Genomic DNA, 243,490 nt, shown 5'->3' with positions numbered 1-243,490 from the left:
CGTCGACCTGGGGCCTGCTCGCGGCGCTCGCGCGTCCTGCGCCGGTGCCCCCTGCTCCTCCGCCCACGGGCGGCCCCTTCCGCGGGGGCAAAGGGGAGCCGCGGGGTCGCGGGCCCTGGGCGCCCGCCTGCTCCCGCCCTGCTGGCAGACCCTGGGCCCACCGGGACCGGCCCTGGCGCCACGGCTTTCTCCTCCTTCCCCCCCCGCTCCCCGGGGCTTCGGGCGGGATTTGGGGCGGGGGCGGCGGGCAGGGCTCCGGAGGCGGCCGCGGGGGGGGGGGGGGGGGGCGCCGGCACAGATGCATTTGCAGATAAGCGGCGGAGGAGATTTATGGGCCTTTATGCTCTTGCGACGGCGCGGGGGGAGGGAACGCAGGCGGGCGAGCGCCTCGCGAAGCGGGTCCAGCGCCGCCCGGCCGCAGGCGCCCCCCAGGCTGCCCCCGCCGGGGCCCGACGCCGCGGTGAGGGGCGCGGCGCGGGGGGAGCCGCTGCCCAGCCCGGGGGGGGAGCCCCAGCCTCTCCTCCGGGTTGTCATGGCGTGCTCGCTCCTCCAAACTCATCTAAATTACATCAATAACAGAGCGCACTCTTTAATGAGCTCTCAACTTTAAAGACTTGAAGGATATTAACAAGCCGCTTGACAAATGGTGCTTAGAAGCACATTAAAGACGCTGCTAATGGAGCGCATAATGACGGCTAATTTTCGATCAGATATAAATTAGAGCCCCAACAGTTATTTGCCTTAAGGACTTTATGTAAATGATCCCGCTCTGTATAAACGGGAAGGCGAGGCGAGCCCTGCCCCGCCGCCAGCCCCGCCGCCGCTGCGCGGGGCTCCGCGGGGCTCCGCGGGCTGCCGGCTCCCGCCCCGCCGCTGCTGCGCGCACACGCACACGCACATGCACATGCACACGCACACGCACACACGCACACGCACATGCACACGCACATGCACACGCACATGCACACACGCACACTCAGGCTCCCGCACTGGGGTGTCCCAGCTGGTGGCTTTGCCGCCCGGCCCTCCTGCAAGTGCCGCTCCCAGCGGTTTTCTGGGGATATATATATAAACATAAATATTTATATAAAGCATATATATATATATGGGGTTTTTTCTGGCAACAAGTGCCAGCTGGGGGCAGCCCCGGGAGCGGGAAGGCCCGAGCGGCTGCGGCCGGCCGCGGGGCGCCCCCTTCCCAGGCCCGGCGGCGGGGCGGCCCGGTCCCCTCTTCCCCCCCCGCAGGGAGCGGCGCCCGGGCTCGCCGACCGCAGAGCCCCCCGGGGGTGGGGGGGGCACCGGCCCCCGGGGCGTTTGCAGGGACGCGCGGAGTTTTCCCGGCGGGTTTTGGCGGTGGGTGAGTGGGATTTGGTTGGGGGGGTTTTCCCCCTCTCTCCGGGATTCCCGCGCAGTTTCCCCTCCTCCGACGGAAGCGCTTCGCCTCTCCGCGCCGGGCACCGCGGGGAGACACGGGGGGGGGGGGGGGGGGGGCTTTCCTCTCCCTCCCCCCGGCGCTTCCCCCGCCGGGACCGCGGCCCGGACGGGGCGCCCCGGGCCGGGGCCGCGCGGGGACCCGGGGGAGCCCCCCTGCCCCGGGGCGGGCGGGGCGCGGAGGCGGCGGCGCTGCTCACCTGGGCGGCGCGGGGGGGGCGGCGGGGGGGCGGGCGGCGCTGGCTGCGCCGCTCCCTCGACTTGCTGCTGGGAAAACGCGGCGCGCTCTTATAGCAGCCGCGAGCGATTAATATTGCATTAACCCTACTTAAAAAAAAGGAGAAGAAATCGCGGAGCCCCGGAATACCGCGCGCTATCAAAGCCATCTATTATTAACCAAAGTGTAATTGGAGACCCGGGTGTGTGTGTGTGTGCGTGTGTTGCGGGGCAGGCAGGAAAACAGGAGCGTGACAGCTTTCCGGGAAGGAAGGGGAGCCGAGGGTGGCTAATATTTAATTTCAGGTCTGTGGTTTTCTAATTCGAGATTAAAAGCAGTCACGTCTTTGAAGCCAGACACTTGGTGTAAATGTACAGTTAAAATATTCTATTCCGTGGTCCCCAGACAGAGCTCTGCTACTCCCAGGCTTCATTAAATTTTAATTATCATCCCAGGCTGGAGCAAGGGAAGAGGGGGAAGACTGTCCACCTAATTGCAATTGATAAAGGCAGGGAAGCCTGGATATTTTTCCTCTCCGCGCACGCACAGCGCTTGTCGCCGTTGTTTTAATGTGGGCCAAGGCGGGCCAGCGCCGCTACGCAGAGCAAAAGAGCCCCTTGAAGGGAAAATAATAATAATAACAATAAAAAGGGAGTGAGGTTATAAATGGGGGGGGGGGGGTCTTGGAGAGAGCTGGCGAAAGCTCAGCCGCGGCGGCTCCGCGCTTGTGGCCTGGCGAAAGGCGTAAAAAAAAATAACCCCATCCCGCCGCGTCCGCTTTCTCAGCAGCTCCTGTTATTTTATTATCCTTAATTTTATTCCCATTTCTCTCCGCGCTAAGCAGGCGGACGGGCTCGGGGGGAGCCGCCGGGCGCCGCGGACGGCGGCGGCTGCGCGGAGTTAATTTCAATTCCCGCGGAGGGTTTCACGCCGGCGCCGCTCTGACCCGCAGTAATTAGCTGAGATAACTAATGATTACTTACTTATTCCTTGTAATTATCTGGATTTAATAATTCGCTGTGTAATTTATTAATTCGCCCCTAACAGCCTTTAAGTGGATGGCTCCTTGCAGAGGGCCGAGCTCGGGGCCGCCCGGCGCCGCTCTGGGGCTCGTCCCGCCCTGCCCGGGGTCCCGCGGCCCGGCCCGGCCCCTCGCCGCCCCTCACCGCCGCCGCGGGGCTGCGCGGGGCCCCGCGCAAGGCAGCGCTGCCCGCCCCGCACCGCCGTGGGCTTTTGGGGAGGGGGCGGATTTTCCGCGGCTGGGGCAGGGAGGAGCCGCCGGAAATGGTGATTTTTCCTCTGATGATAAAACCACGAATAACAGCAGCAGGAGCTGCAGCACCGCGGCGCTGGCTCCGCGCCCGCGGAGGGCCCGGGCCGCTCCGAAGATGCAGCTGGGGCCCGTGGCGGAGCGGAAATATGAATATTTAATAGCGATTTGTGTACGATCTCCTCTCCCCCCCTCCCCCGCCCGGTGCCGGGTTTCCCCGGCTTTTGTACGCGGCACGCGGCGAATTCACTTTTTTCCTCTCTTCTTTTCTTTCGTTTCTTTTGTTTTTCCTTGGGGCTTTTGGCAGCTTTTGAGTCCCCTGCGCTGCGCACAGGAGCAGCTCGGGTGGCGGCGGCTCGGCGGGCCGGGGGCCGGCAAGGGGCCTCCGCGCGCACAAGCCACGCGCGTAAAAACCGCGCGCGCGCGCAAATCCCCCGCGCAAAATCCACACGCGCAAAAATCCCGCGCGCGCACCCGCGGCGGCAGCGGCCCCGCGGCTTTGGCAGCTCCCCCGGGGGCCCGCCCCAAATCACGGCTCGCCACTGACCGCCCCCTCGGCCGCGCGGAGGGCACCCGCCGCCGCTGCAAACCACCGGCAGGGCAAAAACCTCCCGTCTCGCTTCCGTTTTTAACCAAAAAAACCACACACACACACACACACACACACATATATAAAAATCTATATATCTCTATATCTACGCGCGACCCGGGCGCAAGGTTAAGCTCAGCAGCAGGCTTTGGAGGAAGAAAAGAACCAGCAAACGCGCTTTGCCAATAAAACGTTAAAATCTTTTTTAATGAAAGACGATTCGACGACATTTAAAAATAACTTGATACATTACTGTAATAAATAAACCTCCTATTAACAAAACCAACGAAATCGCGTCATGTACAGAACTTAAGACTTCAAATAGTCTCAAATAGACCAGCGGTACAGCGAAATCTGTAAGAATATATCTATATGTGCGTCCATTCGAATGAAATATTTACAGTACATACAGGTACCAAACCCGGTACCCTGTTTCATTGTTGTTGTTCCAAAAGAATCGTACCAAACAATGTGAATTTACAAGCAGTGCAGTCTCGCTCGCTCGCTCTCTTCCTGAAAAATTTAAATTCGGCTTTTTCTACAAACGGACCGCCAAAAACGGACGTTCCTCCGTGGAAAAGTATTGCAATTAAAGGTGATAAATAAGCAACCAACCAGGTAAACAGATAAGCGAGGAAATGAATGAGGACCCGAGGCGGCCCGAGCACCGCGGCGCACAGCCCCGAAGCGCGCGGAGCAGCGCGGTGCCGGCGGCCCCGCCGGCCACGCAGCGCCGCGAAGAGCCCCGCGGAGGGGGCCGGCGCCCCGGACGGGGCAGGGGGGCTGCGGCGGGGGGCCGACGCCTCGCCAGCGACGCTCGCCAGGGAAAGACCTTCGGGTCCGGGGACAATTTACAGATGGCCGAAAGGGACGCGGAGGAGGAGGAGGAGAAGGAGAAAAAAAGCGCACGTTCGTGATTCCTACCGACAAAAAATAGTTGATCCTCGCTACCCTTTTTTTTTTTTTTTTTTACTTTTATCAAGACTTAAAGAGGTGTAATTAATTAGAACGAGCACGAAATGAAGTTGCTAGAGAGATAAATTAATAATTTACAAGGGGTTGTTTGGCAGTAATCTAATAATAGCTTTCCAGGACCAGTGAACACAGCAGGATCAGCTCTTTCCCTAAGCGTCACAACTTCGGGGAAGGAAACGGATAATAACCACAGTAAAAATATATATATATATATATTTATAATACGCAGTGTAAATGCAGAAAAACCTGCCATCTGTTTTTTTTTAATTTTTCTTTCTTTTTTTTTTTGTCTCTCTGTTTTTAAATCAAAATACTTTCGAGAGGTCTCTCGCGGCGCAAGCCTTCCCCTCGCAGATTCAAGTTTCGGCAGGGAGTGGATTTAATTTCGGGGGTGGGGGGTGGGGGGGGTAACAAATAAATAAATAAATAAAGGGATGAATAAATAGGTGGGTAGGCAGGTAAACGGAGGGGCAGACCCCGACGGCGCGGCGCGGCCCCGGGAGGAGGCGGGGAGCTTACTTGGCGGCGGCGGCGGCGGCGGCGGGGTTGCTCGTGGGCGCTGGCGGTCCTTCGGCGCTCCCGTCGCCGCCGCCCCGCGCCTCGCCCGTCGCCCGTCGCCCGTCGCCCGTCGCCCGTCGCCCTTGGCCTGCGACGCGCGTCCCGCGGCGGGGCCGGCTCAGATGCCGGCCGAGTACTTCATGCGCTTCTGCTTCTGGCGCTGGTTGCAGAACCAGACGCGCACCACGTTCTTCTTGAGGTCGAGCTTCTCGGCGATGGCGGCGATCTTCTCGGAGGAGGGCCGCGGCTGCAGGGCGAAGTAGGCCTCGAGGGAGCGCTTCTCGGGCGCGGCGATGGAGGTGCGCTTGCGCTTCTTCTCGGCGCCGGCGAAGAGCTCGGGCTTGGCGAGCTTCTCGCGGTGCGCCTTCTCGGCCTCCTCCAGCCAGGCCTGCAGGATGGGCTTGAGGGCGATCATGTTGTTGTGCGAGAGGGTCAGCGACTCGAAGCGGCAGATGGTGCTCTGGCTCAGCGAGCCCACGCCCGGGATCTTCAGGTTGGCCAGCGCCGAGCCCACGTCGGCCTGGGTGACCCCCAGCTTGATGCGGCGCTGCTTGAAGCGCTCGGCGAAGGCCTCCAGGTCGCGGGGGTCGGCGTCCACGTCGCTCACGCAGCCCATGTGGGCCGGCAGCCCGTGGGCGTGGGCCATGCCCAGCGCCGCCGGGTGCATGGGGGTCATGCCGGCCATGTGGGGCGCGTGGCCCGGCGTGGAGACCACGGCGCCGTCGGGGGCCGCCATGGCCCCCAGCGCCAGCCCCGGCGTCAGGTGCTCCAGCAGGTCGCCCTCCAGCGCCTGGTGGGGCTGGTGGTGGTGGTGGTGGTGGTGGTGGTGGTGGTGGTGGGTGCCCGACAGGGCGGACGGGTGGGAGATGGGCACCGAGGAGGAGGAGGCGGCCGAGGTGCAGGGGATGGTGTTCATGGTGTGGTACGTGGCGTCCGGCTTGAAGGGGCTGTGGTGCGGCGGGTGGTGGTGGTGGCTCTTGCTCGGGGAGACGATGTCCACCGCTGCCAGGGCTTCGGCGCGGGCCAGCAGGCTCTCGTCCAGACCGCCGAATATATTGCTCTGCAATTGCAAATAGAAGGCGCACATAACGCTCAGCGGGGAATTCGCCTCCCTGCGCACTCCGCCGTGCCACTAAAACCTTCCCAGCATGTTAAAAAAGAAATCCTGGAGAGGGGGAAGAGGGGAAAAAAAAAAAAAAAAAAAAAGAGAGAGCGAGAGCGAGCGAGCGCGGCGCGCACACACGCACCGTGCACACACACACGCACCCCGTGCACACACACCCCGCGCACACACAGACACACACACACGCACCGTGCACACACACACACACACACCGTGCACACGGACGGACGGACGGACGGACACGCGCGCGCCGCAGCATCCCAGGTCATAAACATTGATGGGGGCGGCAGGAGCCGCCGCACGCACAAGTTGGGCGAGCGCCCGGCGGCGCCGGGTGATTTGCTGCGCGGCCATGAAAAAATCATCAGGCCGGTCCGGGGGGGCCGCCGCGGAGCTGCCCTTAAAGCGGGCGGGCGGGCGGGCACCTACCGGCGGGGTGGGCAGGCAGCCGCGCCGCATCGCCTCCGCGCCGCCGGGGCCGCCCGAGGAGCCCGAGCCCGAGCCCGAGCCGCCCGAGCCCGAGCCGCCGCGGCCGCCGGAGCCGCCCGAGCCCGAGCCGCCGGAGCCGCCGGGGGAGGCGGCGGCGGGGGCGGCGGCGGAGGGGCAGGGCGAGGCGGTGTGCAGCGCCGGGTACTTGGTGTCGTGCAGGCCGCCGCCGCCGTGGGGGACGCTGAAGGGCTGCTTGCTGCTCAGGGACATCATCATGCTGCCGGCCGCCGCCGCGGCCCGGCCCGCCGGGCGCGCAGGGAGGGCGGCGGCGCAGCCCCCGCGGGAAAGCGCACGGCCACCCCCCCGCTCTCCTCCGAAAGGACCAAAAAAAGAGACAGCGCTAATAAAAGATCCCAGCCGGCCGGCCGGGGCGGCTCCGCGCTGCGCGGGGCTGCGCGGGGCCGGCTCGCTGCCCGCGCTCCGGCGCCGGCCCTCGCCGCTCGCCGAGTGCCCCCGCCGCCGCCGCGCCGCCGGGTTTTGCTCGCTGCCCCGCGCGCCCGCCCCCCCGCCCGTCACCGCCGCCCGGCTCCGCGGGCAGGTTCCTGCGCGCCTGCCTCCGCCTCGGGCGCCCGCCGCCCCCGCGCCCGCGCCCACGCCCACGCGCGCGCCCCGCCGCGCCCCCCGAACGGGCGGGGGAGCGGGAAGCGGGGAAGAAAGCCCCCCCCCCAATCCCGCCTCTATCAAAAAAAATAATAATAAAATTAAAAAAAAGGAGGACTGAAGGGAAAACTCCCGCGGAGTTTCCCAGGCGCGGAGCCGCCGCGGCCGCGGGGAGCCTCCTGCGCCGCTGTCCCGCCAGCGCCCCGCTCCCTGCCGAAAGCGGGGCCGAGAAGGGCTGGGGAAAAGCCACCCCCCCACCAAAACCAAAAAGCGGGCGGGGAAGTCAGCCTCGCTTACGGCGGACGGGCTTATTCCGGTGGATTTTACTTCGCGCCGGGAGGTTAAAATAAGTGCTTAGGTGTTTAATTTCTCACCTAAACAGCAGACTTGGTAATTTTAAGGGAAATAAAAAAAAATTACATTGTATCAGCTCTCACTGTCGCCGGCTCCGAGAAATGAAATAAATCAAAGTTAAAAGCTTGAGTATCATTTAATTATGGTGCGAATAGCGCTTGGAAAGAAGTAGAACAACATCTCTAAACAAATTATGGCCGGGCCAGGAAGGAATTATTAGATTGAAATTTCATTTAGGCTCGGGAGACACAGCGCTTCAATATGTAATCTGTTATGCCTCATCTGATTTGTATGCTTAATTCAGCTTGACGAATTTATTAGTTTTCATAATAGCAAAAAATTGAGCAGCACTATGGGCTAATGCATTGTGTGTACTATAAATTGTATGTCACCGTTGAAAGGCTGAAGTCTATAGAAATCTTTTATTAATGACAACATAGGAAAGAGGATTTTCTTGCAAGCCTTTAAGGAGTTCGTGCCAAACCTCCGCGCTTCGTGTCTCAGTAGGCTATTAACATATCGTCATACTAATTAGGCTACTTCAGGAGTGATATAATTTCAAACTTTAAATTATGTTCTAATTAACAAGGGTTGTCCAATTTGCTTAATCTTCGAAAGGCTTTTGGCTTGTCTAATTAGCCTAAACTATTGAGCATCTCAAACGCCTAATAAAAACCCATAAATAATATTTTCGTATTTTCATTAAATGCCGCGTAAAGTTTACAAGAAAGGCCGGAGAGCCGCGCCGGGAGGCGGCTGCCGGGGACACATGTGTCCCGCTGCCTCCCGGCGCCGCAGCCAGCGCGGCTCGCTTTGCCATCGCGGGCTCCGGCTTCAGGCTCCCGCGTTTCATCGCGGGCTGCCGACGAGGTTTTCGGAGAAAGCAGATGAGCAGGAAAACCTCTTCCTTTCCAAACCAAAAAAAAAAAAAAGGGGGGGGGGAGAGCAAAATGTCTCACTGGCACTCGGAAGTCCGACGGAAACCAGCGCGTTTTGACCGAGCGGAGCTGAGGAAAGGGCTTTGTGCTGCTCGCTCTTCGCCTGAACTTTGTTAGCAGCGATAACGGCGGCGAGAACGATAACAACAATATTATTAGGCTCGTAAAAAATCTCTTCACAATCTACATTTAACCCCTCCCGCGTTGAGTTTAATTACGCGCAGTAGTTGCGTTAATGCATGCTGTCGCATGGGAGGATCGAGAGCGCATATCGTTAATACGAATTAATCTGGATTTTAATAGCAGCTGACACCCCGGCTCCGAAATGCCAAGCACCCCGCGCCCCTCCGACGGCGCCGCCGCCGCTCGCCAAAACTTCCCGCGCACCCGCCGAGACGCCGGCGGCCCCGCGCAGCCCCGCGCAGCCCCGCGCAGCGCCGCGGCCTCGCCCCAGCCCGTCGCGGCCGGCGAGGAAAACGCGAAGCCGCGCATCCCCAGCGCACCGCACCTCACGCGCCCCATGAATTTTTCATCCCTTCCGACGCGCGCAAACTCCGCCCCCGCCGCGGGGCAGAGCTGCCGGGGGCTGCCGGGCGCTGCCGGGGGCTGCCGGGGGCTGCCGGGGGCTGCTGGGGGCTGCCGGGGGCCGGGGACCCCCCCGCGCCCCCGGGGCCGCCCACGGGCGCAGCAGCCGCCCGGCGCGATCGATGCAGCCCCCGGCCGGCCGCGGCGCCGCGCGCTGCCTGGCGCTGAAATAAACGCGAGAAATCGAAACTTAATTACTCGAAAGAAATCCAGAAATCCCTCTGCATAATTTATCCGCGATTTCTATTTATTTATTTATTTATTCATTCATTTACTGGTGGCGTTTGCGCTGAACGCGGACGTCCAGCTCCCCGCGCGCCCCACGCCGGCACCGCTCCGGTTTCGCCTCCCGCCTTCGCGTGGCCGCGGCACAGGCCGAGGTGGCTCCCCCCAGGGCAGGCCGGGCCCACGGTCAGCCCCACACGTGCCCCACGCCGTGGGCCTGCCTGCCCCGGGGTGCCTCTCGGGGAGGCCGCCCTGGCTGCGGACCCCTGGACGGGAAAAGCGGGAGGAAAAGGTGCCAAAAGGGGCCGTACGCCATGTTCCCCCTCTTACCGCCTCCGCGGTCCGAGCTGGGGGCAGTGGAGCGACCGGCAACGCGGCCCGGCCCGGGAGAGCCCCCTGCGCATCCCCCTCCTCGGGCGCTTTCGGGCTGGCTCCAAAGCAAACTCCGTCGCAGACACCTCGTGGAGAAGTTGAAGTGATGTTATGAAAGAATGAAAAATACATTTGGGAGCCGCCTGGAAACTGAAGTACATTTTGATTTAACTTACATTAACAGAAACCTAATGTAAAAGTGAAGGGATCTAACAAAACCATTAATAATTTAAAAATAATTACAGATAGTCTATCCTCACTATTCATAACCACTCAACATTTTAGACAAAGAAGGCGGGGTATTCTTTGTGGGAGAAGGATGTGAGCGGACTGCTGAGCGGAGGCACCCGCGTGCTGCCCGGCTGGGGCTGCCGCTCCTCGCCGTCCTCCCGGCTGTACCCGACGCCGAAAATTAATTTATGTGACAGGTCGGTGAGAGCAGGCCAGTGTGGGGCGAGGGCAGGCTCTGCCTCCATGAGGGACCCTTCAGCCGGCGCGTGGCACCAATTCCCAGCCCCTCGCCTTGCCGCGCTGGCTCTTGGACGTGGGCCCGGTAGGGGAAGCCGAGGGGCCTCTCGGACGCCTGGGCCCTCGCGAGGCTCCGCCGGCCTTGGGGGCGGCCGGGAAGGCCCTCTGCACCCGCAGCCTGGGCTCGCACCATGCTGGCAGTGATTTTTCTCGCTCCCGCTCTGCTATTTAGTGATGGTTGATCTCAGCCTCATACATCATCTCCCTGGCTTTCAATATCTCCTCGCGAAAGTTATTTTTAATACCTCCGCTCCAATTCAGGTCTCCACTGTATGTTTTATGGCTCAAGGGGTTTGAGTATGCTGCAAAACCATGATTTTGCTTGTGTTTCTGTTTGTTCTTTTTTTTTTTTTAGATACACCTGCTGTCCAAACACCGTATAAAATCAAAGCAGCTGGATCTGAGGCAAACTTCACTGCTTTCCCTTACACACAGTGATGAAATTGCAAAGAGGGAAATTCACAGGCGTAAAGCGATTTCTTCAGGGAAAGAAAGTATGCGACTATACAAAACAGGAAAAAAATTCAAATGCAAGTCTCGCAATAAACCCGCCTTACGAAAAGCCTTACAAGTGGGACACATTTCTCACCTCTGCCCCAACTGCTCCTCGCACCGAAAGCATTAAGATCTCATGGATCATAAAAGAAAAAAATCCTATAAATCACAGAGTGGATGTCCTTGGGACTCTATTCTTGCTGATCTTAGACAAAACCCTGGTATCTTGGATTACCCTTCATTAATTATTTTCATTAATTTTGCTTGTTACAGATGTACGACCACAAATCATATTCCGAACACATCCACTAATGAAGCAGGAAAGTCCCCTCTACCTCCTGATGCCACTTGCAAGCAGCAACAAGAACGTGCAGTTTTAAAACTGGTTTGGCAGTTGTGTCCCGACGGTGTGGCACACTGTTTGGCGACATGTACCGTGTCGTCGATGTGTGACGGGGGGTTTTTTTTTGGAAAAAAACGCAAGGCAGACGTGCGCGCCGGTCGCCCGCCGGAGAGGCACACCGCACTCGGCTGTGGGGCGCCTCCCACGGGCTCCGTAGCTCTGCTTAGCTCTTAGGTGGGCTTGCCTCGCTTCATGAGAGAAATTGCCCCAAATAAGTCTTTCACAAATGCAAGTGGCAATAGGCACTTGTCTAACTTTTATTTAAGGCTAACCAAGATCTTTCCTTTTGTTAGAATTTGCAAGCAATGCGCTGCACCTGCCCTGCAAGCCCCGGCAGCGTCGAGCGCTTCCTCGCAGTCACAGAGCAGGGGCAGGTGTCCTCCTGCACGCCGCTGACCCTCTCCGTGAATGAAATATTGCCCCCTCTGAAGACTGCTAATGCAGTCAAACAACACTGGGAAACACCTCTGCAGCTCGCATCAACGCTTCCTGCTGGAAAAAGAAAAAAAGCCTGCTTGGATTATGTTATCATGTATCTCTCGCAGCCTTGGGACAGCAGTCTAATTCCAGCAAAATCTCTTACTGAAGGCAATCAGGTAGATCAATTGGTGTTTCACTGGTAACATCAAACATGATGAAATGGATGCGTGTTAAGAACTACAAATATGTACGGAAAATTGGGGGCAGAGCGGAAAACAGAAATATGGACATAAAGAAAAAAATCAGAAGGAAAAGAAGCGATACCCAGAAAAAGAAACGCAGGAGATTAATAGCCGACTGACATATATAGCCACCCCTGTATATAGTTTGAAATGCAGTTAACTCAATTTATAGCCTGTAACAGGAACTTCTGTGGGGTGAGGGACTGCTCCCCTGGCTGCTCCCGGGAGCTGCCGGCCACGTGGGGCTGAGGAGCCTCCAAGTACGTGGGGTGGTGGGTGGGGGGACATGTCACCCCTGTCCCCAGCTGCGGGGACCATGGAGATGCCAGATGCCAGGTCCGGCAGCGATCCCCCCGGAAAACGCTTCCCGAAGCCAGGAAAAACTCGGGGACTGAACAAGTAAGGGGTTAAGTGCAGGGGGGCCAGAGCGACCCCAGCCCATGGGTTAGCAAGGCCCAACTGCTTCGGATGCCAAAAGGCAGGAGAAGGAAGGAAGGGGCAGGGGGAAACAGGCGGGCAGCAAGGATGAGCTTGGAGGGGACAGCAGGCTTACTGCTATGCCTACACTACACCTTCTTAAGCAACCTTTTGGTAGTGACTTTACACGTGCGCTATAGAGCGGCATGAGGAATGGTAACGGTATGGGGGGAAAGAGTAGGAGCTGCTGTGTCGCCTCTAACCGTTTGAAACCCCACCATGCCTCTCTGCGCTGGGTGAGCACAAGTGCCTGTGTATGCTCGCGGTTCTCCAGTTCATCAGCGCGTGTGCACGGGAACTGGAGCTAAATGCCGTGCTGGTGCACGGATGTGCGTGAAGACTTCCGATTATAGCAAACGCTCAGGTCAGGGCTGCAATCTACTTGAATTTTTGAACGGTTTATAGTAGTACAAAAATCTGTAGGTCAACAACAAATTTACTTAGGTTTGGGGTGCTTATTGTCATCTCTTCTGAGGCAAAAGCAGCAGGGTTTTCCCTTTTGCATGTTTGACAAGGCAGTTAAGTAAAGCAAGGAAGGGGGCAGCACGACCGTTTGGAGAAACACGGCATAGTTTTGAAGAGGCCAAAAATGAGAAATACAGTCTTTATCTGCTTACATCTTTATGCCGTATTTCCAAAACACCTGCTAACACAGATTCAGTCATTAGCTGAAAAAAGCAACTTTGCTCTGAGTTTTCTATGTTTGCCTAAGAATGCCAAAACTGTGCTGCTCAGGACTTACCCAAAGTCTGCTTGTGACTTACATTCATGTGCAGACCAACTCTCTTCCTTCTGTCCCTGGTATCGTTATAATCGATCCTGAACAGAAAAGATGGGGAGCAGCGTTTTAATACAGGAGGACTCTGGTGGGGTCGCAGGGGAGGGCACGGCGGGACGCTGGCAGGAAGCACCGGCCCCCTGAGGATGGGTAACTGCTTACATAGCCGTGTGTGTGTGTGTGTGTGTGTGTGCGCGTGCGCGTGCACGTGACTAGCTAAAATGCACAATCTTGTACCCGCTGCTGAGTTTATAATAGCAAAACCATTAAGTTATCAGAGAGGAAATCCTGAACAGCTATGGATTTTTTATTTTATTTTATTTTTTTTTAATAATGACAAAGAAGAATCCTGAGAGAAAGAGGTATTTTGATTGTTTGGTTTTGTAGCTTCCAGGAGCAAATAAAAAACCAAAAAACCCCAAAATATTGACTCAACCTCTGCTCTGAGCTGGGTGAAGCAAAGTTCATGAGAACTTCAGCACCTGCTAAATAATTATATTGCTCATCCCTGCACACAGCTAACCCGGTCCTGAAGTTCCCTCTTTTTCCCCATCAGAACTGAATTAAAGTAAGATCTGGATCAGACTTGTTTCAAGGACATGCTCCAGGAAACTCGAAACAGAAGTGATGTAGACAGTGACGGACAAACAATGTGTTTAAGGTTTAGAAAACGGAGCAGCTTAAAGGCTGCTTTCTGTTTGAAGCTTCTCGTTGGCTCCAAGAGGCTGAGACGTCCCATCGAGCTGGCTGCCGCCTGTCTCCGGCTGCAAGGCAGCCACGCTTCCCGCGCCTTTACCTTCACCAGGAGTTCGACTACGAGCAGGTGAAACCTGATAATATTCCCCTGTGCAGAGTGTGGAGATTTATGTCATACTGGAGTAAATTTAAATATAGTAGGTTTGGCAGTGTGCAAACTCGATCCCGTTTCTTTCCACAGGAAATTGCCCAAGCAGCGTCGGGGAGGATAGTTTCTCCTGATTCTTCTAAAGCAAGCGGTTTGTTTAGTATTTTCTTGTGTGAATTGGATTGTGAAATAGCTGCCCAGGTAAGTGCATGGGCTCGCTTCTGCCGCTCCAGTTTTCCCTCCGCGTTTGCCCACCTCCGGCTCTTTGCCGTCGTGGTCCAGGTGGGCAGCAGACGGGACGTGCCGAGCCGCCTGCGAGGCAGCACCACGGTGTCTGTCGACTGCCCCGAGCGGCGGCGGCGGCAGCCTTCCCGCGTGTGTTTTTGTGACGGAAAGCACGACGGCGCTGGCTCCCAGCGGGTGCCTTCAGAGGCAGCTACGGCACCGATAAGTAAAAGTTAATTGCAAATTTATTTGCACGTAGCAATAAGGAAAAACACTCGGGGCCAGTTCTCCTTAAAGAAAAGGGGGGAAGGCCTGTTCGGCACTCATTTGATTAACCCATGCTGTTAATCACTGCCAGATTTATAAACCTCTATTATAAACTTGTTACTCTAAGGGGTTTTATAGTTCAGTGAGTGAAAAACAGCTTTAGGGCTTGGGTAGGTAAGAGTAGCAAGAAGTACGAGTGGAAGCACTGAGCCTTTGAAGAGGTGTATAAATAATTAGCAACATATTTCATGTGGTCTCTTTCTTCAAGATATACTGCCAGACCTGGGAGCTTATCGGCACATGATGAAAATGTAGAAGGAGCTCTATGTTTATTCTGGTGTAACTGTGTTTAAATGCAAGAGTCCTTCAGTATATCGGAAGCTATTTCGGGCCACGTAGTTAGATAACAGCTCTGCACTGCTGAACGGCTTCCGAATCCAGTGTGTTTTCTCCAGAAGGCACATGTGTCCGACAGGCTCTTGCTTCTTTTGAATTTTAGATCCATATTTCATAGTTGCAAAACGAGACACAGGTGAAAACCTGAGCTGCTTCTTAATAAAACAAAGCAGTGAATAAACACCAGCTGATACAACTTCAGCAGATGGGAGGGGAAACACAGCAGAGAAAGAGGAAATGAAGTTAGGGGTGCCTGGAAACACTCCAGTGAGAAACCTGTGTGATACACCCATGTTGCCAAATTTAGGCGACAAGAACTTTGTTCTTATTGATGATCAACGAGCACAAGCTCTCCTAAATACATGCACCTGGAAGCTAATGGCATCACAGGTATCTCGGCTACCAAGCAGAAGGGATTTCAGCCTGGTTTGGTTTGCTATTATTCCAGTAGTTTTCTTCCTATTTATGCGGTATAACTGTCTGATTTTGGGGGGCAATACTTATGCTCTCTGAGTTTCACGCATTAGCACTGATCTCTGGGGGAAAAGCTCTACTTTGCCTGCTGTATGTTCCCCTGCTCGCTCCTACCTGAGTAGAAACGCTGCGGCTGTTGGTGCGAGCTTTCTCAGACCACGAAGCCATTTCTGCCTCAAAATAAATTAGTGCCGGTCGCTTGGCTGATGTGAGTCATGTAGGTAGAGCAAAGCCATGTTTTTGGAGGTAGAGGCTGTTGTGCAGAAGTATGTCGGTCTCTGCTGCTTTCAGAGATGTTAATCGGACTTCAGCGAGGTCAGGACTTTGAGTGTTTTTCTATTAACTGGAGCAGAATCAAGATTTCGCTCTTCACCTTTTGCTAGCAATGCTTTCTGCCAGGCTTTGAAGCTGATGAGAGTAGATCAATGTCAAAGAGTGAACTCTTTACTTGGCCTCCAGTTTCAATGTTTGGGCTGGTCGTGGTCTTAGTAATAAAATGGTAATCTTGTCACTGCAAAACTCTGGGCTAATGAATTTGTAGGTTATGGGCAAGATGCACCCCCCCCCTTACATTAGGAATTATGTGGATCTCTTTAAACGACAATTAGGTTTTTTTAATAGCTTTATTTCTTGTATGGGTTTGTACTTTAGGAGGCTTGCTTGTTTGTTTTGTATTTTAGTAGTTAACTACCTTTAATCTGCATTTGTTCCTTGTGCTTGTCCAACAGCCTTAAGAGCATGCTGCATTACCAAGAACGGAGTTCTGCATCTGTGTATTACGTATTCTGCAGAGATCCCGCCGTGTTTTGTATCGTAGTATACAGTGGAAATGATAAATTACAGCTGATGCATGGAAGAAGACAGCGCAATCTCTAATCCACCCAAGCTTAGCTTGGCAGTATGTGATGTACTTAACAGACAACACTCCCCAAAACAGGCGAAAGAAAGAAGAAAAATGAAAAGGAAAAAACTGATTCTTCCTGCCCTGGCTTTAACGTGGGATGGACTCTGTAGAAATTCAAGTCCAGTGTGGTAAGCAGTAGAAAAAAGCAGGTCCATGTTTATTTTTTGTCTATCACTTGTCTCTTATAGTGTCCACCTCCGTTGCGCATTTGATGCGGCAACTTCAAGTTACGTTGCTTCGAACAGACAAGACGATCTGTTTATGAAAACAGGCTTCTTAAAAGCAAGCTGTGAGGAGGCAGGAGCAGAGGTTGTTTATGATATTTTAAGCCAAATGGTTCCTTTTGCAGGAGATTTTTCTGTAACGAGTGAGAACAACAAGAATTAGCACTCTCAGCACTTCAAGCAAAGACTCTGTAATGAAAAGGACCAGACTTGTCTGACATAAACTACAAAATGGCACAGGAAAGACGCGGGAGGGCAGAAATATGTTACTGAAGGGGAGGGAAACAAGTTCCCCACTTTGCTGTGAATTCAAGCTTCTTGCTCCTTATTGTGTGTAATTACAGCTGGCGTCGTTCTAGCAAGGGGTAAAGGAAGGTCTTAACAACCACAGCAAACCTTGTCGAGGAACAGGTCACAACAGCGACCTACCTGATTTCATGTAATCCAAATACTTCCCTTTTCTCCTTTTGCGCAGAGTTCTTCCTCATGCAGGAACGCAAGTTCTTTGGACTCCTGAGGCTTCAAAACTGATTAAAGCTTCTATGTTCCTCTATAAAGGGTAAAAATAGGTTATGCCAAGGTAGACAGGCCTCCAAATCATAAACTGGTCTGAGAAAGCTGGAATAGTTTACTTTTGTCACTAAATAAGTAAAGAGATAATTTCAGCAGCCAGTGACCAGGCGGCAGCCTCTTGGTAAGGCACTCATCCAATAGCATTTAAAAGCAAACCTTTGGTTTGCCCTCTAAATCTAGTGTGTCCCTGAGAAGGTTGGAGAAAGGACATGGGCGGCTCTCCCAAGCTGCCCTGTGGTCCTCCCCAGGACGAGAGCTCAACTCAGTGAGGAGGCTGGGATGATGTTTGGGCTTCTGAACACGTCTGGGTGGACGAGGAGATGTACACCCTCCAGGGCAGGGCATCGTTTTTAAAGGCAATGATGGACCAGGACACTGTGAGACAGTGAATATTTGAGTTGTTTCACAGCAGCTGTCTCAGCCTCTCTGCCCCCCTCAAACTGCAGCACCCTCAGGCTCATGGAGAGCTGGCAAAAAGCGCTGGTGAAGCCGCCTGGTTGAAGGAGGGCGAGAGAGGGGGAAGAGCCGAGGCCAGGCTTGACGTAACAAGTCTTAGTTATGTAACTTTCCTCCTGTTTGGCAGCAACTGTGTGCTGTTTATGAATATTTCATTCCTATCACACACGCATACTGCTAAAAATGGTGCTTCTCTGGGTGTAAAAAGGATGTTGATAATTGGTTTTTTTTGTTTGTTTGGGGTTTTTTTGAGTTTCCTGAGTCGTATTATAGAAGTAAAGTGATTGCCAGCTGCTGCTGCAAGGCTAGGGGTTTCCACTTGCTCCTACCGGTTTTATCTCTGGGTGAGTCCATGCTTTTTTGGTTTATAATGAGGATAACTGAGAAAATCAGGCTATCTCTAGTACTTATTAGGGAATTAAATAATTCTTAAACTCTCATAAGTGTTGATTCTTCGTATTTCCTATTGGTAATGCTATTTGCTTTACCAGTGCTGTCTGTGGGGAAGTAAAAAATTGTGTTTAAAGCAAAGGGGTATATTCCACTGTATTTTAACTAGAGCTCTCAGTTTAGACCGTGACATGTTACATGGATATAAAACGGGGCTAATGTGATTGTAATAATAGACACAGACCAGGATTATATCTGCTAAGCTTAAAACAAGAATTATATCAAAGTAGAGATTTACGAGTTACTCCTAGTTATATCAAAGAAGGAGAAAAGCATGAATATCTTGCAGAAGCATTTGGATAGATGCAAAAAAAATTGTTATAAGGTTGTGCATGTTTACTGAACTTCATTCTCTTTTTTTTCTTCTATATGATAAAAGATTTATTAAAACCAACTAAAGGAAAATGAATCAAGTCCAAGTTTGCTATAAGAGAATTTTTACAATTTCAGATCTATGATGTCACTTTGGAAAACGGGGGGAGGGGGTGTCTTTTTTCTTTTTTTTTTTTTTTTTTTTCTGGTGGCTTTTTTCTGCTTCACGTTAGTTTGAAGGATAATTAAATCAGGTACCCATATGTTTACAGTTCCACAGAAAGAAAAATGGTCTGTTTATTTCAGCAGCTGCTTAACAAGCCACCAGCACAATCAATTAAATTAATCCCAGGAAATAAAACCTGAAATAAAGATGATATCTGAAATCATTTTTATTCATGGTTAGAGACCATGCAGATTCTTTTGACAAGTACAAAAATCTTATGGGTGATGTTGAAAACTTCAATGTACAAGTGCTAATTCAATTTGAGGAGAGAAACTGTCTTGATAGAAAGGTTTCTGTAGAGATATTACTAGAATAGCAAACCCCCAAGCAGTACAGAGGCAGCCAGAGTATTGTATGCTCATTACCTGAATTTTCAAACACTGAACGACTGTGGGAAGTATGAATATGCAAAGCTTGCACACTCTGACCAGCATTTTTCTCTTAGTCTTTTCCATGTCTGGAATGAGAGTCAGTGGCCTGCTGTATATATAGCTCTCATTGCCACAGTGTAAATCGCATATGATTTAAGGTTATAGGTCCGCAGTTCAGTGGAACATCTAAGATCAGCCCCTTCATCCGGCTGCAGCATCTGGAGTATCTGTGCAAGTGCACTGTTGAACTGGGGCTAAGATTTTGGCCACTATATCTTCATAGCCCTTATGAAAAGGAAATGAAGGGTGGACCTTGAATAGAGAGTGCAACAATTTAAAAATAACAAAAGTTTATGACAGAGTAAGAGATGGCTTATTGAGACTAAAACACTAAAATGGCAAGAAACTCCTGCCCTGAATGGGAAGTAACATCTACCTTGGAGGGCGAGGGTCCTAAACAGTCACCCTTATCCGTAGGAAAAACCCCCTAGAAAGAAGAGCCTGGAGAGGCTGTTTGGGTCTGCGTGAGGGAAGGGGCTGAATTCCCATCCCCGCTGGGGAGCCCCTGCCATTTGGGGGACGTGCTGCAGCATCAGGCTCTGGCAGCAGTGTTAATCTGCCTGGTTTTAAGTTCTACATCAGATGCTGCAAACCCTTATTTGCATAAAATCCTCAGGCTTGCGCCACACGTGTCACTCCTGAAACCCTGATTTTGGTATTTTCTCGCCTAAGCAGTGCCGATTTCTGATAGACAAGAGGCCAAGATATTTGTGCAAGACTTGAGGCCTTACGCTTACTGCTGGATGCTTGGAGGTTTGACATCTAATTTTGAACAAGACACTAAAGATTACAAGAGTCTGGTTTTTAAAGCTAAAATCATGTTGCCATAAATAAACAAACATGGACACTGACCTTTGCAGGTTAAGGCTAGCAGGGCAGCAGCAAATTTTGATATTAGATTATTGTCTGGTAACAGTGGGGGAAATGTCTCTTAAAAATACAAGCTCAACTGTGTATAACGCACATCAAGTTTTTATGCTACACAGGCATTAAAGGTTTTATTTCAGGAGATTTTATTCTGTGATATCTGCAGTCTTTCTCCTCCTTGTCGATTTGTGCTGGCGCTGCCTGGGAGAGCCTCCGCAGTTACTGGAGTCCCTTGATCAGGGCAAGTAGGCAAAATACTCTAGATTATGACAAATGTGTCAAGGCTCCCACAGTCCTATTCCTCTGAGCACTTAGATGGGGGAACCCGCTGGAGCATGGTTTGGCTACCTTCAATTCAGCCCAAACGCTCGTGTTTCCTTCCCGTGGAAACCAAATAGCACAGAAGACGGTTGAGCACCCTTGCGTATTGCTCTGGTATGGAGATGGGTGGTGACGTGCCCTGGGAGCTGGAAGGTGCTTCGAGGTCCTTGGGGTACGCTAAATGATGGTGGTGGCAGCGGGGTGGATGCGCACGGACGTCTGTGCAACTTGGAAGCGTGGTTGTGCTCTGAAAAGAGACTCCCTAAAGGCAGAGCTCCTTGCTCGTGTGTCGGTGGCTCCCCCGTGAATTTCCTCACGTACAAACTCCCTCCTGTGGGCTTTTGGGTCTCCATTACTTAAGCTGAAAGGTGAAAATCAGTCTGAGCTCCTGCTTAAATATTGTCAAAAAATGGTCCACCTACCTGCCCAGGATAACTGCGCAGTGATACCTGGAGCACACACTACCTGCATTTTAATGAGCTCAAGGAAACCTTTCCTGATGGCAGGAAGAGAAGCCTGCTTGTCTTTAAAACACCTGATGGTTTAGAAAACGAGCATCTTGGGCAGAGGAGAGGGGAGCGCAGGGAGCGAACGGGGCCGCTTTCCCGTGCTCGGTGCCTAGAGCACAACTCGCTCTTAACTACAGAGGGCACGACCAGCTACCGGCTGCACCTCAAGGGCTTGGCTGTCCTGAGGCCTCTATCTACGAAAAGACAATTTGCTTCTGAGTAGTCATCAATATCCTGCTGCTTCCTTGAGTTGTACGCACTCCCCAGTAATCAATCCAAACTTTTCTTTGGCTGTCATTGTTAAAGATGATCAGAAAATATAAATTTTGAATTATTGAATATAAATGAAGCATCCCATTGCTCTAGGCCATGCTGTGTGCAACTTGTGCGAGATGATGTTGCTTGGTGTTAGCTCCGTAGCTCGCTTTTTGCATAAGGCAGTTGGCTCTGTATTTGGGAATGCTGCATAGAAAATTAGAAATGCAGGCCAGTCTTCGGAAACATTTTACTTACTGTTTTAATAAACTTTTGTTTATGCCTAGAGGTGCCATTAAATTACCAGCCAGACATTAATATACAGTACACGAGGGATCTTGTATATAAGCAGTGATTATTACTGTGCGACTCAAATGAAGCTCGCTGCATGCACAGATAGCTGCTGGACAGGAGGTGAAAAGTGAAGACCTGCCTGGGTAAGCAGTGCTGCTACCAGTGTGGTGGACACTAAGGGGAAGCTATTTTTTTAAGAGCAGAAGCTCTGAAAAGGGCTCACTGAAGGGGACAGGGTCTGTAGAAACACCTTCACTTTCTTTCACAGGATAGTGGAAGACAAGCACGTGGTATGGATAACCCTGGAGCTAAATGTACTAAGCATTCCTCAGTGAAATACTGTTCTGGACCCCTTTAAGCAGGGTGTCTTTTTACACCACCAAGGCACCAGCTTCGCTTGCTGACACTGAGCGTGCAGCAAGGCTGGAAAAGGTTAATTCAGAGCAAGACTTGCTTTCTGTGCCGCTGCCTCCACAGCGAGCGGGTAACCAAAGGAAGCTACAGCTGCAAGGACAACCTGGAAGAGATGTGGGCCGTGGACAACAAACTGGAAAGCAGCTGATTGAATAACAGGGCGGAATGGGGGAAAAACAACGATGTGTTTTGCTGCAGGCCTTGAGCTTGTGTGCTTACAAAAACAGGTACAACTTCAATTTTGGGACGGCAGGAGTGTTATAAGTTCATCTAGAAGGAAGAAAATTCAAAATCCCTCCAGCTTCTGAAAAAATGTATGCCAATTAATTCCGAATGGGGATTTTCCTTTACATTTGATCTTGCAAACGCACCACGAGGAAAGCTTCCTATGAGGAAAGCTGAGAGATGCTCTCAGGGAAAAGGCACCATCGCAGCTCTCCCGCTTCCTAGAGGGATCAAGGCACAGCGCTGCTTAATGCACGTCCTAGGAAGGGAAGAGGAGCCCAAGGAAGCCGTGCTAGGTAGGGCCTTATTTTCCAGCAGAACCTGGATAACCAGGCGATCCCTCCCCGTGTTTCTTTTCAGTCTCTGCTTTTCTTGTTCCCAGCTGCTCTGCTGTGCCTGCTGACCTGCTTGCGCAGCCACAAACGAGTTTGTTCCCATTTGCTACCGCAGCCTTGCATGGAGCAGAGTCGGGGAGGAACAGACAGGACCGGTGAAATGAACAGTTCAAAATCAACCTGATCTGAGCTGCGTGGCGCAAGCTGTAGAGGTGGCAGGCAGTGGGCAGCACTGCTTGGAAACCCTTGTGAACCCTGATTGTGTTCTGGGAACGTTTTAGGTTGAAAAAAGAGTAATTTTTTCTTTCCTTGGGAATGGGGAGAAGAGGATGGAGGATGTCTCGGCGGTATTGCTGCTCAAAGTGCCGAAAAAGGCCTGGGGCAGATCCTGAGCTGGAGAAAGGGAGAGTGAGAGGGGTCATCGGCTGAGTTGGCTGTGCCAAAGAGATGAGTAGTGGGCGTGCGAGTGCGGGATGTGATGGAGGTGCAGTATTGCCTTTTGGCTAGTGGACAGTAGGAGAAGTGAATCCACAGAAGAAGAGGAGCAGCATCAAGGTGGGCTTGGATGGAAGGGCTTTCCCTTTGGCCATGTCCTCCACACTACCTTGGGAAGGGTATGTACCCCCAAAATGCCCACCTTGGCTTTGCTTTTTAGCCTTCAACTTCCACCCCTCCATCTCTGTTTAAATAAGCAGTTTGGGCTGGACATTTCTGGAATAACGATTGCGCCTGAATCTTTCAGCGTACAGTTCATCATGCTTCCTCATTTGGATCTGACTACTGACAAAGTCATTTTCCTTATATTTGACGGTTTGTGGGGAGGTCTGCGTATTTGTTCCTGTGTCTTTTGTTTCTCATTTATGTCATTGTTTGCTAGCAATACACAATCATGTCCTTTGTTTTAGTTCAGCTTTATTCCCCTGTCCTCGTGTGATATTGTTATAGGCACAAAGCGTCCCAGTTTTTTTAACACTTCATCATTTATTCATGCTGCACATTGTGGGATGAAGAGTTGTCAGCATCCTCATTTTTTTTCCTTGTATTGACAGGTATAATAGCTGTAAAGAAGCTGATTTGTTACTAAATAGCTTTAGAAGCTCTCTACCTTTTCTAGTTGTGTTTTTTTTTTTTTCTCATTATTTAGCGTATCTCCCAATAGGTTATCTCTCTTCCTGACTCTTTTTCTTCCTGCTTTCACATTTGAGATGAGTTTTCTGCTTAAAACTTTGAGAGGAGAGGAAGGACTGAGCCTGACCAACATGAATAGATGGGGTCCGATGCGCCCAATGTGCTCTCGGGCCCCTCTAGGCCAGGGCTTGTGAGGATGCCTGCCACACGTGGAGAAGGAGCTGAAATTTTGGCTAAATCCCGAGTACTGATAACGGGGAACGGGGATGGCTTTGATGCTTGTACTGCAGCCTGTATCACCCGTGGTTTCAGTTGCTGCAGCCGGTACTAGCGAGGGCTGCGTTAAAGCTGGTCCATCATGTGTCTCTGCACCATGGTTACTCCTGGTTGCTGTGCAAATGTGCCTGGGTCTGTGCATGCCCAAAGAAGCCTTGTGGTCTGAGCAAGCTCGCTGAATTTTATCCTGATATGAACAACAATTTGGTATTGTAGGGCTGGGACACTTGCTGTCCTCTTTCAGCCTGCTCTGGATTGCGCCGTCTTCCTCCGGGAGCGGCTGACTGCGCTGGGACTCGTAAAAAGCTTGTGCACACATAGGCACAAACCTGCTACTCCTCCCATTGTAAAACTGTGGGTTTATTACCAGGCAAATACAGCAATTTTTCTTTTTTTAACTGAAAATGGTCATGCTTTAGGTGTTTTGGTGCAATTGCTGTCATACCAAAAGTTACTTTTGTAAGCTTGATCAGAAAAAGATACAAAACTAATAAGTTATCTCTGAAGTGCCTCATTCAGCAGCTTAAATCCAGTTGTTTGCTGTGAAAACAGCCAGAGAAGCTGCTTTACATTTTCACTTTCATTTTTCAGGTTGAAACTTGTACAGTCTTCCTTGGTTTAAACAAATAATTTTTTTCTTTTCTGTTTAAATTGGAGTCAGAAGCCTGCAATCTGTTTCAAGCACAGCATTGCTATGACGATTACTTTTTATTTTTTTTTTAAATCCAAACTTCTGAACGCATTATAGTCTTGCTGCCTAGTGTAAAACCATATTTTTTGTGAAGAAGTGCAAAACCTGGTAGTTTCTCTGCGATGCCTCTTGGCCCTCTCTGTGGGCACTTTGGAGGTCTAGGAGGAGAAGGCAGGGGAACCACGTGAGCAGAGGAGCACTAAGCCAGTGTTTCGGTTCTTTATAAGAACAAGCAGGTTCTAGCAAAGGCATCAGCAAAGCCCTATTTGTTGCCTTTTAAGTTTTCTTCTTAAAGCATAAGATGACTGCGTGGAAGTTTCACGTTGGGCTCAACTAAAAGAAACATTGCTTATTTGCTGCATACATAAATAAATGAGGATCCTTTATTACAGGTAAAAAGATACATAATGTATTTAAATCTCTGGTGGAAAAAAAAATACCACTATGGAAATAAAAACAAAACTGAAATCTCTTATCTGATAGCTCTTAGGTAGAAAAGCATATCTATCCAGAAGAGCACTTCATCGTGTGTTTAAGCCTAGTAGTAGCAAGTCGTGCAACTGGCAATACGTGAGCGCTCACAGACGTTTTATAATACCCATTAGAAACAAGGAAATGATTCCTTTCAGATGTCTGAAAGAGTATCAGCAGCCAGGCCAGGACAGATGAAGAGCTGCAAACTCCATTACCTTAAGCAAAAATGGTTAATGTGATTGGTATCGCAATCTCTTCGTGATGCTGAGGAAATCTGAGATCATGCCACTGAGTGCTTGTGAGAAATATGAATGTGTTGTAAACTGCTCCCATATATTTCCACTTTTTCTCCTCAACTTTCTTATTTATAATTAACACCTCTCTTTATCTTGTTCATTTTGAATATCTTTGTTCTTTTCAGGTTAAATTATTTAAAGCTATCTCTTCCTCTCATTTAAGATCCCTTTATCTTGTGATCCTTTCTCCTTTATATTAAGATCTCTCCTGTCTAAATGCATAATCAGATGACATCCGCTACTACAGAACTTAAAAATCCCAGCACATTCCCTAAAATAACTTAACAGTGCAGTTACTAGAAAGCAAGGTATGCTGCGCAGATAAGAGACCGAGTACACAAAGGAAATATGGCACAAAAGGGAGCCAGCTTCCAGGCGTCGCTTACAAACCACCCAAGACTGAACGTTCGTGACATGAAATCCAGAAACCTGTGTGCCACCTCTTCATCTTTGCGACCATGAAAACTGGTCGCTGTTCACCTTAGATAAACAGTCCTGTTGATTTTGGCAGATTACCTGTGAGCTACAAAGACTTGGCGTCACATAACTAGGCTTGGGAAGCTTTTATGTGGCGCAGAAGGGAGCGTGGGGGCCTTTAGAGGCAGGAAAGCAACTGGAAGCCCTGAGGTACGTTTGCAGTCTTTTCTTGAAACAAATTGAACAAAAATGAAGATTTGGTCGTGTGAAATCTGAGACATGCTAAGTTCTCATGCTTGTACTGTGTCTAAGCCACAGCTAAATACATCCTAAAATTGTTCTGTACCGTATCATGGTGAATATATGTACACATGGGCCAGACTGTTCTGGGACCTGATTGATTCCCACTGGTTAAGTAAGATACACCTAGTATCTGTGTGGGTACCTGATGAGGAAACTGTTGCAGGAAACAGTTTTGGAGGACAGATACTGAAATGTCCCTCTCTAGTACTGACCAAATGCATCAATATGGTGACAAATTGCATTGTAACAATAGTGACGCTCTCTTGCAAACAGACTTAAGGCCCTTGAGAGCCCTTCTGATTATACAATGTATTCTTGGCATTTTCTTCCTTCCTGTTCCACTCTGGCAGGGTAGGGCTTACATAGTGCTTTCTTATTTAAACACAGTAACAATTTCACTCATGTCATCTAAGAGATCTACATGCTTACGCTAATATTCGAGAAACAGCTCTTCAAAACAGCTAAAATATCTTTGAGTCTTTCATTACACATCCAAAAATATTTCCTTAGTATCTTCAAGATTATACAAGGTAACAAGTACATGAATCTGTATGTTTTGTAACTCAGTTGGCAGAAGACATTTATTCCAAAGTTCAGACCTTTTGGGAACAAATTTCTAGACCAAGAAGCGTCCCCAGATGAAAGGGAGCCTTGTAAAATCTGATCTTCTACTTTAGTGAGTGGGGACAAAAGGTAACCTTCTTCTGTGATTTCTGCTGACCATCAGCAAACCTGTTATCCCTAGCCATCAGCTTTTTTTTTTTTTTTTTTTTTTTTTTTTTTCCTTAACTGTTCTGAATCTAATACTCAGGATAGCTCATTCTTCTCTGGAGACAAGAGGCAGGCTAGGGACAAGGCACAGAGTGACCCTCTGGAGAAGAAAATGAAAAGAATCTTCCAGAGCCTGGAAGAAAATCCAAAGTTTCCAGCTTTTGCCACTTAGCTTTGTTATGAGCAAATATCTGAAGCTATCTGGCGATGTGCACATGCTCCTTCCCGTGCAGTCCTGGCCCATGCTGCTTACAGTTAACGCTAGGAGCTTAAACGATGGAGATCTGTGCTCCGAATTTAGAGATAGGAGTGATAACCCCGTGAATAGTATTGTTTTAGGGATGAACTTGCCAAAGCTGAGAAATGCAAGAGCTATGATTTCTCTAGAAACTTAATCTGCTCCTGTTTGTTCCCCTGTGTGTCGTGGCAGCCTCATGTTATGTGATCCCACAGCAGTTGTCCGAAGGACCTCTGTCACCTTCAGCTGGTAGGCTGGGTAGCACTCAGCTAACGAGCTGGTCAGTTGTTCACTCACTCACTCTTGCCACACACTCGTTCGATATCCACTGTGCGGCTCCACATCCCCATTTACTGCACCCTACTCTACTCAGCGGCATAATTCACTTTACTGCAGTCCCCGTCACCAAGATATCTGAATGCTTTACGAATGTTAACTAATTCATTTTTTCCAGATGTTCTGAAACAAAAGGATATTCTTATTTTATAGATATGTACCTAAGCCAAAAAAAAAAAGAGGGTAAAGACCATCTACTCAATTTGGATGGCAGTTCGGAGGTAGGTAGAGACAATTCTTCAGAGCTCTCAGCAGCTTTAGCTTTCACTGTATTTGTATCGCAGTTCTGACCAAATGCGAATCCTCAGTTTTCTTGCAAAATGGACCTAGAATGAATTTGGGTTGTGGGCAGACTAGAAATTCCTAATTGTGTTCACTTGTGAAGAGTGAGGTTAAAAGGACAGGGTTAGCATCGTATAAAAAATCTAGGACCCCAAAGCAGGGAGAGACTGAAGGCTTCAACTGCAAAATTGAACGTCATTGCCAGACCAAGCACCCTCCCCTATACCCACCAAGCTGCAGCTCCTGCAGCAACTGACGCTGCAGCGGCTCCGTGCACTAGAAAATGTGACTTCTAACTTCTGAGTGCTTAAATTTTCAGCCTCAATAGATTATTCCATATTTTGCTCTTGTTTGGTAACAGTGATGGGTCATGTCCTGAACTACGCTGAAGCTGTTTGCGCCTTTTTGCCCTACAGGTGCAGAGTGAGGCCTCTGTTCTGCACAGTGTAATAAACCGGCTGGGCATGGGTTTCCTGGGGGGGGGGGGGGGGGGGGGCACAAGGCCTCCTCCCTACCCCACTTAGGGCCTGCAGTGCAGTAAAATAGCCTGGGAAACACCAGACAGCGGCCTGTTCTCCTGCTCTGCCACTGCACTCAGATCGGAGTATGTCTGCTCTCACCGTGTGCTGTGAAACACCATTATGAAGAACCTTAAGCACTCTTACCTAACAAACAGCACAGATAAAAAACGTCATTGAACTAACGCCATGTCACCTGTAAATGAATATCCATGCAAAGGTTAAATTTAGTTTAAATGACAAATCTCCTTTCCCCCTAACCCCTCTAACTTTACATCTTTAGCTGGTTCATCTCTTCCTTCCTGAGCAGCTCTGAGTAACTGAATCCTATGCTCAGTATAATCACAGCTTGCTTTGGAAGAACATCTGTTACACATTTATTTTCTCCAAAAACAGTCAACCTGTGGCACTTGAGCAGGCAAATACAGTAACATTTTGCAATTTGGCACTCCTGTATCCAAGAAGAAAAGAAGGGCTAATGTGTATTTCAGTAAATTGCAGTAAAGCAGTGAAACATACAGCTGTTTTAAAGTGCACATTTTGGATCCCCGTATGAGAAGACAAATTCCTTCCATTTCAAGAAATTCAGCTATGATGTATACATGTTTACACAAGCAAACCTCACAGGACACACAGCAATGCATGCTTCCTTAAGTAGCTGAGATCACAGCTGAGCTCTGAGCTATAAACATTTATTTACTCGGTAGCAGAGAGCAGAAAGCATGTGGCATGGCTATTCTTTGAAGCCTGAATATATCCATAGAGACTGTGAAGTATAAACTTACCTAAACATTTAGAAATCACACAGCAGAATTGTTGTGTGCTTAAAATATCTGAGAACAAGGTACCCGTGGCAGTACTGGTGTGAGCAGCTGTGATGATAAAATGTTTTATACTTTATCATTTCCTTGTTAATGTGATTTAGCGTGAGGGGGTCATGGCCAGCCAGAGACTGGACTAATGAATCCATCAGGGAAGCTGAGACGAGAGAGGAATAGAAAATCAAAAGTGCAGGCTGAGCATCAGGATCAGGTTTTTATGATACTCTGGTTTAATGGAGATATATTTAACATTGAAACAAACTCAGTGACTTCCACATAAGGAATTTTATCAAGTTTGGAAGTCAGCTAATTCAGCAGGCATTTGTACATAATGAAACAGGATAAATTACAAAAGATTAAGTTGTCTTTAGGTTATAATAGGTGTTTCTTTTCCTGTAGGCAGGTCTTGGAATCAGTTCAGACTGTGACATGCAAGCACCTTCTTACAGCAATAAAGTGGTATATGGATAAACTCCAAGGTAATGATGACAAATCGATTATTCAGCACTTTAATACACTAACTGGACAACATCTTTTTATAACCTGACGTGTAAATAATGGCTGTAAAACAGAATTGAATTTGGAAACTCAGCATTAAGGCAAAGCCCAATTTTGGCCGTTAAAGCCCAACATCGGCACTGCAAAGGACAGGAAAGTCCCCAGCCGTTTGAAATCCGGCTTGCAGGAAGGCTCCCTGTGCCTGCAATACGAGTTATGCGAGTTGGCACCCATGGGTGCTGCATCTGCCCCAACGGGCAGCACAAACCAAGGCCGGCGCGGGTGGAGCTGGCGACTCTGGAGTCTCTACCAGGAATCCATACACATACACAGATTTATACATATATATATATGTATATGTATATATATGGCCCTCCAGTAACCATCTGGCTGGTGCTCCCTGCTCTCACAATTCAGGTTCCAGCACTTTAATTGCCAGTATTTCCACTGTCAACCACCTCCCGCCGAGTCGAGTCTGCTCCCTGCCCGACGCGCTCCTGCTGCACAGCAAACTGCCTCCCATCGCACTGGCCCTGCCTCTGCAAATGAGGCTTAAGTAACACCGCACGGGGAGGCCGCCCCAGTCGCAGCCAGGCGTCTTCACGCTTCCTGCGCTGCCCCAGGAGTGCGGGCTGCAGTCGGCTGGCGGGGGGCGCCGCCCCGCCGGCCCCGGGAGCGGGGCGGGGGCGCCCGGCCCCAGAGGCGGCCCCGGCGCCGCCCGCCCTCCCCTCCCCTCCCCTCCCCTCGCGCCGGCCCCGCCGAACGCGCCCAACGGCCGCAACCGGCGGCTCGCGCCGCCCTCCCGCGCGTCAAAGGCCGGGCGTCACCGCAGCGTTGTAATGCACCAAAAAGGCGCGCAACATCGCCGCCCGCCGCCCCACGGCGCCCGCCGCCGCCGCCCGGCCCCGCTGCTGCGGGGGCCGCGCCGCCCACCGGCGTGTGACTCGGCGCCGCGCTACCCGGCCCAGGCGGCGCCGGGGCCGCCCGCGCCGCCGGCACCCGCGAGCAACCGCTGGGGTCGCCCGCGCCCCGCGCCTGCGGCCGGGGAGACAGCGCGGGGCGGCGGCGGCGGCGGGGCGGGCGAGCGCGCGCCGGCCGGCGCTGCGTCTGCGGGTCTATTAGGAGGTGCGTGGTAGCGATGGCGGCTGTCGGCGAGACTTTTCCTGTCAGCGGATCCGGCTCGTCCTGCCGGCGGGCGGGCGCACCCCGCCCCGGCGCGGTGCCGCGCGGCGCGGCGGCAGGGAGCGCGCCATGGGGCTGCCGGAGCGGCTGCGCAAGGAGTGGTTCATCCTGGGCATCGTGCTGGTCATCGCGGTGGCGCGGCTGGAGCCCGCCGTCGGCGTCAAAGGGGGTGAGTCCGCCCGCCGCCGCGCCGAGCTGCGCTGAGCGGCGGGGCGGCTCGGGGCGCGCGGCGGCGCGGCCGTTGCCCGCGCGCGGCGGCCGTTGGTCTTGAGGGAGCGGCGCGGGCGGGCTCGGCGCTGCGTGGCGGGGCCGGCGGCGCCCGCCGCCCCCTGGAGCGGCCGCCCGCGGGTCCCTGGAGCCCGGAGGCGCTTGGCCGAGTCGCGGCGGCGGGCGCTTCTCGCGTCCCCCGCGGGCCGGGTCGGCGCTGCCCCGTGGCCGGCGCTGCGGGCTGGCCTGGGCTCTGCCGGCGCCGGACGCACGGCTGGGAGCGGGCCGCCTTGTGCCCAGGTGTGGAGGCGGGGGAGAGGTCTGGGAGCCCGGGCCGGGGGTGCTGGTGGCCGTGCTGCCGGGGGCACAGGAGGGTACTCCTGACCTTCCTCCCCAAGTTTTCAGGACACCCACTTAATAACTTTGAAGCTCGAGTTGCGAGAGGTTCCCCAGAGAGAGTGCATAGGTTTTCGGGGCAGCCTGGCAGGCCGGGCCCTCCTTGCGATCCCTGCGTCTCTAGCAGTTTGCCTCCTCACTTGTTAACCATTCGCTGTTTCTTAAGTACCCAGGAAATATTTTAAGCTGAATTCCAATGTGCGTCTTGGACAGGCACAGCACGAGTGTCTTGAATAATACCCTACTCTTCGTGGATTAATTGTAATGGAAACTAAATAACAACTTACTTTGAATGTACTCCTCTTAACTAAGCAGTAAGTTCAAGAACTCCCTAAGAAGGGGATAAGGTTATTGGAGTTCAGCATACCAATGTCTTCCATCTGTGTTCCTCTTGAGAGGCATAGCTTAGAACATACTGTGTTAAAAACCATCTCGGGTGCTAAATGTAAGCCAAACGATTTCTTTGTTTTACAGTAACATGTCTTTTTTTCTAAGTTTTTTTTTTTTCTGTTCTCTTTCACCTCCACATGAAAGATGGAGGAGAGGGTAAAAATGACTATGCAAAATGGGGTCAAAAACATAAAATCAATAAGCCAGGAGAAAGATCTGTCATCTTCTACTAAATGGAATCTTAGGTTTGTGGTAACGAGCTGATGAAATACCCAGCATTATTTTAAAATAAACAGCATATCTTCAAGAAAAGATGCTGGCAATATCTGCTTCTTAGTTTCCATTGTCACTTCAGTTTCAGATATCCCAAACTTTTCAAAACCAGTGAACTTTTATAGTTGTTTTTTTCATGTTTGATATGTGAAGATTTAAGGAAAGGAATGTAAAATACTTTAGCGGAATTCCTTTAGCAATTTCTTGTTATGGGAGGGGAGGAAGACTCTGGCTATACTTCTGCACACATAGGCTTTTTTTTTTTTTTTTTCTTAACAGAGCTGAAGTTTGAGGATAGACAGCTTCACACTGAGGAGCCAATATATTTTTTTTCCTTTAGGTTCTGGAAAAAAAAGAAAGTGATTTAAAAATGATTCTGAACACTTGCTGTGGCAACTGAGGCTCCAGTGCTTCATGGAGTTCAGGGTAGGCAAATTCCTGCTGTGCAAGGATCCCTTCTAACATCAGTGTGCTGTTCTGCATAGGTGTACAGGGCCACCCACGTGGAGCTTCCTTTAAGGTCTGGGCCTCTGTGTTTAGCAGACTTTAAAGAGAACTTTAATTTTATAACATCAGCCGGTTTGTCCCTTTTTGTTTTGATTGTCAAGCTAATTGTTACTAGTATTGTGGGAGATCTTTTAAACTAAAATGTTAGATAATTTTTTCTCAGTTTGCTTCCTGCGTTTTATAATGGAGGATTTCAGTTTAATTCTTCTACTGCAAAGAGATGTCAAGCCTTGATACGTCATTGTTCCTGGGACAATTTGTTTGAAAAAGCATGTAAGCATTGCTTGAGACTCACAAGCGCATGTTCCTCGTAGCAGTATTGCTTTCCTGAACCTATGCTACCTCCTTGCTCATTTTAAAACCAGAAAGAAGGGGGATGGGAAGAAATATCAGCATATGAAAAAACTTTAAAGTTTGTGGTCTTCCAGCTGACAAAATCACACACTGCAATTTGCAGGGCCTTACTGAACGGTCCAACATCCATACAAATTGAACAGTGTGCCACAAGTAACAAAGATATGTGCTATTCTTACCACCTTCACGGTGCAAGTCAAGCCCCTTTTTGTGTGTTTTCCTATTTGGTGACTGAGTCTATTTAGTTTGTTTGTGAAGATAGTTTTCCTGATCAGTCTCCTGCAGGAGAGTTGAAGCAATCTGTTTGCCTGACAGAAGTGCCCTGTGCTGTATGCAAGTGTGAATACTGTAGTGGCCAAGTTTTCCTCCTGTGTAAGAGTTCAGGTAGCTCAGTGAAAAGCAGTATGATAGAAAAGTTGGGTCCTAGTAGAATCCTTATCTTAGCCTAACTGCCCATTGACTGTCTGTCTAGTGCGTGTGCGCGCACACACATGGAGCGCTTTTCTAATCTCTTCCCCTCCCCCCCGCAGTCATTCAGTTAATATGCCATAAAACTGTGCAACTAGCCATGTGTTTTGTTGCAACTTTAACTTTTGCTTGGTAACCTGACTTAGTTTTACATAGTGCTCCATATACGTTGTTTTGGTTTTTGTTGTATTTGCATTTAGTTTGTCTCACTAGTGTGCCTCTTTAGTGTGGCTTTTAGTGTCTTATCAACAAAGTCCTCTCTGAGAGTAGGGTTTTGGTTTAAATGACTGGAGATGCAAGTTTGAGTAGACTCTGTGATCAAATCCCTCTAATTTAGGGATCGTTGACCTTGGTGCTGTGTGACCATCAATGTATGATTCATCTAACAGAGAAGAAAGGAGCTTCTCTTCTGGAGTACCAAGTGAAGGCTGGCCTGTTTGCTGCAGCAGTTTTGCCCGTGACAACTTATTGTCACTAAATAAAATATGAATTAGAAAAAGAAAGTTGCATTTTAAGTTGTCTCGCTTGCAAAGTTCAGATATTAGTTTGGTCCTAAGTACACTGTTAATATTTTCTTTTAATAAAATATCTGGTTGGATAGTTACAAAAAAAAGAATGTGTGCTTTTGGCATTTGGTGGTCTCCAAAGGTGGAGAGTGTTAAGGAAATTCATCATTTTTGAGTAGTATTTGACTTTTAACGTCCTTGAAAAAGGTATATAAATATATATAAATGTAAGCCTTTAATATAGTGGAACCCTTGGAGGTGCAAGCATCTGCCCACATGGATCTTAACTGCAGCAATGTGACTGGAAGATGTTACGGTAGGGCTCTAATGAACTATTCCACCACAGTCTTGTTGTGGGAGGATTATGCAGAATTGTATTTCGCAAGGAATTCTTTGCAAGGTATAATTTGGTTTTCTTTGTGCAGGCAGCTAGACAGGTGTGTGTATTGGGGGAGGGGGGAGAGGTGAGAGGTAGATATGTGAATGATGTAAATGCCTGTGTGGAGGGAGCAGCTGCTATTTTCATTTGAGCACATGCTTTGAATTTGACTGATGTTATGGGGATACTCTGAAGATGGAGGAAAGCTCTGGAAACTTTCCCTTTTTCATGTTTACAGGATTTACCCTTGTAGTTCCTAATGGCGTCTAATCGTGTAAGCCCAGTCTTTAGGACATCATACCTCTCTCTCCACTCACTGGTTTGTTTTTATTTAAAAATAAATAGCACTAATATCTGTGACTTAATAATAAACCCTACTCTTCTAAAACAGACTGTAATGATTAGATTTTCTCCAGATACTCCTCTAAATACTGTCATTTACTTTGATATACTATATGCATATCATTATCACTTTGACTGTAGTTCACTTTGTTCTTTGTGTCTATATTTTTTAGGACCCTTGAAACCAGAAATTACCATAACTTACATTGCTGTTTCAGCTATATTCTTTAACAGTGGACTCTCATTAAAAACTGAGGTATTGTAATTTCTAATTGCTTCATTCTTGTTTTGTTTTACAAGTTTTGTGTTGCTTTTGATCAAATTTGAATGTAATTGGAATATTTAATTGGTAGGCTATTGTTATGAGAATGGTTAACAAAAGAATATCAAAACTGGACTTTTACAGAATAACTGCTCCTTTATTTCAGAAAATTCTTCATAAGGCAGCAGAAGTGATGAGGAGAGTGTGAGGGAGGTTCACCCATCCGTAGGGTCATTGTTGAGATTGCAGGGCTTTGACTAAATGGAAGTGCTGCATGCATTTTTGAGTGTGAGAGACTGGGTCCGCACCCCAGTCAGGACAAGACTCAGGAGCACGCTAGCACCTCTCCTTTCCCCACCCATTCTGCACGTTGGTTTCTGTGATGTTACCCCACTGCTCAGTTTCCATACAAGCTAGAAAACTGTGTGAATCTAGAGTAGAACTACATAGGGAACTAGGCAGAGAGAGGCTAAATGGAGTCTCCATGCATCTGTAAGACATGAAGAAAAGATGTGAAATATCAGCGTCTCTCTCTTTCATGTGTCCTGCCAGTGTGCTCCATAAGTAAGACTGTGTAGGCTAGTCACTACCCGATTCATGCTGATGAAGATCTAGTGACTTTAAGGTATTCAGTTGGGTAGGCAGAGGATAGCAGCCAGTATCAAAACAAAAGGATTCTTCTGTAGATGCAAGGCCAATATACTGATACAAAATCTTAGCAGTCTTTTCCTGTAAAATTCGCCTGTCTCTTGTGGACAGATGGACTTGAAATTCCTACACTCCAGTGCATATCACAGACACTGGGACTTTTTTGAGATTTTATGTCTTTTTCATTTTTCAAAGAACAGCAATCTGAGAGTAGAAGGAGATGAAGGGGGAAAACCTCTTAGTGAATCATAAAGTGGGGAGGGAGAAGGAAGTGATTGCTGCATGCCAAGAAGAGAAGAAGGGGTACCTGCTCTTGCTCAGTAGCCAGAGTTGAAGGGAAACACTGCATTTTTTTTGCTAGTCTAGTTTCTTGGTTTCTTTTACTCTGTTGGCTGTGTTAACATGTCCTTTGTATGTGTCTTGAAACTAATGCCAAAAAAGCATCATGATATTGTCTAGTATTACTTCTGGGCAAAGTATCAGTGGGACTTGGACAGTATGCATTGAACAGAAAAGTTAATTTCTGTACTTGTATCATGATTATGATGATAACACTTCAAATGGAGGCTGTGTTTGAATTGATGCTAGTCCTCTCTTTCTGTGTCTGCAGGCAATTCTGACTCTAGTGCCTCTAGTTCTGCTTGCATACAGTATAAGTGAAGTGAATAATTCTAGTCAGTTTCGTAGTAGCTGTTTAGAGCATTGTGGTCATATGTGGAAGCAGAAAGAACCACGCCAATTTATGTTTCACTGGGACAGTAACCCATCCTAATGCAAACAGGCACTGGAGTTTTCCACAGAGGACCCAAAACAACCTGAGTTGCACTATTGGAGTGGAATTTTCTGCATTCAGTGTTAAGAATCTTTGCATGCAGAATGAAAAATGAAAAGCTTCTTTCCATTTTAGTAATTTGAATCCTTGAAACTTCAGATTTGTAAAGCTTCTGTGAATGCGAATGAAATCTGTAGTGTAATCAGAATCTTGGCTAGATTCCCAATGCTATGATATCGCTGTCTTAACTTTCTCCAGTTAAGGTGTTATGATTGACAAGTTCTTGGCAACTTGTCATGCCCCACTTTGAACTTGTATAACTTTCTTTCATGTGTGGTTCTGAAAGGAATGCATATATATGTATATATATATATGTATATATATATGTATATATATATGTGTATATATATATGTATATATATGTGTGTGTGTGTGTGTGTGTATATATATGTATATATATATGAAGTCTTTGCAGGAGCTGCATGTCCAGCTAGCTGCTCTCAGATTGTTTTAGAAATGGCAGTTAGTAGTGGTGGTGTGCATCTAGCTCTATTTCATCAAGAAGCTGCTCTTGCATTTCTGCCATGGGGGTAGAAGATGAAGAGAAAAAAATGTTTCAGCAATTAGTCCTAGTGCTGTTACTTTCTAAAATGTATAGTAAAAACTAACCTGAAATGTTAGGAGACTAGGTCATGATATTATTAAAATGCTTTGGGGTATTTTTTTAATTTTTCTTTTTTTTTCTTTTTCATACATCCTTTAGTGTTTTGAGAAACATAAGGCACAATCTAAAGTTGGTATTATTCATCAGTAAATGTATCTTTTTATTGAGTTGCAAAATAAGTTGTTTCTGCTTTTGTCTTAATTAGTTCTGGACAGTCTGTATGTCTGCTGTTTTAACTTAAATAACACTAATTTCATTTGAATTAATATATTCAGTGTGCTTTATGAAAAGAAATTGTATAAGGTTTAACAATGTGTATCCATTGAAGACGAGAATCTGATAAAACTAGGAATAGCTGGTACTCTTTTAAGATTACACTTTTTTTTTATCTGCTGTGAAAACACATGCTCAAAAAAAGATTTGTTAATGTGCATTTAGAAAGCATTTTACCAAATAACTGACAGCTTTCAGGGAGAGCTAGTCTGTGCACAGCCTTGTTATGTTTTCAAAACTACAGATGACTGTGGTGCCCCTATGTCTATTAGAAACAGTTTGTGGCCAGGAATCACAAGACCATTTGACTGCACCTTACTGTGATGCCCTTTCAGTTTTCAGTGACTGGATAGCTTGCTTTTTTTGAAGAAAGTCCTACTGTAGGCCCCAAGAAATTTAACAACATACTTGAGTTATCCGTCTAAATGAGGAATCTGGCAAACCACTGAAAACACTGTTGCTCTGTGTATGCGTTTGCCAGAGTCGTCCAGCTACGACCATCTTAGTGTGAGGTAACAGGGACTTGCACTCACCAGAGAGAAACTTGTAGAAGCTTTCTGAAGAGTCTAAAGTACTGGGGAAGACAAAGTAACCTGTTCCACTTGGTGTGGAGAAACTGAGTCATAGCTGGCATAATCTCTGAGATTTCTGCTCTTTTTGAGGATTCTAGAGACTGAGATATTTTGAGGCAAGCCCTTGTAGAGTGCTTAAGAGAGTGAAGGCTGTTTGCATTAGTGTTTGACAACTGTGTTAATGCAATCTAAGGAATAACTATTTTAAAGTTGATTGCTAGAGACATTTTAAAGACTGGTAATTTAGGTCTGCAAACACTTGTTACACAGCATTTCTTTATGCTCTAAGTTGCCTGTGCTGTTAGCACCCTCCTTGCTCGCTGGGACCTGTAACCAACCTATCCCTAAGTTTTTGTCTTGGTTTTTACTTTTAAAATTATCACAGTTTCCCTCAAATGATATATTTTAAGGTATTTTCCATTGTTGTAAAAATAATAGATCAAAAGGGAAAGTGGGCAAGAACCGTACAATGCTGAAAGCAGGAATAGAACGTTTTGTATAATGCCATTGGTTGCATTGTCCACACTCGGGAATGTGTGACGCTGCCTAAGTTGTCATCGGAGATTGGTCCACTAGGAAGGCTGGGACTGGAGAGGACTTCCACGTCTTGACAGGAAAGAAGAAGGAATTTGCAGCTGTGCTGAAGGACTCGCTTACAACTGAGAAAAATCAAAGCATTATTTATATTTAAAAATCCACTTTATAGAGATATTTTTAGGTACGCTTTCTTCTCACGCAGGATGTTTTTACTGCTAGACATTTTATTTTTGCTTTCTTTGAGGAAAAATGTAACAGTACTACAGTGAAGCCATTTGTAACTCCATAGGTACTGTGACAGTTTTATGTGTGAAGGCCTATTTTTTTTTTTTTTTTTTTGTAGACTGAAACTAGTCTGCCTGAGTTTTTTCTTTAAAAAAAAACAAACAAACCCTTCCCGCCTCAAATTTGTTGTTTCATTCAGTTAACCAAGAACTGAATGTAATGGTACTTTCTTCCTCAAACTGGGTCAAGATGTTAATTTGAAGTCTTTGTTTTGTGTAACTTTCTGAGAATAGGGTGTGAACAGGTACCTGCCATGAAAAACTATGTTTTTTCCCCAAACCCAAATTTGGGAGATAATTTTAGTAAAAGAAATAAGATAGCAAGGTGCTTAATTGCTTGTGCTTCCAGATGTTTAATTGCATCATCGTGCATTTGGATGGCTGAAAATACAGTATTTGGTTGTGTTTATAAATGTTTACCTGTTTCGAAGCTGAAAAAGGGTGGCATTTGAAGACCTGCTGCTGTGTCACTGAACATTGAAATACGCTTTTTGTCTTGTTCTGTGTGTGTTTTTGTTTTGTTTTTTAATGCATCTGGGGTATTAGACCTAAGATAGCTTGAGAATCCTGACAAATTAGGTTTTGAATAAAAGTGACATCAGTTCTTTTTTCTTTCTTTTTAAGCCAACAATGCAACTGAAAGCGTGCAAGTTATCTTGAGGGAGAGGGAAAGGGGTTTTTCTTCTCAGTTAGTGGGAGTTGAAATGAGCTGAAAAATATAAGGCTTCTCCCTTGTACTCAAAAGCTATGTAAAAGATTCTTGAAGTGCCCCAAAACCAGAAATGGAGATGTAGCTAACTGAAGAGCGTATTGCATAATGATACTTGATCACCTCTCTAGAGTGCTGCTCCTTTGATGAAAGACACTGTGTAACAGCAAAATTTTATTTATTTTTTCAGTCTCCAACTGCATTTTGCATCTTATGTCTCTGAATTTTGTGGCTTAACTGTTGTTAGCTTGTTACAGTCTTGGTATTTGTTTCTTTACTCTTCTTTAGCAGTCTAATTTCATTCTATTTGCAAGCTCTCTGCTGGCAATTCTGACATACAGTGATATTTTTAAAATCTTCTAGTACAATAAATAATCAAAATCTGCCACTCAATTACTTTGTTTGTTATCCTTTCATGGAAAAAAAAAAAAACCCAAAACACTAACCCAAACCCTGGGTGATGACTCCTTGTAACATAAAGATCCCTTTCTGCTGGTATAAAGGAGAATTACGCTTTGTGGCTCTCTTTAGACTAAGGAAAATTTAAATCACATGGACACTGCAGGTTCCCCTTTCTCCTGATGTTAGCAGTCAATAAAGTAAACAGATTGTCAGCATAGTTAACACAGGTGTTGAAGCAATGACACAGTTCTAAGGCTGCCTGCCGAAAAGCTACCATTATAAGATCTATGCTAGTATTGAAGTGGTGGACAATTGTTTTGGAGAAAAGCCCAGGAGCAGACAGAGCTTTTATTTTGTCTGGATGTACATGGTTATTAAAGAGAAGAACAAATAATCCCTAAAGGTGCCTTTTTGACATGCACTCTCTTTGTATTATAAAGATCATCCTAGTTTTGAAGCACAAACATGATCTTACTTATGATTGCAACTTCCTCTCTTCTTTTTCTCTTGCAGGAGCTGACAAGTGCTTTGATGCATGTGAAACTACACCTTTTTGTCCAGATTTTTACACTTGTGTTCTTCCCAACAGCAATCTGGCTCTTTCTTCAGCTATTATCAATCACACCTATAAATGAATGGCTTTTAAAAGGGTATGTTTAAACGTAATAGATTGAAATATATTTGTAACTATCTTTTTAAAGGGCTGCTCATCCTGCAATGTGTGTTTTATGAGTTGTGTTGTGAACAGATTTTGTTGTTTGTTTTGTTGTTTGTTGTGCTTCAGCACTTTGCTATTGAAAACACAGTACGCACAAGATTGTGCTTTCAGAAACCTGGTCTCATTTTTAGAGAGTCTTGTCAGTTAGTTTCGTGTGTGGGGAGCTTGCAACAGGTCTGCTTTCTATTTCACAACAGGCAGCTGAAGCTGCTGTGCTAGGTCTTGAGGAGGATGGGGGGAAAGAAAATGGCTGCTGAAGAGAAACATACGTCTGTGAATATGTATTACGTATGTCATGTATTGGTATTCTGTTTTGTTTTAAAACAATCTGTATCAGGCCTCTCTTGCATGTGTCCACATTGGAGTACAGCATCTGCTCCTAGCTAAGTTGCGGAGGGGAAAAGAAAGAGGATAAAGCTTTTGTAGAAGGAGAACTTAGAGATGAGCAAAAGCTATGTTACCATGAAAACAATGCTTTAAATACTTGGGTGTGTTCTGCCAATGTGTGCTTCCAAAGTCGCATTGACAGTGGTGATGGGTGCTATGAAAAATCCAAAGAATAAAGGTTTTTTTTTTCAGATCAAAGGTAAAAATATCTAGAACCATGCAGCTAGGCTGGAATGTTCAAGCATGAAAATCAACTATTTTAGAAAACTGCTTAAAGAATCCGTACTGGTTGTCTTAGTGTTTGATGAAATGTTGCCTGGGGACAGTTCCCTGTCTTAAAAGCTTAATGATAAAGCTGCTCATGTTTAGATGTTTATAAAGCATTTTGTTTTGTTTTTGAGAGGCTTTTCGAGGTGTTCCACCAAGTGTGAGGTTCTCCAAATGGTATTGAGAAGATGAAATCTGAGATGAAAATCATCGAGAAGTTAGCGCTGCTGTAATTAACACTATCAGTACATCAAGTAAATAAGGCAGTGAAACAATGTTCATTTCCATTTGGTGATTCATAGTGAAGGTTGTTATTTATACAGTAAAATCACTGCAAAGGGTTTTTTGTTTTGTTCTCAGCCAGAACATGGACAGGATTTTTAATAGTGACCTGGAATTCCTCCTAATCCAAGGCAGTCTCTTCCTGAAATATGAAGTGCAAGGAATTTTGATGCTTTTCATGCCTTACAACACTTATCATCCCTTCTTTCACTGATGCCTCTTATACCACTTTGGTTAATATTAAAGGGGCATATTCTCAGTTACATGCACAGATATATGTGTTTATGTATATACATACACACATGTGAAACTACATACTTGTGTGTGTAACAAATACATGTATATGTGTGACTCTCTAAACATCCTAACATAGCCTTATTTTTCATGGAATAATGGATGTGTTTTACTAGTGAGCTAACAGACTTCTGTATGCTTTGAGCTGCCTTGCAAGCACTTGTATTTTGCGTACTCTTTCTGTTCTGGCCATGTTTTATCTTTACTATTGTAACTCTGTAGTATGGTGGCTTCATTAAAGGAATGAGCCGATAGGGAAGTTTAATGAAAGACTATTTTGTAACAGGGCTTTCTTGATAAAGATTGCTGTTTAGGACATTGCACAGGCCAGCAGCCACTGCGTGGGACTGAAGGGGACTGCAAGGGGAGCTTGGTGGGAACAGTACCTTCAATGCTGTGTGGGAAGAGAAGCTACTGAGCTCTGTCTTTAGAAAGCAGCCACAAGAACCAGCTATAAAATGAGTTTAAATTCTAGGATAACTCATTTTAAAGTAGAAAATGTCCACGTTTTCTCACATGTCCATATATAGGTACACAAAAGTGGAGCGAAAAGAGGATGTGAGGAACTGCCTGTGCCTTGTGCGCTCTGTCTAATTGGAATTTCACCTGAGTGCCCCACAGTCATAGTTATGGTTCCCTCAAAATGCTGAAGTATCCTACTGAGGACATCAAGTGACAAAATGGAGTTTGGCAAAGCTTCCTCCTCGTCACATGCATTTAGCACAGCTTGGAGCAGGAGCTAATTGGTAGTCCTCACAAAGGCCTGGAAAAATAGGCACATGCTCCCAAGGACATTCAGCTTCCTTTTGGCAGGGCAGCTCCCATGGGGACTGTAGTTCTGTGCTACTGTCTACACAAGTCTATGCCTAAAGGATGTAGTCAAGCCCACAGTTAATTTCCTGCCTTGCTTTCAGGATTTAATTCATGAATGGTAGATTCTCCCGTCCTCTATAACCATCTGTTTTGCTCTAAATGTTATTTGAGAGGCAAATTCAGATGTTACCAGCTCTTCATATGTGTTTCTGTAGTGCTGTGGGATTTTTTTCCTTCTGCCTGGGACCATATTAGGAAGTTTTGTTTGTTTTGTTTTGCAATAATTTTGAAATAGGGGAGAAACTGACATTTGCCATAAGTGACTTTGGCATTAATTTTTTGGTAACTGACTAGGTTTTGTATTGAAAGGATCCCTTTGGAAAGGAACATGAAGCAGCTTATATAACATTTGCATGGGTTCATTTCTTCTCCCATTGTTAGCATATGGCATTTACAGTGTAGTTGGTAAGGCATCTAGCACAAGATACAGCTTCGGTAGTTACATATGTGACTTTGAGGTCTATTACTATTCAGTTGTCTGTAGTATGTCAATAGAACAGGTATTATTTATGGCCCTTCAGCAAGTCCCACGATATTAATGTGTATAGCGCTGCCTGGACTAATGGAACATTTCAGCTTGTTGATTGTCTGTAGTAGTCTGTTGGCCGTTAGAGGAGTTTGCATGTTGCTAGTGTGTTGCATGTAGTTAATAACAAAGTGAGGAAAAAAAAAAAGTTGTCAGGCTATTTATATGCATCCTCTGATGCACACCCGATGAAAACCAGTTTCATTTAGCATATATCATTTTCTGTAGATTAATATTTTTGTATGAAGGATATTTAGAACCATATCTCGATGGTGACTTTTTTTTTTCATTCCAAATGTATCACTTTAAATTTCACCTGGATCTTGTTTATTAAAACTTTCTCTTAAAGTGAGGAAAATCCCTTTCAACTGAGATGAATGTGCTGGTACACATTTCTTACCTCTCTTGATAACTTTGAACTTATCCATCCTTTATTAGTGCAGGTGAGGAGTTCCAGGAGCTAACTGCGAAGAGACCATTATAGAAGAGATGTAATGTCACAACTAATATACGGGATGGACATCAGAATTACCATGCGCTTCCTGGTTTTCACTGTTTCTTCTTCCCATATCTTTTCTTTCCAAAATGAGCTTATCTTGCTAAGCACTGACAGCTCCCTGCTTCCAGAGACTTGTCTGTAAGCTAAAGGCATGAAGCACTTCCAAGGTGATGCTTGGCACTTCATGTGATTGTATCCATATAATGTGCATATTGGTTGCCTTTTTCCTTTTTTACAGTATCTGTAGCTGACAAAGTGAACATCTTTGTTGTCATTTATCTGTTTCTGCTATTTAAGCTTTTTGTATACTTGTAGCATTTCAATTGCACTGTGGTATGCTTCCTATTATTGTTAAATCCAATCCCTATTGGATTTAATAGGTTTTTTTTCTTTTTTTTTACTATAACTCTTTTAAACACCATGTTCCTTCAAGGTGGAATTACAAGTGCAAAGTAGTTCACCAGCAGTACTTGCCCTGAACAGGGATACTGTGTCAAACTCCAGTGCTTGAAAACATACATAGAGTCCTTGCTTTTTGAGAATTCACAGCTTGTTTTGTTTCCTGTCTTACTATTCCTTCCAACTCAATGCAGTTTTTGCTTCAGAAGGCCCATTTTACTTAGCCCCACAGTTTGTTGGGATTTGTTGCACTATGTTCTTGGTTGTTTTCAACTTTATATTTCATACAACTCTGTTTTGTAATAATGGCTTTTTGTGGACTGTATTTAAAAACAAAAGAAAGCTCACACAATTTTTCTGTTTTCACTTTGCAGCAGCCCTTATTGTATATGTTGATAATCTTGATGGACAAACAACAGAAGAAGAAATGACAGATAATAGTTAAACGTTTTTGACTGTTAAAACGCAGGAGAGAGCTGTTGCTGTTTTGATAAATGGAAGTCAGATGATTTTACCAAGAAGTGAAAATGTGCATAAAAATAAAATATTGGATGGCCTTTTAATGTTTAGTAAATAAAAAGCTTAATTGTGATTTCTATTGGCTATTGACTAAAAACCAAGTACAGTGGGAATGTAAAATAATGGACATGGTACTTCCCACCCTTTTACTACTTAGTAGTCCATGTTTTCGTTGCTTACCAGCTTTTGTAAGAAAATAAGTTTGCATCCTTATATATATTTTTTTTCTCCAAATAGATGCAGGTATGTTAACACACTAGAAACTTAACTACATCAAGACACCATAGTATTTTTGTGAATGGTAGATACAGTTCTACAGGTGGGAAAATAGAGATATTAGGTGTTTAGGTTTTTAATGGTGATATGACTGTTATATGTGGTGGTTGGTAAGAGATGGCATAGAAATCCTGCCTGCTGGTGCTGGGCTGTAACCACAACACAAACTGATTAGGTTGCACAGGTGATGAAATAATTGTTTCTGCTCAACTATTTGGTATTTTAAGATTTTTAGGTTGTAGAATGTTTGCATGATGCAAGGAACGTAACATTTCTTTTTGTTGTTTGCAGCTTGCAGACAGTAGGCTGCATGCCACCTCCTGTGTCTTCTGCAGTAATTTTAACCAAAGCTGTTGGTGGAAATGAGGTGAGTTGAATTTCAAAAAATTATTTATGATGAAGTTGTGTGGCAAAACATTGACTGCAGTGTGATGCTATTGTGATTTGTAAACAAACAAACAGACAACCCCCCCCCCCCCCCCAACCTTTTAGAATTAAAGCCTGGGTATTGTGTTGGTGTTAAATTACTGATGTGTTAATCTTCTGGCGTTAGTCAAGCTGACAGAAGCTTGGTTTACTGAGGTGGCAGATAGAGACTGGTGCTCTGCTTGTTGCTGCACGCTATTTCACTAACCCCATGATATTCCATGCGGTGTAATGGTTGTCTCATAGACCACTGGCTTTTTTGGAGAAGGATTACCCCTGCAGTAATTATCTGGAGAGTATTTAATATTAAGAGGCCTTATTGCAGGAGTTCCCCAATCTAGAGGCTGTAAATGCAACAAGTGAGACAATGAACATCCAAAAATTATTTTAAATATTATATTGTTATTTGAGGCTGCAGGAAATTAAAATTCTGGGGACTTGGAGTGCTCTGACAGTGACATAATGCAAAGCTCTCAATAGAGAAGAAATGTCAGAAATGAAGTTTTCTGTGCAAACTCAGTTTGGTCACTTTATGTGTGTGCCTTAAGACAGCATGTGCTGATGTCATTTAAGATTGTTTCTTTCCCCACAAAATACCTGACACTTTCAGGAACAGTATTTAGGAAATGAATCCGGATGTGATAGTTAATGAGGCTGTTCCCTTTAGATCTGCTTCCCCATAACTGCAGAAGCTGGATGAAATGTGAGGAAGAGAGAGGAAAACACTAGAAGAGATTGATTTTAAAGCTAGGGCTGTTGGGGAGCTGTGCTGGAGAATTAGAGCCAAATCTTAATTCAGCCACAGAGCTCCTGTGTGAGGTTGGGTCAGTCACTTCAACCACGTTTTTTTAAAATAGGCATTAGTTGCATACTTCTCATTTTCTGTGTTCAGACTCTTGGGACTGATTTATGTCAGCTTGGAAAACGCATGATAGCATTCAAATAGATTGAAATTGTACTTTGTACTGACAAAGTGCGGTTTAATTGCTATGTCCTCTGATGAGAGACCTGAAGCATCTGAAGACAAGCATCCCTAATTATGGGCAGTCCTAATGCACATCACTGTCTCTGTTTGCTGTGTGAAAACAGGGATCATAAAATTGCGTGATGGAGGTGCTCTGAAGTGAATTAATTAGTATTAGGAAAAAATTCAGGTACATAACAATGTGCAACAGAGAAATGAGAGATTTTCTAGTTCTGATTCTAGATCTAGGCACTGTAAGTTATACCAATATGCCACATATTGAACAGCAGGAATAAAGTGAGGTATTGAATGAGTGCTCATTCAGTGTTAGTACTGTCTGTCCTATCCTTGGAATGAGGTAAAGATCCTATGGAAAAATTACAGTGTAATGGGTTAGTTGAAGAGAATATCGTAGAGCATTTGTGTGCAGGGGAGAGAGAAATACTTCAATTTCTTGACAATTAGTTTTGTTTTATGTGGAAATATTCTTTTAACATGGTTAGGGTGTGTGTGTCTATGGTACCCCAGCTGAAAACCTAACAGTACCTCATGACACTTGTGTAAGTAACTATATGTGTCCCTGGCAAAGTAAGCTGTCATTCTTCTGTACTGGACCAGTATTGAAGGAACATAAAAACGCATACCTTGTTAGTGGTTTTCACAGATAGATGCTGGTAGCAGAGACAGAGTGAATCAGGAATTAGGTCTTGGGAATTGGGAGGCTGTAGAAAGGTATGCAAGAGAGAAACATCCCTTTAAACATGTTCAGTGTGGACAAAGTGTGTAACAAACTTAAGCGAGTTTCCAGTGCAAACAGATTTTTGGAGTCTGATACTTCTCTCACATTCAGACTATTGTTAATTGATCTTCTGAAGAAGTGCACATCATATCTCTGATGCTAGAGGAGAGCCTTTTATCTCCTCACCAGATTTCATCTAAACTGTTATTGCTGTTTTTGTTTCTGACATGAGCAGTACAATGCGGTGGTCTTCTGTTTTAATTGAAATCAGTTCTGATATATGAAGAGCTATTTAAACCTGGAAGTGAACTGGAAATAAAAGTGGTTGTACAGTGGTAGAGTTTGTTGATAATTATCCCTCTTAAGCTGCTGTTGCTTCATCAAGTGTGTTTCCCTTACCTGGAAAAATTGATTTGTCTGAGGGTGGATCTATACTGCGTAATGTAATATGGAGATAAATGAGCTAGCTCAGAAGCAATATAGTGAGGGAGCGCCATGTGAGATAATTAGTCTGAGAAGTGTCCTGCTGCTGTGAAGTACAGGCACACCGTGAATAAATGCTCTGAAGGCCTCTTTGGATATCTTGAAATATAGCAGATGGTAAGGATGGTGGTTGGCAATGTTATGGTGGTATAGGGTGTTTTAGATTTTCTTAATTTAAATAGAAGTGACTGAATCTCAGTTTGGACTTCGGTAATTCTCAAGGAAATACCAGGCAGGGTGGCATAGTAGATGAAGTACTCAGCTGGGGCTGAGGACACCTGAATTCTATTTGCAGCTCTGTCATTAACCTGTTGGGTAAAATTGAGTGGGGTGTTGTGTCTCTGGGGTTAACAGTAATGGGTAAGAGCAGCTTCTCTGTGAAGTGTTTAAAGATTTGTGCTGCAAAGCCTTATGTAAGAGCTGTATTTTTTTTATTCTGGGAAAAGATGATTAAATATTTGCTCAAGTGCTTAAAGAGAGAGTCAATATCATTAAAGGTTGCTGGGATAGCTGGGCATTTTGCTGCATATCAATTGGAAACTTGGTTATGAGATGATAAAAAAGAATATGTTTTTGTTAATCTTACAAGGATCTATTTTCTTAAATGGTGTGTGCCAGAGGCACAAAATAGAAGATTGATTTTTGTTGACTCAAGAAGGTATGGCCATGGAAGCTAATATTAAGAACTCTAATTAAATTGTGTTCATCACTTCAAAAGTTAATGTTCTGCGATTGTGAGTACAAACTCAGGTAAACTGAAAGCCTTCATTATTATGTGTTAACTGTGTTTAATAGCAAGTATACAATCTACTGGTATTTCCTTATTTTTCCTATTGGTCTAAAGAGTATGTCATAAAGAAGTTTATCTAAGCTCTTAGTCTTCTTGATACATATTAAAGAATACAGCAGCTTAAGAGCTGCTCAAGAGTGCAGATGTAAAACTTTCCAAAGCAAAAACATACCATTTTTCTTCCTACACATCATTTGATCACTAACTCTGTGATCTATACTGCTTTCAAATTTCTAATCTTAGCAGCTGTCAGGTATATCTTCCTCACTCTACCACTTCAGCCATTCACGTTACTCATGTGCATGGATGGGTTTTGTAGGATGCCTGGAAGGTGAAGAGGCTGGGGCTGTTTTGGTGTGGCAGACTTTGAGGGTTGGGGCATTCCAGGGAAGATGATCTTTATCAGAAGCCCTCTGTCAGCAGTATCCTTCCATGTTTAAGGAGAGGCAGTTTTGCCTGTTAGCACTTTTGGTTAGTTGTGGCTAGCGGCGGTATGGTGGGGAGACGTTAATGTCGGTTAAAGAGCCTTCCAAGCTTTTTGGTGTTTGAAGGTGCACATTAATGTCTTCAGTTAGCTTTGATATGTGGTGATTGGGTGGCTTGTTTAAGGGGACTGGAAAGAGACTTCAGAAGTCATAGGGATTTTGGGGATGGGGGAATCTCTGTAACTTTATGGAAGGACAGCAAAGAGATAATCAGACTGAAAACCAATATCTGATTTTATAAAAGTATTGGAATTTTTGCTGTAATCAAGGGAGGAGAAATCCGATGTTGGCATTAGAGTGGGAGAACAAAAGATTCTAGCTGCGAAAAAGATAACAGAATGACTGATTGTCACAGGAGACTTAGGACAGGCTTTCCAAATCTCTTTTTCTGAAGTATCACTGGATAGCAGTAGCAGCAGCAGAGGTGGGTAGCTGTTCAAGACAGTCTTTCTTTACCACTTCAGAATAGCTTATGTTATACCAGTAGTACTATTTCCACATTTTGGAAATGTCTGATACGAGGCTTTAGAAGATATGTACCAGCGAGTATTGGAGGAAGAGCTGGTAGAGACTAAAATTTCTGAATTATATGGACAGATCTTTGGACAGACTGGCTGGAGCTGGCATCATTCTACAGAGAGGTGCTGGGAAAGGGGAGTTGTATGTGTGTGGGGAATACACCTTTGCGTTCTCTGAAAACCTTGGCTTTTGGAGGAGAGGAAAGTTACTAATGGCTGCTCTTTCTTCTGCTGCTGTTGGAGTAGCTGTTCTTGCTGTGATGAGCAGAAAAACAACTTGCCTGATAGGGCTACAGTTTCATGCCTGTTGACTCTGTGACCCATGTTACATTTCCTTGGCTCATCTCCCTGGTCTCTATATGATGCATGGGTTGTACTGCCAGCTCCTCTTTCAACTCTTCTTTCTTCCCTCTGTTTCTTCTTCCTCTCCCTGATTTCTTGCACTCCTCCTGTGATCTCCTTCTATATGATGCTACTTACATTAACCCTGCAAGCAACTTTCTAAAACAGCCCATTCCCAGCTTTTATTGCAAATGCATTTAGTTCATCAGAAAAAACAGGTTCAAGTACAGTGTTGAATTTGATTTCACATGTGTTAAGCCCGTGTGAACATAAATCAGTTCATGTGTACACTGGCAAGAAACTAAGGAGGGATCACCATGAGAAATCAATCTAATTTTTAATTTGGTGATGTTTCCTCAATTACTTAGCTGTTTCTGTCATCAGTAATGTTTATGAAGTCTTTTGATTCAGAAGAGGACAGTCCCTCTAGTTACAAAAATTATGGTAAAAAGCAGAAGGCCTGACTTTTGTTCTTAGCTCTTGTTGAGCCAAGAAGGGTCAGAATTTTAATGTCTGACAGCACAAAAAGCTGTTCTATGTAATTTTTTTCAAAAAGTCTTGTAGCTTTCCAATGAAATTACAAGCCCATGTCTTTAAAAGTCTGCTTCTAACTATCTCCATCTCTGCAAAAGGGAGACAAATAAATATATCACACTTCTAAGGTACTGTAAAGACAAACGTATTCAAAGCTCGGAGATCATCAGACAGCAATGCTGTAGAGATGCCAGATATTACGGCAAAGTATTCAGACAGCAAATGTCATACTTTCCTTAAGAATCAAAGTAATGAAGAAAAGAGGTTGAAAATTAGATCTATAAGTCTATTATCAGTCTGGGAGAAAAACGTTTTGAGATGACTTTTATGGCAGCTTAATGACATATTTTTGAAAAGTGTAACATAACAGGAAAGAGCTGTGATGGAATTGTACAAATAAATCATGGCAGACAGTTCATTTTATTGAAGAATACTTTGACTATTTTGTTATCTCTTACAACAAAGCCATTGAGCTTTTTGTTCAGTTAAACTGTAGCTTGTATAAAATCTCTTATTCAAGGTGATGTTTTATTTTTTTGCAACTTCCGTATGTATGTTAAGTGTTTGGTAAAATGAGGTGTCCTATATGCAAGACAGAAGGTTTTGAAATATAAAAAAAGAAAATAATGAAGGAAGCTAGAGAAGTATCTCTGAAGATACCTAACAAGAGTCGTAATACTGACTTTTTGTTCAGATTTGTTTTTTGAAGCAGATGTAGAACAGAACCCAAATATAAATTTGAAAGGAATGCAACTAGTGGTTGTGGAAAAGAATAGAGGGAAAATGGTAACATTTTTAGCAACAAGTAACATGCAATAGTTTTAAAAGGTATTTTAAAGAGCATTGGAGTTCTCACTGACAAATAAACAATGGAAAATTCCTCAGTATGTGTGTGTGGTGGTTTTTAAAGTAAAAACAAAAAAGTGAACCCTGCATTCCTGTGACTTTACAGGAAAGATTGATTTTTCTAAAAATATCAGAAGAGTTCTTTGAACTGTGTATATATGCACATTAACCTTTTAAAAACAAAATAAAATGAATTTAAAAAAACCTGCAAGCTGTAATGGTTTGTGATTCATACTCTGATGCACAGTGTACCAGGAGTGTTTAACCTGGAAAGGTAACACATGAATATTATGAAACGAGATTATTTAAGATATTCACATAAACTATTTGTGTCATTGTATTTAGCTGGCTTCCCTAATATAGTTTTTTATTCTCTAAATAGAATGTAAAATTTGCAGTAATGTTATCTAAAATTTGATTTCCAAGTTCCACTTAAACTATTAATAGATAACTCTTAGGTTCTGTTTATGAAAGGGTAAGTAATTTTGCTTTATTGTTTTTAAATTTCACATTGTAAAAGGAAAAAGCCTGTAATAAAAAATTTTTTTTTTTCATTTCCAAAGTAATAACTTTTGTCTCCCCACACAGATTAAGTGCTTCTAGATGAAACTGTAATTAGTTCTGCCCTTAGATACTACACTGAAGTCTCTGGTAAATGTAGGTGTCAGAGGACAAATTTTGAGAAAAATGTCTGCACTGCACATGTACAAATATAAAGAAATAACTGTAAGCATAAGCCGTGTATGTACATAGGAGCTGTTGTGCTATTAAATTCACTGACCGTATTCCAGTATTACAGTCTAATTTTTTATGTATCCTAAGAGTTTACTTTTCTTTTATCATTACTGTTCTTTGAGCAGATGGTTTTTATTGAACTATTTATTGACACTTAAGGGATTTTTCTTCCCTGTATGGTGTGTGCATTTTGTATCCATCAATGCATAGGAGTATCCCGAATTATTACTTACAATATGAATTTCGTCACTATAATGTGTCCCAGTCACATAGCTCCATTAGATATCTCTAGAGTTCATCACTGACCTTCTCAAATCTTATATAACCTAAAGCAATTGTGGAACCTTCTGTTTTTTTTTTTTTTCTTTCTCACTGTTCTCCTTTCATTTGTCACTAGGGGTTCTAATACAGATCCACTATTAAAACAGTGCAGAATGGAAGGGAGATTTTCAAGAGTATTCAGCACTGCCCTTAATTCAGTCTAAGCAAATTTAGATCAGTAGTGAGGCTTCTGAAATCCCCCTGTTTGAGCACTTCACTGCCAAGCTCCTGAGTTCAGTTTGTAGAATTTTAGATTCTCAATAGCTTTGAAAAGCAGCTCATTTACTAGCCTAAGGTATCAATGCTTGAATTAGACTTGTGAGAAAAGATTTAATTTTGTCCCTGGTTGCCAGTATATCTATTCAGGGTCCTTTCACATGGGTCATATGGTGTTCAGTGGAAAAAGCCCCTTGCCTGCACTTCTGGGAACCTGTGGGAGAGACTTTTTAAAAATTGTTGTGAATTGTTGGGAGTGTATTTTATGCCTTCTATTCCTGTAAATGTAAAACCAACAAATCTCGATTCCCGCTCTTCCCTCCTCCCCATCACTGTGATGACCCTATCTCAATCCCTACGTGCAATGGAAGAAAATCTGTCCCGCTGACCCCACAAACTAAGTTTGAGGCTATAGGCAAAGACTGCGTAGACCAAAGAGTTAAGAGAAGTGCAAGAAAAGGTAATAAATCTGTTAAGTGCACAGTGCTATTTACCGTAGGACATACAACACAGAAGTTGCAGCCTATACATGTTTGGACTCCCTAAATCTCGGGTGCTCAGAGCAGCTCTGCCTGCATCATAGAAGCCTGTTTAAATTATGCCAAACTGCCTGAGCTGTGGCCGGAAACTACCTGGAGTCTTCATAGACTTATGTTTTTAATGACTGGGTTTGCCCAACTGTCCTAGACCTGACTTTGTAAGAGTGTTTTCAGAGGCCTGGCTGCGCTGTTCTGCAGTGCTTGACTGGGTACATCATGTTTTCATCTGCTATGAGACATTCAGTGACCCTTAAAGCTGTTTGTGACTTAAAGAAGCCAGGACAGGAGAAGGATCTTGCTCTCACGCTTGTCAAAAATTGCCTTCTTTTAAAGCAAGGTGTTCTCTTATTTGCCTTGGTCTGCACGCAGGTTAATTCAGTGTGAAGGTACAGGAGGCAAGAGCTTCCTTTATTTAGCAAGGAGTGGTATGTGAAATGTGTTACCTATGCAGAGCAATCATTTTTAACAGTCTGAACAAATCAGTAAAGTTTTTATTTAAAGTATTTATAGAGAGTGAGGTCTGTTGCCCTGCTAAAATTCAGCTTCTGTACCCACTGTTATTTCATCTTTATGACTGATTAAAAAGGAGGCTGCAGGAATTTTATTAATGAGGCAAGTGTATTACTTGCTCTCCCTTCCTCAGGAATGGCTGAATCATTTTTGAACAGTTTTTCAAAGGACAGGTCATCTTTTGGATAGCAGTGAGAACTGGAAATAACTCTAAAGGTGACGACTTCAAAAAGTTAAGACTGTTCAAAAATGATTGTGATTTTGTTTGCAATGGAAGAGTCTTATTCAATCTTAATTCCGTTGAACGCCTGCACGATGGCTGTATTTGTAGCATAGAGGTAACTTTCTAATGTTTTTCTTTTGGCTGAGTAGTGCTGTTTGCTGAATCCTGGTGACATATTGTGTTCTGGTTCTGCTTTCCCTCACCTCTTTGGCTTACAAAGCAAACACTAATTTAATATTAGTTTTCGTTTAATGTTAAGTGTAAAGTTTAATGATTGCATACATTAGGGTTGATGTTAAACCACCATTACAGCAGAACAGAAACTATACAGCTTCATCTCTTGCTTGCAGATGGTTTGTTTTCTCCTGTGAGCAATAAAGAACATGCCTTTGACCCTGTTCATTATCCGTCTCTGCGGATCTGGACCCTCTTGCATGAGAAGGATGCTGCTACAAATGGTTCATCATGGCTGTTGGCGGCCTCAGCTTTGATTGTGAATGAAAAAATTTATTTCTAAAACTAGCAAAAGCTAATATACAACAGCATTGATTTGACAGAAATGGCATTAATTCAGTATTTCTTTCTAAAAAGAACACTTGAATAATAATATATAGAACACTGCTAACATTTTGAAAGCTAAAGACTATCTTTTACATTTGACTCCTTGCAGCTCATTACAGGTAAGTTGAAGAAATTAAACGTGTCTGTTGAGAAGATGAAATGCCCTTTAGGAATATCTTTAGTGGATTTAGTCAAGGATAGCATTATCATTCTTGAAGTGTACACGTTCTGAACACTGACTTATAAAGAGATGTTACACTGTTTCTCCTTTCTCTCTTAAATTTACAATTAGCTTGTTAAAATTGAAATTTAAGAGTATTTCACTTGGGAAAGTTTTTGTTGTTTCCTATGCAGGTACATTTTTAGCTGGCATGAATGAACGTATTTGCTGATTGGCTAATAACACAATATAGGAAAGAAAACAAACTTGTGAATTCAGTATTTCTGCAGGTTTTATTTCATTTCTCTTATTTTGGGTGTGCAAGATTAATTTCTGACTTGCAAAAATTGTGCTTGTAAAAAATTGAGCAGCATATTCAGTTAATATTACTATATTAAAATCTTTCCCTTTTACAAAGAAATAAAAATTTGTTCTTTTTTGTCGTTATGATTATGAAAGGACATACTGAAGGTTTTATCATTCTTTTAAATTCTGTCGAATGTTTGCATTCAATGCATGTTAAGAAAAACAGAGCACTCACTCACTTATGTGAACAAGCAAAAAATTTCTAGATTCCTTTATATAAAAATAAAAACCAGGCCCAAACTTGTTTTAATGTTTTTATAGAGAAGATAAGGTGTTTGAGAAGTATTGCCAGTTTCATTTTGTTGTTGTTGGAGCATTTGCCAAGCATTGTGGAGAGCAGTAGAGTGGTGAATTTTCCCTGATTTAAAATCATTACTTCACGCTCCAGTTTCTGAAAATATTCGCCTTACTAAGAAATCTGAAAATGGCAAGCTGTTGGTAAACTGTTTCTGGAGATGATGTTGAAGAAAAGTCACATGCCTCCTGGAAATCCTTTGTCACGCCTAAGGTCCCCACAGCAGGTGCTTTCTTGCTCAGCTAGTATTTTTGCAGGTGTTTTCCTGTGCATAATGCCTTTTCTGTATAAAATCCACTGCTTCCACTCACACCTCTAAATTAACAAGGATGAAGGGAAAACAGCACCATTCAGAGTAGCTGTAGCAGAAGTTAAAGCTCTGCTGTTTGCCCATGCTGTTTGTCTCTAAAGCCTGCTCTGCCTCAGGCTCCTGCACGCATCCCCAGGGAGTTAGCACCGACTGGCTGGCCGCTCGCAGGACAGCGCAAGGTGGAGGCTAAGTGGGAACCAGTAGGGGCCATGGTCATGCTTGGTGATATTTTATCATTCATTAGTGTGCACTTAACACTGGCAGGCAGTAGCTGTGTACTTTTTGACCAAGGCTATAAGGCAGTGCTTGAATTTAAGGCAAATATTATTTCTGGAGGATTTTTCTTGGAGGTATGGGGGAGCAGACAAACTTGCCTTATGTTAAGGCGAATACAGTAGACTTCATATATTTATTTTTAAAAATAAAGGAATTCTTAGTAAGAAATACATGAGCAAACAAAGAAGCTAGCAGACTGTTAGTAAAAAAGTCATCAGCTGCAGAGTGACTATAGTCTAACATAGCAATTTCTAGTTATGTGGCACATTAAAAAAAAAAAAACAAAAAACACCACCAACAAAAAACCCCTCACAAACTACTCCCCTTGAGCTGAATTATTTTGGAGCTGGTAAGTCCAGAGCAACAATATATTTCCTGAATTAATTTTCCAATTTACATATATAACTTCTTTCATGAAATTTTGAAAGCCTGAGAAACTGCTCTAGAAAGATTATTGTGGCAGAATGCCCTAAATGGCAAATTCTTAGTGCGTGGATGGCTTTGCTTAGCTAAACCTTTTTAGTGCAGTGTTATGTTTTGTAATGATCTAAATTCATTTAGTTGGTTGATATTGTTGCAAAATATCCATAGCGCATAGAGGGATATATGCTTTGATACATAAGCGTGAGTATTTCAGCTCCAACTGCATATCCAAAACCTTTTAAAAGGAAATCTCAATGAGCCCCATGGGGCAAAGTAAATTATTACATGTGGTGAACTCTTAAGTCATAGACCAAGGTCATGGCAGTGAGAGTGTATTTCAAAAAGGTTTTATCTGTGCTTGGAAAGCAAATGAAATCTCTCGTCATTAACTTTAGAATTACAGCTATAAGAGGGTTTTCACTAGAGGTGAAAGATCAAGTTCATGGCGGACATAATGGAGTCTGAAAAGTTCTTCCTCAGACATAATATAAGGGCATGAAACATCCACCAAGGTTTTCACATTATTGATAGGGAGTTTACAGCCGCTAATCCAGATACTGAAGATCAGAATTATATTCACCATCTATTCTGGCTTTATTCCAGCTTTTCTAAATGACAGAACACTTTTTTTGTGATGTTTTAGAGTTACTTTTTGAAAATTTCACTTTTCAGCTCTGTTTCTCTTTTTCATAGCACATAGCTTTCAGAAAGCTGATTAAGTGATACTTTCTTTAGTTAATAATAATTCTTTGTTGGTATACCAATATAATTTAGTAAAACTGAATGATGTTCAGTCCTTGTTGAATTAATCAAAGCATACTTGTAAACAGTGATACGGAGTCCCCGTCGTTTGTTGACAATCCGTATAAACCAGAAGGAACAAATGTTGGAGGGAAATGGCAGAAAAGCATGAAGTGACAGGGCTAGTGTGAAGCAAGTGGTCATATAGGTACAAAGTACGCAAATGTTAGTTCTAGGAGGAGACCTAAGGTTTTCAGAGACGCAGGCAGTCATCCTGTCAGCGGAAATGGATATTCATTTGTGCTTATTCAACAGATTTTTACATTGTTTCTAGACTTTGCATGCATGCATTTCACTGATACCCATGAGCAATGGATATCTCAGAAATACAGTTTTGAGTTCCGTACCTGCGTCTTAGGAATGGTTTTTCAGATATCCCAGCCAATACCAGCACTTCTTTCTTCACAGAGTTTACACTGCTTGATCTGTTTGCTTGTAAAAGTGCTGAAATTTACCAGTGATGTGCTGCTTTAAGAGGCAGAATAGTAAGCAACCATAGGCAAAAATGAAGCTCTTCATATCTGTATTTGCTGTGACGTGGAGGATACTAAATTTATAAGCAGGTTTCAGCTGTTGTGATTTTATTCAGAAGTGTCAGTGGCACTGTTTTCATGCCATTTCACTTCTAGATAAAATTTCAGTGTTCTGTTTTTTTTAAATTCTTCTATCTAGTTTAAGAAGAGGTGTTTGTTAAAAGGCATATTTATTCCCTGACTTACAGCTATAAATAGCAACTACTTATATTTTTGGCAAGTGATACTACAATATATTTGGAAATATATAAACTAATTTTACAGATAGAAGATTTTACAACAGGAACTAGAGAAAGTCAGCTCAAATAAGACAGGCTATTATTTTTCTTTCTACTTAAGCAAAATACTTTTGTTTTAAAATGAACATATTTATAGGGAGTTTTTTCATATATTCAATATATGTGATATCTTAAAAGTCACATGAGAAGGGAAAGCATAGGCTGGATTGGCAGGTTACCTAGAATTCAAGAAATGACCATATTAACGTTGCACGTATAATCTCAGCTCTGATCTATGGATATATTTTGTGCTTCTGTTTTTAAATTGCATGATCATATGCCATTTTCAAAGTATCCTATAACATTTTCTCTCTAATGTTAATGTCGTGTAATCTCAGAAATGCTTGCTATACTTTCATTATCCAAATGGTCCAGAATATCTGTATTGAGTGAGACTTTCTATGTAGGTTATGTTCTCTGAGGTGCATATTTTAATAATTTAGTCAATGGCCTCTCTTAAACACTTTCTGTTCAGCCAACAGTGCAAGCTCTTTCTTTGGAAGGCATTTCTCTTTATAAGTGTAGTCACAAACTTCCATGACCTGTTAATGGTAGCACATTCCTGCTCTTTGTACCACCCACGTCAATGATACCTGCATGGCCTGATTCTCTGCAGTTTGTGATCTGAGATATTTAGAACATAGATGTTCTTTGTAAGTACGGAATACTCAGAAAAATATGCAGTACTGTAAAGTGCTGTCTGCAAATCCCTTCTGAAAATGAGTCATTCTAAGGCCTCTCTGCTTCATGAGACCTGCCGTCATAACCCTGTGAATAACAAATGCCTATCCTGCTACTTCTGTTTTTTTGAACCTTCGTGATGCTCCCAGCAGGTAACATTTACAGTAGTCATCTTCATCTGCAGATAACAACAAAATACCTCCTTGTACTAACTGCATTTCTTTGCTTTAGTTTATTCCTTAGCATTTAATTTTTTGATTTTCTTAAAATCTGGAGTATTACACTGACATTAGTTCAGTGTGAAGGGTAACATTTTTTCTCCTTTTTAGACGGATGTAAATTCAAAAGAGTAGCCTCTGCATTAATTCTGATTTACCTTGTTTTATATAAATATGAAACCGAAGAATTTAATGATACCATATAACCCAGATACTTTGTGAGGCTGAGAGAAGAGCATGAGCTGTGCTCTGAGCTGTGAACAGGATTCAGAAATGTATTTTTTGCTTTAGACATCATTGCTGCCCTAGCAGTATAGTTTGCTCACCACCCTCCCAATCCCCACGAAAATCTGGTATTTTTGCATGATATAAGTCATGATGCTTATTATATAAGTATCCTATCATGTCTGTAAGTGATCACACTGATTTTAATTCCCCTCCCCTTTTAAATCACCAGCCAGTTCCAGCATGTTATTTGTGTTCCTTCCCTACTAATGCACGACTGTGCTGAGATCTGCAATAGTCTTCCATTTCCCAGCTTCACAGACTGTCTGGTCTCAGTAGTAGCCAGCACTTCTACCTTTCGAGATAGTATTTTACTCAGGCAATTTACTCACCTTCTAGCTTTTCATACAGTATCTTGTGAGGTAGATAGCTAATTTAGAAACACTTCCAGCAGACTCTGTGTGTGGTTTTTTTTATCAGCTCTTGTGGGGTGTTTCTTTTTTTTGGCAAGTGGTGGAGGGCAAGAGGGTCTTTTCATAATCTGTATTTTTTTTTTCAAACTAATGGAGATCAGCCATACAAGCAACTTCTAAGGAGATTTCCTGTCTTTCAAGCTTCCTTCCTTCTGAATTGTGTGATGCAAGGCGAAGGAAAATTTTGTTTTGTCACATTATGGCCTCCTGTAGAGTATACGTAATATGTTGAGGCTTTATTCTGTGCCATCTCCCTTCTTATGAAACTAGGAAGAAATAGTTGAATTAGGTTTTCCTGCTAATTAAGGCATGCCAGCTGCTACCAGCAAAAGAACACCTGTGCTGCTAGTGAGGGTACCTGGAAACTTCGGCCTGGTTTTCTCCTCCTTTACCCCAGTGAAATCAGATGCAATTCTGCTGAAATGAAAGCAATGGGCTGGGTAAGAGTGGGTAAGAGTCACAAAAGAAAATTGAGTCTGTGTGGTTTACAGTAGCCTCATTCCAGCAGCACTAATTGGTCTTAGCTAGTATCCTTATGCAAAAGTATGCTGTTGCTGTAAAGCACGAGGTAGATATGTAAATAAGCACAGTATTGTATTTTTGCCCACTGTAGTCTCACACATTAATTGCTGTCATTTTGCAAATATCTTTCAAATAAGTGAAACTGTGCCTCTAACATGAAAAATGAAGGCAAATAGCAGTATTGTTCAGGCAGTGAATGCTTCTGAAGACAGAGCTTTTATGTGTGCATTTTATTAGCTGATGAGATGCTTAATTACAATATAAGAAACTGAGCTTTGCTCTGTGGAGGAAATGTGGATTTATTCCATATCCATGCAGAAGCCTCTTCCCTCGAACCCTTGCTGCAGATTCGTGGAGGGAATTTCACTCAAGACATTTCATGGATGCTTTCTCCTATGTTTGTTCATACATATAGAAACAAAATACACAAATGAAAAAAATGCATATTATGCATATAGTCAGCAAGAAACTACAGAGCTATACCTTTAAATGTCATAGATCGGAAATGAGAGAGGATGCAACAGTTGTATATACAGCATTTCAAATACATGTTGAATTCAGGAGTGCTATTTAGAATGTAGCACCGGGACAGGATTAATGATTCTGCAGTGAGATCAGTGCTTGAACTTTATGCCATTTAAAATTCTGATCATTAACTCTTTTTGACATAGACTGACCAGGTTGTTGGAGGAGCTCCAGATGTTGTTCAAGATGTTGTTATTTATGTCCTGAATGGCTTTTCCTGTCTATTATGCCCTCCTCACCACTGTAGTGTCAGATAAATGGAAAATATTCCACTTCATTTCCAAATTAGAAGTGTTAACAGTGAATTTTGTATGAAGATCATTTTTCTCTGGAGTTTGCTTTCATACTTGATTTGCCTGTAGAGGGTTATGTTGGCGTTCCTCTCATGCGACAATGCTCGTTTTTTCTAACTATTGAGTTTTGGGAAAATGGCTGTGGGGAATTCCTATTCATTGTTAGAAAACCTGGCTGAATAGCTGTGATTTCATGATAGATAATGCAAGAGAGCATTAGTTGCCAGTGTTTGGGTACCCACGGACATAAATCCATATTCAGAGTAAATGGGGGAGTATTTACACGCTGAAGCATTTGCTTATTTGCTGCTGGAATCCTGGTGATGGCATATGACTTTAAAAATAAGTTGTTATATGCATGTTCAAGCTGTAATGCAGTATTTTAAGATGCTGATCCCACAAAAAATGCTTGCTTTTACACACTGTGAAAAATCATTCCTCGATCAGTACCTATATTTACATCATGTGTATTTTTCTATCTTTTCTCTAATATGCAGAATTAACTATTACTTTATTGTTTGCTTTATTGACTAATTTAGTTGTTTGTTTTCTGTGTATTTTGGGAGGTAGACGTTACATAGCCATATAGGGAATGCTGCTTGTCCGTTTAAAAGGAGTGTGGGGGGAGCAAGCACGCGGGATGCTCCATTAAGAATTCTATGGCAAGTGAAAACAGAGGATGTTTAATTAAGCATCCATGGTGCATAAAATGCCAAAATTAAAAATCCACATAGTTTATACTTCCTTTCTTGTGTTACTTGTAGTGATGCAGTCTCCATTGATATGATCACGTAGGTTTGACATGTTTTACCTTATGTGCTTTTCTTATAACAGTGTGGTCTGAATTGTGCTGCAGTAGATGATGTATTTATTTATAAATATGGTATAAGATTTTTGTGTTGTAGTGTGGATTACCTTATGATTTTTTTTCTGAGTTCTTTGCTTCTGTTGTGTAAAGCTGCATAGCTATTTGCATACTACAGCCATTGGAGAAGTAATCAATTAAAGTGTAACAGGTTGATATCACAGCAAAGCTTTTAAGAGAAAAGTTTGTTGAGCAGGTATTGTTTATATAGAGCATACAAAACAGTTGGTGTTGTCCTGGTATTTTTAAACCTAATTATTTGGGCTAGTCCACGTTCATTCTAATAACACGTATGCTTGATGAGAAAGCAAAGGAGAATTTGCTTCAGTCATATTGAGAAAAATCTGCATAGTGTCTTTTTAATGTCTCAGCACTATGATCCTTCCATTGCCCTAGGAACTGTTCAGCAATTTTTGACTATTCATATGATCTAGCTAGAGCTAGTGAAATGTAGGTTCTTTTCTTCTTGATCCAACTGTTGAAGTGCATTAAGAAACTGCTAAAATACATTTGGTGTCATTTTTGCCACTGAGAGAGAAATGTGGTGACTGGAAGAAAATAGGATCTGTGGTGTGAGAAATAGGAGAGAAAGAAAAAAGGTAGGATGCTCTAACAGCATGATTCCTTGTAATGTTTAGCACAGGATTTTCAAACTACTTCCATGTATTTCGCTTTTTTCAGCTTTGGGGAGGGGAGTGCTAGGGGTTTGTTTTATCTGGGTGCTGATACAATATGGCGACTTATTCAGAGATTTCTGCAAAGGTCTGTTTTGAATACTTAAAATACCCTGAAATGAGGCAAAATTAAATCATACAGGCCTCCCCTTAGAAAAGGGTTAGAATCTTATTTTTGTTCATGTCTGTTTTTTTTTTTTAATTTGCCAATAGAAGAGAAACAGGAAAAAGTCAAGGTGGTTGTTTTGAAACAAAAAATGCACCCACGAAGTGAAAGAAGTGCTTGTGACTATCGTTGTGCATCTCCCTTGGATATCAGCTGTGATACTGCTTGGAAGTACGTAACTGGGATAACGTTCATAGTATCAGACTTGTGTATTTGTAAGATTTTTGTTTCTTGCAGGTGTAGATCTCTTGGGTCTTTCGCTTTCCAAACGTAGGCAGTAAGTGTGCACTGGACTTTAGGAGCCTGTATACCTCTTGGTGTGTGAAAAGGGCCTTCAGATGGGATACCTGCTTGGCACAAAGCCTGCAGCAGTGCTCATCCAGCTGCCCAAAGTGTCACATCTGATCTAACTTATGGATGTTGGTTTGGGGAGAGTGGGAGTCTAATGGACTAGAGTATGTGACAAAATCCAGGTGCCCTCTGATGGTAGAAGCTTCTGGCACTAAAATAAAACCTCCCTTTCCCCTTGTTAGCAGCCCGTCTACCCCTATGGGCTTAGTGTGTTATAAACTGCAGTGTTCCTAAGCCCAAGGTGGTGAGTCAAGCACTAGGTTGATATTGTTGCTGTTGTCAGTGTTATGCTTTAGTGATAACATTGCTGGCAGCTAAAATCTATGACAGTGAATTAGTCAAGAAGACAGTGTTTGGATGTTGGACCTACTTTTTTGTAGGGTTTTAAAGGTGTTATTTGATCATGCGGAGTATTGACCTTTCAATAAAATCTGTATTAAATCCACTCGTTCCTTGCAGTATTTTACTTCTCTTTTCCTTTGTCGTGCATTCTTTCCTGGATTATCATTCATTAGCTTCTCCAAAGTGATTAACAGTTCTTTAAAATAGGATCACGTGCATTCTGGTTTTCTGCATGAAAGCAGAGCTGGAGAGCAGAGAAGCCACAAGATCCCTATAGAAATTTGAAGACAATTTTGATACTCTAGTCCACTCAAAAATCTGCTGATACCATAATGTTTTTTCCCTTGCCAGGACCCTCCTTGCCTGGTGTCATTTCTTGAGCTCTCCTGGGATGAGATTAGTCTAAAACAACAAAGTAGCCAGATGTCTGGTTCTGAGAGAGTCCCAGAGGCCAGGGTATGGTAGGCAACAGTAGTCGCTTGGGGCTGAAGATCAAAGATACCTGAGAATTACTTATGGGCACATACTATGTGTCATTCCCATTATTAACAGTCTGAGGAAATTTGTATCCCTAATTAACCCTTTTGTTGGTTAAATTTTTTGCCAGTACAGTCCTGTCTAGTAAAACTATTTGTTCTTTTCGGTACTGCTGCATAAGTAGATGTCAATAAAAAAAATCTATTGTGATATTCTCATAGTAGCAAAATTATATAATCCATCTTGATCCTTATGATCCCAATCATTTATAAACGTCAGAATTTAGCATGATTTCTTTTTGCTTGTTATACTATACTTACGGCTAGTGTTATTCCTACCCAGAATTTTGTCAATAATAAGAATAGTTAACTTGTCAGGGTAGTGGTTTTAGGTCATTGCTTCCTAATCTAAAATGAATTCAGATCTAATCCTAGAGGCAGGATATCTGCACATCACTGCTTTTTCCCCACACTGATATTTCTGATGAAATGCTAATTAGTAGTTTTAGTGATCAACACCTGTTTCTATTATATACTCTAAGATAACAGACTAAGATTGTAAGGGCTGGCTTTGAATTCTTGTAATGCTTTTAAAATGAGTGGCTCCTGGGGAGAGAGAGAAATTTGATTGCAACCTATGATGTATTTTATCCTCCAGATGAAAATATCAAGGTTATGAGTAGAATGACTATTTTACTAAATCATAACATTGTCTATCACTGTAGAGCTGAAGATTCGGAACCATTTTTCTTAGCTTTTGAGTAATGAACTGTAGTTATCAGGGACATGACTATATGACCTGTTGTCTATGTTATGACTGCTACAATTTCACAGCATCATAGCTACAGTTCACTTTCTTTAGCATAAAGTAGTGTTAATGTGTGGCAATGCTGTGTGTATGTGTGTGGGAGGAGGTAAGTTTCTGGTTATACAAAAAACATTTGCAATTTATTGTCTATATTATACATTATACAGTTCTAAGGGACATTTTTGACTAAGCAGTGAGAGAGGAAAAGATCCCTGGAGTAGTTTAAAGGGCTGAATTGATTTATCTGTTTCAGTCTTGACAGTCTCTCTTTACAACATGCTACTCAAGCAGGAAACCCAAAAGACTGACCTGACTGGAAATGTCTTGTGTTCTTAGATTTTCACTTTTGACACAGGTACGCCTCCTGTCTGCATCTTCCAACACAGACAGAACTGCTGCTTGATTGTCTTCGCTGCTGTTCAGTTGCACACCTCATCACTGATCTTGCTCCACACCCAAAGCAGTGGTTTAAAAAAAAAAAAAATCCAGCAGCTAAAGAAATGTGAGGGCAAAGTTTTCTAGTAATGTGGGATTATTTAGCCTTTTAGGCCCTATGGTTGTCAGCAGGTGTGATGGATCTTATTAACCCTATGAACTTCATAATAAAGATCTTCATAGGACAGAGATGGGTATTGTGTTCCTCAGAGATACAAGGTAAGGGGGAGTAGTTCACAGGCAGGAAATGACAGCATCTCTTTACGGATCCTGGCACGCTGGATCCTGGCATTGGTCATCAAAGTGCGTTAGCGTTGCTTGCTGGCTGTCTTCCTCTGATGATGGTCATCTGGATACTCAAAATAGTCCAGCACAATCCAGGCACAGGAGCCTCACTGGAACTGCTTGGGAGCTGCATGCTGCTCAAAAGACACTGGCAATCCTAACCTAAAGAAATCACCTCTTTGGAGCATTTTACTCTGTTTTACATGATACTTGTGATTTTTTTGTTTTGTTTTGTTTTTAAACTCTGTCTTTGATTTTTTTGAATCTTACTTTTTCTCCCCTGTTCTCCCTTTGGGAAGTGTTGCAGCAGTTGTAGTCGTACGCATTGCTCTGTTGAAGGTCGCAGAACTGGAACAGGTAAAATACAGGCGTCCGTGAAGTCAAGTCTGGAGAGTCCGGTTTGGTGTTCTTTTTCCAATTACCACACACAGGCAGCAAGATGCTTCCCATGGAGCTGTTGAATCAGTAGCTGAGGCTTTGGGGGAGCACTGCCAGATGGATTTGCAGCATATTTTAGAAATTCCATTCCCTTCAATCTCTTTTGTTATATGCCCAGAACTCTTAGAAACCACGCCACAGCTATTAATCCATAAGTGAGAGCTCAACATAGTCAGCAAATACTAGATTAGTTTAGACAAGTGGAAGGACTGCCATGTACCTCTTTGTTTTCAGGCTGCTGGACTTCGTATATTAGTTTTGATTGCTAGTGCCACCTCTCTAGGAGGTGACTGGATCTGAGGTGATGCAGGAGTTTCAGTTGAAGTGCAGGAGCGGAGAAAAGCATTGCAGAATTTGTCTCCCTGACAGATGCCAGCTATTTGTGCATGTTCAAAGTTGATGTTATGAAATGCTGGTGGTTCTTAAACCAGTCATTGGAGTTTGGGACTGGTGAAATTGTTGGTATCTTCTGCAATTAGATTGCCACTCAGTTTCTTGTTCAGGTAGCGTATTTCTGTTCTGTAGGAAGAAGTGTCTGAGGTACCTATAAAATAATTCTTTATTTGGACTTAAGGAAAAACAGGCTGTAGAGCAATTTAGGTGATTGAGTAGCCTGAGGTGGTGAATACCTTACACAGGCTGAGTGAATTTGTGTATATTAAGGTGTTACATTGCATAATGGATATTGCTTAATTCTGGGCATTCCATTAAAAGAGAGTCTTTATGAATCTGAAAGAACTTTCTTGAAGGAAAAAAAACATAGGAACTAAAGAAAACCACCGCCCATGAAACTGAGGGAGCAGTGATCTCCAAAGAGAGTGTTGATGAGCAGCTGGCGGTTAGTGGATGGTATTTGTTCTGCTGGCACAACTATATATGGAGAAAAGCATCTGTTTGTTGCCTTAATGTCATCCTCCCTAGTATGTAAGAGCAGAACCATAGGAACAGTGCTATCAAAGAGGGGAGGCTATACAAATAATCAGGAAGAGCGAGTCTTGCAAATGAAAACCATGGTCGAAACAAATTATAAATTGTGAAGGGAATTAAAAATAAATCATCTGTATGAAACTAATAGTTTGTTACCTCAAGGAAATATGCCTTTTATGGCAATGCTGGCATATGAATTATATTCTAACAAACATGAATATACTTTCCTCCATACAGCAACTACATGTAGTAATTTCAGGAATGTTCCCTGTTTTAAACTCTCCATCACTGCCTGAGCACATCCTGTATCAGAAGCTTAAGCCACAGCTTCCCTTTTACTGTATCTCAGCCATTGCAGCATTCTGAATTTTGACTGTGTAAAATCAAACTAAAAAAAAATCTCCTTTTGACTTCACTGAGACACAGGTCTGATCTTTACAGCCATGAAATAAATGGAAAATCTCTGTCTATTCACAAGCAAAAAATTCATTTGAATTTGAATACATTTGAGCGTTTGAATTCATATGAAAAATGATGAGCATAACTAACATAGCAGCTCCCTGTTGTGGTGCCCTGGCAATGTACCTGTAAGGGGCTTTTCTCTCTGTAGCGCAAAGCATTCACCGCCATCATCAAAAGGTAGCTGATGTTTAGCTGCTAGTTTTACTCTCTTGCAGGAAAACCAGAAGTTCAATAGCAAGTCCAGCATGTCTTATGCAGCTTATCATTACTCTAACTCATGGAGTTTTTGACCTAGAACTGGGAGAAGGAAGTAAGTTGATTAGAACAAACCTCCAGAAAGCTAGGAATGTTCAAGAGATTTTTCTTCCAGTCTCTCGCAATTAAGCATACATAGATTCCTTTCCCTGCTTTACAGGTGGCCAAAGTCATTTATATTTAGAGATGGTGAAGGAGAAAGCCTCTAGTACATGTTCCAACTGCTATTCACTTTTTACATCACCAACGTAACAGTAATTGGCTTGTGGGGCAAGGGAAAAGATTGGAAGGATCATGAGATAGTTGACAAAGCTTTTTGTCTCCTAATTGCAGGTCGTAGAAGTTTAAATCAGGGCATGGTGTAGGTGTATGAGCTCAGAAAAGAATCGCAACTATGTTGATAAATATTTGTAACCCCCTAGGTTATCCTGGTGTTTTATCTGTGACCCTCGCAACATCAAATAAATTCAATGCAAAGAGCTATTTTTAATTGCACCCCCCTTCCCAGTTTTGAGGGGTATGTTGCTAACAAGTTACTGTGACTATGCTGACAGAAGAGAATGTCCATACTCTGAAAATGAATTGCTTGTAATGCTCAATTTTTTTCAAAGTGTCATGATTTTCATGATATGTAGTTTTTGTTACCATTATTTACCAGAAAAATAGTAACAGACAATTTCTTTAACAGTTGCATTCTAAAAATATTTAAATTACGTAGTTAACATTATTTTATGTGGTCATTCTCTGTCAGGCTGTTGCTACGTGGTTTACCATGTATTACACTTCTGTGTACTGGTAGTAAATAGCAACCAAACATTTAAAATAAAATATGAAATTGCTTTTGAATAGTTCCTTCTTTGAGAGGGCTAGATAGGTGAAAAATAATAAGGCTAGGAAAACTTTGCTTCGCAAGTGAGCAAGTAAACTTGGCTTTGCATGGTCTGCAAAACATGTCTTTAGTAAGATTATAATAGATTATCTGTTGCCCTTTCCCTTTTAAAGGGGAATTACAGAAAATGTATGTTTTAATGAAATTAAATATTGTATTAGAACCTAAGTCTCCCCCCCCCCCCCAGTATTCTGTAAGATGATCTTGTATAAAATGAACAAAATAGTAGCTTTTACTGGCATGTGTGCTTTCTTTTACTTGTTATGTAACTGAGCTTGTACTAGTACAGAAAGCACATATACTGTAAATCAAATGACTTGTAACGGAACAGCATTGCAATACACTACGTAATAGATTTAAACATTTTCCTTTATTTAAAGAGCTCAAAAAAGAGGACATGCCAGTTAGTTTCCTGAGTTGTAGCAAACTGTCAAAATGCAGAAATACTTCCTAGCTATCAAGGAATGTTAATTAGGAAGAGCGTACATTTATAAGTCTTGTTTAAATCAGGTGGTCTCATTGGTCTTGTATCTGAGATCAGCACTGCATAATGATTCCTGGCAATTTCTAACATTTGTATGCCTGGAAACTTGTCACAGGCCTTATTCCTTAATCAGTAGCTACATCCTGTTTGATGACAGGCCTTGTGCCACAGATTGTAGAATAGCTTTGCTGCTGAAAATTCTCCAGTGTTGCAGAAAAAACAACAAAATATGCTGATCTGATTTTTGTTGGATTAGGAGGCGCAGAAATAACAAGGGCATGTTTTTGCTATTTTGTTTTTTTCCCTTGTTGTTCATTTGCTCATTGAGAAATCCACAGGATCCGTGGGGCCGCAAGTTACATCTGCAAAGCAGTGCTTTGTATTTGAAATTTTGTTTCAAGGTTTGGTTCCTGCTGGCTGCAGCAGTACCTCTTTTTAAAAAAAACCCTCAACTTTCAGAAGTTAAAAGGCAACGACTCGGTCCTCTGGAAATGATGCGGAAAGGTACATTCAAATCATAAATAAGGGCAGGCATTGGGTGCATTAAACAGCCGTAGAAAAATGGATTTGTGTCTTTTGTAGTAAGGTAATTGGGCACGGGGGCTTGGCAGGAGCTGGTGCTGTGGAGTCGGCTGTGCCTGCCACAGGTTGATAGGCAGGTGATAAGGCAGCTTCGCCGAGGGTCTGCGCAGGAGGCCTGCCTAATATGCTGTCTGCCCTAAGGGCCTGTGGGAACACAGTTGGATTATTATGTTAATGCATGAGCCTGCTGCCCTCTTCCTATCCCAGCTGGGTTCCCTGTTGTTAGGAACTGCTTTGCTCTGACAGTGGAGTAATATACTCCATGATTGAAAGGGCAAAGGGGCTTGGAAGAAAAAAGAGCAGGCCTGCACAGATATGTAAATGAAGGAGGGAAGGCTGGAGGAAGGTTTTCCTATAGGTGCAGATAGAAAGTTTATTAGGAAATGAGTAATATGAATCTGCTAATTGAGTTGTTATTTACAAGTCCCATTTTTCTGATTTGTTTCTTTGTGCATTACCCCTCCTAATGCTGATGTACACTGCATTTGAAGTGCTTACCAAAGCAGCACTTATGTTGATTTATTTTAAACCAAGGTGCTATAATACACTGGTACCAGTGTACAATGCTGACGGTATATTTTTCAGGACTTTGATTACTGTTTCATGCTCTGCCACTATATTGCTAGATTACAGCTTCTAGCAGTGATAAGATTCTTCGATATATTGTAGATAAGTGTATCGTTCTGAATTTTGTTGATACTTCCACAAGAGGAGGAGATAGATACATAGATATATTGGTTATGATGTTAGAGCAGATTGAACTTCAAATCCACTAGATGGTGACTATTTTGTGAGGTTTTTGTGAGATCTTTTCTACAGTGGAATTTGCTAGACAACAACTCAGTTTCAGAATGAATGTGTGCAGGAGTGAGAAAAATCTGTTTTGTAAACAGCCTCCTCCTCTTGATTTGATGATACTGCCTGTTATAAAGAGCCTTTCACTACCATCTATCAAGCTTTTGAGTGGCAAACCTTGAGTCAAAATACTAGCCAGGTATGATTTCAGAAATCTTTGTTTGTCTATTTTTACCCTAAAAGTGCTGATCACTCAAATAGTTGTTAACCTAATTTAACCCTTTTTCTGGGAAAGCTGTTTTTATGAAATACTGCTAACATATGACAAAAAAGTTGTTTGATAAATGGCTTGCATAGCTTACATCTTTATCCGTGTATTTGGTTCATGTGTAAGAGAGCCATCTAGCAAGATGTTGTCATTTCTGATTGCTTGCAGTGTATAAGGTTTTTTCTTTTTTTTAACTGTTTGCACATTTGTTTGCATATCCTAATTCTGTTCCTTAGTTCTGGGTTCACACACATTGCTACTCTGCATTGCTATTGAGAAGATACTTCTTTCTTGGAGTCAGGACTTCCTGCTGTACAGGATAGTTAACAGATTTTGACTTTGCAGCCTTGAATGTACTTCTTGCACAATTTTGTGCAATTTGTGTATCACAGAGCATCTTATGTTATTGAAGTACTTTTAAGTAGCAAAGAATTCTGGATCTAGATTGCTTCTGCAGCTTACCTTGATCTGACTGCATAGAGACAGGATATTCCGGGCTTAAATGGCATGATAAAATACACTTCTCCCACAACCCATGTCTCCTTCAATGCCCAAGATGAATTACAGTCACAGAATATCAGTAGCAGTGTCTGTGTCGTGTTGGAGCCTTGTACGGAATACAGTATTACTGATTTCCTATTGAATTCTCCTTGGAGTTCTTTGTTTGCAAAATAGAATGCCTTGGCCTTGCCTTTACAATTTGTCAGCAAGGTGAGAAAAGGTTTTATCATCAAAATGCTGGGGAAGAGACCACATTACAAAAGAAGTGTGTTGCAGTTTGGGGAGGGGTTTTGTTTGTTTTTTTCATAATCGACTTTTTTTTTCTTTCGTAGTGGGCGTGCACCTTGTTCTTCAATAGCTACTTTAGTAACATGGAAGTTGGCCTACAAACCATGATCAGCTGGCAATTTTCCATTCTTTTTTCTTTGCCCTGTGTGTATAATTTAGACTTAGTGGAAATGTTTCCATTTTCTTTCAGGGAAATTTCTATGTAAATATTTTGTTTCAGGTCAGGTTAACCTGGGTCGGTTTTGCAGTTTGGCAAACAAATCATTTTGACATCTGTCTCAATTTTTGCTATAACTTAGGTGCTCCATGCCCTTGTTTCCCTTGATAGCGTGAGCTCCCTGGCTGTACCATCTCAGCGCATCGTAAGAGTTTAATAACTGTGCTGCAACTTGGGAGACATGGATGAGCTGAAAAGAAGAGCAGGGGCAGAGGCCACCTTCCACTAGGCACCTGAGCAGCTCATCTGGAAGCAATAAAATGCGCAAATGAAATGGTTAAACTACTTCCAGTTAGACTTAAATAGTTAATTTAAATTACAGTAGTATCTGAGCACCATTTAAAAAAAATGCAGTTGCATGCATAAATATTCCTCCTCTTTTCCCTCGTGGCAGTGGCTATAGTGCTGGTCTTTTCCTTATAGTGTTTCTCTTCTCTGCCTCTCTTTCCCTCCCTATTGCAATATTGCAGCATTCAGAGCTTTGGCTGGACTTGTAAAAGAGTGTATTTCCAATACCAGATGGTACTGGTTTACAGTATAGCCTAACCTCCGGCCAGGTTTAAAAAAAAGAAAAAGTATTTCTTCATGATCTGGACAGACATCTGCTGTGGCTAGATTGAGATGAAAGTCTCTGAATCTTTTATCTGTGACACTTCTGACATAAGCTCCAGAGATCGGGGTTCATGGATCTGTACAGTGGGTCAATCAACCTTTTATTTTACAAAGCTGATGCTTCAGCCAGCCTCCCCATACTCCCATGTTTTTCTTCCCAGCTCTTGGCATTGCACCACTAACAGCAAAGCTGTACCTGGTGGTAGGAGTGACAGGAACTGTAATAACAATGCCATTAAAGCCGTTCTAAGCAGATGTGGATGGCAGAGCAATTGAAATGTCTGGTTCTGCTACTAACTGCCCAGAAAGCAAATATGACAGTGGGATATTTTTAGAAAAACAGTGGTGCAGGCACAATGTTACAGTTAATGCAAAGGGCACCTTTTAAAAAGTGGCCTTGCGCTTTCATTTCACTTCAGCAGGGAAGTAATACTCTTTGGAGTTGTGGGATGCATTGTTTAACTAGACCTCTAATCACGTTATGGATGATGTGTCTCCAGGAGAATCAGGGGACAAGACCTTTAAGTGTTTTTATCACAGCTTAAGATCTCAGAAAATGTGATCCTAAATAAAAGTATGTTTGCGATGTTGTTATTGCTGTGTATCCTTTTGAGGATACCTTCTACAGTAAATTTTTTTTTAGAGAAAAAGTCACTTACAGTTATGAAATGTTTGACCAGAAGAGAGCATCAAGTTGGCAGAGTTGCTTGTACACCGTTGTTCAGCCCAGTCTCCTTTATTAAATCATTGCTCGGCAGTTCATTTGTTCAGGTGCGAGAGCTAGTGTCTTGACTGCTAAGCTAATAAGCCTTGAGTCACTAACAAAAATGAGATATGAATAAGGTTTGTGGGTAGCTTTCCTATGGAAGCATTGGCGACTGGTTACATTCTTTCTTTTTCACCCTTTAATTGTGTAGCACAGTCTGGTTCATGTTCTGATGTCAGTTGTGCTGCTAAGGCTTATGCTTTACAGTACTGGGATAGCAGGGGGAAGAGGTTACCTCCTGTATCCTGGTGTCTACGAAAACTATGGAAATAAGCTGCCCCTTTAGTGAAAAAAATATATACAGCAGGTCTGGCTGTATGTCTTCTTGAAAGCTTAGAGCTTCCTGGTATGGCAGAGCATTATGAAATTTACGGAGAAGGAGGAGGTCAGACGCTAGATTGTGACGTTTGCAGATACTGTGTACATATCATGCATTCAGTATGAGAAAGCATGTGTTGTTATGAGGCTTTAAATCACTGCTTGTTGAAGTGTTTACGCTGGCACTGTCTGGTAACCTTAATATTTACTTTTACAGTTTTCAAGTAGAGGAGGGAAAAGAGAAACTACCTCTGTTTATTCATGTCAGTTTTCAAGAATCCATTGTAGGTGTTCAGGTTGTTGAGCAATGCAGGAGCCGACACTGGAAGGCACTTTTTGTCTTACACACAAGTACGCTTTTGTGTTCTGTACTGCTGCTGCTGGGAGGACAGAGTACTGGAAGGTAAATTACAGCTTCGGGGCACCCCTGGGCGTGGAATATGGCTCTTCAAGGACTATCTCACACAGGGACCAAAAGAAGTGTGAGCCATTTTTCTTAATCAAGTGAGAATATTGGTGGCTGTCTCAGCTGACAGCCCTTCTAACTGTCAAAAGGAAATAGGCAATGGTTGTTAGAAGAATGAAATCTGTTTGCCTTAACCTCCTGTGGGGATAGACATGAGGTTGCAGAAGGTGTGTGTTGCCTATGTTTGTGTTTCTGCATAGGGCCTTGATATGCCTTTTCTACTGGTAAGGCTTGTGGGCATCACATCATTTTTCTGTGGTGCCCAGCCACATAGGTGCCTGGTATGGGTGCAGCTGTGGGGTTCAGAGTAAAGCAAAAGTCAAAGCAGGACAAAGATTACTGTTGTGTAGCAGAGGATAGGCATGTGCTATGTCTCCTGAAGCATCTCGCCTGTATTGGAAGAGATCAAGTCTTGTTTTTTCATCTAGGAAATGGACATTCCAACTTGTCCCAGAGGGTTTTCCCTCCTGGCTTAGTATATGTGATCTTTCTGATACTGATTATGAAGGCTTTTGCTTTCATTCTCCTTGGTAACATAAGTCATCTGAAGCAATCCATACAGGCCAGTGTTGTTTCCCAGCCTTTGCTCAATGTGGCTTTCCTGTTACTAATCTGCAGATCCCATCCAGTATCAACAGAAGTTTGGAGACTGGCACATAATGTTCCTGAGATCTGAATGCTTAGTTTTTTTGCTGTTTAAATTGTTAATGGATACTTATATTTTGGTTTTACTCTCTGGAAAAGTCCCTTTACTATCCTTGTTTTAGTCCTTATCTCCTATTGCCATCAAATCATAAATACCATGGTGAGCCTTTAGATCTCCCTTGAGTAAGAGTAGAAAGTTGTGAGTACTTGCTGATTAAAGGAATTTCTCTCAGTACTGCTGAAGCTATTGGTGAAACAGAAATCCTTCCATGGAACAGGAAATACACTAAGTAAGTTTGTCTAAAAAGTCTGCCTTTTGACATTCTTTTGATGAATGGGTATGTATTCATAAATATTTTTACCAAAAGGCTGTGATAGTTATAAGGAACTACAAAAGTGGAGGAGTGAAAGACTGATTTTCAGCAGGAAGAACTTGGCTAGGTAGCCAGCCTGTGGAGTCCCCAGCTTGTTTCCCTGCACTGCTTGTGTCAGGACTCTGAGTCTGGCTGAAGCAGTGCACACTTATATTCAGCTGCAGCAACCTCTGCCAGCACGGAACAAATCTGCAGTGTGCACAGCTTCATATCCATGGCTCAGTGAGGTGTTTCAGAAGACATCAGTCTCTGAATGACGTTCCCCTGCTGAAATGTTAGCAAACAGCATATTGGTTATTCTATTCTCATTTTCTGGTGCCTTTTCCGCATCATTTCCATAAAACTGATGGTTATTGAACATTGTTGAAATAAAGGAATGTTTTTCATATCATTCAGCACAGCTCTAGAGGCAGGTTGGGGATTAGGTGATATCTTTTTCACAATCAGCAAATATGGTGGACCACAGGGAACATGGTAGTGGATAAAAATATAATCCCCTCCCTATTTTTTTTCTTCCAAGAGAGAGGAAAAGGTTGTTCGTGCAGTACCACTCCACTACAAAATGAAAGTAATCCAGTATTTCTTGAGAGTCTTTTGAAATAGTTCCTTTTTTATGAGATTTCTTTAGATTCTGAATTTAGTTATCCTCAAAGTCTGTATTTTTCTCTTTTTTTTTCTTTTTTTTTTTGTCCCCCACCCCACGAAGTACTATTGTTGCAGGGCCTGTCGCACATACAACACATGGGGCCAAATTCATGTGTAAGATACATATTAAAACTCCTGTTGAATTCAATATGAAGTGTATATACATCTCCAGGGGTCCCTATTTGTTTCTCAGAGATTATGCTGAAGTGTTAAAAAGGCATGTATTTTGCCTTTGACGGGGCAACTGTGCAATCAGAGATTTTGTTGAGCAGTTAACACTACCTCTTTTATTTTTGCCATGCTGTAGCAGGATTTTTATATGCATTTTAACAGTTATTTAAGAGTCCCCGTGTGCTTAGAAAAGAATCTGAATATATGTGCCTTTTTTAAGGCTGCATCGTAACTAAGTTATTCCATCAATACAGTAGACTGACTGGGAGCTGCAGTTGGAACAATATGTAAAAATACAGCTTGTAAAAGGTTTCCTTTATTAACTGTCATCATCCACAGAATATATGTTCAAATAAACGTTGTGTAATAACTAAATTTGAGATTAATAGGCCCCTTAAGAAACAGCGAAGTCATTCAGGATAGTCAGTGAAAAATAGCCTGTAAGACTGTAACATGCACATATTGTCCTGCTTACATGCTCTCTCTGGTGTCATTCCCATTTATCAATGTCGGCAGCCTCTGTTCTCATTAAAACACTCTTGCACAAAAGCAACTTAATTTTCTTAAGAGAAGAGGACACCTGATTCAATTTAGTGCTCAAAACCAGGAACTTGAATATATATTTTTTTCGCCGTCTGAACTCAGATGAATAGTTATGAACAGCAACACAGATTAAACCTTATTAGGTATATTTATATTCTGTTTGCGGGAACAGTACTGTGGCAAATGGCTTTCTGCAGAACTGCAACATCTTATTAATGGAAACAGCAGTTAAGACATGAGCTGTAGTAACACTCACTTGAGATTTTATTTTTAAATAGGAGATTGAAGGAGTCCTTTAAAGGGACTCTGTCGACTCGTTCAAGCCACTTTTGACGTCTTGTCTTCTTCCTCCACCTTCTTGAACTGTGATCTCTTTGGGTTGATAAAATTCCCTTTTCTGCCCTGTTTGGTCAAACTCTTTCCATCACTTCCTTCAGAGTCAGTCTTGCTCCCTTCCCCCTGCCCTTCCTCCCTGCCTTTTTTTTTCTTTTTATTTGTTTCTTCATCAAAAGGAGACATGGTTCTGTTAAATTCTGTGTTAATAACATGCACATTATAAAATGTTACACTACCACGTTCTGTTCTGTCCTCTGCTGAGCAGTAGTGCTGCCAGAATCCTTGTCTTTCCTTCTCCAAATCTTCCTACTATTGTGGGTTTTTCTCTCTGCTTCATTGTGCCATGCATTATAAGTAGGATATTTAGCCTTACACTTGCTGTGTGGGCTGTATCCCACCCCTGCATATCTGAAAATGGTGGCGTTTTAACTGCTGGTAATTGCAGGCCTACGCAGAACGGCTTTATATGATGGCCAGGCTGCTTCCCCTGGAGATGCTTTGAGGCCTTTCCGTTTGGTTCCTCCGCACTGGCAGCTGGGGCCCTGGACGGGCCTCACCGCAGAGGGGCGGCAGAGGCCCCGCAGGCCCTAGTGTGTGTGACATGCTCTCTCCCCTTACGGGGGCTGGGGACTGCAGGTCCTCATGGAGCTCGGGGGCGCTGCACTTAGTGTTGCCGCCCCCAGGGCTGCCAAATGACACTCAAGAATCAAACCTTTTAGTGTTAAAACAACTATGTTGGTAAAAAACCCCTTTTGCTTTTTCACATGGTCCAAATGTAAAGCTATGAGGTAGCGCTGTCTTGCTGCGACTCTGCAGTGAAAAGAAATGGTAGTTCCAGTTGAGTTGTACATAGCTGTTTCATTTGAATCTTATTGATAATGATAAAATGTCATTGTTTTTGTCTATTTAATTGCTCATATGATATGATCACTGACCTAGGACAGAAAAGATATTTTTTCACAAATCTAGAGCATCCCTACTTTCCAAGACTCAGAAGCTCCAAATTTTTCTCCAAATGTTCCAGGATATCTTTCCATCTTTTTTAATGCAGGCCTGCTTCATTATTATCAGAAGATATCTAGCCTAATAAATTCTAAGACAGTTTAATTTGATACCAAAATAAAAGGAAATGGAACTGACTGCAGAATGTGTTCTGTATTTTATTCTATTGAAACATTAGCTTGCTTGTTTGATTTGCTGCCGAATCAGATGTACTTGAGTGCTGCAGGTGCTTGCTGCTGCGTTTGGATACGTGCCTGTGGGGAAGTGTTTGGCCCTTTGGTTATGATTTTGCCTTTTTCTTCTGTGTGTGTGTGTGGGGGGGTTTTGTTTGTTTGTTTTTTAAACAAAACCTTGATTGTAGTTCTGAGGACTGTCTGTGATCTTCTTGCTCTCACCATTATAAATCCTGGCAGTCTTTCTGTACCCCTACTCTAGGCAGGATAAGGTAGGAGATAAAAAGGGATGAAGCTTTGCAGTAGGTTCTGGTATGGGAAGAGAAAACTTACTGCTAAGGACAAAATTAGGTTTCCCTGAGAAATGGGCTAGTTCTTCTCACTTGAAAGCTTTCTACCCCAGCTGATCCTCCCAGGAAATGCAGAGCAGTGAGAGAATTTCCTCAAGCCTAGTGCGATACTGAGTTGACTGAAATTGTAGCTGTTTAATATTAAGTAAATTTGTTGTTTAGTGAAGCTAGGGCTTATTATTTTAAACTCAAGTGGAACTATACATTTTCTTCTGTACTAGTCCTGTTAGAGTACTGACAGTGCTTTTGGTCTTTCTCTCTGAGTTGATGTAAACTTGAATAATTGGTCTAAATAGCCAAGGCTGCTTATGTCCACTGCTACTTCAAAATGGGGTCTGACCTTGCATTTAAATACATGGCTATACATTTACCTTGTGAAAAGATCTTACCATTGATTTTAGAGAGAACTATCCCTGATTTTAATAGAAAGTGCAATGTACAGTTTGTAAACACATGCAAATCTGAACTTGGAGTTTTATAAGGACATCTAAATGTTTTCATATTTTATTGTTTTATTTAAGCTGACTGCAGGTAGTCTGGTATCTGTTATAGCACAAAAGGAGCAAACATTAAAAAAGTTGCACAGTAACAGTGACTAATAAATGCTTCAAATAGGAAATTAAGACACTAGCTGTATCATGTGTCAGTGCTAATGTTTGTTTGTACCATTCCTCTAAGGATCTCAAAGTGCTTTTCAAGCAATGAATTAATTTTGACAATGCCCTGTGAGGTGTGTAGGCAATATTATCCCCCTTGACAGAATGGGCTTGGAAGCACAGAGTGGTTAAATTCTACAGGGTCACACTACTGGGTATGTTTAATTACAAATTGGAACAGTTGATTCAGTTTACTGTGTATTTGTTTAATGTTGAACCAGAATCACAAGCATAAGCCCCAGGCTTGTGGGCGTGAGAAAAATTTAGTTCTGAGTCTATTTCGCAGGAAAACAATTTTTAAAGAAAGCTTCAAATATAGTCAGCAACACGTGTGAGCCCTCACTCACTAAGGCAAAAATCCTCTGTGTGAACTTGCGTAGTTTCATTTATGGTCTGCCTGATTTTTTTGTTTGTTTGCTTTTCTTGTAATGAGTGTTTAATCTGTTTGGTCAATTTCTGACATTTTGGAGAAAGGGAAGAAAAAAATGCAAACTAGTATACGCCTGACTGATCGTGCATGATGACTTTTGCACAAGACTGGCTGAATACCTGAAACGTATAATATGTCTGGGATTGTTGCCTTAGTACCTGTTAAGAGCTTGAGAATGGTAAAGCAGAAACCTTCCTCGGGGGTCAGGAAGGAAGGAAAGAAATTTGCATCGATTGATAATGTCAAGGCAAGAAGAGACCACCAGACCCAGCTTGTACCTCTCTTTAGCACCTTGCCAGGTACAGAGTTTTTCCAGGAAGGGAAATTACAGCATGATTTAAGTAAAAGATTTCATGTCTGCAAGTGACCTTCAAGTTAGGACAGACAGCCACTGGTGTGGCTAAAACTTCAATGTGCAGAGTCCTTCCTAGTACATCAGTTCTGGCCAGCTATTGCTCTGTTCTTTGTACATTGTTAAAATGACCAGCAAAAAGGTTCAGAGCTGTTTAGCAAGTCGTTTCTCTTGCGTCAATTGATGTGGTCCAGTAGGCTGACCTGCACTGTAAGCAGAGCTTGGCCTGGATCCAGCTGGGATGGGACTGGGTATTTTTGTGAAATGAAGGTAAGTTTAGCATGTTAGGGAAGAAAGGACTCCTTTTGCTCTCTATCCACTTCATGTGGACTTTACCAGCTTCTTTTCCTGAGGAGGGTGAGCAATGTGGTTCTTTGTGGTAGACAGAAATGTAGCTGTCACTCCACACACAAAATCTGCGTGGGGAGGTGGGGACCATTAAGTTTCCTCCCAGCCTTCTGGTGCGTAAGTGGAGCCCAGATGCTTCGTTCTTTCAGATCTAGCAGTTGATTTACACTGTTTTATATAGCAAAGACTGTTTTGCAAGGAAGGAGGTCTAAAGTCCACTTTTGAAAATGAAAGTCTAGATTCTCTTTCATGGATTCAGAGGCAGAATGTAATACAAGGGGGCTCTCTGCATCCTCATCAGATTGAAGTGAACAAATACATACAGACTGTGTGAAAGAATGGCGCTTGTCCAACAAATGCCAAAGAGATTTGATAAACCTGATTAGTTTTTTTTAATATAGTGATAATAGGATCTGGAAGAGAGGCATACTAACCATAGATACCTACCAGGGCATCTCCTGTTTTGAAGTTGATTGCATGCAGTAGGTTTGCATGCACGGGTGTGATGTTTTTCTCTTTTGCCACATGAAAGTATCATCTGTACAGCTTCAAACGCAAGTTAAAAATCCTGATTTAATTCACACTTGTTGAGGAATTGTTTTAAGTAGTACTCTCTCTTGCTTTCAGCTGTGATCTCTGGCAAGAGAAGCTGTTTGGACTTGCGCCTCTTTTTTATGTTCAGAAAAGGAATGCTGATGAGGAAGAGGTGTTAAAATATGTTACTGTAGTTTACAACTGTCAACTATAATGTTTTATTTAGCTGTATCTATTCAGATGCTCCCTCCGCAACATGGAGTGCCATATGCCATTGTCCCTGTTAGTAAGCAAGTCAGCAAAGGTTTCCAAGTCTGCATTTGTTTTTGTGTTTGGGCCACTGAGGAGCTGCGGTCCAGTGCCATCTTTTATTGATAGGGCCAGCAGAGGAGGAATCTAATGAAATTATCAAAGCTTTGAATTAATTATGAACTTGAATAAGAAAGCTAAGCTCTCTAGAGCCAAGGATCTCATTATCCATTCACTCTCATTGCATCCTCTTATGGAGCAGAAGGCAGGTTCAGCTACGGCTCCCACGCTGAATTTGGACTTTATTCAAACTTGCTAAACTCACTATCATCCACTTGTTATTAATCTGTGGCTGAAAATGTCCAGGGTGATTAATTTGACTCTGCTCTAGATCTTCATGTAAATGGTAGATTTCCCTCCCCCCTTTCCTCTTACCTTTGCCTTGCGGCTTTTCATCATCAGACTGGCTGCCAAACAAGAGTTTCTATTCTTTCTTGGTAATTGGGGGAAGCTTTTCAAGACTCAAGTTTTAACTTCCTGGAATTTAATGAGTTAATGTTAAGAAATAATACTACTACCTTTTATTTCCTGGATACTTAGGTAAGCACAAAGGCTTTTAAAGTCATTACCAAAATTGTTTATTTTCTTATTTTAAAAGACTATGGAGTAAAAAGTAACGATTAGACATTTTTGGCCTCATAATTTTGCTGTTATTTTTGTTATTCATATTTGAAATTTGCTGGTCAAATTACAGAAACGTCTGAATTTGTCAATACTTGTTTATTGTGAACAATTAAATCAGTTTGCTTGCCTGATTAATATTCCATTTAAAAAACCATTAAAAGCCTATGAAAATGCACTGGTTTAGTTCAGTCAGACTGTATTTATTTTAATCAATAGGTCAATATGTAAAAGCCTTCCCAGCGAATTAGAGCAAAATCAGTGAGACCAAGATTCTGTGTGATTCTGGTTCTCGGAGATACTCCTTTTAAGTCTGCGAGCAAGGACTTTTCTTCCCCCTCTGCTTTTGTCTGCTTCAGCACATTATTTATAAATTCATAAACCAGAACCTATCAGTCTTCATAAGTTACAGACCACCGGCAATTTTTTAAGCAGTGGCTAACTTTGCTTAGCGGTTTCTGTGTATGTGTGTATTTGGAGGATCTAATAGCTTGTTGGGCCAAGGAACAACATTTTATTCCTGTACTATAGCTATCTTACCATTGGTGATATTTATCTTTTCTCTCTTCAGGCAGCTGCTATATTTAATTCAGCTTTTGGAAGTTTTTTGGTAAGTAATGCAATACTTATACTAAGTAAGTGCTTTAATAATATTGTCATTTTTAACATTGGTATTGTTATATTTGTATTTTTAACATTAATGTTATTGGAATTGTGCAGTTAAGCTGGTAAAAATTTGAGTAATCTTTCAGTTTATTTCACCATTTTGTTAAATACAGATACTACAATTTCTTTTCTTTTTGTTAAATGCTTGAGAAAAATCGTGAATAAACTGTCTCTAATCATGGTAAACTAATAATGTGTAAACACATCTTAATTTTCTCCTTAATGGGTTAACAGAATCTATTATTATGCAGATGTTTCAGACGTGGGCATCAATATATTGATTTTTCTAATAAGGCCCATCAAATGCTCATTATTTTCTATCAAGAGGCCATGGATTTTGAAAAGAAAACATGACCCAGCTGATCAGAGAGTAGATGCTAATTTACTCTGTGACATGTCATTTGTTTAGCATATTTCACTGTCAGTGAAGCCACTCTGTCTCTGAGGAACACACTGAAATAGATAGAAATGGGGAAACAATCAATCCAGCTGGAAATGTAGCTGTTTCTTTAAAAAGCTAAAACAATATTTGTGGGCGTGTTCGTCTGCAAAGATTCAGAAAACACATTGTAAAGAACACTTAATATTTATGAAGAAAGGAAGAATCGTTCTCTTTATTGATCTGTTGTTTAGAGAGACATTAATGAATATTAAGTACAAATTAGTTTGCATGTATGCAAACTGCTGAGACTGATTCCTTGATTTATTTGTTCAGTTAATAATTGAAGTTGTTCTTTTTAGCTAAAGGGTATGTGTATTTAAAAGTATGCTTTTCCAATTCCAATCTTGTGTCACCACAAAGAGGACTAATTTGTAGTCGTCTTGTATGTTTGCAGTCCTCATGTATAAAATGAATGAATGACAAAACAATATGAATTAGGACATTGAAATCAGAACCACAGGTACAAAATAATTTTACTTTAAGCTTATCTATTACGACAAGTTGGGAGCTCGGGATTGTAAGTATGTAAATATATACTGCCAAGAGAGAAAGTTGCATGTTGTTTTGAAGTTGTATGTTATGCTACTTCTTTTTTTGAAGACATACTTTAAAGCGTTCTCTGTCTCCCCCCCCCCCCCCACTTTTTAGGTATTTATACGTTTTGTGGATATAGATAACCATTCACATGTTAAAAATATCAGTTCCCAAATGCTTATTCCTGTTTGTCTCTTACAATGACTTCCTCCAATGATTAAAAAAGCACTTTCTCCCTCAAATTAGGGAATTCCAATGTTAAACTATTTTTTAAGTCTTTGTGTGTGCTTGGTGTTTCCTCTTGTTGCTCTGCGCAAGCTCTAGTTTTGCTGCTGTCCCTAGCTTTTGGTTCAGGGGGTTTCCTTGAATACCCGGAGGCCTCAGTTCAGCTGTCATTAGGAGAATGGCTTTTGACTTCAAATAAGAACATCGGCCCCAGAGCATCTGACAGTGGTCCTGGGTCCTAGTAAAGCAGCATATACGTATTTTAATTTCTAGAACCTAATTGAAACTGTTTGAAGAAATCACAGTTGAAGAAGCTGAACTTGTTTCTGTATTCATATAATACTACTGACTTAAAGACTTTGGTTTTGATCTTAGTTCTGTCATTGGAAAGTTTCACTTATGTAGAATTATTTTGTTTCACACTTTATTGACTTCAGATTTCTTTTGAGTCTCGGGGATTCAGTGTGAGAAATATTCTTAAGGAAATTCCCAGGAAAAATTTTTTCAAAAATAGTAAAGATCAGCTAAAATCAAGCCAGAGGACCAGCTAATTTTTTTAAAATAAAACTAAAGAAAGTGGCCACTAGTGAGTCACAAATATACAAACATTTTAGTCTTACTGCATTAGCATAGTTTCAAATCATGATTGTATAGGGGGAGTATGTTTATATGACATGAAATAAATCATAAATATATTTATTTAAAGCTTTGCTTTTTTAAACTTTTCCAAACATGGTGTTAATAAAATGAGCCTTGGGACTGAGAATGCAGTGGAGTGACTGTAGGGCAAGGGCTGTAATACGTAGCCAGAGTTCAGTCTTTCACCGGTGGTATAAGTCCATGTGGCCTTTATTTGAGGGGCTCCTGACTGTCACTAGCAAGCAGTCAGACTCTGGGCCTTATTACATAAGTTTTCTTTGAACAACTGGAAAAGCATTAAAAAATACTTATATCTGAAGTCAAATCTATTCCCTTGTAAAATATGAAAATAATTGGCCTATTTCTGAAAAGATGATGGGACCTTCTGGGTGGTTGATATCTTTGGTAATCAATCAGTTTATATCGGTGCCTAACTTGCAGGCTTGGCCATATGTGGAGATGCTATTTCCTATGTCTTTACTTCATAGTGAAGCTAAATAGCATTCACATTTTTCTTATTAGTGTCTGATGTGTTTTGTGTCTGTGCTTCATCCAAGATGTATTTATATATCTGTGTACTGAAAAGCATATATATGTCCTAGAGACCATTTGGAAGGATTGGACTATTGGCAAGGCTAGATTTTTTTTTTTTCTTATTTCCCTAATCCTGCAAAGTGTAGCACATAGGTAGATTGCTGCACTTGTGTGTAGCCGTGACAAAGCCAAGAGGATGGTATGTTGTTGTCTGCTTTCAGACTATGCCCTGTGGGGCCAGCGCCTGTGTGTGATAGTGTAAAACAAGCTGATTTAAAAGGGCTGAAAGATGTAGATGTATTGTGCTTCTATTTTTTTCTTCTTTTTTTTTTTCCCCCCAAGAACAGGAAGTGATCTTTGAGAAGTTAAACTGCAAAGCAAAATGTTGTCTGTAGAAAAAGTCTCAGCTTAATATCAGGGTGATACTGAGATGAGCTTACTCAGATGGTAAAGAACGCATTCTGGTATAGAAAATGTAGAACTGCTGAGTATGTCTTGATGAGCAGAAATATTTTTTATTAAATAGTTGAAGGTGTTCTTATAGGGAAGGAGATTAAAAAACTGTAAACTAAACGCGAAGTAATTCCTGTTAAACTCCACCAAAACCTGTATTTCTGTAAACATGAAGGCAAAAGAATGCATGGGATGATATTGTACATACTTATGTTTAGTTTAATTATGTCCCAGATCTAATTAAAAGTGTTTTAAAAAACTAATTGTTACAGAAAACTGTTTTTTTTGTAGCCAGACTGGTAATAACTAATGATAACTGAATTCAGTTTACATAAATTTCAGACCAAGAGAATATGTAGAATCATGCGAATGCGTGCCAGGATCTGCTAAGTTCAAAAGCACTGAGGTGGCTGCTTCTACTTGTAGTAGAGGAGCTTTTGCAACTAAAGGCTAAAGAAATGGACTGGGATGTCAAATGCGTCTGCTGAGGTTCTTAACATTTTAAGTATTACCATGCTTCCTGAGCTTTCTGTTGTGCTGCAACAGAAAAATAATGCTTGTAGAAGTCTGAAGCATGGAGCCGTACGTAGGGTACTGCAAAACGTGCTGTGCTGGTGATTGTTCAATTTGTTTATCTAGGTGGCTCAGCTCCATTGGCTTTAAGGTCACTGAGGCATAGCCTGTGTTTGAGACCATTCTTGCACTGAAGTGAAGGTGCACGCTCATTTGAGAGCTAACTTTGATGCTTTATTGTCTGCAGTCGGGCTACAATGCGGTGTGCATGGAAGAGTAAAGGACCCAAAACCAAGGAGAGGATGCCTTCACAAAATGCTCTGCACTGCTAGGCTAGAAACCATGTTGTCTAATCTCTTTCTGCCTCTCATTAATCTCCTTTCCACTTGAGACAGTGGGCTGGAAGCTCAGGAGAGTATCCAGCTTGTGATGTGAGTGAATGTTGTCTGATTCCTTGGCAGCTTGGGGTAGTGAATAATAGCTTTGAAAGGAGCAGTCATCAGCTTCCCCTTGAACAAAGAACTGTGACCAAAATCTGGAGGTCTGTGGTGACAGGAAATTAAGAGGAGTAGAGAGGATCCAGTGGACTCTGCTCCAGTAACCACTGTGCTCCTGAAAAGCAGAGCAAAGGGCAGCCTAAAATGAAAGCGTTGACTGAGACATCTTATGACACTATTTTGGATTAGTTTAGCTTTCTGTATTGAAGGATGGAATAAGGCATGCGTCTAGGATACATAGTCAGCCTGAGGGAAGGACCCCATTCCAGGTGCCTATCAGTTCATTAATCTCCTTTGTCCAAATTAAGTATATATTTATGTATGGCTTTGCTGTGTTACCTTGCCATCCCTTTCTAAGGGGACAGAGCTGGTTCTTATTGCTCAGAAACTCATTTACTAAATTTTTGGAGCAGTCACTTTGCTAATCAAACCAAGGGTAGTGTTTTTATTTAAGTTGCCTTCCAGATGAAAGCTGAATCAAGAAGGGTATATAAAAGTTAGCTTCTCACACATACACAAAGCTTTGCTGGTTGATGAAAATGTATGGAATTCTTATCTACTCTGTTTTAGCAGGCATAATGATTTACACAGCCTGACAGCACTAGTGCAGCAAGTAAATGCATTAGTCATAGTGTCCATTTTTCTTGCAAATTTGTGACACAGATTTAATTATGGGAATGACCAGCAACTTACAAATCTAATTTTGGTAGGCTGAGCCAACTTTTTATTTTAATAACAATGGATTTTTTAGCAATGATTTCATTACTATTTAAAGAAATCCACCAGTATGAAAATAACCAATTTGCTGAATTTACTTTATTTTGCCTTAATGGATGTTGAATGGTTTAGTTTTATTTTTGTTTTTTATTTTTTTATCTTAGTTATTTTTAGGATAAATATCCTTATCTGGCTTAATTATTTCTAGAAGAAACATTGTAAATTTTTTTCTGAAATCAGGCAAAATTTTCTATACCCCCTTTGTTCCCTCTTTATTGTGTCTTCTCAGTATGAAAAGGGGCAGAACAGTCTTCAGGGATTCCCCTTTTACTGCGCTAGCTGTTAACAAGAAAATCTTGCCAAGACAGTCTGTTCACAACAGGTGCTGAATTCTAGATTCAGTCTTGTTTAATGTAAAAAGCAGCAGCAGCTCTGCTTTTTGCTGCACCACTGCACTCTTGGAAGTTGTCTCTTCTTCCTCTGTGAAGCAGCACAACGGTGCTGCTGGACTGTGCTCTCGGGTTGATTCTGGCAGTTCTCACCACCCCGAGTAAGTTCTCCCTGTTAATCAGCCACTTGGGAAGCCACCTCAGCCTCAAACGATGGGTTTTTGCATGAGGGGAAGGGAAGGGCAGATCTCAGCAGTAGTGATTCTTTGGACAAGCTGTTACGTACAAAGCAGGAGAAGTTTGGATTCCTTGGAATTCAGATCATCTTGGGAGCTGCTTATTTTGCCTTACTGTAACTTTCTCATATTTGTGACTAGTGCTCAGTTCTCTCTCTGTCACTGAACATCCTCATTTTGATTTCTGCTAGCTTGATCTGCAACCTCACTGTAAGTTTGAACATCGTCAGCTGTTTCCAGATCTGGCAAGTAATGTTTTAAAGTGCCTAGGCCTTTATTCTTACTGCGTACTTGTGCTTTCAGTTTGTAGCATGCCTAGTTTAATACTGAAGTTTGATTAGCATCTGCTATTTTGGTACAAGAAGTGCAGAGTAACAGAGTTTACTGTGGTAGAGACCTGTTAATGCAGGCTTGAGGAAAGAGCCCATGCTACATGAGTGTTGTGAGTGATAGCTAACCATGCACACCACTGCCAGTATATTCTCAAAATCTCTCTCTCTCCCTCGCGCTTTCTCTCTCTCTCCCCCCCCCCCCCCCCCCCCCAAAGAAGACAGAATGGGTGTCAGTTAAAAATAGATGCAGGATTGTCATCTTTAAAAAAAACCCAAAAAACAAAAAACAAAAAACAAACAAAACAAAACAAAACAAAAAAGCTTGTCTATGAGCAATGCTAAACTCCTTTAAAATTAGAATGAAATAAGTATACAGATAAGATGGTGAGAAAGTTAAGAAGAAACTGAGAGCTTGCTGCCAAGGAACTGAGCAAAATCATATAGGGGAAGAGCTGCAAATCTGAGCATTCATGCCTAGGTGATGTGTGGTCTATTTGATGGCAGAGTCGATTTGAAAAGACCAATGAAATCAGCAGGGATTTACACAGCCAGCCAGCCCAGACTGAGAACCGGTTAACCAAAAGCAGTGCTGTTTTTTGTTATCTCTGAAAAGTTACGGTGAAGAAGTAACTTAGAAGGAATAAAATGTGTTCTTAAGCTTTCAAAAAGCTACCAAAGAGTATCCTCTGAAAGGCCAATGAATATTCCTTGTATTTTTTTCAAATATTAAGAGGAAAATACATTGAAATCCACATAATAATAAAAAATGAAACTACTAACTGACAAATAGTTATACATGTTTACAAATGACATGGTCTTGGTGCTTTTTCAATTTTCCCTTTAACATTTGGTACTGAGCAATTATTTATTTCTCTTCACTTTGTCTTATGGGACTCAGGCAACCAGTTCTAAAAAACAGTATTTAGAGGTAGCAAGAAATGGAGCATTAAATGTATCTCTTTGTATTCTCTTTGCAGCCTAAAAGTCATTATTATCTTTTTAGAGAGACATTCATTTGGGAATGAATTTTTCTATTTGGGAATGAATTTTTTCTGTTTTTTTCTGCTCTGTTATATGGTAACTAACAGTAGGCAGGATTTTTCCTGCACCTACTTTTTTTGGTCAGCAACCCCATCTAGCACTCTTGCTTGGTGTGATATTCAGTGACCATTTTATGAGGTAGTACATGGAATCCCGCCCGTCTCATCTTTGCTGGTTTCATGGATGAGCAGGTTCTTGGGGAAAGAAATAGGTGAGGATATATGTGCAGTAGCATTTCTTGAGTTAAAACAAGCAGTAAAAGTAGAAGGGAAATTTTAGAGGCAGAATTTGGCATGTCCGTTGCAAATCAGAAGGCAGCCTGAGAGTTCAAGCTGCTTTATTCTTCCAGTCCAATTACCGTTCATAGATTGCAATGAGGAATGAGTGAAATTTCAGCAGCTAAAACTTGGCAAAGTACCTTAAATCGTATGGTCTGGTGTTGTTCTGATCACATACTGTGTGGAAACTGGAGGTGAAAGTGCCCTCAGACTGACTGTGGTACAGTTGCCTCTCTTATCAGTGGAAATCGAATGCTGGAAATCGAATACAAAAATCTTGATTCCATTTTAAATGAATGATAATGAATAATGAAGTCATGAGAGTATGCATCTTTGGTAATGAGCTGGAGAACATCTGCAGGAGGAAACACGTTTAATATTTTTATATAAACAGGCAATTCCTTGGATTGCCATGTACATCACATTAGTGCCTGTATACAGTTTTGGCATAAAATGAGTTTGTTATATAAAGAGTACTTTTGTCATAATTTGTAAAATACATCACTGCCCTCTTTGCTGTGACAATACAGCATTTCTGTCAAAGGGATATGTTTGTTTCAGGGTATTTTTGGTTTTTGTTTACTGTTAGCTACCGGCCAGGACTTAGTCAATTGCATTAGGATGGAATTGGTGTGCGAATCGTAATGTTGGAAAGGTCCTGATACTAGTTTGTGGTGTTTTGTTGTCTTCTGTTTTGTAAGGGGCTCTTGTCTTTTTTCTCCAAGACAAAAAAAAAAAAAAAAAAAAAGTCAGGAGGAAGAGATAGTAAAATTAACAGGAAGGAGTATCAGTAATTTTCTTAGAAATTAAAATGTCCAACTTCTAGTTAAATCATTGAAATTTGTATTGTGGGACCATGTAATAGCTCTTAAAATCAGTTTTAAAAAATGTTCACATTGAAAAGCAGCCCTTAGAGGTTTCCAGGGGATATTTGGATAAATATTTGCTTGTTTTGTTTAAGCAGGTGAAAATTTATACTCAAAAATTTTGAACTATTTGTAGAACAAGAGACTAAATTCTCACAAATAATTGGTTGCATCCATGTAAACCAAATGTTTGAATTTATTGGTTCTTTACACTAGTTGGTGCATGGAGGAGAAGTTGAGAAAGAAGACAGTATGACAATTTGGTTTTTATTTTATCCTTTCTGTAGTGTGTTAGAGAACTAGAAGAGCTCTGTCCCTCTAGGGTGGTGGTTTTGTACAAACATGTAATCATTTGGGCTGATTCAAGGGTAAATGTTCCCTGCAGAAAGATTTGGAAATGAACAAAATATATAATTTTCCCCCTCGCTTTAAAAAAAAAAAAAATCATCAAGAGGAAATGAAAATGTTTTTAGAATTGACTGTTAAATGTTCTCCAAAAGTTTTAGCTTCTGTTTGAAACAGACCAATGATTTTTCACCTCTTGCACGAGAAAAGGGGGGAGTGGAAATGGAGAGAACTCACCCCTATAATTTGGAGCAGAAATGTTTAAACATCTGTGTTCTCCTACTTCAGCAGCACTTTAGACTGGTGACACTGCAGGAGGAATCTGTTTCAGCTCATGTCTGTTTTTGATCTGAAATATGACCTGGTATTTTGAGGAGTCACCTACACAGGTGCACTAATGCATAATGGAGCATGGAGCTCTTCCTCCTCCTGCATCCACCACATGTGGCTTCAGCAGCTAGCAAGGGTTAAATCTTAGAAAGCAGTATGCGCATTTAATGACATCCCCTTACAAATAGCAGCACTAATGCTGAATTGTAGTATGCTAACCTTTTATCTTAAGTTGACTTGGGGAGGGGTTGAGGAAGAAAAACCCACACATTTATTTATTAAGCTTCTTTGCTGCTGTGGAATAGTCTAAAGCTCTGTCTGGATCTGGATGTTTTTATTTGTTGTTCATTTTGAACCTTGCCTGAGCAAAAATTGGCAGTCCCCAGATTGTCAGTCCCCAATCTCTTGGGGTAAAGAGAAGAGGGACATCATTTTTACTGTAGGGTGGCTGACTGAAAGCCATTTACCTTGCAGTCAAGGTGACAAATACTGTCTTAGTGGAAATGCTGAAAGTTAGGTCAAAAGCTTTAACCAAATTATCACAGAAGGCATGACTATCATAAAATTTGAATTTCCTTTGGAAACTTGTATTTATTAATGCTGACCTTTTATTTTTGAAGGGCTATGCTTGTGCTGTTGCTGAGAGGCTGCTTTCATTATTATTTTTCCTTAAGGTCTTCAAGTTTTTAAAACAATCTATAGCTTTCATCCTTAATGGCACACGCTTGGAAATGTCAGTTATTGTGAAGGAGGGGAGAAATATCTTAACGGTCTGTCATTACTCAGCTTCTTTTAACACTGTTAATCAACCACTGATGGTGACTTCTAGGCTGTCAGTGGCCTAGAAGAGTTTTGTTTGGACTTTTTGTATAAAGTACTGTCCTGGAGATCTTTCCTTTGCCTGTCTTGAGACTCAGGCTTATTCATACAGTTTTTCACCATTCTAGAATGAGACATGAGCAAATTCAACTCCTTTCCACCTCTCTGAATCCTCTTTCCAACTTCTTCATTCCACTTTCCTCCCCATCACACCCCCAAAGAATTACTCTAATAATGTGAAACGATAAACAATTTACTTATCTGTTGCTTCTACTTTTTAAAAAGATCGTGACACACAGTTCCTTTTCTAGAAACTTTTCTAAAGGTATGTTCTTGGTCAACTCCAGTGGAATGCCTTGTTGCAGGAATGGTTACATCGTGTTCTTTCCCTGTTGTTGGGTGGAAAGTCAGACTAGTTCATCTTCTGACTTTGTCTATGAAAAATTGATTATGTCATACAAAATAGGGTCACACTGAAAGCACGGTAGGTGACCTCTGACAGGGTTAAGCATTGGACAGTACTATTTTTTTTTTATTTCCCCCTAAAAATAATGCTTTATTTGTATCTAAATGGCATGTCAAATAGAAAATATTTTATACCTCAATATATGAAGATGAAGTATTGTTCCTTTATTAATAAACTGTGCTTCACACTGTCTTTTCTTTTTCAACTAATATCTTGAAAGCTCTACAGTGAACACTGGCTGGATGTCTTTATCTGCTTAGTGTTTAACTTGGCAGAGGCCGTGCATCCATGGATGACTGGGAATAGCTTTTATGCCTAGCTTAGCACACTGAATGAAAGCTGTATGTGGTTATTCTTGCATGTGGTTATTCTTAATCTATCACTTTGCACTGTGGTATGATACAGGTGCTAGCACTGATGCCCTTCTTGAGCAGTAAAAGTCATTCTAGCTTCTTCCTCCTGCCTCCCAGTACATGTGAGAGGCATGTGCCAGTGGCCTGAAAATGCACACCCTGTTGTGCCTCATTGCTTAATTGTGGTGTAGTTTCTTTCCCGCATTTTTACTCCTGTATGGAAAATTGTTAACTGTTTGAAGGAGATAATGTTAACTGTTTGAAGGAGAAATATATTACATAGGATTAGATAACATGAATAATGTGAAAACCAGAGGTTTTTTAAAAAACCCAAACCTTTTAATAAAATGGAATGTCAAATATGTGAGCATGTCTTTCAAGAAATGATCAAAAAACGTGTGAAAAATTTCATATCCTTTCTAAAGTCAAATAATTATCCCCCATCATATAATTTTTTGTTAGATGGACAGTATGAAGATGAAAGAAGATTTTATAGATAACATTGCACTTCACAGCTGACTGAAGCAGGTGTTAGAAATGCAGATGAAGTGTACTGACTAAAGACTATATAAATTTGAAGTGAAAATGCCAGTGGTCTGCTTGCCGTGCCCTGCACGTGTGAAGTTTCAGATAGTTAAATTATTAATTTTATTATGCGAGATAGTTCAGCAGTTAGGGAAAAAGTGCCTTTTGTATTTAAGATTTTTTTCTTTATAATCTCTTTAACTGTACTTGATGAGCAGCTAACAGAATTTGCTTCATTTTGTAAGTTTTGCTCTAGAAAGGGAGTATATAATACAGCTAGATACATGCATAGTGTACATTTATTTGCAGATTTTGTGTTTTACAGGAACTTGTGCTGCAAACACAATTGTGTGTAAATATAACTTCTATAAACGAAGGAGGCTGAATGTTAGTAGTGTCGCTGCACAAAGCTGCAGACACTGGGAAATTTAATTGTGGCTGATCCTTTTTAACGCTTTAGTGAAAGTGGTAAAAGGTGTTAATTTATATATGTCTTTACTGGATGCTGTAGGCTTGGTGTGGACATTATGCCTCGTGATATGTAGATGTTGGAGTGAAATTTCACCTGGTGCCTTATTGATGCAGGAGGTAGAAAGCTGCTTGTTGTAAGGGTTTTGGTAGAAGAACATAGGGAGATGGGTGAGTGTGTTTGCTTCTCTTCCAGCAACTCAGGAACCTACTAATAGGCTGTAAATTTAATTTTCTTGTGACTTATCAGGTGCCTGGAGCCAGTAATCAATCTGTAGAAGGTCTAAATCTCTGGTCAGTTAGAATTGGAAGTGGATTGGGAGACAGGATCTCTTAAAGTGAGCAGCAGGACTGAGGCCCTGCTCAGCACGAGGGACAATCCATTTTCTTCTCACCCTTAACTGTCATATGATAAGAGTGTGGTAGGATGTCGGCAGTAGTCTAAGATCCAGCTAATGGAGGAGACGACAACAGGGACTCAGCAGTCCTATGTTGCCTAGAATGACTACAAGGAAGGGATAACTTAGCAGGATTTTTTGTTAGTAGATATTTCCTGGGTCTGCTACTTTCCTACTTACTAAATTACATTGTAGTGGGTTTTTTTGTTTTGTTTTTTTTTTAATAGACAATATTGTTTCGTCCATCTGCTCGTGGGGTCTGGTAGTCACACTGGCAGCAGTTCCACGCTGACTGGAGGAGTTTGTCCATAGTCTGTAAATATCCTGTATATGGTTGAGGAAATTTGGTTGTAATGAGGGTTATTTCATGTAAATGTTCAGCTTTCTTTGGTGGGGTAAAAGTGAAGAATAAAGTAAATAAAAGCTGGTGCGTTGTCCATGCCGTTGCCGTTTAAGATTTTTGTACTACTTTCCTTTTGCCTGGGTACATGCACTGAATAAGAATGGTAGAAGATGAAGTCTGAAGTGCCCTGCTTGCAAAGAGGCAGGTAGCTATAGTAATCCTCTGAAATAAGTCAAAAGAAGGTCAGGATAATAAGAACTGTCTCTGGGCCGTAACCAACTGGAAAATTATATTGGAAGAGGTGACCAGGAAAACCATCTTTGCTGGCTTATTCAAATTCTCATGGTTAATAGTAAGAGATAAAGTAAGGATTTCCAATTAGTTTTATATGACAGGGTTTACCCTTGCACTGATAACGTTTTTACCTGTTTAAAAATGTTGAGAATTGCATTGCTTAAAGAATAGATTGAAGAAAAGTTTGGCAAAAATGACATCCAGACTCCAGAAGCATACACACATGTTGACTGTATGTCCAACACAGTGATGCTGAGAAAGGTGACTGAACTTCTTTGGTTTTCCTAACCTTGAGTCCCTGCAAGCTAGAGAGAGGTAGATGCTGTCTAGGTGGTCTCATTTCTGCTGGAACTCTTCATAAGTAGGAGGCTGAGATTTGGGTTTTGTTGTTCTTCTATCGACACTAGCCACTAGCTATAAACTTTTATGAAAGATGTTGTTATGCAAAGCTCTAAGCTATAAATAAATAAATAAAAGGGGCAGCCACTAATCCTCTCCACATCTTAGGAACATGTTTTTGGGAAGTGCTGTACTCTGACAGGATAGATACAGCTAGGCTAACTCATGGCCTGTTCTTGCCTGGTCCCTTCTACCACACTGCTGGCCTCTCCCAGCACCTTTGTCATCTGCTTTTTCTTGGAGAGAAAACATTGCCCCTCTAGTAATTGGTAGACTGATTGGAGGCCGTGTCATCTGTAGCTGCCTACACTGGACTGCCCAAAAGCATGTCTAGCTTTAGGTTAATTATGGCTTGTGGTTTTGTACAAATAAGCAGTGTGACTTAGCAATAAAGCCACTTGCTCTCTCTTCTAGAAATTACCTAAATTTATCTTGCAAACCCACATGGAACTACTCAAACACCCCACCTGCTCCCCTTAAAAGTCAGGTGCAGGCAGGCATTCTGCTCCTTCCCTGGAAGGTTATGTCCACACGCCTAAGCTTAAAAAACCGTTGGACTTAATTTTGCCCATCACACAAAAATAAAACCTCTGTAGTATAACCCAACTTCTAAAATACATTTTTCTTTTGTTTGAACTAGGCTTTAATTATTGTTTCTGCCAGTTGGGATAGCAATTCCTTTAAAAACCCGCATGATATTATATGATGGAAATGGTGTTTTATTTGAACTTTTACAAAATAAAATGCATTTAATCATTCTTTATTTTAAAACTCTGTATTTCAATATTCTGACTTGAAAAGGGTTGTACATAATATAAGATAATGCACTGTTGTTTCTGGTAAGGCAAACAGCAGCAGCCAATACAGCCATGACTAGCAGCATCTGGCTGGATTTCTCTTCCTCTCCTCTGTTTGGCTCTCACCACACAGCCTTCCTCGGGCAGGTAATGATATATTCTGCCTTCCTTAGATGAAACTGTAGCACCAGCGCTTCCTCTGCCTTATAGTGGACAGATATCCAAATATCTGTCTGCTGTTTTCTGGGAGATAGACAACATGTAGCTAGCAAACTAGTCATTTGAAATTTTTAACGATTTGTAATCTTTTCAAATGTTTTGCATATGTCTACTTTAATTTTTCCATAGGAAGAATAAATAAATCCCAGACATCCATTCATTTTCACTGTTTTACATGTACCTCCACCCACAGGCACCTAGACTTGCAGTTTATTTCTCTCTCATTTCTGTTAACTCGTGCTTAGAGACATGCATTTTTGTTCTTCCAGTGCCAGTCATTGAATCTTCCTCTGTGCTACAGAAGTGAGTTCCTTACAGTAGTTGGAGAGTTGTAGGAAGTCATACAAAGTCCCCAGAAAGATCACTTGGCCCATTCATAATTCAGATAACACATTGCAATAGAGCAGTCAACAAAATACTGATGCACATCTTACTTAAAAAAAAAATAATAATTTACATATAGCATATTCAGTAAGATTTTCTTGCTCATTGACTCTCAGAAATAGTTTCTATCCATCTTTCATTCTTGTTTTGCAGGCCAATTAAAGGAATTGGAGCAAAAGTGCAGAGACGATTCATTTTCTAGATTGTATTGTTTCCCTGGCAAGGAATTGTTATGTGAACTTGTGTATAAAATGTATTTATTACAACTGCTTTCTCTCTTTTTACTAAATAGTTAAAAGACGAACTAAGAATACAGCTGTAACACAGGCATCTTACAAAATAATAAAATGTAGATGAAGCTTAGTATTTATAGATTACTGCCTTATTGCTTAGTCTGCTGACTCAGTTAATAAAATACAAGCATGGTTTTCTATTTTTACTCCTTCCCCTTCTAGTTAGAACGTGGGTCTCCCAGAAGAATTGGTCCTGGTGCCTGCGATCCCAGGTCTTTTGTCCTTCAGTTCCCAAGTCTAGTCAGTTGGTTTATGTATTCAAGTCAGAGAACTAAAATACAAAAATAAAATTTTATCATTAGTACCTCATTTTGTTTAGTCTCCAAAGCGAAGTGCTAATGGGGGCTTGTCCTCCCCTCTGTCAAAATGGGGTACATCACTCTGAAGGTGTTTGGAAAAATAACTTATCAGAGTCCCACTGCCTCAAGCTGTGGCATGTTTATTGGACCATAAATGCTTGCAAAAGATTATGCTGTCTTTTTTATCTTTCAATCTGTTCTCTTTTAACTCTCCAAGTTAAAATTGTTATGCTAATTCAGACAGCAGCACAGTTATAGTGCAAACTGAACTTGTATTAACATCTCAAACCACTCTTATAAAATAATATACAGAAAATTATATTGTCTGTAATATATGGAAAGTGGTGTAGTTTGTTTTATTTGCTGTTGAAATTATTTTCACATTCCTTAAAACCTCTACAGCCTTTCCCAAATAATTATTGTGCTTGCTTGTAGGAGCCAGAAAGGCCATAGTTTATCACTGACAGAAAACCGCTACAGTCTTATGATAAAGCTGTGTCATAAATCTGTTCAAGCAGCATAAAATAGCATGATCTGGATGAAGACTTCCAGGCATATGTTTTGCACCAGTGGTCGTCACTGCCTCTGCCCACAGACTGTCCAGATAAAGGGTGTATATAGTTGGCGCGTGGATTTCTTAAAGCCCTGCCAGAGTAGGAACAAGGACTTCCCTCTTCCCAGAGAAGGAGCACGAGGGAGCTCCAGCTGGCCTCCGAGCTCAGTCGGGCACTGACATGTCTGAGCAGGCAAAATGGAGGTTTGCACTGGGGAAGCATTTAGGGCAGGAAGACCATGGGCAGCGGTAGGTCCCAGTTAGGACATATTGGAGGATTGGGAGGGCAAGGGGTTGGCAGCCCTCGGGGCGGGAGTGCTCGGACAGCGGTGGCTTCGGGGCGGAAGGGAGGAAGAACGGCAGCCTGTGTGTCAGGGTGGGCTAGGGATACCCTGAGGCATCCCTGTCTGGGAGCTCCTGTTATTTTGGGAGGAAGGTGCACGCACCACAGCTGTCCCTCCTGTTCCCTCTGCGCAAGACTGCCACATGTCATCTGTCTGGGGCTGTTTGCCCTCCTGCACTTCCTTCTCTCCATCAGAAATACAGGAGCCTGTGCCCAAGTGATCCTCTGAGAGCTAACACTAACATAACATGCTTAACCTGTGACAGGAACATAGCACTTCAGGGTGCTAACATTGAGTAGGAGCTGCTACAGTGATAAACTTTTGAATTAGGTTTTCCAAGCTGATTCTGTTACATATATCTCAATAGAAAAATAATTGTTTTATGACATTAGGTGATAAAATTCTTCAGTTGCACTCATAGGGACTTTTTATTGCTAATCAGGCAATAATCATGTAAAGTCTTTGGACGCTATCCTTCAGTTTGTATGTGGATTACTTTAAATCATGGTGAAAAGCTAATCAGCTGAAGAGCTAAGACGCTGAGCCATGTCTTGTGCTGTTAGTTAAGACTCTCTTTCAGATCGCTTATAAGTTCATTGACTGAATTGTTTTTAAAATGGAGCTTTAGCAAATCAAATATTTTGAGGGACTTTACTGGGATTGTAAGTACTGCAGTAGCTCCTACAGTGCTTAAACTTTGTAGCAGAGCATCAGCTCTTCTGCCACTCAGGAACTGCGATGCATGCCGAACCATGGCATCATGAAGGTGGGGGGTTTAAAAGTGTGTGGACAGAACAGTTCTGAAATGATATTGTAAGAATTAGGGCTTGCTTTTAAAAGATGATTTTTCTTGCCTACTCCATTTGAGTGAGCATGCTTCCATCCAGGAACAAGAGTATGAAAGATGGTTAGGTTAAATTAGAACACAAATACCATTGTTCCAGCATAAAAGTGTCCATATCTGGAGTTACTCTAGATTAGCTGTTGAACAAATGCCTGAATTTAACTTATGTTACACTAACAAGTAACATTTTGAGTATCTCAAAAGATTATATGCTTTTTGTGCTTACCACTGGCCTGTGCAAAAAGGGGATTTTGCATTGAGGTCTAGTAATTGTGCATCTAACTGACTGCTCTACATGCAGAACTGTTAGATTTGCCCTTATACATATAAATATTTGAGTCAAACAAATAGCTTTATCTGCTTAGGCTGTAATCTCATACGATATCTGTGCTTACAGTAGCGTCTTACATAGACAGCACTGCTATCAGCCAGCTGGATTGCTGACTCCCCTTCCCACTTTATGATGTGTTCATGAACACCACTGTACGTAAATAAATGATAGCGGTGAGAAGAGAAGAAACCTTTTCAGTGTAATTCTCATGACAATATCTTTTTAGAGCCTGGGATTTTTATTAGAAATACTCAGAGGTTTTATTGTGTAAATTACAGAAAAACATTTCTGAAGTCCTTAAGAAAGAACCATTCTTTTCCTCTGCATCATGATAAATGTAGCAATTGTGTGCGTATACTAAAATAGATCATATTGAACATCCCCTGAGCTCCGTTTGCAGACAAGTCCTATCTCCACCGTGACAAAATTCCCATAAGAGTTTAAATTATTAATGCCCTGGAATCTGCGGGGTTCAGCAGATATGTTCAGCGTTATTGATGGCAAACTTTATCCCTTTTATTTCTAAGGTACATAATGAAATAGGGAGTCCCTCAAATAACTGCATTTCGTGTTTAGGCTAATTTTGTAGAGGCCAGTGGGCTTTCCCTTAATGTGTGTAAATACAATTTTTCTCTTTTACAGCAGATTGCATGGTAGATGGGAGTGAGACTGATTTGGCACTAATTTATGAATCCTTCCAGCATTCTCTGTGTGCTGCACCCTGAGAGGGCAGGATGCTCTAATTACACTTACTCTATATAATGAGAGCTTTTAATGACAATTACTGATTGTAGTTACGGATGTTTAGGGACCTTTTTTTTCTAGCTTAAGATGATGTATTGACTTGCACAAGAGAAGATTTTTATCTTCACTTTAGGCAAATCTCCTCTCTCTATCGGCCTTCACAACTGATGGGCTGGTTAGAAAACTGCTAAAATGTAGCCACAGAGAATTATCATTCAGTTAATTTAAGTTTTAGAGGCATCGTTTTTTATTTCTGAAATCAAATCTGCTCGTTCACACATTCACTTTCATAGCAATTTAGAGTGATGTTATACAAGTTGCATTTGTTTTATGTAACAAGATAAAACCCCACTTTGCATTGAATATGTCACTGCCATGTTAAGCCAAAACATTTGTAAAAGCTTCATTTTTCTCTTAATGTACTGATATAAATGATATTTTAATATGAGGCTGCCAATTTTAAACAGGATTACATTTAATTTTTGTTCCAGTTTTTCAATTAGATTAATTATAGTGGAAAACAGTGAGTCTCCTTCCAGTCCCAGATTGCAAAACACCTTGCATAGGTCCTGTTCACCTTTATTTTTTTGGGGGGGGGAGGGGGGGGAGTCTGTGAGTGTACTTCTCATTGACTGTTATCTTTAAATATAAATATAGATTTGAACAGCTTCCAGTTTAGCTGTCACTTGAGAAAATGAGCTGTGAATAACTGAAAGATCAGGTTGACCCTTGTGAGGAAGGGACAGCTGAAAATATATTTTTTCCTTTCATTTTCATTTACTGATTTGGGGGGGGGCGGTAAAGTTTTGGGGTTTTCTTTTTCTTCGCTTTGACAGAGAAAGTGTAGCCTTTTTATAATTCCAGGGAAGCAAAAGAACAAATTGAGAATTTCCCATCCTTCTCATCACTGTGTGTGGCTGTTCATTCCCACACACCCCTGATAGCTTGTCAAGCCTTCTCCTGTGCTAATGTAACTCGCAGTGGGTCTGGGCCATAGGCTGGAAGACAGACCTGATTTGGGTTTTAAAATAATCCTTTTTAGGATTGTTGCAGTTTTCCAGTGTTTTATTGTTTTTAAATCCTGACCGTGTCAGTGGTCTGGCTTTTCGTAGAACCAGCTCAAGTGAGAAGATGGTATTCCAGTGTGTGGGAGCAGAAATTATAGGTCAGAAGGAGGGAAAAGAGAATGGCAACTGCTGAAACTCATTTACTGCTGAAGATAATTCTTGGGCAATCACACCATTGGAAAGCTCTTCTGTATACTGCTTTATCTCTGTGGCATACAAGCCCCAAGGCTTTAAATGTGATCTCAGTGTTTTACTATTTATGTATCCTTCATGTTTATTTTCTTATTTTGCTACTGTGGTAGTTAAAAGCTTTCACAAAGTCAGTTCAGATCTCCAGTAGGAAAAGCCAGCTCTTCTACTGCGTGACACAGTTTTCAGAAGGAGTTTGTTAAATTAGAGACTTGTTTTAGCAATCTGTTATCATCCTCTTCTCAGCGTGCAGAGAGTATGCGGGTGTTTTATGGCTGCAGTTATGTTTGGAGTAAACGATCTGGTTTTCTGAAGTGGGGCAGAAGCTGATGTTTGATATTCGAGTGCCTGGCTCTGGGCCTTCTTGGATAATCAAAAGAAGGCACAGATCATGTAGCTGATACCAACAGCACAGCTAAATGTAAAACAGGAATTGGCTCCCAAGGCCAGTAATAGAAAGCAAGGATCCTGCCTCCCCATTTCAGTATTGATTCCCAAATAGTTGAGTGACTTGTGCGCGAGGTGCGTTGTGTTTTGCTGTATAGACTGCTTGACCGGCTTTCTGTGGAACAGCTCTGGGTTGCAGTCATACTGGACAGACACCAGCCTGCTGTGACTGGATCCGGTTTTTGAATCCCACTGGCTTGCATACCCCGAGGTGTAGACTGTGATCAGTCCTGCTTCCTAGCTGAGGATCTCTGTTATATGCCAGGTTATGCTTGATCTCCTCGAGTAGTGGAAATCTGGCCCCAGGCTATGGAGCCAGTGTTTTAGTCCAGAGATCAACAATACACAACACTGGTGCTAGAGAAGAGGGGAGGAATGCGAGTGGCGCATGTGCAAGGTCAAAACCTGGGAGCCACGGCATCTTATGAGCTGTCTATGAAAAGTGACAGCTCCCAGCTTCTGTTTTCCAGTTAAATCCACAATTAGTAGAAACTGCAAGAACCTCACACAAAACTGGGATTAGCAGCATCTTGCTCTTGAAAAACAGCAAATCTGAGCTGCTGAGTTTCTGAACAAACTTGCACTTGAACAGGCTTAACCTGTAGTTTGAGAAATAGAAATACGACTCGAGACAACACCCTTAAAAGCTTTTTTTGGTCCAGGCTTAGCTCACCTGTTCTCTCTGATTAGTTTAATCCATCTCTCACACATCTTCCCCCAGTCTAGCTGTGAGTTGAGGCTTTAATTTTCTAGTTACCCCTAACAGGAACCACATATCAGTAAAGCAAAGAAATATGGATTTGAGAAAATGAATTTATTAGTCATAAGTATTATGCAACAAGAGTGTTACCCCTGGAAAACCACAGATTCCAGTTCCCTCCTTCTTCTGTCACTGCTCCGGGGAGTCCTGGGTTTCTCCCAAACAGTTTTTTCTCTCTTCTTAGCTCAGCAGGCTCTTTTTGGCAGTTTGACTTCTCTCGCTTAAAAAAGCAGCCCTTTCAAAACTGCCTGGTCCCCAAGTCTTTCTAAGTGCTGCAAACTGGATGGTAGTTTAAGCTCCCAGCCCCATGTCTTCATTTCCACCCTTCCCTTGCCACCCTTCAACCTCTCTGTCATTTGAAGTCAGTGCCGCAGTTAGTGGAAAACATACTTTTTTTTTTTTTATCGGAGAGTAGCCCTTCTCTGCTGCTGTGTCCTCTTTGCCATCCGCTTGGTTTCAGGCCTCGGTACCACAGCAAGGATTCTGGTTGTGTTATAACTGTGGGTAACTGTGGCAGCTTTGCAGATTGAATTTGAAACTCTCCTAATAGTCCTCCCCAGTCACACGTGAAAAAGTATGTTGGGAGGACTGAAGAACCACTAGGAGAGTTATTGTGTATGACAAATTAGTATTTGGAAGAAAAATTATTTTGGAGGCTTCTACTCTTAAATTATTTGTTCTTGATGAATATGGACTATTCCTTTTGAGGATGTAGACTGGTAGTCTGAAAGCATGTCTGAAAGGGTTGGGTGTGTAAAGCAGGAAGGGGTTTACTTTGTGACCAGAGAGAAACAGCTCCAAATAAACGACAACTTGAGTTAATAAAAATACTTACTTGAAGTGATATCTTGGATGTCTCATGTCTTCTCTAACGAGCTGTTGAGCCTTTCACCTGTAACTGTGAAGTGATTAGAAGTGGTTTCTGGATAACGAAGATATGGTAGCCTTTTCTGGAAACAAGTTGGTGAGTGTGTTTGAACTTATGTCCTTTTCACAAGTTTATCTGTATAATTGTAGGCCGTTCAGGTCAGAGACTGGTGGTTTGTGTGGTATCTGCCACAGTGAGAGCTTTCTATGGGGTGGTGCAAGTTTTATTTTGTATAGTCCGGAACAAGGATGCAGTTGAAATGGCTGGGAGAAGGTTATTTTGTGTAATGCTTTGGAAAGTTTCTGCAGTAAGTCAAACCAGAATCAATCACTTTACTATGAATTTGGGATCATTAGAAATGCATCCTTTTCAGTAGGTTATTGAAGTGGATATGGAAATTCAGCCAAAAAATAAACTCAACTTTTTAAAAGAAATGTTATGATTTGGGAGCTAATTGTGCTTGTGAAGAACTGGGGGCAGGGAAATGGGTTCCCAACTGCTTCCGAATGGGCACTAGGGAGTTTTATGTGTTTCAGTGATGACATCCCAGCTGTTCACAGTTCATTGCTGAAGTCTGACAGCATTGAAGAACACTAAACTTGCTTGCTTGCTTGCTTTTTCAAAGCAGCAGAGCAAGCAAATGTGCTTCGAATGCTAGTCGTGTGGGATTATACTACCTGTTTCAAATAAGGGGTAGTTTTTCCTAAATGCATTTACCAGTGCATTTCAATCTACCTGTTTTTGAGGGGTCTTTTTGGTGGATGGAGACAGGGGTGGGCTGCAGATGCTCGCAAGGGCAAATGTTCCTGTCCAAGCAGTGTCAGTATTTTTTACAGCCAAGTCTGTTGAGTGTTCTCAAGAGGAAAGTGGGAAGCCCAGCAAAATGGGATTGTGTTTCTTCATCTGCGGTGCAATTCCATACTGACTTCTCTGGTGACAAAACCAGTTTCAGAGGTGACAACCCTGCTTTCCCCTCCCCTTCCTTGGTTTCTTGGGCCATGTTTTAAACCAACTCAGTGAAATGATCTGAGTTTAAAAACAAAAATCTGTTTATTTCTCCCACTTCGATCATGTGTGCAATCCAGCTTAGAAATGGTCTCATGAACATGCCTGAAGAAGAGGAGTTGTAAACTGTGGCCAGTGGAAAGGAAGGTGAGGAGAAGAATGTATTAGCCTTCATAGAGGAGTCTCCAAAGTGGAGCTGTGCTCTTTTTAAACTTAAAAGGTAAAACTCTGCCCTGTTCAAAATCAGTGGAAAAAGCTGTTCTGACGTAGAAGTGAAGGTGTTTTTTTTTTAATGAATGTTTTTGCAGACAACTATTAGAAGGAGAAGTTACTTTTTTTTTTTTTAATTTTTCTGAGCAGATTTATTTTAATGTATTTTGAAGTTTGCCTTGTCAAGTACTGAAGAGCTCCAAGCTCTAGTTAGGAAAAAAAAACAACCAACGCACTTCCTACTACAGTCTAATTTGAGATCTGAATGTGGTTAGGAAAGTGGAAGTACTGTATGCTCATAAACTTAGCCTTACACGATTGTTCTGCTAGTGTCTTTCTTGTGGCTATACTGGATTCTCTCCCTGGGTCAGATGGCATATCATGCAGTATTCCTTCTTTCCGTAACTTGGAGCTGGAGAAATGTTCCCCTAACTCCTTTTGCTTGAGTGGAACATCTGCAATCTTAAGATGAAATCACTTACTTTTCGTTAAGAGTGTAGACACAAAGGAGTACCAAATAGGGATATAAATGCAAATAACAGTTACTATGTTGTCAATGCTGCCTTTTTTTTTTTTCCTCAAGATCATCCAATTGCAGCTTTGAATATCTGTGAGATGGGGGTGATGTCCCTCTGTGACACAGGTTAAAAGTGAAGTTAAGACTTAGTAATGCTTCTGAGGAGTGTAGATATTACAGAAAAGGACGCAGAAAAAGCCTAATGGAGTACACAAATCGGATGGAGTCTGGTCTCTTTTGACTTTTTTCAGAGAAATGAGGGGAGAAATGCCCTTCGTAAATACCAGCATTGTGTCAGTGGAGCGTGGGCTACGCTGCTCCAGAGGGCACCTCGGACTTTATCTGCTGCTTGATAAGGCAAAGTGGGGGAATATTCAGACTTTCTTTAATTACAAACAGATCTTCTTGTCCTTCAAAAGATGAATGAAGAAATGGTCTTTTCTGTACTGCACATTGTTAATGTGAACAGTGACATACATAGAACAGTGTTATATGTTTCTCCTTGTAATAACCAGCCCTTTACCAAATACCAGCTTTTTGCTTTCTAGCACTCAAGCAATGGCAGTTGGTGCAAATATGTTGTGGATTTAACACTTTCTCTTAATCCATTGTCTTTGCCAGCCTGTTATGCACAATTGCATATTAAAATGCTTTGAATACTTTGGGTGCCCTTTGAAAAGTCTCATCTTGTGCTACATCTCAGTGCCTTGTGCCTGAACTTACTGTATAAATATCCACTGAATTCACTCCATATAGGAACAAATGAAGAGAGAGCGCTTGTTTGCTTCTTGCTATTACTGTTAACTTCTTAGGGATTTCAATTAAAAAATCCATTTAAAAAAGAGTCCAAAACAAAACAAAAAAAACCCTTATCTATCTTTTTGTCTCTTGACTTTCTTTCCTGTCCTCCAGGACTAACATATTTATCATAAGCCAGGTTATAAACTCTTTGGGGAGATACCACCTGCCAAATAAGGATACATAGAGTCCTGTGCACATGGGGTTATCTAACCATTTAGCACTGCTGGAAAACAAATAGTGCACATAACTTGGTTTTGGTGCTGCGAGTCCGCTGTTAATTTGTAGATAAGCACTCGTATCCTCCTTCCTTTTTTTAATGCTTTTATTCCTTCTCTGTTAGTATATGAAAGTTGCACACAGATGAAATAAGAAACTGATTAACTGGCAATGTTGAAAAATCAGCGAAACCAGCTACTCTGGCCTTGTGACAAGCATTTGCAGAGTAAACTGAACAAAAAGGAGAAGTGATCGTTAGTCTGTTCCAGTCACAGCAGTCTAATGATTTGTTTGTAACTATGTAAGCTTTCAAAAATATTTTTTGCCTGTTTTAAAAATAATCTGTTGGTGCTTTTGGTACAAAAAGCAGGATGTATTTTTTACTGTACCATTAAATAAATTGAGGTCATACCATTTCTTTTTAACTTTGATAATATTCCTTTCTGCCACTTGATTACACAGGTAATAGTTGAGATAAGAAAGAGTATTTTAAAGTGGTGGACAAGAAAAGCATTTAAGAAAATCTATTCACCCATTCTTTTAATTAACATTTAGCTGCTTGTGTTCCCTCCATGTGGAATTAAGGCAACATTTAAGAAAATGCAGTGTTAGAATATACTGTTTCATAGAGGAAGGACAAAGATGTTTTGGCAGGGCAAAGGGCAGGGTCATCAATTTGTATTCACTGAAAGTGATATATATTGCATAAAGGAGATTTGATCAAACCTTTTTAACGTAGTTTGTTGAAGAAGTTGAAAGAAGTACTGCTATAATTGTCTGCACTGTATTGGCAGAAGAAGGACAGATGTCTACTAGAGAATTCTTTGCAAGTTTTCCCTTCAAAAGATTGCAGGTGTATGATCAGTGAAATCTTGCTTTTTGATGGGATTGCACTGATGTCAGTAGGGCAAGCACACACATATCCAGCAGCAGAATTCCCTCTAATCTAGCTGCACTAATGTAGAACTAATTGATGCTGTGATTCAAGCATTGGGTGTTGGCTTTGGGGGTTTGTGTGTGTTTGCTTTTGATTTTTTTTAACAAGTTGTTGGTGTCCTTAATTTTGAGGTTGAGCATGTCCCAGGATGGGGATAAACAAATGAAGTATATGGTTGGCTCTATTTAATGCATATTGTCGACCATAGGTGATCATATGGTTTCAATAACACAACATACTTTTTATCATGTTAGATTTACAATGTCATTTTTGAAAATGATGGCAGTGCATATTTTTGCCTTATATTTGTCATTAACTGGCAGGTTAACTTTTCAGACAGATTGAGCAATAGAATGACATTTTATGTTTATATTAATAAAGTTTATTTTCCTAAATTTTCTACTCTTCATTATATCAGTGAATGCATTTGCATTTACTGTGAGTTTGTCCTAGTCGTCGGAGATTCTCTAGTATTCTGTTATCCCTGAAAATCTTTCCCTGTTGAATAGCTCATTATTCCATTGGATATCAGATTTTGTTCAACAGTTTATTTCCACCTGTCTTCCTTTTCCAGAAGAATAAATATCACATTGGAAGAAAAATTGATACATTTTTCTAGCAGATCTCTAGTACTAAAGTGTATAATTTGGCAAGAGCTTGGGGCTATTCTCCAAGCCGTTGGACATTTTACATCCCTCAGCCACCAGCAGTACATCTTGATTCATTACAAAATAGTGAAAGAGTAGGCTTTGTTTCTTCTGTAGCCTGGAAATGTTCAGTCAGAAAGAGAACAGCATCCACGATGGTGTCTTAGCTGTCTGTATAAGAAGTAGATGCATTATAGCGAAGCGGTGGATCAGCAGAAAGCATCTAGTTGCTAACAGAGATGACATCTCTCAAATAATACTCACGCTGACCAAGTCATCTTGAAGGTTGTAGCTGCTTCACTGAGGCTTATACTGTGGAGGTATTTATTTCTAGATTCTTAGCTGGAGTGGAGTTATTTAGGGGATAACTTACTTAAGTGAAAAGGGGATTTTGTGCCACTTTGACCTTTTAGCTTATTTTTTTGACTCGCTGCATTTTCATAGTTCTTATTCGCTAATTACTAGAGAGCTTTCTATTGGGTACGTTATTCTTCAAGGGCTTACCTAGATTAATTACACTGTACATCTTAATTATCTTTTTAATTTCTAAACTTACCTTAGTGTGTACATGATAAAATGATTGCAGAGATATTCTGTGGTTGCTAGATTGTATTATGACTCTGATTAGAAACAAAATATTCTTTTTATGAAGATAAGTTTATACCTGGATCATTGGAAGTGTATTGTATCAAATATAAGAATAGCTGTACTGGCTCTGACCAAAGGTTTATCTAGGCAAACGTGCTTTCTCAAATGGTGGCCTAAAGCAGGTACTTAAAGAACACTATAAAGACAGGGGATGCATATGTGTCACTTTTCCCTAAAATCCTCACATTCTGCAGCTCTTTGAAATATTTCCTGAGTTAGTTTCTGTGTATTTAGTAAACTTCAACAGGTTTGTCTGCTGTGAACTTGTCCTATGTTCTTTTCAACCCATGTACAAGCATCCAGCTGTAAGAGAGCAATAACTTGAAGAGCCATCTGGAATGAGTGTTTTTCCAGTAGGCTTAATGAGAAGGTCCTGCCATTTCTCCATATATTGACTGTGCTTACTAGCTCTTACTCTGGGGATTTTATTGAAATAGTACATCGGTATCTCAGTGGTGCACATGCCGAATGAAAACCAGACATCCCTTTGAATGTAAGTCTTCAAAAACTGAAAATAGGACCTGCAGGCACATGGTGTAGCTTTAACACCAAGGCTGAGAGGGGCGTAAGGAAAAGTTGCTTTTGTTTGCCTCTTGGCTTGGGCTGTCGTTCAGCGGTGAGATTGTTCTCTTGAGAAGGCTTGTCCAAGGTTTTGGTTTGGGGATGAAGGGCAGAATGGAACTGTTCTGGCAAAGGCTTGTACGTGCGGTCTCCCCTTCCTCTGCTCTTTTTTCCATTTTGGTTTAGAATATTTAACTTGGAAACAAAATTGTAAAAGCAAGTTTGGTTCTAGTTTTAAGTATTATTAAACAAACAAACTACAATATCACACTTTCTAATACTTGACAGAAAGAGAATGAGGTTTATCAAACACAACAGTCTATGAACAGTCTATAAACCAAAGCTGAAGTGTCTTATACCTTATAGCATAGTAACTTAGGTTAGTAATTGTAAAAAGGTACACCTTTCAGTCAGTATGTGTAAGTGTGTACTCACAAGAGGTACTTTATGAAACTACTAGTGAAATGATGTTGAACTTGGCCATGTTGGCAACAAACTTTGAATTATGTGTTTGGGAGAACCGGACTGACAACCAAGGCATGAGTTTCCTGGAGATGGAATGGAAAGAAAATGAAGTATCAGAGATGCATTGTAGATACTTAGATACTGATTAAAGGCTGCTGTCTTTAATCTCTGTGACGGAAGGTCGTTTTGATCTCCCTGTCACAGCCATCTACAGAACTCGGGGCAACTGAACTGATTTGCTCATCCATCTTGGGTTGCGGTTCTCCTGTGGTCAGATCGTGTAATCAGTCTGGTACGTTTTATACGGTAGTCCTTTCAAGAGGCAGAGGAGCTTCCCTGAAAGCCTGCTTACTATTTCTTCACTTGAAGTGAAGTTTAAGTTATTAGTCACCGTATTATTACCATAGCATAGTTAATTATTATACTTATATATGCATATGCGTTTTATATAAGTGTCTGTGTGTATATATATATATACACACTTGTATATAATGTACTTAATTATATACTTATAATACTTAATTATTAGCATAGTTAATTAACTATTTTCATCATTTCATTGGTTACTGCCCTCTGCATTTATAAGTGTTTTTTCATTAGGACAGCTTTGTAAGAGAAATATTTGCAGTGGCTGATCTTACCAAGAGCTAATGAACAGCCTTCAATCCATGATGTCAAAATATCTAAGTTGGTATAGGTTTTTCTAGAATAGAGATACCCAACTTAGTAAGATGAGCACTGAACTGCCCTTTTTTGCTTTGAATGTATCTCTTTTGATAATTTCAGCTGTGTGTTTTGATTTTGCAAGCAAAGCTTCTGTGCAAAACAGCGTATCTTTCAATAGGCAAAAGCATGTAATTTCAACTAGACCTTCAAATAAAAGTTACAAGATGCCTGCATGCACTTGCAGAAATGCCTGTGTACAATTTGATAGTGTTATCTCATAAGGTTAAAAAATGTGGAGGGGTTACTTTTGTTTTTTTTTTTTTGATGTAGCTATTGATAGAAGAGGGAAATACAAATGTAACAAAGAATAACTAAACAGGCATTTGAATCTGGCTTCACCACAAACATCAAAGAAGGATGCGCTGCCACCTGTTAAAGTGGTATGAAAGGTTAGCCAGAGTGCATTGTTCTCTACTAAATTACTGTGGTCTTCTAAAACAAAGTAAGTTAACCAGTTGACAAGGTGTTATTACAACAGCTAGATCCTCTTTTAATTGCGTTACTCCTGACAGATTCTTCTTACAGTTGTTGGGATGGAGACGCCTTGCAATTTCACACTCATTTAGTCTGTCCTAGACAATATAAGCAAGTTGAGATTACAGATTTCTTTCATCTAACAATGACTGAAAAATAAGAAATAAGTACAGTGTTTATTAAATATCGTTGCTGATCCTTTCAGTGTATGCTCAGTATTTACTTATGTAGTTATGCTGACAAGATTTTGAGCATTAAAGTCTCAAAAGAGACAGAGGAGCTGCTTAAATAACTTGTGTGGTCTGTAGAGAGCAAAAGGAGGATGGCTTTTACACAAAATACCTCATGCCAACATAAACTTATCTAAACAGTCTAAAGAAATACAAATATTTTTATCGATGTCTTTCCCTTGCTGTGTCATTGTATTATCAATGCAATTTTCATGTTAGAGCTTGAAAGCCCGAATATGTGTAAATAAGCTAGGAATTAATTATATTAAGTGAGTGTGATTTATCTGTTTCTCTCATCCAGACTGTGCAAGATGCAGAAAGTAAGCCTAAAGCGTAAATAGTCAAAGGAAGCTAGACTTAATTTATTCCCTCATTTTAGTAATCTCAGTATTTAGTAGGAAGACAAGGTAAGCGCCTTTGTTTGCTTTTGTTTAAAAGATATTTAAAGATAAAATAATAGTCTTATATATGTATGTAAAAATTTAGATCCAGTGCAAGTAGTCCTTATGCAGCAAACTCTCCTTCCTAACACAGTGCTAGGCACAAGAAAATAGTCTTTCTATAAATCTTTCTGCCTTCAAAAGTGTGCATAATAATCTGCTGCTACATATGATACAGGATTTCATTGCAAAAGAAAGTTTTTCAGTTATTTTGGTTGGCTCTGTGTTAAGCAGTAACAAACTTGCATGTAATTCTGAGATTTGTGAGAGTTAAGAGAGAAGTCTCAGGAAACATAGGCCCGCTCCACAGTAACGTATTATCACACCGCTTTGATCCAGGAGAGTAGGTAACGACCATACGCAGTCAGGATAAGAATTGGGCTGATGCATAGCCCAAGCATCGCAGTAGCGCTGAGGCTTTGAAGGGCCACAGTTCAGAGCAGCAGGAGGCTATTTTCTTATGAGTGAACAGGACTAAAACTCTCAAGTTTTTGTTGACTCATGCATGTGTGCAGACACACGGAGCCGAGGGGCTCTGTATCCCCTTTGCCTCCCTGGCAGCTGCAGGCAGAGGCCCATGACAACCCAGAAGAAGTTGCTCAGCGTATGCGGGTCAAACCCGCATAAAAATAAATGAATGTGAGCTCTGTGTTGGAAGCACCCACTTTTCTTGCCACATGCATTCCTCTGAATGTGGAAAGGTTGGGTCGATTTGTCTAGCCATACTTTCACCATCTGCCTTAAAATGAAATGCGTTTGCAGAGTGTGCTGTGGCGAAGATCTGCTGCTTTCTGCCTTCCTTCCTGCACTTTGTCCATGTGGGCAAATCTGAAATGAAAAGATGAGCTGCAGAAGCTGAAGAGCAGCAGCTTCTCCTAAGTAGCATGTCCAGAGAAGCTCATAAACTAAATAAATAAGAACGTGTTTCTATGACCACGTTTGACAGCAGTTTGACTGCAGGCATACTATGAAAATACAACTTCTGCTTGCAAATTTAAATTACTTAATACGTGAAAAGGGTGTGGAAGGTAAAAATTCTCCATTAACGCTGTTATTCAAGACTTCCCAAGCTAATGAAAAGAGAAAGTTGAACTGCTCGTGTTTATGTTGTGTCTGCAAAGCCTACTGTTTTCAATTTTTTTTCCTTTGTGCTGTATAATTTTAAGGTAGCAACATGGCAAGCTGAATCCTGATTTGACCTCATGTGCCTTGCTGTTCAGCTCAATGGTTTTCCTGTAGAAATAAAAGCTGACACTGCCTTGCCTGAATTTTCTTCAATCAATATGAGAGTGGCACGATACAAATTAAACAGTAGGAGAATAATATTAAATAAAAGCTTATCTATTGATACAGATGGATAGAGAAATAAGCTTCTGTCTAAGCACTTTCTAAGTATTCTTTAGGAGTGAAATACAACCCCAGGGAATGAATTGTATATCTTGTTACTTTTTTTTACATAAAAACATACTTTTCGGTTGTTTTTAGCAGTGTAGAATGTATATAAAGTTTGGAAAGTAAATGGCTGTTACTGTACATCAAAAATGTAGCTGTATAAAAATATTTGTGCATATATTTCTTTAACTTTTAGAACAAACCCTTGGAGGTTATGCATTGTGAGTGCAAGTCTGCAGAGGCAAAACTGTTAATTTGGCTGACTAGAAATATTAACCACGCTATATCAAATAACTGCCAGAAACAATTCCCCACCATTCGCTGTGACTTCATTTTAATTGATTTTTTTAAAAAACTTCCAGCTTCTGAGATTTTGTTTACTCTGACAGAATGTTTATTAAATGTGTAAAAAGAAAATTGTTTTGTAAATTGTTTCCGAGAGTGTTTTTATCTTCTGTAAATTGGTGGATCATTTGATGTTTTCCATTTACCTTTGTTTTCTACCCTTGTGCTCTGCCTCATTTGTTTCCTTATTGGATTTGGTGATTAAACACTGATCAGCTGCTGGTCTGATCAGCTGTGCATCCTGCTTTTTCTAAACATTGTTCATATACACCCTGAGGACAGCATTACATACAGGGTTAAGCAGTGGGTGTGTGTTAGTGGCATCATTTGATCTGTTTTACAGATGATAGTGAACCTGACAATGAAAATTTGTAAAACTGATCGTTGAAATAGACCTGCGTGTTACAGTAGGAATAAACGATACAGTCCAAAAGGGCTCTCACTTTGCTGCCTTCCGTTGCAGAGCTCTAGTTTGTGTTCAGGCCTGATGCCAAACAGAACATACGTAATGCCTTTATGAGGTTTTTTTTTTTCTAGCCAATGCCTTTATGAATAATTTTTTCTATTCCTGTTCTCTCTTTTTTTGTTGTTGTTGTAAGATACTATATACTCAACTGTAATACTGTATTGTCTTTCATGTATTGCTGTGAAGATTCATGAAGGATTGTGGAATTTACATATAAAAAAGTTAAATGATGATTTTTTCCTTTGAAAAAAGCTGAGATAATTCATACAAGTGTAATACTACTGTAAATGCTACCTCTAACTGATTTGAACAAATCAGGATAGTAAAGGAAGTCCCCTCAGGATCTACACTGTACTTCAGTTGGTATATAAGTATATTTGCTGGCAGATTTCTGCTCGTAATAATTTTTTTCTGCTTGAAACCATTATTTGTGAAATCCCTGGAAGTTTAATGGGAACAAAGCACATCTTAAAGGGTCTTGTACATACACAGCCCCAATCATGCGTATCATGGCGAATACATAATTTTTGGTAGAGCTGGTACAGTTGGTGACTGAAAAAATTATGGCGAGGCTAGGTTCAGCAGTCCATGACTCAGATTCCATGCTATTCTAAATATATCAGAATCAGTCGATTTACACTAGTGCGAAGCTGGTACATCACAGTGGTGAAGCACACATTCTCGTCTGTTTTGCCCCTAGCTGCATATGGACAGTTCCCACTGACTTCAGTGGGAGACCTGGATGGGAATTCCAGAGCTGGATTTGCCTTTTCATTGCTTGATCTGATTCTTGAAGTACTTGCAGAAATGAACTGAACAATTAAATAATTCTGTGAGGTGTTGGTTTTTCCAAGGACTCTAAATCTCTTTGTTGTTGGCTTGGGGGGACAGTAATGCTGGTCTGAGAACAGTAAATTTCTTTGTTGTCCAGGTCTGAAGATTGCTTCCTGATACACTGAGACTGAATCTTTTTGCAGACATTTACAGCATGTGAGATAATGAATATTAGTTCAGGAATGCAGTTGTCATTTTAAGTATGCATTAGTATGCTCTGTATGCTTTGCAAAGTCACTGTGGGTAAAACTTTTTAAATTGCCTACTTTGATTTCAATGGGAGTTTCACCCCTAAAGCCCTTATACTGTTTTTTAAAAAACCTTCTAGACACCTCTCTTTGTCTTTAGTCAACTAAAGTAGCTTCAAAAATCCAGTCAATGGGATTTATGCATCTAACTCACTTGATCCTTGACAGTCAAAGGAGATAGGTATGGTGATGATGAGTATCATTTAATTTAATTTTGAAGATCTTTGATCTGTGGCTGGTGTTCCCAACCATTCCCTGGTGGTTGCTTCCAACTGCTGTTGCATTTTATTTGTTGATTCTGTAATGTAAGATGGGTACCAGAACACAAGACCATCCTTCGGTAAATGCCTCGATCAAACAAGCATTTGTTCTTTCTCTCACCGCTGTATGTGGGAAGTAAACACAGAGATGTTCTTCTCAGCTGAGATGGCAGCAGCTGTGGGCATGCAGAATAGAGGAAGGCCATTTAATGACATGTTCTTTGGTGGCTACAGGCTCTTCTAGCACTTAAAGACACAGAGAGATTTCATAGAATATGACTTTAAATTCAGGCACCTCAATTCTACCCAGGTAGCACCATAGGCATTTGAATGGTTATGGCTCTAGCCTTTGATGACCCATGTTATAACAGGTGGATACAAGCTTTATAATTACTTTATAATAGGTATCATCTGTATACTGTGGGAAGAAACATTTGTACCATCTAACAGCAGTGCCTGTGTAGACTTCCTTTACAATCACTGGAGCTGATGATGATTTTTAAGAGTATCTAAATTAGGTGCTTACCTATCTTCTCTCATTAAATACAAAGTCCAGGCTTTTAACGTGTATGTTTTAAGTTATATGCCTTAATGCTAAGTGGTAGAAATAGCCTTTCCCCCACCAAAACATAGTGTTTAATAGAATAGGTTCTACCATAATGCAAACCGATAATAATTTGACTTGCATGTATATTAATAGGTTTATGGAAATAAGCTCAAATTGAATCATATCTCTTCTTTAGTTTGGGCAGCTTTTCAGATTTTCCTGCATTTTTAAATTCTCAGCACAGTTATGTTTCATAGTTTTCTTTTTGTTGTTGTTGTTGAAAATTATTTCCTTCATGTCATTTGATTAGCAAAAATACTAGCCATAGTAACCACCATAAACATGTTTGTATAACTAATGGTAAAACTTCTATCAGATGGATTTTGTGTCATTAGCTGTCAGGGCTGCAGAAGATGAGTAGTTAACCAAGTAAGTAATGTGTAACATTATCACTGACGGAACATTTCTTACCATTAAGCCTTCAAACTCTTATTCAGCTGTCAACACATGGGCACTTTCTGGAGCCAAATTCTCTCATGCTGTGCACTGCCTGCAGCTCGCCTGAAGCTCAACTTTGACTAAAAGTGTTGATTTCACTTCTTTTAGCCTTGTTCTCATTTAGTGTTAAAACCTGCTTAGAGTCTGCCTTTTATTCTGTAAAGTACACATGCATGTGTCATCCCTCACACACTTCTGATGTGAAGTTAAGGCGCTCAAAAGACACGCTAGTAATCTTAATGAATAATTGATTAGAAAGGAGTCTGGCAGTGTTAATTGTGAGGTGCAGCTGAGTGAATGCCAAAACAAAAGCTCCTCTAAATGTTTCCGAAAACCTTGTAAAGTCTTTAGCATTGAGCAACAGGGTCAGTGCACTGAAGTGGAATTTAAAGGAGGTTCTTGAATGTAATGGGTTTTGACTTGCCTTTGTCATGTGCCTCAGTGCATCATTGATTGAGCACTCATTTGTTAAATCAGCTGTATTTTTTGCCATTTGTCAGAGCATAGACACTTACTGCAGTCTCTTTTTCCTTTAAACATGAGTTTCTTGTCTTAATAAATCACAGGTGTAAATTAGCTTTTATCTAAGATGATCAATTTTCAAGCACAGAGAGACATGTGAGGATGCTCCCAAGGAAATACATTGGGAACATTTTTTTTCTTAACTATTAGAAGAAAAAGGAAAGATCAGGGGTATGTTTTAGCTGAAACATTGATAATTCATGTCTTTAAATTCAGCTCCCAGCAAAATGGTCAGAAATGATTTTATTTGGAAAGCTCTAAATGGTGTGTATTGAAAGAGTAGTTCAAGGTAACCAGTGTTCAGTGAATTCCCCAAGAAATGAGCAGAGGAAACCGGAGGGTTAAGGAACAAGCAGTGTACTGTGCGTTTGCGGCTATGAGAGATGCTCTCTGATTAGTGGAAAGGCTAATTACCTGGAGTGCGTGGGAGTGCTGTAGGTGCCGTGCATACCTGATTAGCGTTCTGACAGCAGGGCAGAAGAAAGAAGACCTTGAGAATGTGCCAAAAATATCCCTTTATGTAAGCAGATGCTGGTACCCTTGGAAGAGAATAGTCTCTTATTCAGAATGATTATTGCTGCTAGTGATAAGTATTCTACAGACAGGCCATCAACTTCTGAGAAATGTACCTGGGCAGTATTTAATACAGCAGTTACCTGGCAAATCTGGAAATGTTCATCTTGATGCCCTGTGCTTGCTGGATAAATGACCAAATCAGATTTATTTGGCAATTGTCGTCACAGCTCAGGGTCTGAGACACAAGTCTGTAGCTGCAAGAGGCTGAAGAGAAGCCAACATTAGGAGGGTTTTTTTGAATATTGAAACTAGGAATGAAGTTTCTCTATCACATCAGTAAATAAGAGTTCCTTAAAAACATATATGAGACAAAAAGTATAAAGCACCTGTATCTGTATGTGAGGGACACTTGGAACTCAGCCTTTTGAATTATTGTACTTTTATCCAGTCTTTTTAGAAAAAGCTGATTTTGAGGACAGAAGAAAGATGAACAGAAAGGAGAGAGCCTGGCAAAGACTACGGAAAGCCAATCATGTTGACAGAAAGACAAGCCAGTCACACTGACAGAAGAATTTAAAACTTACTGATAGAATGGAGTTTGCCACTGTAACTGGCCAGATATAATTAGAATTAGAAAGAGCACAGGCAGAGTCTTTAGCACTGAAACCTCCTCTTGCTGAAGGAACCGTTTCTGCAAGGTGTTGAATGCCTCCTTTTTGCAGGAGCTGTAAGTGCTCAGCACCTTCAGGCTGGGGACCATAATAAGCAGCAATCTGAAGTTATCGCAAAGTTGCAAGTGGTTAGAATCACAGTCTGTTTTCTTGTGGAGAATCATGATAAGGAATTTAATTGCAACTGTGACTTGATAAATACGTTGTTGTTGTTGTTGTGGCAAGTAAACTGTGGTGACACTTGCTGTAATTGCAAAAGCTGTCCCACACAGCGCAGAGTCCCTCACTCTTAGACAGACTCTACAAGTAGCTTGTAACTTAAGCAGCTGTTTTCACTTTCGATACTGCCAGGCGCTCAGGGACAGTTTCCTTTCTTCTCTCTCTGGCTCCCTAGGCTCTATCAAAAGTGTGAATTTGAAACCAAACAAAATAAAGCTTCAGTCCACATCTTTACTGAGCCTTTACATGTACGTTTTCCTGTTTTGAGTTCTTTTAAACTGTAGCTATCAGAAAGAATAAAATAGTGCATCATCTAGAAAGTACTGAAGTGATCATCCAAGCAATTTTCTTCTCCCTGAAGCCAGACAGCCAAAGCTTTTTATTACTGCCTGACTGAACTTCCTCTGTCTGGCTAGGTTGTTAGGCCACCGAATTGTGATGTAGCTTTTGATTGTAGGCAAAACAGAAAAAACAAGTTAAATACAATATTTAAAAAGAAAAAACTCTGTTACATAAGATACATCAAAAACAACACAGCAGTTTTATAGCACTTAATTTTTGTGGAATGCTCCAGTGAGCATCTGACAAAGTCAGTGCTCTCTGGGAGTGTTTGCCTGTTCGGAGGTCCTGAAGCTTTTTAGTTATTGTACCTCCTCAGTAAAACAGTGTAGCTAAAAACTTTTAAAGTCTCTTAGATGGCTTATAGCTCATTTACAGCACCAACATTGAGAACTACCATCCCAAGCAGTTGTTACTTTTAACCTGTAGGATGGTTATTTCTACTCCATATATGAGGTGGGATGCTCTCTCTTGTGTTTGATCCAGAAATGAGACTGATGATGGCAGTGTTGCCTTTTAATAGGGCCTCCATTTATCCACTGCACAGTGATATACAAACCTGCATTACATGCATTTGTATTGCCTATAAGTGCTTTGTATATATAAAAAAGCAGTTGTGTCTAATTGTAAATAACCAATTAACCAATAACCAAATAACCAATGCAGGGTTTTTTTTGACTCTGCCACCTTTGTGAGAGTGTGCAGCAAAACTTCAGAAAAAATTAGCAAAACTTCAGAAAAAATTTCACGCTGAAATTACACTTAGAACCAAAAGGGCCAATAAGAAGCTGATGGTGACCAAGATGCTGGGTCGGGATCCCCTCTCTAATGAAATGTTTTCTCATACTTTTCAGACCCAGACAGCCAGGACCTGATTATTTCTCATTTGTAAGGTATCACCTGCAGAATTATAGCAGAATCTGTATTTAACACCAAGATGTGGCTATTATTTAATCCCCCATATAATACTGACTTGGACTTTTGGGGGGGAATTTTCAAAATGGTTGAAGCTGGTGGGTCACGGTGATGCATGACACTGATTAGGTTGCGTATCTTGATTTCTTTTATATCAATCAGGCAAACAGCACAATTGAGAACTAGTTTGAAAATTAGGTCAGTTATTAATCTTAGGATGGATTAAATCTTGTAGAAGTACATGTGTTCGGGATAGAGATAGCAGGTGATTTACTCATTTCATGACTCCTGTGGCGAGTACTCTCTGCAACCCACCGGAAGAAATAGTTTATGAAGAGTGTTGATCACCAAAGTAGACACAAACAAATGCTCTTGTTAGTTAGAAAATCCTAGGAGTTAGTAAAAATGAAGTGCCTTAGGGATGTGTGTTGTTCCTCCAGCTAATGAGGTTCTGTGAATGGGTGTGTGGCATGTCATTTAGAAATGAAATCCCTTATAATTAATGAAATAAAAGGAATGTAGTCAACTTGTACAAAAGGAATTGTTCTGGATACAGAGCACTTAGGCCTTTAGAAATATAAATATACAAATGCCATACTGTGAACTTCCAGCCTTGCAGTGGTTCTTTGGGAAGAGCTGGAGCAAAGCCTGGAGGAGGGAGTAAGAAGCTATCTAGGGAGCCCAGATGTCCTTGAGGACAGAGAAGGCTGAAGACTCATGCCCTGCAAAAGGGAAGGTAGAGCTCTTTGATAACATCTTTCCATTGCTCCCTTATTTCAGCTCTTCTAGAAGGAGGAAACACCTTCTGAGTTCTCAATGCTGGCTGGCTGTTTGAGCTCTTGGGAGCTCAAATCAAAAAAGCTCATCTTGTGGGGGCTGGGAGGGCAGTATTTTCTCTTTATTCGTTTCCAGTCTCGCATCTTCCCCTGCCTAGGTAGTCTCTCCTGGACTGGCGTTGTTTTGTTTTCAGAAATCATTTTCCTCCTCTGGAAATATTCTATTATGTTATTGAATCAAAGATCCATATTTCAGGACAGATTATTTCAATGCAAAACTGGTGTTCATATCAGACAGGGGAAAAGCAGGCTCCTTCTGATGGCAAGCTTTTGTTGCGTGGCGAGCAGCACAACCCATGCAGGAAATTGAAGTGCAAAAAGTGCAAGGGCAAGTTTTTGTTTTGTGCCCACCCAACCTTTTAAAATTATTATTACTGCTACAGTTAGTTCTTTAGACTGCCTCTGCCTGAGATTTGAGCTTTCTACAACTTGCCTGCTGCAGCACCCAGGGGTGCTGACATTAGTCTGCCCAGGTAAGCTGTGCCATAGCGCCTGCGTCAGGAGGGTCTCCACAAAACGCTCCCTGCAGTGCCTGTGGGCCTCCGGGCTGCTGCCCTGCTCAGCCTCATCCCCGTGTGCCGCCTTCCCCTGCAGCGAGGCAGCATGGGGCAGCCCGGCAGCCTTTCCTGCAGGTGCTCCTGGTGCTGCTTGCAAGGGCGGGTGGGCTTTGGGATCCATGCAGCATGCACTTGCCAAGTCGAGTTTTGGGGATGACTCATACTCCAGGCTTTTCCTGGGACCTGTCAGCTCAAAATCAGTATAGCCGTAGCTCTTTTGATGTGACAGAACTGTAGATTCAACCAGTTTCATGTGCGCTTCAAAGCAGTTGTCAGGTTCTTTGGGAGGTGGAGTGAGTGATTTAGGATGAGGGGCAGGCTGCTGTAGGCAACAGCTTGGCTGAATGGGTCATCTGTGACTTGAGAGAGGGTGTGTTTAACAAATGCTTCACTCACATTGTCTTGAAAGTGAGATTTGCATCCATATACAGTGAATAATATTTCAAAAAATGCACATATTTGAAGCAGATGGTTCAAAAAAAATACAAGATATTCCAAGGACTTTGAAAACAAGAACTTGGGCTTTTGCACACCCTACTACGTATTAACAATAATTTAACAATGCATATTAATAATGTTCTTGTTGCAAAAGTGCATATTGAGAGCATTAGACTGTATTTTAAGCAGGTTGTCTACTTGGGAGGGGGTATCCAAAACAACACTGAAATTTCTCACTCTTGGGCCTGTTTGGACAGTAGTAGTAGACTAGAGGGGTGGCTGAGTGCGTGAGAAACCGCAAAAAGCATGTCACAGAGAGGCAAGACCCAGTTTGTACTGCTTGTATGGAGTTGGTGAAATGAATAATAATTGGTCTAGTCGTGCTCAACTACATTTGGGGTTAGAACTGAAAAACAACTTTTCTGCTATAAGACAATTGTGTGACTTTAAACAGAATAAAGTTTCTTTCGTAACAAAATTGTTTTTGTCTGCACCTAGCTAAACTAAGCAGTCACATTTGTGTTTTGCGTTTTAGTGTGCTATAATGTGTACTCATTTCCAAGGTGGGTGTTTTATTATCTTACACAAAAAGATCGTTTATATTCTTTTTTCCTTATTCATAGTCATTAATAACCTATTCAGCTCATGAATGTTCAGCAACGTATGTGCAATTCAGCATTAAAAATAGTTATCACAAGATAGCACTAGGTCAGAGCACAGGGTGGGTTATTTAAATTGTATTACTGATTGCTGCTTTTTGAAGATTTTCCTCAGTTGTTTATAAATCAATTGCTTTGCTTCAATACTTTCATTTAATAAAGGTGGCATGGCAGCACTGGATTGAGATGTCTTCTCTTGATGCCCAATTGAAAGCACGTGTTTATATAGTTTCATTTATTACACAAATCATCTAGTTCTAGGCTTTATTGTTCTTAAGCCACATCTTCCAACGCAGTGAATGTTTACTTATCTAATGCCGAAGTTATTACTGAAGTTAATGTTTTGAAAACACAGTGCAAGACTTAGGCTGGAATTTACTCAGATGTAGAAAGCAAGGATGATATGGGTTTTCAATAATTTTAGTTTGTGCATGTCTTGTAGACATTTTGCTATCTGCCCCCCGCCCTCCCGGGAGGGTGGATTGGTAGTGTACCAGCTGCTGTGCTCTGCTCCTAACATGGGAGATAATCACTCTCGTAATACCGCAGTCATAGTGTCTGTGGAAATGGATTTGAAAATACTGAAAATAAATAATAGCTAAAAAAACCACCCCAAAACATTGTTTTAAAACAGTGTCTAGCTCATTCCATTTATTATGATCTGCATATATTTTTAATAATGCTGTTGCTTTCATTGACTCTCTGTGTGTTTGTGCGTATGTGCATTTGCATGCATTAAGTTTCTTCTTCAGGAGCAATTTTATTTGGGACTGAACCTTCTGGGTTTCTGGGAAAGCAAAACCATTCTTGTTTGCCTCCTTGATGCAAACCATGGTATTTGAGTCCTCTTCAGTATGTGTTCATTATCTTACAAACAGAAATGGAAACTATCTCCTCTCCCTGTGCTCAAAATGAACATTATTGTTGAATTCCCAGGCCTCCTAGAATACTGGTTGCATTACAAGCAAGTAATTTTCTATGCTGTACTGTGGAGGAGACCATCAATTAGTATAAAAAGTGTTAATCATATTTGTTTTGTCTGTCCTGTGTTTGCGAAAAGAAGATACAATCAAAAGGCAAAGCTGTGTTTTTGTTCCTTTTAAAAATCCCTGACAAGCCCATGACACAGGCTACTGCTGTAGCTGTACATTTCTATTCATTATTGATGACTTGGGGCCAGGCAGGCAGCGCAGAACACAAGCAATATAGATTACCATATTGGGGGCTGGGGTTTTTGGGTTTTGTGTGTGTGTGTTTGGTTTAAGGTCTTTGAAATGCCCAATTCTGAAAGGAAATCCTGCCTGGGAATGTTTTCTGTGGAAAACAGATTGAGTGAGCTGTATGATACATTTTAATGAAACGATTCAAGGCCCTTGGTGAAGAAAATATGTGGGTGGGCTCACTCTCAAACTAATCATTGTCAGCTTAACTTTGGAGCAGACTTGGAAACGATCCAGAAAGGTGCTGAGCATCACTTGGCCCAGCGGATTTGGAGAGCATTTCTCACCTCACAGAGTGTAGTTAGTACCTTCACTGGTGAGAGATTTTCCCGAGAAAACCGATGTAAACTGTCTCATCTATTTATAGCAACAGTTAGAGACTAACTATGCTGGTGGTGTGGTTTTGGGGATGGTATCTTATTTCATGGACACATCACCCAAACCCACAGTTTGGGTGAATGTGAGATTAATTATGTAAGCATTTCAGTGATTTAGCTGAGGTGATATTTCTGTATAGCAAGTAACCAAGAGACCTTGGCAATGCTAAGAAAGCATTTTACTAATGCTGATTAGTAAATGAATGCTTCCAGGTTTTTATTGACACAACACTTCTTCCCATTATGTGAAGCTTATTTATTTCCATGTATTGTAGAGGACTTGTACAGTGTTTTATACATAACATCGTTTGAGATACTTGGCTTCAAGAAAAAAAGACAGAAAGGAGACTGTTTAAATATATAGTGTGTTTTTAATATGTTAACGGAACAAAACTTGCTTTCGTTTGTATAATGGTGGTGTATTTATACAGAGACTGCTCTACTTCAGTTTTTCAATTACAAATAAGTCTGCTGAAAGAAAGAAATAGAAAGAGTTTTGGTATTTGCTTATTTCTGCAGTGTTTATCGTAACTTTTCTTTTGGGTTTCTGTAGTTTTTTCCTTTGTTTCTGTTTTCTTTCACACAACTGATTATCACAGCAGGAAAAGTTAATTCACAGTTCAGTTACTTCAAAGCTTATCTTGTTAAGATTTTTTTTTAATCGCTCATGGAATAAAACACTGAGTGCTAGAGAGTCATTCTGTCCAGCTCAGAAGGAAGAACAGAGGAGGCTTGTAGCGACCTGGCTATATATCTGATTTCTGACTTTGGACATCACTTTTGCAGTTCTGTTTTACGTGGAGAATACTTGAAAGTAAAACTCATATAGACCATAAAAACTGCTTTCTCTTGTTTTGGGAGGGAGAGATGAGAAACCATTCCGGTGGAAGGAGGACAATTCTCCAAAAAGAAGTGTCAGCCAAAATACAGTGCTTCTGTAGTGTATTCCTTCTACTTCTGTGATACTGGTTTATCTTGACTGCAGGTTAGTTGGTACACTTTAATATGTATTTCAAAATATGGAATCAACAATAGGGCTAATTTAACAATGCAAAAACTTCTCTTTTAGAAAGTTCTTTTCCCTAGAAGGTCCCACAGCACCACCTAGTGTGACATCCCTGCATATTATCCAAACGTTTTGGGATGACAGAGGTGCTAGGGCTGGTGTATTTTGCTATTAATTAAAGTTAGGATTTGCAGGTTACTCTAGATAATAGATACAAATAGAGGAGGAATTTAGGTCAGTTATAATTTGCTTCTGCAGGAACACAGACTTAAAATTAAATGTAAAATTAACTCTTTTTCTAAAATGTGTAAATATTACTGAATTTTTGTTCATATAAAACGATGGTGAAAATATAGTGTGTTCTTGATAGCGTTGCACTTAACCTACATCTTTTGGGGTTGCTTGTATCCTTATTAAACACTAAATTATTTACTGAAAAAGAGCTACACTTGCAGCTCCAGACACCCTCATCCTACAAGCTGTGCTGCTTTCCCACTCAGTCCTGCTTGGGTCATGCTATAGGCTGTGGGAACCTGGCTGCATAGGAGAAATTACAGGATTGTGGCAAAATAGTTTTTGCAAAGAGAAGGGGAACCCATTCAAAAATGCACAGGTGTGGATGACTGAAAAGTTCCTTTTATGCCTCCTCTGGGGAAGGCCCACCTAATGGCAGGAACCATGTAGACACAGTTCCTGCACTGCCATACAGAATTACAGTGATCTCTTCTCTGCTGACGCTGCATGAGAAGTACATTTGAAAAGGCACAGGCAATGGTTTAATGAGCTGGAGTTACAAAAAATTAGTGTGCACATGAGGAAGTCTCAAGTTTTGCAGTGGAGTGGGAGATAAAGGAGAAGAAATAAGTGTTGGAGCCAGGAATGATGGTCAGTCAGAAAGACCAAAAGGAGAGGGAAATAGCTGGGGAGCGTCGTGGAATGCCCTGAAGATGTAACATCTGACTTGAACACGTTGTGCAAGAGAGAGCCGGTAGAAAGTTACTGGGAAGCATCACAAGTTTGAGTAGGGAATATGGCTGGATGCTGCTGCAGGTATGGATGCGCGATGGGCCTCCGTGACCGCGATGGGCCATGGCGGGAGCAGAAAGTCACCGTGGCCCAAGGGAAGCGTTGCCAGCACCAGCTCCCCCAGCAGCAATGTTGCCCCTGCCCCTGGAGGGGGCCTGTCAGCGCTCTTCTAGGTGCCTCTCATCTCACTGAGTTTCAGGCAGTTACTGTTACGGTAGTTGCCAGTCTAGGTCCTGAGGTTTCAGGACGTTTCATGCAAGCACTTATGTCCAGCTCTGATTTAGACTGTCTTGTATTTTGTGCGTCATTCCAGACACCATTCAAGTATCTTCAAAATCAGAAGAAGCTTTTATAATTACTTTAAAACTTCAGGCTTCTCACTAGTTTGTTCTAAAACTACTGCTGCGTAAGGAAGAAAATTTCTAGTGGGTGGAAGATGCCCTCTGCTGGGAAGCCAAGCAAATCAAGTTTATATGAAGCTTTACTTTCCTGAAATACTCTTTTCTTGCTCTTGGGTTAACTCTTAACACTGTACTGAAATCCCACCCCTCAAACTTATTGAAGAAAACTGTTTCCTCCTTTTGATTTTATTTTTAATGCTCAATGTGACGAGCCTAGCAGTGTTACTGCCAGTAGTTTAGAGCACTTTATTTCTTTTGTTTCTAGGATTTGTTGTGTTGTGAGAACCAAATTCTGACTGCTTTTTTGCAGCCCTTTTGGTTCCATCTTGGTTTCATATTTGCATAAAATGTGGGGGGAAAACAAGTGCAGTTAGCAATTACTAAAAAAGATACCCTTTTGTTGTCTACTGTTGTTTGATGCTTGTATGCTTTTTAACTTTATCAGTTATTTAAAATTTCCCTCCTCATAATAGAGGACACTGTCATCACAAGAGAACAAAGGTGTGCATTGTCTGGAATGATACACAAAGTATTACGCATAATCTCATATGCATATGAGATATTGAACCTGGTTTATTTTGTCCCCTCTAAGAAAGCCTTAGCCATTTCAACATAGCACTTCTGATTTTACAGTTTTGTCATTAAAATCCGATATTGGCTGAATTGGAGAAGCTGCAGCTATTGTTGTGATACTTATTTATGATTATGTTTGAATTGGGGTTATATAAAATTGTATTTTCAATTTAGTATTATGGTACAGTGCCTTAGTGTTTTACAGTGTGAATTTAACAAAATGTGTGAATTTAACTTTATGCTCATTTCATTATCTATCCAGATTTTCATATTACTTATGAGGAGGAGGATGGGTAAATTTAGCATCCTAAAAAGCATCAATTCTCAGAGCCTTTATTCTTCCCAGCATTCAAATCAATCATTTGATATAAAACAATACAATAAGGAACTAAATAAAATACTTTATTCCCAAGTCCTACAGTTGGATAAGCTTTCTCAGGTTCAGCAAAGTCTCAACTGACAAAGAGGAATGTGTGATAGGAGACTGTTTAAAAAAAAAAAAACTATGTTGTGTAGCTTGAGGAATGTTGAAAATAATGGAAAAGCAAATGAGACAAAAGTGATTATCTGGCATCAAGAGTTTCTGTGCTGTAAGCAGAGGAACAACACAGAGACCTTGAAGTTGCATTATGGGGCAATGACTGAAATAATGAAGACATCAGAAAGTGCAGTTCTAGCTTAATCTCTGAAATTGCAACATATAAAAGCTAACGTTTATGTCATCTACATGGATATGCAGTTTGAAAGTGGGGAAAAATCTATTTGTTAGTGTGGAAATTAAGAGAGCTAGTTCAACATCTTAAAATCTGTCCTCTCCAGTGTTGTCTTTAAGTAGGAACAACTGGACAGCATAGTTTATACAGCCATGCTTACACAAATACTAGAAGCTCTCAAAGGGACCCAGAAACAGGTTGTTTTGAATAGGTTCTGCAGTAGCTTGGTCCACATTGAAATGTTTTCCAAAGGATTTCAGTTACAGACTTGAAATCATTAAGATGGTGTAATGCAGCCCTGATGGTGGCCCCTTTCTGTTATGACTCCATTCAGCACACAGAGTGCATTCACAAGGATTCACATGGGCAGGCAGAACCTGACTTTTAGTAATTTTTGCACCTCTGGTTTAGAACCAGTTAAATATGTTAAACACAGTGATTTTAAGCTTACTCTGTGAAATATGTCAAGAGGTTCTGTGTCATTCCAAAGAGGATAAGTGAAAATGGGTGGAAGAAGGGAGAGGGCAACTCTTTTCTCAGGTTTTTGGTTGGTTATCCAGGTGTGTGAAGGCCCTGTTTCAACAATATGAGCTATTCTGTATATAATGGCTAAAACTAAGGTTACTGGAAAGCTTAACTATGCACGCAATTTTGCTTCAGATCAGTCTGTTCAAGATGGTGTGCGACGTAGTATCGTATTTAATAATGTTTTACAAAGGCAGCATGTTGTCTGTAGCTGTGGTCAGTCTGAGCGGAGAGGGGGAAATGTCTTGTACTCCTTCACTTGAATAGATTGAGTGTTGGCTTTGAGTATTCTCTGTCGTGATCTTCGCAGTCTCCGTCATATTCTTGAATATGCTGAGGTATAAGCTTTTACCTTCAAGCTAGCTCATTTATTTTTTGTTAGTAGTAGTAACAGATTTTTGAGGGCATCTGTTTATCTGTATTCTGTGAGACATTTAGTACTAGCCTTCCTGTATTGCTCACAAACACATCTCATTCAGGCCCAGAAGCACTTTTCTGGTGGCACAATTCTCACTTTTTGACCTGTAAAGCACTGTAAAGTGGTTTGCAAATTTGTCAAAAATAAAATAGAAAAAATGGATTTAAAAATAATGCTTCCATTCATAAAAAGCAAGGAAACAAACAGCATAAGAAATAGAAATAATAAACGTTTCAAGGTAAAGTCTAATCCTCCTGCTGTAAGCAGAAAAGCTGCAGAGATTGGTTGCGGGGGGTTGTTTTATCCAGGTTTTTTGGTTGTTTTTTTCTTTTCCAAATAGCCAGTGACTCTTAAAATAAAAGCATTTTGAGAAATGCTGGTGTAGACAGTTGAAGATTGAATTTCAGTTCTCATTCAGGTTTGCCCTCTGATGAAATTATCTAGAGTTCATAGCCACTTTTCTCACACATGAGCCTACCAGTGCTAATGGAAATGCTGACCAGTTAACTCTTAAGTAACCTTTTTTCAGTGTGTAAATTAATGCTGCTTAAACTTTTGCTCCTTTTGTGCTCTGCTCCAATGAAACATTCAAACGCATCCTTAGCTTTAAGCACAGGAGTAGATAATTGATTTCAGAAAATATGCATTGGTTCATTGCCTTGATTACAAATAACTTTTTTTCTTTCTAATCCTACTACTTAAGACAAATCAGAGGCTACTTTGGTTAAGAGTTTTTCCTCTGGGAATTGCCACATACGTGTCATACTGATGACCTGTAAGAATGAAGAAAAATTGCCTGGGAAATTTGTGGGTAAAGGAAACCAAGGAAAGTTCACATGTATTTCATGCCTCATTACAATAATCCTTGCTCCTCTTCTGCCATGTGTCCGTCTGGATCTGTGCCCACCTTGTTCTAACTATTTGCATAATTTCTTTCTTAATGATTTTCCATCACAGATTCAAATCCATTATGTTACTTCCTCTTGCGAACCAATTTGGCAGCTGATTACAGGTATTGATTCTGCATATTCTCTTGGACAAGGAAACAACTTTTATTATCCACTCTAAAGTAATGCTGTGTTGGATGAAATGTGTAGAAAACATGTTCTTAACGTCGTACAAAGAAAATAAGAGTTAAATGCATCTCCCAGTATCTCATTCCTGTTAAAATGTATGTGCGCGCACACGCACACACACACACACGCACACACACACACGCACACACACACACACACACACACACACACACACACACACACACACACTTAAACTCTTAAGACATGTTTCATGATCCTTACTGAAAAGAGAAGTGCATTTTCAGGTATCTAATATGACTATGCAGACTCCTATTTTATATCAGTGTTTCAGGTCAGGCTGAGATCTTTTTCCTCCCTTTCCACTAAAATCATTGAAATATATTCAGTCAGTCTTTCACATCAGAGGTGTAAATGGATTTCTTGAAAGTTTTTCTGCTGACAGCAAACGGCAGCCACTTTACAACTTTGACTCCATTGTGGGCAGCAGTCAGAAAGCTTAACACTCCTCCCGAACTTTGAAGATGCTAAAACTGTGCAATGACCTTGCATTCTCAAGGGCAGATGCTCAGCTTCTGCTAGAAGTGCTAATCTACAATCTGTTTATCTCCATACCCTATGTATTTGGCAGCATTTGCCTGGAAAGCAAGGCAGGGAAAAGAGTAGTCAAGTTTAGATACTTTTTCCCCTGATGGTATTACTATCCAATGGGCTTAGAAACAACAGTCTTTATTTTCATTTTTAGTTTCCTTTGTGCTTTTCAGCAACTATACCGGTAGTAATCTTAGATTATAGCCACGTCATACATGTTAGAATATGTTGTGTTATGATCTGTTAGCACATATACTGGACAGTGTAGAATAACTGTTATCTCCCTGTTTTTGTTTATTCTGAGTGAATAAACAAAAGTTTTTACCTCAGAAGCCTAAATTGTTGTCTGTAATTTCTGTCAGTTGCTTTTAAACTAAAATGGCTCTATATATTATTCTTTAGTAGGTATGAATTGAGATGTATCGCATAGTGCTTATGAGCATACCGAGGAGCTCATTTCTAACGAAAAAAATAGTAACGTATTGAAGTGAGACAGTGTTTGCAGGGAAAGGTAATACCTTTTATTAGACAGATATACTTCAGTCATATAAAACCCTTCTTCAAATCTGGAACAGAAACCTGAAGAGAAGGGCTTTTGCACACAAACACATCAGTGTTTCTATATAACATGTACATTTTATATAACATATAAAGGATTTTATGTGCCCAAAGTCTTTTCCAACTATATCAGTTGGTCTGATAACAGCTATCCCATCCCCTAATAAATCTTTCCTTACTAACACCCATAAACCATTACAGCTACCACAGCACTGAAAACCTCTTGGTTTTAATGTAGTCTCTGTGGTTTTTCAATCTGGCACTCCTTATCAAAATAAAACATTAACATCAAATTACTGTGATTCAGCAACAGCATCTATTTTTTAATATAATCTTGTCTGTTCTGTCAGGTAATTGTTTCGCTTCCCAGGGAATTGCATGTGTGTTGCAAATGGGAAAATTCAACCCTGTAAATCCTTTCCGTGGAGGGACAATAGGAAGCTTGTTCCTGATTATTAAGATCACAAGAATTAATTGCAAAACTTTCCAGAAAATTACCGAATGGACCTTTTGAATGCCAGACTTTCAACAAGCACAGTCAGAAATCTATTTATGATATGCAGGGATATTCTCTCTTCCTCTCCGCTTACAGAATTATGAAGAAACATTGCTGTCACAGAGGTAATATTTGCTTTATGGCATTATATGCTTTGAATTAGTAGCAGCCCTTGCCCAGACCATTGTGTTGATATCCCTAAGCTTCCAAAGCAAGTACATACGAAGTCACAGGTCCCAGTCTAAAGAAGGACACCACCTTGATTCATTAACCAGATGAAGGGGAACTTTTTTTTGCCTTTCCTTTTTTTTTTTTTTTTTTTTTTTTTTTTGTAATGTACGAAAGTGCTATTGAATATACTTAGGCATGAAGCATGCAAGAAATGAGTAACGGTGCTGAATCAATGAGTTCCTTCAGGTGTAGAGGAAAGCTAGCTATATTCAGCAGCTGGGAGTATCCTGTCTTCTCCCTATGCTTAACTGTCTCAGAGTACCGGTTGCTTATAGTATATCACCTCCTGCTCCTTAAATGCTCCTGTTTGTTCTTACCCAGAAAAGGTTGTAGTGGTACCCTGCTGCAGGGGTGTTCTGCCATCCCAAAATTACAGGATGCTTTGGGAATACTCAGCCACTCAGTAATATTTTTGCACTGTGCAATGTAGTTGTCAGCGGAGAAAGGGGAAGAGGAGAAAGGGTGTGGCTTACGTATTCTTAGTAATATCTCATAAAAGCTGGAGTTTGCTCATTCTAATGAAGTGACTGTGTTGCATCCACTTTATACAGACCTTACTGTCAGTTCTCCCTTTTAAGTATTGTAGATGATACTGTACTTAAGTGTCGATTCAGCTCTTAGTGCCTCTTCCCTTCCTGAGCTTTTTTTTCCTTCCTCCCCTGCCGATATCCTTGAACACCTATATTTCTTCATAAACATACCTACATTTTGGTCTAGGCCTCCCCCTATACAGGGAATGATTCCCTGAAGCAATTCTTAATGCTTCTACTTCTTCTCTTTCCAGTCTTTATGATCTATTTAAGATGTGACATTTGCAAAAAGATAAATGATTATGGATAGCTAGGCTGTGGGCCAGTCAGATATGGCATATATTATTTATTTCAAAATATGTTTTAAGATTCTGCAGAACCTTCAAGTTGTACAGGTTCACTGTTGCCTCCTCGTTCCTGCTTGTCTGCTCTCGTTTGGGGCATTTACTTGTTGCCTTTTAAGAATGCTCTGAGTAGAAGCCCTCTGCCTGGTGGGCTCTCTGGACCAGTGATTTTGGTGGGCGCAGAAAGCAAATACAAAAATGCTCATATAAGTTTTTTCTTAATATTAGCTTCCGAAAGACTGGAGTAAAGCTGTGTTATTCAAGGTTAAATGAAAAGCGGGGGACAACTGCTTTTTTGTTTGATTGTTTTTCACTTGGACCCTAAAACAAAAAGAAAACATCCTTTTAGATGGATGTAAGCAAGTTTGATAGTCTTGTCCTTTGAACAATAAATTTGGTGAATAGCTGAAAGAAAAAATATTCTGGAGAAATATTTGGCTGAAGAACAGTCTTGGCCTAGAGAAGTTCTGGTTGAGCTTTGTGAATTAGTATGCATTAAATGCCAAAATAGTTTTATTGAGCAATAATAAAATATTGAAGTCTGATGGAAGGACGATGGGGAATTACTATTTGTAGCTATGAAACTGATGCATGTCATGTTAATTCCCAACCCAAACAACTCATTTTAAGATTTACCCTCATGAAACTTGAAATGCTGTATTTTGTCCAATCATCAGCTTTAAACCTGTTTCTTGTCAGTGAACAAAACAAATCTTTTTGCTTGCATCTGCCCGGGGCATGCGGAAAGCTGAGGTGGTCCTGTGTGATTAAATTAGATGAAAGACTTGCCTTCTACCACTGAGACACAAAGTCCAATCAAGTGAAATGAGTTTTGAGATCTCAGCTCATTTCCTTGGGGAATATCAGCTTACATTACACAGTCACAACACCTAATTCATCACAGTTGATGTGGATTTTGTTCAGGAGAGGACCTGGTACTGGGCAGCATGGGACTCAACCACCAGTCTCCTCCTAGGAAGAGGTAGCTCAGTAGAATTAAGATATAGCACAATGAGGGGAGAGTTTTAATATGTATATATCTTTAAATATTGATCTGTATTTCTGTGTATCATGTTTTAAAAGAGAGAGTCTTAGGTCCAAAATGGGGAAAGCTAGAGGTTTTAAAAAAAGAAGAGATAATTTGTAGTGAGTACTGTTTATAAAATGATCCATGTATAGACACAAAAGAACGTACACAGTGAAAAGCAAAGCTGAACTTCTCCTTTTTGTCACTTAATTTCTACAATGCTGAATGACCTTTGTGTATTTCCGTGCATCAGGGTACAAGGAAGGAAAGAGTATGCTGCTTCCCTGACTAACAGACAATTATTTTTATTTCTTCCAGGGCATTGTTATAACTCCACTGCTGCTTCTACTGTTTGTAAGTATTTTGATCTTAAAACATCTGTCATTTTACTGGGTAATCTTGTACCATTAGATGCTATATTTAAGACATCAGTTTGGATGATTTCACAGTGCTTAAATACTGAGACAGATTTTTCGGTCAATATACGAAGTAAACTGCCTTCCAGAAGGACCATAAAAGTGTGTCACAGTGAATGCAAACGCTACCTGCATTTTTTGCTAAAAGGCCTGAAACCTGTTGTTTTTGCAGCATCACAAAACCACATGGTGGTAGACTGGGCCAAATACAAGCACTTGCCGTGTAAGATGATCGCCCGGTTAGGAGGTCTCTTAGAGAACATGCGTGTGCTGGAGTCAGACAAGATCATACTGGTCTAAAATGGATGACAGCCAGTCGGAGGGAGCCCTGTTCAGATGAATGAAGCCTCACTCTTTGGCAACTAAGCCCATGGATATTTTTGTGATAGAGTTTTGTGAGATACTGGAAGGAGGAAGACAAATTACTGGAGCCCCTGTGCACCACTAATAAGTTGTTGGTCCGTTCTTGTTAGATCAAGACTTTCTCCGTTGTTGGTTTTCAGTTAGGGCCTTGGTTCCTTACGGGTCATGGGTGAAGACAAAGTTTTAACTTCATTTTTTGTCGCTGTGGTGGATATTATCAGTACATAATGAAGAGACTTTAACAGACAGGTAATGATTCTTTTAGTGTGACCCATGTCAGTTAGCAAGGGTTGATGCTTGTGGAGAAATTGCTGGCAACTGTGGTGCAAGTTGCTGAGGACTGCAGCTTTGTGAAGAGCAGGGAAATAGGCTGAAGCAGCATATATGCTATATAAATGTGTGTGTGTATGTATGTAAAACATATAGAACAGTGTATATGATACTGGGATATGTAGTAATGTGAGAGTGGGTGTAACTGTCAGCTACTGTTTCACTCAGTAAAACTGCCTGGGAAGATTTTTATTTTACTGTATTTTTATTTTACTGTATTTTTATTTTACTGTATTTTTATTTTACTGTATTTTTATTTTACTGTATTTTTATTTTACTCTGAAAAACTATGTTTCGGCTGATACAGCTATATTTATGCAAAAACTGCTTTGACTGTATTATACATACCAATATGCACTAACAGAGCTCTCCTGATATAGCTGGGACCATAGGTTCTCTGTAGGTTTAAAAAGATACCTGTTCTAAGAAAAACGGCTGTTCTGTTTTTCTTACACTGAAGAAATTGATTCCAGATGGTCTGCCTCAGTATTTTCTTCTCTTCTTCTTTCCTTTATGGAATATGTTTCTTCCAGAGGCCTACGCTTTGCTTCTGAATGCCTGAAACTTCAGCTCTTTTTACGCTTGCTCACTGGCAACTTTCATCCCACTATACATCACTGAGTTATGGTGCTCTAGTCAGCTAACCCTATGAAAGGGCTAGGTTTTGTCTTTTTTTTTTTTTTTTTTTTTTTAACAGACAGATAACAAAGTATTCTGTCCCATAAATAGTAGTTTTTACTGTTGTTTATTCTTACAGAGGTGGTAGTTTGTTTTTGCGTGTGCAAAGAGAATAGTGCGGCAAAAAGTAGACCTCTGTCCTTCCTACTGGATCTGGAGCCACTTGTATAATAAGTGGAGCCACTTCAAAAGGCATAGCATTTGTTCTGCTGTCTATAGCATGACTCTGAGCTGTTCTTCCTAAAGTAAATATGCAGGTGAATTATTTTTTCATCTCAGTGATAAACAGTTAAACTAGTTTGTGTGGGAGAAAAGTTACAAAAGCTGCAGCTTTTGTCTTTGTCACAAAGCCCAAAATTTGAGGATTCTTCTTGAGGTATATAAACGTTTAAAAGTCCTTGATATCTTTGCTGAGGACTTGACACGTGAGGAGCAGCCTTTCTGGTGAGACCAGCAGTCTGTCTTGCCAACATAACGTCCATCTTCTCTGAAGGTTCATTTTACCCATGGCAGATACTTGGGACAGCAAACTAAATGTGCTTGTCCCGCTGTACGCTTCTCGTACCCTGGCAATCGGTGGTTTGGACTTCCTCAGCTTGGAGGTTGCAACTATGTCTTTGGGTTTAGTAGCCCGCAGTGGACCTTTCCCCATGAACATGTTTAATTTTCCTTTGAGGTTTCCTTGTTACATCTGGCCTCCACAATATGTAGTGGTATTGAGCACCCAGTTCACACACTTCTTTTTGTTTGTTTTCAACTTGCTGCTTGATTGTTTCATGTGGTACTGCTTAGTTACTGTGAAACACTGGTGACTTTCTGTTTCTAGTTTCTGTACCATTTGCCAGTTAGTTATCCAGTCTCATTTTACTGCTTAACTAATATAGTGTGGAATTTTCATGTTTCAGGATAAAAAACCCTCCCATTTACCTCAACAGTACCTGAGTTGGGCTTCTGAATACTTTGAAGTCAATGCCTTTAATAAATTTTTTCCATGAATTTAGTACTCACTAGCATTAGCTCTTCCACAGCCACACTGCAATAATAAGAATGCTACACTGTATTAGTGATGCTATTGGCAAGGCTCCCTGTATACTGCGCATAAAATACTCTTAGTGTTGCCAGAATATAATAAATTGTTGTCCATTAGCTTGTTCTTAGTTTCTTGTATAGTTTAATCTGGGGCAGTGGTTATGGTTTAAATTTTGCCCCATATGCACCAGACAACATAATGTTCTGAACTGCCTTTGCTTTTTGTAAATGTCTGATAATGTAAATATGAGTTGTCTAAACAAAGATGATAAAGACATCTTGAAGCTTATAATAAGTTATACATTTAATACAAATAATTTATTATGTTAAATGAATGGTGTTAAATGTGTGATTGTCAATTACATTTCTGAAAAGTATATTTCTACTGTGAAACTTTTGGTATAAAGCTTACCAGAAAAAACATTCTGAGAGGTAATGATTGGCTTGATGAAACCTTAGATATTGTGCACTTAATTACCAGGCTGTATCCTTGTGAGAACACTTAGTTAGACTTTAAAGAATAGCAGCATTCACTGTAGATATCTGATTAACATTTTAGAAGCTATTGAATCTTGGCTTCCAGGTGCATTAGTCTGCAATATCATCATCCTCGTGTTAACCCTTATTATTAACAGTCAATATGTTGTATTCCCAGCAATGGTGTTAAAAATGGGCAATGTACCATAAACTATATATAATTGATTAGGATTCATGTATATGATAAGCAGAAGTGCTGCAACATGAGGTACTGTAAGGTTCATCAGCTGCAAGTTAGCATGGTATTATGCTGTTTGCTTTTCTTTGCAACAGTCAGCAGTGTTTCTTTCATGATAATAGTCTGTGAACCACAGCATTCAGAGAAGGATGCTGTCTGTCTTCCTCTTGTCAGGTCAGATATTTAGCTGAAACCAGTGATAACAGACTAATCATGAAGAATTTTAAAGCAGAGGACTAAACTTTTTGTTTCATTTTCTCAAAAACATTTGGGGAAAAGAAAGACTCAAATAACTAGATATTGCAGTGTAGAAGGAATTTTGCCTTTGGAAATATCCATATTGATATCGGTAAGTAACGGTTACGAATAGTGTAAATAATGTTTAAGGGATTTTGTCATTTGGGTATGAAACACTACTGTGCATCTTCAGTTATCATATGACTTGTTCTCTATGTTCAGCTTAGTTATTTCCATCTGTAATTTTAATAACATTTCCTGTTTATTAATAACCTTTCATCAAAAAAAGTTTGTGCAGTGCCTTACAAGCTTTACAGTCCAGTGGTTTAAACCGTTGCCTGTACTGGCACCTCTTTTTGGCAAATTTTAAGAGCCCACTATTGCTGAACAAGGTAACCATGGGAGATGATAAAGTAATCTTAGAACTAACAGAGAGAGCTGAAGTAAGAGAAACGGATCCAAATCTGACACCTGTGCTTTCAGCAGATAATATTGTATTTCTTGACCTAATCCAACTGACTTTCAGAGTAAACTGCTAATGAATATAGGCGAAAGAGGCTCAAGCCCACCCCGATGTGTGGCTGGGACAAAGGCTAACTCTTATCCACTTGCAGGTGTTTGTTTAGGATTTGAATGCAGAAATATGCTGCACCTGAACACATTTACATTACTGAAAGACAGTTAAACAAAAGGTGCCACCATGCTGGGACGATAATCGTGCTGTGATGTCTTTAATAACCTCGAGATGTCAGCACCTTTTTTAAAATGTCTCGTTTGAAGGACAGAACTTCAGGAACACTACACTCTGCAACAGTTTTAACTATATCATCTTGCATGTGTCTCCTGAGATTGTAACTTCAGGCATGAAAAACAGAAATATGTAAAATGCAGGTTTATTGTCGTTCAAGGCTTTCATGTGCCTTTTATATTGCTCCAGGATGGAGAGCAGCCTAGGGCCTCAGCGAGGTCATGTCCCTTGGATTTGTCCTGGAAGCAGAGTGAGCGTAGATATTGTACTGCCATGTAAGAGTATGCAGGGTGACCTTTCGCATGTGAAAGTGCATCTATCCCTTTCCAGCCCCACTGGCGAGTTGCCTTCCCTGTCCTTGAACTGAGTTGAGCACATGGATTGGCAGTTGTATCGAACCACACAAGTGTATGATTTCACTGGTTGTGTCGTATCAGAATATGAGAAGTCATCTGCATGTTTGCCAGAGCCAAATGTGATACTGCAGTTTCATGATGCAGTATCCCAACTCTGCCATCTTCTTGATAGTACTACTACTGTTGAGATTCAGTGGCTGACTGATCTGGTCTCTTCAGTTGTTGGAAGCACAGTCAATTAGCTCTCAAAGCAGCAAACTCAAGGTGTGTGAATCCACGTATCTGTATTGAAAGCCATCAAAGAAAATGTTAGAAAAAAGTATGTGTTTTACATTTTTATTTACTTTACGTACTTCAGAAGTGTGCCTGCAAACAAGTTAACATGCAATGGTAAAGAGCCAATGCAAAATTCATATGTATTTTAAAAAATACGCTTGGCAAAAAATCCATGTAACAGTCGCACATTGTTTCCATGTTTGCTGTTCTACCAGAGATGATTATCATGACATATATGTCAAAATGGAAGCTTCCTAATGCTTTATCAGCTTGCTCCTTTTCTTGATTTATTCAGTGGTGGGTTTTTTCTCTGGTGCCCCCTCAAGTTTCTGAATTTTATAGCAGATGTTTCGATGATGGCATTGTAAATAGTGATGTCGTAAGTACTAGAAAGTGGCTTTGCTGAAAGAATTCAGGAGTATCAAGTGAAGGAAATTCTGTGCTAGTATCTCAGAGAGAAAACAAAATAACTGATGAATAAGGACATGAATGAAACTAGATGTTGACAGAAATATTGAAGTTACATTTTTTCCCGTTTTCACAGTCTTTAGATTAAAACATTGGGTTTTGAGTTGATGATTTCCTCAATTTTTTGCTAAGTCTTCTCCAATACCATGCTACTTTATTTCAGATAAATATTTTTATTAGCAGGTGCAGTCAAGACTTTTTTTAAAAAAAGACAAGATTTCTGCACACACTGTTTTGCTTTTCCTCTCAAGCCCTCTGTAAATGAATGTTTATACCAGTCAACTGAGGAATGAATTGTTAAATATGCAAATATTTTAATAGCTGGAAAGCCTTGATAAGGAAGTTGCAGCTAATGGATTTCACTACTGTGTGACAAAAGGCTGATTACAGAGTGTGTGTGTGTACAGGGAGGGAGTAGCATGGTGCGTTAGCTGTTAACGGATCAGCTCGTTCATGTGAAAGTTTTAAAGTGCATCATCATTTCTACCTGGATATTTACCTCGCCATTTCCTTTCTCTTCAATCATTAGGAAGAAAAAAATACGGTGAATCTGATCCAAACACGTTACAATTGACAAGATCTTTTCAACCACTGATGTGAAATTTTGGTTTAAACATTTTATGCTTTTGTCAAATTAACCTTTTATGGCTTTGTTATATAAAATTATATACAAATTACACTCGGAGAATAATAGATGTCCCCCCTTCCTGAAACACATACAAATTATTGTAAATTTGCCTTGGCAGAAGGCTCCAAAATATGTAACACTTCTGTGGAGGACCTTCTTTTCTACTTGATTTTGCTCCTGAAATTTTACAACTCTGCAATGTTAGAGGAGTCTTCTAAAGATGCATCTTACTTCTATTCAGCAGAAACTAAATGTACGTCTTAATAGGATGCATAGAACTGGGAGACTGGGAGGAACAGGTCCTGAATCATCTAGTCCTCCTCTTCTCCATGCTGTGCAGTCCCTCTCAAAACTGAATGTGCTTCCAGTGTGTAAGGGTTTTTCCTCTCCCTCTTCTCCCCGCGCAATGCTAGAAACTTGTTTCTCTGAGTAGTAGAAAGCTTCTAATTTCCAGCTGATCAGTATTTACCCGTTTACCTTTTTTTGCCAGTGTTATCATACAGCTGAACAGCATGTCTTCTGTGGAGTCTATCTGCCTGATTCATACATAGTGTACAGTGCTATCACTTTTCCAAGACATCATTCAGCTAGATTAAATAAACCCTGCATTTCTAGTCTTTGCTCATAAAACAAACTGTTCATTCTCAGGTGTTTTCTGCACCTGTCCCAGGTTTAATTCTTTCTTCAACTCAGATAATCAGAATTGCGCACAGTAGCACGGTGCTTTTCATGAGAGCTTATCCAGTGTCACCAATATCCCCTATCTTGATTGGTTTATTTCTGCTGGAATGTCACAGCTGCCTTTTTCATGGATGCCTAATATTCATGGCTCTTAATTATCCTGTGGTTTCCTAATCTATTTGTTTTCAGTTAGTCACTCCAAGTTACTAGAAGAGTTTTGGGGTACTAGTCCTTAACTCTCAGCTCTCCAAAGGAATTAACCATCTAACTCCCATTTAGGTGCCTTTGGGTTGTACGTTTGACACTGTGTACGTTTGATACTTGTACTTTTGACTAGCCCTCGAGATCGTTGTCCTGTGGTAAAGTGGAATACTAGCTCCAGTATAGTTCAGATTTAAAATACCTATGGATATTTTTATAGCTGTATGAAGTGCTTTAAAATGGCAAGTATGTTTCAGTTGGCTTGGATTTTAATGTGCCATAGAGAAACCCAGAATGGGATTAGGAATCTGTGATCACTTCAGCAAGAGAATCCCAAAATATACTTGCTCCTTGCCTAACCCAGAAAAAAGCATTTGTAAAGTTGACAGATTCTGTCAGCTTTTCTTTCTCCAGAAATCTGATTATGAAACTTCATTTTGGGGAAACAGAACTGGAGGGTATATGCAGACAGCTGAATTTTTTTAATATGTTTGTGCCAAATCAATTTCCATGGCCACAGAAGCATATAAAATATGCAGGAGTTGGCAAAATATACCATAAGACCGAGCATCTCTTTGTTTTTCTCTAGGAGAACTAAAGACTTATGTCTGCCTTTACTTCTTAGAAATAGCGATGAAAGATCTTTTTGTTAAAACATGCTATTGCCAAACCATTGAACGTCTCTGCGATGAGACAGCTTATGGTTTTTGATAGGCAGAATTAAAAGCTTTATTTTAAAATTAAAATACATTATTTCTGATACCTCTGGTTCTGCTCATGCGAGGAAATTGAGGCCCATTTGTTTCTGAATGCCAAACTCTATTTTTCCTGCTCTTTTAAGCATTTTTTAGAGCTGCAGTTTTGCTGATTTGCACAGGATTGAATTTAACATATGTCATGAGAAACTGGCTAAGCTTTGAGAAGGTTGAGAAGCAGGCGATGTTGAGCGCAGTGATGGTTATTGATGGATTGATTTGATTGCCCCTTTCCAAAGCTTTGTTTAGGTCCCCATTGCCAAACAAGGCGGGATCCTTAGTTTAATCAGCAGCCTGAGTCTAAAGACTTGATTGCAGCAATCAATCCAGCAGGTATGGACTAATCTTTAGTGCTTAGCAGAATTTAAAGACTGGTGGCCATAGTTTTGTCTGCCTTTGACGGCCAGCCCTCAGTGGCTTTGGGAAGTGAGAATAAAGGACTATAAATAACCTTTCAAACCTATCAGTCTCTATCAAGGCAACCTCCTCAAGGAAAAGTAACAATACAGTAGCAGAAAACTATACTACTACCTCCCTTTTGCCATCTAGTCTCATCCTTTGTGCTTTTCTTTCCCTCCTTTTTTACTTCCTTGTTCTCTTACTAGAAGCTCCATCCTCAGAGATGTGCCTGCCCTTCCCTTTCCTCTCCTGCTGTCAGCACCCATTAGAGGCAGGCAGTTCCAGGACCTCTTGATCAGCCTCTGGGATGTAACCTCTTTTTCATGGCTTCTCTTCCATGCTTCCAGAGATATCTAAACACTCTGCCTGTAAATGCCTTTAAAGCAGTGGATTAGGAAGAAACATCCTAGTGACCTGCTAGCTCTCTTCAGACTGTCATGAAATATTATGCAGGAATGACTGTTTCATCTCTCTTGACCTCCATCTACAATTCCTGTGATCAGAATAAATTAAAGACCTAAGGCCAGACAAGCTGGTATTCCCAAGAAGAAAAATGATTATTGTTTTGCTTTTTTTTTTTCTTGGTAATTGGTTAATAAAGAGTTTACCTTGCTGTGTTCTTCATAAAGTTTTTCATAAAGTCTACGTTGGAGACAGGGAAAGACAGCAAGAGTCTTTATTAGACCTGCTTTTTTTTTAATTTATTTTTTTGTGAGGGGGGCCTGATTTATACTTTTCTACCAAAGAGATTTTTTTTTTTCATGCTTGATCCAGTCAAAGGAACTCCTTTGTTTATACATGGACCTCCAAGCTCTGCCTTCTACCTGAAATCTAGAGAAGGGCAATGCCAAACTCTTAGGTGCTGTCAGCCCCGTTCCTGCAGAGTAGTGCAAGACACTTCCTACTTCTCAGAGCCTGAATGTTGTTACTGTAATTATATTGTACTAGTTGCAAAGCATTCCCATTTTTCAAGTACCTGAGTTATTTAATAGGGAGATTTGTATACTTTTTCTCTGAAATGTAACATACTGCAATGTCTGGGTAAGGGTATGTATGACTGGGTGGTGTAACATACCACAATGACAAGATAAGGGTAGTGGAAGAAGTAAAAGCAGGGAGAGTTTAGTTCAGTTGGTCACTCATGTTTGTTGACCTTTCATATTGAACTGCATCCCATCTGCATATTTTTTAAAAATGCATCACCTTCCACTTCCCTTCTGTGATGGGACTGTCACCCCAGCAGGACATATGGGGATGAGAGTGTGGGGTGGGCCAGGCAGGCCCCTTTTGCAGCAGAGTCTGGGCTGGATGAGAGTAACACAAAGCAACATGAACCAGGGAAGCAGTGACGGTAAAATGTTGAAGACAAAATTTAGAAAGACAGGTATCAGAGTAGCTTGACCTGAAGGTGGAAAAAGAAAAGCTTAAATTGGAGATCTCACATAAGCAGGCAGTGACCCTCCCACTCAGTTCTGTCCTCTTTTCACCCCCACCTCACTTCCTTTTCTCTGCCAAGGCCTGGCTGTGCTTAACAAATGGCAAGGCTGAAGTTGACTAATGATGTATTAGGGTGCAAAGGCACAGTCTGAGGAAACATGTTAATTATAAGAAAATGCTGGAAGAGTAAGGCCCCAAAGGACAGCTGCCTCTGAAGTGGACTTGATATAGGCAACACATGTGGCATTGGATTATAATTTGGTATGACTGGTAGGAGGCGTGCTTATTCTGAATCAGTGGCAGTTGCAGATCTGGGAACATCCTTGGGGAAGAACCCCCCGCTTTGATACCTACCCAGTCAGTCAGAAAGATGAGAGTAGAGCATCTGGCTTGTGGAGGCAGTCTAGGCATGGAAGTGGAATTGTCTTATTTTTATGCAAGGAAGATATTTTTTCTTCCACAACCAGTTAAACACACCCTATCAATTAAGGATAAGCCAGTGTTTCTACCACAAACTTATAAACAAACACACTAAATAATTTGTCAAGTATTTTTGAAACAGACAGTCTCTTGAGAAGAGAGGTCTAGAATTATAGTAGCAAGAATGCTGCAGGTCGCGTTTAAAGTACTGCATGGTGACTGCGTGATGACCAAGCTGTTTGGAAAGATTTGCCTGGAACTCACTCTCATTACAGCCATATCCAGGAAACACTTGCAGAAGATGCAATTCTTGCTCACATGAGTTGTCTGACTGAAATAACTGGGATTATTTAAGTGCAAAGTGCCTGTTCCTTTCCATAAGAAAAAGTTTTCATTGTCTTTGTTTGAATTTAGTTAGTATAATAAGCCTGCTGCTATCCAGAATAGTGCATACCAGTCACATTTATACCAAGCTTTTCTGAAAAAAAAAAAAAAAGTTCTAAAATAAACCTGAACAAGTACTTTTTCAAAACACTGGAATGAACATTTATGTTTTTTTCCATTAAATATTGCATTTTTATCTTCCGTAAGATATTCTAGTCAGATTTTTTTTTTTCAGATATAAATAAGCAGTTTGATTCTGTGAGGTTTCTACACTTGTTCTTACAATTTTTTCTTCTGTTCTTGTTTCCACATGAAGAAAGGTTCATTTTTAGGCATGGAGATTGTTATAACAAGGGGGACAGCCAAATACAGCCAAATATAATCAGATATTTTATCATAATGCTGTATTATTTTGGTATGATGGAAAAGATGTAGGGTTTTCTTTATTTAATCATTTCATGCCAGCAAATGGGGCACACAACTTAGCTTGATCCAACTAAAACCTGAACAAAATCATAGTTATTCATGCAGACAGAATATTAGCATTTGTAAACATGTTGAAAGGTTTGATTAATGTTCTATCGAACTTTTTTTGTTTCCTCTGTTCCTAAATTCTCACTACTCTTTTGTACTCATGCCCAAGCGTGGTGTAGCAGAGTATTAGAACCTTGTGAGAACCCAAGAAAGAAGCTAGCTCCACTCTGCTGTGCAGAAAATAATGGAGGTACTAGAGACGGGCAGAAAAGTCAGATTCTCAACTGTTTGGCTAAAACAGGATCAAAAATAGCATGATCATAGGATCATCCAGAAGAGGAGTCATACTAGGAGCCGCAAAACTTTTTAGAGACCTTTTCTTAGAGAATGAGAGTTTTTTTCCCCGCAAACCAGAAGTAGCCGAAGAACTTACTTGCTTTTGGCAAAAGCTTAAAAAAAACTTAATCATTTCTTTTAATTGGCATTTTGGACTGATCTGTTCATTTTTGTTTTATTCAAAATGTGGTCAGATTGAGACAGTTATCCAGAGTGTCTGTGTCAGTCTTTTGGTGGGCCAGAGGACAGTGATATGAGCCTGAACTGATGGGGTGAAGTTAGCAAGGTGGTGAATCTTACTGTGATGTGGAAGCCTGTTACTTTGAGTAAAATAATTTTACCTCTCCGAGGTAAATTTGTTTGTGATGTGGGTGGGTTTTTTATCATCCCATGTCTCAGTATCTGTAATTCAGTTTCTATTTTGTGTTTAAAAAGAAAAAAGCTTCATACTCAGTGCTTATGAATCCATAACAGCTTGAAGATACTGCATTTGAACTAATGTTTTAAAAAAAGTTGGCAAGACTATTGCTGTTTGAATGGCTGTCTTTTTTTAGCAATATGTTATATTGTTTAACGTCTTTTCATTCCTGACTTAGAAAGTGATTATACATCCACTGAGCGTAAAACTTTAAAATAGTCAAAAAAACTTCAATGGGTGTTTTTATAAAAATCCACAAGAACCACTGGCAAAGTGTCATGGTTTCATGAAGCCATGCAGAGGGTCCTGGAATGTAAACTGTTTGGTTAGATTCACTGCTCTGTGACTCAGTCAGGTGTTAAAGTTTGAAAATCTTCTTTTTCACTTGAAAAAGCTTATTTGAACATGTAATAAGTAATGCTTTTAGCTCCCCAGTATGTAGGCTCCCCCCCCCCCCCCCCAAAAAAAAAAAGTTGAAATACAGTTTGAAAGGCTATGAACCTTTTAAAATTTCAGAAGCTCCTTACAGGAATCAAAACAACAAGGTGGCCATGAGTGGTATGATGGATTGATGCTCCATTTTCTGCAAGGAATCATGGCTCCAGCTCCCTCTTTTCCCTAAGAATGGAATATTTTTGCTGTACAACTTGATGTACTCATGTGGATGATCCAAATCTTCCCCTGGAAGCATTTACTTCTCAGTCTTGTCTCCATGGGAAATTTAAGCTCCTTAATCTTGGTGCTCTCTCTTGCACCCTACTTACAAAGCAAGAGTCTGAGAGATGACATCTTCTTCAGCTCCCCTCAACCCATCTTCTGTGCCCCCATTGTTAAAATTAGAGATGACAGGATTGTGTACAAAATGGATGAGTTTATCTCATTTATTAAATGGCCAGACTAAGTCTTCCCTGATGTTGCCAGTTAATGAAATACATAGCAAACAGCCATATCTCATTATGTGCTGTGGAAGGGTCTCTCCTATACATTCAGAGAAGGTCATATGAAAGAAAGCGATGGACTATGTTAAAAAAGAGAAGACTTGGTCTGGTCCCACTCTCTTAAACACTAAGCTAGCCAAGCAGTATTCACATACCCATGATTTCCCTGAGTGTGAAAAGTGAATTTCATATCATGCTGTTTCCCAGTTCTGATGCCAGCTTCATGCATCAAGAGCTCAGCTTATGTACAAACAGAGCCCCATTGGCATGTACATCATTTTCCCAAGCAGCGCACATAAAATCTGTAATAGTGGTATAATTTGCACTGGGTTTTTTATCAGATGATTTTCTTTGGGTAAAGGTCATCATACAATTCCAAATAAGGTAAAATAGTGTGTGAAATTTTTGAATTTCTGAAGAATCCTTTTTTTATATCAAACCTATTTTTATGGCCATATGTTGATTTGCTAGGCAGAATTATATGATGTGACTAGATTGTATGATCATCCTGTCTATAATGCCCGCAGGTAGCTTTGAAAGGAAGATATGTGTCAGAAGTATAATGCAGTGTGAGTCTAATTTATGATCATGAAGTATGTGAGAATGTTTTAGGAGATCAGTATCACTTAATTAGATGGAGCTGAAAAAATTCTGAATTCTGGCATCATTTTGTGGATCTTTAAAATGAAGTGTAAAATAAAATCATGTGGATCTGTGAAATCCTCATTGGTATCGGTGTTAGGTCATTTTACCCCTGTTATGAAACAGTTGTCTGTGGAATGGTTTCTCCTCAGAAGCTCTGACAATGCTGTTTCGGTCTTCATACTATAAATTTGTTAATATATGTTCTAATACTGTTAAAAAGATGTTAAATGATGTTAAATGAAACTTCTAAGTGGCCTAGCATAAAGTAAGTCCAATCAGAGTGTAAAAAAATTGTGCATATTGTCCTACACATTCTGAAGTAGGTTGCAAAAATCCCATTGACTTCATTTGGTTCACCTTTTCTTCATGCATCTTTTAGGAAAATACTTTTAGCATTTAAAGTCATAAATATATTTGTAAGAGATCACCTATTTGAAGACAGCCTGTCACTGTTTAGCTTTCACAATAAAAGAACAGTTAAAAGATGTCTTTTTTAATGTCATTGAAATAAAGCACGTGAATGTCTTTAGTCTTAGTTTTATTTGCTTTTTAAATAGTCTGAAAATAACTATAACAGGGTTTTTTTGTTTCTTTGTATAAATGGCAAGGTTAGTTGATCTAATTGCTTACATTGAAAGAAATTCACTCTCTGTATTTTTTAGACTATGATTCTATAAATGCTTATATGATTTACTTTGCATATGTATGTAGCAGGATTTCAATTAAATGAATATTGATATGGCTGTTACCTTAGGTTATAGAATAATCAACCAGAGATTGCTTTACTTTCATTATTACAGAATACTAAATGCATTACTGAGACTTAAAGGTGTGCACACACTTCCAAGTTTTTACACATAAAATAAATGGTATATTAATATGTGATATCTGTGCATGAAATTTGCAGATTCTAAGAAAAAGTTGAATATTAATGGTATACTTTTATTTTGTAGCTTGGATCATCCTCCTCTGTGCCTTTTACATCTATATTCTCGCAGCTGTTTATGACTGTTGTAGTCCCTCTTATTATTGGACAGGTATGTCTTTTAAATATACATCCTTATTTAAAAAAATAAGATAAAGAGAGCTATCGTAAAGACACACTGGCAACATGGTAAACTGCTACATAGGAAACAGCCTCAGGATAGTGGAGTCTAATATCAGAGAAAAGATGCTGCAGTGCTCCCTGGAGCCACATTGATCTTTGTTGAGATTGAGCATCTGTCCCTCACTACCACAAACATACGCTACTGCATATCAAGAAAGGAGTTTGTGAACATAAAGTGGGAAAAATGGCAGCCCAGACTGTGAGAAATTCCAGCCCCATACAAATGAGCTTTGAGAATACTATATAGTCCTTTTGTCACATGCCCTTTGCCTGGATGATGAAGGAAGTTCTCCCTGTGTAGCGTCTACTACTAAGTACAGGAAAAAAAAATCCCTACGTTAAAAAAATCCATTAGGGCTAAGCAGTCAGACGTTTAGAAATGATAAAACTAAGGTTGCTCGAGCCATTTTGCGTATACTTTACAATAAGGTTTTTAATTGCACACTCCCAAACTATTTTTTTCCACAGGACTCCTCCATCATTTGTTGCACTGGATTGGAGGGTACTCATGGAATGAGCAGCTGTTCAATATTTCATTTTATCCTCATTGTTCATGTTGAAACACGAGGCCTTATTTTTCATGGCATGTGATTGAAGTCCTGCACTGCATGCAAAGATGCTAATTGCAGTGAAAGATTTTCTGTGACTCTTGTCTCTGTGCTATCTGGTATTTTTTCACAAATGTTAATATTCATTAAGTATTTTTTTTTCTTCCACTTCATGATTGGGAAATTGCTATACTAAGATCAAAATCTGAGAAGTGTCTACTGTGCTTGGACACCAAAAGCAAAACACCGGAAGTCTAAGTTTTACATACTTATAAGTACTCATTATTCTCAGGCATTCAGAATCCAACTCCCACAGACTGTTGTACTTCTGAAAGCTCTCTCCTTTTGCAAATTTGGTCACAGATCATTGGCCACTTAGAAGAGAAGACAAAAGAAGCTGGTACCATCTGAGAAAGTTGAATGTAACTGTCTTGCATAGCATCATTTGGGAACTTCTTGGCAGAAATGTGAGTTGAATCCTTTTCTTCAGGATGGTATTCAGGCATCTGAACCATGCAGTGCCCTTTCCCATGCCTCATTCACTGCACATCTCAGCTGCAAACAAAGTCCTGTGGAAAAATAATATATCCTATGCAGTTGTGGTTTATTCCTTGGACAGTGGCCTTTCTAACTTTTGAGGTTTAATTTTGCTGTCATTTTATGTAGGGATTTGTAAACATTAAGTCTTACGTTTTTAAAAGAACATGTTTATGTTTTTTTAGAGAGTAAAAAAAATATATAAAATGCCCTTGCATGGAGTCATGCTGATCTCTCGATCTCTCTCTCTCACAAACACACTCACGCACACACGTGCCACTCAGCAGTGGCACAGCAGAACTCGGGCAGTTTTCTGCTCTTTTAAGCAACTGAGCAGCTATGAACAATAGTTGAAGGTTACCCGCTCTGTGAAACCACATTTGAGGGATTATTGCTGGGATTTGCAGCTCATTCCTGAAAAGTACCAGTGCTGACTCTAGAATCTACAGTTTAATTCTGGGTTCAACTGGAACTTGCTGGATTTTGTCAGCCTAAAGCAGATTTTGGAATAGAAAACATGGTTAAAATGTAGACAAGTGAAAGTGGAGCCTATAATGGAATGCATAGGGCAATATTAAGATCATCTCTGTCATTTTCTGTGCTATATAGAACAGTAAATCAGTCTTGTATCAAACTGTAATGGTAAATTTCAAAATTGGCACGTACTGTAACTTTCTGAAGTCCTAGTGAAGTTTTTTTCTTATATGATCAAAAAGAACCATTAAGGTCTAATAGGAAGATGAGTGTGATAAGCACAACAGTAGCCACCAGCATCTGTACCTACACAACCTAGATATAACCATATCACTTGAAAAAGGGACATACCAATCGCTGTGCCTCTGAAGTCTATTGGATTGCTCACATGTTTTCAGTTAAATGCCTAAGAACCTCCTTATTAATTAGGACCATGAGGATTTGCTGATGAACATTCCTGTGTATTTCATTCTTATCAAAATTAAGTTAAGTCTCCGTGAAACATAGAACAAGCAAAATAACTTGAATCCTCTGGTCCTGAAAGGTCCAAAACCTGGAAGTTGTTGCCTTAGTTGGGAATTTCTAGGAAACAAATAGGACAACAGCAGATGTAGGCAGAATGAAGTAATCTACCATGCTAAACAGAGTATCCGCAAGCTCTACTGCAGTCTAGTGAGAGTCTGAAGATGATGGTAGGTTGCTGGACAAAGCTATTGAAGAATTTCAAGAGTCGTTTCATCTATATGTATAATGGCATCTTACTTTGGAAAGACGTTACAAAAAATTGCTACTTGAGATGACTGGCGATGGGGTATTTTTCGCAGCACGATACAATAAGGCTAAGTAATATGAATTGTGCAATAAGCATATAAAATAAGTGCTCTGAGTGATCGTAAGTTCAAAATCACAGTTGTGACGAGACTTAACAGAGAACAGATATGATTTAGGAGCTCTGATAAAGACTGAAAGAAAAAAAAGCAATCTTAAAGCTTACGTAACTCAGTCACTTATTTAAGACTTACTTAAGAATTTGTTTGATTTTTATGAGTACAATTCAACAACAAACAAAAGGCTGACTCTCCTTTAAAAGTGTTTGAAGCAGTACCTGGAAATGAAACAGAAATAACCCACATTCCTTTAAGTATAAAGACTTTGTTTCTAAAGATGCTGCACTGGCGATCTATTCAGAAGACATGGAAGAAAGGACATGCTAAGGGTAGCTATAGATCAAAATGCTAAGAGTAGTCTACACTGATTGTCTTGATTAGATAGAACTGTACAAAAATAAACCAACCTGTTTCTAATCCAGATAAGAATCAAAGCCATTTTTGAAGGTGAGTATCCAAGACTAAGTTGCGGTAATCAGGAGAAAACAATATGCAAGAAAAGTACTGACACCAAGTGGTATAGTCATGTGTCTGATTTCCCTTCATCCAGAAGTGGCATGGATCTGTTTTAAATTAAATGCAAAGTTTTGCATCTCATCTGTAGACCTCTACTCACTCACTATCGAACTGTTGCACAACATGCTGTGTTACAATGTAATAATACTTGGTAAATCACAAGTTGCTCACTCTGGGATTCCAGATGCATTAAGAGATAATGGCCCACAATTCATGAATGACAGCTTCAGCAATTACTTCTAATTTATCATTTTACGCCCACAGTGTCAATTCCTTACCATGCACAGTCATACCGTTCAGCAGAAAAGTCAGTGCAAGAAAGCCTGCTAGGGTTACCTAGTAGCAAAGAACTTGATTTGAAAAAAAGCGAGCTTGGGACCTGCCTGCTTGGAGGATTGTTTCTCTTCAACCATCCTAACTCAACTGTGATCAACAGAGGCTTTAAGCTGGATCCACATCAGTGTAAAACAGAGGAGGTTGCTGAAAGGAAGCATTCTCTGAGGGGGATATTTTCCTTTTAAAAAATGTCACCTCTGGGAAAATCTGTATTGCCTAAATGCTCGTTTTCTGGGCAGGCTGCAAAGCTGGCAGTTTGCACAGCCCCTGCAATATGAGCGAAGCAGATGAGAAGGTGCTTTTAGATCTGTTTTAGGGTTTTTTTGTTTGTTTGTTTTATGGCAAAATGTATCAAGAATGTTAGTTATTTGGCTGACTTGTCATATTTTTAAGTGATAGGTGGGAGAAGGACGTGGAAATAATGTAATTGATGCTTATTTTCTACTGTTTCTCAAACAGTTTTTCAGTGGGTTGCCAGGCTGCCATTGACTGGAGTCACTTTTTCTAGCTTTTCTAGCCACTGACAATGAAATGAGTAAGGGGCTGCATGTACAGTCTCTGCTCAGGTGCTGGCTGTCGTTTGTCAGTTAAAGAAAGAACTGCTGAAGGAGCTAGCTGGAGAAGGAGGAGATATTATGTGATCAGAAAGCCACTGAGGCTTACAGATAGCAGTTACTGACAGATGGTCTTTGACAAGGAGAATTATTCTGTTCTTTTTCAGAGATATTTAGGTTGTCTGCAGTGGCCTGCATCCTCTGTGTCTACAGATGTATTTTGCTAATTGACAATCTGATGTTGGTCGAATCAGTGCTGATAGTATAATATTGCATTTGTATTTATAGAGTAAAAAGTAAGACCTCCCTGACAAGAGGTTTTGAAAAGAGATATGATCTATAATGTTCTGTAAAGGTCTCAGCTTCTGTAAGCCTTGAAGATCTGTAGTGTTCAAGAACTTATTTGTGCACCATTCTGCTATACCTATAAAAGGAATTTGAGAGTGCTTGTTATGCAGATAAACATGGTAGTAGTTTCATTTCATGGAAAAGATTATTTTTGAATTTTCTGTGGTAGGTTGAAATTCACTTTTTTTTTTCTGTGTAGCACAGAGTTCTGTAAAGTCTGATGGAAGGGATTAAAAATGCTGCTCCTCAGCTATCGCAATTATGCTAAAATATTTTTACTTTGTTTATAAGTGTTGATAATACTTTTTACTGGCTAAAATTAAGGTTTCAAGAAATGTCTAAGCATTTTCTTTATGATCAGGTCTGAGAGTTTGGTTCAAGACTGTTGTTTCTTTGTTTATTTTTTTCTTCTGAAGGTGACAAATAGCAGAAGCAGTGAAAAACACTGCAATATTTCCTTTCTCCCTTTTGCAGACTTTCTCCTTTCTCTACACCTAAGTGCTTATGACAGACTTTTATTTTATGTTTTATATTAAAGAGCGATTTATGATTAAATGTTAATGAAATAGAATTTTCACTGTGCTTTCATTATATTCTACTGGTTTGAACATTTTTCAAAGCAGCACACCAAAACCCACTGTTTTCTATGAATAAATAATAAAAAGCTTGTCTGTACATTATCATTCATGCATTCTCTAGTTGCCCCACTGGTAATTTGTCTGCCAGCATAAAGTGGGCACTTCATATTAAACAGACCTTAACTAAAGCTAAAATTAATGTTTTGATTCTAGTAGTTCTTCTTCCCAAATCTATAAAATGAAGCCAGTTGTACAGAAATCCTCACAGAATCCAAAAATCTTGGTGTTCTACAAGTGAAGGATTTTAAATGTTTTCTGCATCATTGCCCCAAGTGTTGCGGAGGAACCCTACCAGCATTTCAGAAGCGTGTTTATAAACACAACTTTAAAAGGGTGCTACGTTGCGGTACAAATTGTCAGTGAAATTGGAGCTAAACAGCTTAGCAATGAATTTACTTTTAGAGAATAAGAAAGGAACTGAAAGGGAGACGTATATTGCAGTTATCAGTGAGCAGAAGGTGCAATTCACTTAGAGCATGATTTTGGTTTATAGTGGTTGAGGCGGGGGGAAAACAATAGTCAAATTGTTATAAAAATGGAACGATTTCAAATGCTTTCAGTCTTGTAACTTAAATCTGCATGGAAGTAGCCCTACTTTTCCTTAAATCTCCAAGGGTGCTGCAGGGAGCAGGAGCGGTGCTCGAGGAGATCAGCACTTCTGGAAGGTTGTTGCAGAAAACCGAGATGACAGATTAGCAACATTCAGACCACAGTTCACTCCCTTCTGACACTTGACTCAATCTAGTCTCCACAGAAATACGAACAAAGCATGAAGAAAATATATGTGCTGCCCTTACAGATTCCCTTTACATTTTTGCCATGCTGCACCTGTTTTTAATGTTATTAAGCAACAGTTGTGAATTGTTCCCAAATGTGAAAGTTAATTTCCAAAATGGCCTTGTGTAAGTTTTGTAAAGCTTGATTTCAAGGCATATATGTGCCAGGAGCTATATCTGGGCAGTAAATTGACCGACATAATGGAGTAAGATAGCTTTTAGGGGAATTCAGTAATCTGAGGAAAGAAAACAAGACTCTTGTAAATATTTTCCTCTCAGATTGCAAAATAAAAATATTTTTAGTGTTTTTCCATCCTATCTTCAGAAAAGAAATATTAAATTAGATTGTACACTGTCTTTAAAAAAGGGGGGGAGCATATTTGACATTTGTTGATATCTTAGGAGCTATGGGAAGGTGAGTGAAATCAGTACAAAGTCTTGGCTTCGTAACAGTGTGCAGGAATGGGCAGAAGAGCATGGCTTGACCCAGGTACTATGTCTATAAAATGATCAGCACAGGGTCTGGCTGAAGTAGTGTGAGCCAGGAAAAGGATCAGTGTGTTTGAATTGCAGCTGCAGATCATGGATCTATGAAGGGGTATTATGTTATATAAACATGTGAAGGAGGTTGTGTCTTATTTATGTGATTCCTACAAACCACATAATCTCAATTCCATCTCAGTGTCTGATTCTTTCTGTTGCTTCTCACAGTCCCTATTCTTAGTTCACTTTCTTTTATAATGTGAACCAGTATTTTTCCCCCTTTCATGTCTTTCAAGCTTCACTGAAGTAGCTTCCAATATTCCGTGTCATCTTTCTTCTTCATTTGCTGTCACCGTATAAGAAGGAGCATTGAGAGGTTATTAAACTGTTGCTCATATCTTTCTGGCTTGACTCAGAGCTTTTCAAAAGAAAACTTCACACTGCAGAGTTCATTGCAAAGTTATGATGTTGTAAGTAGCAATAATAGTAGTTAGGAATGAGTTAAGAATCTGACCTTAAAAGAGAAAGTAAATAAACTAACTGCTGCATTTAGGGCTAGCAGTGATCCAGCTCTGTTTCAGCTTGTTTCCTTATGTGTTTCAACGCAAGAAAAAAGTGACTTGTGTTTCTTAGTTGAAATGTTAAAGTTCAGGTGTTTTGTCCAGGTATTTTGAAGAACATACCAATACATAATGATAGAAGAAAAAGCGCAATTAAAACATTTTAAATTCTGTTAATGGTTAATTCAGTCCCCAAGAGTTGATAGAATTAGGAGAAATCCTTGTGTGATGATATAAATACCAGGAGATTCTTTTGTGTGTGTATGGAAACAGAAAGAGTGACTTCCTGTCCCTTTCCTCTAGTGTTTCAACTCATGGTTTTAAACATTTTTAAAGTTGAAGATCTAGTAAATTTGAAAGCTATACTGTATTACAGATGTCAGAAATAACTGCATTCCATGAAATTTGGGGGGAAGAAAAAGCACCTTTCCCTAATAAGTGCAATTAATAACAACAGTAATGAACTACATTAAGTTTATTTCATTTGTTACCTTGTATATCCACCACTTGAGCAGGCAGGTGGAAATAATCTAGCTGCATTTTGCTGACAGGTTTCTCTGAGTATATAGTGTGACTGTTATGAAGGTATAATAAGAGAATTGTTGTTTATAATATATGTTCTGCTGTTTCCATATATGATCTTACAATAGATGAGCGTTATTTACCTGCTTCTCTGGAATAACGGCTCCTGTTTCTTTATACAAGGGGATATTAAGTGAATCAAGCACATGAATGCTTAGCCAATTTGCTTGGAGAAGCTGCTTTTAAACAAGGTTAGGGCCAGGTGTTGAGCAGGCTGGAGGAAGAAGATGTAACCATGCCAGTAGCAGTACTAAATTAAAATGGCCACACTACGGATTCACATGTTCACGTTCCTGTGTTCACACTGCAGTTTCATGTAACAATTTGTGTGTTATTACATTCCTTTGTTATTTAAAGAAAAATAAAATCCTGGGCAAGAGGCAAGTCTGAGGTCATGCCTAGGGCCTGGACCTGTGTTTTGAAGCAGACTTTCCAGAAACCTTGTGGAGGCTTTAGTCACCAGCGCGCCGTTGCCTGGTGGACACCATTTTGCTCTGTTGTTATCCAACTTTCCTATGAATTTATCAGCATCTCACATTACGCAGTTTATTTATATAATACCCCCCAACACAAAGGTTTACTTCTCTCCCTCCCTTCTTCCCGCTAAACCACAGTTGGAGGCAGAGATTCACCAGGTGCTGTTCAGTCACGTGCAGGCAGCAGGAATTTGCTGCTCTTGGAGGCTCTGATCCAAATCCACATGGAAATCTTTGCACTTCTTCATGCTCACTGTGATCACTCCCCAGGGCTGGAGGCCACAAGCCCTCTTTGCAGAAGTAGCTCTGCGGGAGTCCCAGCAGGGAAGAAGGTTGCAAGGGCCTTGTGCATTCAGAGAGCTGTACCGCAGGAGATCGCGAATGCGTTCTCTGTGACACGATAGCATCCTTCAGCATTTTCCCATGGAAAATGTGTTTTTGAATGCTTTTATGTTTCACATGGGAGTTACTTTTCCACCAATTCTTTCTTGTTCCTTTCCCCCGCCCCCCCCAAACAGGAAGCTGTTTTTATTTGAATTTTTTTAGTGTGAGGAATTCTCTTTCACTAGGAATGACTGCATCTAAAGAGTACTGTCCTTTTGCTCTTTTTCATCAATGTGCTTGTTTAGGGCATTTATTTTGAATGTCAGTCCTTCACATTTCTGCTCCAGGCTGTAAGTTCATCTGTCCACAGGATTATCAGTTCAGACCTTTCCTCAACCGTTTCTCTTTCCTGTGCTTGTCCCTGCAGTGCAGGGCCATACATGTGGCACACTGGTGTGGTGTCCAAGTCTGGTGTCCTCAGTGTGGGCCATAACATGCAGAAATCATTTTGTTGGCTTCTTCTACGTTTGCAGACAAATGAAGCTCTGTATTTTTGTTCAAGCTCTAATTTACGTATGAGATTTTTTAATCGTTTCCCTCCATGTTGCTTGTGGCTTTTCAACCCCTATTAGATTTCCTGTCAGAGTGCCGTTACTACAGAGCAAAATGGCTCGCTGGCTCGCTCTGGTCTGTTTGCGCGTTGTGTTTATTGTATTTGTGGGAATTATCATTATTTCACAACAAATCTTCACAAGTTTTTTTTAAAGGCCTATGTTAACACTGAAATGGTTATAAAATTGGTTAAGAATTAAGAGGCTTTCAAAGCATCCTTGTCCTGAGACAACTCTGCAGGGCATGAATAAGTAACAAATGGATTGTTTTTTAGTCGAAATGAATCAGCTGACATGAGCTTGCCTGTGAAAAATCTAGTTTAACTTTCACAGACACCTACAGGGGCTTGGGTTATATTTCTCTCCTCTTAAATTACGTAAGAATGTAATTACTTCAAATCAATGATTATAGGCTAAATCGACATGCTCGAAAATTGCAGATCACCTTCAACATTAGGACAAGCCAAGAATGTATCAGCTTTTGTGTTAGAGAGGGTGTGTTTGTCCATGTTTTTATAATGTATGTTTCTTAGCATGACGCTAGGTTGATGAGGTGATTTCCTGAAGCCACAGTTTAGTTCTTCAGGATCTGATTATGCCTTTTTTTTTTTTTTTTTTTTGGTATAAAATGCATTAAGAAGCCCCACTGGCATTTGCTGATTCACATTAACTTCCAGCCTAGTCCAGGTCAAGAAGTTAGAGGTGGATATTTAAAGAAGACATCAGCTGATAGAAGGTAGGGAGGAAATATTGCTTGCAATTTCATTTTTAAAATGTTTTCGCCTTCTTCTTGTACATCTGTACAAGTTAGATATGCATATAGAGTTAATATTGTCAAATATGTTATAATTATACAAGGTTGTAGTTTTCATAATAAATACTTAGGCGTAAATTGTACCGTGGCATAATTGTCAACCATAACTTTTCTTTTTCAGTAACCCCAGTACTTTCAGTATTGGCCTGGTTCACGTTTGTCTGATTGAAGGCCCATAAATGTGTCATCTTAGGAAGCTTTTCTTTTTTCCCCAATGTGACTTTAATTTAGGGGATAGTGGGATTTTTTGTAACCTTCCTTAGAAAATACTCACTATAGAGGCCAAAGACTTTGCTTTTTGTTTCTGAGAATTGCAGAGAGTCCCAGATCTGCTCAGATTAGGCTAATCCAGTCTTCTCATTTGGTCGCTTTCGCCCTCTGCACATGACCATCTGCACGCAGGTTGCCTGTCTCTTGTGGTCTATTCCTACCCGGTGTTACAAGGAGGTGACTGAAGGACCTCCACTGAACACTCCTTCAGAAGTTTGGCTGTATTACGGAGTTTTGTTTGCTCTTCAACATCTGGCAAGTGTGAAATTTGAAAGTTGAGTGAATGTTTTCACTGGGGTGTTGAGCATTTCCTTATACGGTTTCGTGTAAATCTGTTATTTTTCACCAGCAGGAAGCTTAGAAGTACTGTGTGGTAAGCGCTGGTCTTCAGCCTACTTAGCTTTTCGTGAGCCCCATGTGCAAAATTTTTAGTTTGTGCCCTGCCATGTAGTCGATAAAGGCTGTTTTCTGCAGTTACTCAGCTACTTACCGGGCTTCCCTATTGAGAGATTTGCAAATAAGCTGGGAAGGCAGTGAGGAAAACTGACAGCCGTGAGGTCAATCCACCAGCTTTGGCAGTTAGTGTGTGAAAAGGTCCTGTGGTAGCACTGGTGATGATGCTTTGATATTAATCTTGAATACCTCTAAAATGTTCTGTATTATTAAGCTGGTAGTGGTGGTGCTTATTACTGGTGCTGCTATGGGAAGGTAATGAGACACCTCGAGAAACCTCTGACAAGTGTCTCAGGATCTTGTGCTATTATTTCTGAAAGAGTTTGGTAACAGAGAATGTTGGGAGTTCTCAGCAGAAATTAGGCAAGATAATGTGATTGCTGAAAAATTAACACAAGTCACAGCTGTGTGATAAAAGCTGTAAAAAGTTTTTTCAAACCATATAAAGTAAAGAGAAAAAAAATAAAAGCAGCTCCCCATGCGGGGCTTGGATAGCTGTGTTGTCTCTGCTGATGCTTAGTCCTGTACTATTTGGCATAATTTAGAAGTTGAAGTTGCTTTAACATTTATGGTTGTTTCTAAAAAAAATTCTGGAAAAACAACTTCAGATTCAATTTCCTGAAAGTGCAAAAGTTACACTAAGTACAGTAGGTTTGCTTGTTTTCATGTGTTAATTCTGGTATTCTAAAAGCGTGCAAATGGCATTTGTCTTTGGATTTACAAAAACTCTAGATATTCAGAGTTTGAATTATTTAAACTCCCACAACACATGCTCTTTTGCTTTTCAAGCTTGAGTTATAATTTAATTAAAAACTTCTGGTGCATTGCTAGCTATTTAAATATTAAAATGTTCCATGGATCACTTTCGATTATCTACCATCATGAAATTCCTGAAGATGTCAGATTTTTAAGATTCCCAAAGTTGCACTTGGAATTGTCTGTTGATGCAAAGGGGACTGTGATAATTACATACATCCATTAGTATCAGCAGAGGAGATAAACTTTGGGGAGGCTTAATGGGCATGTCTCAGTGACAGCTAGCAAAGAACATTTGGCATGATTAAGGATGGATTTGAATGTACTTGAAAATATACTCTCATTATGGACGCCCAGTGGAAGTTGCACTACAAATGTTAAATTCCCCAGAAGAAGAGTTGTGTGGCAGGGAAGCTTTGAAATCCACTGTGGCCGTCATCCAAATTACTCTCTTCTCTTTGTGTCTTTCCGCTGTCAGATTCATTTTGTGATGCCCAACTTGGCTCTCTGCATCTTTGAAAAGAGGCAACCTGTTGATTTCTGTGTTTCAGATTGTCCGAAGATATATCAAGGATTGGCTCGAAAGGAAGAAGCCTCCATTTGGTGCTATCAGCAGCTGCGTGCTCTTGATGATCATCTACACAACGTTCTGTGATACTTTCGCCAATCCAAATATTGACCTTGATAAATTTAGCTTGATTATCATAGTGTTTATAAGTAAGTTCAGCCTTAAAACATCTCTTTTATCAGTCAGATGCATGTGTGTAAAGAGCAGTGTATACGAGAGAGGGCAGGGGAAAGGGAAACTGGCTTGGGCCTAGAGCTTGCCTTTTCAATGCATCTAGTAAGCCAGATAGATTATCCAGCTTCCTAGGGGCTGCATGCTTTTAGGAGGTTGTGTAAGCGCTTACAGAGTATTGAACCCTGCTATTAGATGTGCCTGAGATTGCTCAACAGTGCTTCCTTTCTAAAGGGGCACAGTATTGTTTTTCAAGCATTCATGACCATGCTGACGTGGCATCTTTGTTATTAAACCACCATACATGAACAGATGTTGCATTCCAAACAGAAAGGAAAGATTGGGGTTTGAGCTGCTACCCAGAAACATTGTTATAACTTTCAAATAGTTCTTTCTTACTGTATTACAAACCTAGAAACTAGTAGGGAATTTGAAGGTGTTGATATATTTCTGTGGATGAAGGCATTTGTTGGAGAGTTTGTTTTAGAAGCACTTTATTCATTCAGCCTTAAATAACACACACGTGAGAATAGGCTGCTGGTATCTTTGCCATCAGTTAAAAATACACTTGCAGATCATTACCTCCCAGGGAAAAGCAGTGGTATTCAGGCACTGTCTCCGCTCCCAGTAGGTAATTCCTCTCTTGCTTCAGACTGTGCAAAGACAGAAGTTTCAGTCTGTTTGGGGGAGAGGTAACTACATTATACAAGAGTATAAATCACATCCCATAAGCTCCAAAACTGTTAGATTTCATGAAATTATTACATCAGCTTCTGAAACTGTGTGCATGTGCTCATGTTTGTGTCTAATAAAAATAGGTATCTTACATAAATCCAACCTCCACTGAAGTCAGTAAGAAATTTGCCCCTGCCCTTAGTGGGTCACTTACTATTCTGTCTTACATATCCTCATTGTGGCAGTTTTCTGGATTGTGAAATGCTGAATGTGTGAAAATATTACATGCAGTTATAAATGGTACTGCATAGCTTTTGGGAAGCACAGAACTGCCATCTTATTCTGGAAACAAAGAAGAGGGAGGCCAGCTAATGAACTTTTTCAGGATGGAGAAAATACTTGTTTGCTTAGGCACCTGAAGAGGGACCACATCCCTGATGCAGTTAAATCAGTGCCAAGTTGTTGGGGAGAAAGAATGATGTGGAAATCTCAAACTCTGACTTACAATGCAGAAAAATCAAGAATGTAGTGATTTTATGTCACTGCGGTGACCACTACTTGGAGAAAACAGGCAAAGTTGTCTTTTAGACAAAAAACCCATATTCTTGATTGGACAGTTGTTATAGAGTGGTTGCTCCCGTACCTTTTCTTTTCCTTTCTTTTATTTCTCTGTAAGGCAGCTCTGCATTTGTGCCATGTGTAATTATATATACACTACTTGCAGTGCAATACATTGAAAATCATTATATATACATTTTCTTTTCAAATGTGTGTAACTGGACTTTCTTTGCAAGACTATTAACATAAGCCTTGAAACTGATAGAAACACATTAGATGTTTGGTTTTTCTCTAAAATATTTATAAAACTAAAAAATAAGAAAATTATGAAGATGAATGTGTATGTTATAGTCTAGAAAAAGTTTACTTCCATTGGATGTGTTGACTGGCTGTGTGTGTTGTGTTACACCAGGAGGTGAAATTAGCACAAGGAATTTGAGATGAAACTGCATTTATTATTCTGCTGATTAATGTTTTCATGTAATTTTTATGTTAATATTCTAGACACAGCCAAATATGCACAATTGGTATCAACACATGCTTATTGCTCTACAGAATTTTACCTATTAAGAAAGGGATTTTTTCCTGTGCATATTAAATTAATATACTTAGTGGCAAAAAATTACAATTCAGTAGCAATGGATTGCTTCCTTAGTTCATGAAGGACTGATGAAGTATTAAGTGCATGCTGAGGAAACATTTATGCATCTTAGGAAATATGTGCAAGAGAACAGAAAGTGTTGCTGGCAATAGAAAGTGTTGCTGGCAATAGTTAATAACTATGCCACGTTGTCCAGTTAAAAGCTGTAGTCAAAATCCAGTGTATTGTCCTGGCTCGCATAGCCTTAGTGCATTCACAGATTTGGCAAGAAAAAGGGGAAGGACCCACCCCAGATTCTGGTAGAAGTACAAGTGCTCCCCCCGCAATGTGCACGCCCGCAGAAGGTCTGTGCAGGTCACAGCATGTGCCCCGGCTCCGTGGGGCGGTCCTGCGCCCCAGCGGCGAGGGGAGGGGGCTCTGCAGCCCCCAGCAGCTACTTGCAGCACAGCTGGGAAGCTGCCTCTTTCCCTGATCTCATTGCCCATTCCTCCACCGACACCGTGGGGGCCCTGTGTATCCCAGAAGCCCTGCAGGTATCACATGAGCTGGCGGAGGGGAGAGCTCCCCTCAGGATGCACAGAAAATATCCACACACAAAGTTCGCTGAGCTTGAACAGCTGCTTTGTCTAATGCACGCAGGAATTAGCCTTTGTCTCAGAGGGAATTAAACGTATATGATTCTCTTCTGTTAATAGTAATCATTCATCAGAAGAGTAGTATACCCAGCATATGAGAATATTTATTGTAATCGTGCCTCCACATTGTGCTTTCATTCTGTTAAGTAGAAATGGGCTAAATTGAAATATCTGGCAGCTAGAGCATGTCCAAGAGATCTTATGTCATCAACCTAATAAGCAAAACTAGAGAAATGGATGGGCAGCATTCAACAGTGAACTTCTCTATCTTTCACTGTGTCAAGAAATACTTAATTCAGAGGAGTTACCTCAGGAGAATCTTGTGTAGCCACAGTAATAGCTCTGGCTTTCTTGGATATAATGATACATACTGTTCTTTCAGACATAATTGTCCGAATCACCACCCTTTAAAGTCTTGCATGGCTTTCTGTCATTGGATTTCTCTGCATTGACTTGGTGGAGGCTTAACAGCAGCAGCCTAGGCTGCTGATCTTTTGTATTGGTGCAAAAGGCACGTACATGGCACACACACAGATTTCAGTGATCTTTACTTCTGTGATGTAAGTTGAATTTTAACTTGTTTGTCTTCTCTTGTTTTCAGTATTTTCTGTTCAGCTGAGCTTCATGTTTTTGACTTTCCTCTTCTCTACAAGGTAATTGAGTGTACTGAAACAGAATGTTTGAATGTGTGTTACATGTGATATTTTTGTTTTGCATGGTTCATTTTATACAGATGCATAAGGGCAGTTTTCTGAATAGGGATGACCTCATTTTGATGTTCCTTGTCATCTTTACTGCATTTTTTTCTGTTAGCATTTCATAGGCTAACAGAGCAGGACCTGGATTCTGTTCCTTCTTGTGTGTTAATTACAGAGTTGTTAAATCTCAATCAATCACTGCTATACCTCATCCTCTGAAAAAAAAATGGATTTGCACAGATGTCACTGAAGGTATAATTTGGCCTGCAGACATACTGATGACATATGAGAGAGAGTACTCAGTTTGACTTTTTACATCTCAAGATACATTTGCTGGCCTTCAGTCTTCTTTGTATATGTCAAATGTGTTACATTTATATGGAGTTTCTTAAAAGGTGGTTGTCCTGAACAAATGTTTGGTAAAGGTGTTCTTTCCTTTTTAAATATCAGCCAGGAAAAACCATTGTCTATTCATGTCTCAAAAAGCAGTACAGTGAGAATGACTTACTGTTGCGTAGTCAGTTGGCTACCTTTGGCCTTGGCATTAGTCAAAGGCTGAGTGGGTCGCTTGTGCGAGTTAGAGTATCCACCATCGTCCTCTGGTTTACGCTTGCTGGAGTATTTCCCTTAGCAGCGCTCTGCTGCCTGGGAAGTGCTAGAATACACAGCGGGCTCCGGACATACACTTTATATAAATTACCTGATATCTGTAAGAAATGATTACAAAGGAAGGTACAAGATGGTTTCTCTGTGACAAGATCATACCATGACCTTAGAAGGCAATTTTAAAGAACTTTTGAACTGTTGGACCTAATCTGGGGAAGGATCTGGCCCAATTGTAGAACCCCAAATGCCATAAGTAATAACCAGCCCAAACAGTATAGTCAATATTTGGAATTTTAGAAAGCTCTTCCTAATTTTGACCATGGTGATATACTGGCCAGTCACGTACCTCTGTATGTCATTTTCTACCCTTCCTAACCTCACCCCCAATGTGTAAACCTCAGAAATAGTTTCTCGGTCAAGCAGATACAGATAATTACATGTTCTATGCAGTTCTAGTGTAGATTCAATATATTATCTAAATAGAGCATTTTTGTTAACATTTAAGTACTAGGAAAAGAGTCATTCTCTTTTTTTTTTTTTTTTTATAGTGGTGAACTGGCCCACTGGCATGTTATTGAATGTTTGCAAAAGTAACTGTGGCCGGAATAAAGTTGTCCTAAATACAGCATGTTCAGAATTCCTCTCCTTCACGTGGGAGTATATTCATTAGAGAGTTTGCCACAACCAAGAAACAATTCTGCTTAAAAAAAAGAAAATCAAACACTACTGTTCATTTGTGCGTAGAATTATTTCTGTCACTAGAATTGATCAAAGTGATGTGAACATGCATATGGATCCTCAAAGTAATACATTTGATCGATGATGTTTTAAGAAGGCTTTTGCTAACAGAGATTATTAAAACTCTTTCTTTTCTAGGAATAACTCTGGTTTCACACCAGCAGACACAGTGGCTATCATTTTCTGTTCCACACACAAATCCCTCACCCTGGGTAAGTCAGGAGGAGAGATCAAGATAAGCTTTCAAGCAAAACAGCAGTAACATTCATACCTTGCTTCATTGAAAAAAGTTGTTGGTTGTTAGCTTTTTTGCTTAAATAGTTTTGATTTAGTGACACAAGTAATGCTACCGGTATTAGGATATTAATGTTTTCGTACAAGGAAAGTAAATGTTTATTAAAGAGGAGACAACATGGTCTTCTCAGCTGAGATTTCAGTGGTTATACAGTAAGACTGTCTCATTTAGGGAAAACTGGGGTTTTTTTTCTGTTTTTGTTCTGTTCTGTTGCCTAATCCAATATTGATAATATTTGACATTTGTTACTGAAAACAGTCTAAGGTATATCTGCATAGTTCCACAGTGAAGATATTATATCTTAAAACCAGGTTGCACAAGTGAAAATCAAAACATATAGCATATTCAGAAATCACAAAGAGACAATACTGTCTTCTGCTTAATATGAGCAAAATGTGCATGTTTATTTTAAGAAGTCTGCAGGGTTTTTTGGGACAGTGTTTTATTTATTAGAATTCATTTATCAAAATGTTATTGAGATATTTGTCACTTACAATCCCTTAGTGATAATAAGATGTTCTGATGGAAATTCACAAAATACCGCTAAATCAGGGTCCTGTTTAGAGCCACCTGATAGTGCTTCATCCCTGTTATGTTCTGTCAGTGTAAAGATTAGGACTTGAATATTTTCTTACTGTTTTTCAAAATATGAAAAAATGTGTTTGGTAAAGCGTATGTGACAATATTAGCCTTTTCAAAGCTTTTCAGTTGTACCTGTCAAAGATTAACACAGATGGTGCCAATGACAGAGGTAAGAACTCAGCTTGAAATAGGGGAAGAATGAGTCAGAGACGACTTAGAAAGGTGAGATGTTTTCAAGTCAGCTTCATACAGTAAAACTCATCTCAGGGTTCTGTGCCTCAGCCAGGCCTGTGCTGCCAAATTATTAGCAAGTGCCCTTGAAAATCTCTGGGAACTGAGGGAGTTCCTGGAAGACGAGAAAAAGGCAAACAAAGGCTTCTCTTTTCAAAAGGGAATCAAGGAGAGGCCAGGGAATTACAGATCAATGATTTTAACTTCATTTGCTAGAAAACAACTGAAACAAATAGCTAAATAAATAATTTTCACAGTGCAGGAGAAAACAAATAAGTAACAGCCCCATAAATTTGTCAAATATGTATCAAGTCAGTCTAATTTCCTTTCACACAAGGTTACGAGGTCCTGAGGGTTGGGGAGGAGTAGGAAAAGTTGTTTGGCTTGGCAGTATTATGGCTTTTGATGCCACTGCATGACATTTGGGACTCTGCGATTCAAAAATGATGTGAACCAACTAGAAAGAGATCAGAAGAGTGACGTAGATGATCACAGATCTCAAAAACGCAATCCATGAAAAAGATTCAAAAAACTGGGATTGGTGAGAGAAGACTGAGCTGAGATACAGTAGTGATCTTGAAATACATAAAAAGGTTGATGCAAAAAAGAAATTACCTTTTTCACAGTGGACTTTGAAAAGGAAAGGACTTTTACTACAACAAGGAGGATTTAAGCTAACAATCAGAGAAACCTGTCTAATGTAAAGACAGTTGAGCTTTGGAATATGTTGCCTGCTGATGTCTTCGAATCTCCTATCATTGCAGACAAGCCTCAGTCAGGAATTAGATAGCTCAACTTGGCCCTGCCTTGGAGCAGAAGATAGATTAAATGACACTCGAGCTGCTTTACAGCCAAGTGTGCTATGAAATCAAAGCTTCAAATAATAAATGAGCTTGTACTCAGGAGGACAGTTACATTTGTATTTATAGAAAGCGACCCCCCACCTAAGTCATACCATGCTACCATACCTGCCATTTTACTGATGTGCATATAAACCTAGGACACAACCGTGATGCTACAGAACAGAAGCTAGTTGTATTTTACAGCATATGAATGTGTGATTCTCTCCTTCCCTTCTTAACGAAAATAGTTTTATACACATTCTGTGAATACCTCTTGTCTTGGCACTAAGAAAATAACTACGAAGTCTTTTCTTTAATATTTAAGTCTTAAAGGGGCTTGCTTTCACCCGGTGAAAAGTAAGGACTCTGTTTCTTTCACTCTCTCTACCAAGCATCCTCACATAGCTCATCTTGACCTGCATTTTATACCCACAGCTGAATCAGTGCACTTTTATTCTGCTAGTACTCTCTCCTCTATATGCTTTACTTTCTCATTTAAAAGAGCCCAGTTCCATGTCCGTAGCTTGCTTGACTTTCCTGCAGGCATTTTCCCAAGCTGCTGCTGTGATCAGCGCAGCCTGATTAATGGGATACGCGTTGCATTTTGCAGAATTCCTTGCCCAAGCGCATCGACAAAAATACATCACCCACCTTGACTTCAGGTATTTCTGCAGCTTCTCCCTGGCCATCCATGCTTTTACCCTGCTAATACAGGTCTCTCCTACACATAAGTGTGCAAACTAAAATGAGAGGTTGATGGTGGAGTGCAATATTGCAGCGCTGTTTCTTGGCTACAGACTTTCATTTGTTACCTTCAGGACAGACTGCTTTGCCTTCATCCTTGAAGAGCTGGTGCCTCTTGGAAGGCAAGCTTGCCTCTCAGTAGGCAGGTCGCCAGACATCTGTCACTCTTACACTTTGCGCTTTTGCACTACCTTTCCTTATTTCTCAGTGCCTGTGTTGAGATCCCTGGGAGGATGGGGCCTGCTTCCCTTGTTCTTTTCCATCCCTGGGGTTGAGCTTCATCAAAGCTTTTTTGAGGTTTCCAGACTACTGCTTTGTGTGTGTGGCCAGCAGCAGCGTGTCCTGAATTGAGCACCACCCTTGATGGGAAATGCTCTTTTTGGCAGTCCCTGGGAACCTATCTTTCGTAAGCCTGAAGGCCAGCCACTCTTCTGTGCGCTACTTAAGCATGCCCACTGTTTATGAGTTTCAAGCTGGTTGGTTTTGAGATCACTGGTATTTTTCTCTGTTTGGTACTAGTACCAGGTCCATATAGGATAGAGCTGCATAAATAGACATTTCTTTCTGAACAAGTAGGTGAATGGAACATACTAGGAAGAGGGAGGAGTTTTATAAAGCTGTAGTAAGCTGAGATATGCCGCTGAACTGACGATATAAACAGGAATTGTTAATCAGAGCAGCTAGCATATATTCCTTCACTGAAGGCAGAGGCAAAGTAGATATAATTTGTTCTTAAGGATCAGCTATTTCTGAATGACAGTTGAATGTATCTGCAGCACAGTCTTGTCTACCCTGATCTTAGCAGAAATAAGAAGAGACATAGGTATTTTGCCCCCACTGTTTTTGTTGTTCTGTCACATTTCTCCTTGTCCGGAGGTGTTTACTGTAAGCCATGCAAGGAGAAACCTTCTGTTCTCCTGTAGCGGTGAGAGTTTTTGCTCTCTCTCTGTCATTACAATGCCTGAAAGCCCAAAGAGTGCAGGGTTTGGTTTCGTAGCCGTTGCAGAGATGTGCTTTGTTTGTCTCCAAGATTGCAGTGGTAGTATATAAATGACCCCCCAACACTTCTTCCTTTACTTTGAAATTGATTTCTCTCGACTTGGCAGGTGAAGCTCCAATAGGTACGTCTGGTCCATTCCCTGCGGGACTCAGAGTGGCACCGACAAAAGTGGGAGAAGCGCTGACAGCTTTAAAGCTTTAGAAGTGGTAATAGGAGAGGCATGAGAAGACTTTTATAAGTCACTTTCTCCCACACCATATTATGAAACCAGCTAATTCCCATGCAGTGCATGCTCATGAGGCCAACTGCCACTTCCACTGTTGAATCCATGAATAAGTGCTTGCTCTGCGTGGAGATGAGTGCTGTTCCCATATGCTGGGTTTTATTTTGTAGACAGAACAGTTGACACACTTTTTGTCTCACAGATCAGAGTGCAGGGCATGTTTGTGTAAGGACAAATTACACAGGGTAGGTACCTTTGTGTTTCTCATTTAGGATTACAAGTCAGTATTTTTGAACAGTGGTGGGTGCATTGGCAGTTTTTAAATAGAGTACATCACGTGTAGAAAAATAATGTTTATTTATATTCCACTTAGCTAGTGAAACAAAATATAAACTTACAAGTAGTGAGGATAAATGTAGTATTCACAACGCCCTCTGGCATATTCACCCACACTTTTGTTCTTTTTCTCTCCTTCGCCCTGCTAACATATATGCACAGTACATGTGAGCGCACACATATGCAGACATTTGATGCATGACTTTTATTAGTGCATTTGCCATTGATTGATTAGTACTTAGTATTAGTACTTCTTCTATTGATTGATTGCAGATGAAGTGACTATTTGACCTTTAATTATGAGCCTTGCTATTGAAAATGACATTGAGCTATGGCTTCACATAATCCATCTGGAAAGCCCGACATGATGCCATTCCCTGGAGTTCATTCAGTGAGAAGAGAAGAGGCCTCAAGGAAGTGCAAAGCTATCAGTGTGGCTCATCTAAAAAAAAATACTGCAGAGTTGTTGCTTGCACTTACACAAAAGTTGCAGCCAAGTATGGAACACTTTTATTTTTTGCAGAGTGAATTGCTAGCTAGAAGTTACAATTCCAAGCATAAAATGCAGAATTGTCAAAAAATATTTTTACTTCAGGTCTTTGTATTTATTATGTAAAAATATTTTACGAGCAGAAAATGGAGCACTGCAACATATTTTGGCTACCACAAGTGCAAGTGTCAGCACTGTAGGTATGAGGGACATCAGATTTTTTTTTTTTTTAGTTTTTTAAGAAAAAAGCTCCTTATGAAATTAGGGTATTATTTGTGATGCACAGTGCGTTTTCCCTCATTTGGATTTAAGAATGTAGTAGTTCTTTTGTCATGGAATTCTTAAGGCAATCAAGGTTTCTAGTGTGCAAAATACTTTCAGGAAAGAGTAGAATTAATTTTGCAAATGAAAGTCAAACTCCTAATTTTCCTTTAAAATATTTGTATTGTTTTAATTTCAGTCAGCATTTATTTTTTAAAAATTAATTTTCTTACTGCATGAGTACAGAATGGATAGTCTATACCTGAACAATTCTTAAAAGCCTGGTGTAATGCACAAGTGGATTCACAGACAACTCAATTGTCTGTGGGCAGATCATTTAGGCCACAGATTAATCAGCCCATGCCTGCCCCCAAGATCTGCAGCTGCATGGTTGTGAGTGTGCATCGTGCTCACAAAAAGCTCCAACCTGCTCACAGCTACCTAGAGTTTGCTCATGTTTTCTATAGAAATCTCTTTACAAGCTTTTCATCAGTAAATAATATATTTGCACAGCCTAAACCATGGCTATTCAGTATTAGCTGTGTTTTTGCTTCATCTGGCTTATCCTGTACCTGAACTCTGTGAATACCGTACTAATCAAGAGTAGACTCTTCTTATTGTCTGGTGATAGTCACCTTTCTCCTTTAGACAGAAAAATGCCAAAATATTCTAACTCGTGTTAAGATTAAATCTCTCTGATTTTTAAAAGGTGGCATTTCTTGATAGTTTTGTAAGAGAAAGAAAGATGGTAAGATTGGTGCTGAGGTACTCGCCCTAAGTGAGTATTCAGGCCAAACCCTGTCAAACCTGTGGTATTCTTGAAATGTGCTGGCTTTTGTCTGCTCACCAGCGGAGGAGTGCCTTCTAAGGCAGTGATTCATCAAGGTGCTTACCATGGCTAGCTATGAGCATGTGAATGGTTCCAACGGCTTTTACCTAGAGATCTAGAAAGTAATTCTGGTTGTTAACTGCTCTCCAAAAGTTTTCAAGAGGAAGATTTTCAAGGCTGCCTTTTCAACTTTCAAATTTTCTTGTAAGTGTTGAACACGAGACATTACTGCTGGCATCATGTCATCCTTCCTAATGTTATTCATGCTTGAATTCTAATGTTTTCTTACCTGTTCAAGACTCTTAGTCTCATTTCTTACCTGAGCATCTGATAGAGTGATGTAAGTGAAAATGATCTGGCTACTGCTCTGCCTTGAATTGGTGAGGATGACCCTTTGGGAAAAAGGGAAGCTGATGGGAAGGATATGCTTGAAAGAAAGGGTGCCTGTTGGAGGCTTTGTTTGGGCCAGTATGTACCCCTGACTTTTGCCAAAGAGTTAGAAGTATCCTGTTGATGCCATTCCTACTTCTGAATTCCCAGGGGTTTTAGCAGCTGCTGGTGCCATTCACAAGGTGTTACCGTGGCCCAGCTCTCCACTCTTTCATATGACTGTGGGAGACATTTCCTTGCATTCTGAATGGTATGTATGGAGGTGAAACTGTTCTGAAAAGGGACTGCTAACTGGGATAAAGTGCTCGCAATTCACATATCTTCACTGATGGCAGTACGTGATTCTTTGGGACAAAATGAAAGGTTTTTCTCTTCAGTCTTCACCCAGCAGTTGCTTTGAAGAACAAGAAAGTGGTTGGCTGGACTTCTTCCGGTGCTCTGTGATTCCCATTCTCTTTATGTCTTCTCTGTCTCTGGAGAGCAAGAACTAAGGGATTCATATTACATAAGATGGAAGGGGAGACCAGAAGCACCTGGGTCCACAAGGCGCCTTTCCTCTTCTTTCCTCAGCTTTTTTTTTTTTTTTTTTTTTTTTTTTTTAGCCTAACTTGAGAGCAGCAGATAGATTGCTGCTCCTAGCTTATCAGTTTTTTAGAACGAACTTCTGGTTCTTACCAGGCAATATTAACAAACAGGTTATTATCATGTCATTAGCATGTCATCTTTCTCAGTAGACCCCAAAGGAAGACTGGGAAATTCTGTTGTTTCCAATATGGTTGCCAGCTCAGAATATTAGCAAAACCAGATTTAGTATCAAGCTTTGTGTAATTGGAAGTAGTGTAAATGTTTCCTACTTGCACAGACTGCCTGATCCACCCAAGCTGAGATGTCATGTTGTATGTGCACAGCATTTTTGAAATACTAAGTCCACCACTCACTTGACAGGGGCTTTGCATGAGGAGTCAAGCTGACAGTTTTGAGTAGGCTGTGATTGCTGGGATAGACTGTGTCAAAGCATCTCGCTTATTTTCCCTTGCTATTCATATACGTGGCTGGGCAAACACCCACCAACCGTTTATGTCTCCTTCATATCAGAGCATCCCAAGGGGCTACACTTTCAGGAAGGTGATATACTGGCAGGCCAACCTAACAGTAGGAAATGGCAGAGTCAGATGAGTTCTACTTGCTTTTGGTTGTAGAGTACCTGAATCCCTGTTGTTTTTTATCACAAGATTCACATTATAGCATGTCTAATATGTTGCAGTTTACTGAGTTTTGACCTCTCTGTGATTCCAGAAGGGGAAATACTAGAGGAAATTGGGGAATCTCCTTTCCTTTCTGACCTGAAACATATGTTTCTTTGATTAGACTTTGAATGTGGCAAGAAATTCTGCACCACCTCCCAGGGCTTCCTTTTCATCCATATACTCTGCCAGTAGTAGGTTTTTTATTAATATTTAGAAAGTTTGCCTCCAGCAGTACTAAAATGTGCATCAGAGGACAAGAGTTGTTTACCGTGTTTGAACTGAAGAATCTCACCCAGGAGATCTCATTCACTTGAAGTTTACATCTCTCAATCTTGACTTGCAGAAAGAGATCGATGAATAACAGTTGTCATTTCAGAGTTGCACCTCTCCAATTATTTATTTGGTTGTGTGTCTTCCCAGATGTACACATAATTTGATCAGACATTAAAAAACAGATTGCAGGTTTTTAATGACAGCAAGCTCATACCTCTTTACAATAAAAAAAATAAACACACATACCTGGCTGTAAAATGATAATAACACAAAAGCCCTCCCAACCCTCCCTCTCTACCAAAAACAGTTAAAGTTAATTTAGCTACTTTAAGAAACTACATTATACTCAGCAGACAGCTGACAGGTTACCCTTGGGAAGATCCACATTTGGACATGACTCGATTTTTTTTACCTCAAGCTGGCAGGGGCTACAAGTGTCACCCATACTAAAGCTGTCGAGTATTGAAGATGATGTTGAGTCTCCCAGGGAGATTTGGATCTACATGTGCTGCTCTCAGTGCACCTTCTGGTAGCCAGTCTGAGCTGCTGACTCCAGACACTTTAAAAAAAGTGGGTGCAAAGATTTTAAAAAGCGATAACACCATAACAAATTAACAATTGAGTGGTCTTATTACAGGGCAGTCTTGGAATCTGGAAGAGGAGTCATCATCCACTGCATGCACGTAACCCTAGATCCCTAGAATTTTAGGACAGGAAGCGGTAGCCCTCAGTATTTCTAGATGATGAGCTGTTATTTCAAAGTGCCTCCCAAAATGACTGAGACATTGAAGCTTTTTTGGCCTTGTAACTTCTTTTCTTGGCCACAAAAATCAGGCAGAAGAGAATTAAAAGAAAAATTATGCTAACATTCCTAATAAACAGGATTTTTTCCTTATGAAAAGAAGTAATTGTTTTCTTGTTTTACCATTTATAATGAATTTCTTACTTCGTGTTTTCCTTTGCTTCAAGGCTTCAGGAGAAAAAAAGGCTTTTAATTAAAAGATAGGATGAAACAGTTTGGAACATAATCTTTTCCTTCTTGTGTTTACAAATATAAGAGTGGCTATCAAACATGTTTATAATGACTTTTTTAATAGTATATGTAAACAAAATCCATATATTCAAAACTTCAGTGCTGAGAGAGCTCCTAGCATCAGCTATGTATGGAAAGGGTAGTAATGTAGTAATAAACTTGCAGCTTCATGTTTTTAGGAAACTTGTCGGTGTTTTGTCCAGAATTCCTTTCATTAGTGGGTCTAACATTAAACCTTCAAAAAAGTATTGGCCAAAATAATTATAGAGAAGGGAAGGAAGTGTTTAGAATCCATTCATTTGTGTGCACAAGTTTAGATATTACTGGTGAGTTACAAGGAAGTAGTTATCCTTTGCCTTCAGTGTATTATCTGTGTGAAGAGTGACTTGATATCCAAGCAATAAAGAAAGCAGTGAAGTGTTAGAATCAGCTTACTGCATTCCTATGCCTGCATTGTGGTCCCAAATTAAGGATAGATCACATTTAAAATATGACTCATGGTGGTTCAATTCATTCTTGAATTCCCTGTTAACTAATTACTACTACAGTGTTGTCACACAGGTGGAGGTGGTCTGGAGTCGAAGGCACTAGGCTTGGATTGTTGGTGTTAAATGTTTCATTGTTAGCAGCTGGTAAGATTGTCTGTGTTGTTCATTAAACATCACTTCCAATCTGAACGCACCCACTGAAAATCCAGAAATAGATCAAACTGTACGCTCTTTCTCTTTCTCCCATCTTTTCCATTTTTATTTAGTTAAAACTTTGATAGTATCAAGATGTGCTGTTTTCTAGTAATTGTGCTTACATTGCACAGTTGCTGATTTCTGTGCACAGTTTCTGATTTCAATTACCTAAACTAAAAAAACTAGAATTAGTAAAAGCATGCAAGGCATATTAGATTTTCTCCTTTTTAATTTTTTGTTAAAGTTATGACAAAAGAAATATCTTATTCTTTATTTCTCTTTCTCCTTGTCCTTCTCTATTCATATATTAGACCAGGCCAGTCTTTTACTACCCAGTGTGGTCTCAGACAGGTAGTACTTCATCTTAGATGGTGAAATTCATACACCCTAGTGTAACTGTATGGCCAGTGTGATGTAATCACGTCACTCAGTGATCCCAATAATTCTAGTGCTCCAAAAGAGGTAAATCATCTCGTGTAATGCAAGGACCTGTTGAATAATCCAGTAAATCATTGTTCTTTTCTCAGTGAGTGGGATGAAGGTGAAAATGTTGAAGATTAGGATCTATGTAGTCTTCCCAGCTGAACTGGGATTGCCCTCCATTCTGCAGTTTTCCCCTGCAGCCTTTCCAGACTTCTTTAATCTCTCACCAGTCCCTTATAAAACCTCCTTTTTAGATGTTTCTGTTTTTACCACTTCATTAGCCTGTTTTTGCTTTCCATCACATTTAAGACTCAGCCGAAATGTGAAAATATACCGAGAAAATAGTGTTTTCTTTCATGAAAATATTTTAAGCGCAAATCTTCACATCCACTTGTGGGCAAGCAGAAAGGGGAATGTAGTCTCAACTGCTACAAAATAGCAGACCCTTCCCAATCAGAAACCAAGTGTCCTATCACCTGGAGGCAGTTGTAGTTGTGCTGATGCATGATCTCCTTTTTTGCTTACTGGCAAAAGTCAGATCTCTGTGGTGACACTAGGTTTTGTCACCAAGGTGTGATTGAACCAAAAGTGCCACAAATCATTGTACCAGCCTGTCTAGCCACTGTGGATGGAATCTCCTCATGAAGATACTGCTATTTCTTTCTGGACAAGAGAGTAGCAATGATCATCTATTACTTCTCTCAACACTGATCCTTTTGCCTAGTATAAAATGACTCAATGTAGGGTCTCTTGGTTGGGGCTACAAGCAAAAGAAATCCCAGAGCGGCCGCTGGAATGGGGCTACCAAATTCTCCTCTGAGGAATTTTTCATCTGGGGAAGAGCTAGGCTGCTTGTATTAGGCTCAGTTTCAAGTAGTCTCTTCTTCCTGTTAGGTAATGTGATTTCATATTCCTAGAAAGAATTGGAAGGTGCTTTCCTCTGCTGAAATGCAATACTCAATAGGCAGCAAATATTTCTATTGTGATTAGTTGTAAGGTGTCATTCAGTCCTGAGGAAAGAGCCTTTAACTTGACTTCAGTGCATATTCTGGAGTGGGTAGGTATATAGAAAAAAAGAATCTTTAACCAGTTATTTTATCAAAAGCATCTTATTGTGATATCAGTGTGTCATAGCAGAGTCATAATAGGGGCCAGAAACAACATCTATCACTGGCTAGCTTTCATGGAAGACAGGCATAGTGTATAAACCTCTGTCTCATCAAGACTAACCATTGCAGTGTGATTTTTGGGGGAAAAAAAAAAAAAGAAAAACCCTTAAGAAAGCTTGCAAAGAAGAGTTTCGCTGCATCTCTCCATTCTGGTGGATATCTGCATGAACAACCTTGTTCTAATCTTTTAAACTGGACTTAGCTGGTATCTCACCATGCTCCCCCACCATGCAGTCACGGGGCTGCATGCCATCCTGTTCTGAAACTTGGAGGTAAATTTTCAGATGGTCTTTTGGCACTCTCTTTGCCGGGATAGGTTCAGAAAAGCCCTGCTCCGGGAGCTTAGGCAGGGTTTAATGCAGTATATGCCTACCTTGACAGGCCTCTTTCAGTTAAAAAAAAAAAAAAATAGCTATTTGACCTACTGATGTTCTTTGCATATCAACCCCTGAGATGATCCTTCAGAAAGACAGAGTAGCACAGAGGGGGTCTGAGAAGCTACCATCATACGCCTACTTCATCTTGTATATTGCACTTAGAGACCGTGACAATTGAGATTTCTGAAATGTACAGATGAGTAGAAAAGAGCACTGAAAATCCACTGGCTGAGGCTTTTCTTCTAAGTACTTTCACTGCCCGTGTGTGACAGTTGTTTTTCATTCTGATTTCCTGAATGACTTGTGGTTCCGTAGCCTGAGTGTTGACCTCTTTGTTTGGTACCAAATCTCTTTTCCTAAGAAGAAATGCTGGAGTATCTTATGATTTGGAATGTGTTTCAGTAATGTAAGCAATAAAGTTTTAGGATAAATTGTTTGTTATGCAGACATTTAAGGGGAAAAAGCCTATACCGTAAAGTACATAAGTAGAGCATCTAGCAGTAATTCTGCTTTGGGTGCGAGAGATAATGGCCCAGGTTTTGATGGTAATAAAAATGTTCTATTAAGTTCTCTGAAACCATTGCAGTGTGATAGAAAACAGCAAATGATGAAACACTGCTTTGAGGGAAGCTTACAAATTCAGAGAGCATAAAATAAACATATTAAAGTAGAAAAAAAACTGAGTTCCAGTATTTATTGTTTTATCACTTCCATCGTGGGCATAGGATAAAAGAAAACCCTTACTTGCTTGTTAGAAGAAGAAAGCTCTTACTTGAAGTTCTTACTTGGCAGATGTCAGTTGAAAGCTCTGCTATGGAATATGCTGCAATGTCAAACTCTGTTGGGTAATTTTAGACAAATGTGTCATGTGTGACATGGAAATATGGCATGCTGTACATTAGTGATTTCCCAAGTGTTTGGATCAGGTAGTAATGTGCTGAGAAAGTGCTCTTTATCTCTCCACACTGTGTACTTGTATAGCAGTGGGGAAAAGCTTTTGGTAGAAATTACTTTAGTCAGAAAAAGAATCCATTTACAATATGTGCCTTCTAACATCTTTCAGACAATGCATTGTATTAAAGAGGCATTTTTGATTAATGTTTTATAAACATTTTTCAGCATGACAGCTTAAAGTCCCTGTAAAATTGTAAATGCGTGCATAGTGCTCACTTCCATAAAGTCAAATGCCATCTCATAAAGTCTAGTTGGATCCTGTCAGCCACAGTGACACAGAATCAGTACCTTGGAGCATTAAAATTAATTTGCTTCATTTATATTACTGCAGTGATAGCTAGATGAAAAGAGTCCTATATTTAAATTCTCTTAAAAATACCTTCAAATCTTTTTAAGATTTTTTATTATTATTATTTTACTGTTAACTAAATGTAGTGAAGTGCAGCATAATATTTTCATGGGCCTTTTAGAAAGGTGACGACCAAATGTGAAAGCAGCAAAGGGGAAACAGGGGATGTGGGATGTTGTAGGGGTGCAAAGCTGTAGGGAGGATAAATAGCTTTCAGTTGAGTAGTTACTAGGGAAACAGTGGCCTTAACTCAGGGCTGGTAAACCGCAGCCTTGGAGCCAAACTGTGATACCCTGGAGCAATGGAGAGCAAACAGGGCTTTCTTACACCAGACCTTAGGAGCAATCCTCTTGCTCCTCCTTGCCATTGGTGTAGTTCATGGAGGAAAGAGAAGCAGCTTTGCTCTTGCTGGCTTTTCTTCAGGTGTGCTAACTTCTTACGGGGAAAGGGGCTGTGTGAGGATGCAAATAGGAGAAGGAAAATGAGAATATACTCCCGATCACAGGCCCACCCCACTTCTCTTCATTACAGTGGGCCTGCTGGGAGCTCAGTAATTTTGGTTCACCAGTTAGTTTTTCCTAGTAAATAATAGGAACTTTAACTGCACATTAGTGACTCATAAGAACCTATTGTTGTGACATGTATTTAAACAAACTGTGAATTAAGAACCACTTTCTACACAGTAATTATAGTATTTTGTATTTATATTTGACAACTTTAATTTTCTTTTCATAGTTTACCGAAATAGCTTTCCTCTAGAGAATTTACCTTTTAGGCTAGAATTTTTCATATTTTCTTTCAGTCCAGAACATGTATAGTAATTTAAAGATTGTCTCAGTCACTTTCAGTCCATTCTGTTCATGTCTTTGCCATTAGTTTTCGATATGATCTTAGGCTAATCATTTTAGTGTTCTCTGATTCTCTGTACGAGTCCTGTTCAGTTTACTAAAGAGTTTTTGGATCTATGGATGAAACTGCGCTATCGAAATACCAGGTATTGTCTTATGAATGTAAATATAGCATGTTCATAAGTTAAGAATCTAGATTATTTTTGTGTAGTGAGCGAACAAAAACAGTTCCACAAGGCTGAAGTTCAGACTGAGAAACAAGGACTAAAACCATTATCTATTTACAAAAACAGTATGATGGGCATTTGAAGTAAATTACACTCTTTAATGTAATGCAAATGCCCATGTAATTTCTATCCAAATACTATCTATTCCCAAGCCCCAGAAATTACTGTTAATAATAAGCAGCCTTATTGTTTTGGTGATACGTCCATGATGTTTTTTGAAGGTAATTATTTAATAATACTGAAGTTAAGCCTGCAAACCTTTATTTGATTTGGTCTTTCCCTGGAAATATCCACATAAGTAAAGGCTATTATAATGGGGACTAGATTGTTAGTGATTTAATGTGATGAAGCTAATTAAATTAATTAGAAAAAATTGTGCTGTGGAAACCCCATGAAGAATTCAGCAAGCTTAGATATGTGTCAGGGATGGTGGTGCACTGGTGGAGCAGAAAATATTCAACAAATAAGTTATATTTCCTCAACTAGGGAGGAGGGAACTTTTATTAAGGGAGACCTGGAAAGACATTGAGAAGAGTAATATATCCAAGACATAGAGAAAAGTTTATGTAAACATGGCAGCTTTGGTTGATCTAAAACATCTGCTTGGGGAGTAGAGGGCATGTGCTGCAGCTCAGCTTTCTACGATTGCTAAGAAAGGAAACACACAGATGAGCTCTGTGAAAACTCTCTCTAGTCCTCTTCACTGCAAGGTCGATGCTGGTGGAAGATTCCTAGAAGGATGTTTAAATCAGATAGAAAATAAGGTATGTCCTCTCCTGAAGCATAGCAGCCACTCTCATTTGTGATTATCCAAACGTCTGGTCAGATGAGGCAGAGATTGTTAGCAAGTTTTGCCTGCACACATGCTTTGTGGAGCATGGTAGCAAAGTTCCATGATTTAAACAGATTCTTTTGAACAATAACGTGTTTGAGGGAAACATAATCTGTTTCATTACAGCAGAACAAAATCAAATTTCATCTTACATATCACTTCAACAGGTGGGAAGATTATGCATGGAAAAGTCTAATAGAATTAGCGCTGTTGATTCCAAATTCAAGCTCATAGGAAAAATAGCCTATCCCTAGTTCTGAACACTCATGTCTTCCAACATCTAGCAACTTCTATGCTCCAGCTGCTCCCTAATTCTCCATAGGCATGACCACTTCATATTTTCACTCAGGTCATTAGACCTTTTTTCTCTCTTCTTCCCTCTCTTCTTCAACATACAGGTAGAGCAGAGAGTTTTGCTCCCTAACGCGTGAGCACTCACCTGTACAGTACTTGGCGCTCTACCTTGCCTGTGTGAATCGGCCAGAGCACAGGAGGCAGTCTCAGTACTTACCTACTAGCGGGGAGTATGCAAGCAAAACACAACCCTCCTCCAGTGGTGAAAGCACTGAAGAAAGGTTACAAGCAGGAATTGGGCAGGTTGGGTGACGACCAAGTTGAAATAGAGCACAGCAAGAGGAAGTAGTAAATAAAGAGTACAGGACTTTGCTCAGCAAAAAACCATTCGTGCTGTAGCAGAATGCATTTTACATCAAGTGTTCAGCAGAAGTTTGACAGCTATCAACATAGTTAGAAAAGATCTTTTATGACATTCCTCTACTCCTTTCTTTCTGCCACTGAATGACTTTCTCTGCAGTGGAATTTTTTGTTTATGTTCTTCTGTTTGTTTGTTTGTTTTAAAATACTCCTGAGTCTTCATTTTGTTTTCTTTTGGGTGTTTTGGTGAAATCTCAATGCAATATAAAATGTTTCACTGTGATCCTTGGCACAAAATCTGAGATGAGAGTCTGTCTCCTGTTTTTCTGCCTGCAGGGATTCCAATGCTGAAGATAGTGTTTGCAGGATACGAGCACCTGTCCTTAATTTCTGTCCCCTTACTCATCTATCATCCTGCTCAGATTCTTCTTGGCAGTCTGTTGGTACCAACAATAAAATCTTGGATGGTTTCTAGGCAAAAGGTAAGAATTGCTCTTACTGATATATAATGAAAGGCTGCTGCAAGGAAGAAACACCTGAACACAAGTGTAAAACTCTTCAGGTTCGTTGTTGTAGTTCCCATGGTAGCGATGTATCCGTTTCTTTACTTCCTTTGTTACTGTGATAGTCACACAGCATGAAATTAAAAACCCTGGACTTTATCCCCCTTGCCTTTGAAAAAATTAAAATCCAGAAGTTAGACCTCTACAGCTAGCTCTTTTCATAGTAGCAAACATTCAAATTACATATTATGCCCAATAAGAATGGTTCATTCTTTCGCTAATGATCAGAGCTTTGGACTTGTCTTGGGGAGATGTCCACTGGCATGGGAGCTGGGGGAACCAGGTAAAGTGAGGGTCCTTTGTGAATTGCATAGAAGAAGGAGTAAATCTTTCAAATGTTTTTTTACTTGGTTACCCTTTATGGTAGCAAGAAGTCTGAGAGGCTGGTGTGTCACATTTCACATCAAAAATACAGCATGGGATGACTGGTAGGATTGTAGCCTATAACCTAGAGCTTTTTGAATTGACATCAGTGATTCAAATTCCACTTAGCTCTGTACTGATTGCAGGTATTCACATCTGACAGCCATTCTGTGACCTATATGAAATAATTGGAATGGTTTTGGTCCAGTTCTCAGAACAGGAGTAACCACCTCGCAGAAAACTAGTCCTTACCACTGTTTTTAGTGCTGTCTTTAATGTTCTGAGATGATAAGGATTAAGAGGCTGTGGCAGCTGAAGTAGTCTGTGACCCATACACAGTAATTCTAGGTGAAGGTCAAGACATGTATTGTAGGAAGCCCAGCTCCACCAGTACTCTGCATTCTCCACTTGTCAGTGGAGACAATTTTTTTTAATCTTCTATGTTTCCGATTTTCAGCCCAGACCAACAGACCATTTTACTAGCTTCACTCTGCTGAAGTCACATTGCTAACTTGAATGCTAAGTTCCCCAAATTTGTAATTTTATGGGAATCCACTTTGGGTTACCTGGATTGTAAAAAGCAAGAAGGCTTTCAATTTTCAGGAATTGTGCCCAGAAATCTAGATCTTGTTAAGATATAGCCATGTCAACATCCAAACATGGATTTTGGAGAATCATATATTATTTCTGAGACTCCATTGGTCTGAAAGTCGTGACAATTTTTTAAAAATCTTTTTCCAAAGGAAATTATCAAGAGACATTAGCGGACCTCATTAAAGGTTGTGTAAGGGAAATTATGTGCTATTCCTGCAGAAAGATAGCCTAAAGTTGACACCACTAGTGAGAGAGTGATCCCCGCAATGCTGGCTTCTGTTTGTCATCTCACTGCTCCCTGCTGCCAAGACAGGGAATGTGGCTGGAGCTCGTCCAGACGTCCCTGATCCTCAGGGGCTGTGATGGCCTATTGGGGCTGCTGTCAGTTGCTGCACATTAACAAAGCCTTTGAACAGGGCGTAAGGAAAGTCAACCAGTACTAAAGAGATTTAAAGTTCACCAGCACTAGTTTCTTATTCATTAAGCATCAAATAAGCCTTCTGTGCTAATCAGACTGTAATGCTACCGTAAAGCTACTTTGGGGGATCGTTCTGTTGAAGCTGTTTCTTCACTAGGTCTTCTGTATTATTCACAAATGTTATTTTAATTACTCTTAAAAAAAACCAATGAGGTTGGGTTTGGTACAGTTGCAATAAGTATAATAGAATGTTGTGACTGGATAATGGTCTCCTGCTTTGAAAATAAACATGTCATCATCACCCTTGATGTTTGTTTCCTATAAACACCTTGGCTTCACTTTGGCATCTCTCTTGCAGGGGGAGGCGGTTATCCAGTCACAGTACTCAACTGCAGTGACATTCTTACTTAATTATGATAGTACATGTGATCTGCTTGTATGAAATTGAATTTAAATATTTAGAGGTTCATCTACACTAAGGTATTTCTAGCTTGTAAATATGGCAGCAGAATCTGCCAAACTACAAAGTAAAAAATTTTCCCCAAACAAGATGTGGAATGATGTCTCTCTCCTAAGTCTCTTGCTGATTAATATCCAGAAGTTTAATCTCAAATGGCTAGATTTAACAATAGCTAAATGCTGGTGTTTCTGAATGCTGGTGTTTCTGAAAGGAATATAGCCTATTTATTTTTAAAGGTTTGGATTTTTTTAAGGGTTTACATTTGTGCTAGAGTGTTTTCCAAATATTGCTTACAAGCTTTAAATGTACAATATTAAAGGGTAGTATCTACAATAGAAGACCCATCAGACTTCATCTCTCAAACTGAAAATTGTTTGTTCAGCCAGTCCTCTAGAAACGATAGTCTCTCACCCGCTGAGCAATGTTAGTCTGTCAGGGCATCTCCCCAAAAAAGCCAAGGAAAACAGAGGTTACAGATGTCAGGAACTTCCCCTCTCTCTGACCAGTTCCCCCTGGCAGGGTCAAGGGCTGCTCACAGAAAATGCTGTCCTCACATACAGCTCATTAGGGTGCTCATCACTTAGCATGATTATTGATAGTAGCTGCAGAAATACCCTAGGGAAATAGGTGACCTCTCAGGTGATCAGCTCATTGAAAACACTTCCTACTTTCCATTCTTTCCCTATGATACTTCATACTGCATTAAAGGCTAATTGAAAACTTGTGTGTACCTCTGTGGACTTGTGGGGTGCACTGCATGAAACGCGCTGCTCTCCATCTCCAGGTCCATCTCATCCTGTGCAGGCTGTGCTGCTCTCGTATCATAGGGAAGAGGCACAAGAGAACACTGAGCTTTTCCTGTGCCCTTTTCCAGAGCACACCAAAAGAAGGCATCCTGCACAGTGACCACATCAGTACACAGGAGCAACTGAGAACCTAACACCTTTTAAGCCCGTCACACATATCTCCTAAGTTAGAGAGGCCTCTTCCTGCTAAACTAGAGGAGTGACTACCTATCATTTGAGCTGAACCTCTGTCACACACTGAATAGTTCAGCTACCTTTATTGGCCAGACCTGAGGAGAACACAGAGCTGGATCTTGCCATTAAAGTGAAGGCATGTGGTTTCTCTCCTCTGTGTAAAAATGTTCAGTAAGAGTGGAGTCAAGCTACAGCCATTTCAAACCTACAAGGACTTCAGATGTCACCTGGCATAAGATTATCTCTGGCCTGGTGGACTTTGGCTTACAGTTACCTTTTCTCCGAAAGGAAGGCATAAACATTGCAGGTGCTTAACATACACCACTGCAGAAGTGACTGTACTCTGAGCAAGCTTTGAGCCATGTGGAAGGAGGCCAGAAAACACAAAGATACTTGCAGAAGTTTTCTTCACAGTCTTTCCCTAACTGGGTCAGATGCTGTTCTATCTATGCCACAGGTGGTTTTTGTGAGTGGGGGTCCCAATAGTTGTTTTCTAAAAGACATCTGAGACTCATCTCAGCTTCTTCCACCAGCCCTCTAGCTGTGTTCCTAATGTTTCCTTGTTAAGGCTATCTGTATGTGAGGAGGTCGCGATGGGCTGGCTACCAGGGAGCAATTATCATTACAAAACCCAGATCAGTACAAAACCTAGAGTGGTCTGTCAGCTGCATGCTGATACTTCACTCAGCCTTGCAGACATACAGGGAACATTTTGTCACTACTAAAATAAAAAGCTTGTCTTGTGTTGCTGGTCTTTTTTTAGGAGTGCAAAAAAGTGACTGTTTTCTTTACTGTTCACAGGCACTGAAGTTAACCAGGCAGCCCAAAGCACCCGTGAAGGTATAACGATGGAGGTGGCCTATGTCACAGTGAATGTATATATGTACTATACTATACACACAGACAACTGAGACAACTGAGTATCTGTGAATGTTGCTTCAGTGCATATTTTATTTTTATATATACATATATATATTAAAAAGATACCTGTTTAAGTGCCTTACAAATACATTTTTTGGCAAAAACGTTGTTTCCAGAAGCCACTTCGATGATTACTGCAAGAGGTTGTACAGTATTTTGGAATCCTTTAGTTTTTATTTTTCTAACAGAGTGAATGGTCATAAGTAACAGCTGTGTTTCTTCCTTTGCACCTGCTTTGAAGCCAGGGTGCACCAGCTGTAAGTTTCTGTTTTAAACTAGCCAAAATGACCAGAAGCCTATCGCACTGCTGGCTTACCCTGAGGAAGAGCTTTCTGAAGGTTTTTTTGAAGATTGACTTGAATTTGTTTGTGATTCTGTTACACTCCGTAGTCATATGACTATGACATGCCTTTTTCTTCTGAGTTTGTGTATTCTCAGCATGGGGCCATCCATTGGATAGAAGCTGAGAAGCATGAATTATTTGCATTTGTTGACACAGTTGTCTAGACATTCCTTCAAAGTTAATGGTTTTTCAAGAAAATTCTTTCAATTCCATTGTATGATATTGTGCCATTGTATATCTTAAATGCCTCATAAGCTTCTTCAAAGAAATGGTCTGGTGCTTGGGTTATGAGTGAAGTATTTGTGTTTGCAGCTAGGACATCTTTTATAATTTACCCCAGAAGAACACAAATTTTTGTTTTTCTTTTTTCTTTTCCTTCCCCCAGTGCAATGCACAGAGATCTGCAGTGACAGAATTTAGGATGCTCATATTTAAACAGAGTCTTTACTGTAGTAAACCAAGCTAAGTTTTCTGTACTGCCGCATTGGTAATGAATAACAGCTGGTGCGGACAAGAAAGTTGACTATTTTTTTGCCAGTTAAAAGGATCCTTATAGTAACAAGAACACTATCTTAGTTAATTTGATAATCAGTCAGTACTTTTTTAAAAATCAAGTGTTGCTATTTGTAATGATATTCTTAAAAAAGGATATGAAATACTATTTGTACAAGTAGAGTAAAGAGAAAGAAACACAGGCATATGTTTAAACACACAGCCAGCCGTGCATCTTATCGAAGAGATTAAGATTTCAGAAGAGTGCACTAGTCTGGACCCTTGAGGTGTACCCATCTGCAAAAATTGTGCTGGCAATTGTGCATTAAAACATTAAAAGGAATGAAAGAAATAGGTCAAACAGGGATTGATTTAAGTGCAGAAGTGTCTTGTGTGTCATGGTTAACATTGCACTCAGTTGCAACATTAACTGCAAACACCTAGGAACAGATCTTTAGCAGATGTAAATTATCATAGCGCTGATAACGCTATAGCTATTTACACAAGCCAAATATCTTTTCTATGAGAATAGGCACATGCAACTCATATCCCTTTACCTTAGTGAAAAAATCACGTTAGGTTTATCTAGTCTGTTATTCCTAATTTAACAACAAGGAAGTAATTTGGTACCAATCAGCAGTGCTTTAACTGATGGTCAGTGCAAAGCAGCTCTGTTGCCATCTGTATGAGAAATTATCAGGGGTTGCTAGTGACACCTTGTTCAAAATCATCATCACCAGTTGAAACGAAACTGCATAACAAAGGTACGTGATGTGGTAATGTATTGCATTCTCTTCTTTCCACGGAGGGGAATCAAACTGGGCGCACTGAGCCTGTGTGAGGGCTGAGAGGCACCATCCGCCACCAGCCCGCTCCAGTGCTGTGCTCTGTCCCCACCAGCCAGTGGCGCAAAGGACAGCGGGCAGTGGCCTCGCAGTATGGATCAGTGTGTCCCTGGAGAGCATACATGGATCCACAAACAGGCCAGCCTGAGAGGTGATTGGAGAGAATAGCATGTATGTTCTTGGCCCAAATTAAAGGTTCCCCTTTCTTAAGTAGGCTAACCAGAAATTGGTCAAAATTCCTCTGTGCTTGAAAACCCTGATTGCAGCAGAGGGCCCAGATGCAGGACAGTTTCCTTCTCTGCTGTTTCCATAAATCTGCCCTGAACTACCAGAGTATGTAAGGTACCTGATCCCAATCCCACTGAAATCTGTGAATCTTTCTGTTGGTTTTAAATGGCAAAGGGATAGGCCCAAGGAGAGTGGTTTTGGGTTTTTTTTTTGTTTGTTTTTGTTTTTGTTTTAATATACAGGAAAAGTTCAAGCATAGAGTCACTTCTTCCACTTCTGTGGTTTTATGTATGCTAAATAGTCAATACACTGCAAATACTCTTACTGAGCTACCTCTGAGTACTGAATCTCCCATTTTCAGTACATCCAACAACTTGCTTAGATTCCAAGGAAAACATCCTTTTTTCTTTGTTAAATATTTTCTGTGCTTAAGACTATTTCAAACTGTTTTAAGAGAGTTTTGTTAGATCTTTTACAGAGTCATTGCTGATTTCTTGGGACAGCCTAAATGTTGCGTAGATTTTTCTTAAACCTTAATGAATGCTGGAGGTGTTGATCTGAAGGGAATATAAAGCAAACTGAAATACATTTTTTAAATACTTAATGAAACTTAATTATTCATATCAATTCTGTTATGTTTGAAGACTGTTAAGCTGTTAGTTTTATGCCTTCCTATTATGCATGTGTCTTTATTAAACAAAATGGTTTTGAATTTAATTTTTTTGGTAAGAAAAAAGATAAAATTCCATATCCTTTAGGTCAACTTTTTACTTCTATTACCTGAAGTTTTGTTCTTTTGCGGATAAACCTTTTAATTTTTTTGCTTGTCCTTTTTAAAGAAAATCTATGAACAGTATAAAAATACTTTATCAACTAAATTTGGGGAAGGAAGGCCCTCTTTCTCTGCAGTTTCTTTCATATGGATGTAGAAGACTTTAAATACTTGGTTGTACATTTGAAAAAAAGTGAGAATCAGAGAACACTGTAAATTATAATCAGATGAAAATTAATTGAATACCAATATTTTTTAAGTAGAGGATGAAAACAGTTCTAAATGTTTCCAATTTCTTAGCTTTATATTTAACTGAGAGACATCTAATATTGATCATAATCAGACAAAACTATGGCAAATGAGAACTTTGTCCATGTTCAAACACCAGCGTTTTCTTGATCAACACTTCTTAGCTTCGACATATCTATAATCCCATCTAATGATATCAGTGGGGGAAAAAAAAGTTAAAAACAATGAAACAGCACTTCAGAGTTCACAGGGATTTTCAGCACCTCTGTGTGAGAGTTACTCAAACATTTCATCTCCCGTTTTGTGCTCTAAATTGAGAAGCACAACCCTACAGTAATAGGTCCAAGATAAATAACTTCTTACTTATTGAAAATCAAGATCTATAGCGTGTGAGGTTTTTTTTTTTTTTTTTTTTTTTTTTATCCTTTACTTAGTTTGAATAGGCTATATGACAGAAAAGCCACAGTCCCAGCAGAAGCTGGACAGTTGGGCTTGTTTACAGACCAAAAGGAGAGTAATCCAGCAGTTTGGTTTTACAAAAATACAGTCCCATATGTTATTCCGGCAGTCAGGGAAAGAGGAGCCTGTTTTGTAACATGCTCCCTTGTCGTTATTTTCATCTTCGGTTTTATTTGTGTGTGGTTTTCTATGGAAATATCTTGACAGCAGGAGGTTAGAAAGCAAGATGAAATATTGTGTGTCTGCAAGCACATATATTTATGTGTAAGTGCATACGTGCATAAGATACGAGCAGATGTATATGTAGAAATCACTAGTAAGGACCAAGTCCCTGGTATACATTTTTTGCAAGTCTGCATATGGAGATACTTTTCTGATGTTATTCTGACATTAAAAATGAAATTTCAAGCACTGAATTGTGTTTTGTATTGAATCATAATCTCATACAGAAGCTCTACAGCAGACAATCGCAATATTGTATTTTTAAACTGGAGACTGTTTTGCATTTAACTAGATGTTGATGCACTCAGGAAATACAGTGTGTTAAGAGGCTAAATCATAGTTTCTCCATTTTGTTATAATCTAATTACATTTATATTACTATTTTTATAAAGTGCCAGAAATGAATGCAGAACCTTGCAAACACATTAAATAGACACAAGACTAAATTCTGCCCTTAGTTATACTTGCACATCTCCAATGAAAGGGCTGTTAAGCCGTAGAATAGTCTCCCTAGGGAAGCTGTTTGAAAAGTCCTGTTCTAAAAATGTGCTGTGATAATGTAGCGTATGAAGAGAGTAAATGATGAGTATTTTACTTTATATTTGATAGCTTGCCCTTTCCAGCATGTAACAAACCTAATCTCTCTTGTCCCTGCTTCCACGGGTGGCCTCCAATCTCCCAGATCAAAACTACAGTATCAGATGGGAACAGTGTCAGAAGAGGTGGTATTGTCTCCTCTTTGTGGTTTTCTTGCCCGAACCGCAGATCCCTTGTGGTCATTAGACCATAAGTTCTTTTGAGGATGCCCTCAGTTAAATTCTCTTAAGTTTATGTGTACAATTCCTCTAAAATTCTCATACAACAGAGAACACCCTGCAGGATGGTAAGTAAGCTTCTTGAATAGTACAGACAAGTGCTCTCCAGTGGCTTTAGATTTTCAGGACTAGAAAAAGTGATGCCAGGAAATACAAGTGTAAGGCATTGCTACAGCCATGACTGCTTTCTGCTGGAATCTACAGCTCTAGCAGAGGTCATGAAACCAGCCTCTAAATTGCTTTCTTGCCAGAAAGGTGGAGAGTGAGATCTTCAGTGAGAAGTGAAATTAAATTTGTTAGTGATTAAAAGGACAAGAGAGATGTGTTGGAAGCAATTGGTGCCGATGGGGCCTCTCAGCTGCTCCCCTAAGCAAATTGCCGTCTCAATGGAATATCAGCTTCTCAGTCCATCAGATTGCAGTAATTGAGTCTAGAGCTGATCAGAGCATGAGTCACCACTTAATTTTCTCGTCAGTGGAGGCCAAATTTTCATAATATTTTTAGATGCATTTCCGCAGAGATCTCTGCCAGCCAGTGACCTATAGAGTGACAACGAAATGAGCAATAGCTGCTGTTGAATTAGACTCTGCTGTCTGCCACCTACCTCCGACTGCAGTTTTGGGCAGGGAGGGCAGGTAGATCAAAGGCCTTGCCATCTTTATAGAGAAAAGAGCCCCACTGAGTTGATTCCAACACCTGCCTTTGCTAAATGAAACATATTCTTAGACTTCAGTACTCTTCCTGAAGCCCTGAAAGTTGGGGCTCAGCTCACCTAAGGGAAAAAAAAACAGAAAAGTCAGTGCCAGCTCTTACTGAAAAGTAATGTAATAAAGGAGAGCTGCATAGCTACTAAAATAACCTGTTAACTCTTAAACACATCTAGTAGGTCCAGATCAACTCGGATTCTGCGTGCTATCCCAGACTGAAAGCAGGCATGTGGTTAAAAATTGATTGTAATCTTTGTTCAAAGAGACAGCCGATACTTAACAGCTGCAGCACATGGAAGAGGCAGTACATCTCCGAAGGATCCTGTACTGGTGCGTATTATCCACTCTTTACGTGTGTTCAAAGTTGCCACCTGGCACAATCATTTTTCACCCAGTTAATAATAAGAAAAGATACTGTTTGGATGGCATCCTCTGTGTGTGGGCTCCATCTAGTATAATTGTAGCAAAATCAAAGACTTGCAGATGTTAGCATGCAGGTGTTAGTTCATCTCAGTAAGAAAAAAAATACTATTTATGGTTATGTTTTGCTATGAAACGGTTCCAAATTCTAAGGGAAATCAGCTCTCTTAAAAAAGAAAAAAATGGGCCGCCTTGAAAGAAAGATGATTTCATTGATACGATTAAAAAATTATAGAGGTCATGTGAGAACTGGCCTTTTGCCAGAAGAATTGCAGAAAATAAAATTTGAGAGTCCTGTGACAATAATTGGGAATGAAATTCTATTGACAAAAGCTTTTAAAATTGTGTGCACCATCCATTTCCTAGCACTGTGATGGCAGTCCTTCCCAATCAGTGCCCTTTGTCTGCTATGCAGCCCATACTAGAGATGTTGCAAAATTGCTTCGGATTTCCTCATGTGACTTTGCCACTTCTTACAAAGAGAGTTTGATGGTATCTGCAATAAAATATCTTTTCCCTATCTTCAACTTAGATTTCCCCATTTTAACTTTTCCTGGCTGTTCATAATTAAAACGTTTGGTGTCATCAGTAAAGACGCTTTCTTCTTAGAGCTCGATTGTGACATTGGACCGCAGTCCTGATGTAATGGCACTTCTGGGGCAGTTTGGGGAAGGGATTGTGCCTTGGACAGATAAAAACTCTCTTGCCTTTTCCAGTCCTCTCACACCCACTCATCGCTCACTCGTTACCTGTCTGAAAAGCAGAGGTGATACTTGCTATCCTGGCATGAGGCGTTACATGACATAGTGCTGAGATCCCATCCCCTAACAGCATGACAGCTTAGCTCTGACTGAAAAACCAGGACAGCTTCCCGAGATGCTGCCTGGGGAAGCAGACATCAGCTTGGTATGTTGATACTGAAGAACTTTACCTATCCAAATTCTGACTCTAATTTTTTTTGTTAGGCCTTACAGCTCCCCAGCACTGAAATGCCCACTTGGCCTGTAGGTCGGTGTTGTATCCATTATATTCGCTGTTGGTCCTTTGTGCAATCCCACTTTGTGTATTTGTTGCATCTGTCCATCTACCTTGATTTCTGATTGTTCCGCCTTAGCCTTGATGGGAACATAAACAATACATAAATAGCTAGTATGTAAATACTAAAACCAAGGGATTCTGGGAAAATTGCACCTCAGTAGAGGATCTAAGGATTCTCTGGGAAATAATTTTGCTATCAGGATCACACCTTTTGAAGGGCTGACTCCACCCCTTTTCTGCATTCTGAGCAGTTTAGGCTGTACTGTTGGGTGGCATACTCTTATGTGAGTAATACAAAATAGCGCTGATGTAAAATGAGCAGAATTCAAATCTAGTTTGATACCCCTGGACCAAAGTCGCCACCTGATGCTGGTAATAATGGCAACATGGAAAATGTATATATGAATTACTACTACACAGTATGCTTTGCAAAGGTCTTCAGCAAATTCTGACTTGTTCTGTTTCACAGTTTTGCTTTAAATTAGAGAAACTTCAGGAGGACCTCAATATTTTTCTTTTTAAAAATTAAAAATCTTTTTTTCAGTGAAATCTTTCAGACCACTGTTTGTCTGAAAAATTAACTGTAGTTCCTGAACAGTGGCTCAGGACTGAAAAAGATGCATGTAAAATGTTTGGCTTATGCATTCACTGTGCTCTTTACTGAAAACACACACACAGCCCTGCAAGTACCTCACAGAGAGCTGCCTAAAACCCCCTGTAGAAAACTTGTACAACTATCTGTTTAGCTCCAATTCCTTGCTAAATAGAAGATATCCCAGAAGCACAATAGTGCACTAAAAATAAGAGTATGACACAATTTCAGCCAGCTAATATGATAACTCTCTTTGATGCAGTTCACGGAGTGTTAATGTGGGAAGTCTGTATCTTTTCAGCTCAGCTGTCTAGGAGCATTGCACACAGATCTCTCTCTAAGCTGCAGTCAAATCCCACAGCCACATTAACAGCAACATGGGATCAGTACTTCCCCAGTGTGCTTGTATTTTTGCCACCCTTTGTGTACAAACTCCCCTCTTTCTGGCCCCTCCAAATGTAAAAACATAGCTGAATTGTGATACATGAGATTTTTGTGAGTCAGAGGAAGGGAATAAAAGTGCTGTAGTCTGTGGAGTCTCCTTTGACTTAAGCATGTTTCAGATCAGATAACATGTATTTGTGATGTATAACACTAATACATAGCCTGTTCAGTTACGAAGGGCAGAGAGAGCTGTACAGGGCAACACTATCACATACAGAAGTCCCCAAATAATCTCATTTAAAGTATCTAAAGTATCATGTTGTTATTTAAAAAAAATAAAATCTTACCAGTAACAGTTTTTGAATGTTTTTAGGTGCATTCTTTAAGGAAGGTGAACACTGAATGGGGAAAACTACTCTCCATATAGAACAGTACGTATATTACACCATTATCTTTTACCTTCTATAATTTAGTATTTCACATATATTTATGAAGTTGTTTTGCTGGTTGAGCTCTTTATTTTCAACAGCGAAGTCTCTCTGCTACTTCAGCTCGTTTGAAGTGGATTTTTAGCTTCAGTTCATGCATAAATATGTTCAATTGTACTGTATGCAACAGCTTTCTATGTTTAAAAATTAAATTTCTTCATGAGAGATTGCAATACCTTTTTCAATATTAGAGAAAATAATCAGAACTTAGACTGTTAAGATGGTACAGTGGTATTGTTTCAAGAGCTGCTGCTTGGAATGTGCTAAATTTTTTTCAGAAGCTCCGAGTTAGGAGTTTATTGTCTTAGCAACAAGATGTTTGCTCTGAACAAAATCCCAGAAGCACAGTACATTAGCAGAGGGAGAGGAATATTTACAGACAATAATTCAGCTGAAATCTTTTATGAATTACAACTGTAAAGAGAAAAGGGTTCCTTTTTAAAACTTACAACCAGATTCTGGTTCCAATGATGCTGAGTAAGTTACGTTCTTTTGATTAACAGTCAAGCCTTGAGTGGTTTTGTTTGTTTTAAGATGACTTTATTAGGCTTTTTTCCTCAATTTTTTTTTTTGCTCTGTTTTTCCTTATGTCCTGCATGGGGAAATGGACTTCCACCTGAAGAAAACTTTCCATGACTTTTTAGCCTACATTAAACTCACACTGATAAACAGATGGAAATTACTATTTGCTCCAGACAAACAAATGGCCTTTGCCAAATCAAGCAGATCATCAAGTGAGCTACGCATCTCTTTCTGCATGTTACTGGTTAAAAATCACGATAGTTACCCTAAAATAATCAAAAGATGGAATAATCTCAAATCAGTACTTCAACTTGAAGAGAAATTTTGACTTATGCTTGTCTTGAGCTTTGTTTTTATGTTTGCAGGTCAGAGAATTAAGTGCGGCAGGTCAGCTTCGATTCTTAGCCTCTAGGAAACCTATTCATTCGTTTCTTCAGCTCTTTGTGTTAGTCTGCATTCTTTGGTTTAACGGGGATCTTGCAACTCAACCACACCTGTAGACTGAAAGTAAGTAGAATACATTAATAAGCAGGTCTCTGTGCAGTTTTATGGACTGAAGGAAGTCTCCCAAGAAGCCAGAAAAAAAACTCGGCAAAGTTGAACTTCTGTCATTCAGCCTTCTCAGCATGTGTCTGTGTCTTTCCCTTGCCCAAGCGCAGTTCCAGATCCAGCAGCTCACGGAGCCAGGGCATAGGAGTGAGCTCACACGGATCAGCTTTACCACTCGCTCGTAGTACGTGTGGCTTCCTGCAGGTACCTGATGGTGCAGGGATGCTCCGGGCATTGCGCCCAGTCCTTCCAACATGGGACAGCGAAGCCAGCTTCACCAGCCTGGGGCTTCCCTCTCACCAGCCTCCTGCCCGAGCTCTCTCCGCAGGCTAAGCGTCGCGGGCAGGCCGCAGCGTGCAAGAAAGGGACGGCCAAAACTCAGCCATTTCAGCAGCGGGTGCGTTGTGCCCACTACAGCCAGGCACCAGCGGTGGCCGGGGAGCCCCGCGGGCTCCCTCCGCCCTCCCTCCGGCCGCCCGGGCCTGGCTGCCCCGCCAGGCTGCGAGCCCTGGGCTCTGTCGGGGCCCGGTAAGTCGAGCCGCCGGGCTCCTGCCACCGGGCTTCGGGCTTTACGTCTCCGCCTTTATGTACTGACCCGCCGCGGCTGCCCCCCCACCCCCCCGGGAAGATGGCGGGGCGGTGGACGCCAACTGCTGCCGACCGCTAACGGCCGCCCGCGGCCTTCCCCTGCCCTCTCCTCCCCCGCCCCCTGCGGCTTTAACGGTTTAACGGCTCCCCGCCGTTACGGGCGCCGCCCCAGGTGAGGCGGCAGCAGCCCGCCCGCGCCCCGGCGCTCAGCCCGCCGCCGCCATCGCGGGGCAATGCTGCCCCCTGGCGGCGCCGCGCGGCCCCCCGCCGCCGCCGCCGGCCCCCTCCCTCTCCTCCCGCGGCCGGCGGGGGGCTCCGCGCCGCGGCCCCGGGCTGCCGCTGGCGGGGCTGCGTGGGGCCGGGCCGGGCCGGCGCCCCCCGGGCACGGTGTGGGCGGCTCGGGGCGGCGGGAGTCTCTCTGCCGCTGGGCGTTCGCAGCCGGGCGTTAGAGGTGCTCCAGAGTATCCTGAAGCTGCCAGAGCCGCGTCCTAGCGTGTCTTTGGACTTATTTTTTTTTCCTACAGAGAATCCTACCTGCTGCGGCACGATCGCCGGCTTCCCCCGCTTGGAAGTTGTGATTGTGCTTGTTCGCTTTGAGAAACGGTACTGAAACAGCCTAGAGGGACTCAAAATATTCTCTTAAGCAGTATACGCTGCTGTGATTTCTGTAGCTGAGCACTTGTGCGACGCGCTGTGTGTAACAGCAAATTTCACCCTGTGTGTGCGAGTAACGTTTCCGGCCTTCCTGCGCCTCTGCCCAGTGACAGGTATTTTCTGCTCCACAAGCCAGTCCGTAAGTGACATCCTTTGGGTCAAAACAGGTCGCACGGTGGGTGTGGTGCAGGTAAAAACCGCAGTACCACAGAGCATACAGAAACTTAACACTGGTGTTAGCCCTTCTCTTAGCACGGTGACCATGTTTTCGTGGGCACCTCTCCCCTCATCAGCAGTGAGGGATGGATTCACAAGAGGCTGTGCTTTGACCTGTCCTCATGTTCAAATCTTCATTAATTCTCTCACTCAGTGTCTTGTAAAAGGTGCCTCTCATTGTGTTGGTAGAAAGGCAGAATGTCTCTGTTAAGATACTCTTTAGAGATCGTGTTTTTTCAATTCGGCGAGGTTCATCGTTAATTCTGATATGTGCACCAGGCTTGTGTCAAATCATAGAAGAGTTACAACCCACCTTTTGGCCCTGAGTAGATCAAATGTCCGAGCAAAGCAATAGTCAGACAGGTACCTCTATTATTTTTATTATAATAGCATTAGAAGTTGCGGTCAAAATCAGGGCCCTGCTGCACTAGATGCTAGAGACAGAAAATGTTCTTGTTACCAGTGTATTTAGATTATCACAAAAACAAACACAAACGCATGTAAAAGCATTTGCCTAGGTTCGTTTTTACCTCTTTGTTAGAATTAAATATGAAATATATGCAGGATAACAATCACAGTTTTATTTTCATTTCCTTCTAGTTGGAAAAGATACATGCAAAAGGCTTCCATAAAACACCTTTAAAAGGGCTAGGAACCATGCATCTGGCTCTCTCCTGTACTGTGGACACGAATGCCTTACAGCAGATGCAAGTGCCAGTCACATCCATGGTAAGGCTGTGAAGAAGATGACTAATTCTTCTTTGGCCAAGATAAAGAGTTTTGTACCAGCCGCGCTGCCCACTTCACTGGCCCAGGGTATGGACAGTGTGCTGTGCTTTCCCCACAGCAGAGTTTCTCATATTTATTGTTGTATCTTTAACCCTTCTCAGCAAATTTCAGCACAAGGAGTTGATCTGCCTGCTGAGTCTATTACCGAAGTAGATCACAGTTAACTTGTGTGACAAGTAGTTTGTGCTACATTAAGCACTGGGAATTACTGGTGACATTTTACTTGACTGGGTTAAATATTTTTCCACTTTGAGCCATGTGTTTGCATAATAAAGATCAGCAAGTCACATCTTCTATGTTTCTCTCTGTGTCAACAGCATAATGTCCTTGGTACCTGGACATCACTTCCTAATGTACATCAACATACACTGATATACAGCAAGTCTGATCTTTGACTTGCCTTTGAAATAGCGACACATTTTCTGAACAACAAATTATGCTTTGACATTAGAAGGTGGCAATCTGTAATGGATATTGCAATCTGAAGATTCAAAGAGACTATCTGTGATCTTTGTCCTTAGCCCAATAAGCTGGAGTCTCTCTTCCCTTTTACACATTATTTGATTGTAGTATATAACCTTGGGATGTACTAATAATCATTAGTCAGAGCTGATATATCCTTTATGGACCTGCCGGGCTAAGAAAGGGAGGTGTTCTCTAGAACAGCAGTAAATCAGCAAAAGATGCACTTAAATATACAGTAAAATGTGGTTTGAGACATGATCCTTCATACATCATATAACAAAATGCTTTACCGAGAGAGTCACACATAAGCTAATGAGAAAAGAGTGCTTTTGAGATGAGATTTGAAAAGGGGAAATGATTCAGTGGCTGGGAGGGAGGCTGGGGAGAGATTCCAGACAAGCTCATGGCACGGGGGTAATTGCGACTCCCCAGTCCCAGCCAGAGAGCTGGGAAGGTGCTTCTCTGCCACTCTTGTACGTGATGTGGTGCCTTGGAGGAGGCGACAGGAGAGAGGGGAGGGAAAAGAAAGGAAGGAAGCACTACAGAGCTGCAAACCTTTTAAGAGCCCAGACCTGATGACTTTTAGAATAAGCATTGAGACCCTGGCAGAGGCAGTGGAGAGGGTCTGGGTTACCAGGAGGAACGAAGGGGCTATTCTGCTGCTTAGCAGCTGGGCCTGGCCAGCCACTTCTTTGTCATTGTCATTTTGCTGTTAAGTAGCTGTCTTCTTGCAGCTGAATGTTGCAGGAATCGTTAGAGCATCTCCTCATCCTTTTACAGGCATTTCTCATTGTTATTTAAATCTAAGTGAATAAATAACATGTGCATCTGCAGCTCAGCCAGCAGACCAAGGAGCTGGCTGAAGCACCAGGCAAATCTGCAGGGGTGAGGGGGAGGACAAATCCTCATCCCTCAGCAAGGCAGTCTGTGTGCCGTTTCCCTGGGCTCGGTTTGCCGGGAGGAATATGCAGAATGTTTTAGTCTCTGGGTTTCTGGCCAGAGAAGAGTGGCCTAACTGCTTCGGCTCCTTTGGCCTCGCTTGGTTTGTGTGGTGTTAAGTAGTTGCAGAAACTGTGCCAAAAGGGCTGGCCAAGCCAGCCAGCCAGCCAGATGTCCATAATACCTGGGGCCTCATCCAGTACTGCTCCGTGGAGAGCACCCAGTACTGCTCCGTGGAGAGCACTGCTTTCTTTTTTGAGAACAGAGCTTGCAGTGGTTAGCCTGAGCTTGCACATCCCCGCTGACCACTATAGCTAGGCCCGCTGGCGTGGGCAATAGGTTTTCAACTTGGAGCAGGCACATGAAGCCTGGCTTCAAAACCTGTTGATGGAAAAGCTCCCATTCACTTCGACAAAGGAAAGGTACGACCCCTGCTCTTTTCCTGTGAGTCTTGTCAGCCATTTTAGAACTGACAAAATTAGTCAGTGCTTGTCTTTTTGCTTACTGGTGACAACTGTGACCAGTTCAGGAAACGCCTATGATGGCTTAACTATGCTTCGGGCCAGGTGCTTTGCTTAATGCAACCTCTCTGCACCATATTTAGTGCCACTCGTGTACTCAAGGCTGCCAGCCTCTGACAATTGAAGTTGGGTGGGGAATCTTTAATAGAGTAGATGCAGCATAGCATGAGACAACATCATCTCCTAAGCAGAGAGGAACACAATTATGCAAGGGCTTGACCAAACTGATTTTGATACCATGAAAAAGCAGTAAGAAACAGGGATGGTGTTATATGTTCAACATGCAAGACTGAGGAATTTAGGAGCAGTGATTTGTGACCAGTGAATATGGAGCAAAAGAAGAGCAATGACCCAGAAGGGGAAACTGAGAATAAGAAAGTAAGGGAGTGATGGATGGGCATATCTGTACAGAAGTTAGTTTGAAAGCAGTGCTTATCTCTAAACCTCTTTTTTTTTTTTTTTTTAAGAACTGGTGAAGCATCATAACTGCATCAAAAGCTTTAAGCCATAGGAGTGCATTGCCCAAACTGTGTTTGATGTCTGTTTGGTTGATGGGCAGACAGACTTATGACAGATGTGCATTAGACCTGAATGTGAGCTCCTTTTGACACCTTTTGTCAGTAATTCTGACACAAAGCACTGTTGCTTTGCCACAGGACAGCAGCCTAACGTGAGCTGCAGACTACTTCAGGCTAACCTGCACTGGAGGAACTGCTATCTTCCACTGCTGAAATAAAGCCAATCGACCATCTGTGTTTTTAACCAACACAGTTGTGCATCCAGAGCAGAAAAAAAGATAAATCTTTTACGTGTCATTCTAATAAGTATTATAATGGTTTGTGGTTTTTTTCTTGTTTTTTTTTCCTCCTAAATCTGTTACAAACATGAGCAGAGATTAATTTGTTTAAAGGCAAGACACTTAAAAATGTGGGGTGTTTGAGTGACTTGCCTTTTAATAAATCAGTGCTCATGTTTTTAACAGCATTAGGAAGAGATAAAATCTCTAGCCCTCTTGTCATGGCAACTACAATAAATGAAACATCATTCAGAAGTCAAGAAAAAAGTACAGGCACTTAAGGTCTTAGCCAATTCCACAAAGTAATGTAACTCGTTACCAATATAAAGGAGACGGGTCCCTTAGAGCTCACTGTTACTGTTTGTACTAATAACAATACTGGAGCTGCATAAATTTAACAGAAGGCAGAGTTTGGCCCAGCGTAGTGTTGAAGTGCCACTATCCTAATCAAATATCTCCACATTCCAGACTGAGGCTGTCGCTTTCTCTAGTCAACTTAGTAAGAAGCAGTGCTGGGTTATAGGGAAAGCACTGGGGAAAAGAAGGTTATGCTTTTAAAGCTATACCAATCTGATAATAACATTAAACCTAGAGAGAGAGTGAGAGAGGACATAGGTGTTTGTAATTTATTTATAAGCAACTATGGCATCATAAGAAACTTTTTCAAATAATATGTGATAGTTCTTTAAATATTTAAGAGTTTGTTGACCTATTTTCTCAGTTAATTAGGAATTTTTGGCTGCATTAACAGTGACTTGAATGCAGTTTGCTTTAGATGCTGGATGCTACATGGGGTTACAGAAATACGATTTCTTTCTAAAGCACAATGACATAGGAGGGAAACTTTACTGTAAGTGTCTGGACTTGTACTTGAAAACTTACAGGCTTCCTAGTAGGTAGTACTCCAGTTTGACTTACTGAACATTAAAAACATTCACTTAAAATCCTTTTGAGTCCTGAAACATGTATTTCCAATTGCAGCATTGCCTCTAACCTTGGTTATTTTGCAACGGATGGACCCCGACGTGGCCACCCTTCTTCTGAAAAAGCAATAATTAAGACCACCAAGCTCATCTCTGCAAGCTGGGTTTGTGAGTACACTTATTTTCTTTCTCATTTATTTTGTCCAAAGCTTGCTAGGCTTAAAAGTTGACTTGATAGAAATTGGGCCATGTGTGGACTGTAAAGCATCACGTCACTGATTACAGTACAATAATATAGTCAGAACTGAGCTCTTTCTGAACATGGAAATCTCTATTTGCAAAAGATGCACTATGTTAATCAAACTGCAGGGTTTGAATAGATCTTGTTTATGTCTCAGGCGTCTCCACTGACGTCAGTGGACACATAGGGGAGGAAGTGAGAGCAGAGCACTGACTGATTATCAGACGTGAAGATGGCCCCTTGATGGCCACAAGCTGGAGATGGCCACACTGCCCTGCTGAGCAGGGTGTCAGTTATCCAGTGTTCCCCTCATCGGGAAGAAAGTGTGAGCCATCAGGATCCTGTCAGTATCTGTGTAGCTCGGGGGAGGAGGGTATTGCAGGCTGTGACAAAAGTTGCAGCAGTGCGGTGTAAGTCTGCTCTGCATTACACATCTCAGGGGAACATCTGAGCCCCTCCACCAGGATGCCAGAAGGGATGATTACTGCTCTCTGAAAGGCTCTAAAATTGATGTTTCAAGAGGATCATTATCAGCACTATTTCTTGCTCATTCAAAGCTTCAGTAAAATAAACCTTTGCTGTTGCCTTCTACACCTCTTCATATTTGGAATGTGTCAGGGTTCTTCCTGTTTTCCAAGGGCCTCCTGCAGAAAATGGCACAGTCACAGAGAAGTTTGCACAAACTCAGAGTACAAGGATGCTGTTAACTTACCATCTAGCTTTTGCTGAGGATCTCTGAAGTGACCTGGGAAGGGTACTTCTCAGTGTATGTTTCTTGCACACAGTGTTACTGAACTGAGTCAGAGACAAAGTAAATGCTGGCTGTTAGGCTTAAACAAGCTTCCTCATCAGGTGCAAATGGATAGGAAAGGTTTTCTTCCATTTGCACCTGATGAGGAGACATGTTTCTCCCCCAAAAGCGGGTGTCTGCCACCCTGTGTTTCATTCTCATAGATCAATGCAGCAATGTGAGGAGCACCTGCATTCTTCCGATCGGTGTTCTCCACTAATGAGCTATTGCTTTTTGTTTTCAAATAGGAACTTAAAATCCGCTGGCAAGTATTTTGTGATCTGAGAAATATCAAATGCACAGAATCAAATGTATAAACTTCTAAATGAGAATGGTGGTTTAAATCAGGGGTTTCTGGGTCCTAGAAAGGAGAGGAAAACATAACACTAGAAACTTTTGCTGAGATTAAACAGGAGACAACACCACAGTGCAGAAGAAAATTTTCTATTTTCGGCTACACCCTTAAGGCAACAGAGAAAGTGTAATGGCTGCAAAGACACAGTTAATGAGCAGGTGTACAACATTAACTGTGATAAGTGTAACACACAGAACAATCTATCTGCTTACATTTTCTTAGCAGCTGTAATTTAGATTTTTTTGACTAACACCTCTGTCTGAACTCACTGCATCTGTATCATGATCGAAACAAACATGCACCTCCCCACCATTTCCTGGCTAGAATTTGTTTATCTATATGGCTGCACATACAGGAGATACACTACTGCTTCCTATAATCTGTGTTAGGCATTAGTCATATTCACCTACACAAGCAGCTGGCTCAACTACACAGCACTGTTTTAAGTGTTGCGGATGTCTAGATTATGGTCTTTTTCCCGCTACCTGATGGGCTAATCCAGTTATACTCGGCCTGAACCAGCACAAAGCTATTCTCCCGGATCTTCCGGAAGTGCATCATCTCCCCGTTTTCTCTCACAGTGATGACGTCGTTGTCTGGTTCGCTGAAGGACACTTCCGTCCGCTTGTGGCAATATTGGGCATAGATACAGCGCAGCCCAGCTGCCAGAGCCAGGCCCAGGACAGCTGTGCCGACAAGGAGGATGCCAAGTTGGGCTGCTATGAGTCGAGTCCCTCTGCCAGAGTCTTGCCCCTTCCCAGGAACAGCGGACTCAGGAACTGGTCTGGTCACCCACGCCAGTGTATTCCCAGCCACCTCCTCTCTGACCTCCTCCTCCTCTTCGCCCATGGAGCCTGCCTCCTCTGACTGCAGTGCTGGCTTTCTTTCCGACATTTGCCTTGAAGCTGATGACAAATTGCTGACAGTGTCCGAATTGCCAAGCTGGGCTGTTGTCGCAGCGGTTTCAAGCAGGTGAGTGTATATATGTGGGGCAGAACGAGAAGCTGTTGCATACAGGGAGGTTTTAGAGACAGCCCAGTTCTCAGTACTCACCTTTGAAAGCAAAAACACAACAGTGAGGCAATAGGAAGGAGGCCAATTAGATTCTCATTCACTAGCAGCTTCACTTTATAGTTCAGCTCTGTATTTCTGGTTCAGGTGTCCCCCTGGCCTTGGAATAACCCTGTTTCATCCTCTGGTTATTCAATAGCTTTTACGAAACAAGATAAATTCAGCACAGCTCTTTCCATATCACAATCATCATGGGAGGTGAGGCACTGGGAGGTGGTCCTATAGGCACAGGTAGAGCATGTTGAACGGGCAGAGATGAAGGGCACAGGCAAAGATGAAGGTCACTACTTAGTATAAGTCAGAGTCTGCAGCTGCCATTGCTGTTGTGGTGGTATTTTTCACAGACATTGCCATCACACACAAAAAAATCACTTAATAAACAATTCCTCCATTTAGCGATGCCAAGGTCATGCTGAAAGGACAGGTGTGATCTTCCCAGCCACACTTCGTGTTTAGGGCCACAGTGAGCCTGCTCCCATTCAGTATTGCCCTTCTGCGACTGTGGCTCAAACCATGGAGATGGGGTACCCAGAGGGCTTCAGAAGACCTTTGACATGAATATTTTGGGACTGTCATATATAACATGTGAACTCTCCCCAAAGACTGTCTTGCTTTCTCAGCCTATGCAGACAGTCTGAAATCTGCTGCCTCTCAGTGTTGTCTAACCGCCCATTATAGTGTGAATTACTGTTCTTGCTTGTGTGCATTGCTTAGGCTCTGCTTGGTGCTAGGCACCTTATTTTATCAGTCACAAAACGACAGCCACCCCATGCCAGTTCTATAGTCCAGGCTTTGCTACAGATATCATCCAAAACCAACTGTGAGATGGTCTTACAATTTAGGAGGCCCTCACTGAATTTTCTCCTTCCCGCTGTGCACCTGAGGCCCAATCCAAAACCTGTGAAATGTAGTGGAGCCTTTTCTTTGGCTCCACTGAGATTTGGATCTGGCCCTTAGTAGCTGGCTTCTCTTCAGCATGTCCAGCCCAGCAGGCTTTTTCACACATCCATTAATTACACCAGAGAAACTCTCACCCGCTACTGTCATTAACAGTTTCTAAATCTTGCTGGGAAGCCAGTCTGACAGGAGCACAAAGCTCAGGTAGGAACCCTGTCAAGCTGTGAACCAAGGTAGGGGAAGGTTAGAGCATCCTTTGTGGAAGAGACGACTTCAAAAGAAAGTGAAGGTGAGAGTAAAATATAGGCAGCAAATAAAAGAATTTCAGTAGTTGGTATGCAAACTGTAAGGTAGCTGGCTGGCAAAGTTAATGTTGCGTGTGTATGGATCACTTGCCCTCAAAATGTGACAGTCGCATCATAGGGATATACTGCAGGATTGGGGTCTTCGGTATAGAAAGTAGAATTTCCTTGCAAGTCCTTGCCCTAATTTGCTCTTTTGCTCCTTTTCTTTTTTACTTCTTTTCTCCTTTCTTGCCTTATTTTTCCATATTTTAACTTTGCTATGTTTTTCTGGTCTCACCTTGTACAATAGCTCTTCCTTTCCTTCGGTCCTCTCATTTCTTCACTTCTTTCCATAGCTATGCCAGATGCTCATTTTCCATGTCTCTCACTTATTTGTTCTCTATCTTCCTCTTCTTCCTAAATATTTCTCTCTCATTCTCTGTTGTAGGGGTTCCTCCTCTTTTATTTTCTGGACTGTTACCTCTCTTCTTCCTGTAGCATCCTGCAACCCTGATCTAGCCCTGTATTTTGCCTCTCTCCATCCCTTGCTTATTAGACTTCCCCTGTTAACTTTGTTTCTCATGTCTCTAAGCTACCCTCGCTTTCTAGCTTCTCCACAGGTTCCCATCTGAATAACCCCCTCTGTCCTCCACTTTCTCTCCCTTCTCTCACTGTCTTTTCCCTTGTCTACCTGATCCCCAGCAGGCCCTCTCCAGCTCATGGTTCCTCCCTCAGTAAAGCCACCCGTTCACCCAGCACTGCTCATTTTACACCTTTCTGGACTTCCTCTCCCGATGTCACCCCTTCCTCAATGACTCCCTCACCAGCTCGTCCCTTCTGCCATCTCCAGCTGTTGCAGCCATCTCAGACCAGTGCTCACCTTCACCTGCCCGTGAACCCGAGTCTTTGGCTGACTGCCGCCTCTGCCTCCTGGTTGACCCAATCTCCTGTGCTGGCATTGCTCCCATACCGCTCGCTGCCTCGTTCTCTCAGGGCTCTGTCCTGACATCCTACCACTATCTGAAACACAGGCTAAGGGCAAGGAAACGCGCTGCTGCCTATCGAAGGGATAACCACTGGCCGCCTTCCCAAAAGCACAGAAGGGTGTTCCCATGCAAGCAGGGAATAACAGCAGTAGCCAGAAGGACTGCACCGGGATCCAGTAACTTGCCTAGCAGTGAAAGGAGGGATGTTTCCCCTGAAAAATGAACTTGCAGCTGTATTGTGCATCCCAGGAGACAGTTACCTCCAGGGCTTGGCTAAGAAGATCCCAACCAGCAGGTAAAGCAAGAAGAGTGATGTTAGAACAAGGCATCAGATGCCCCATGGGCTCCAGGCCATTCTCCCCCTGCCCTGTTTCCACAGCGGGGAAACTGTTCTGACTTCAGTGGTCTCCACTATGATTTACACCATGATAAATTAGAACGAAGTGAGAAACTGTTTCTGGGTTTCCACCTTTCATAACAGCTAAAGGGGACATCAGGCTTTTCTGTCCCTGAACAGCAACTTACTTAGGCCTCAAGTAAGAACAACTTAAATCCTGTAAAGAAAAAGGTAAATGGTCTGAAAACAGGACATTGAGCTCCCTAAATAATACAAAGGTGGTTTTGAACTGCTGCATTCCTATGCAGAAGTACCCATTTAAACTGTCTGCACTTCCTGATGTGTGTGTGTGTGAGCACATTAAGGAACATGTTTTTGTCTTATGCATTGCAGTGCTCAGAGAAATAGGAAATTACCTTACATGCCGTATATGTTTTAGTTTTTATTTACAGAGCAGGCCCACACTGATGCCACAAAGAGGTGACTACTTTAAAGAGCTTTGAGCAGAAAGAAATGCTTAAAACTATTGGGGAAAATCAGGCTTTAAAGCTGAGGAGAATATAGGTCTATCATGCTCACAGAGAGATGTGGAACTTCCCTCAGAAAGCATGTAACTTCCCTGGCCTTGGCCAGACAGGATGAAGTCCGAGGCCTCTGGTAAATGTAATGGCAAGTACCTATCAGAATCACTGCACCTCTGGAAAGACTATCTCAGCCTCCTGGAATAAATGCAAATTTCCAGCCCAGTAATATCCAGCAGCCTGTAGTCATAGTCATGTCTACATACGGAAAAGTTATTTTAGATTGTTTCTACAGTGGGACTGTTAGAAACCCAGGCAGCAGGCTCAAAGGGGAAAAAATAGATATAAAAAAACAATTTCCAGTTACAATTTAAAAATTAAAATTCTTAACAGTCTCAAAGTGATTTTAGTCACTTATGACACCTGCAAAGACTGCTAGGTGCTGTGATGTAGTAGAGAGGTTGTATCCTCATCTTCTGTTAGTCTTTTCACCAGCTCTCAGCAATTTCTGTCTCTGGGGAAGACACCCTCCCCATCCCCAGTGCTTACCTGCCCGCCTTCTTTACATGCCAAACACAAGTGTGTTTTGGTAGCGCTGGCAATACTTTGTGTTCTAAAATATTGAAACAGGAAACACAAGGTTAATATATTATGTCTATCACTTCAAAAAACCAAAGTAAGAATCTTCAGGGTCTACTGATACACAATTTGTTATGATTGCCACTCGCTAGAATAGCCTTATGATACACAGTCAACACACACCCTACAGAGCCCTATTTTTAATGTCTTATCATTTATTCCCATATCCATCATTTACATCCCCAGTGTAAAACATGGCGTGAAGCCCGTACGGCCCTGACCCTCAAAGACTTCTGCATCTGAGTAGGCATCCTCAAGCCAAAATGTCATAGTTACTTTAAACCCTTTCTTTCTTTTCCCTGCAGATGGAGGAAAAGCTCTGCTAAGTACATAATTTCTCTGAATATTTGCACATGCTTTTAGAAAAATATTGCCACAATCAGTTCTGAGTTCTTATCACATTTTTTGTCACCTAGCTGGGCATCTCTACTGAGATGATCAGGAGAATGTCTGCTCTTTAATTGTTTTGAAGTAGTGTCTCGCTGTCACTTTCTGTCATATGCAGTCTCCGAAGGATCATTTTTCGAAAGTTAAGCAAGCAAACACCTTCCCACCTTCCCGCACAGCCACAAACACCTTCCTACATGGATCCTTATTCAGCCACACTGAAACTAGTATTAACTTCCTCCCTCAGCACCGTTAGCTGTTCCCACTGTCTAGTCTATCACATTTGGTGTTCACACAGTACCCGTCATAGGTGGTGTAGCTGGTGGAATAGTCTTGGAAGAGGAAACTTTGCAAAGTGCTTGTGAGGCCCAGTCCTTGGAAAGCAAGTGATGGCTCCAGCCCTTGACCACTGAAATTGCTACTTCCTCCACTTCTGCTGGATGCAGCCAAGGCCGTGGCACCCACCAAAGTCTGAGACAACAGCTTTGGGTCAGCAACAGGCTGTGTATCTATCTGGACACCAAAACCCGGTTCCAGTACTTCTGTCACAGCGATGCCAGTCAGCCCGCCAGGCAGAGTGTTTGTGTACTGAGGGAAGCTCGTAATTGCAGTGGGAGAGGTGGCATCTTGTCAAACATGGAGACAATACACAAAATAGAAGAGAAACAGAAGTCGTCTATTTTCCTTGTTTTGTTTATTTCAAACCCCACTTGGTGCTAACATTCACTTGTAATGATCATAATAGCGATTTTTATTTTTCTATCACTGAATTCTAAATAGGAACCCAGATGGAAAGGAAAGCAACAAAGCCCACTGCCCAAATTATATTCATGTAAAATAATTAAAACTCGGTCTTGGTGCTATGCCAAGAATGTTGAGAAACATGTCAGATTTTAATATAAGTCTAAATTTGTGGAGCACTTTACTGAATAGAGGCTGTATAAATACCTATAAATACATACCTGAAGGATAACAGCCTCATTTGGAGACAAATTTACTCATGTATTCAGACAGTATTGCAAATTGCACTTGCTTGTCTTGAGGAACTGAGATTTTAGGCAAAAGTTGATACATTTTAGGGTTTGCACTGAAATCATAAGATGTAGCAACTCTGTTTATCCTTTTGATACCCTCCTTGGGCTGCCTCTGTTACCCTGAATGCTGACACATGCCCTCACTTCAAGGAGTTCTTCACAGCCATCGTGGGTCTCACCAACAGCTACAAGAGTTAAATGGGCCTCTCTAGCTTGTTTGCCACTTGTGTTCAACAGTTGCACAGGATAAGCTGTCAAAATGCTTTATAGAAGCTGTCAGTACCCAAACACATACCTTTGCTTGCCATACCTGTTACTTGTGGGTCAGTGAGTTCTTGCAAGGGTGCAGGTGTTAGAGGCTTGGCCTTCTCATGGCTATCAGCAGATGTTTTGTTCTGCACTTGTTGAGCCACAATAGCAGATTCAATCTTTGCCCAGTAAACAAAGTATGACTGGACTACAGATATGCTGTTAAAAATATAATTATGCAAGGATTTACTCACTCTATACCATTAATAAAACATCAGAACATTTAGCTAATCAAAAGGAATGCTTTAATCTAAAGGCAGAAGCAGTGCAAAAATATTTTAAAGGGTTAGCCCGTCACACATCTTCTTATATTACAAATAAAAGATAGCAGGTCCCATGAGAAAGATACTGAGCGAAGGATCACTCATAATTAAGATCAGTCAAAAAATGTGTGGGAACTTAAATGAAAAGAAAGCTCTTATATTTGCTATGTTGATACAAGTACATTTGGAAAACTTTGAATAGCTCTACTTATAATCTTCCGTAGGCAAGGAGACAACAGTGGTATTTACTAATTAAAAGAAGTCAATGATGTAACTTGTACAAACAGCAGTATATGTAGAAAAAAATAAGGGCATTCTTTCTTAGCCCTTCAATATGTGAGTCTGCCTAACACTCTGCTTTTTGTCAGGTGCAAAAACTGCATTTTACCAATCTTTAACTATTCATCCTGACAGCCTTATTTAAGCTGGGTATTTGTTGGAGAATTTCAGCTCAGATGGTTCAGCTACTTCTGAGAATGAGATAAAGGGAAACCAACCCTGGTTTTCCTTTGTTAAACAGTTCTAATTAGCTTTTTAAGTCGTAAAAGGAATTTTTTCAGATGCTCTGACGCAAGTTTTGAAAGAAGGATTTACAATGTGGCTGGGGAACACCTTTGTTCGGATGTGTCTTTTGCTGTTTGCATTAAATCTGCCCAAAGTTTATCAATTTATAAATAGTTTGAGGGGTGGGGGCGGGAGCCTCCGCTTTTCACAGTCGCAGTAGGAACTCGGTGGAGTTGGGCCGCTGCTGTCCTCTGGCATCATGTAGCGCGTGCTCCAGCAAAGGGCTGAGCGCAGCCCTTTGTTCCCCAGTGTGTCTCTTTGCACTGCCAGGGGCCACCGTGCTGTGACCACGGAAGCTGGAGCAGGAGACTGCTGCTTCTTGTGCCGCTCTGAGAGGGGCCAGCTGAAATCCCCCAAATGCACAAGAGCCAGCAACCTGTCAGGAAGCAGAGGGGAGGAACAGAGAATGACTGCAAGAAATAACTGCAGAGGGAGAAGGGAGGAAGATGCGAGAGCAGTGGCAGATACAGAGGGAGGAGGAGACAGGAGCTGGCTGAGGAGAAAGGAGAGAGCAGGGAGGAGGATGTGTGTGGAGGTTTTCACAGAGAAGAGAGTGGCCCGTGTTCAGAGCCATGGCCTGGCATGGCGTGGAGAAAGGGAAAACACTATTAGAAGCCAACTTTAGGGAGCCAAAAGACAGGGAGGGAAGAAGCAGAGTGGGTGGCTAGGAACAGGCATTGTTGGGGTTGGGTTATTTTTGTTTGTTTTAGCTTTACACATTTTAATAGTATTTTACCAATGTAAAACAATGGGCAAAATGGACGTGCTGAGAAGAAACATATCTGTTTCAATGAATTTGTGTTGAATCATGATGAGATGATGAGCAAGCCATGGGACTCACCAGGAAGCTTACATTTTGGGGAGCAGCCAAGGATCTTGCCAAACAGCTTCTAAGTGGTTTTTGTGAAGTCAATACCTAACAATTTCATCTCTTCCAAAATGAAAAATCACTGGGCTTCCTCTACAACAGCCAGTTAGAAAATTTTTAATTTTATTCCAAGAGAGTACCAAAATATTTGGACAGTTTGGGACTTTGATGCAAAACAATGGGGTCAATTTTTGACTCAGTGCTTGCTTTCTCTTATTACTTGATTTAAAGCAGTAACTTTGTCTGTGAATAATTCTGTTTAAGTTTAAAAAAACCCACTAAATTTGAAAGAAATCACAGAAATGATACGCAACATTATCCTGTAGGCAAGGGGGTCCAGTGGGCCATGTTATTTAGAAAGTCAGGCAAGTGGTCACAGTTCTGTCTTTAGCCTTAATATTTCTATTTCCTAAGTGCTTAGGCTGTCATCGCCTGGTGTATTTATTCTGAGAAAATACTGACACTGTAAATAAAAAGGAGCACTACCCAGCAGATATAAAGGGCAATTTATATACCCGCTGGGACACCATTATAGCATTTGGTAAGTATTTAACTATATGGGATTCAAGATACATCAAACCACTGTGTTGGACAAGTACAATGGAAAAACAGACCCAGCTTTTTAACTAAGAAGACACAAATTCTGCTTAGGAACCAACATGTCCTTACAAAAACTTGATGTCTCCAATGGGTTGGTCTGGTGCTTTCCACACAAAGGACAAGTTTCTTTTCAGGGATTTGTCCGAGTGGGTGACAGTATCACCATCTTCAAAACACGTCAGCAGTTTGGAACCAGGAGGAATAAAAACAAATGTGCCAGCAATTTCATCATTAGACACCTTGCGAGCTTGAAGCAAAAAGCCCATAAAATCCCGGCTGCTCCTCACAGTCACTGCAAGACAAAATATGGCACATGAAGGGATTTGTGTCAGAGATGAATCATTTGCAGTGAAATTTTCATTGGTACCAGTGAAATTAGAAGAAAACCCTGTACAAGAAAAATTCTACTATCTTTGTCCTTACAGTCTGTCTTGGACATGCTAGACACAGGAGGCTAGACTTTACTCTTGACTTTGTAGTATGAAATTACACAGATGATTTGCCTGAGTCTTCCCCCCCCCCCCCCCCCCGATTATAAGCTGCTAAGCAGATTGTGTTAGACAGCACGCAGCCATTTTGCAAGAAGGTTTGAGTACTACGCTGCATGTATGCAAAAGTACACTGAATGTATGCAGAAGATTGTATGGTGTCCTCGGAGAAGAATTAGTTTAAATAGGAGTGAGCAGGCAAGTGGCCAGACTGGAGAAAGGTAGATCTATCTGCTTCTTCCGCAGGTGCAGCGATGCTGGGGGGGAGTCATCCCGCCCAACCTACCAAGGAGTCAAGGTCATCACTTAGACACCTTCACGCACCGTGAAGAGAGCCAGTCACTGACAGGGGGCAACTCGTCCTTTCCTTGGACGGGCATGGGAATCGGACAAGGTCACTTACCTTCTGGAGGTGCCTCTCATGCGCCATTGCCTGTGGTGAGTTCCTGTGTGACTGAGACATGGTTGAGATGAATGAATCCCACCCAAAGCATCTGAACCTACCAACAGCAAACATTTGGCCTGCAACATGGTGAAAATCTGGAGTCAGACATCACCTGAGAAAACTTAGGCAAAGAGCCTGCAAGCAGAATGTGATCCTTTCAGCCTTGACAATTGCTGACAAAAATGCCCAGACTTTAAACATCTAACGGGTGACGAATCTCTCTAATTACATTCATTTCTATGTGACGAGAGATATGGTATAGCTTACACAGAGCAGTGCCATGTGAAAGTTACCCTCTTCCCATCCCTCACAGAGATTAATGTCATCACCAGAGGTTAGTTACTGTGTGTTTCTTAGATGCATTCATCTGTTTTTTAGATGCATTTCACTTTAAATAGTTGCTTCTCTGAGCACAGACCAGAAAACTTCTTTGCTAAGCGCATAGGATTTAGAGTCAAGGCTGAATGTGATTTTAAAATCTGTCAACAAAACTGCCACTAATAACTGCTTTAGGGCTTTTTCCATGACTGTGCTAGGATATAAAATTAGTTGTTCCTTACCTGGTACCTTGTCACCTGGGAAGAAGGACATATTGGTATGGATAGTAATGTAGTTGTTCCTGGGACTGTGCAGCTGAGCTCTCATGTGCTTGGGCATCATGTCAGCACAGGCAGAAAGACTCGCTCCATGAGAGAAGGCAGCAGTATATGAAACCAAGCACAGGGTGGTGCATGCCCATCCAATGATAACTACGTGGACTTTCCTTCCATCCTCCATCTTACATCAGTAAAACAACAGGCGAGTTAACTTCAAAGCAGTGACTTCTGGCAGCTGCACTCCACAAGCGTGTCTGTCACCTTTGAATTAACTGAGCTCTAGAACAGCCTTTCCCACAGCCTTTGAATGAAGGAGAATAAATGATCTCTGTGGTATGTGGAGCCTCTCTGGCAATCCACAAATTTCACATTTTGAAGTAAATTGTTGAGGCTGGGAGGGAGAGACCCCACAAGAGAATGCATTTCTTGTGAAGTCATTCATTGAGTGAATAGCTGAGGCACACTTGCTCTAAAAATTCTCGTTGTGTTTAACAGGAGGAGAAGGCTCTGTACTGACATGCTCACAAGTCAGCTCGGCACTCTCTGCCATTCCCAGCCCACATATACAACTTGCTCAATGAGGAGAGAAGGGGGAAATATCTATCCCTTAGATCTGTAGAGCCACTCTGTGGAAACCGAGCCGTGCCCAGTTCCTCGCAAGGTTTGTGCTACAGCAGAGCCTCTCCCTGCTCACTGGCAGGCAGAGACAGCACAGAGCTGCGTCCCATTGCTGCCTGGCCGTGTGCAGGGAGGGAGAACACATCATCTCTGCACCTCGCTGTGACCTGTGTAAGCACAAAACATCTTCTAGCAGTCAGTGCTTCAAGTCTTGGAGATGCGGGGTTGCCTGCGACCGCCAGAAAGTCTGTGCTAACTATACCACCCGTATTTGACATTCCAGCAGCATTTTACTTTGTCCTTCTCTGTCAAAGCTCTTTGTTGATTATGAGACATCGGAGATACTATCTTTGAAACTAGCACTAGAAGCCTAAGATAAACATGTAGCTATTTTGGCTAATGCTAAGATTTCTCCTTATTCTCCAGTATTTAATCTGAGCAAACATTTTTCTTGACATTACAGAAGTTTAATAATTTCTATATGCCATGTCTTCAGTATCTCTCAGATTTGGTGGCTGGCACAAGATATTTGCAGATTGGATGGATGGATTGGATTTTATTGTTCTTGTTTTTCAGTGCACATTTGAAAGTGAAGATGAAGAATGAGCACACAGTATTTATTGTGAGTGGTAATGTAAATCTTAAAGCAGGTTGTGCAGCTTTTAATGTAGCTCTTTCTACAATCTTCTCAATGTGCAAATTTTCCTGGCTCAGGTCACCTTACGCTCAGTCAGTAAGTAGATGTAAATAAATCAAAGGAAATTAGGCTGAGGAGGTCTAGCTTGCACCTCCATTTATATCACTTCTGAAACTTGCCAGCTGACTCTAAAAAACTGCACATGAAACTGTTTGTTCCCAGCCTCAAGCAGGGGGCAGATGGATGTAGTTTAACTATCTACTATGCAGCATCATCGCTCCGATCAGCTGCGTGCCAGAGATGCTTGTGGGATTCAGAGGAGCCGTCACAAAATAGTCAGGCCCCTACAGCACCATGGGTGGGATGCCCTCATTCTCGCGGAGTGAGCCTCTCCTCTAGATACGCTTCAGTCTCCCTTGCTGGATGTGATTTCTCTCGGGAGCTCATAGAAGTACCTCTGAGCAGCACTTCTTTTTCCCCGGAGCTGCCCAGGCGGCATCGGCGGCTCCCCCTGCCTCTCCCCCCCGCTCGCGTGCCTGCGCCCTTCGCAGTGCAGGGCAGGGAGGGAGGCCTCAGCCCCCCGGGGCCCGCGCAGTCCTGGGCCGTGCCGGCGCGGCTCGCTTACCTCGGACACGCACTCCGCCGGCCTCGCTGCCGTTGCTGCCCTCAGCCTGCCAGAGAAACATCCTTTCAGGAAAGTTCTTCACTTTCTCCTCTAATGGGAAGTGCAGCAGCTGTTACTGCTAATACCCAGGACCTGCAGGAACTCTCTGTCAATGCCCCAATCCAGCCTTAATCGTATTAGTTTTCCTCTTCATATCCCACCCGCCACTTTTATTATCTCCAAGCTTCTGCAAAGAAAATGAAGGCAGCTAGCACGGTGGGGGGGACAGCACCAAGCCACGGGTTTTGTACGGGATAGCCTGAAACTCCTCTACAGCGGCGCAGCAGGAGAGGAGTTTTTCTTGTGCCTGCTACCCTCCCCTCATTCCCTCTCCCTACATCCCCTTCCACAACTGAAGATTTTCAAAACAAAGCCAAGCCCCCTCCCGTTAGCCTGTGATACCCTCTGATCTGAATGTCTTGTCACTCGTGTTTACATGGGAGTTACTTGACAGTAAAAGCAAAATTCTGCTAGAAATCATTGGACTGTGCATCCTGCACCAGCCGTGCCAGGAGTAACTGTTAACATCTGACAAACCCACCAGAGCCAGGAAACTCTATTAAAAGCTGCCGCCCTGTCCTTACCTCACCCTTTTGTCCTCAGTCACTGATAAGAACAATGACTACTTGCCTTAGCCAAAAAGCTTGAAAACAGACATAGCTGAATGTGTGCTACGCACAAACTTGGGTAAACATCTGTTCTGTATGAAACCAGTGTGTTAATAAAAGAAATACTTTGTTGCTTTTCGACAGTGAATGCCACAAATTCAGGAAGGGCATCTAATTCTGACTCCTGGTGTGTTGCTGTGTCTCAGGCGAATAGATGGATTGGAGCCGCTGGATCTGGAGATTAGCAAAGCTTCCTTAAGCACAGGGCAAGGGACAGCAACACTTAAGGAGAGTATCTGTGGGCTGCTTTAGGCAGTCTCAGTTTTCTCTGTGACCAAGAGTACCCGTGTATATTTGCCAGGCTGGAAAATTCAGATCTTTTTACACACACAGCTTTGGCCACTGTTGTTCATGCCACTGCCAGACTAGATGCTGTGAGGAACTCTGCCTGGGGCTTCTCCCGAAAACTGAAGGCAGAATCCCCATCTATTAGCACTGTTCTCAATTGTCTTCCCTAACCTACAGGCTTTTTTCAGAAGCAAAACAAGATGCTGGGTTGGCTCTGAGATATGACCACTTTCATCTGTTTAACTGTTTTAAAAATATGGAGCCTGGTTGCAGTGGGCTCTCAGCAGACCTCTCTCCCCTGTGTCTCAGGAAGGGCTTAAATCCACTGAATTTCAAGATAGAATGCTCTTTCTTGCTTTCTCTCTCTCTCTGTCTTTCACTTTTTCTTTCTTTTGCTTTCTCTTTTTTTTCTTTCTTTCTTTGGAAAGAGAGTCTTAGTTGTAGTAGTTGCAGGGGGGATAGTTTGCATTATTGCTTCTATTCCAGTTTGCCATTGCCCATATTTTATGTATAAAAAATGAGTACATTAAAATAATGCTATATTAATGAGTAATCCTTTCTTGAAACCAGCCAGTCTTTTGTGGCTATTCCTTATTAACTTATTCCTAAGTTAAACTATTCCTTCCTTTTAATTCCAGTGTAATACAGAAGCGGTGCCAGACCTCTGACTGTCTATAGGGAAAATATTTGAACGCACCCAACCTGTTGCAGCCATTCTGATAAAGAGTGACAAGATCTGAAAATAATATTCCAGGTAAGTGTCTGTCTCTGAATCACAGCATGGTGTTAGAGCACTGCATGGTCTTCTTCAGTTGCTGCTGTGCACTGAGCCGAAGTTTTCATTATGCAATTTCCAGTAAGGTCCATTTCTCCAGGGGCTTTCACCTGAGGGGAAAACCAGCACCGGGAGAGTGCAAAGCCCGAAGCAGCAGCGTCAGGTGTTCAGATCTAGAGCTGCTGCTCGAGGTCAGCACTCTGCATCATGAGGCTGTGCCTCCTCCACACAGATATGGGGAGAAAGCAGAAGAGCTTCCAACAAATTTGATCCAGAACCAACCCAGCTGTAACAGCGTAGGATGTAACACAGCACTAAAGTGGCTCTGCTCACATCTGAAGCTGGAGTTAACTGGACCTAACGGCTGCATGTTTCCATGCAGGTATTATATGCACGTATACCAGCTTCATTCAGAATTAGCTCTGAGAGATCTGCACAGTGCTGCATGGACAGAGCTCTAATTGCTGGGCTGATTTGAAATACAGTCTTATGCACAGTTCATCCTCACCGCCTGCTCTTAAGCCGAGAACTCAGTGGTTTCAAAGCTGCAGCCAAACCAAATGTTACAATCATCTTCCACTTACAGATGGAAAAATCCTGTCACAGTCATTATTATGACATGAGCACCTACCAGCAGCCTCGAACTGCAAGTTCTAATGCCAGATGACAGGCATATGTTTCCAATAAGAAATACAGTCCTCTCCGTAGCCTTTGGTTGCATTACCCAACAGGACAGCATTGCCTCAGCCTTTTCTGGACAGAGCTTTGACCTACTGGAGTCATTTGAGCTCAGCCAGGCTCTGCATATCATTCCGACAATGGGGCCCAGACACAGACAAGAAAAGATCACATGTCACTGCTGTCACTAGAGAGAGTTTGGCTTTTTCCTGACATAAATTTCTGTGTGAGTAGGAAGCTGGCATGGAGAAGGGGACATAAGACAACTTACTGTTAATTGTTTTCTCAGCAGCGTTTGTGTAGCAGATTTCTAGAAGAGAGGAAAACAAACCCTCAGCTAGGATTTTAAAATAGTATTAGAGAAAATAGCGCATGCTCGGTAATAGCTTGATAACTGAGATAAACTACAGACCGTGTAACTTGAAATTTCATCGATGTAGTGCACAGGAAGATTGTGAATCAGTAATATTCCAAGCTCTTTGATGCAGAAATTTTCTCATTCTTACAGATTTCTTCTGCATCTCCACATCATTGGGGACACAACAGAGGCAGCAGGTGTGGTGCAGCTGCAGTGGAGAACAGTATGTAACGTGGGCATGGATGTAAGCAACCCAGTGCTGTCACACAAGAGTAAGTTGGTTACTTCACTGACAGGTTGAGAAATGCTTTGATACTGCACGATAATCAGGGTTATAACCAGTAAGCAGTTTTTCCTGGTGAGCCAGTAGCCACCTCACTCCTTGAAACAATGTTTTGGGCGTTAGATGAGTGGACAGATTGATCAACAAGTACAGAGGTTGGAGGTGGCAAGTTAGTTAAGTCCAGATCGCAAGGAACTGATCATTAAACTGACAAACCGGGAAGCACCATTTTATTTGAGAAATTTTCATGTCATCTTTAAAACTAACAGTGGTGTCCAACATTTAAATGGAGAGGAAGAGAGGTTAAAAACACAAAGTAGTTCCACAGGCAGAATGAAGGACAACACCAACCAGTTGGCATCTCAAGGCTGATCTGCGCATGTCTGTGGCTCTGTGTCTGAGAGGGCAGGGGAGAGAGGATATTTTTCTGATATCTATTTAGAAGGAAGCTACTGACCTTCTAGTAAAAGCATTAGCAAGACCGTTTCTATCCCGTTGTCTCTTTTTGCTATTCCTCTATCAAACTGAAGTTGGCAAGTAGATTCACGTTACTGGTGGAAATGAACTGATACATATACACACACACACACATCCAATATATAATGTGGCCTCGTGAGCCTCATTCACTTAAAAATTCAGCCTAAAAAAACCTTTTATTTGGTACCATAAGCTGCACAGGTCAGGAAAAGCTTACTCTTGTCCAACTCCTGTGCCTTGGAGAACAGTTTGGCACAGGAACTTCAGACTTTAAAACTACTGGCTCTGCAATTTATTTGCTTTCAAAAACGACAATGAGCTGGAACTAGCCGCAGGCATGGGCTGGCACCTCGGAGATGCAGACATTGCTTTGGTACCATCATTCAAATGTTCTAAGACTGTCAACTTGAAAATGCTTCCACACATTTTTGACTATTGTGAACAATGCAGCTTAAATCTACATTTGTCAGGCTAAGGGTGTTGCAAAACCTGGTTTTAGAACTGAGTATGAACCTTAAGACTTAATGGGCAAGTAATATCCAAATGGATTCTGGATAGCTGTTTTGTCATTTTAACATCATAAAAAAGATGGAAAGAATTCAAATAAATAATGTACGGAGCAATTTTCATACAATTCCCTTCGAACTAGGAACCAGGTGGCAAACAAATTGTAAAACTGACTGGTCACCAGTGAATATGCCTTTAAAGCAAACCTTTCCTAGCATGCTCTGCTCCCTTTATATAGGGGCACTCGAGGGTGCTGCAGGCCTCAGTAATAACGTGACTTCTGACTGCACAGACCCCTCTACCACCCAGTAAGTATTTAGTCCCTTCCTCCTGCCTTGCTTTCTTTTGCTCCCAGAGAATAGGGTGCATTGTCACTCCTGGCCAGGCTCTTGTGTAAGGAGATGTGACTTAGTTTGGCTTTTCAATTCTGATTTTTATGAGAAGCTTTTACACTGGATGAGGGGATTTAGCATATCCAGAGTTACTGTTCTTCTAGAGGCTGTCTGAACTGAAAGCTTGAGAAGGGGTTAGGAGGGGGGCAGTGGCTGAATGGCCTTCGTTTCTGAAGTGATCCCATCACATAAAATTACTACTTAGGTACATAAATACAGCTTCATTCTCTGAACCACATGAAATTTTTTGTTTGCTCATTTTGGATGCTCTTTTCTAAGACAAGTGATTTCTCCTATGGACAAGTGCTTTTAAATTGCTAAAGGAATGTGTCACTTTCAATCCTCACCTAGACTCACTAGATATTTTTTCAACTATGATATACTGTCTGCTCAATCCACAAGGAAAATTGCTTTATACACAAATACTGGGGCAAGAGGATTACAATATAGTAAACTAAATAACATGAAGGGCATGAGCATTAGTATCTAATATTGTCTCTGTATGTGAAATACGCTTTTAAGAAGAGTAAGAGTACAGAAAGAGTATAGAAAATCGTAAGAATTGTAAGTATAGAAATTTTAAGAACATAGAAAGTGCATGTAGTCACTCTTGGTCCTTCTCCCAACAGAAAGAGAATTTTATAAATTAGGTTGAGTCATTTTTAAGTATCAAGAGTTTCTGAAATACACTACTTTCATGTTTACAAACATATATAATGGGATAGTTCACCTTAAATGTTGGATACTGACTGTCCACAGTGTCTGATTTACTTACAACTGGTATGTTGTGATCCAGAACATAGTAAGTGAAAACAAAATCTAAAAAATAAGTAAAATAAATCCAAGATGAATGTTCTAACCAACTTTAAATGAACTATATCCAAACATTATAATGCCTAATTGAAAACAAGATTAAATATTCACTTCATTTAAACACAGGGGCTGAAAATTGAATTAAGGCTTGCAGTATGTACATAACGGTCAGCAATTGTGCAAATTAGATGTTTAATTCCTTTTCTGTTGAAATTTAAATATGGATTGCAATGGTTCCTCTTTAACATGAAATTTCTTATCTACCTCAAATGGTGAGTAGTGCCCGATACATTTTTCACCACTGAAATAGTACTCCCTACTTCATTCATTTCATCAAATTCATGATCTAGATTACATTAAAAAATCTCAGCATTTAAACTACAGTATTTACAAAGTTCAGTGTTTAATATGGGTGAGCAGACCATGCATTTAGATGATATTTCAGAACTACCTTTTGAAGTAGCAGATCACAATTGAAAGCTGTTCTGTAACTAGGCTTGTAGAAACAGAACTGCAATTACAAAATTGGAGATGCAAAGTCTTGGGAATAAAGCAAATCTTATGCGAAATATGTAGCCACAGTGGTGGATAAGGGAAAGAAAGGTGGAGGAGGAAAAGAGAAAGAATAAATAGCACTAACTACTCTTAAAACAGGGAATGAAAGGACACAGTAACCTGCCAGCTGTACATAAATGACAAAACAAATGAGAAACTGCATGCTCCTCTTGGAGGCACATCTTTCTCTTTTTTAGAGAAGTCACTTACAGAAGAGTAAATTGGTGATTTGTACTTACATCCTGGACCCTTTTCAAGCCCTTGTCAAAAAATGATAAATTATTGAAGCATATTGTAAAGTGGTGTCTCTATTTGTGTGCTCTGTAGAGGTTTCTGAAGTACTTAATGTAGAAAGGTTAACTATTAATTGCAGAATAATTTGGAATTATACCCTGATCATAAAAAAAAAAAAAAAAAAAAAGCAACCTGCATTCCCTCCCTTGGATAATTAAATGTTACTATATCCTATTTGCATTAGAGCTATTGGTACTTGGAAAGAATGGACCAATGTTACAGTCACACAATTGTCTTGTGTTCATTCATCCACAATTAGAAATATTTCTTGTTCCTAAAGGCAACACAAACTGCCCAAAGAATAAAGCACGGCTCCAGAAAACTCATTAAAAAAAAAAAAAAAAGCGGTAAATAACCTCACCACAAGGCATAATACCAAAGTTGTAACTTTGTCCTGAGCAACAAGAAAACATTCTGAAAATCTGGGTGTTAAGTGCAGTGTCACTTGGACTAAGAAGTATCTGAACATCCATACTTTGTTTCTTGGCTGACTGCAAATAAAAGGAGAAAATATATTTTACAAACTGGTAGAAGCATCTATGTAAAACTGAACTGGATTTACTCACTGAACTCAATATTTTCATTCACATTTCTGGCTAGCAAGTAAAGAAAGAGAGTATATGTATGGTACTAGGTTGGGGGGAAGGAGAGAGGAGAATAAGAATGGACTATTTCAACAGGATATACATGATATGTTTACGTAAGTGTTCGGTGTTTTTTTTTTTGATTCCCCATCTGTTTTCAGGAATACCTTTAGATATTAGTTAAAATTGCTTTATATTGAATAAGTTCTTTGTGTTTTGTAGAGACATTCAAAAAAGAAAAAAAAAACTGTGGGGGGGGTGCAGAGGGAGTGGGAAGCAGAGGTAGGACATGGAAGCGGCTGCTAGCTGTGCTGGCATACCAACTGAGAGCTTTTCACTGGTGACCGACTCCCACAGCTGGCACAGCACTATCCCTCAGGGCTTTTCTTCCATTTGATTCAATTCTTTCTCCACCCGTATTGTTTAAGTGTCACTGTTACATCCCCTGATTCAAATCCACAGTTCAAGATTTTTTGGCTAATTTAACAGTCAGCAGCTGAACTTTTTACCTGATGACTCTTACCACAGTTTGGTATTTAAAACTGACCCTCCGTTTTCCAAACGGGACATGTCATTTTCACCAATACATTATTTATCCCTTCCTAACCTCAGTTAAACTATAGTTTTGCCATCAACACAAGGCTCCGATTTGCAATTGTGCAGCACTCGCTTACTTTCCAATCAAATGACCTGTTGCTTTGAATTAGTCTTGCAGCACTACTACATACTTCATTTTTATTTTTTTCTATACAGTGGAACAAAGCAATGCTTTGAAACTGAAACAAAAACATTCCAGAAGTTTACACTGGTTTATATTTATTAAAAAAAAATTTAAACACCTGTTTATTTCACCTGTCAATTATTAGCTACAAATCAAATAGGGCTCATCAATTCAGAGAGGTTCAGAAGTACAAAAGCCTCCTCCTGGCATCTTCACATCCTCCTCTTCTGTGTGCTTATGTAGAGTACTGTGAAAAGGAGAAAGTGACACACGTAAGAGCACCTTGGTAAATAAGGTACAGAAGGCTGTTCATTTAACTTTCATTGCTTAGTAAAATAAAAGCATAATGAATCCTATTCAGCATGAAGCAAAGTCAGGACATTTGTAAAATCAGGTTTCAAGATATGCTATCAAATTTACACATTATATACTATTTTGTTTCAGCATTATATTCACAGCCAAACCGCACACCCCAACAGATGTAGGCTGAACAGAGGGAAACTACAGCCAGCTATCCTGCAGCATTACCGAGGAGTGCATGAGAGAGTTTCTAAGCAGCAGAGATTAAGGGCGTCAGACACAAGTTCTGATGTTCCAACAAAAGGTGGAAATCGCAAGCACTTACGGCAAAGCTAATGTAACAGCAGCTGACATATTCCACCTACTTTACTGGTGATACCAGAACATCATCTCCCATATGCTTTTTAGGAGTGTTTTTCCTTTGGGTTAGAACCATGAAAAATGCATTTTGAATACTCACAACAGGAAATTATACAAATCATGCTACTATACCTGTGATGTCTCACTTCTCTGCTCAGCCTGTTCTTCAGCCTTCTGTCTCTCATCCATTTGTTTTTTTTATAATAAATTATTTCCATAATTGATTCTCCAGCTCTCTGGAGCTCTCTGTCACTGCACTCCTTATTTTAATAATCCGAATTCCTTGCAAGAAACCTTGGCCTTACTCAATGATTGTTCCTCCTTCCATGACAGTATAATGTCTTTCACACTGCTACCATGTTCTCCTTGACTCTTTATGTACCATGGAATTCAGGTCTTGATTCTTTTTATTCCCTCTTTCCCTCCCTCCATTTTCTTCTTGAGTAGCTTGGTCCAACTCTGCTTCATTTACCTTCTCCACCAGTCTCTTCACATCTGACTTGTGAACCTCTGTTTATTTTTAGATATTCCTCTCCCTACCATGCCTGCTATTACAGCCCAGCTAAGGGTCTGACACCACAGTCCTATTTCAGCAGCCTGAGGTACTCTTCTATCTATAGTTAAAAGCAAGTCTGTCTTGTAGTGGAGCAGGATGTTAATTGTCCTGGAAGTGGACTGAAATCCACCCACTACACTGGGACATTCAAAGGCTCAATACTGAAGTCTAAGTATTAGCATGATTTTCTGCTATCAATATCTGTACTGTATCGTAAATTTACAAAATGGTTTACTTAGCAAAACTCGAACTTCTATGGAGCAGAGGCCACCTAAGCAGGCAGTAAGTACACAAGGGTAAACCTGCCAGACAACAGGAAATTGAGTTCTAAGGAAGGCCAGAAAAGGGCATGCTTCTCTAAAAGAACTTCAGGTTCAGAGAGAAAAAGGAACATAGGAATGATGAGGAGCACAGACACTGAAAAGAGGCACTACAGAAAATAAATATATTAAGGTTTTCAAGAAAGCCTACAAGCAGCCACTTACACCTCAGCCACTCCTCAAATTCAGAAATAAAGATCAAACGCAATCTTCTTATGAGCAATAATACAGGGAGAAAGCATTACCATTATTTCCTCGAATAAATGCGTCCCCATACTTGTTCTTCAATTGTCCATTTACATATTCTTCTGTCTGTTCTAGAGCTATATTCATATACCCATCCAGGCAAGCCAGGACACCTGAAGAGAGTGACAGTTTAAAAGTGCATCAACTTAAACATATCTTAAAATAACTAAAACTGCATGGGATTTGAACAGTACAAAAAAATTATCTTCCCAACAAAAATCCAAGCTTTTCCGGATGAGACAGTTGGTCAGAGTCTTCTTAAAAGAATTAAGCTATGAGTGAGGAACCCCAGGCTCTAGTAGCAATTTTATCATCACTTGATATGGGAGGGTTGGGGGAGAAGGAGGGGGGGATCATCGAGTCATGACTTTTAAAAGATCAAAGACTTCCACTTCGAAAGTTTAAGAAATCTCTTCTTGCTTGTGTTTTCAGTCACTTACCTGAAAAGAACCTGTGACATTAATTGTAACTGACTAAGCTAAGGACAAGACTATGTAAATCAAGTTTTCATTAATATTTGTCAGGTATTTATCTGAAAAATAGCCCTTTTAATAAAGGACACCATACACAGTTTTTCATATTTCTTATTTTCATGCCTACAAATCTACAAGAACGTTGGCTGCAAGCCTTTGTTTTTGTGTAAACAAAATTCAATATAATTTCCAACAGGCAAAGTGTTTTCAAACGACACTAAAATCTTCCCATAAATATAAAATTATACTGTTTAATAACTGCACATCAAAAATATTCTCTGCCTTTGTAATATCTGATATTCTTTTGGTCCAGAAAATGAATATTTGGATAGCACTGTTTTTATGAGAAGTATTTATATTCTCACTTTTTGTAGCCCCTGTTCAGGCTGTATCTTGTTCAAACAGTACTTCCTATGTGCTGGCAGTATGGTGGCACATTGCTTATTCAAAATCCTTCTTCAGTATTTACACCCACCAGTAAGAGCATTGCAGTGGATCAGAACCACAGCCACCTACAAATTTAACTTATCCAATGAACAAACAGATTATTTATGTAAGAAACTGAATGTAGGGGCAAACAGATGTAAAGAATTAGAGAACTGCTCAGAGAATGCAATCTGATTTGTTAATCATGCACATAAAACAACTTAAAACAAGCTGTATTTATTATCTCAGTCTTGCCTGTGTGTTTTTCCCACTTCATCTTTACACACACACACAATACTACTAAAATTATACTTTTGTTTGGAAAGCACCTTGCATTACAATTTGAGAAATAATGTGTATTGGCTGTACTTAGGGAGTGGGGGAGAACTCCAGTCAGAATCCTGCTCCAGGACATAGTCTTATTTTTCAGAAGTGTTACTGTAACATCTTCCATTAAATAATTAAGAATTTCAGTTCTCCTGCCAATGTGTAATCATTGGGGGAATGTTATTGTCTTGTATGTGTTTTTCTTTCCTCTGTTGCCACACAAACAGGAAAAAATGACTGCTCAAAGTGCTACTAAATGCACAAAAAAACCAAACAAAATGAAAGTCAGAACTCTTTCACTCCAGTAATCCTGAGTGTTCCAAGTAACAATAGTAAGCAAAAAACTGTCTGTCCAAAATTGTAATTGGACTGTGGTTTTTTTTAAGCTATCAATTCACTGGGCCATAAATAGCAGTATTTTCAGACTCTTTTGTTCCTAGAGTGCATTCATGCTTGTTTCGCTCTCTTCTCCCTTCCCTTTGTATTTTCTCTACTCTCAGGCCAGTAATGGCATGAGATCTTGTCATAGCCCACCCAGGCTATTACTTTATCTTCAGTTCCATATACATATCCATCTGTACACATAGAAATCATACATATTAATTTACCACTGATTACCTGTGCTCTTTCCCAAGGCTTTTTCCCTTAGATGTGTGCATGCCCTTGGCAGAAAATCAAGATATTTTACAGCTACACAGCAACACTTGTATTGGGTCACGTTTGTACATTACAGTGGCTAGGAGGGTGGAGGTACAGACACAGAATTAGCAACACAGCCTAGAGGCAGAATCTAGATAGATCTGCAATAAAAGCCTGAGATGCTGGGGTTTTTAATGTTTGGGGTTTTTTTTTTCCACAAATGTTGGTTGGATTTCTGTAGAAAATGAATTGTGTGTGTTTTTCAAATGAGAACAGCATACTGTTTTAACTGCACTCTGGCAGGATAACATCAAAGGAGGCTGCTGGTGGGAAGGAGGGAGGGAGCAGAGGGAACAAATAAGGAAGACAGGAAAAAAAATCCAGTGCCAAATAGCACTGCGTAAAGGAATTATGGGTCGAGTCTTTCTAGGCCAGACTGTAGGCATATTAAACTAGTAGAGTCCCAGGCCTAGTGAAGGTGAAGGCTGAGGGTTCATCCACAGCAACTACAGATGCATCTTACTGGTACCAAAAGAAAATAGTTCATAAAGAAAATAGTGCATGCAAAAACTAAACCAAGTTTAGCCCTGTACTTTTAGGCAGATGATGACTTGCTTTAGTGGACTTTAATCAGCTGTTACCACAGTCTCCTGCAAGAAAGAATTTACAAGGGCAAAAAGTTTTTCAGCCATAGATCCCACCTAGAAGTGCTCAGAATATGTGGTTCTCAAAGAAATAACAGATTGCAAATATCGTTACCTAAGAGGGACACTAAAGAGGAACCAGAAGGGATCAGAAGGTGCTGCTTGCCCTGTCAGCGAACAATCACAATTTAAAACTGTCCTAATAGAGATTCCTCATCACAGCACAAACAAGTCTCCTCTCACAAGCACCAAGCTGAAGCCAACTGAATTACACCTCTGATGCAGTGGTCTGTAGCAGGTCCATAACATTTAAATCATTCCGTAATAAAATGCCTAGCTTGTACTGAAGAGGAGATACAGGAAAAGTTTTAGTTTAATTTTGAATCCTATTAAAACAACCTGACAAGCTGACAGTCTTAGCCTAAAAGGAGTAGGACACTTCACTGAACAGAGAAGTTTCATTTACTACTTAAGAAAACTACAATTCTACATACAGCTCAGGAAGATTTACAAATGGGCTGAAGAGTACTGGATTAAAACTGCTGGATTGCTTTAAAACACACTGGAGATACAGGAGCCAAAGTCAAACAGAAAAAGCCTTCTCTTTATCTCAGTGAGTCTTGATGCAACACAAGTCTAGGCAGTTGTTTAAGAAAGAACGTAAATAACTCCATTTCATCTCTCATGTACGACTGTTTAGTAGCTTGGTAGGCACAGTTTACTGTTCAATGCTCTTCTGGACCAAGGTGTACGAGGAGTTGGAGAACAGGAAGGGGAAGGAAAAGGGTAGTTTTAACCAAGCAGGCTAGTAGAGAACTGGAAAGGGGACTGCCTGGAAATTTCAGGAATTGTAATTCAAGCCAATCTCAGTTTAGAAACTTGGAATCATCTTAAGGCTCTAGTCTAATCATCTGTGACTAAGGACACTAATGATTTAGATAAGTTATTTTAATTTCTAAATCCACCTCCTTTTCATTCGTTTCTCCAGAGTTGATCTTTTTCTTTTTTCTTATGTCACCATTCTAAGATCTATATTCATGTACTCCAAGATTTTGGATCAAGCTGTTTTGCTTTTACAAAGCACTGTATCTGTTCCAACCTCCCCAGACAATGAAATCATAGACTTTACTCAATGTGGGAGACAGACGGAAAACTTACCTCGATAATCAACTCCAGAATTTAATTTTACAACAACTGGCCGTCCAATGATTTGCTTTAGGAAGTCACTAGGGGTTTGCTTCCGTAGACTCATCTTGATCTGCCCCGGTAGGCTGAGAAGAGGAGAAGGGAGAAAAAACATTTGGATAAGTAACACACTCAAATGTAGACTTTAAACACTCAACACAGACGGGCAGTCCCCTGCTTCTCAAGACTCTCAGTAGGAGAAAATATCAAAGGAGATAAAAGGAATACCTTAAGGGGAGAGGTGGAAAGACAGTTCCTAGAGCCATAGCATTAAACCTTCCATTTGACATTTTTATAACTTCCAAAATTCTTGACAGGAATCCTTGATTTAAAATCATTTGCCATGCTGTGCGTCTTGTAAACTTCCAGTGTAGCCAAAGGCCTCAATTTTTCTTTGCTGAAATGGATTTACTAAAATTACTGAATAATTAGTAACTGCTTCCTATCTTTGGCGGGTGGGGGAAGGAAGCTAGTACATGTTCTACATACAGAATTCTGAGCTGAAACAACAAGAGAAGGGATTTTGATCTCAGTTACACAAATATGAGCAAAGAGTAAATTTGAAAGGATGACTTCAAACAAGTCAATTAAGTTACACTAAGTTTAGAATTAAGCACTGTAATTAACTTGTGCAAAAGCCTGAAAGAATGCTGCAGTTTAAAAATTCATGGTACAACATACAAGCAGAGTTTGGTATGAGGCCCTGATTTAGTATTGCTCGACTTCTGCTTTAATGTTATTTTAAGTCATTTTGTCTAAGTAACAGCTGTTCTGCATTTTAAATTAATTGTAGAAAATAGTGCTAATGATGAGTTGACACTGTTACTACGTCAGCCTTTTGTTGCTCGATTTCTGTGGCAAATTGCAACAAGATATTCCCTCAATATGAGCATTTTGAGACTTTCACTCATTTTCATATTAACATGCATCTTACAATTTCACATGTGATATTTACAGTGTAATACTTGTTTGCATAACATTTTATAGATAAGGCTTTCACACAAGCATGCTTTGAAATAGCTTGAACTGTATCGGGCACACTGCCTGAACAGGAACAGAACGGGGCAAGATCTGCTTCCACTGGCCTTACCAATTTATTTGTACTATGGATTCACAGTTTTTGTTTTTACTTGCTGCTTTCACGTGTGTTTAAGAACAACTAGAATAGCCCCCAAAGATACTTTGACAGCATATGCACAATGGTAGGTATTTCTGAAGACAGGCTCATCACAAAAACCCTGAACGCAACGTGAAGCTTCACTGCCACGTGCTTAGGAAGAGGCAGAACACCTAAAGCAGGTACCTGGCACCCAACTTCCCTCACCGACCTCCCCCCCGCAAGCTGGATGCATTTTCCCAGCTCCGGCTGCAACGGCGGGAAGAGAAGGGGGAGAAGAGGAAATAAAAAAATTCTGCGTGGACCTAACAGGCAAAAAAATGGAGCTAAAACCGCGGGCGCACGTATTCGGCCAGGAAAAACCTCCCGGCGCCGCTCTATTTACCGAATAAGCTCGCCGTTTCACTACGCTGCTCTGAGCTGAGGCACCCGCTGCTGCCCGGCCCGGCTGCGCGGCCCCGAGGCGGCAGGGTCCGTCCCCAGAGCGGCGGCAGGGCCGCGCGGGGGCGGGGGAGGGAGGGTCCCGCCGCCCGGGGGACCCCAACGGCCGCCGCACTCACCTGCCGCCCGCCGCCTGCGCCCCTTCCCGCTGCTCGCGGCCAATCAGCCCCGCCCCGCTACGGCAAGGCGGCCGGGACAAAAGGCGCCCGGCGCGAGAGCGCGTTTGGCGAGGCGACGGTAGGCGGGGCCGGGCGGCACGACTTCTCCTGGCGGTGGCGTCTAGTGGCGGCCCGGCGGTAGAGGCGAGGCGAGGGCGGCCCGGCCCGGCCCGGCCCGGCCCGGCCCGGCCCGGCCCAGCGTCTCCTCACGTGGGCAGCCCCGCCACCCGGCGCCCTTTCACCTGTGCTTGACCCCGGTGACCGTTGGGCCCCGGCCGTTGACCGTTAGGTGTTGGGAAAGGCCCCTCGCGGCCGCGGCGGGCATTTCCCTTTCCTCAGCCGGCGGCGTCCGAAACGAACATCGCAAGCGCTGGAAAACCGGTGCCGTTTGTGACCAGTGTCTATCGTGAGCGAGCTGGGCAGCGCTGGGAAGTTACGCTCCCCTCTTTCTGGGGCAGGGACCAGCGTGCAGATCTCCTAGCCTGCAGCGTGCCTCTAACTTACCTTGGAGGAGCCTTTCCTAGGCTGTTTCTAGCTGTGCTGGGTTAGCTGCTAGTGCCCAATAGTAACTATTTTTTTAATACTGCCAAGAAAGTGCTATAAAGGGCCATTTGGTGTAGTACTTTTCCTGTTGTGTTTTTTGAATAACGAGAATTGCTTTCTCAAAGCTGCGGATGCAAAGGCCGATACAGAAGGTAGTTGATTATCACTGGACAAGCAAGGATAGTTGCTGTCTGTAGTCTCTCCTTTGTCTAGCTTGTCCAAATGTACAGGACTTCATTTTTCTGTAGCTAAGTCATCATTTCTGCTCGTGATATATGTCACTCCTGTGGCCTGGAAAGCTAAAGTGGTAATGACCCTCTTTACATTTTTCTCAAGCTGATGTAAAGTGGAATCTTGGGCACATTTCAAATTGTTCTTGTGCAACACTCAAATACAAAGTTTCCCACCTTCTGATTTGAGCTGTTTTAAGAAGGGACCCTAAATGCTTTGTCATCAGATGTCCACACCTTTGACTCACACACAGAAAACCTTACCAGAAAATCACCTGTAACAGTTCTCACTTCTCCCCCTTTAACTGTGGGTGTAATTTTTGTTTCTTTCATTAACACAGAGAGAATAATGCGTGAACTTGAATAGGGGCATAGGGGGCCCAATTATTGGGACTCCAGCGTGCATATTTTTCTTGATCTATTGAAAGTGACTAAGGCTACAGGAAGAAACATCTTAAAACTGAGATTGTTTTAATAGCTTACTGCATTTCTGTTTCATATTATAAGAAACTCTGTCTTATTAAAGGCTGTAAGTCCTATCTATTTTAGAATTACGACAATGCAAAAGCATTATCAATTTCTCATAAAACTCCTCCAAAATCTATCTGGATGTTCTGCAAGTGATTCACCTTGAGAATCTACCAATACTTTATAACCTGAATTCTGATTCGTTAATGTAGATGGATTTTTTTTATGTCTTGCTCACATTTATACCAGAAAATAATGCCTCATTGATTTCTTATGAAAAAAATGATAGGGTCCAGTATATAATTCTATTCTACTATAATAGGATTCTGTTTATTCCCAAATGATCTTGTCTTACGTAGGCCTTATCAGATTTCAGTGTAGGTATCCTTAGTACAACTCTAGATAGGAAAGTGTTGTTCAATTCATTTTACAGGTGAAATAATGAATGTAGAAGGTAAGTGGTTGTTTTTGCAATGTCACCTGAAAAGAATACAACAAAACAAGAAGTTGAACTTGTGTCTTCTACTTCCCCCTCACCCGTCTTTTCCCCTTTCCTCCAGCTATTGCCATAATGTCTGGGAAGTCCTTTCTTTTTTAGGGATTTAGTACCATGGCAGGAGTTAATCATCTGTGAAAGCTTCTGAACTGGATTTTTATTCTTCCATTATTGATTTAATATCTTAGTAAAACTATTAATTCTCATGATACAAAGAAAATATACTATGGCTTTTCAAAATACAGATTAGTAAATATTTCTCTCTCTTCCTTCTAGAGTTGTTTATCTTCTCTCTTTTAACACATGTTCAGTAACATTTTTTTTCAAAAGCTTAGGCTGAAGGGCTTTAAAAGGCAAGGTCTGCAAACCTAGTAAAGTTCACCTTACTGTCCTAGAGTTCAAGAACAGGCATGGTCAGGAAAGTAGGGCCACATTGTGACCATGTTGCCAGGCAACCATCATATTAATCAGGAGGATCCAACTGTGCTTGATTATATCTAGCACTTGAAGTAGAAAAGGAACCTAAAATAGTTACTACAGGGAGCAGGCTTACAAAGTTTAATTTGGCCACCAGGCTTCAGTGCGTAATATTTTGATGAGGAAGTATTCTGTTTTTCATTATTATTGATCTCTGTGATAAAGACTGCCCAGTAGTAGATTTCGTGCCTGGGCTGGTAAACTTTCATAACAATTTTGCAAGTCTGGCTAGGGATATTTTGTGATTTGGGAGCCTTCCTTTTTTGTTTTATTTCTGACTGGCTTTCCTTTGCAGGTTGTATTTCCTTTTTGCTAGTCACTGCTGAGCTATGTTGCCTACTGCCCAAAAGGCTGCTTTCTAGTTAGGTTAGGCATATATATGTAGCTTGCGTGTGTATGGATACTTTTGTTGTTTGATGCCAGTCAGCAAAATCCTTGTAATTTCCTGCTTAATACTTTATTAAGCTTATAAACATGTCTATTTTGAGTCATGGGAATTGAGATTGGTAAGAATTTGGTATCCTTAGCTCCCCTCACTCATGGCTTGTCATCAAGTCAGGAACCCAAATCTTAGTTTTCTGTGGTTTGCTTTAAGTCTTAAAACACTCTCACATGCTTAGTGGTGAATTGACCTTTGTGCAATAAGATGTATATTGCTGAGCAGTTTGGTGTAGTGTGATTTGCACCTGGAAAATTCCTTTCTTGTACATTCAGAAAGATTATGTAATAACATCTGCTAGTGCACTACCCAGAGAATGTTCTATTTCCTGAATGACAAAATTGAAATGACCTCAGCAAGGTGGTCTTCAAAGGGTTCGAGTAATCCACATTCAGTGGAACCTCTAAAGATTTCAAGGCTTCAAGAGTGAAAATAAAATTAAGACCACCTTGGCTAATGATTCTGTTCTTTTTTTGTTTCGGTCATCTAGATGGAAGAGGATTTAGATCTTAAAATGTTGCATAGTTTGCTATCAGTAGTTTCCTTTAAATACCATATTGCTTTATCCTTTCATAGTGTACTACAGTAGAGCTTTTTCAGCTTTATAACTCACTGAAATCAGTGAGATGCTGCCCTTGCGTTTTAATCAAGATGAACTTGAAAGGTGAACATTGTAAGTGGTAGAAATTATTTATAATTTGGTAATAAAAGTTTATGTCTAACACTCCAAATTTCATACATCTGCTATGTGCTGGCCTTGAGATATAGAACAATTGCAGTTGCCTTTACATTTGGCCTTAGATGAAAGGTCATAAATTAAAATGATTGAGTTCGTAGTCATTCCCAGCTCACAAAATTTCCGTATTAACATCTTCACCTCAAACATAAATGGTTACAAAGTTACAAAGAAAAGAGTTGTGTTGGCCTTTGTCAACTGAACTTAATGATGGAAGTCTGTGGAACATACACTATTGCTAACTCTTAAACGCGAAGCATTGCAGAATCTTTGTTCAAAGGACCTAATTAAAACCTTACAGTTAACTTTAAAAATGAAATGGTATTTGACAGTCTCGCTCTTTCTTTTCAATGCAATAAAAGCTGCTTCAAAGTTAAGAAGGTTTTTCTTTCCCAGCTCCTTGAAATAAAAGCATTTCCATAGAGCAAGATGGCTATATAACACAACATGTTAAAAGAATTGTCCAGTTCTTCTAGTTCATGTGAAGAGAACTTTACATAAATGCAGAAGAACAATAATCCAGATGGCAAAGGAATGTCTGTGACTGATTTTGAATTCAAGCTAAATAATCCGAGGCTCTAATCCAGTGGATGAAAGAAGAAGATGCAGTAAACAATCCTCATCTGAAAACTGGGTCACAGAACATGAACCTATTCTGACCAAAATCATGGCAAATGCCAAGATTTTAACCATCAAATTTGGTACCTCCTTAGATAAGAAAGAAAAAAAAAGTCTGAAAAATATGCACTAGAATAAGGGGCCAAGAATCAGTTCCAAATCCAGGGAATCTGTGTTTGTATAGAGCCTCTGAGAGCATGCAGGGAGAAGGACAAGTTGACTTCTTTGAAATAGTGTCAAGGTGGAGAAGCTTTGCAATTCAAGATTAACATTGTAATTGCAGGGTTTTCTGAGGGCACTGAAGTAAACACTGTATTGCATTTCTAGAATTCGAGAGAAGGAAGCTGAGATTTTGTTCCCACTGAAGTCAGTGGAATTTTGCCAATTACTTTGCTGTGCTGAAGTCCCATCTAAAAAATCTCAGAAATATCAAAACAAATACGGGACAAAAGCAAAATCAGGGTAAGACTCTTAGATTTGGTTTCTTTCCATATGCTTTGCATCAGGAAAGCTCCATATATGCTTTCTCCTAAGGGAGAACTGAGCACATTGATATGCTGTGCTGCTCAACCTGATGATAAGAAAGCTGTTTCATAGGAAGTGGACTGGGTGCTTTTCAATCCTGAAATTGCTCCTGTACCAGGAGAATGGGGATTAGCACCCCGCACATTCCTATGGACCTCCAGGCCTCCAGCTGCTTGCAAGCTGGTGGGTACAACTGGCTGAGGGTTTTCTGTCTCACCTTGCACTGTTTGACACTGAGCTATGTTCAAAGAATAAATTGGTGCCAGCTTTGCACTTAGGCATGGGACCACTGAAGCTGACCACACCACACCTCTGTGCCACGCTTCCTGGTAGACCCACTCCCTTAATATTGCTGTAACTATTACCTTCTCTGTCTGCTTCTTATTTCTTCCAGAGCCATATCCCTTTGCTATAATGTTTGCTTGTCAGAGGTTGTCTTCTGATGTCCTGGGGGCAAGGAATAGGACATGAAGATATTGAAGGGTGCAGGAAGAAGCAGCAGAAATGAAATATTAGGACCTCCTTCTTTTTTGTCATCAGCAAACTTCCAGGTAACACGGGAGCCCTTCTGCTGCCAACATCAGAAGATCGTCACAGCATTTTAGCAGGTCTTCAGGGAGCTCAAGAAATAAAGAATAATGTGGGATCTCAGCCTTAGGCTTTCTCTCCTCCTAGACTTTCAGAAGATCCCCAGAAGCTTTCAGAGTTCACTTAACTCCCTCAAAGTTCCTAGGAGCCTTCTCCTTGGCTTCCCCCAATAGATAAGCTTTTTCATGAGCCATAAGAGGTTTGAAATGCATTTTGCATGGAAGAATTCAAGCCTCCCTGGCATTTGAGTCATACTGTATATCTGTGCCCATAGAGTAAAAACATCAGAGACTTTTTTCCTTAAATGGAGGCTTAGTTATCCAACATTATTTGCCATGCTATGCTAAGATCATCAGAGCTGCTGATTCCCAGCCATATTCTCAATTAAAAAGTTTATGCATTTTTGAATTGGACCTTAGTCAAAAAATACCAGTTCTGTGCAATAGATTTTAGATAGAAGAGCCTAATAAAATCCTGTCCTCTTCATGCTTTCCAATACGGATTAAGTGACGATTAGCTTTTGTCACATGTTTGTCTTTCCTGCTTTCTGTTCAGTTAAAATGTAGTTTAACAGATCACATGAAAATTGTGCTTTCTTTTACATGTAGTAAAGGCTGGAAGCTCCCCTTGTTTTTTTTTTTTTGTTTTGTTTTGTTTTTTTTTCTGCAATATTTAGCTAGATTCTATCCAAAATATGATCAAATTGGACCCTGTCCTTTATGCTTAGACTTTTAAAAATATTTACATTAAGGAAACACATGTTCTCTATTTTTTTCCCAGTGTGGAATATCAATTCCAGATGACACTTCAATGTAAATGTTTCCATAGCTAGTTTGATGATGTGAATGCAGGACTTCAGTTTGAAAACTCAAGTGTCAAGCACAGGCACCGGGGCCGAGATGGTTACTTTAAATTGGTCTGTTGGTGTAAAGCATCTGCAAAGTTAGTTCCCAGATCCCCAGAAATTCTCTTGACACAGACCTGGGGCAATGAGGAAGTAAACATAAGACACTGTTCTAATTAGTTGTGAGGTAAAACCAATCCATACCTTGTTCCAAAATTCAGTGGAGGAGGAAGATAAAAAAAAGTGTTCTGCCACCTTTCTGTCCTGCTCTTACCCTTCCCACTTCAGGATCCAGCTGATGCCACAGTACAGAAGCATCATCTGACCTGCATGAAGGCTGAGTCTCTTTTCAGGAACTAACTGGATCTGCCAGCACCTGATTTTTTCTGGCCTTTCAACCTGATTTTTCCATTTTTCTGAACCTTCACAGGTGCTTCATATATGGGAAAAAATTGTGTTGGCTGCTCCTCAGAAGAGAGTCTTAGAGTCAGTGGATTATGGTTCAAGCCTAAAATAAGTTCTGAGTGGTTTTTTTTTTCTGTCCACATGTTTCAGTCTCCCAGAAATTGGAATACGTAAGCCTGAACCTGGCAGTGATACTTCACTGGATAAAGCAGCTAGCACAGTTTAAGTAAGTAGTAAGTTTAATAGTAGCAAATTGAGTTTTATTGATACAGGCCACAACATTATGTGTAATATATATATATATATGTATATGTATATGTGTGTGTGTATATATATATATATGTACACATACATATAAAAAGTGTAGATAACTCTGTGAAATTTGAAGAGTCTGCCCTGGAGCATGCCATAACAATATATTGGAAAATGAAGACATGAAAAGAGAGATTTCAAGCTCTCAAGTTGCAAACCTTTTTTGTTGCTACTCTTGTATGTTTGTGCAGTATGCAGAACTGCCTTAGACATTACTGAAATGCAAATAAAATCATAAAAATGAAATCACGTTAGAGAGAAAATAAGTATACAAAGATGATTCAGTTTGTGTGAGGAAAGTGCCTTTTTGGATATTAGCCAAACTGGAAGCCACGGGTGAAGGCTACAATGTCCACGTTCACTCTGCTGACATATGTTACTGTTGTGAGGGTACTGGAAGTAGGCAGAAGCGATGGTGTTTGTTGTAACTCAGAAAACCTGGGTTCTCATGTGGCTGTGCCAGAGGCTTCCAGAGTGACCTTGGGTGAATCACTTATATCCTCAGGGGCTCAGTTCCCACATTCATTTAATTAACAGAAATTTTGTTAGATGGAAGAAGCTATCTTTATTAGTATAAAATATTTGGGAAGTGCTGGGGAAAATAGGAAAGATATATATAGAAAAATATCAAATATTCCTGATTTCAGTAATTTTAAACATAAAGATTTAATCTACTGATAATGCAGGAAATAAAATTACTCTATTAATTATTTAAATATTGGAGATTATGGTATAATGATTCTGTTCTTCCTGTGCCTTTACTAGCTGGAGTGCTGGAGAGTTCAATTTCTTTAGGAAAAAAAGTGTGATTTAATGTCAACGTTAGGTCACTCTTGGGGCATTCATGAGCTGGTATTTTTCAGTGGCCCCAATTCCTGGCCATTGACCACAAAATCACTATTTCCGAGGTTAAGGGATCAAAATTGAATATCATTATTTTATAAGATAACAACAAAAAAAGGTAAAATCAAAAAGGAGGACTAGCAACTGTATATATGCATGATGAACAGTCTTGCTAGGAATAAAAAAAGGTATTAAGTTTCATACTAAGTCACACATTAATTTTTATCTGAGTACATTATGTAGCTCTCTTGTCTTTTTAACTTCATTATCTTTCAATTGATACACCAGTAAAAATAAGGACAGTACAGACACAGATTTGTCAATATGATCTGACCGTTTCCCTGTTACCTAGTCCCCGGAGCCAGCAGTTTCAGAGGTAGTAAAAACCTCAAATGCTGTGTTCATCTCTGATTCCCTGGTGTTCACACATACAAGAAAATGTTCTTACATACTTTAGTCCTGACTGCTTTTACAAGAAAAAAATATTACTGGAAAAATTATATAAAATGATATTGAAGGTTATGTACTAACTCTTCCAGATCTGGGATAACAGGTACGAACATTATCTTCTAAGAGAGAGGAATGACACAGGGAAACTGTCTCACTAGTCTGTGCTTCGTTTCTCGGCTTTCAGAGAAAGCTGCCCTCCGTGCTCTCAGTGCAGCTCCACTAGTCCTAGGAATTGTGGGACCTTTAGTGTAAAAGCAACACCTGTGTTTTCCCATCACCTAATCCTACCTAGAAGGTTTAGATGATAGTAGTGTGAAGTGCCTGTAGCTATCCAGGCCACCTCTCATTAAAAATTGCACCCTTGCCCTGCAAGGGGACATAGATGTTCGAAACAATGGCAAATGCTAAGAAACCGCTCAGCGCAGACAAGACCTCTGACTGTGAAACTGAAAAGGCTTCAGCGGTTCTTCTGAGGAGAGGAAAGATGGTACAAAAGCTTGATCAGTAGTCCTCGCAGGCTTCTGTGGCCAGGAAGGTGTTGGCAATATTGCTTCGAAACGGGTTATAAATCCCTATGAATTGGATCATTAAAGAACTGCAGCTCTCAGTGCTGTGCTGTGCTGTGCTCTGCGTGAACAGAGGACTTTGTCTTCATTCTGCATGGAAGAGGAAGAAGATCCCCTCTGCATTTCATAGAAACTGGAGGTGAAGAAGCGAGCTATGGGGAAAGGCAGAAGTGGAATGAGGCCCGGCTGTCAATGGAATGCCGCAAGAGAGGCTACAGGACTGGAAATGAAGTAAAGCTAAAAGCTGTCAAACATCCCTTTGGAGCCCCTAAACAAAAGAGCTAACAGACACCACCCTCTCCCGGTCTGTACTATGTGCCACTTACTCCTTTTCCATGTTTCCTGGTCCCGCTTCACTTCCAGCTCTACTGTGTCATCTCCTCAGCTTCTAAAATTTTTCTATATGCTCACCTTCCTAATTTAAATCCTCATATGCCTTTTTTTCCATATGTTTTTCACCTGGGCACTTGTCTATTCAGATCTGACACTCCCAGTTGATTTCACATAATACGCACAGCACAGACTAATATATATTTCTGTCTCTGGGTGTAGGGTTCAGACATTAGAATCAATGCCTTGGAGGTGAAAGGTTTCGTCGTCCATAAATAACCCTTGAGTCATTCATTTTGGCTCCCTGAGTAGAGTATCAACAATGGAGTACAGTATGTCATTTGAAAGATGAAATTTGAAAATACATGTGCTATGCTTGCATGCTAAAGTTTCCTCAGTTGGAGAGAATTCTGACCATTTCACATGCAAGGAAATGGGGAATAGCGGTAGGATTAGTATTCTCTCTCAAAATGGAGGAGAGGTTTTTGTTATAATGAAGAAATATCTGTGATAACTTTAGCCCATTACAAATGAGTAATCACATGCTGTGTGAACAGTTAAGAGGTACGCCAGCAAGTGATGCAAATTTCCAGTCTGAAATAAAGAAGTCAAGTATTTGACAGGCTAGTCCAAAGACGTAGGAGCTGTTTTCACTTCTGTTGCTGAGCCTCTCTCAAATGTTATAACAGGTCATTTCACCTCCCTGTGACTCAGTTTCCCTTATGTAAAGCACGAAGAATGATACATCTAAAGTGCTTTCACATCAGTGGATGAAAAGCATTACATAATAGCAAGATATTATTAATATTCTAATGATGCCAAGAGACAAAATGATCAATATTTATATTTTTCTTTGCTGTTTAGGAGGTATTTTGCTACTAGATAATTTCTAAAGTAGTATAGATAATAGCTGAACGTTGTCACACTTTCATGCGGAACATACAAGTCCTTTGGTATCTATATGATATAAAGATGAAAAACAGGTTAAATTCTTGTATGTCATTTCTCTTGAGGCTGGAGTGCCAAAGTCAAAGGGAAAATCTAATGATTTACTGCATGAGCACGTGTAAAATGTATGCATTAATAAATTCTACAGGACTGTATGTTCATGCTTTACTTACATTGTTTTTTAAGCCCGAGTGTTTTAAGGAATTGAAATAAAAAGGATTACTTTAAAAAATTGCCCCACATTAAATAATCTGTGCTTAAGAAATTGTATATTTATTTTCTAAAGTAACCTCATTACTACCAGACTACTTTTTCCTTTTGACAGGAAAGCAGAGTGCTTATCTTCATATTTTCATAATGAAAGCTCCCCAAGCACAGGATACTGTGGCAGATTTACAGCCTTTGAGCCAGAGAACTGACAGGCATTTTAATATGAAAGGAGATATGATGTCTTTAATGTACAGTGATGTCACTTCTAACAAGGTAGAAGCCTGCTTTTTGCACTGCGATCACCATAAGAAGTGAAACCTGTCTGCTTCAGGAGTGACCTTTTAACCCAGAAAAAGGTCACAAATAATAGAAAAAAAGAAGGGATGATGCTTAGTCAGGTGGAAGGGCACACCGACGTTAGAGGAGCAAGGCTATTGTGGATGTGCATTAGCTCCAAGAAGTTGAAGCTAGAAATAGTCTAGCTAGAGCTAACCTTCAGAACAGAAAAGGGAAGGATAATGAAAATCCTCAAGGGAGTGTTAAACTGAAAGCTAGATTGCCTGTTGACCACCTTTTTTTCCTTTTAGCCCACATTGATTGGACCTAATAACTTGAAAGTGATATTGACAGTGATACAGCCTGTCGTTAGCTGGGCACATGGTTATTTCACTGAGAGAAAGGACGGCAACCCAGTACCACAGTCTATGTCTTTTATTCTAGATTAGACCTACAGATTTAATACTTTGTGAAATATTTGCCAGTGATTTCAAAGGCTAATTTAAAATGTTCTTTTCTTAAGATTTTATTGTGTAATTCTGAAGCTGCACCATCCTTAAATCTTGTATACAAGAGCACATGCTCAAAAGTCCGTAAGACAGCAAGAAATCTCAAGGTCCAATGAATATCTTGTGTTAGTATTTGACTGGTGATTTTGGTTAAAGACAGGAAATTAAAGTATGCGGGCATATACACCTTGAGGAGGTTCAGTGCCTTTAAACTAAGATCCAAGAAAATCAACTTGGAATATCATGTTATTTGGTATTTTGACAGTTTGATCTTGAAGAACATATTAAGGGATGAAAAAAATGTTGTCAACATGAGAAGTAACTCTTCTGCTTTTCTATTATCTTTTCAGAAAGCTTAATTTTAAAAGAAAATGCTTCTCAGCAGGATCTGAACAATCATCTCTTCCTAACTGGTGTGCCAGGGCACTGAAACAGTAATACTCAGGTAAGGAAAAAAAAGAAGGAAGCCACAGTATTGGCTAGGCGGTATAGTACTATCCTAAGAGGAAGCGTTAATGTCAATATAGATCCGTATGCATGTGTATGCAAAACTAGAAATGATCGTTGACCTCATGAAGATCCCCGTAAGATTCCACAGTTAGTTTTCATTTTGAATTTAATATTTACAAGTGTATTCTAAGAGGTGACCTTTTTTTTTAATTTGCTCTGAAACAGCTGTTTTCTTCAAAATGTAAGGAAGGAAACAAGTTTACAAATATTCAAGTTTACATATAGAAATAAAAATTCAACTTTACATATAGAAATAAAACTCACATTTCAGTAGAAAATGTCAGAAATACTGGTACTAAGAGTTAATTCTTCTCCCCATTTTAAGCCTGTTCTTCTGACAGTGAAGAAACTTTCTAAAGCTTAGCGCTGTGTATATTTGGAGATATGATTATTATATTTTCCAAAAAGGAAAAATGTGAGGAATGAGGTATTATGTGATACTGCTGGAGATTCATAGAACTCTGCAAAAAAGTTAGATGCCGTTAATGTAACTTAATGGCTTGAAAGGTCCCATAATGGTTTTAAAAGATTTTGTTTGGGAGATGAAAGCAACTTCACAGACACATGTAAGTTGTGAACTGCTTCACTTTCCATGCTGTCTTATATCTGTCAATATACTGGTTATGGAGCTCTGCTGAGGCCAGTCTCAAAAGGCAGACTGTCACATTTCTCAAAAGGTAGAACATCCCTAAGGTTACAAAGAATTCAGGGACACAAGCTGATAGACAGGAGCAGCACCGCAACTCTAACATTTCTGGCTAAGTTCAATGAGTGAGTCTTTAAATGGATAATTGAATTGACAGAAGGCTTATAGTTGCCCCGAATTCAGCTTCTTTCTCTATATGTAAAATTCAGGATAGTTTAAACAAAAATTGAGGAAGAAATTCAGGAGAGAGGCATCCATAAGCTGTTTGAAAATCGGTCTCAAATTAAATGCTTGCCAATTGTCAAAGTCACATGTGTAGTTTGTTGACCCAAAGTATCTTGTTGCCCAAGAAGTTTCATTTGCAACAGCCCCTTTTCTCTGACTAAGGATCAGCAAATGTTTCTCCAACGTGTCCCACTGCTTCATGAATCATTCCTCTTCTGATCTTAATGTAATACCCCCATTTGTGATCATGTAGCATCTCTGTGGCATACAGTCACCTGGAAAAGTGCTCTTAGGAAAGAATTTAAGGCATTTTTAGCTATTGTTAATGACACTTGGAAGGTAAAAATGTGGAATAAGAGCCAATGCCACATCAACTTTTTGCAAACTAACTCATTACATCAACCACTCTCATTGTTTCCTTGTGCTTTCCATGTTGTATCCCTCTATTGTATCTTCATTTATACTTGATTATCTGGGGAAAGTGCTTTGCTTTTGTATGTACTTGTACAGTGACTAGCACAAGATGGTCCTGGTCCATGACTTGAATCATTAGGTGCTATGATAATACAATTTATTAATAAGTGCATGTTGGACCAGGAACTCATAAATTGCCACTTTAAAAGTTTTGGGTTAAACCTATGCCTGGTTAGTAACTTTATTAACATTAGTTACCTTACTTCTTCAAAAACTCGAGAGGTTGTGTTCTCCTATCCAGCAGATACACAATGCCTTCCAGAGAGTAAGGGTTGTACCATCAGATGGATAACACAAATCTTGGCGAGTTTAATGAAATTGAGATAGTGTAGGGGAACAACTTCCTGTAGAGGTGAATTTTATTTGCTTATGGATTTAAGTACTGGTTCACTGGGCTGTGAAGTTCAACTCTGCCCTGAGTCAGGCAAACATTGGGTGTCAGTGAGCACACATTATATTGGAAGTTGTCAGTGAGCGTGCGCATACCTAGTTCAGGCAGTCCAAAATGAGCTAACCAGTTAGCTGAGTGTATGTATCCCTAAAGTAAGGCATGCATTCGAGTTGAATTTGGGCTTCATTCTTTTGCCACAGGAGAATGATTAAGAGGTATATTTGCAGTTTAGCTCTAATGTTTGAGTCTCATATAGGTAATTTGATATGGCTTACAAGTTATTTAAGAACATGCTCGCATGCTCACACGTTCTCTCTCTCTCTCTCCCTAAATATATATATGTTGAGTATTAAGATAGATTTTTTTTTTGAGAAAATAGACTTCATTCACAGTTTATTTTTATTTATATGTATGTTTAGTGCAATGTGCAATTACATATTTACATTGCACTCACAGTAAAAGAAACATGAAATAATATACCATGTGCTTAAATACTGATTTTTCGTCTTTAAATAATTCTGGATTCTAACTGCATCTGTTTTGCTTCCACCCAAACTGCTTTTGGATTCCTTCCACACATGCGGCATCATTCACCATTCTGTTTAAATAACCAGATTGGTGAGGATGACATTTGACTTTTTAAAGCATCTTCTCTTTATGGAGAATTAAAGGTCATAGCTGGAAAACTGGTCATCTGAGCTCAGTCATTTCTATGTATTTTGTTAATTTTTCCTGGTTAATGGTCCTTTCAAATTCAGATTGCATGGTTACTTCAGACTCACATGAAATACTTCTCAGAAATAGCAGCTCACGGTAGTAAAAGAAATCTATTTCATTCGAGCATTGCAGCTCTATCTGTGAACTGTTGGCATCACATGAAGATTGATTAAAGTTCTGTAGACACCTAATGCAAAAAAGAAAAAAATAGTTGCTCTCCTTGCCTGTTTCAAAAAATAGTTATCTCCAATTCTAGCCACTTGTCTCTGAGGTCTGAAACTGGCTGAATCTGTTTATCAATTAGGGAGCCAGTGTTTAGAACAACATTCAGAGGATAATGGTAATGAGGGACCACAGTCATGGCTCCAGGGGAACATATTAGTATTAACCTCAGTGCTAGGTCATGCACTATCCCTTTTAATGAGGGATGTTAGGGCTTCCTAGACAGCTGCATTTTAAGCTGAAGAGTAATGTAACCTTTTCTACCTTATTATGTCAGGTGGCAAATTTAAACCACAATGGACTGAATTAGGCTTGCTCAGCACTATAGATAATTTAATTCCTCAGGCATCTTTCCTCTTTATCTCCTGCTGAGATGCTTCAGAATATAAAACAATAATAAAAAAACACGTTAAGATAAACAGAAGCCCTAGAAAGGTGTATAGTAGACTTTGTGCCCTTCCCCTCATTCACCTGGGTGAACTGCAGAAAGGGGTGCTCTTTGCGAAGCAAGTAATAGATGAACCTGAATACTGAGTGTGTTGTGCTTTGGGAGTCATCTGTATGTGTCTGACAGTATCTTCAAAAGTCTCCACATTGCCCTACCTAATGTGTAAGTCCAGAAACTTTTTTGGAGGGCTGCTGGTTGTCAAATTGGGATGTATGAGTTTGACCTAGTCCTGCTTTGCGTGGTGTGCTTTTGCCAGTCTGTGCTTCCTTGGTGTTTCTATTTTTAAATATTATATACATGCCTCTAGAAAATTACACATTTAAGCTTATAATGAAAAGTTTTCTGGGAACTGCCACCTTGTTATCTGTTCCTCCATGGGCTCACTCACAAAGTAAGCTTGAAATATACCCTATTTCTCTTCAGGTTTTGGAGGACAAAAGCAGCTGATTTCATTACCCATCAGTCAGGGACAAAATTGCTCATAGATCTAAATGTGCTGCATCCAAGTATCATTATTTATGGTTGGGAGGCAGTATGATTCAGTGAAATATGCTGCTCTCCCCAAGAGTTACATAAGGCCTTGCTTCTAGTCCCAGAATTACCACTTTGATGGTGCTCTGTAACCTTGGATAAGCCACCTAAACATTCATGACCCAGCTTCCCCCTTTTCTAAAAGGAGCCTAATGGGACTTACCACATGAAAATATATTGTCATTGTAAAGTGCCTGAAGGCAGTGACAGGGCCTCTTTGCTGCCCTAACAATAGCAGAGACCTCTGAAGCAGGACAGTAGAGAGATGCAGGTATATCAGCACTGCCCGTTCTGCCAGGAGCATGGAGACAAGCAAGCCTGAGCAGCCTCTAATGCTGCAAAAGCCTGGAAATGCTAGAGAGCGCTAGAAGCCACTAGACTAACTGCCCAGGCTACTGGCCCATGCTGCCTGCTGCACTGGAGGCTAACCAGATGTTGTGACTTTACAGTAAGGGAAAGCCCTCTGCTAAGGGCTAAGATCACTAGCGGATATGTGAAGGGAGATACTTCTGACATTGATTTATGCAGTCTTTTAATTACGTTAGAATAGGTGTAGCCAGTTACATGTTTGCAGTAGAATAAGCTTTTATGAAGCCAGACTAATGAATGAGCCCTTCTACGCCTTCTGAAATCATTTGAGTCCCTCCCTTGTGTATAGATTGAAATTAAAGTAGCAGCCATAGCACAAGCTTGCCAGTACCTAGGAAACAGTCCAGTGCAGACCTATCAGTCAATGTCCTATTGATCATATTAACAGAAGTGGGGTAGGAGTGTGTCAGTGCTAAAATGTGGCCCTGGTTATATATTTGTGCATTCTTCTAGAGCTAATATAATTTCAGTGATATCCTCTGTAATTAAATATTATTAGCAACCATGTGTTTTATTCAATTAAAGATGTTCTGGAAGCATCAGTCATCTTTTTGCATCTGGTGCATTCTAATATTTCCTTTGGGAAGGGCTGCAGTAGCCCTGCATGGAGCTCAAAAGCCAGCTGAGAGATCTTGAAGGAAGTTTTAATTAGTAGAGGGAGGTCCAACACCAAGAAAAATATGTTGATGCTCTAAGCTTTCTTGTTTTGACCCTCCCATTCAGTGATGCCAATTAGGGACAGGCCTACACTAGAGTTACTATTCTGAAACTGAGAAGGATAAGCAATAGTTTTTCAGTCATGATCTATTCCTGGTAGCTGATGATTGATTTTAGACATTGGGATGTGCTTACCTTTTTTTATAGAGATAGAATTGTTTCTAGTGCCTAAAAGTGTTGCATTGCAGTGCAAAACTTGGAGAGTGCAGTGGCAGTGATAGCTGTATTTCAGATGTCCTTCTTAATCATACAGATCCAAGGAAAGAATGTGCCTTTGAACTGCTTGAGGGACAGTGTGACTGGCATCGAGTATAAGCATGCCTCCTGTTAAAGCTCTGGCACTGTGGTCAGTGAGAAACCAGTTCTGATCAATGCCACCCAAACATAGCCATCGATAATAAAAGAAATCCATGACAGAAAAGGATTGTTGTCTCATACCACAGAGTGCCTCTTGTTAGCAGCAATGCTGTGTTCCTGAGTAGAGGACTCACAGGCTAGGGAATAAAATGACATCCATTTTTAGGATGATGGAATGCAGTTGTTTGTTAAAACTCATGTGCTGTGTATTTGGTTATTTAACAGCAGCAATGCTAAGTGTTTTGCCTCTTACGGTAGTGTTGTGCAACGCTGGAAAAAGTACCTAGTTGACAGCTTAATTTAGGGTTTGCTAACTGTGCCCTTTACAGTGATTTGAGAAGTGTTTATCTTGCCCCATATTAATACTTGAATTATATATTTATCTATGTATTCACTATGAACGATTTCTTGTTATGTGGAATTACATATAATGCCTTTTTTTTTTCTTTTTCTCTCCTTCTTCATCTATCCCAATACTTCTTTATGGAGTACAGTGTGAGCAGGGCTGAATGAACAGGGTTCAGTAATGCCTAATGCCTACTCTTAGCTCTGCTGACTAAATTCTTATGGATCTGATCCATGCCCACTTGAAGTTTTTGGAAAGGATACCACTTACTTCAGTGATCTTTGCTCAAGAGATATTTGCCAAGTTTCTTAGAGCACAACTCTCAAATTGTGGGAGTCCCACTTTGGCCATTTAGGAGCTGATCCTTAGAGGGTCCAGTCATTGTCAGTGGCAACCTTACATCATTTACCATTCAGTAGTTTACATACAACTAGCCATACATAGATCATAGTTTGAGAACCACTCATGCCATTAACAGGCTTGAACCCTTTACAACCTCAGTTTCTTCATCTGTAAAATGTGGACAAGAAGGCTAACAAGGTTACACACACTCCAGGGAGTTTTTGAGAAGACAGCTATAAGACTAATACTACTGTAAGACTTGGAAAACACAGGATCTTAAGCATTGCCATATTTATGTTTCCTGGACAAACAATATCCTGGGCAAACTACGGAGATTACTAAGTAAGCCTGATATTATCCTTTCACGTTATAAGAGTAATCTCGTAATTTTTGTAATTTAAGCTATGATGCCAGAATCGTGCTTTTCCCCCAAACTGAATGATTCAGCACAGAGTTGTAATGAAAAGAGGGTATCTGTCAGATTACTCAGATTATGCTGTAACTAGAGCTGAGCAAAATTTTGAATTCAGCCTTCAAATGCAGTCAGTCCTGGTTTAAATTCAACTTGTGCTGAAGAATCGGCTTCAGCTTTTGCTTTGATTTTTTTTTTAGGTCCATCAATTATGGATGTGAACTTTTTTTCTCTGTCTGGATACCTGTAAATATTTTGAGGCTTCTGTTCACTGATTCACACTGTGTTTGAACCCTACTCATTGAGAGTGAAAACGTGGGCCCAGTTACACCAGGTTGTCTCTCTTGTGCTCCTGACTGTTTGAGCTGGTTCCACTCTAGAACTCTCTGCTCCAGTATTACTTTCCTGCTGCCTGACCCTGTTTGCCCTTGCCTCCTTCTGTTTTCTCCTCAAAACATATTCTTAAATGTATCAGGGCTAAGTATGTTGATTTGCCAATGAACAAAACCCAAATAAAATACATTTATGTAATTATTAAGATTTGTAAATACTCAAAAAACATCAACATCATAAAACATTGTTTTATGAAAGGAACGATTTCCAGAGGTACAAAATGTTCAACGTTCACAAAAGCAACCCATGTAAATGCCATTCTGAACTGTTGAAGATCTCTTTCAGAGTCATCTTTCCCTTCTCCATTTTAAGACTAGGGTAGGAAATGTGTCTATTTAATGTCTGCATTAAAATGTCACATGTCTACACTAAAATATTTAGCTCACTATTAGGCACTGTAAAATCAAATGATCACTAACTTCCTCAGATCTTGCCATCAGATTAAAATTATCATCATCCCGTTTCTTAGAAGAAGCATTGTTTTAACTGAATATCCTAATGCAATTTTTAGAAGTGGATTTTTTCCTTCATTTTTAGTATATATAGTTTCTTGCATGCAGAATAAGTAACATGGGCAAAATGGAGCACAGTTCTGTGGTGTCATCACTTTATTAACAATGCCATAACCAGCTCATTCATAAGGGAAAAAGGCTTAAAATAATATAGCAAAGCACAGAATATTAAGTCCCAACCCCATACAGCAAAAAGTCTAGTATGTCAGTCACTAATGTAATACAAAAGATTTCAAAATGAAACCTTGGCCTAAGAAGCCCATAGCAGCAAAGGGCTGGAAATGTTCTTTCTTACCATTTGAAATATGTTTAAAGGAGAAGAGCTGGAGCCTATCCCAACATCAGCTCCATCATTAGTTCATCACTGTCCAGTAAGGAGTGCAATAAAAATGAACTTAGGAATACCTTGTCTCCTACTGTCTCAGGGACTCAATCACCATACTGGACTTCTTCCACTGAGATAAATGCAGTCAGTAATCTGTACAATAGCAGCTCATGAAAAGGTATGACATTAAATTGCAATTGGCTTATCCTTGGCTGGAACAAAGCCCGGGTAGAAGCTCAGCTGACAAAATAGTCCAAGCAAGAGTGAAAGGAAAGTTCTGCTTGGATAAAATTAATGAAGGCAATGAACTGAGAGCTGTGTGTTTTGGAACGAGTCAATGGGAGGTCTGCAAATTCTAGATGGCCAAGGAACCCTCATCTAGTATATTTTGTTTGTATATGTGTGCATATGTATGCGTAATCATGTATGTGTATATATATATTTCTGAATGCATGCATATAAAAGCACTGCATTTACTGTATTCAGCAGTAATACCCAGCTGGTGTAAGCTTATAGGCAACAAGAAGAGAGTAGGGAACTTGCTGCCAGCTATGTCATATTTGTCTCCTTGTCAGCCTGGACAATAGCAGCAGCAGTTTATTGTCACTGCCATCAGGGTCAACGGGTCTTATGGGCACCTTGTTCTTCATTAGACACATATGGGGAGACATTACTATGCATTATTAATTTTTATTTTAAAGGCTTCCTGTAACTTTAGTAATATATGTAACATTTACATGTAAATAACCTTTCCATCAGAATCTAGGTCAAATCATTGCCTCTGTCATGAAAATAACACCTAATATCTGATGAT

General features: G+C 40.8%; 4 protein-coding genes across 8 annotated transcripts; 1 reads left to right on the top strand and 3 right to left on the bottom strand.

Moving 5' to 3' along the window:
* Positions 1-5,158: 5,158 nt before the first annotated feature.
* Positions 5,159-6,878, bottom strand: POU4F2 (POU class 4 homeobox 2). The gene is made up of 2 exons (XM_064511767.1): positions 6,593-6,878; positions 5,159-6,100 (listed from the first exon to the last, which is right to left on the bottom strand). Exons 1-2 carry the CDS (start codon positions 6,866-6,868, stop codon positions 5,159-5,161), a joined length of 1,218 nt encoding a protein of 405 aa, XP_064367837.1. The 5' UTR covers positions 6,869-6,878.
* A 23,349-nt stretch (positions 6,879-30,227) lies between these two features.
* SLC10A7 (solute carrier family 10 member 7) lies at positions 30,228-184,535 on the top strand. Of its 4 annotated transcripts, XM_064510781.1 has the most exons (13): positions 30,358-30,471; positions 31,848-31,994; positions 34,298-34,380; positions 39,761-39,897; positions 44,579-44,654; positions 80,629-80,667; positions 130,826-130,861; positions 144,793-144,876; positions 156,442-156,607; positions 159,700-159,751; positions 161,279-161,352; positions 176,769-176,914; positions 180,612-184,535. In XM_064510781.1, the coding sequence occupies exons 4-13, from the start codon at positions 39,779-39,781 to the stop codon at positions 180,654-180,656; spliced, it is 837 nt and encodes a 278-aa protein (XP_064366851.1). In that variant the 5' UTR covers positions 30,358-30,471; positions 31,848-31,994; positions 34,298-34,380; positions 39,761-39,778; the 3' UTR covers positions 180,657-184,535. The 4 variants fall into 4 exon arrangements, with proteins under 4 accessions (XP_064366850.1, XP_064366849.1, XP_064366848.1 ...); XM_064510778.1 differs by lacking the exon at positions 31,848-31,994 and having other exon boundaries at positions 30,230-30,471; XM_064510780.1 differs by lacking the exons at positions 31,848-31,994; positions 144,793-144,876 and having other exon boundaries at positions 30,228-30,471.
* Positions 184,536-197,235: 12,700 nt separating this feature from the next.
* Positions 197,236-207,947, bottom strand: REELD1 (reeler domain containing 1). Its single transcript, XM_064511742.1, has 6 exons — positions 207,387-207,947; positions 205,963-206,185; positions 203,600-203,757; positions 202,557-202,881; positions 201,779-201,842; positions 197,236-198,186 (listed from the first exon to the last, which is right to left on the bottom strand). The coding sequence occupies exons 1-6, from the start codon at positions 207,601-207,603 to the stop codon at positions 197,593-197,595; spliced, it is 1,581 nt and encodes a 526-aa protein (XP_064367812.1). The 5' UTR covers positions 207,604-207,947; the 3' UTR covers positions 197,236-197,592.
* An 8,861-nt stretch (positions 207,948-216,808) lies between these two features.
* Positions 216,809-224,044, bottom strand: LSM6 (LSM6 homolog, U6 small nuclear RNA and mRNA degradation associated). 2 transcript variants are annotated; one of them, XM_026106162.2, is made up of 4 exons: positions 223,888-224,044; positions 222,184-222,296; positions 218,516-218,629; positions 216,809-216,981 (listed from the first exon to the last, which is right to left on the bottom strand). In XM_026106162.2, exons 2-4 carry the CDS (start codon positions 222,275-222,277, stop codon positions 216,947-216,949), a joined length of 243 nt encoding a protein of 80 aa, XP_025961947.1. In that variant the 5' UTR covers positions 222,278-222,296; positions 223,888-224,044; the 3' UTR covers positions 216,809-216,946. The 2 variants fall into 2 exon arrangements, with proteins under 2 accessions (XP_025961947.1, XP_025961946.1); XM_026106161.2 differs by lacking the exon at positions 223,888-224,044 and adding an exon at positions 223,713-223,867.
* Positions 224,045-243,490: the final 19,446 nt, after the last annotated feature.

The sequence above is a fragment of the Dromaius novaehollandiae genome, chromosome 4 (assembly GCF_036370855.1).
Source record: "Dromaius novaehollandiae isolate bDroNov1 chromosome 4, bDroNov1.hap1, whole genome shotgun sequence".
Classification (NCBI taxonomy): Eukaryota; Metazoa; Chordata; class Aves; order Casuariiformes; family Dromaiidae; genus Dromaius; species Dromaius novaehollandiae.
Note: the sequence above shows the minus strand (reverse complement) of the source record. Positions and strands in the feature narration are given on the sequence as shown.

What these genes read in the sequence shown, in the direction of transcription:
- LSM6 (XM_026106162.2), bottom strand. Translation starts at nt 222,277, where the DNA reads ATGAGTCTACGGAAGCAAACCCCTAGTGACTTCCTAAAGCAAATCATT. An exon ending in TTCTGGAGTTGATTATCGAG is followed by an intron (nt 218,630 to 222,183) that starts GTAAGTTTTCCG and finishes CACTCTCTTCAG; the next exon opens with GTGTCCTGGCTTGCCTGGAT. An exon ending in ATTTATTCGAGGAAATAATG is followed by an intron (nt 216,982 to 218,515) that starts GTAATGCTTTCT and finishes TCCTTTTCACAG; the next exon opens with TACTCTACATAAGCACACAG.
- POU4F2 (XM_064511767.1), bottom strand. Translation starts at nt 6,868, where the DNA reads ATGATGATGTCCCTGAGCAGCAAGCAGCCCTTCAGCGTCCCCCACGGC. An exon ending in GCTGCCTGCCCACCCCGCCG is followed by an intron (nt 6,101 to 6,592) that starts GTAGGTGCCCGC and finishes TTGCAATTGCAG; the next exon opens with AGCAATATATTCGGCGGTCT.
- REELD1 (XM_064511742.1), bottom strand. Translation starts at nt 207,603, where the DNA reads ATGGAGGATGGAAGGAAAGTCCACGTAGTTATCATTGGATGGGCATGC. An exon ending in CCCAGGTGACAAGGTACCAG is followed by an intron (nt 206,186 to 207,386) that starts GTAAGGAACAAC and finishes TTTGTCTTGCAG; the next exon opens with TGACTGTGAGGAGCAGCCGG. An exon ending in CACTGACCCACAAGTAACAG is followed by an intron (nt 202,882 to 203,599) that starts GTATGGCAAGCA and finishes ATGTTTGACAAG; the next exon opens with ATGCCACCTCTCCCACTGCA.
- SLC10A7 (XM_064510778.1), top strand. Translation starts at nt 30,372, where the DNA reads ATGGGGCTGCCGGAGCGGCTGCGCAAGGAGTGGTTCATCCTGGGCATC. An exon ending in CGCCGTCGGCGTCAAAGGGG is followed by an intron (nt 30,472 to 34,297) that starts GTGAGTCCGCCC and finishes TATATTTTTTAG; the next exon opens with GACCCTTGAAACCAGAAATT. An exon ending in TCCCTCTTATTATTGGACAG is followed by an intron (nt 144,877 to 156,441) that starts GTATGTCTTTTA and finishes TCTGTGTTTCAG; the next exon opens with ATTGTCCGAAGATATATCAA.